This window comes from Colias eurytheme, chromosome 26 (assembly GCF_061535395.1).
Source record: "Colias eurytheme isolate Ceu_HAF_F1 chromosome 26, ilColEury1 Martin Lab GWU primary, whole genome shotgun sequence".
NCBI lineage: Eukaryota > Metazoa > Arthropoda > Insecta > Lepidoptera > Pieridae > Colias > Colias eurytheme.
The window spans coordinates 7,326,020-7,614,377 of NC_143005.1; the positions used below are offsets into that span (position 1 = coordinate 7,326,020).

Consider the following 288,358-nt stretch of genomic DNA (forward strand, 5'->3'; position numbering starts at 1 on the left):
TGTCGATTATCTGCCTTGTGTATCGTGTGGATCTTGTGTAACTTGTGTAATATTGTGTTAAAGTAAAAATAAAGTAATTTAAAAGTGTTGAGTGTTTAAGTGAATCCCGCCAAAACGTCATTTTACACATGGTGCCGAAACCTAAGATGGACTTTGGACTTTGAAAGACTTAGAAAAATTTCCGATAAGTAGAACTTGTAAAAATTTAATATTTTATTATATGGACTTGGAAAAATATTTGTGATTTTATTCTAAGGACTTGTAAAAATCTGATAGTTTATTATATGGACTTAGAAAATATTTGAGATTTTATTCTAAGGACTTGGAAAAATCTGATACTTTATTATATGGACTTAGAAAATATTTGAGATTTTATTCTAAGGACTTGGAAAAATTTGAGAATTTATTATATGGACTTAAAAATTTCTGGATTATTCTATAGACTTGGAAGATAATTGAGACTTTGATAATTTAAGAAGAAAAATTTATAAAACTAAATTATTAATATTTAAACTAAAATGGCTTTAAAATTAATTAAAAGTCAAGCGGATTTATTGCTTAGATTAGAAAAGGCACAACAAAACTTTAAGAAGAGTCCGAAAAGTAGAATCACTAAACAGTATTTGGAAACTAGAATAAAAAATTTGGAAGATTTTTATTTGGAACTAGCTGTCCGCCCCGGCTTCGCCCGTGGTACATATTTACGTTTTCTCTACATAAAAACCATCCTCGTACTTCAAGGAATATAATAAAAAAAGAATTATCGAAATCGGTTCAGCCGTTCTCGAGTTATGCGCTTACCAACACATTTTGCGATTCATTTTTATATATAAGATTTAAACGGAATCATACAGAGCTAATTCAAATAGTAACATCGGAACAACGAGAATCCTTGACATATTTTATGGAAGACGATTATGACAAGTTTGAAGAAATTTACATAGACCATATGACTGAACTAAAAGAAAAATTTGAAGAAGTGCCCAATAATCCGATATCAACATCAATTAATACGATGACAAGTGACGATGTAAAACTACCAAGAATACATTTGCCAACATTTTCGGGCAAATATGAGGAGTGGCAGACATTCTATGATATGTTTTTGTCGCTAATTCATAATAACGAAAAATTATCACCGGTGCAAAAGATGCATTATTTAAAGAGTAGTGTCTCGGGAGAACCTGAGAATTTATTAAGAAATTTTGCTACTGTTGATAAAAACTACCAAGAGGCTTGGAACCAATTAACAAAACGATACAATAATAAAAGATATAATTTAAATGCTGTTCTTAAAAAATTATTTGGACAAAAACAAATTAATATTGAATCTGCACAAGCGATTAAGCAACTTCTGGACACAACAACATCAGTATTACAAGCGCTTAATAATATGGGAATACCAACAGCAACTTGGGATGCAATTGTAATTTATTTGGTGGTTTCAAAGCTCGATGTACAATCACATAAACTATGGGAGAATCAGATAAGCATGTCATGTGCCGATGAATTACCAACTTGGTCACAGTTAGTGGATTTTTTAGAAGCAAGATTTCGGAGTCTGGAGATGGTAGATTCTGGAAAGCAACCTATGAGACATGAGACGTCACAAAAAAGGCAATTGGTTAAAAGTTCTTTTCACGGAGCTATCCTTCAGAATAAGAAGACAGAGAATGTATGTTCAGTTTGTGGTGACAATCATTATATAAATGCATGCACACAGTTTAAGAAGCAAACAGTAGAAGAACGAAGAAATCACGTACAGAGTAAGGGCTTATGTTTTAATTGTTTGCAACCTACACATATTGTAAGTAAATGTCGACAATCAATTTGTTGCAAGAAATGCGGACGTAGACATAATACTATGTTGCATTCAGAGAAGACAGGATTCATTGAAAACACTCAAAGGACACAAGAAGAAAATGATGGGATTGAGAATAAAACTTCGTCTACGCTAGTAGAATCAAAGATTGTGGCAAATTTTTCCAAAAGAGAGCATAAAAGCTATCATGTTCTGCTAGCTACGACACTACTTAAGGCTCAGTCAAATAATGGTAACTTATTTATGGTACGAGCATTGTTGGACCAAGGCTCGCAAGCGTCTTTTGTAACTGAAGCAACTGTTCAGTTACTCGGTCTTAAACGTACATCTGTTAATAGTTTAGTATCAGGTCTGGGAGATGGTCAAATGCATATTAAACATGTAGTAACTTTATGTTTAAAATCGCGTCATAACTCAGAATTTTCTATTAATGTTAAGGCTTATGTATTAACTTCACTTACGTCTATGCTTCCATGTGTGAAATTAGATGCTCCTAAATGGCTCGAACTCGAGAATGTAGAATTAGCGGACCCAGGTTATGCAACACCAGGAAAGATTGATATTTTATTAGGGGCAGAAGTTTATGCTGAGATTTTATTAACAGGTATGATGAAACAACCCAAAGGAAATTTAATAGCGCAGAATACGGTCTTTGGTTGGGTTTTATCGGGTAAGGTATCTGATTCACTTTCAGATAAATATAAGGCTAACAGTTTTCATTTACAGGTTAGAACTAACGATGATTTTTTGAAGCGTTTTTGGGAATTAGAAGATGAACCAGACATGATTGTTAAGAAATTTACAAGAGAGGAACAATTGTGTGAAGAGCTATATGAAAAATCAACTGTAAGAAATCGAGATGGAAGGTATGTTGTTACATTGCCATTTAAAAATAAGGATCCTGAGTGCCAGTATGGAGAATCGATAGATATAGCTAAGAATAGATTATTCGCTTTAGAAAGAAGGCTTAAGAATAATTCTAAATTATATGAGGAATATAGACGAGTAATAGAAGAGTATTTAGTTCTTAATCATATGTCTTTAGTCGAAGAAGATGATTTAGACAATCCAACGGCTGTCTATCTTCCGCATCATGCTGTTGTACGGGAGGATAAAGATACGACAAAGGTTCGTGTGGTTTTTAATGCTTCTAGTAAGGGAACAAATAATGTGTCATTAAATGATGATCTTATGATTGGACCAAAAATCCAACAAGATCTCAGACATATATTAATGAGGTGGAGAACCCATCCCATTTGTATAGTGGCTGATCTTGTCAAAATGTACCGTCAAGTACTTATTAATCCAAGACAGACAAATTTTCAGAGAATTTTATGGAGAACTTTACCGGATCAACCAATTAAACATTTTAAATTGCTCACTCTAACATTTGGAACCGCGTGTGCACCATATCTTGCTGTTAAAACTTTACAACGTTTAGCAGAAGATGAGAAACTTAAATTTCCAGTAGCATCAGAAATTACTAAAAATGATTATTATATTGATGATCTAATGACAGGTTGTGATACATTACAAGAAGCTAAAATTATTTACAATGAAATGAACAAATTAATGAAATCTGGAGGATTTACACTTCAAAAATGGAGCTCTAATTGTAAGGAATTATTAAAATATATTGGAGAAGATAATAAAGAAAATGAAGAATCTATGCTAATTAAGGTTGTTAATATGGTAAAAGTTTTAGGAATTTCATGGAATCGTAGTTCAGATAGATTTGTTTATACAATTAATTTACCGGAGATAAAATTTCCAGTCACGAAAAGACAAGTTTTATCTAATATTGCTCAAATGTTTGATCCAATGGGTTGGATTGCACCAGTAATCATTGTTGCTAAATTATTTATTCAAAAAATATGAAAGGCGCATTTAGATTGGGATGATGCATTACCGGAAGATTTGAACGAAATGTGGCTTAACATACGACAGCAATGCAAGGATATTCAACGAGTAGAAATACCAAGGTGGATTTGTTGCACTAGTCAAAGTCATGTTGAACTTCATGTCTTTTCAGACGCATCAAGATCTGCTTATGCTGCTGCAGTTTTTATAAGAGTCATCAATAACGATGAATCCATACATGTCAGGTTAGTATCAGCTAAAACAAAAGTAGCACCTATAGAGAAGGAAGTTTCTATACCTCGTTTAGAGTTATGTGGAGCTGTGCTTGCTGCGAAACTTGTGAACGAAGTATCTCAAGTGATGAAGGTATGCAAAGATAACATTTACGGATGGACTGATTCTACAATCGTTTTAGCATGGTTGAAGGGCGGTGCAAGCAAATGGACAACATTTGTAAGTAATCGGGTATCAGAGATTTTAACTATTATGGATTATGATCAATGGGGTCATGTTTCAACCGAAGCCAATCCTTCTGATTGCGCATCTAGAGGTTTAACTCCAACAGAATTACTTTCTCATTCACTATGGTGGTACGGACCAGAATGGTTGAAGAACAGAAACATTGAAATGAAAAATCCAGAGATAGTAGATACGAATGAAGAAAGAAGACAAGTATCGTTAATGGTTAAACAAGATAAATTTGAAGATTTTGAATGGTTAAAATTTTCTAATTTGACTAAAATGCTAAGGGTTATTTCTTATTGTCGAAGAATATTACTGAAGAAGGAAGAAAGAAAAATTTTGCCGAAGTTTGTAACAGTAAATGAAATGAATGAAACATTAAAGAGATGTATTAAACAGGTTCAAAGAATTGCGTTTGATGAAGAAATCAAGGATTTAGAGAATAATAAGGATATACCGAAGAGAAGTCCCCTTCGTACTCTTTGTCCCATTTTAGATCGAAATGGAATATTAAGAGTCGGTGGTCGGATTGATAAGGCTCACGCAAACCATAACACGAAGCACCCGATTATTATGCCAGCTAAGTCTCATCTTACCCAGTTGTTAATATCGGATGCTCACGAAAAAACTTTGCACGGTGGACCGCAAATCATGATGAATTACATTCGGACAAAATATTGGATAGTACGCTGTAGGGATCTAGTAAAACAACATTATAGGAAGTGCCTCACGTGCTTACGATATTCGAAAGCAGCGAGAGTGCAGTTGATGGGACAGCTTCCAGATACTAGACTGAAGCCTTGCAAGCCATTTACGGCAACTGGTGTTGATTATGCAGGCCCAGTCAATATTAAGTTTTCTCCAGGTCGAGGGGCAAAGTCTTATAAAGGCTACATTTGTCTTTTCGTCTGTATGGTCACAAGGGCTATACATATTGAGGCTGTAACTGATTTAACCGCTAAGGGATTTATCGCCGCTTTTAGACGCTTCACGTCTAGACGTGGACATTGCCAGGATTTGTTCAGTGATAATGGCACAAACTTTGTTGGTGCGGACAAACATTTACGAGAAATGTTTGACTCTGCTAAATCTAATTTACCTAATGAAATTGCGGAACTTCTTACATTAGAATTTACGACGTGGCATTTTATACCACCGCAATCACCTAATTTTGGAGGGATATGGGAGGCCGGAGTGCGTTGTGCTAAGAACCATTTGAAACGGGTCATAGGTGACAGCATTTTAACGTATGAGGAATTAGCTACAGTACTATAACAGATCGAAGCATGTCTTAATTCTAGGCCAATTTCTGTTATTAGTAGTGAAGCAGATGACCCTCTCCCACTGACCCCAGGTCATTTTTTAATAGGTGAACCGGTTATAAATATAAGTGATAGTAATTATGATGATTGTAATATAAATAAATTAGAAAGATGGAATGTTATTCAAAAAATGGTAAATAATTTTTGGCGTAGATGGTCTAAAGAATATTTGGTTACTTTAAATCAGAGGTATAAATGGAATTCGAAATTAGAAGAACCTAATATTAATGATATTTGTATAATTAGAGATGATAACGTTCCACCTTCTAAATGGATTTTAGGAAAAATTGTAAACAAACATATTGGATCAGATAATATAACTCGCGTTGTAACAGTTAAGTGTAAGAATGGATATTTAAAACGACCGTTAAGTAAAATTAGTGTTTTGCCTAAATAAAGGATTAGTTAATAGAAGATTATTTTGTAAAATTGTTTAAATTTAGGAAGGTCAGTTGACTGAAGTGTCAGATGTATTTTGTTTGGTTACTAGTTTAACGCCACTACGTTGATGTATCACGGTGGGCGGTTACGTTTTGTTTAGTTATGTTTTGTTTTGTTTAGAGGTATATTTTAGTTGTTTTTTTTGTTACGGACTAGTCCTTGGTGGGCGGAATGTCTAATTACGTTTAAATATGTCAAGTTACGACAATTAGTTTCATAAGTTACCAATAGATGGCGACACTTTAGATTTGCATCGCACTAGCGAAATGTTTTGTTGAATACGTATAAGAAATTTCATGTCGATTATCTGCCTTGTGTATCGTGTGGATCTTGTGTAACTTGTGTAATATTGTGTTAAAGTAAAAATAAAGTAATTTAAAAGTGTTGAGTGTTTAAGTGAATCCCGCCAAAACGTCATTTTACACAGCTGGTTTATCATATTAATTTTATTAGATTTCGCGTTTATAGAGTATGTCAGGCATCTATCCCACTCTGCAGGCATCTATCCTCCTTAGTATTTTCATGGTGGGGCAACTATCCAACTAGGTAGGCATCTATCCTCAAAAAAGTTGTTCTACAAAAATATTTATTACACATTATCTATAAATGATAGGATTAAAAATATATATAGTAATTCAAAACAGATAATTAACCTAGCTATATTCATACAAAGTGTTCGTATAAGATTCATGTTTTTTAAATTATGAGGCTATTTCAAAAAGTGGGGCATCTATCCCACTTTTACCCTATGAGTTGTTCAACATTCAGACATTCGAGTCGTCAATCACCATACTTGTAGAGGTGTCGAAAGTTTTGCACCCACATGTAACCTTGTTATGTTCATTATACAGCTATGATTGATAGATTTATTGGGTTGGGATCGCTTACAGATTCACCTGTTATGTACAATTGATCGGATATTTGGAGAAAAGAAGCGAATTGAGTATTTGAATAAAATTTTTTTTTGTGCTAAATGGAAAGATTATATATTAGTTTTATAACAAAACTGTGTTTTTTAATTTTTTTTTGCAATAATTCAAAAGTTATTTCAAAATAAAAATTAGTCTTTGAATCCAGTACCGAAAACACACCGACAACTCCCGAAGCGTCACCCGAACGCGTGTGACGTCATAATGTTAGTTTTCACTCATTGCAGTTGATAGAAAAACGTATGTACAACTATAACATTTTGACGTCACATCTATCGTGACCAGTCATGGCGCGTTTATAGTCACGTGACTTTAATTTAAATTTCATCAATTTTTAATTGCTTATAATTAATTGAAAAATAATTTTTTTGGAGATTGTTGCATTAAAATATCAATATTATTAATAATAAAGTTTTAAAATACATAAAAAAATCAATATTTTATTATTATTCAAATACTCAATTGTTCGGAAAGTGTGTATTTAGACAGATGTGTAACGATTTGATCGTTTAGTGCTTAGAGTAAGTAGTAACCCATATTGTGGACTATTGCTATAACACGCTAAGGGCGTATTCAGAAAGAAAGCTTGAAACTTATAAGCGCTTATCGGCGCTTGTCATGTTCATATATTTTCCTGCGCGGGTTACCAGCGCTGACAAGCGCCGATAAGCGATTATAAGCGCTTATAAGTTTCAAGCTTTCTTTCTGAATACGCCCTAAGTTAGTAAAAGTATTTTTAAAAGCAATTTGGTTGATGATTATTAGGAAGAGATCGTATAAAAAACTATACTTTCCAATTCTTAAAAAAATCTATATGTTAGCAATTCCAAGAACATACATAAGTGTAATTTAAATATATGTACAGAAAAATAAAGATAAATAATCATATTATGTATCGAAATTTTTATAAGTATATAGGCCATATTTCTGCTGTTACAAGGACAGGCCTCCTATAAGGGATTAGGCCATAATCCACGCTCTACATCAAGTCTCGAACCACGGACTCTTTAATTTAGAGGGCTTAACCTCTGAGCCATAAGTCTTATGCCCATATGCCAAGATTAAAATATTTTATAGTAGTATAGCCATAGCCAAAACTGTCGTATGCGCGACTGAAAAAATTAAACATCAACATATCGGACGTAGTCGACTTACATTAATGGCATTAGTGTGGCTTTCGCGGTAGTGATGTGTGCGAAGATTTTTTATCGACAATTTTTAACAAATTATTAATAATAGTAGTTATGAACATTTTTTTGATGCAAGACCATTTAGGAACGTAGAGCCTATGTAGCCGTAGCTCTCAATTCGTAGCATAGTCGTAGTCGTAACCTTTTTTTCTTGTCTCTGATTTATTTTGTGGATGCAGTTATGTTACAGAACCTATTTCGATAATAATAAAATATGTATTGTCATTTGTTATTTGAAAGTTTAGTAGGTAGGTAGTTATCGTGATGATAACAACTTATAAACTAGCGTACAAAAATGCTACGCTGTGGACGTCAAACATATTTTTAATATGGCATTTAAATGTTTTATAAACATATTATTTTAATACTATAAAACCAAAAATATCATTTTATTTAGTTCATAAGAAACAATAATTATACGAACAATAAGTCATTAATATTTTAGACGAAAGCTCTAGCCTAGTAATTTTCCCATAATATAACTAAAACTATTTATTTTACAATTATTTTTTATTTGGAACAATAATGTTCTATAGTCATTGACTAGTAAAAATAAGTTTATCAAATACACATCATTTCCTTTTATTCCTATATTTGCTATAAACACTGAACATAAAAACGTAAACCTGTAAAGATGACAGGATAGTTGTTTCTTACCTCACACCAATCTTCCTGTAAACTAAAGTTAGTCATAAATAACAGCCAACTTCACCGTATGTCATTATAATCGTGAAGAACTATCGACAGCACCCCTCACTACCGCCAGGGCCAGCCCACTTTGTAAATTCGATTACTGTATTCACTTACCATATTGTTAGCTATTGTCCCATAGGACAACCGCCGCGTTAGTGTTGTGGTGACTTGTGGCCATCATGAATTAGGATATTGTTTAGGTAAGTCTAGTTTAAAGTAGAAAATATACTTATTTGTACAACAACCATTTAAAAAATTAATTTAAAAAATGTGTTTTTTTTTTTAATTTTGTAACAATAACAGAAACAATAAAATTCTATCTGTGTGCCAAATACATAAGTTCAGTATTTTATCATCATTAGTTAAATACAAAAAATCTATTCTTATCATGTTTGCGATATATGCTTTGGGCCAGCTAGAAAATTTTACATTTTCTTTATACTTATTACGAATATTTGTCAAATCCTTCCTAAGACTTTCACATGAAATCATTATCACAAATTCATTTATATTTATTTAAATACGATCAATAAGATAAAGATCAGAAAAAATACTAGTTTTTTACTTGAACGTCTTACACACATTAGTCAAATCACACATACTAACAATACATTTATAATAAAACATCGATTATCGTCTAACGATATTTTTATCTCGCTTTGCCAAAGTTTCATCAGAAGTACTGTTTGAATGCCTTTATGACACTTCTTGGGTGTCAATTACCCGAAATGGTACAAGTTTTGTATAGTTCTGTGAGAAAAATTTCTTACCAATACTTAGTTAAAGGGTATGGCATATGACAATCCGTATAACATATTTCATACTAGATTTCCGCCCGCGGCTTCGCCCGCGTTTTCAAAGGAAAACCCGCATAGTTCCCGTTCCCGTGGGATTTCCGGGATAAAACCTATCCTATGTGTTAATCCAAGTTACCCTCTATATGTGTGCTAAATTTCATTGTAATCGGTTCTGTAGTTTTTACGTGAAAGAGTAACAAACATCCATACATCCATACATCCATACATCCATACAAACTTTCACATTTATAATATTAATAGGATGTTATACGGATTGTCTTTAGGTTTTTTTTATAATTTATTTAAAGATAAAACGCAATTCTATCCAGGCAGTAACTTAGCTTATGATATCTCTGGACGAGAATAGTCTCGATTCTCAGTACTTTATGTAATTGACAAATTGAACTTTCTGGAGCTGGTAGAACTTACATATTTATAACCAATCAACCAATTATATTATGCAAGAGATATAAAACCGTTTGATGATAATTTGATAATGATCGTTCTATTTCTCTATTTTAATTTGACTTCGAAGCCACTATCAAGATGGAACTCGGATAGATTTCCAATACTTAATCCTTTTCTTTAAATAGCAGCTCTGAATAATGTCCTACTGTCCATTTCCTTCAGTAAGAGTTCGGCTATCCAATACAATACAGGATTGCCTCCAAAAGAACATATTATAGTGATACTGTCATAGCACATAATCCTATGATGATCACGTGCTCTGCTACGATCCTACTCGTGGCTTTGCGGTGTCGGATTTTACTATAAGACTATGAGAAAGAATAGAACGTGTGCTTCTATTTTAGTACTCACAGGTTGTATGGTGTTAGTATATTTGTAGTGTACTAGATAGTTTGCTGTCTTTACTGAAACTTTACCATCATTGTCGTATTTGAGATATTTAGTAAAATATAGTAACAAAAGGTTGGTTGTAACATCAAATACCTGATTGTGCTCATCTTGTTAAAAATTTGCAGTAAGCGAATGTCCATTTATTTAGAAATCCTGAATACATTATATTATGCAATTCATATTTTCAGTTTCCATCTTACAGCTACTATCTATTTTGGGAATAATGTTTGAATTTAGTAGGAATGGTATTTAAATTTTTCAACACGAGTATTTTAGAAATCGTTTATATTCTGTTAATTCCATACGATAGTGGTAATGAGCAGAAACGGTATTAGAAGCTCTAAATTCACACTACCTTAGAAATATATGTGTTTTATTTTCTTATTTAAGTCTTAACACACACAAATGCATTTTAAGTATATGAACATATTCAGAGCCTCTTCAATGCAATAAGTTATCCTATCGTTATAATAATAACTCTGAAATATTAAGTTCAATATTATCAAATTGTAACTACAAAAGTTCCTATATAACTATACCTAACCTCCTATATTTTGCGTGAAAGACACAAACATCTTGTCTTCGACCCAGCCTCATAAACTATCTGGTTTGTAATATTCATAGGACATTATATTTTCAGTACCAAATAATTAATATCTTCTTTTGTTAAAAGACAATTCGGACATACAGTCTAAAATCATGGTAATATCATGTACGTATTACAGTCACAAATTACCATCAAGATCATCATCTATAGTGACATGTCCAACACTAACACAGAATGCAAAAATTAATACCAACATCACGTTCTGGACATAATAACTCGCCGTCTACAACCCGTTATCCAATTTACGCATAATCTCTACGTAAGGTCAACAATACTTACTGTATTTACCCTGACACAATAACCTTAGTACTAACCGATTGCAATTATAGCATTGTGGAACTTACGAATGCCACGTGGAAGCCAGAAATGGAAATGAGCTGAGATCTGGTCCTTGGTGTGGAGTCGTCTGTGATATTTGGTATGGTTTTTGTCTGGAGTCTCTGTAAAACGCTAATAGAGTCTAAAGTGTAAATTCGATTCACATTTTGGTCAGATCTATAATCGTGTGGAGTGTATATCTGTTTTTGTCTGGAGTCTGTGCAAAACGGTAATAAAGACCGTGCACTATCTCATGTATATTCTATTCTATATTTAGGAGAGATCTTTAGTCACTGAAATGTGGGATCATGTATGACCTCTGGTATAAGGTTTAAGTCCGGAGCCTCTGTAAGCAGTAATGTATCTATGAAGGCATATTCCTTCCTATAATTTTTTAGGCTACAGCTTCAAGTTCCCTTGTTCTTGCTATAACTGAATCTACGTGTGATTTTGAATCTGTAGGTACCTGTACGTGTCCGTGGACTATTTATTGACCACTGTAGCCTTTAAGCTACAGCTTGAGCTTGTTGCATAATCGCGTAGGTTCTGATGTTCTTGGTTGATTCTTTGCTCTGCAGCATAGCGAGAATATGTGAAGTAATTGTATTACTGTCTCGTGCAGCTTCTAAGTATTAAAATCGGTAATTTCATAATATTGTTATGTCAGTGACGCGAACTCATAAGATTTTCCCCTACCGTGATTAACGCCAATAAAGCAATTTTAAATTCAATAATAATTAATCTGTAAGACTTATTTCCAACAACTGAGCCAATTATAGAACCATTTCTAAAGTGCCATGTATATAATATGAACTATTGAAAAACTACAAATCGTTTTATTCAGAACATTGAAATATAGAGAAACTAAAAATTTAGCTTTGCTGACAAGAAGGAGAAACCAATCATATATATTTTGATACTTATATTGTACTTAGAGGTAAGTATACTATTTTATATGGATTCACGGCTTAAAATGCAAATCCAAAAGTTATTTTAAAACGCATTTTACTTGGAAATAGAATGTGATTAGATCTGTACTGCGTCTCTACGCAAAGGGATAGTTATATTGCAATCAAAGTTGTGTCTTTATAAAAAAATTATAATACATTTTGATAGGGAATTATACATTTATCGCAAAAACTGTAAAAAAAATCATCATTAAAATAGTAATTTTTACTAAATTAGGTAGGTCATTTTTACTATATTATTAACAAAAATAATAGAAGTATATAATATTATGTATATCTACTCAATATTATTTAAATATAGTTTTATATGTACAAAATAACATCTAGTTCCTCCTATGAAATAGGTAGACTAGCATTAGTCTATTTTAGACCAAGGCTAAAGGACGTTGAATTAGATTTAACTAATATTTATTTATTGGTAAGAAGTTTAAAGAATTATAGTGAAAACAGGAATCGTGTATTTTACTGTCAGTCTATGAATATGCCTTTTATTTTAACTCGTAAGTAGAATATAGTGGTTTCCATATAAAAGAGAAGCAATCTGTAAAACAGATGGGAACAGCTCTATAGTCTATGCTATACGAATACATTTTACTTTTTACCCAACTGCGTCGGAAGGAAGGTTTTTTTGTTTAGAAATATTATCCTATTAATATTATAAATGTGAAAGTTTGTATGGATGTATGGATGTTTGTTACTCTTTCTCGCAAAAACTACTGAACCGATTACAATGAATTTTAGCACACATATAGCAGGTAACTTGGATTAACAGATATGATAGTTCCCGGAAATCCCACGGGAACGGGAACTATGCGGGTTTATCTTTGAAAATGCGGGCGAAGCCGCGGGCGGAAAGCTAGTGATTGCATAAATCTTGCACTTTACTTGTATTATAAAGAGTATTTAAATAAAACGCGACTACATTCTCTTTACTCTACTACACTATAACTTTTTACTTTTACTTTACTTCTATACTTCTATAAACATTGAGTAAAACTTAATGTCATTTTCATATCTTCTTTAATATAAAAATGAATCGCAAAATGTGTTGGTAAGCGCATAACTCGAGAACGGCTGAACCGATTTCGATAATTCTTTTTTTATTATATTCCTTGAAGTACGAGGATGGTTCTTATGTAGAGAAAACGTAAACAAGTACCACGGGCGAAGCCGGGGCGGACCGCTAGTCTTCTTTAATTTAAAAATGAATCGCAAAATGTGTTGGTAAGCGCATAACTCGAGAACGGCTGAACCGATTTCGATAATTCTTTTTTTATTATATTCCTTGAAGTACGAGGATGGTTCTTATGTAGAGAAAACGTAAACAAGTACCACAGGCGAAGCCGGGGCGGACCGCTAGTTACCCATATAATTTTTGTTGTACCTATGTATATATTAACTAATATGACAAAAATGTAGACTACTACCCTATGCTATGAATAGTTTAAACACCTGCAAAACTTACATTAGAGCTAAAACGTAACCATAAAACTTTCTTCATCTAACAAACACATTAGCACACATTCATCAATACATTTGACTGATTTAAATATCTAAATGGCACTTAAAATATAAATAAACCGTAGCATAAACAATAGATTAAGAGCTATCTATCCACGACAGCTATCAGCACATGGCGTTCCCTTTGATCTAGCAGCGGCTATTAATTTGTTTACACGTGAGATAATCCTGCTTCATGTGAATTTGGACCGTGCGAGTTATAGCGATTTTTATTTATTTTGTGTATCGATGACAAAGTGATAAAATGACAATTTAAATGAATGATGAATGAGCTTTTTAATTTTATTAAATGTTGAGTAGTATATTTACCATGAAAATCTGCTGCATTCATCATCAACTGCATCACAATTTAATATTTTACATTTATCAAAACACTATTGAAAAAATATTTTCAAATAGTATCAAAGTCATCGACATCGAATCATAATGAAGATTCAATGTTGTACCTAACGACTATGAATTATACAAAACATGCAGTCACATCCTAGGGCTAAGATGACCATTAGAATCATGTTTTTTATTACAGCAAATTATTGACTTTTTATATTTTTGCAATATATCTCTAAGATTTTAAATCTTTAATAAACATAACTACTATTAACTCAAATTAATCAAAAAAACATACAAAATACGCTTGCACTGGGTAACATCCTTACTTGCACCATTCCCATACGTTATTATTTAAACCAATTCTATAGACTTACAGCAATACTAAATTTATACTAAAAGGAAATAAAACTTCCTTTGATATTTACCTACACGAAGAAAAGCAATCATTTATTTCATACTAGTGGTCCGTCCCGGCTTCGCCCGTGGTACATAATATTTCGCAATAAAAGGTAGCCTATGTCCTTTCTCGGGCATCAAAATATCTCCATACCAAATTTCATGCAAATTAGTTCAGTAGTTTAGGCGTGATTGAGTAACAGACAGACAGACAGACAGAGTTACTTTCGCATTTATAATATTAGTATGGATAAATTGAGTTTGAACGGATACTATTTTATACTTACATTTTTATAACCACAATCGAAAGACAAGAATTTTAGTATTTCATAAAGAATACGTACATGTATTATTCATTCATTCATTCATTCCGTAATAATAAATCAAATCTCATTTCCATTTGTATGGAAAACTGTTGCGTTCTTCTATTCTATTCTCTAAGACTTGCCAGTACTTTCAGCGTACGGTCACAGAATATATAGTACCTATCTAATAGTACCTATGGTACGTTTAAATAAACAAAAGAACTGCATAAGCAATATGGAGGTAGTTTAACTTTTTACTTTCCCTTACCGTCAAGACGTTCAGTGACCACAATGTCAAAATGTTGCTTTTTCTGAATAAATACATAACTAGCTTACAGCCCGCGGCTTCACCCGCTTTGTCTAAACATAATAAATTATATACTAAAACCTTCCTCTTGAATCACTCTATCTACTAAAAAAAACCGCATCAAAATCCGTTGCGTAGTTTTAAAGATTTAAGCATACATAGGGACATATAGAGACAGAGAAAGCGACTTTGTTTTGTACTATGTAGTGATGTGATCAGATTTAAAAACATTTAAAATTATTACGCGTATAGGAAGACAGTAAAAGGAATGTACCTATTGTGATATGGGTAATTGTGTATTGCATGGTGTCCCGGTGGTTAATTCTGTAAATTCTACTTATGCATGTGACAATCGAACTGAAAGTACCTACTATCAAGCAAGCCTTTAGTATAAAATTGCAGAGTTGATGATAACAAAAATAAAATGTACTGCTAAAACATAAATCAAGCCAAATCAAACTAGGCTGTCAAAACATTAAAAATGCTCTCGATCGTGAGTCATTAAAAACCCAATATATCAGAAATAGCATCATTCCATCAGTTTCAAGAGGTTTTTATGTGAAGTGCGCGCGCGCAGTCAATACGGTCTACTCTATAAATTTTATTAACTCTTTTATTAGCTTTATTTGTTTATTTTGTTCTTTTAACACTATTTACGGAGTGTTTATTGTTTTTTGTGCGAAGTGAATCTTTAACCATTTTTTACAAAATGAGGCGACGCAAAAGAGTAAAAGGCAAGCGTATTCGAATACGATTTGATATGAATGATTCGGTGAGTCTTATTTTCAATTGAATTGAATAAAAAAGACTAATAAAAATATTACATAAATATATATTGGAAAAAATAATAAATTATTTTAACTAAGTAATAAATTAACATGATTTTCGTGTTGATGAGAAAATAAATTAAAACGAGGTAACAATTTTTTCGCGATTGTAAGTTTCATAAATATCCCCATAGAAGGTCTTCTTCTAAAAAAATCCATATTCATGTGTATGCTTTGTGATATTTATATATTTACCTCAATAAGTTAATACTAAGAAAAACTCAGACTTACTTCAGAATCAATGGAACAATGTCGTTTTATCGTATTTAATATCGCTTCTATTACGACTCAGTATACAAAAAAACATACGTAATAAATCATTCAAGATTACACTGTCCAAAAATCCACACATCGCAAAGAATGCGTAAGAATAAACATGTCAGATTTCCTTTTTTATACAGCTCTATTTTTCATCATTTTAACGCATTATGAGTATCTTCATAGCAGAGGTTTAGTGTACCTCATTGTATGTTTATTTCTTTAGTTGTAATAATCTTTTAATATTTTCCATAATATTGCAAAAAATTCAGTTTTAATTTTTATTTAGTGTTAAATAACTCATTAGGTACATTTTATAACGTAAGAAAGAAAATAAAATAATAATTTCGATAAACTTTCTTCACAACTACTATCAATTCTTAGGTTCCATAATTTTTACTTATAATTTATTAAATTACTGACCATAAGGCATCAGAAACGACTGTTACAATGTAGGTAGAAAGAAAATTGGAAAATATTGAGGTAAACCTTGCTTATTATGATATATCCTTTGAGATATGCTCCTGTATACGTATAGTTTATTTGATATAAGATTTTACTTTTAGTGTAATAAAATGTATAATATGATGGTATGGAGAAGACGAGTAAATCATAGATATAGTTTTGTTTGAGTAATTATGTTGTGTACAATTTAAATTAAGTCTACTATTTTTCACAAAAACTAAAAAATATTTACAGCAATAATCCCAGATTCTTTGATGAATTTCTAGACTCATTGAAATGCTTACAGTTATTTCAATTAATTTCTTCATAACTTACAACACTCATAGAAAGTTAGATAATAAAATAAAGCGAAGTCACGATATTTTGCTTGTATATAACACTTATTTACATACCATTCTGTCCCTACTTGTCACAATAATTGACATCAAAATAACACCTTTCGCAGTAATGATTCACCCTTCGTATTGTGCCCACATTTCTTTATAAAATTATTATAATAAATTATTGGACTAACTTGGGTGTGAATATTCTAAATACATGTTATAAATTATATTATTTGTATACGTATTTGATGTGACTCCCTCTCGTGTGATACGCTTTTGTCAATAACTCAAAAATATTATTGTATACGAAACCTTTTTAATTTTAAATTTTGTATTTCTTACCTCTGTAGGTATACAAAGTATAAATAAATAAATGAATGAAATAAAATGGAGATGCAAATACGAATTATGCGTCGACAGATATAAATTCAGATTTCATAATTTTATTTGGGCGTAAAATATAATATATTAATTTATGCACTTACTGATTGAGCTATGTTAGCATAATATGAATAATATCATAATATAATCGGAAGCAATTCAAATAAAATTAACATACAATTTGCGTCCATTTTACACTAGTTTGAGTTAAAATTACATTATAGTATAACTCAATCTTTCTGTTCGGTACCTACTCGTAATCTCAATTGCAAAATAAAATTTGTTCAAAAGGATACCATATTACATAGTCCCTTACAGACAAAAAACTGTTTAAACAATTAAAAGGTCTACGTAAATATTCTCCAGACAGCATCTTGTATTTGTTTGTAATAGACAGATGGATTTACAGACACAATATTTAAAATATGACCATATTTCTGTTGACTTTGATGATGTTACGTTTGCTCTAGTCTTAATTTTGAATCTAATATACGAGTTATCGTCTAACTTCACATTAACCTATCACACTTAACTAAGCACATCTTCCAGAACAAAATGAACCGCGGCTCGAAGGAGGAGCTGCTCGGCAGCTCGCAGGAGGCTCTGCTGAACAGCCAGAACGACCTTCGGAATGTGTACGAGCGCCCACTCACGAGGGAGGAGAAGACCTTCCTCCTGAACGCTGATCGAGGTGACTACGCGACTGTTAAACGGTAAGGAAAGTTCTCGAAGGTTCTCGAATGTTCTCGAATGTTCTAGAAAGAAGTTTGAATTATCTAGAGATATCTATATGGAAGTTATTGTTGTAGGAACGTTTATAGGACAATGCTAAATAGTAACGAATACCTAGAATTATCGTAAGAACCTAGTTCCATTAAAATACATACATTTGCAGACGAGGTATAAAACATTTGTTTTTTTTTGTTTAGAGATAATTAGATTATCAAATGTTACGAATTACATATATATTAATATAATATTATGTTAGATTTATGTCAACCTACAAAGCACGGTTTTGAAGTCTCCTATTCTTTTGGAATATTATTTCTAAGTATCGAAATTAATCACAAAAATCTCCAAAGTCACAGATGCATTGAACTGTTTATTTGTTTAATACAAATTCCAATTCAATCAGAAACCACGAAATATTTGAAATAAAACTATATTATAAAGTTGGGATCGTCGAAAGAATCACTATAAACATAATCTCGTTTGTTTGCACGTGTGCGCTTGTCGCGTTCGTTTATATGTCACGGTTATTACTAGGTAATGCTGAGTTTATCCGGATATATGTGTACGATTTGATTGACTTTGGATTAAATGAATTAGGTTACTTTGATATACATTTTATCAAAATTATTCTTTTACAAAGCGCTACAAACGATCACTAAACCAGTTACTATTGCAAAATAGCTGATTCCTGGAAAATTGTTAACTTAACATTTACATCAACTCTTTTAAAATCTTTGACTATCATTAAGATTGCTCTATATATAAAAAAACAGCCATATATAGCCATATATAGCCTTACAGAGGCTACCAAATTAATAAACATAGATATCAGATATACTTACAAAAAAACCTCCTTTTGCGCAATCCGGTAAGACTGTGTATAATTTGCGGACTTTCGAAAAGCACGACCTAAATATTTTGTAAGTACAGGATATTTCGTGATAATTTTAAAAACATAATGGGAGTAATATTGAAGCAAAATTGTGATGGTAAAAAGCGTTTATAAACCAATTAAAATAACAACTGCCATTAGCTGTGCTTACAGCTAAAGTTATAACTGTAAAATTCGTAAATAAAAGATTTTTTAATATTGGCTGCAAAATAAGATATTAATTACCGTAATATTTATAATATTTTGCATCTTTCACTTCACACTTTCACTTTTCTTTCTTGTTATTCTTTCAAGTTCTGGGTATGTTAATAACAATACTAAATAACATAAAATTTATTCATAACTAAATTATTTTTTTAGAACATGATGATATATTACATTTTAATCTCTTCCAATTTAATAGATAATGTTCACATAGATTTCTATTTGGCTCGCACAATTTAACATAAATCTTTCCTGAATTTTTCAATTTAATAGCCAAGACTGAAATTAATCTCTCCCAACTTTTAATTATATAGACACAGATGACATAATTGTTCCAATCTTATAGATACACTTGACATGAATCTTCCCGCATAGTTAGGCGGCTACTCACGTACCTGCCGCAGGGGCAATATTGGAACAATCTCGGTTGGTCGGCGGTCGGAGCAATTTCAGTTGTTCTCTAAATTGCTCCTGCTTGCCTATACACATCACACACAACAATATAAAGAGCCAATTAAGGGTCCAATTTCAAAATTGCCCCTGCTGCAGGTACCTAAGTGAGTAGCCGGTCTAATGTATGGTCTTCCAATTAAATAGATACACTTAACATCTTCCCACTTAGATTAGCATGAAAATAATATCAAAATGTTCCAGGCTAATAGACCAATATGCATCGAAGCCAGACGTGCTCGACATCAACTGTGTGGACCCTCTCAACCGGTCAGCTCTTATCGCCGCTATAGAAAATGAAAACATTGAACTTATACGACTCTTTCTCGAAGCTGGCATCAAAGTTAAGGTAACGTTAATTAATAGATTACTAAAAAAAGACGTGTGGCTCTCGGGGACTGCCGCGGTAAAGCTATTGCATGCTATGCCTTCAAGCCACACCTCCGCGCCCGTCGGGGTGGGGAGCGTGAGGTTTATCGTTATGCAATTTCTGGATTCGGTCCCCGCGCTCAAGGCCCGCGATAGAAGCTATGCAAAAGCTTAAAAAAATAATTCGTTATATACCTACTAATGGTTATTGAACTACCTACCTATGCCTTGTAAAGATGTAACGTTTTTTAAAGAGTGATTATTAATATGATCAATTACGCCTTTGCTAGTTATAAAATAGAAAACTTAGTGGAGGAGTTTTTTAATAAATTAAAATGAAAATTATATTTTTTTAAACATCGGAAACACAGATTAAACACCTCTCTAAGAATTAATATTCCCAGTTAAAATTTCTATAAACAATGATCTATTCGATCATTTCGATCTGAACGTTTTCGATGAAAATGCGAAACAATAAAATAAGGACTTTCAATACGTATTCCTGGGGGAAATCACAAGTGTATAGTTTTCAGTGGAATGTATATTTTCATAAATGACATCTTTATATTCAAACTCCGAATCTCAATAGACGCAAATAAGATTTGTATGGCCCGGTGTGTTCAAAAATAGTGAAATATGGCCACATTGAGACTAAACTATTATTTTATAGAACTCTGTCCATAGTTCATACAATAAAACACCTTGAGTGGTTAGCCAGATTGCCAGGTTTAATCAACAATGAATATATAAAAAAAAGTTATTAATTGTAGGCTCTGAGTAATCTGGATGAATTATAAATACATATCTTTTAGATCGCAAATTAACATTTAGAACTAAGTTTAAAACAAAATAACATCTTGTAAACACAAACATGCAATGCAACGCAAACGTAATTTAAAATAGGATTGCTTGTTGATTGATTTACTTTTATTCAACTTTTATTCGTAAAATATAAAAATATAAAAAACTGCAATGTTCAAAAGTTTCTGAAACATTATAATTGTATATATATATATATAAAAATAAGTCGGATTTTCCTTCCTGACGCTATAACTCCAGAACGCACGAACCGATTTCCACGGTTTTGCATTCGTTTGAAAGGTATCGGGCTGCGTGAGGTTTATAGCAAAGAAAAGGTGTCTGGTGGCGAAACGGAGTTCGCCAGGTTTGCTAGTATTAATAAAAATTTGATAGTAATCAGCATAATATGTCATCAATTCTTAACATCGAATATGGAAGAACACATAAAATTGCAGTACCTATAACTAATGTAAACATCAAAATACATTATCCATTTTGTCCACATGTTTTAAGTAATTGACAGTAGAGAAGCAGTATAAAATGTCGTTAAACCTCAAGGCCGTCTGGATTAAATGCAAAACAAAGTAAATTAGATCGATTATCGGCTATATCCAAATTGATTGTAATGTTATATAATGTTATAGCTAAATGATATTGTGGACTTTAGTCCGATATTGTATTTGGAAGTACCTTTTTAATATGAGATATAATATTATATTTAATATTATTATGTAGTAAGTAGATAGTCTTTTTTATATCGTCGTTTTTATTTAAGTTGTTGTTTTAATTAATTGAATAAAATACGGTGTTAGCATTCTACCTAATCAATTACTATATTTACTGCCGAAATTATCCTGATTGAAATTCAAATACACTTTATTAGTGAATGCAGTTAAATGCATCCACTATGCACCGTAAAAAATATCCTTTACTATCAAAAATAGAATTACCCAACGTTATTAACGTATTTTTAGATTGCATCCTCCTCATGTTACATCATTATTTCACATCCCTCCACATATTAAATTATAAAACGCACCTTAGCCAAGCAAGTTACTAATAACATGATTAGCTCATCAGGAAAAATGAAAATTAGCCTCAACAATTTTACGTGATAGTAAAATATTGAGAAAATAACGTTAGAACTGTGCAGCACACCTTAACACAATTATTAGATGCTCCAGGCACCAATAAAAACGTTAGTGCATCAAGTACTAGATATCTCGAGTTTTAAGTGACTACCTATAGTTAATTGTAATTAGTTTGACCGATGTTTTCTAAGGACGTATACACAATATACAGATACATACAGTAAGGAAACTTGTGGCGTATATTTATAGAATACTAGCTTTCCGCCCGCGGCTTCGCCTGCGTTTTCAAAGAAAAACCCGTTCCCGTAGGATTTCCGGGATAAAACCTATCCTATTTCCTTTCTTGGATATCAAAATATCTCTATACAAAATTTCATACAAATTGGTTCAGTAGTTCAGGCGTGATTGAGTAACAGACAGACAGACAGAGTTACTTTCGCATTTATAATATTAGTATGGATATAGTATATAGTATATAATATATAGTATGGATGTCAAAATAATCAATGATACAATACCTAGTTCGGGTGTAAAAATTGATATTAAGGTATGGTTCAATGAAAAAGATCCTACTTCAATTAAAGTCGATGTGAGACTTGTGTATTATGAATTTTCCTTAATCAATATTGGTCTTATATAAATATTATAATCAAGTACTAAATATCCAAAATATCTTGTCAAATCGTTATTCGGTTTCTTACTAACTTCTTTGAAAAGCAAAACTACTAATTTTTAATATAGGTATTCTAAACAATGGAAGATTAAAGTTCGCTTCAGAAGAGCTATAAAACGTTCGTTTAACATACTTGAAATTAATTTAATATCTCTATCATGTTGCTTTTAAATATATTAGGAAATGCTTGTATTCTCTAAAGAATTAAAATGCAATATGCTTTGCATTTACGACTCCGTGTAGAGTCGGCAACGTCAACATTGTATTTAAATATAATACAAAGTTCAATGACTCTGTAGGTACCAACTTTATTATAGCTGCTAAAATATATAAATATATGTAATTTTTTTCAGTAAATATTCTTTCAATATAAAGTGATTATGAAGGATATTAGCAATGAGATACCTATTGATGATAATTATGTCTTGCTCGTTTTCAGAAAACACTGTTCAAAATAAATGTGTAGTTACCGCTTTTTACCGTATAAATGAAGCCGTATATAAATTAATTTTATTTATGTACCTGAATCCGAGAGAGTGAGTTATTATTATTAATATTTTTTGTCTAAAAAACCGAACTTTTCGCTATCGTTGCTGACCCTACTATGTCCAGTCGAATGCAGAAATCAACACTTAGTTAATTAGTAGATAATTGTAGCTGTGGTCACGCCTCAAGGATAATGGGAATTGTAATGTGAACACGGGACTGTCTAGTCCCTTAAATTACTGTTTATTAAAATACAATACATGTAGACGGTAGTAATTAAATGAATTAATGTGTATTTGATTTTATATGAGTATGATTAATAACTTTTTAAGAGCAATTTAACTCCACGATGAAGGATTTTAATTTTATATGGAACTAGCTTCCGCCCGCGGCTTCGCCCGCGTGGTGTTTTGGTAAAAGGTTCTTTCTCAGGGTCTAAAGATTGTCTGTGCCAAATTTCATCAAAATCGGTTGAGAGGTTTAAGTGGGAATGCGTAACAGACATACAGACAGAGTTACTTTCGCATTTATAATATTGGTAGGGATTGTTTTTAGTTACATAAATAGTAAATTTCACATTGCCATAATATTATGAGCATATGAATTACGTATAGAAATCGTTACTTTGTTTGTAACATTCACAGGTAACATTTAACTCAAAACAAACGTTTCACCAGCAGGAAATTTTAAACTTACAATACCAAACAATAATGACATCATGCTTTCAAGAAAAGAGCCATATTTTATGACATTAAAATATGGCTCTTTTCTTGAAGGCATGATGTGTGGCAGTATAATTAATGTAAAACTACTGTCACATTAATTGTCTTATTATTGGTATTCCTTTTTATTGGCGTAGTGTTTTGTTAAAGTTAATTAAAAATATTGTAATACAAATAGCTATAAGGAATCTATGTACCTATGTAAAAATAAATAAATAAATAAAACACCTGTAACATCAGTGTTGTATTTATTCCTCTTGTTACTTTGCTTGCTCTGCCATAGAAATAAAATAGAAATATTTGTTCAGGATGCACTACTTCATGCCATCAAAGAAGAATACGTGGAGGCTGTGGAGATGCTGCTGCAGTGGGAGGAGGAGCATCACGTTGCTGGAGAACCCTATGTAAGAATAGAATAGAATAGAATAGAATAGAAAAACATTTATTCCCAAAAAATGATACAGTACAATAAATTACAGACAACACTTATAACTAAAAAAAAAGTAAGTATAACATTACATGTAGACGTAATAATATTATATTATATCTGTATCACCTCAGGGAAAGGGAATACTGACTCAGCATAAATGTTACAGCTGAGGCTGTAACGCTGTTATTCTGTCAGCACCATAATAAATAAAGAGTCGAGTGACTGTAAAGAGTATAATTCTAATGTAGGGATTACGGACTAAAATTATGGTATAAAATATATTATATTAAAGTATGAAAGTTTTGATGTCAAAAATAAGTATGGACATAGTTTGCCAGTCAGAGAGGAAAATCGGCTAAGTGAGTTGAGAGGAAAACGAGATCAGCAATTAAAATGTGTAGAATTAAAATGAAAGAGTGTAGAATTTATGAATTAATACTGCTAGCACCAAGTAGAAGAAGTTAAAGATATCTATTTCAACACAACACAAAAAATTATATATATAAAATAGTTAAATTAGATGTTCATTAAATGGCCAATAGATTATAGCATTAACTAGATGATTATTAAAAACAAAAAAAAAAAAAAAAAAATGCTAATAATGACAAAAGGTAGATTACTTATGTAGACTGTTTCTGGATAATAAGAAAATAAGCTTTCAATTTCTTTTTAAAAGTGTCCCTTGATTGAGAATTTCGAATGGGAGGCGGGATATCATTCCAGCACTTCGTAGCAAGAAATCTAAAACTTCCTCTAAAGGCAGCCGTTTTGTATTTAGGAACAGAAAATATATTTGTGCATGACCTACATTCACTTGAAGCTTTGGAGGTCCGCCATATAAGTTTATCATACAAGTAAGAAGGTTGTTTAAATTTTAATACGTCAAAAAGGAGACTAGCAAAGTAAAGCTGTTGCCGGTTTTTCATGTTAAGTAGGTTATGCGTGTTTAAGTATGGTGAAATGTGTGTTCTTGGAGGGATCTGAAAGCAATATCTTGCACAAGCATTTTGCACTCTCTGTAGAAGACGTTGTGTTCTTTGAAGCAAACAAGGACCGTAAACTGCCAGAGCATAGTTTAATTTGGACAAGACCAGAGACTCACATAAACGTATGCGCATATCTTCACATAAGAAATTACGAATTTTATATAAAACTTTAATACGATAAAAGCAATTTCGAGTAACGTTTAAGACATGGGCTTCAAATTTCAAATTATTATCCATTTCAATACCGAGGTTGCGCACCTGATTGACACATTCGAGAGGTAAGTTATCGATACAAATTTTAGGTTTTAACTGTGATAAACAATTGACCTGTTTTTTGGAACCAACGATCATGAATTTAGATTTTATCGGATTTAACACTAAAGAGTTATTATTAGACCAACATGAAATATTATTTAAATCCGAATTAAGTTTCGAGATAGTCTCATCAAAATTGTCCCTGCTGATAGGAATGAGAAGTTGAAGGTCATCGGCATATAAGTGAAATTGACAATGTTTAATTGAGTGAGTAATGTCTGCTGTGTACAATATAAACAGGATAGGCCCTAAAATACTACCTTGAGGTACTCCTCTGGTAACTTTCATAGATTTTGAAAGTATATTGTTGCCATTAGGATTACGTAAAAGAACTTGTTGAGTACGATTTTCCAAATAGCTTTTAAACCAGTCAACAGTATTCGAGTCAAATCCGTAGTACGATAGCTTAGCTAAAAGGAGGGAGATGTTAATACTGTCGAAAGCACGAGAGAAGTCCAAAAGAGTTAGGACAGTTCCAAAGCCTTTATCTTGAGATGCAAGAATTTTATCAATAACATCAAAGAGAGCTGTTGAGGTCCCATGTTTAGCCCTGAACCCTGATTGTAGAGATGGAAATATGTTATTGGATTCACAGTAATGCACAAGCTGCTTTTGAACTACTTTCTCTAGTATTTTCGACAGGTAGGGCAAAATACTAATCGGCCGTAGGTCCTTTAAATCTGAACAATTGTTAACCTTGGGGAGGGGATGAATTAAAGCATTTTTCCAAAGAGAGGGAAAGACACCTGAAGCAAGCGATCTGTTGATTAAATTGGTTATAAATTTTAATGAATGAGGTAATGTCAATATGATCATATCTCTATTAATTTCGTCAGACCCCATTGCATTAGAATCAATTGATAAAATAATTTTAGCTATGCTGTCTTCACTAACAGATGTAAACGAAAATATAGCGTTTGAAAATTTTTTTGAATTAAAATGGAGAACTGTATTTGTATCTGCTTTGTTATCTCCTGGAATATTGAGAAAATGAGTATTTATTTTATCGGGGTCATTAAAAGTATGTGGTAGTGATGTAAGCAAACTTTATTTGTCAAATCTTCTTAAACTGGAAATTTCTCAAACCTTTTGGACCGTTTTGATGGTTTGAGTTTCAGAACTGAATATCGAATAGTAAGTGAATATTATAAGACATGCTGAAAATTGAGAAATACTTTTCGAAATAAACTACTCGACTACAGTTTCGCCTCTATGTTATTTCTACAACTGGGAAAATATTTACGTTACTTCCATATTAGATCTATCTAAGACCTAAGTATATCTTTCCGTATAATAAAGTTATGATATTTTTTTACTTATAAATGTGAGAATTTAAATACTAACAATACCTATTTTTAAAATACACTCAGGACATTCATAAGAATAGATAATTAGATAAGAATATTTCCCATAAATATTGCCTGCCAGTATGATTTGCCTTACTTTATACTTACGGTAGTTCCTAGAATGTTCATAAATTAGGAATAAAACTTTTATCGGTAATTTTATTGCTAGAACTTTAGAGTTACTATTTGAAATACAGTTATGGATAATAAGTTACAGCTTTTAATAACCATTCTTCTTACTTTGTTCGATTTATCTCCTATTTTAAGTAGTAACCATTAAAATTTTTAAATACTTACGAAACAAAAAATCAACCCGGTTGAGTAGGGTGTGCAGCTATTCATAAAAATAGTTGAATAACATTTTTTTTATTCTGGTATTATTTTAAAAGGCTATCTGAAACTGTGATATGGCCGCCCAAATCCATACTAATATTATAAATGCGAAAGTAACTCTGTCTGTCTGTCTGTTACTCAATCACGCCTAAACTACTGAACCAATTTGCATGAAATTTAGTATGGAGATATTTTGATAACCGAGAAAGGATATAGGCTACCTTTTATTGCGAAATATGTACCACGGGCGAAGCCGGGGCGGACCTCTAGTACATATATAAAATATACAACTGTAGACTATTTTTACTTTATCAAAGTGTAACTAAACGTAAATCCTCCAGAGTTGGGAATCAGTAGACCCCTCATCAGCGACCTTCACGTCAGACATAACGCCGCTGATCCTGGCTGCGCACAGGAACCACTACGAGATCCTGAAGCTGCTGCTGGACAGGGGCGCCACGCTGCCCGTGCCTCACGACGTCAAGTAGGTACAGAACTCCAATTATTCCTAGTTAGGGGTCTTCTAGGCGCGATTGTGAGGACAGAAAGCTATGGAGTAATACAAATTTATTGTTCCAAGAAAAAAATAAATTTTAAATTATATAATAATTCTAATAAAATGCAATTCCTTAATACTGTCTAACCAACCTTTCAAAGTATAGTTATAAGAAAATTCATTTTTGAGAAACATTAATCATATTTTCCGAAAAAATAAAACGATACTGACAATCCTCTGGTGTGTAATTAATGTTAGTTTTTAAATCAATAGAAATTACATTGAGCTAAAGCGTAATTTGATTTTTATCATAAAAATATATATAGGTTAATTTCACAACTGCGTTTTCTGTTCAATTCAATACGTCCGTAAATTTCGGGCCAGGCTACGAAACTCACATTCCTAAAAGCCTCCTGCAAAACTAAAGCCTGCCCACACAGATGCGGCTGCGACGAGTGTGTGAAATCATCTCAAGAGGACTCCTTGCGGCACTCGCAGGCCCGCATCAACTCGTACCGCGCGCTCAGCTCGCCCTCCCTCATCGCGCTCTCCTCCGCCGACCCGGTGCTCACGGCCTTCCAGTTGTCGTGGGAACTGAACAGCTTGAGCCGGATGGAGACGGAGTTCCGCGTGGAGTATAAGGTATGCTGATACCTGTGGCTATGATAGTTGTTGTGGTATATGATAGTTGTGGCTGCACAACTAAGTTATAGGTAGTACTATTATATATTCTGTGGTTATAGGTTGTATAGCACAGATTAGATACTACATAGAGGGTCAAATTAGATGAATTGCTTCGAGAAAAAAATGGCACTGCCGTGCCCCCAAATAGACCACCAAATAACATTTATTTACTTAAAAATACTTTACGTGTTATTGAATTTTCATGTTAGGTACATAAAAGTTTAGTAAAGCAATTCGCAAGGCAAATTTCTTCAAACCCGGAAATTTAAATATGTTTCAATTTTTATACAAAATCTACTATGATATAGGTAAATACTATTATAATATATATATTCATCATCTCATAATATCTGTATCGAGTATATCTAGAAATATTTACATTTGTACCTTTAATAGACTGAACCCAAAAACCACAGACCAGATTTGGAATATTTTTTACGCAAATAGTGTACACCATGGAGTAAAATATGTAGGTTATAGGTTTGTAGGTTAGTTCATAGGTTATTTTTCTTTTTATTAGTATAAATAAATATAATCGAATTGTTTTCATGGTTGACTGCTGTACTTTATACTTTGTTATGTTATTGATAGATATTGTAAGTGCGACGTTTTTAAGGTTTCAGGGATCGAATTACGTATTCACACTTCATATAAACAGAATTTCTTTGAAATGGGTGCTTTAGTTTTAAATGTAGGTCAAACATCGTCTTTATATCTGAAGTATGGATGTGAGAATAAACAAAAAATAACGGAAATACATTTCCCAACCAAATTGAGTTTTTATAACACTAAGATATATATCTAAAGCTAGATTCATTTTCACCAGTGAAGGATTTTGTCGTGTTAAAAAGTGGAATTGGAATTCTTCCTGTATCTGAAAATGTTCGTTCTCAAATGTTTTTCCTGTTATAATGTAACATACAGTTTAGTTGTGTTCATTCAAATTTTATTCAAATTTATGTGCTAGGTTATATTTAAATGTTAAAGGTTCGTTATCCCAATCTGTAATTTTTTGCCTGCACACAAAATTTTACTTTAATTTTAGTTAATCGAAGATACGAAGGGCGAAAATGAACGAAGCTAGTTTGTAAAATTTTGAACTTTTCTTTCAACCATCAAAATCCGAAATCCACGATAAACATCTTCATATTATTATCTAAAATAATATTACATATAGAGAGGAAACATGGTGTTTTTTTTGTATATAATATTATGTGCAAAAATTATCTATATACAAAAATTATCTACAAGACTGACTTCAATAATTCTCTCTCGAGCAGAAAGTTAAAATTTTCTTGAGTCACATACTATATATTATTTCGATATGATGCTGGTACGAGCGAGCGGCCAGTTTCAAGTTTAAATGAACAACATCTAACGGAAAATCATTGCATGCATCACGTCCTTTGCCCACATATGTACTACTATAGTATTATTACAGCATAGTATTATATTATCTGCGGTATTACATCTATACCCAGGCTCTAAGACAACAAGTACAAGAGTTTGCAACATCCCTCCTGGACCACACGAGAACATCCCATGAGCTCGAGATCATGCTGAACTACAACCCGTGGGAGCAGGACTGCTGGGAGCCGGGCGAGCGACAAACCCTGGGACGGTTGAAACTGGCAATTAAGTATAAGCAGAAAATGGTAAGTCCAAAAAAATGGTGAGTTTAAAAAAATGACAAAAATAGAATCTTAAAAATTGTATGTAACTGACTCAGACCCGATTTGGGTCCACTTTAAACGGACAGATTTAATTCATACTTAGTATCAAGGATCGGTAAAATTACAATCATTTCATAAATTTAACCGTGTTTTTTTTATTAATTAAATTTCCGGATGCAATGTAAAACTTGTGAGAAATAGAATTGATTTAAGACTTGCATTGATCTACAATCAAAATAATTCTGAAATATATTATTAAACTTCCATAAATAACCTAAGTTTGAATATTATAACCGACATATTCAATTTTATTTCAATAGCAATAAAAATGTTTCATTCCTTATTTACGGCTCTTTTTTGATTCACAATATTATAAATCTTGATTTGTTATAGTTTGTGGCACATCCTAACGTACAACAATTACTCGGCGCTATCTGGTATGAAGGTCTCCCTGGTTTCAAACGGAAAAACATCGTCGGTCAATGTGTTCAGGTAGTATTGTTAACGAGAATAAAAATATATTTTTTTTATAAATTCTAAATTGTAAGACACAATTTTAATACTAGATACAACAACACTACAATTTTTCAATATAATATGATGTTCTTTTTATTTTAGGTTGCAAAACTCGGTGCTATGTTCCCCATATATTGTTCGATTTACATGATGGCCCCCGATTCTGAATATGGTAGATTTATGAAAAAACCCTTCGTCAAATTCATCTGTCACAGCTCCTCATACATGTTATTCTTATGTAAGTATTTTTAATGAACTGACAAACCACAATAAAAAAATGTACCCAATTAAAAAGCTGATTGCAAATTCCACAAAAAAATTCAAATTCAAAATGTTCAATTCAATTTTTATTAATCTTTAATTATATTTATCTATTATTGCCAGTCTAAAAAATATGCAATTACATTTTTTAACCAATACCGAAACATATGGAATGAACTGGCAGTCAACAAAAAAATAAAAATTAAAAAGAATCCAAAGCTTATTCCAAATTCAAACCGCCTTCGACGGAGCAAACGATTGCGCGCCAATTCGAAAATACAGATGTAGTTAAAAATACAAGTTGTATTTAATTACAGCATTACTATCACTGGCGTCTCAAAGAGCAGAATTCATTGTTTTGGAATATTCTGGAATATCCTGGTTGCAAGAGTTAGTGGAATACTGGAAAGCGCATGAACGGGGATCGCTGCCTGGACTTATAGAATTTTGCGTCATCGTCTACATAGCAAGTAAATTTGAATTTATTGGCATGCATAATTTATATTTTTATTGCGGATCTATAAATTATACGTGTTTACACCAATTTGAAATTAGTTTTATCAATATTTATATTCGCGTTTATAGTACATATTTTTAGTGACATAAAGTAGTTTAAGTAGATCAGTTTTTAACTGAATGTGAATCTATAAAATGCTAAAAACTGTCCCGTTAGTTTGTCTATGCTGCTTAATTAGATATGAAAATACTCAATTAAAAATTAATATGTATGAGATAATTTGATTATTTTGATTCTTAATTAATAATACTTCATCTGCAAATTATTTCATTTTCATAGTTTCATACTCATTTATTAAGCAAATTTACAAAACCAATTTTATTCACAGAGAAATATTTCCCACTCAAAAATTAAATATTCGCTGTGCTTTTCGCATTTCGTTTCTTTGAGCGTAGGTATATTGAGTTAATGACATTACTTTTCAGTCATATACGATTATTAATTAATCATTCATACGAAAATCTTGATATTTTCTATAGCTGGAAGTTAGATGCTATTTAAGGTAGAAATACAAGTAGCAATAATTTTGCAGTTCACAGCGTAATATAATTAGGTAAGCAAATTATTGCAACAAAATGACTATGTCGATTGTGAACATATTATAGAAATCTAGTAGAACTTATAATCTGATTCATACATAATATAAAACGAGAAAAAAGTTTTATTTTACATAGTCGACGTAGCATACAGAAGTTAGAATCATCCACATTTTAACAGGTAATAGTTGAATTAAAATAAATATTATTATAGGTAAAATATGCCATGAATACAAAAACTACATGTGTCATTGTTAATTTGAACCCATGAACGGCATGCATTATCGAACATGCATTTTGCACATAAAATAAAATTACTTATATTACCTAGTGCACACTAAAAATTTTGCGTTTCTGACCACCCATAAATGTGTGAATTTCGAATGTTATATTTTTTTTAACACATGAAGGCTACTAATGAGTTGAGGAAAAAAAATTGGCGGGAAGCGCTTGTCAATTTTTTTTATCTCAAGTTGAAGTTCGTTGTCCGTAGCAAAAACGGAACTAATAGGCTATAGATAGTAGTTATAGTATTATATTATCTGTGCCTATTAGTACATAACTTGGTACATAATCACAATAAAATCTCCTAGGTTTAATATGGGGTGAGATCCGGTCACTGTGGTCTGGAGGTCTGATGGAATACATCAGCGACCTTTGGAACATGGTGGATTTCATCACTAACATGTTTTACATAGCTTGGATCTGCCTACGGTTTTCCTCGTGGTACATTGTACAGGTAAGGTTGTCTTGATTTTGATATATTTTTAAATAAAGATTGTGACAATTGTTTTATTTTATCCTATTTTTATTTCAATTTAGTCGGTTAAGCTTTAAAAATACTTGCACTCAATAACTCACTCTGATATTATTGCCTAGATTTATGGAACTTGAATTATTAATGTATTTTATTTTGTGTCTAAAACTATCGTCAAAGTATTCATATCAACATTGAGAGCATGACGTCACTATTACACAAAAAATTGTTATACATTTTTATAGAATAGATTTTTTTTAAATTCCGCGGGCCACGTAAGACGCGGATTCGAATCCCGCCTCGTGATCGAATTATTTTATTTTCAATTATTTAAAAAAATATATTTATAAAGCATTAAATGCCATGTAATGAATAATATCAAAGTTTTCGTCCTGGAAACCAACATCAAGACATATTTGACTGACCGGTTGGCTTGGTTGGTAGTGGCCCTGCCTTCCAAGCCAGAGGCCGCGGGTTCCATTCCCACCCGGGGCAAATATTTGTGTGATGAACATAGATGTTTGCTCTGCGTCTGGGTGTTAATATAATATAATAATATAATATAAGTATTTATTTAAAATTATATATGTACGTTTATCAGCCATCTGGTTTCCAAAACACAAGCGAAAGCTTAGTATGGGATCAGATCATGCCGTGTGTGAAAATTATCCTGAAATATTTATAAAATAAATAAGTCGCTTGTGTTATGGAAACCAGATGGCTGATAAACATATATAATTTTAAATAAATTCTTATATAGATAATAAGAAAATTTATAAAATATTTATTTATTTTATAAAATAGCGCGACTACAAAAGCGGCAAGGACCCTTGGTACCCCCGCGAGCGCTGGGACTCGTTCGACCCAATGCTTCTCTCCGAAGGCGCGTTTGCCGCTGGCATGATCTTCTCGTTCCTAAAACTGGTGCACATTTTCTCCATTAACCCCCATCTGGGGCCGCTACAAGTGTCCCTGGGGAGAATGATCCTGGATATCATGAAGTTCTTCTTCGTGTATATGTTGGTGCTCTTCGCGTTTGGATGTGGTAAGTATTTTTGTCACAACCAACACACTACACCTCCCTTAGTGCTACTACAAAAGCGGCAAGGACCCGCGGAATATCTTCTCGTTCCTAAAACTGGTGCACATCTTCTCCATCAACCCCCATTTGGGGCCGCTACAAGTGTCCCTAGGGAGGATGATCCTGGATATCATGAAGTTCTTCTTCGTGTACATGTTGGTGCTGTTCGCGTTTGGATGTGGTAGGTATTTTGTCACAACCAACACACTACACCTCCCTTAGTGCTACTAAAAAAGCGGCTAGGACCCACGGAATATCTTCTCGTTCCTAAAACTGGTGCACATTTTCTCCATCAACCCCCATTTGGGGCCGCTACAAGTGTCCCTAGGGAGGATGATACTGGATATCATGAAGTTCTTCTTCGTGTATATGTTGGTGCTGTTCGCGTTTGGATGTGGTATCTATTTTTGTTTATTTGTTAAATAGCTGGTAAGAGTAAGAAATAATGTTAATTTTTTTTGCTGCATAAGTGTAATAATAACCGTTTATTTACTTTGTTTTTTAAAGAAAGTTATTGATTTCAATATGATAACACTTTGTTCTATTGCTTTTATTAATTTCCAAATATATCTGATGAATATAAAAATGAATATAACCGGCTCTATACTTGCTCTATCGTAGAAACGACTATTTAACATAAATACGAAAGCTATCTCGGCTTAGCTTTCGTTAGAAACTGTACTGTATAATATAGGTACTTACAGGAACCTAATCATATTACTAAATTAAAATACAATTAAGAGATGGTACAAATGCATTATCAAATTATTTGTTACTATGCATGGCACACATTTATGATTCATTTTAATTCAATTCTTAGTCTATACGTGTAACAGAGCATTAATCTCGCAAACATTAAATAATGGCTAGGTATAACAAACAATTTATGCTCATACAATGGTCCATAAATTGTTTATATCGCTTACAACGAATTGATTAATGTGTCTTTTAGTATGTAGGAGACATTTTACTACGAAAATCAGTCGTAACTCGTAAGATATAGTTCACCTGTATAGCGTGAATTATAAAAGGAGAATACGTATTGAAGAATATTTAAAAAATAAATATAATATAGCTGCAATTGTATTGCTATTCTTATTTTATTTTACTCTATTAGTTACCTATACATGTTTTTAAATAGTAAGTATATAAAAAATGAATTCTAAAAAAACCTAGCTGATTTTTAAACAACAGACGTTAAAATTATAGATACTATCTTGATACTTAAACACTATTAGATACTAAATTTCCTAAAACACTACTTAAAGATTCGAATACATCTTCTCTACCATTACAACAAGAGAGACTATTTAAAAACTGCATAAAAATAACTAAAAATCATATATTTGAAACTTAAAACCTTTCCCTAGGTCTGAATCAACTAATGTGGTACTATGCAGAATTGGAAAAGAATAAATGTTACCATCTTCCAAACGGGGATTTACCGGATTTCGACAACCAGGAACGAGCGTGTACGATATGGAGACGTTATGCGAAGTAAGATTAGATTATACATATTTAGTACACTCTGAATAGTTTTACGAATAAAAATGTCTCATACCTCGTTTCGATTTAAAATTATTCTAGTTATTGTTACTGCTTTGTCATGTAGAAACAGATTTATACTTATTAATAAACACACTTATTTCATTCACACATGTTATTTGAAACATTTTTAAAAGTCCATATTAAAACACATTAAGATTTTTTTAAACCCTCCAAATCTGCATTTATCTTATATCTTTACTAATAATATTATAATGTTGAAGTTTTTTGTTGTTATTGAATGTCAGGAACTACTGGACCGAATTCAAAAATTCTTTCACCGTTGATATGAACATTTCACTACACTAACAAAGCCATGGTGGACTGCTAGTTTACATTATCAGTAATTATTACAGTAATCTTTTTATTTACAAATAATAGCAATCTTTGCATTTACACTTACGATATTCTTATCAGTTTTAAAAGTATTCTCATCAGTTTTTACGTGTTCATTATTTACTTTATTTTTATTAATTAACTCTATCCTAATCAATCTAATTATTTCTATTTATTTCAAAATATTCAATTATAATTTCCCTTATAGCTTATTCGAAACATCCCAATCTCTATTCTGGGCGTCCTTCGGTCTCGTGGACTTGACCTGCTTCGAATTAACCGGCATCAAGAGCTTCACTCGTTTCTGGGCACTGCTTACATTTGGATCGTACTCCGTTATTAATATTATCGTCCTGTTGAATATGTTGATCGCTATGATGTCGAATTCTTATCAGATTATTTCGGTAAGTTGCTTTTTTTTGTTTTATATTACTTTTAGACAAGTCGTTTATTACATTACCTCTAACTCAGTGACTAATTAAAATAGTTAAGAATGAAATTGTTAACATTAAGGATGAAATTCATAACTTTTTAAATTTTTAAGCTTATGGCTTGGTGTATAAACATACAAAATGTTGATGACATTTTTACATATATTATGTTGTTTATCTGTTTGATGTTATCAAGCTTCTAGCTAGAAAAAATTTACAGTATAAAATTTTAAAAAATGTGCTTTTGTCATCATCAATATCATTCAGATAATTATTAACACTTTTACTTTTTGATATTTATACAAACATTCATCAACTTTAAACATTTCTAGCGTCTGTTTTTTCAATGTTTAATGAATTATGCAAATTGTCATCAATTACATAATTTTCTCCACCTTTCCCTTTATTTATTACGTTTTATTCCCTCCAGGAAAGATCAGACATCGAGTGGAAGTTCGCCCGCAGTAACCTTTGGATGTCGTACTTCGAAGATGGTGATACTGTCCCACCCCCATTCAATATTATCCCCACTCCCAAACACGTGTCTGGGTGGATCAACCGCATTTGCAGCGATCGGGACCGGGGTTCGATTATTGTTAGTATTTTTTGTTTTTAGTGATAAATGTTTTTTAGTTGTTATCGTTTTTATGTCATCTTTGAGTTTGATTTCAGTCTCAATAGTAATAGATTCCGGTTAGATTTAATTTAGTATTACTATTTCTGTAAATCTATCTATATCTATAATTTTTAAGTAATTTTTCAATTATAAATAGGCGTAAGATTTTCATCTATTATTAGCATTAATTCATAGTAAAATTAAAAATCAAAAATAATAAAAAAACATTCCAGAACAAATCACGCGAAAAAGCGCGTCTCCAGCACGAAGCAGTGATGCGTGTGTTAGTCCGTCGCTACGTTACTGCGGAACAGCGGGCCCGAGACGAAGTGGGTGTCACTGAAGATGACGTTATGGAGATCAGACAGGATATATCCACTTTGCGATTTGAGCTTATTGATATACTGGCTAATAATGGCATGAAGACACCGAGGATCAATATGAATGAGACCACTAGTATGTTTGAGGACCATATTTTTTCTGTTCAAGTCTATTATGTTTATAATTATAATATTATAATGAAAAATTGAGACACTTTCATTTTTGGAAATTTCATCTGCACTAATAAAGAGGAAACAATTTTTGTATATGTAACGTATAAAATCAAAAAGTACTAAATCGATTTTCAAAGTTATTTTTACTTTCACAAAGCTGCATCTCCTAGTATCATAGGCTATTTTTCTCTAGACAAGCCAGGCCAAGTTAATGATAACATTTCAAAAAGCATAGTAATTTCATCAAGATCTGCAGCAGCAATGTAATTCAAGTTTTTTTTACATTCATGAGAGAATATTACTTACTATTATTAACTTTTTTCTAGTATCTGGCAAGAAAGGTAAAGTAATGGAGAGGAGGATTCTAAAGGACTTCCAGATCGGAATCGTTGAGGGTATAATAAACGATGTTATTTCGAGAGAAGCTAAACCAAAGGATGTGTTCAGTCAAATTGCTAAAGCTATTGTTAGGAAAGGAAGCCCTGAAAAGTAAGTCACCTTTTTCCTTCATTGGGTATAAATTAGATCAGTATGGTGGTAAATGACTGGTTTCTGAATTGAGTATTTGACAATAATAACATTTCAAAATATTATGTTAAATATGTCTCAAATCATACTTAATTTCTCCTTAAATATTTTCTCATATCTAACATAAGCTATCCCAAACTTTAATCGAATGAATTCTTAATTCAGAAACTGGTCGATTTAATGCCCATTAAAAAAATTTTTTTGCTTAATTTTGATTCAAATAACTTGTCAGTCTTGCCAAAATTTGTGGTAGGTACTTATAACAGGTCAAAATATATAACTTAAGAAAGATGATACATATTACCTAAATTAACAAACTCTTGCGGTCCTTAAATTTTATAAAGTACTTAAGTAGCCCCAATTTATCTTAAAGTATGATTTAAGTAAAAAACATATTCATTTTTTGACACTTAATTTAGTATTAAAAAAAAATTGGTTGTCTGTAAAGTCGGTTTACTGACGATAGTTGAACGTGACAACGTCCGATTGTGCTTCTTTGTCGCTCGTTCCGCGCTCTCGCTTGCACTTCAAGCCTTACATGGAACGCCTCAGAGCGAGGTAACGCCGCATGAGTCATGTTTTTTCGTGCGTGCAACCGGCTCTATCGAATTATAAGACGTTGTCACGTCAAAACTTGATTTTTTTTTCAATTTCAAGTAAAAAACGCGACTGGAATGCCGCGGTTCGAACCAACACTATTCGTCGAGATCCGATCGGCAGCACCAATGAAGCTGAAACCAAACGCAGCAGACAATCACTCAGAGCGCATATACTTGATAACGTTAAAGAGAGGACTATAGATCCACAGAAATTGTTGGGTAAGTGATAAATAATAGACAATATTAATTTAATAAATTAAATAAAATTAAATTAAATGTCGTGTTAGACAATATTAAACAATTAACACAAACTAAAATAATTTTAAAAGTACTTTGAAGTGTAAGTTTTCAATCACTAGAGTGAGATGAGCATTATTAGAAAGAGGTAGGACCTAAAAAATATGAATGAAAACTATATTGTACATACCAAAAACGTACAGAAATATAAGAATTTTGAAGAGACACAAATTGCATAGAAGGCAACCTTACGAATACAGAAACATGACGTAAGAAGTACAATAATAATCAATTCATAACGATGAATTACACAACTGTTGCAATTCTTACAAATAATCCAATTTGTAACATATATTTTTTTCTATATTTTTGCTTTTTGTGACGTTCTATTTTTTTTGTTTAACTAAATATTACTCTTAATTTTTGTTAACAGAATTCAATCCGAAACTATCAGAAGTAACTCCAACCACAAGAGTTGCGTATGCCAAATTCATGAGAAGCAAGATAAAGTCCGATTTTAGTGAAAGAGAGAAATCCGGTACTTCAGAAAAAGATTTCACTATTGAAGACGAAACTGCGTCTGGTAAAGTTAAACCTAAAAGTGAGTATAACGACAAAAAAATATAATTAAAATATTATGTATACAAGATTTATTATATAAAGATTTGTATAAAAGATTTTAACGCATTTTAAACTCGATTTATTTATCGCGAAAATCCGTTAAAGTTTTTAATTTCTAAATATATATTAATCGTGTAGATCAAAATATTTTAAGTTATGTATTTTTTATTTATTTCAGCCCCGCCAGTTAAACCCAAATCACCAGCTCGAGAAGGATCAGATGAACCAAGTTTGAAACAAAACGAAATCAAAGTCCAAGCTCACATTGAAGACAAAGGCAGTGGTAACAATTTTTTTTTTTACAAAATTTAAATCTATCGATTTTATATATGATATTGGGCAAATAACAAAGTTTAACATCTACAAATTTTTATCATTTTTGTTTTATAATTCCCAAAAATTTAATCTAATGTTACAACAACAATCAAACGATCGTATAAAAACTTTGAATAAAAAATAATAATGTTTATTTTACATCCAGGTTCAGGATCAGGACCGTCCCAACCGAAACCATCACCACCACAACCAAAACCAGAAGAACCGAAACCCACAGAAACCAAACCCGAACAAAAAGAGCACATCATCCAGATAGAGGAACCAGAGTCACCGACCAAAAACCTTTACATAACTAAAGAAGAGGACTCAAACCTGCAAAAACCGATCACACCAACCCCCAGTGTACATTCCAAATCAGAAAAACCCGAACAAATTCTATCAGCCGCCACTTTAGAAGCAGATCACAGTTCAACAAAACCTGACAGTACGACCACGACAGATCCAAAGGAAACTGAAAAACCCAAACCAAAAGAACCTAAACCAAAACCTCCCAAACCCAAACCTAGTCCTTCTTCCTCCCTGGCCCCCCCTCCCGGCCCACAAATGGTTACAGATAAAGGAAAATCTAAAGTCACAGGAAAAATCGTTTCCGGCTGGCTATAAGTGAAGTGACTGTTTTAGAATAGACGTATTAGTGAGATATATAAATGTTATAGCAATAATTATAATAAGCCGTTTTTCAATTCAGTACATTTGTTTTAGTCAATATGAATGTCCCAATGATATACTGTTTGTTTGTAGTTTGATTGATACTCGTTTTAGTGACTGGTTCTATTTATTAAACGTTGTATGGTCTAAATCGATAATTTTATTATGTTATTTCAATTGTCACTTGGTATTCACGAGGCCTGCTATTTACACTTTGCATTTAATCCTATAATAAAAAAATAAATAAATAATCAGATTTCTTTTATAATACTCAAAGATTGTTATATGAATAGTTTAGCTAGCACCTTTAATAGCAAAAACAATAAAAATAAAGACAAATTCTAAGATTGCACGAAGCTATATGTTACTTCACCAAACATTATTGAATGCATTTGTACTAGTGATAAAAATAATAGATCTAACTTAATTTCGTATAAATAAAATAATTGCCATATTTTCAGTGATTATACAACTAGTTTATATTTTTGTTGATTATGAAATGTTATTTATTAGAAATAAAGAGCTTGTTTATGTTTGCTGATTTTATTAAACTGTCTAGTTATTTACCTACCACCTATCCTACACTATACTGATTATTATAAATCACCACATCCTACTTAAAATCACCAGTGAACCACCGTATTTTGAACATACATAAGTACCATTTAAAAAAGCAACTAAAGTAAATGAATGGAATATGAAAGACATTTTACTCATTTTAGACCTCGTATTTCATAGTAACCGATTAATCGATCGTTAATGTTACACCCATTATATTATGTCAATATACTGCTCATGACTAAACTGCAATTACAGACCTAACTAGGTACTATGCCGATTATGTAGATCCTAAATATTTCTATAATTGACATTTGCTGTTAATAAAAAGTGCAGTCCGTACTATGAATGAAGTGTCCCCTTGTGGGGTATGGGGCAGATGCACTTTACAAAACCTTCTGTTTCATCGATTTTTTGTACCTAGATGTAGATTTCTTTATTGATTTTGATGGGAATCGAACCCACAAAAAACATTGTACCTAGGAGGCAGTAATTAATTTGGATTTATAAACCTCTTCATATTATAACTTCAATAAAATACTACATTATAAAATGCAAAAACATTATAACTAAGAAATTATTAATAATTTAATCCTGTGTAATAACGTAAAAATTATAAAAATATTTCTCATGCGTGAAAGGTAACTTGATTCGCGTGAATGTATAACCGGGTTCGATTCATGGTGAAGACGAATAAAAAAATGTATTGATCTGGCAGGATAATATTTTTTTCATACCTTGGTACAATGGATAATGCATTGCCGTAAACCAAAGGGTTTGATCCAGGTAGATACTAACAATAAATATGTTTCATTTTGTAACACATCTAAATGTCTGATTGTCCTTAAAAATCTACCAATTGAAGAGATTCATCTGCCAATCGCATTTCTACACTATGCTTTAGTTAAAAAATAGAGTCGAATGTTTGAGGAAAAAAATAAAACCACAAAACTATGGAAAAGTGTTTATTAAATAGATAGGTATTACAGTAGGTATCACTTATTATATTATGAATATTATATTGAGAGATTAAAAATAAACTGCAATATTTAAATAAAATAATTACATGTACACAACATAGGAAAATGAAACAATATCATCTAATTACTTTAACAAAAGCTATGTATTCTTAAATTTAAAATTAAATTTATTAAGAAATATAACTTAAGATAACTTAGTCAGAAGACATTAAAACTATAAAAATATATAATTTCGGATAATCGTTAATTGTTAACAATACAGAGAACACAAAATTTAATAATGCATCAAGATCAAGAGTATGAATAAAAACACAATACAAAAAATTCAATAGACCAATGTTAACCAGAGACGTTACGTATTATTATTATGTACCAAAAGGCATATAACAAATAGCATGGAATCAAATCACGCTAGATCATTCATATACGTCATGAATTCGATTCTGAAACTACAACCCGATATTATATTGTATCAGATTCCACCCCATTTGTTTCAAACCCTTGTTTTTAACGAAGTGATTCGGGATTATTGGCGTTATTTACCAATATACGAATACATAAAGATAATTCGTTGACATAAGAAATTTTATTTTCATAAAATCTCAAATATACATTTAGAGCAAGTTTGGAATATTACACGTCTTTCAATATTTTTTAAAGTGGTTGTAGTAGTGGCTGCTTTTAGAGACAAACATGATAAATGAAAATTGCAATGTAATATGTAATTTATATTTTATGCAAAGTATCGGATTATTTAAAAGACTACCTACAATATATTCATGAAACATATTTTCATTAGTTCAAATAAATCCTTAAGGCCATTACACACGAGTAGTTTTAACGATATTTCAGTGCCATATTTATTAAAAAAACTTTATTTCAAAGCCAAATACATACTTCTTGAGTATATTTAAAATAGCCTTTCGATATAATATAGTGTGAAGGTAATTTATAGATAAGTCTTCATGTTATTTTCGTATTACATATTATTTATTGTATTGATGAAAAAAAAGCTGAAAGAAAATAAACCGCTCGTGAATAAAAGCACGCAACCCAACAAGCTTATAGTTTTAATGATAAAATATACCGCATTTGCTGTTCGTTAATATTATAAAGAAAACTTCAGAATAGCTGTAAGCAATACTTAAAAGGATTAAAAACTAGTTTCATTAAGACGATGTTTTTGATATTAACTTTTCGACGTAACCGGTAACTGTCGGATACAATGAAAACATTATAAAGTTGGGTAACTTTTGTAAGAGTAATACTATATTTTGTGACCTATATTAAGCTTAAATCATATGTATTACAAAATATCTCTATATATATAATAATTGATCCATGTAGGGCATTGAAAGACTAACCTTAAAACGTTAGTTGAAAATAAACATAAAACTAATAAAGAGCACACCAAAACTATATTTAAAAAAATTATAGCTATTATAATTTGATTTTAATAGTTAAAACATTATTGATTATTATAATTAATATTAATAGAATTACAATATTCTATTTAAAATACGAAGTCATAAAATAGTTGTTGCGATTCGGACGGTCTTGATAAGGGAATCAAGTTTGAAATATACAATATTTAAAATATTTAAGAAAAATAATCTACTACACGCAAAACTACTTTTTTCACACATTTTTTTTTTTGTTTTTTGTCTCGGAAGAAATTAAGTATTGTAATTATTATTATCTCATTTTTATATATTTTAATTTATTATTTAAAAAAAACATTAGGAATGATATTTGTGGCTTTTTTTTTAATTCTCTGCATGTTGGAACAAATGTTACATAGTTGTTAATGTTTCCGTTAAGTTAATTTGGCAACCATAGTTTCTTTATAGCCAAGTTTTAGACGTTTTTTTGATACTTCGAATGTTTTCATCAAGGTTTGTCTGCTGCAGAGGATCTGGAGACGGTATCAGATTTTCTGTACTCGCTGATACTGTCGATTCAACTGGTGATTGTGGCTGTAATGATTATTAATAATTATTCAGAATGAATATAAAGTAATAAGAAACATTATTAGAAATGTTTATTGGTTTGTTACAAAACTTACAATTATTCCAAATCTACTATCATGAAACTACATACTACCAATGAACCAAATAAATCAAAGTTATTCACTAGCAAAATATAACGTAATAATATGTAATATAATAATATACATATTTATATCTTGAATACAAAAATTTGCGCCATGATTGCCATTTCAAAAAATATGATTTATTGATTGACTATCAATTAGATGGTTATAAAAAAATACCTGAGGTACAGGTCGTTTAGGTTCTGGCGTGGGTTCTTTTGCCTTTCCCTGAGTGGGAGAGAAAGCCCGTTGGCACACGGGAGTGCATGGAGTGATTTCCATTGTCGGTGCTTGAACCTGTTATTTTTAATAACCATTTATCAGCAAATACAATCAATCTTCTTCTAAGATGCTTTTAAAGTTACGTTATACGAAGTCAGGTAATTGCCTGACTCGTGTAAGCGAGTGTTGTTCATTATTGTCTATCCTTTTGATACGTCATTGGTATGCTTCGAATATCACAAATTATCTAAAGTCGCGGATATACTCAGGTGGCACCTGGATAAAAACCCTAGTATGTACTTACTAATCCTGACTAAAATATATCTTTATATCAAATTTCATGCATCCCATCAGCTGATTTTGGGTAAAAGAGTTCTTTAAAATCTTTGACGTTCATAACATCAGTAGGAATTCGATGATTGTGTGAGAGTATAGATGTGAATTTGGTTCGAAAATAGATTATCGCCTGGAATAACATAATAAGCCTCTTTATTCGAGATACCTCGCGAACTAAGCCGCTGGAGAAAGTGTTGTGAATGTTAATGATTAGATATTTATTACAGGAACACATACAGCAGAACAATTTTTTATGAAACTTGGGAAAAACAATAAACAGCAATGTTCAATAGACAACATTTACTTGAATGTTACTCAAAATAATTATTGTCTGATTAAGAAACATTTTTCATTTGTGTACTTTTTACGTAGAGACAAACGCGATGTTAATATTAATATATGTCCCTACGTTTAATAACGCCACTTTAAACCTTTTCATTTTTTTATAAATATTGACAATTTTAAATGATATTACAGTGCCACAAACTTATCTGACCCGGTGGCAAAAACTGGAACTACGTGCCGCCATTTTGAAATGTCACATTTTCACAGACTTTTCATACGGAATATTTTGTTTATATAAAAGAAAGCGACATCAGTGACACTGTCACCGGGTCAGATAAGTTTGTGGCACTATAGGTTTATTAGCCTTGACCTGTCTTTCTGATCTATCACTTTAACTAAATTACCAAAACTTAATCGCCTCGAAAGTAAGTTTGCCGAAATTTGACCCAATTCGTAAAAGCATTAATATTTTACATGTCCGATAAGTGTCAAAATTTAGACAGGGACATACTTTACTGACACTTAACTTCAAAATGAAGTTAAATTAACGTAACTGTATAAAAATTAAATTGAAAAAGCCATTCATAAGACGCATTAATTAATTTAAAATTCTAACATTCCTTTATCCAAGTTGTACTCTTTCAAAGATTTGAATAGTCATAATATTATACATAGTAGGAATGCCTTATGAAAACCGTACACATACAAATTATTTGTGGCTAAAGTTACAGGTCAATATTTTTTTTTCTCTCTGAAAGAGGCAGAATAGATGAATAGAATTTATAATCAGATTTGAATACGATTTGGAATAACATATTATTATTGTGTAAGTCGCAGATTTTTCATAAAATTAAATTTTTGACGAAAAACCGGAAGATGACACGTTTTAATCTTAATTTTATCATAAACCTGTAATTATCCAATTACAAATAAAGAGCGTGTGTACCGAGCACACATATCAAAAGTGAAACTTCTTTCAAAGATACCAAAATCATCGCCTTACTCCATGACGTGACCGTATTGTCATGAAACCTTAAAATTTTACTCTCCGGGTCTCTCTTTTTGAAGTGAAACTTCTTTACGGGCCTAAAGAAGTTTCACTTCAAAAAGTTGAATAGTATTGAGTTTGAGTTTGAGTGTAACTTACCTTAGCCTTACAATACGGTGGTGGAGGGGGCAATGACCCCTTCGGTTTGACGTCAGCCACCGGCCTCGCCACAGCTATGTCTTCAGATGACTTAACATCTGAAGCATCCTGCTATAATGCATTAGATTTTTTACGAGAATTGTTCTAATACATAATATAAACCTAGATATATCTCTATGGAAAACGTTTAAAAGTGTACTCTATAAAAATAAATTGAATTTTGTATTTGGGAATACTTCAAATAATGAATTTCATACAAAACAACAGCTCTTTTTTCATTGAAATTAATACATTTATTCTAATCATGTAGTGTGAAATAATAAAAATATAGATACTAAATATAGATACTCTTAGATTCGTTAACAAAAAAATATTGCTAAGAATTTTTAATAGGTATACAATCATGTTATTACTTATATGTATGAATTTTTTGAAAAAAAATAATTATAATAATGTAAGCTCTACTAATAATTATGATAATTATTAATAACAATTAATTATGTTTAATTATATTTAAAAAAATAATCACTTACTTGATAATCTCCCGGCGGTGACGACGGTTTCCTTTTAACAACCTTCGGCACGGTCGTTGGGTCCGTAACACGTTTCGATTTCAATGGGCTTGGATCCACTACGAAATAAATAAATAAACAGATACTTAAAAAATAGAAATAAAATATACATATATATATATATTATAAACAAACACGTAAAGAAAAGAAATATATAAATAATATTAAATTTACGTTCACAATGCATCAAGTATTTATAGTTTTTATCTAAAAGTTGTAGCTTTTTTATTGTATTAGTATAATATTGTTATTGTTAACAATAACATAAAAACCCTTCACATGTTTTTTCATGGCCACGTGACTATGGCCCTTCATACTAAACTTGCAGTTTAAATTATCCCAGTAGGTATATTTAGTAAACGAAAACTTAGCTTTAAACATCCCCAGGGTTCCAATAAAAGCCATTTAAACTTATATAAATTACAAAACAATGTTAAAGTCGAAAAATTATTACTTCTCAACACAAGTTATGAAAACAATGTTTTGTTTTAAAATTACAGGTAAGTATGTCGAAAATCTTATGCTATGAGGATACAATATATGATTACTCTTATAAAAGTTAAAAAATAGAGAACATTGTTAAATTTATTACTCAACTAGCTTCCGCCCACGACTTTGTACGTGCATCCCCGTTTTTCCCCGTTCCCGCAAGAATTTCGGGAAATCCTTTCTTAGCGGATGCCTACGTCCTAACATCTACCTGCATGCCAAATTTCAGCCCGATACGTCCAGTGGTTTGGGCTGTGCGTTGATAGATCACTATATCAGTCACCTTTGAGTTTTATATATATAGATATAATAATCTATAAGAAACTCTATATCCTATTAGACTCTTAGAAACTAAAGTTTTAGCCTCAAAAAGGCTAAAAGAACGGAGGCTAGAAAGTACGGATAATATTTTAAACTTTTTTTGATTGATCTAGATTAAATTTGACACCAATATAGATTCATTTTATCAAGAAAACGAAAAACAACAGTTTAAATAAATAAAGTACCTACATAGATCAAACACAAGAAAATACGATAGAGCATAGACAAGAATATATTTTAATAATTAGCTGTTTTTAGGGTTCCGTAGCCAAAATGGCAAAAACGGAACCCTTATAGTTTCGTCATGTCCGTCTGTCCGTCTGTCCGTCTGTCCGTCTGTCACAGCCGATTTACTCGGAAACTATAAGTACTACAGTGATGAAATTTGATGGGAATATGTGTTGTATGAACCGCTACAAAAATATGACACTAAATAGTAAAAAAAAGAATTGGGGGTGGGGCCCCCCATACATGTAACTGAGGGATGAAATTTTTTTTTTCGATGTACATACCCGTGTGGGGTATCAATGGAAAGGTCTTTTAAAATGATATAAAGTTTTCTAAAAAACATTTTTCTTAAAGTGAACGGTTTTTGAGATATCAGCTCTCAAAGTCGTAAAAAGTATGTCCCCCCCCCTCTATTTTTATAACTACGGGGTATAAAATTCTAAAAAAAATAGAGGTGATGCATGCTAATTAACTCTTTCAACGATTTTTGGTTTGATCAAAGTATCTCTTATAGTTTTTGAGATAGGTTGATTTAACTGTAATTTATTATATTTGCTGCTACGGAACCCTTTGTGCGCGAGCCCGACTCGCACTTGGCCGGTTTTTATTAAATATATATTTATTTACATACCCGATCTCTGTTCAATCTGAGGGTTACTCGGTCCTGCAACAGGACTACTGCTTCCAACTCGACAAGGTGACGGGTTTCTTGAAGGAGTCTAGTAAAAAATATAATCATTATTTTGAAACAGAACATTATAATTCTGAGCTTTTGTGTTTCGTGATGTATCTATGATACCTATTTTGAATGTAGAGCGAATAAAACTAAGTAACTGTGTTCATGTATTTTTATTATACTTGTCGGTCGGCGTGGTTGGTAGTGATCCTGCCTTCCAAGCATTGGCGTGGTCGTGGGTTCGATTCCCACCCGGGGCAAATATTTGTGTGATAAACTCTGTTTGTCTGATCTATGTTTGCTCTGAGTCTGGGTTAATTATTTATATAAGTATTTATTTAAAATTATACATGTATGTTTATCAGCCATCTGGCTTCCATAACACAAGCGAAAGCTTAGTATGGGATCAGATTGTGCCGTGTGTGAAAATTGTCCCGAAATATTTATTTATTTATTTATTATACTAGTATTTAAGTGTTTGGTTTTATGCGTGTAAAATATGTGTAGAAATTTAACACTTTAGAACGGATATAAACGCTATCAATTATTCATTGTAGTACCTATTTAGCCCGAAGTTACTGAACGGCGAACTTAGTCGGTGCGGGCTCACTAACAAAAGTGTGTCATTTTGTTCAATATGACCATATCAAAACAATCAAATAGAAAATTAAGTATATTAAATGAAAGTAAACATATAAGTTTTTATTACCTTAAAAGTAAGCTTTGATTGGTGTTTAGCTTCCATCGTAGGAGTTGGTGAAAGAAGCTCCCTTGTCGCCGATAAATAATTTCCTGGCAACAAAATATACGTAGGTAGGTATATAAGAATCATGTATTCATTTGTAAACAATTTTAAGCACGATGGTTAATAGATATTAGATAAGCATAGAAGCAAGTCCTGATTTCGATTCCCAATGGAGACTTACACAAAATTGTGATACGTCATCCTTATACTAATATATTAGCTCTCCACCCGCGGCTTCGCCCGCTTTATCTAAAAACCTTCGTCGAGAATCATTCTACTTATTAAAAAAACGCATCAAAATCCGTTGCGTAATTTTAAAAAATTTAAGCATACAAACGGACATAGGGACAGAGATTAGAGAAAGCGACTTTGTTTTATACTATGTAGTGATTGGTGATTCTCTGTATTGTAAATAAAAACTAGCCTATGTTATTTCTCAAGTATTTAGTTTCTTACAAATTATATAAATCTATCTAGTGGTTACGGCGTAGCCTAGCAAACAGTAGAAACTTTTCGTTCTAATATTCGTGGTTTTATTTCAATGCTGCCAAAAATTATGCCAAAGTATTTCCCCAAAGTGCTTCGGATTATAACTATAATTAGGATTATATAGTACCTTTCTTTATAATTTTCTGAATTAAATGTGCTAAGTTTTCGTGCTAAATATCCAGAATATAAAACACTAGCTAGCTAAATCTCATACTTAATATAATTAAGCTTAATGTTTTTTGTAACGTGAGGTCTAATGTTACTATTAAAATAAATCCATATGGTGAAAAAACTTTGACAAATTATGCCTCTTGGTGAAAACTGCGTGAAAATGCTTTATACATACATAACTAGCTTTCCGCCCGCGACTTCGCCCGCTTTGTCTAAAACCTAATAAATTATATACCTTCCTCTTGAATCACTCTATCGATTAAAAAAACGCATCAAAATCCGTTACGCAGTTTTAAAGATTTAAGCATAGAAAGGGACAGAGAAAGCGACTTTATTTTAACTGTATTTCCTACTAATATTATAAATGCGAAAGTTTGTGAGGATGTCTGTGTATTTGTTACTCTTTCACGCGACGACTTTCACACGAGGGTAACTTGGATTAACACATAGGATAGGTTTTATCCTGGAATTCTCACGGGAACGGGAACTATACGGGTTTTTCTATGAAAACGCGGGCGGAGCGCTAGTATTTTATAAGAATGCAGATTTATTGAGGCGGTGTTTTGTTTTATTATATTTTTTTCATTCCTCACCATCAGTCCTAGGCATAACAGGTGTTCTCAAATCAACACTAGCTCCCACATCCTCGGACATATCCTTGATCAGCTCCATGAGGGTATGGCCGGGAGACACCGGCATCTCTATTGGCGTTGTACTTCGTGACATTTCTGTTAAATTTAGTTTATTTAAGAACCCCTTTTTGAAATTTATTGAGTTAAATGTCAATATTATAATAGACCCAAGATTCAATTAGACAACTACATTGCGATCATCAAGGTATAACAGGCCTATGTTGAAAAAATTATGGGTAATCAAATGACCAAATTTACCACGGCAATTGTCGGAAAATAAAAATAAATTCCGACTTTGTGGACCACCATTTTTGTACGGCATCTGTGTCATACTATTTCTATACTGCTTTTAATCCATTATTCCGCAACGCCGTACAAAAATCATGGAGACAAGGGGAAAAAATCTCTACCTGTACTTGAGAATTCAAATGACCCATAACTTTTTCAACATGGGCCTGTAGTCTATATGATTACCATTTTAAAATTTTATATGAGGTGTAATTTTCATGTGCTTAGGTGATTTTCATTGATTGTAATTGTGATGATTTTAATTTGTAATAGATAGACGATATTATGAGTAGAATTAATAAGTGCGTAGATAATACAAAATACAATAAATGAAACACGATGAACACATATATATAACATTTGACGATATAACGTGAATACATGATGATGAAGATGATGATGATTTTTTGACTTATACAAAATCATGTTCTATTCACCTGGTAAAGGTGATCTCATAACCAGTCTCTTAGCGTGGTCCATCGCCTGCTGCAGCTTCTGCTGACTTCTGAATGACTCTCGGGTACGACATCGTCCGATTTGAGACCTAAATTATTGTATTTATTATTGCCCTATAATTTTATATCGGAATAGTATACATCGATAGATAAAATAGCTTTGTGTCGTTGCTTTCATAACATATATTGTGAAATGGGCTTTGATAGTTTGTCAAATAGTTAGGAACTCTTGTGCGTATTTATATTAAGTGTTTGTGTCTAATGTGTCCTTTCGTTTTGTTACCTTTGTATCGGTGCAAATAAATGCACCAATTATCATGCATTCATTCATTCAACTTTAAAATAGACTTACAATACAATAGGTATATATTGTAGATACATAATAAAATAAATAATCGCCATGAACAGCTGTTTTATTATCATTAACAATGTGATATTTACCAACAATCTTTACGATTAAAAAAATAAAAACCAACTTACGACATTCCCGTAGCAACAAGCGCCTGTTTCCACTTGTCATTGCTATTCGCTGCTGCAGCCATTCTTGCGATGCGTCTGAACCTCGCCAGAGCATCCTCGTTAGCTGGTCTTCCTTCCTCATCCATCACGGAGACGGGAGCCACTTGGAAGTCCTTCATGAGACGCCGCTCCCAGATCTTCATGCGTTTGGCGAGAACAGCTGTTAGAGGAAATATAGTTATGTGATAAGTTACTTCTAATACTAGGCCAACTAATACAAACGTGCCTGGAAGAGATCACTACTAAGTGATAAGGCCGCCAAATACACTAAATTGCTTCTTGCTTTTATTTTTGTATATTTTAGTATCTAAGACTGTTTAGGTGTATTAAAAAGTAAAATAAATATTATAACTTATACGAACTACAGACCAGTATAAACAATTTTTTTTCACAAAAATGCTTTTTCATATTTTCAAAACCATTTTCCTCAAAATTATAAAGATTCTGAACTTTTAGCATTTATATAGATAGAGCACATTAATATTACGATAACAGAAATATTTTATACATACTCTATATAACCTTTATAAAAGCAGGTGTAATATAAACCAATTAAACATGAGACATTCTTAAATGATTACCAGATAATACCAACCTTACTGATATTATTAACCATAAGGATATAATCCCCATTTTTGTCCAATACCATATTGACCATAGCTTTTTATAATACTTACTCTTTTCCTTCCGATCAGTGAAGCTCACATCCATGCCGTTCCTTCCAAACACATCCAGCAATTCATATCTCAGGGCTGACACGTCTCCCTTCAGTTCGTTAATATCATCTTCGGTAACAGGATCGTCATCTAACTTCCTGTGCATTGCGGATACGTAGCGCCAAACGAGCGCGCGGATTACCGCTGTGTAGCGCACGTCGTGCTCTTTTTCTTTGTCAACCTAAAGGAATAATTGTGAACTCGAATTCATAAAGCTATTAATATTACTTAAGATGACAAAGATGGCTTATATCTTTGTCAACCTAGGAAATATTAAAATTAGTAGATATTATCTCGAAAGTAGTAATAAAATTCAGGAGAGGCTTAACCAAGTCTTGTGTGCGTATGTTCTGTTCTTTTTCTACTACGATTTTCAGAAAACAAAACCAGTCTTGAATTCCTCTATGAAGTGGACACAAATTACTTCTAGGTAGTAGGTAAGTATACTTTTTTATAAACAGACTTTTAATAAAGTGCTATGAGTGCGAGTAACTATAACTATAACTTACACAACGAAGAATAACTTTAAATGTATATGCGACGAAAACTTAACTCAAACCGCATAAAGTTACTTCAGCTATTCCATGCATAAATAACATCCTTTTAATTGAAACCCTTTACCCTTAAACGTCCTATCATATCTCAATATGAGCTTCAAAATATATCATAATCAAGCTCCCTAAATTAACGCCATAAATATGATTAATGAACACGACTATAACACGATTATGAAAACTTTAGTTTAAATAGATATACTATAGCTTTAAGCTTGCTTAAATTGAACACATGCTGAGTTAAAACTTAATGAACATTACTAAAAGTGAATGTTTATCAACGCATTTTCGCATCAGCATGTTTTGTAAAAATGTAATTTTTACGGTGATTATACGTGCGTGGGCTAACTGTTTACCTTTCGCACATTTTGCAATAGAACCTTGAAATAACAGCAAATCAAAATGTTTTACGCAGTGAATGAATAATATTGTAGACTTAAAATAATTATTGTACTGATGTTTCACATTTTGGATAAGTTAACTACCTACTAAAATTTTAAGAAATCAATTCGAATTTAAGAAATAAGTTAACTACTTAAATTTTAAGAAATCGATTCGATATGAATCGAAAAAATTCCCAATATGCAAGTAAGCACTACATATTCGAATTGGACTATGTAACTGTGTTTCGACGATGTAACTGTGAAACGTTAACAGACAAACTGACAGATTACAACAATATCAATATGGGCTGATTTTTCAAACCTTTCCTGAAACTTATCATTATGGAATGGAAACAACCATTTTTAAAAGAATGTTTTTTTTTATTACCTAGATACTAACTTGCCACCCGCTTTGTCTAAAACCTAATAAATTATATACTAAAACCTTCCACTCGAATCACTCCATCTATTAAAAAAACTGCATCAAAATCCGTTGCGTAGTTTTAAAAATTTAAGCATACAAAGGGACATATGGACAGAGAAAGCGACTTTGTTTTATAGTTTATACTATGTAGTAATTATGTAATTAACTTCAATGAACGGATAAGTTTTAAGCATTAAAATTAATATTGAAGAAGTCGGTTAAAAATTGGCCTTCAGAGGAGTATCTCTTACCTTAACTTTCACTTTCTTATCACTATCCTTTGATTTGAACAGCTTCATGACACGTTTGGGGGTGGGGAAGATATTAAACGGTGGGGGGAGCGTGGGACTATCCTCGAAGTAGCTCATCCAAAGACGAGTACGAGCAAATTTCCACTCCACGTCTGAATGTTCCTGATATATGAAAATTATGATAAGAATAATGTTGATTTTAAATTCATAAAATAATATTTGTAGATGGATTTGAATATTTTCAAATTATTGTTTTTTTGTGGTGGTAAATATACATTTAGGAAACGAAGACTAAATTAATTGAAGGCATGTTAGAAGCCAAGTTACCACGTTCTATGTCACATCTTTATCATCTATATTCACTTTCTATATCTATTTGGTTTTCAATAATTTCGCACTGTTCACATATTTTATATTATACTTAGTTATAATTTTGCTTTTGATGATTTTTTATCTATTTTATAAATCGATAAAACAGCGATACGGTAACCGAAGGGAATAAGGGTGATGCGTTTACTAAAATCGATACTACCTTAATTGAATTACATCAGTGTATTAAGGCAGATTAGGTTGGACTTCTTTATAAACTGGTAGGTAACTGCTATGTTGCATGTAATCAATGTACTTTTATCCTAATAAATTAATGATAAACTTAACATCAAAATAAATCAAAATATTGAAGTATTTCTAGCAAGTTGGAGCACCGTTAAGTGCAGAACATGACTATTATAACCATAAAGTCCTACATTCAATCAATGATACTAAAAATACGTCGCAGAAAGGGAATATTTTATCCGTAACTCGATCAAGGAATCAAAAAATTGGTGTTTGAGTAAAATTTATCATGGAACAATTATATAGTTACCTATAAAATAAAAAACAGTTTCAAAAAGTACTCACATCAATATGAGCATAAGAATTCGACATCATGGCAATGAGGAGGTTCAGTAGAACAATCACATTGATCACCGAGTAGGAGCCGAACATGAGCAGACCCCAGAATCTGGTGTAGCTCTTGATACCAGCCAGCTCAAAGTTCTCCAGACCAACCATGCCGAAGGACGCCCAGAAAAGTGATTGGGAGGCTTCGAATACGCTAGTGAAATAAATTTTGGGCTGTTTTTAATTGAAGAGATACAAGAACAGTATATGAACATTAACATTTTCAGGTTTATCTTAATAAAATAGAAATTAAATACAGACAGATTAAATAAATGCTATATTGAAATAATAAAGAAATAACATACGTTCTTAGACAATACATAAAGTTGATTAATTTTTACAGACACAATGATGTCAAGTATAATATGAGTTAAAATGCATTTTTACATGTTTTAATCTGGCGATGGTATGTTTTCTTAAACTAATGATGCATACATATTATGGACACCTAGGTTCTATTGCATTAGCAGTAGATATCGATTATTTTGAATTAAATATAAGCTTTATCTAGCTTACAAAACTCATATTTTAATGCGTTATTTCAATACGAAATAAGACACGTATCGTACAATTGAATATAAATTTTATTAAAAGAATAATATTAGCAAAACTTGATTTCTCATACTACATATTAAAAACCCAATAGAAAAATTAATAAGCATGATAATCCATCGTAGTGCGTAGCGTCATGCAATCCACTTCATCAATTTTTAACGTATTCATTTTGACATTTATATCTTCTTCGAGCTGAATTTGTGTTTGTAGAAGGTAACGTAGAGAGGCGTTGGCTTCATGAAGCATCTGCTGTAGCTGCTCTGTGCTATGACGTAGCATTTCACATTCATAGTACAGGGATTGTCCAGGAGGATCACGTACTAATTCAGCACCAACCCTTTGCGCCCTCCTTCCCAGTCTTGTATGAGCTAATGCAGTATTCCCTTCTTTGTCAGCTAGAGCTTTTTGCAACTGCAATATATTGTTCTGCATATCAGAAATCTTCTGAGTCGTTTCTCTGTGCATATCTTCCAATTTTGCCTTTGCACGTTTCGTATCTTCAATACGCTCATTGATTTCATGATTACATTTGTTGTACGCTCCCCAAAGATCATCAATAACTTGTTTTAACAGAGTATCAATAAAGACTCGAATCGGACGAGCACTGGTTACTTCTCTGGCAGCTAACTGAATATTTTTTGCGGAATACGCGTTGTATTCATCAGCTGATATATTCGCTGGATCGAGATTGGCGTAGCCTTCGTAAATAGATAGGCAAAGATTAGTTGGTTTAAGAGACAGTGAACCCTGATCTAAATCGATCGCTGCTTGTTTGTACTGCAGGTCTCGATCAAGAAGATATCTAGTAGATCGAAGGCGTCTCATTTGTTCATTTAATTGTTCCAAAGCTCGCTTCAGAAGGCTCTGGCCACCGAGGATTGTAGTGATCTCTTGCTGAAGAGCATGTTCTACCTCGTCGACGACTAAATCGATACCAATGCGGCCGTCTCTCAACATCAAACACTTACGGCATATAGTAAGAGCATTAGACTGTAAAGAAGCGAGGCAATCTTGCAGACGAGTTTTATAAACGCTCAACGCTTCTAGTTCAAGGCAAATTTCTTTCCTTTGAATTTGCAGCTCATTCTTATTGAATTCTATATCACCGATGCGTTCTTCTATGCGTCGATCTGATGTCGCTTTCATGATGTCAGCTCGTTCGGCAGTTTCTTCTCGTATTCTTTCTGATTCCCTGATCACGCGATCAGCTAGCTGCTGCTGATCTTCTGTATTTCTGCAGCGCATGTCGTTGCTCAACTTCCATTCTGCTAACGTGAACTTTGCAGACCTTGGCGGCATACAAACTATGGCCTGTTCAGATAGCCTTGTAGTCGCTATAGGTGCTCCTATAACGTGACGAACACCAAACTGTTCTTCTCCCATTTTTATTGATTTTAGAACTTATAAAATTATGATTTCACGGAAACAAATATGACACTGGAATAGTTTATACAAATTGACATAACTGTTTATTGTCATGGCAACTAGGTCAGATGGTTAAACTCTGTGGTTAAGCTTTATATCGAACAAACAAAAAGTTTGCAGTTTTAAATCACTTTGCAATGTAGTAATGGAGTTTTATTTGATGAATTGCAGTGAATATTTTTATTTTTAGTTCAAACAAAAGTTAAAGCTCAAAGTTTTATGTAGGAAATAGCTAAGTTATTCATTTCTCATCACATATTAAATTGTTTTTTGTAGCTATCATTAATACAGTATTATATCACGACAGGACGAATAATTAGGTATGCATATATCATCATTATTAATATTTATTTAAAATAGACGAAAAAATAATTTCATGTTTATAGGAATTTCTAAGATATGTATCACTCTCATCTATACAACAAAGATAGCATTAGCAAAGTTTTTTTTTTTAATATTATGATTTATCTTTAATATTAACAGGAATTATGTTTTCTACAACTCTAGCGATTACCTTCTAGCCTTTACTCGCTGACTCACTTTCCGAAGCTCCGCCACTTTGAACAAGAATCACCGGCTTTATCCCAATCAGGGAGACCCCCGGGCAAAACATAGCACTTTTGCTTTTCCAGATCAGCGAAATACCATAGCAATTGGTTTAGACCTAGTAATTATTGTGTGTTCTTTAGTACAAGATAGCATTATTTTATAAAATGAGTTGGATTCATGTTGGACTATTAAATATTAAGCATTAAGCTGTGATATGATCAATTTCATAGATTTTAAAGGTAAAAGCTGAATAAAGCTTGAGAAGTTCTCATTTCGCACGTTTTTGCCGAAAATAATTCCCCAATGCATAGTGAAATATCACCTGATACAAGAATAACTTTGGCTGCTCAGAAATTATATTTGACCAAAAATTAAAATCCTATATTTTTAATTGATTTCATAGTCCTAATCTATACAGTATACATATAATAAATCTGTAGAAGGGTCAATTCTGTACATTGAAAATATTGAAAAAATAAATAGCAGGGGGTGTTACTGGATCGATACCAAACCCAAATATGTGATTAAAAAATTTTTTGTCTGTCTGTCTGTCTGTCTGTCTGTATGTGAAGACATCACGTGAAAACTAACGGTTCGATTTCGATGAAACGTGGTATAATTATACCTTATTATCCTTGGCGTAAAATAGGATAAGTACTTTTTATCCTGAAAAAATACGTAGAAAAAAAATTAATCTTAATTTTTCAGTTTTATCCATAGACGTTGTTCTGTAGAACCGCGAACACACGTTGCGTATTATTATAGGCCTAGCCGTATTTGGGTCCAATAGGTATTTATAAGATGTCATTGTCAGAATTAATCAAAATGGAGACCATCCACGCGAAGACCGACATCCGCGAGGACGGAGTCGCGGGCGGAAGCTAGTGCATAATAAAACTATATCGAATGAACCGTTAAATGTTATAATTTTCATCTCTTTGAAAAATCCAACTATAAAAACTTACCGCAAGCGAAGGCAAAGAGCACAAGACTATAAATGAAGAAGAATTTAACGATGTCAATCACCATCCTGCCCAGAGAGATCTGCAGTGGACCCAAGTGTGGATTTATGGAAAACAGGTGTATTAGTTTTAACGCACTGTAACAAAATATATTTATTAAATAGCTAAAATATATTTATAAATATACATACTACATAAGAATCAAATATAATATTATCATGTTTCATAATCATGGTATAGGTGAAAGTTTTCAAAAAATCTAAATTATGATGTATAGGAGAAATAAGTCAGAAATCCAGAAGTACATTTAACTATTTAGCACACAATATAAAAAGTCTGTCTTGTAATTTCTTAACATTTTTTGTACATTAAAAATATCTGCATATTTTTGCACCGAAAAAGTCTGCCATAAAAAACAAATCACCTGAAAATATTTGCAGCGGCGAACAGCCCCTCAGCGATCAACTGAGGATCAAAATCATCCCAATGTTCGCGTGGTATAAACCTGACTTTCGGATCCTTCTGTATTTCAGACGACTGTTGCAAGTAAGCAGCAAAACGTAGTATTGCTACAGCAAAGTACAGGGAATTCCGGGTGAAATCTATAAAGTTCCACATGTTGCGAAGGTATGAGCGAAAACCCTCTGTGTACATCTCTTGCGTTTCCTCCCAGATGAAACCTTGTTTATAAAAAAAAAATTAATAAATGATTGTGAATTTTAAGATTTGAATATAGAATGAAGTGTGTCAATCGTGTTAACATTATCAATTGTTTTCTATTTAATTTTTTTTATATTTAAAGGTGATGCTTTTAAAGCTAGATGAGTTTGATTTTTCCATTTTCATTTTGCTAGCGGTTTTTTCAATTATAAAGATTTAATAAACTTTATGCGGTTCGTCTTATTTAATTGAAAAAAAACAACCTTTTGAAAAAATACACACTTTTTGTCAAAGTTACTTTCATTTTAATTAATTTCCAACCAAATAACTTCATTTAAATACTGCACAAACTTACCAACTACGTATATCAGAACGATTATTTCTAGAACCGTCGGTCCATTGCCTCTCTGTTTCTTTAATTCCTCTTGAAGTTGTTTCACCATCCAATCTGGACCAAATAACTGCACAACTTGGACCTCCGCTCTTTGGGAAACCAGGATTAATATTACTGTAATAAATAAATAATTATTGTTCTTATGTTCTTTTTGTTGCAAGTTGTGTGTATGTGTGGCTAAATCGCAATATTTGTCTATTATGTTAATTTAGAATACTTATTATAATTTTAATCTGTGTCTAAATAAGATAATGTAATTAAATTAAATATGTAATTCCAATCTAAGTAATTGATAAATAATCACACAGCAGCCAAATTAAACATTAAATAATTATATAAAAAAATATTTTGAAAATATGTAACTTAAAAATATAATTAGTTACTAAAAAATTAAACTAGTTACTTAAAAATCAACTTACACAAGAAAAACAGATAACTAGAGGCATGTATTAAAAACTTCATGAACGGCTTCCTCATGAGTTTGCCAGTAGCACAATTCGGAGCTACCATGTACAAACAGCAGTAGTATGGGAATAGTAGTGCTACTCTGATGATTATCATCATTTTCTCGAGGTTCGACTTCCTACGGAACCCGGGGACACCTTCGTACCATATTGACGCAAGGAGCTGCTGGATTTTTGGATGCGCTACGAACTGTTGATAATAATTATGTAAGAAATACATGAGCATACACAATTATTACTTATCTATACTTAATATTTTTAAGCTGAAGAGTTTGTTTGTTTGAACGCGCGAATCACAGGAACTACTGGTCTGATTTGAAAAATTATTTCGGTGTTAGATAGTCCATTTATCGAGAAAGGCTACCTAATTACCTATATATCATTACGCTAAGACCAATAGGAGCGGAGCACTGCGGGTAAAACCACGGGGCACAACTAGTAATTAATAAAGGACGTATCGGTAACCTGTACGGGATTTGAAAAGATTTAGATACCCATGTCTATAAAAGAAGAAGAAGTAGTTAGTCTATAAAACTACGATATTTCAATAATATTTCATAATAATTGAACTTTAAATACCTAATTGTAGAATTTTATGGATTAAACGCAAAAGCTTTATATCACTGACTTTAATAAATTTTCTAATTAACTTAAATAAATCAAGTTCAAAGAGAATGAGAACAATCACAGTATAAAATGTTCTAATGTCAAACTCACTTTCTTCTGCTTAAAGTCCACAGCAAGTTCCAACCTAGCCAATTTCATGGGTTCCCCCTCTTCAAAGGGCGGTCCTTCAGGATCATAGTTCAGCATGATGGCTAACTCTTGGGAACTTCTAGATTGATCTAGAAGGTCCACTGCGAACTTTTGCACTTGTTGTCGCAGTTCTAAGTAGTCTGCTTTGCACTCCTGCGTAAGAAAAGTTTAAGAAGAATAATGTCTGGAATCAAAATATAAAGAGGGCATTTTTTTATAATATTTGAGCGAATTATGAATAATGACAAGCTACTTAGAGCGAAATAAATAATTCGAAGTATCCAGGCAACATAAAAGCTATTCCTATGTATTATATTTTGATCCTATATCCTTGATGATGTAATATAGTAATCTGACATTGTAACGAATAACAATATTTGTAGATAGAATAAGTCTCTTTTAACTGTAAATTTCTACCAAATGAAGTACGAGTATCATATTATGTTTTCGTAACGAAAGAGTCCATAATATTATAATCATTTAAAAACTTGTCCAAATAAAATATTGAATTGCCTTTCTCATTTTTTTATTTTTGTCGAAATATTAATTAATAGCTTTTCTTTTACCTGTTCAGCAAAAGCCAAAGTCCGTAATTCCCAGGACAGCTCAAACGCAGTGAGCACGGGATCGTTAGACGACAACGCGATAAGCGAAGGCGAAGCGAGCGCGCGATACGCGTTCAAGCGGGCGAGCGAATGGCGGAGCGGGTCCTCTGTGGACTCTGTGATGCATTCGTCGCAACCACAACTGATAGAAAATTAATAAATAAATAATGTAGAATTGGGAACTTCCTCTTTTTTTTAAATTGAGATATAAGGAGAATATATTATTTGTGTACTAATCGTCAGAATCAAATTTGTTGTGTTTACAAAATCTTTGATGTATTGAAGGACACAGGATATCTAACAGGCTTAAAATAAACATAATTAGATAGATACAGGTACAGCTCTGTAGATCTTATTATGTGTAAGCACTTTTGGAAATTGCAATTAAAATATTTTTTAAAAAGCTATGTAAATATTTAAAAACTGATTGTTTGCATACCCCTTTAGGAATATACAATTCGGTAAAATATAGATAAAGTAGGTACTACTGATAACATTTCGGTACAGTCAAGGGAGCGAAAATATCGGAATTGATTCTCAGTGGACCAGTTAAAATGAAAATATCAAAATAATAATTCCAGCTTTAAATATTATATTTACCGTATATCATGAGGGTCTGGCAATGTCGCTCCTCTATCCAACAAGAGTTTAATAATTTCGTAGTTATTCTTATGTGCAGCCAGTACCAGAGGTGTGAGGTCGCGGGTAAACATCGCCGTCGTTGGATCTACCTTCTGCCAGCTCTAATAAAAGATATATTTTGATGTTTAAATCAAAGTAATTTTCCGGAGAAAGCTCATATTTAATTTATTCGATTTAAATGACAAAATAATTACACAAAAAATTTCAAATTTCGTTGGATGAATATAAATTTATAAAGAATAGAAAAAATTCGATCACGAGGCGGGACTCGAACCCGCATCCTTCGCGCCATTCCGGGGCGGATGCCTTACCAACTCAGCCACTCGTGACCCGCCAGAGCAATCGAATTTATTCTATTCTTTCAGTTTTATGTGTCTGAAGGGACACACCGCGCGCCATCTATTGAGATGATTAACAACCATTTCAACCAATATGAAGCACTTTTCAGTGAATACAATATTGTAACGATGGAACACGACCTTTTTTGTTGAATTTATATTTTTGGTTTTATGGCATTCAAATGCTTTATAAATATAAATTTATAAAGAATAGAAAAAGGTATTGGTAAGGCATCCGCCCCGGAATGGCGCGAAGGATGCGGGTTCGAGTCCCGCCTCGTGATCGAATTTTTTCTATTCTTTATAAATTTATATTTATAAAGCATTTGAATGCCATAAAACCAAAAATATAAATTCGTTGGATGAATGTCAATGAAACGATAGAATTTAATTTATGCATGTTTATATTAAACATTTTGAAAATGTTCAGTGTTGCATGATATCGATAAGCACAACCTGTATTGTGTACATTTTATTTCAACTATTCTCTCGCCTAGATATTTACTACAATAACAAATAGTAATTATTATTAATTTTTTTCCCGCTCTAAAAGGCGTTCCTTTGCAGATTTGTCGATTAGAAAAATATTTCATACGTACATAAGGCGACGGATGCTTATGAATCAGCTCCTCATGCTCTAAAAGCAGTTCCACGGCTTCCACGAACTCCGCATTAATGGCCTGCAGCAGAGCGTCCTTCGTCTCCACCCCCAGGACCACCAGGAGTTCCACCATCTCCAGGTTTTCACCATCTATAGCGAGGGTTAGAGCACCACGGCCAAGGGAATCTACGCAGTTGATGTCTACGTGCTTCGTGCGATGTGCTTTCTGGATTAACCTGGGGATTATATTAATTCATGTCTTTAAAATTGTATACTTAACATATTTTTAATAAAATATCTAACTATAGAGTTTAGTGTTTTAATAATGTTAGATTTATCACAGCATAATGCATATAACAAATATGAATCAAAATGTTACACTGAAAAGTTTTGCGAACTTAGGTATACAAACTAGCAAAACTATTATGTACTTTCTAAAGTAAGCTACAGCCCTACGTAGGTGGGGCACGGAGTGTGAGGACATACAATGGAGTGAGGGTCTTCCAGAGCGATGGGGAAGGGGGCGGTGTAGTTAAGGCGTGTATTGTAGTACTCGACGACTCACTGGACGTCGAGCTACACACACGCCTTAGCAACAACAACATTGTTGTGGCCACCCTCAGAACCAAAGCATGGGAGATGATTGTAGTGTCCTTCTACTTCGAGCCCGATAAGCCAGTAGGGCCCTACCTGGACAATCTTATGCGGATAGGAAGAAAGTTAGGTTCCAATAGGATGGTCCTGGGAGGTGATGCGAATGCAAAGAGCCCGTGGTGGGGTGGTGACAAGGAAAACCAGCGAGGTAGGGATGTGTCTGCTGTACTGGAAGCAATGGGTATGCACATACTCAATACCGGGGACATCCCGACATTCGATACCATCAGAGGGGGGAAAAGATACTCCAGCTACGTGGATGTGACAGCATGCTCCGACGATCTGCTGAACCGAGTGGGCGACTGGAGAGTAGAGGAGGGTCTCACGAGCTCGGACCACAACGGCATATCATTCGGCATCAGACAACAGAAATCCACAGGCACGAACATAATACGAACTACACGCATATTTAACACACGCAAGGCAAACTGGACTCAGTTTCATGAGAAACTGACCCAGCTGATGTCAGACGGACAATTGACTTCACACGACATAGACACGATACACAGCACACAACAAATAGACGAGGCAATAGACAAATACACACAAGCAATCACACACACATGCAGAGACACAATGCCGACCAAAAAACACACACAGAAATTCACCTTGTCGTGGTGGAATGATGAGCTCGCGCAGATGAAAAAGGAAGTTGCCACGAGGAGACGCAGGATCCGCAACGCAGCACCTGTACGCAGAGACCGCGTTGTTGGATTGTATTTGGAACAAAAGGAGAAGTATGAAAAGGCGGTGAAAGATGCGCAATGTGAGAGCTGGAAGGAGTTTTGCCGGAAACAGGATAGGGAGGGGGTCTGGGAGGGCATCTACAGGGTGCTGAACAGGGCCACAGGGAGAGTGGAGGATCTGCCCCTTATGAGGTGCGGTGAAACCCTCAATGCCCGAAGCTCTGCGGAACTGTTGGCGGAGACCTTCTACCCCGTGGACCTGGAGAGTGGTGAAAGTGAGGAGCAACGTTTGACGCGCCGGCGGGCGAAGTCCTTGGACACCGAACCGCCGATGGGTCCGGACGATCCTCCTTTCATCATGGAGGAGTTGAAGGGAGCCGTTAGGTCCTTCAATCCCAAGAAGGCCCCCGGGGCGGATGGCCTCACGGCCGACATCTGCCAGCACGCTGTAGATTGTAACCCGGAGTGGTTCCTTGCGCTGTTGAACAAGTGCCTCACTGTCGCCTACTTCCCCAAACAGTGGAAGTGGGCGACTGTGGTGGTGCTGAGAAAGCCGGGCAGGGAATCATACCGGGTACCGAAAGCCTATCGACCGATCGGTCTCTTACCTGTTCTCGGCAAAATCTTCGAAAAGATGTTGGTCGCCCGACTCAGGTTCTACTTGCTGCCCAAAATAAGCCCCCATCAGTATGGTTTCATGCCACAGAGGAGCACCGAAGACGCCCTCTATAGACTAGTGAACCATATCAGAAATAAGAGGGAGGAGAAGAAGATTTCTGTTGTGGTTTCGCTGGACATAGAGGGAGCTTTCGACAGCGCCTGGTGGCCAGCCATAAAGGTGCGGTTGGCCGAAGTTGGGTGTCCGGTGAACTTGAGGCGGGTGATTAGCAGCTACCTGAGTGAAAGGGGAGTGAATGTAAGGTATGCAGGTGTGGAAGTGAGTAGGGAAACCAACAAGGGGTGCGTACAGGGGTCCATAGGTGGACCGCTCCTGTGGAACCTCTTGTTGGATCCCCTGCTGTGGATGTTAGAGGAGATGAAAGTGTTCTGTCAGGCGTTTGCCGACGACATAGTGTTAGTGTTTGATGGAGATACGGGTTTAGAAATAGAGGTCAAGGCAAACCGCATATTAGGAATAATTGACGAATGGGGTGTCAGAAACAAGCTGAAATTCGCGCCACATAAGACATGTGCCCTGCTCTCGACGCGAAAACTAAAATATGACAAGCCACGACTTACAATGGGTAGTGTGGACATCCAGTATTTCGATAATATTAAAATACTGGGTCTTATTATTGACGGCGGCCTGACATTCAACGACCATGTTGGGAACGTTTGCAAGAAGGCAATCGCCCGCTACAAGCTATTAGCGAGAGCAGCCAGAGTAAGTTGGGGGCTTAACCCCCAAGTAGTTAAGACTATATATATCGCAGTTATAGAACCGACTATCTTGTATGCATCAGCAGCGTGGGCACCCACAGCGGAAAAGATGGGGGTCCAAAAGAGGCTTAACACCGTTCAACGGGGTTTTGCCTTGAAGATCTGCAGAGCATATCGGACTGTCTCCCTGAACTCTGCGATACTGTTGGCTGGGATTCTCCCTCTTGATCTCAGGATACTCGAAGCTTCGAGGCTTTATGAGATCGGGAGGGGTGTGTCGCACCCGGCGGTGTTGAGGGACAGGGAGGTGGAACGAATGGCACCCGCGATTGAGGACCCACATCCGGCAGAGCAGGTAGAGCTGGGGTTCGGCTTGGTAGATGAGGACACCTATGCCGACGTGGTTGACAGCCACGTCCACAGGGTCTATACGGACGGCAGCAAGATTGAGGGTCGCGTCGGAGCCGCCCTTTCCGTATGGAAAGGTGAGGCCGAGACAAAGGCCGTTAAGCTTGCGTTGCCACCGTATTGTACCGTCTATCAGGCCGAGCTCCTAGCGCTCAAAAGAGCAGTAGACATAGCCTGCAAGAGCGGAGCGGCAAAGGTCGGTGTCTTCAGCGACTCCAGATCGGCGCTCCAGGCGGTTACCCTGAGTTCCCGTCATCCCCTGGCTGTGCAAACACGGGCGGCCCTCCGAAACGCTGCATTGCAGAGGCGGGAGGTCTCCCTGTTTTGGATTAAGGCGCACGCGGGGCTTAAGGGGAACGAACGGGCAGACGAGTTAGCCAAGGAGGCCGCTCTGGGGTTGAGGAGGAAACCGGATTACGATCTGTGTCCTGTTTCATTCGTAAAGCGTATTTTGAGACAGGATACGATCAGCGAATGGGATAGGAGATACGATGTAGGAGGAACGGCCGGAGTCACGAAGCTCTTTTTCCCAAGCGCTGCTGCTGCATACAAGGTAGTCGGGAAAATAAACATCACACACCACACCACACAAGTACTGACTGGTCACGGCGGATTCGCCTTCTACTTGAACAGATTCAAGCTGAAGGATAATCCGTCGTGTCTATGTCAGCCTGGAGTTGAGGAGACGGTTCCTCACCTGTTACTCGAGTGCCCAATTTTTGCAAGCAATAGATATGCTATTGAACAAAGATTGGGCATGGCGATGACGGGTGAGAATCTGCCTTCTGCCCTGGGGGACAAGTGTAGGGATGCGTTCCTACAATATTGTAGAAATATTGTAGTCGTAGTAAACCAAAGGAATAGTGTGTGATATTAGTTAGCTCTTTACTGTGATATAGGATTAAGTTGAATGTTTTTGTGCCGTGTTTTTACCGAATTTTTATAATAATTTTAATTTTTTCAGCATTTTTAGCAATTATTGTATAATATTTTAGTCATTTTATATTTTAGTATTTTTTATTGTATTTTAATATTATCCATCCAAAAAAAAAAAAAAATAAAAAGCAAAAAATGTCTCTGGACTATAATCCAGAGGTGGCGCGAACACCCTGTGATGACGGGTGCCTTTTAAAAAAAAAAAAAAAAAAAAAGTAAGCTACAAAATATTAAATAAAAATTATGATGAAAACACTGATAATTATGAAATTAAAAAGTTTAAATTAACACAAATATTCTTCCTAAAACGACGAGTTAAAAAGAAAAAATGTTGTGTGGTTTTATGAAACCACGGTAAAAGTGAAACTGTTCGAACGGTTCCGAACACTGCTTTGTGTAGCGCATGTCGCGTGACGGTCGGCTGCCGAGTAGGTATACCTACTCGGCAGCCGCGATACACGCGACATGCGCTACACAGACCAAAAAGTTTGAGACGATGTAATAAAAGTTTCACTTTAATAAGACAGCATAAATAATATTTTGCTGGCACAAAAACCCTACGGTTTCTGATTATTACCTACCTATTTATTTACAGTCTCACCTCCTTACATTCGCCATATCTCCTCTTTCCACAGCCATGAGATATTTCTTTTCTTCGATGTTAAGCGTCTTTGGCAGAACCGGCAGTTTGATGGGTCGCCGCATTTTTTCCGCAAGGGCATCGCCCTAAGATTGTTGTGTTATAATATTTATTGAAACAATGGCTTATAAAAACATTAACGATAAATTAACAATTATATTTAATAGACGTAAGTAGGTACAAATGTATTGTAAAATATATAAATAGACATATATTAATACTAGCAGTCCACCCCGGCTTCGCCCGTGGTACATATTTACGTTTTCTCTACGTAAGAACCATCCTCGTACTTCAAGGAATATAATAAAAAAAGAATTAACGAAATCGGTTCAGCCGTTTTCAAGTTATGCGCTTACCAACACATTTTGGGATGTTTCCACCAATAATTATAGGTAAGGACAATTCGTTTTTTTATACCTTAAATTTATAATAGTACACGTAGGTACATAGTAGTAACTAAATCGATACAACCTATGTTATTATTTTTAAATTGTGTACTTAATACTCACATTTTCTACATCTGTTTTGTCTGCCATGATGTTGATGTTGAATGATTAGTTAATTGGAGCAGCATTCGTCCCCGCAAACGAACTCTGCAATTTTTTTAAATATATTTTACATAATCATTTGATAAGTAGGACGTAGTTGATACCTAGGTACTTACATTTTATTATGAGACAAATTATGAAAAGTTTAATTTGAAAAAAATACATCGCAGGATCCATCCATGATCTGTTATCGTTATAACTTTCATGTTGAAAGCAAAAGTCATCTACCTACATCGATTGAACTAGTTCAAAAAAATGTTTGGACCACAAAATCATGTTTACGTTAGCACACATAAGCAAGCATAGCTTCAGCTAAGTCACTCGGTTTTAATTCCCAGAAAAAGCACTGTCACAAAATTTCATCCCCTATTTCAAGCCTGTAGTGGCTGATTTTTGTATGAAGACTCAAGGTCACAGATAGACTGTATCTGTGACCTTGAGTCTTCAGCTATTTTATATCGATTCAAAATTTCATCCAAATCGGTGATGTGGTTTTGCCGTGAGAGCGTAAACAGACATTCATAAGTAGGTACCTATACTAAAATTCCGCCCGCGGCTTCGCCCGCTTTGTCTAAAATTAATAAATTACATATATACTAAAACCTTCCTCTTTAATCACTCTATCTATAAAAAAAACCGCATCAAAATCCATTGCGTAGTTTTAAAGATTTAAGCAAACATAGGGACAGAGAAAGCGACTTTGTTTTATACTATGTAGTGATTAGTATGGATTCTAACATTGTATTCATATCAAAACAAACCTGACCGAATTACCGATACGCACGTGATGGAAGAAGAAACCATACAAAGATTGTCCTAACATCACCTATTTATTAGCATTCCTCGTTAATTGGTTTAACCGTACGGTTTTATATTACAGCTAATCCCTCACTGAACCTGGATTTCCTTAATTGCTCATTGGTTAATGTTTTTTGTTGGTTTTACATGAGCATTATATATTTAGAAATTAAATACTTGTATTTTGCTTCGGTAGGTAATTAATAATCACAATGTTTCAAGACTTTATAGTTACTAGTGGTAACTAGGTATAGGACTGTAGGACATCACGCTGGCCTGATTACACCATACAGGATTTAAAGTTTAAACCTCATCCGTTAAAACCGTTAATCCGTAGAAACATTCATGTTATATCAGTTAGGAACATTTCAATACCTGAATGATATGTTGATTAAAAAATGTTGTGTGGTTTTATGAAACCACGGTAAAAGTGAAACTTAGGCACAAAATTATCGTATTTGTACGATAATATTATCGTACGGTTCGACCGTCACGCGACATGCGCTACACAGACCAAAAAGTTTGAGACGATGTAATAAAAGTTTCACTTTAAAAATAACTGGATACTTATTTCAGTTCCCAAGTTTGCTTTATATAGATGCCGAATTAAAGTAGCTATACCTCTATGACATTTTTATCACTGAATACTTGAGACCCTAACAATAAAATACCCTAAAAGAGTAAAAAGAGTGTATGGTAAGATCTACTTTTATTAGTTTTGGACTTTACGAATAATAAACACATTGGTAAAAATAAATAAATATTAGGGGTACGGCAGATGCATCAACATCTGTTTTACTGATCGCACTATCTATCTTCCGTGCCAACTTTTAAGATTTCCAAAAATCGACGACGAAATTAAAAAATTTCCAAAAAACGGTATGAAATAAATAAAGCTGTCTACTCACGACGCGATCGCTGTGGCTGACGCGACGCTACTCCTGCATGAGAACCGGCAACCGTCACTTATATAAACACAATAATCCTATTACTAACTAAAGCTTTATGTTTGATTCGTAAAAACATTCACGTGTTTTGATACTTACATATTATTTATCAAAGGACAAGATCAACCCACGTAAACAATGAAGTCATATATTTTCGCACCAATGCTAGAAAATACCAGTGATTTCGAATTGTACGAAGTATTATGTACAATGTACATTGTATTCTCTCTCTATTTCATGGTAGATACGCGTAAAAGACACCGATCTACCTATATGATCTATTATAACTTCTTTTCCGTTATAAGAAAATAATGCATTACCTTCAGAAGTAGATACTATTAATGCGATCATGAAAACTATTTTACCAATACATAGTTACATTAGGTTCTCGTAAAATAATACTTAGGACCTAGGTGATATTTTATGTCACACAACTCTTCAATAGTTTTGATCTCTACTTCTATTCAAATTGCCTGACTGGGAGTCTACCCTTTGGCACGATTGCACGAATTAAGCCAGCTTGCACCGGGGAAGTAGAAACCTACCGGCTACCACACCGCCACAGAAAATTGGCGTGAAATAGTAGAATTCGTATATGTTTTTGGTTCGGTGAGTGGGGGAGCCGGAAACGAATCCTTTTCTTTAGCCTTTATACTCTTTTCCTTGCTTACTTTCGTAAGTCCTTTCATTAACCCTTCCCTCTTTACGTCGTCAATGCATTTGTTATGTCTGCAATGGATCTAACGCCAACTGCAAATGTATTTGGGCGGTTGTAGCGCTTACCATCAGGCCCCACAAATTCAAAATTCAAATTAAGTATATTTATCCAACATCCTTTTCAGACGATAATATTATAAAAAAAAATGCTAAAACATAGTCTTTAAGTACATTTTCAAAACATTTGAGCCAATGTATTTAGGTATTTATAGTCGCGTGATATTCACATGCGCTTCTATTCAACGGATTAAGTGTATCCGATTTCAATATCATACAGATAATGAGTTTAAAGTATAATATGTATGATATAAACATAAGACTATGTAGCGTACGATTTACACAGAATGTAACGGAGACCAATGATTTGACAATTTTTAAGCATAATAATTTAATAGGTACAGAACCTGCGTATTTCGCCATTAAAACAAAAATGTTTGAAGTGCAAGTTTGCGTCATGGCAATACCACAGTATTACCATTATTTCCTACAGTAAGGAATCGCCTTTGATGTCGCGCGATGCCGCCGCCAGCGTAGGTAATTACGCTGCCACACGAAAATACGCTAGGGTTGCAACCACCAAATGGGAAATAAAACAATTGTGATTATTAATATTATGATGAAATCTTTATTCATATGTACATTCAAAATAATTGCGATTATTAAATCTGATGTAATTATTTGTTCATAAATATATAATTACAGATATTGCACTGCTAAATATTATTTACGTGGACACTTTATTTTTGGATGTTCTTAATTGTATATTATAACATTTAACTAAGTAATGCATTCGCATTGGGATGTACAATCTGATTAGAAAATAATGAGGACAACATATACATAGCTTTGATTTTAATTCAACAGATACAATTAATACAATCTTTCTGAAATATTGTTTCCTTCTGGGATTTCAATGTAGATTTACATCCGTAAACCGAACAGTTTGTGCGCGTCATAATAGAATATGTAAGTACCTATGTATAATAAAATTATTACACAAAAAATACGACTGCGTCATCCTTTCGCGCTAGGTAAAGCAAACTAAGCGTGTTTGCTTTACGCGGCCCGCGTCGCCCGACCCCCGCCAGTTCCCCTCCGTTTCTCTGCACAAGTACATTCGTCGCACTACTGTAGGAAATAATGGTAATACTGTGGCAATACCGTCGCGTCATGAAGGCGACGATTTTGGTATCTTTGAATCTTGCCAAAGAAGCTTCACTTCTGACACGTGTGCTTGGCACACACGCTCTTTTTTCATACAAATATAAGAATTGTAATAGAATACAACTAAAAATTAAATAGGCACCAATTAGAAGAAATAAAACAAACACTCAAAATGTACAACTTTATTTTTAAACCATTTACTTACACACCTTTACATTATTTACATACACACTTACAACTAACACTGATTAACTACTTAGACTAATTATAAACATTGACTAATGACTAATGCATATTTAAATCCCTTATTTGATGTTAATTGGTCTAACCACGCCGAAAATACGACTTTAAAATGGTATTGGTAAACTTGTAATGAAAGAAACTGACTTTTAGAGTTAAAAAAAATATTTATTTCAATCTAGGAACTCAGAAAAGTTTATTATACTTAATCTGAATTTCTATTTTCTTCCCTTAGATTACAAAATAAAATACAGATGGAGCATGTCAATCATTTATCGCCCTTGTCAAAGAAAATACGAAATCAAAAACGAATACGTTCCTCCGCTAGTGCTATAGCGATTCTAGTGTCATGCAATACGTCAAAAGGGGTTTGATATTTTAGTAAAAAAATGCTGTCTTGTGATATTAAAACGCTGTAAAACTTGTTCCCGAAAACAAACAAAAAGATAAAACATCGTTTTACAGATTTTCTGTAGATTATTTGGCTTATTTAATTTTGTATACAAATAATAATTTTACAAATACGAAGGAATACAAAACTTCAACGTATGCTGCCAGTATTTTGAAAATGAATTTGCCATTTTTAGGGGTAAAATGGTTAAAAGATATTCGGGGTAGTGCTGTTGGATTTTTCGATCGTGAATGTGATTATTTGTATAGTGCAATAAAAGTCCATGGTCATTATTAGATTATTTTAAAAAGCATTAAATACATTTTTTGTTACTTTTATAAAAAGCGTCGTTTTCGCTTGCGATTTAATTCATGTGAACTCCATGATGGATATGATGAAAATAAATTAATGTCCCGCATTCTCGACTAAAAACTACCGCTATTCGCATTCATATGTTTTGAAAAATAAAAACTTTTTTTAATGTAATTTATTTAATAAATTTAATGTACCTAATTTATTTAATATATTTAATGTAATTTATTTAATAAAAATTGAATAAAATTATTTTGTCCATGTATAACTTTAGTAGATAGGTGCTTTATGTAACAAAATAATTTTTACAATATTATAAAATAATACAGGGTGGCCCGTTTATAGTGGTCCAAAAATTTTTTTCAGCTTGAGAGCATCATGAGTAATCATTTAAAACAAACTTTAGTTAAGCGAAAACTTATGGTTTAGAAATTATGATTTTTTTTTATAAATAATCCGGAGTTTCAATATTTTTGTCACAAAACCACTCTGTTATGAAAACTACTGGACCGAATTGAATGAAATTTGGTATAGGTATAGCGCAATAACCTACCTATCGCACTATAGGCTCATCTTGTGTAAATAATTAGACTGCATTTTTTTATTTTAACTTTTTCCGTAGTTTTTTGAATTTCTCGGCAAAATATGGATTTTTCGAAAAAATCCTGTGAAAAAAAAATGTACCACCAAGATTTTGCTGGTACTGCTAAAAACTACCTTAGCATAGGGTTATTCTTGACACAAAAAATCATAGTTGTCCTTCGATTGTAACATCTTCAAAAACAACATCATGTACATTAAAGCATGGAAATCGAAAAATTACGAAATTTACCATAATTTAATTTTAATCATTTGGAACGGCCAATTTATGTTTAAAGAACCATATATTCCCGTAAAAGTCATTACAAATCAGTATTCACATGGCTATAAAACTTAAAATGAATGAAATAAAATTTTAACCTGCCAGGCAAGATAACTTAACTTTATTCTAATGTCAATTTATTGAGTTTTTTGTTGTTGTTTAGTTTTTATGATTAAATCTTAATAAAAGGTTTGGAGAATTAATAAGACAACATAAATATTAATTAACATATTGTTTATTTTTTACAAAAGGTTTTTGAAATGCCGTCCGCCTTAACTAAACATAATCTGCATTTGCGTAAGAAATTTCTTCGCAGCCTTTTAAATGGCTGCCGGCTTCCTTTAATGGCTGTTATAGCCACTTGAATTTATGCCTATAAATAACCATACATTCATTATACATAGGTACATTTGTATACCAATTTATGGTATTATACCATTTATTACCATAGGTTCATACCTAAAAATTCAAGTGGATATAACAGTCATTAATGAAAGCCGGCAGCCTTTTAATAGGCTGCGAAGAAATTTCTTACGCAGATGCAGATTATGTTTAGCGAAAGGCGGACGGCATTTTGAAAACCTTTTGTAAAAAATAAACAATATGTTAATTAATATTTATTTTGTTTTATTAATTCTCCAAACCTTTTATTAAGATTTAAACATAAAAACTAAACAACAAAAAAACTCAATAAATTGACATTAGAATAAAGTTATGTTATCTTGGCTGGCAGGTTAAAATTTTATTTCATTCAAATAGTTTTATAGCCATGTGAATACTGATTTGTAATGACTTTTACGGCAATATATGGTTCTTTAAACATAAATTGGCCGTTCCAAATGATTAAAATTAAATTATGGTAAATTTCGTAATTTTTCGATTTCCATGCTTTAATGTACATGATGTTCTTTTTGAAGATGTTACAATCGAAGGACAACTATGATTTTTTGTGTCAAGAATAACCCTATGTTAAGGTAGTTTTTAGCAGTACCAGCAAAACCTTGGTGGTACATTTTTTTTTCACAGGATTTTTTCGAAAAATCAATATTTTGCCGAGAAATTCAAAAAACTACAGAAAAAGTTAAAATAAAAAAATGCAGTTTAATTATTTACACAAGATGAGTCTATAGTGCGATAGGTAGGTTATTGCGCTATACCTATACCAAATTTCATTCAATTCGGTCCAGTAGTTTTCATATCAGAGTGGTTTTGTGACAAAAATATTGAAACTCCGGATTATTTATAAAAAAAATCATAATTTCTAAACCATAAGTTTTCGCTTAACTAAAGTTTGTTTTAAATGATTACTCATGATGCTCTCAAGCTGAAAAAAATTTTTGGACCACTATAAACGGGGCACCCTGTATCAAAAACCCGAATTTATATTAAAATAAAAATTAAAACATGACTGCTAATAATTTATGTAGCCTACGTCACTACCACCACAGCTACCTTCATAATTCAGATGATTGCAATGACACCTCACAAGTCACAACTCAAAATCGATCCAACAGCTGTTTATACTGCAGGGCGTGTCAAAGAAATATTATACATACATACCTACACTCGAAAAACATAACCCTCTTTCTTCCGTAGTCGGGCAAAAATTTGGGAAATTTTTCATTATCTGGTAACATAACACGCACACAGAAGCACCGTGTTCGTACAGTGCAACGGCGAAATGACAGCACACATAGCTTTATGGAAATGACGATAAATCATTCGGTTTAGTTCGGCATCGCTCCATCTGAAGTTTCTTCCATATTTTATTTCATAAATAACACAGAAATCTAATGGCCGTAATTCATGAGATATTAGACAATTGATAATGCTTATATATTCTATTATTATATTTTCTACTATAATCTATTATATTATTTCCATGTATTATAATTTAATAGTGACTTATTACTAGGAAAATTAATTTATAAGCTAACGATAAATTTCATAATAACAACATAACTAATATAATTTTTAGCAACGTAACTAGTAACATAGTATTTGCCCTTAATATAATAAGGTACTTATAAATAAAATTACTACAATTTACAAATGAAATGCAATAATCATAAATAGTAAAATTTTGATAATAGTGTGACTTGTATATAAAGTGGTTTCTAGACGATAATGCTAGCATGACATGCGTTTACGTGAATTGTCATGCTGCATGATTCTGCTGCTGCATCAATCAGCTGCCAGAGTTTTGCATGTCATTCATTTCAATTATCGACCGGTGCATTTTTATCAAACGAGCGAATGCTCATTCTAACCCGACTAGGTATATCAAATTCTTTTAGTGTAAACAGACGTAGAGCGTTATTTTGTTGTTCTAAGTGCGTTCGAAAAGATTCTATGCAATGTTCTAATTACTGAACAACACTGAATAAGAGTTTTCGTTTATACTAAAAGATCACGAAATTATGCTCTTGCCACAGAATACAATATAATACTTAGTAGCTAAACGCTACAGAACGGACACTCTCCGCCTCCCGCCAAAATTAAAAACTTACCTCACCCCGCGCGATCGTGATTAAAATGGGCCACATTTTTCTGCAAGGACGATACGCAACGAACATTGACAACATTAATCAAATTGACTTAAAGTAATTTTATTATTTTGGATTTGTGATCATCGTTTTTCATAGAAAATGGTTAGATATTGTGCTGTTTAAGGATGTATTTCAACAGAAAAACGCGAATTTTTTATTTACGCTAGTCAAAAATGTGCCAACCATAAAGCGTTAACACACATTTGCAGTCTCTACAGTGTGACTGTCAAAACGATAATTTTGTATGGAGTGTCCGGGGTGTGCTCTTGCTCTAGGTTATAGTTCGTAAATGCACCGTTAAACAATCATTAATGCATGACACCGCGTGATGCATGTCATGCCGCAATACCTTCTAGGAACCACTATTATTATGTACTTATTTTAAAAGTATTTGACTAGGTGAATTATTCAGAGAAATTGCTTTATGGGTATATAAGGTTTGAGTATTAAAATTGCTACAGTAAACATGATATAAATTAAAAACCAATTTGGCACGATAAAATGCAAATAAAATGACTACCTATGCTATAATATGACATCATTACAGTACAAATAAACTATTCGACAGAAAATCACAAAAATATTGTTGTAAAACTTGCCCTATATATAAAAAAGAATATATTAAAAATGTAAAGAGGGATTATTCTTGCATTAAATTTAAATCATTTAATTGTATTAATTTATTGAAAAAGATAATTCACAATTTTTTTATTGTTAACAGTTGTTTTAATAAAAAATAAAATATATTTTGTAATATTGTTTACAAATAATGATGCCATATTGCTACTGAATCTACAAAAAATAAGTCTTTAATTTTCTGTAGAGGTAGATTAATTCATTTATTCAAAGTATTTTAAACTTTCGTTATGAGCAGCGACATAATTTTTATTTTAAGAATATTTTACCAGTATATCGTGTATTTACTGTTGTATTAACAATAATACAGTTCTTGAAATGATTCACTTCTTTAATAAAACGAATTTATATAAAAAGTATTGTATCGCTTTTTAAAAACGCACTTTACTTTGAACCATCATACAAATACCCATTTTAAACAAGCTTAACATTTTAAATATAACCAAAACAAACAACATATGTTTAATACATACAACATTTTGACCATAGCTTAATGCCCATGCCCTTTACAACATTATGACAATGAATAGAGTTTATGATGACCATAGACCATAGACTATGATCATTTTTTTTTTACTTAAGACTATAATTTTAATGTATTGAAATGTCATTGTGCATATATGTAATCTTATCCAGTATCAATTAATATTCTAACCTGTATAAGGACTAGGACCAACGATCTAAACTGAAAATTAAATTTAATATCAGCCTTAAAATATGGAAAAGTAAAATCAGTATGGACTAGGCAATTTATGTCTTGACTATTTGCGACTGATGGTATGGTGAACTTTTGTTTTTCAAGTATTTATTTAATTTTATTTATATGTTTATTGCATTTAAACGAAGTGTAGCAACACTTCATACTCACCAATAAAATGGCTTGTCGGAATTTGGCGCGCTTTTTTTAAATAATAAAAATACAAAGGTTCTTTCATTATAAAATATACAATATTATATTTTTAACTTTATACTTAATAAATTACTTCAGGATAAAATTTATGATTTACACATCGTTTTTGTTCCCATAAAATTGTGGATTTGATTAATTTGATTTTAATTGTCCAAGATAATACCTAATACATTTAAACGTCAATAAATAAAATAATAAATGTCATTCACAAGGTCATTCATTAATATTTTTTGTGATTTTTATTGGTAACTTCTGCCGTGCCTCAAACTTGAGTGTCCTTTGTAGGTATTTAAATTATCAATTATTATTCGACCAAGCCAACTAGACGCTCGGGTGGAATGCGGCCTCCCCGCCCGCTTACCGCCTCAGGTACCGCGTTCGCCTTAGTACGGTTCGCAGCATCGACGCATTCGTACGTTTCGCATCGCTAGTTATTTCTGTACTTTTTATTATTAATCGTTAAAGATTGTTGTTGACTGTTAAGTTTTTTGTTGTTATTTGTTTAAGTTTTTACTGTGTTGTTATTCATAGACAGCCCTCGAAATGGGGAAAAATAATACTATTCATAGCGGAGAGCGAACAGTGATATTATTAATATTTTTTTTTTGCTATCTGTACCCGAGACATGGGCGGGTGACGTCACAGTTGAAAAGGGTCTAGTTGGCTTGGTGACGTAGTATATGCCATTACTACGACCATTACTACTCATACTTTTTAGGAAGTATATTTTTATACTCAATAAATGAAAAAATACATTGTGGTTTCCTTGCAGTGATAACAAATATGGACTGATGATGATGATATCTTTTACTTTGCAATATTACAACTACCCTTACCAATTATAGTTTCACTATTAATGATGTACCCTTTAATGATATTCCTGCCATAAAATATTATTGATTGAATATACTGACTAGATAGATAGTGTACCCTGTAATAGCTGTGTCCAAAAGCGACAACTTCTACGCATGTGTGCGTAACAGCTTTATACATATTACATACGAGTTTATTATCTTTGTGTGCGTGAGAAATGAACGGACGGGGTAATATCAGCCAATAATTGGCATAAAAGTTTTGATATTAAATACCGTACCTTTCCTTTTATTCATATAAACTCTTTACTTTCTTTTAGAAAGAAATGAGAAATTTCTTAAATTAGTTGAAGGCGAAAGAAACAACTATTAAATAACCAAATACTTCCATAAACAGGGCCTAGAATTAGAACTACAGAATCTATCTAGACAGACACGAAGGGCAAAATATATTCTTTACTACTACAAAAGTCCACCATAATTGACGATTGTTTATAAATATATAATTTAATTTACTTCAAATCTTCTTCTTCATCTTCCACGTACAAGAGATCTTCCATGTTCGCCATAAATTTGTCGTTTAACATTTGTTCTGCTGGTAGTGAGCTCTGAAAATATAATTTTATAAAGTACTTTCATCCTAAAGATACGACTATAATTATAATTTCAAATTATGGCCTTAATCAGACGTTGTGTAGTCAGAATTTGCTCATACAATAAGAAACACTATTATCATTATTTGCTGGTAAGATTTAGGGCGGCCATACACGGACCACTTCAAGCAGTTGAGACCGACGCGACGGCTTGAAGCCGCGACCGCGCGGTGATCTATAGACATTCATTCACTGCCGTACACGGACTGCTCGAGCAGTCGCGACCGCTTCAAGCCGTCAACTGCGCGGTTTGTAGCGACAGCTCGAGCAGTCAACGATCGACCGTTCTAGCAGTCTGTGTACGGCCGGGCTTACTGCTAGGTGTCTACCTTGATGTGTATAATATCTGGTAACTTCAATATATTGTTTTTAAAGAACTTTTCTCATCTATCTGTTTCAGTGATCATTTTCTAAATAGACAAGTAACTAGAATACTATGCACTGTCACTATCAGATTGAGATATACATATTACAATTTCTGTATCGAAAAAAATTCTTGTCAAGTTATCTTACCTTTCGTAATGAAAAATTCATCCATTTATATTAAGCTTAAGTAAAAACTTCTATGGTTTTCATTTTAACACAAATAGTATTGAAAGGAGTAAGTATCACACAACACCGAGTCATCGATCATATTTAGCTACGACATTCAATAAAATTAAAATTTGATTTAAAAACGAGCGTTAAACCCACACCAATAAAAGCATAGGAAACTAAGACACAAATAAAAACAACAAATGATTTTTAAGCAATTTATTTACAAAATTGTAGTGTTACCATGCATTACAAGCGGTTTAATAAATTAAAAAGTGCGTATAAAATGAAAACAAGTTTAAAGTGACTAAATCTTTTGTAGCTTGCCTGTTCTAAAAAAAATATTATAATCCTTTATTATAACAATTATAAGAATTTGTGACAAACATTATTTTCATATACCATAGAGAATATTAGAAACTAATATTCTATGTTGTCTACTATAAAGTAATGAATTGTCTTTGGTACAGTTTTTATGTTTTTATACATATTAGGCAAATTTTAGTCACTTTAAATTATTAATTAATTTAGCAAAATAATAATAATTAGTCACATGCATGTTAAAACGTCGAGACAGTAATTATTTTTCACTTTAATATTTATAATCTAATAATAAATGAATGTTTGTTATATCGTTACATTTTCTATTTTAATACAGTATTACAAATAATAACTCAAAGGGTTAATTCAAAACAATACCATAAACAACTAAGACTAAAGTCAGTCATTTTGACAATCGAAAAAGTAACAAAATCATGTGAAAATCTCATCGAATCGCATTTGCTTCGTGTATATTTCGATCGAAGTAAATTTGAAAAATTTATTTAAAAAACCAATGAACTAACTTTTAAATTTTTATAACATTAATGATCACACATCCACACCTCAATCTTACAGAATTTTAAATATCACAAGTAAATTTTAATATCACAATATGAATCCCAGTATCAATATCTCACAGACAAACATACAAAACGATTTTATATTGACGTATTTTTCTTATTAATTAGGAAAAACGTCTCGAGCCCAGAGTCCAATATTTGTTGGGGCGTTGAGTGTCGAGGTACTTGTATGGTGTCTGCATTGAAAATTATACGTTAGTAAATGGTAGATAAATCGCATTTTTGTGTGAAACATAATTGTAATAACCTACAATTTATCAATCGTTAAGATAACTGAACTAGATTAAAAATTCATTGTAAAATATCGTGTTTTAGTTTTGTGCAATGAAAAAATAATTGAATGGTAATTATTTTGGCACATAATATCATTAGCTAAAAAAATAATTTATAAAAACTGAGTGAGTGTGTGTGTTGGTTTGATCATAATACGAATGTAAAGTAAGTGTGTGACTGCGTAGTGCGTATGTAGCTTTCTAATTATATATTGTGTTAGTTGGTAAGCTAAGTGAACATGGAAGAGGATGATGCATTTATTAGTTATGTATAAAAAATATGATATATATACACGTATGTATATGTAAAGAACTAGCCAAAACCAATTACAAAATACATAAATACAAGTGTTATTTTTCATAAATAAATTTAAATGAACTACACAAAAGATTAACAACTACCAAACAAACATACAAACGAACTCACCGTCTTATCCTTAGTCGGGAAGGGCACGAGGCAAACGATCACAACGGTCATGTTATCGCATCCAATGCCGCCCGTGAGGCAGTTCGGCGCGAGGCAACGTTGCATTAATGCCTCACATACTGCGGCGGGCTCCCAACCGGCCACGAGCCGTGCGCGGCAAAATGATACCACCTCCTGGACCACGATATAGGAGGAATTAGCAAGAGAAGTAATAGGTAGAGAAAGAAAGAAACAAGAAAAACCGGCCAAGTGCGACTCGGGCTCGCGCACAAAGGGTTCCGTAGCAGCAAATATAATAAATTACAGTTAAATCAACCTATCTCAAAAACTATAAGAGATACTTTGATCAAACCAAAAATCGTTGAAAGAGTTAATTAGCATGCATCACCTCTATTTTTTTTAGAATTTTATACCCCGTAGTTATAAAAATAGAGGGGGGGGGACATACTTTTTACGACTTTGAGAGCTGATATCTCAAAAACCGTTCACTTTAAGAAAAATGTTTTTTAGAAAACTTTATATCATTTTAAAAGACCTTTCCATTGATACCCCACACGGGTATGTACATCGAAAAAAAAAATTTCATCCCTCAGTTACATGTATGGGGGGCCCCACCCCCAATTCTTTTTTTTACTATTTAGTGTCATATTTTTGTAGCGGTTCATACAACACATATTCCCATCAAATTTCATCACTGTAGTACTTATAGTTTCCGAGTAAATCGGCTGTGACAGACGGACAGACGGACAGACGGACAGACGGACATGACGAAACTATAAGGGTTCCGTTTTTGCCATTTTGGCTACGGAACCCTAAAAATTGGTTGTCTGTAAAGTCGGTTTACTGACGATAGTTGAACGTGACAACGTCTTAAGGCCGATTGTGCTTCTTTGTCGGTCGTTCCGCGCTCTCGCTTGCACTGTGGAACGCCTCAGAGCGAGGTAACGCCGTATGAGTCATGTTTTTTTGTGCGTGCAGCCGGCTCTATCGAATTATAAGACGTTGTCACGTCAAAAAAGAAACAGAAAGAAACATTTCGAAATGATAAACTTTTTAACGGGCAATGAGACACGCGTGATAGGAGGAACTTGCAAGAGTCAGAAACAAACACCTCCTCGGACAATGTGATAAATGATAAGGTAGGTTAGCAAGAGGCAGTTCGGCGCGAGGCAACGTTGCATCAGTGCCTCGCATACTGCGGCGGGCTCCCAACCGGCCACGAGCCGTGCGCGGCATAACGATACTACCTCCTGGACAATGAGATACGAAAACTTAAGCAAAACACAAGAGGTACAAATAAACAGAGGAAAAAACAAGGGAGAAGATAAAGTATTCATTTAGTAACTATAGACTTTTTAACGGGCAACGAAACACGCGGGTAGGAGGACATAGACCTAGCAAGAGTCAAGATACAAAAGAAAACCTAGACAATTTCATAAAAGTGATAGCAGAAGTTAGCCAGAGACAGCAGGCGAGGCACAGCTAGAGATCCAAAATACACCGTTTCCAAGTAAAAATGTTAATAAACGCGCCACAAGAACATTCTCTATAAACAACCATGGTACCTGCATACTATTCTGAAGGCATGAAGCTAAAAATTCTAAGTCAATATTTAATTCAAAAGTAAAACCTCATCTATATATTATAAAGCAGAAGAGTTTGTTTGTTTCATTGTTTGCTTGAACGCGCTAATCTCAGGAACTACTGATCCGATTTGAAATATTATTTAAAAATTCTTTCGGTGTTAGATAGCCCATTTATCGCGGAAGGTTATAGGCAAATATGAATATCATCACCCTAAGACCAACAGGAGCCGAGCAATGCGGGTGAAACCGCGGGGCACAGCTAGTACTACATAAACGACGATACTCACTTCATTAGACAACACCTCCCAGATGCCGTCGCAGGCGATAACGATAAACTCCCAATCATCGGTCAGCGTTCGCACTTGAACGTCCGGATATGCTGGAAGTACCAAAAAAATGTTAATATTAATTGTTATTTGTTTGTCAAGTAATAAAATCCTATTCGCCGTAATGTTTTTAACCCTGTACCGAAAAAAGGCACTCGCTCCGACCCGAAAAACTACAGGCCGATCGCGGTTACCTCCTTATTCTCAAAAGTGATGGAATCCATCATTAATTCCCAGGTGTTGCAGTATCTAGAGGATCACCAGCTGTTAAGCGACCACCAGTACGGTTTCCGTCGAAATCGCTCGGCTGGTGATCTTTTAGTTTATCTGACCCATCGATGGGCATCTGCAATTGAGAGTAAGGGGGAAGCCATGGCAGTTAGTCTAGATGTGGCCAAAGCGTTCGATCGGGTGTGGCATAAGGGGCTCCTCTCCAAGCTGCCTTCATACGGACTACCTGAGAGATTATGCAAATGGATAGCCAGCTTTCTCAAGGCACGAAGCATTAAGGTCGTTGTCGACGGAACATGCTCAGAATCCCTGCCTGTGAACGCTGGTGTTCCACAGGGGTGCGTGCTGTCGCCGACGCTATTCCTATTGCACATCAATGATATGTTGCAAGTACGCGATATACATTGTTATGCCGATGATAGCACGGGCGACGCCGCATATACCGGTCTTGCAAATCTCTCTCAGGACCAAGTGGATGAGCATCGGAAACAACTTGTGTCAAAAATTGAGAAATCTCTTGAAGAAGTCTCAATATGGGGTCAAAACAATCTTGTCGAGTTTAACCCCTCAAAGACGCAAGTTTGCGTATTCTCTGCTAAAAAGAGGTCTTTTGCAGTGTCACCTACATTCCAGAACACTCCTCTCAAAGCCACGCCTTGTATCGGAATTCTCGGTATCGACATTGCGAGTGACGTACAATTCCGCGGTCATCTGGAAGACAAGGCTAAATTAGCCTCAAAGAAACTTGGGGTGCTCGCTAGAGCGAGACAGTACTTCACGCCAGCACATCGCCTACTACTCTACAAGGCCCAAGTTCGGCCACACATGGAGTACTGCTCGCACCTATGGGCTGGAGCACCCCAGTATCAGTTACTTCCTTTTGACCGCCTTCAGCGTCGTGCCTGCCGCATTGTCGATCTACCTGAGCTCACCGATCGGCTGGACCCTCTGGCTTTGAGGCGCGATGTTGCGTCTCTGTGCGTATTTTATCGCATATACAACGGGGAGTGTTCTGAGGAATTATTTGCCTTAATACCACCTGCACAATTCCACCACCGCACTGCCCGGCACAAGCAAAAATATCATCCACACCACCTGGATGCATGGCACTCGACAACCGTGCGTTTCGCACGTCATTTCCTACCCCGTGCTACACTCTTGTGGAACAATTTACCACCTTCCGTGTTCCCCAACCAATACGACATGGGAACCTTCAAGCAAAGAGCCTACACCTTCCTGAAAAACCAACTTCCACCTTAAAACCGGCAATACGATCGCAGTGTTCCCAACGCTGTGATCGTCATGGGCGGCGTCTATCACCTACCACCAAGTGAGTCGCCTGCCCTATTGCTAGGGTTACTATAAAAAAAAAAAAAAAAAAAAATGTGGTCAACCAACGAATGTTCAAAAATTAAAATTGTCTCCATATGTTGTGCAATTTCATTGAAGCCACTAGCTGTGCCCGCGACTTCGTCCGCGTGGAATAGTGACTGCATAGTAGGTAGTTACTACTTAACTTTTATTGAATAAACACGTACTACCATAAATAATTAAACGAACTGTTAGTAAAATTTATTACTAAACTGAGCTAAAAAATAAAAATAAATTCCTTCCTTGTACGGATGTTTTTGACAATATATATAACCGTTTCTACGAAAAATCTATTTTTTCATTCGTTGATCTCAAAAATAAAAATTCCAATCACCAGAACGACAGGAAATTTTAATAATTTATTTTTAATTGTGTTTTGCACAATTTTGTTAAATGACGACTGGATGAAAATTTTGTTCGTGGTCGTCGTAGTCGTTGGTAAGGTGAACAAATTCTTATCAAAACATCATACGCTTAAGACAATAATTAGTATCGATAGCGGATTCTATTCCTTTGCGTTTTGACGTTTGTCTCAGCGCTCAGATCTTTCCTGTCTCACGCCGTAGTAACTAAACCGTTTAGACCGTGCAATAAAAATTAAATAAAAAAAAAACTCAACTCAACGAAGAAAAGTGCATAGAAAAAGGAAAAAATGTTGTGTGGTTTTATGAAACCACAGTAAAAGTGAAACTTAGGCACAAAATTATCGTATTTGTACGATAATGACTCCGAACACTGCTTTATACCTACTCGGCAGCCGACCGTCACGCGACATGCGCTACACAGACCAAAAAGTTTGAGACGATGTAATAAAAGTTTCACTAATTTTACAAACTTCCCGAAGATCTTTAAAAATAAATACCATTTTAAATACATATTTATAAAAATAAAAAAACAAAGTCATCGGGGCTGCCATACCATCATTATCATATCATATACAATTAAATTTTTTTATAATGGTACTTAATTTTAAAGATCGTCGGGAAGTTTGTAAAATTATTATTTATTCCTTTTCCTTCGTTGCGTTGGGTTTTTCTTTTTAATTTTAAAATTTTTAACTTCGGTTTCTTATTTTCATGTGATATTTTCAAGTGAGCGAGACCTACCTCTACCTCCATATTACATTCCTACATCATATTGATATCTATAAGTTTGTTGCTCCTTGACATCTTTTAAGTTGGGCCGTAACCGTGCACAAATTGTAATGGATCACAGTGGCAAAAGAAGTGGTATCTTGAAGAGCCAGGCCTATGTGGCTTTGAGTAGAGTTCAAAATTTCCAGGGTGTGGCTATCCTCTCGCTCCCATATCCCCCTCTTCTTTCACAGACTTTCAACCCTTCTCTTTCCACACCTAGTAAATGGCAGAACCGATTTTGATGTAAACCATATTATCTAATTATACCTATATGTACACGTCATATCCTGTCGTTTGATGCTCCATTTGGTTTATTTATCTAACCACTGTCACCCCTAAATGTAATAAACGGATGAACCGATTTCGATAAAACACGTTGCTCTTTTATATTTTGATATGCCGCTTGAGTATATTATTTGACCACATTCGATTATTGTTCATTCCCACTTTCACCGCTGTAATCTAATAAATGGATAAACCGAATTGGATAAAAATATAACTAATATTTTTTCCCACATTCCCACTTTTACCTCTATATACCTAGGTATAATAAATGGATGAACCGATTTTGATACACTTTATCTAAGAACCAGCGTCGGAAAATATGCTGCCTAACACGCATCTAATTCGTATTACCTGTTAGCGAGCTACGGTGGCACAAACAGACAAACATAGCGGTCAAACACTTATCACCCATCTTTTTGATGTTTAAAAATGGTTAAAAGGGGTTAAAAATATAATACGACATAATTTAAAGGACATTTTATGTATAAAATTTACCTAGAAGTAAGCATAATTCTAATTTGACCCCTTCCCCCCCTACTACCTCAGCTTACCCCCCCACCCTTGGGGACTTTCGATATGATCACCTGGACATTTATAAGGAATAATTACTGTAGCGTATAACAGATAACTTACGTTTTATCGTACACTGTATAGTGTACAATAGAATGCCTTTGCAAATGTTCGCCGTGAATACTTAAATGGTCATAACTTTTTTATTTACAAACCGATTAACATGAAATAAACACTTAATGTTAAATGAAGATTACCACAATATATTAGTGAAAACCGCATCTAAATCGGTTTCTGAGATTAGCGTGCACAAACATACAGACAAACAGACAAAAAAAATGATAACTACAGTTTTGGGTTTGAGATCGATTTAATAATAACCCCTGCTATTTTTTTTACATATTTTCATTTTACAGACATCACTTTTCTAGAATTTTATTATAATATGTATTGAATATTGATTGACCACGCGCAAGGTTACTAATTTCCACTACATCCTCACGCAAATCGTCAATTTTTATGAACATTGAATCTGTAAATAAAAAAAAAATCAAAAGATAAGTGTACCTAATTTTAATAAAAAGCTACTAACAAATAAAGTTTTATAAATTTATAAAGAATAGAAAAAATTCGATCACGAGGCGGGACTCGAACCCGCATCCTTTCGCGCCATTCCGGCGCGACCAACTCAGCCACTCGTGACCCGCCAGAGCAATCGAATTTATTCTATTCTTTCAGTTTTATGTGTCTGAAGGGACACACCGCGCGCCATCTATTGAGATGATTAACAACCATTTCAACCAATATGAAGCACTTTTCAGGGAATACAATATTGTAACGATGGGACACGACCTTTTTTGTTGAATTTATATTTTTGGTTTTATGGCGGGTCACGAGTGGCTGAGTTGGTCAGGCATCCGCCCCGGAATGGCGCGAAAGGATGCGGGTTCGAGTCCCGCCTCGTGATCGAATTTTTTCTATTCTTTATAAATTTATATTTATAAAGCATTTGAATGCCATAAAACCAAAAATATAAATTCAAATAAAGTTTTATCAAGAACTAAAGTGACCTTCTTTGGGCGTATAATATAGTCTTGTAAAAGTTATACATGATAAAAATAAAATTTCATCATTTTCTTATTTTGTCATAACTTTAACTAATTAAAAACATGAGTCTAACTATATAATTATAATAAACAATAAATATAAAAGCTACAACTTACCTTTTGTGGGAACGCAAGAAGGCGAAAATTAAAAAAAAGCCGAAGATTTTTAAAAATGTACCTAACCAATGAACACAATCACTGTTATCTACTATTACCCAAAGAGAATACAAATACTACGTCTATTACCTATATAACTGTAACTAACATCAAATAATAAACATCTACCCTCACTTATAAAAATTTAGTATATTCACATGAAATATAAGCGCACCTGAAATTTACTCTGGGAAGATATTAATTATTTATTTAACTTAAAAAAAAAACAAACTCACCAACATCATAATATTTAAATTATGAATTTCCAAGGAGCGTTAATATTATGTAAATTGATTTAATTTTAATGAAATCTCATAGATGGCGCTGTTTTAAATTTGTCTTTATACTACTAAGATTCATTATACTGTTTCTCTGCCAAAATTACTTAAATGATGTAGTTTTTATAGTGTAAAGGTAGACAATAGCATGGCTTACTCAAAAACAACATTTAAACATGAGTCTTTATATTGTACGCTGTCGTAGTACACGGAATACGTAAGAAAAATAAAGGTTCACAGCTCCTCCCCCGAAGGTGATAGCATGATAATATGTATATAACAGCCTGACCCGACCTGTTAGTAATATTCATGCAAAATTTGAAGTAAATCCGTGCAGTACTTTCTGAGATTAGCCTGGACAAACATACAGACAAACAGACAAACAGACAAACCGACAAACAGACAAACAGACAAAAATTCTAAAAACTATGTTTTTGGCTTCTATATCGATTATAGATCATGGATTATGTATTCTTTTAAAAAAATATTCAATGTACAGTTTTGACTTTCCTACGATTTTATTATATGTATAGATAATAAAAATCTCGCAATGTGGATATTTTACTGTGAACAACACACGCTTTTTCGCTCAATTAACGTTTTTGGTCTTTCAGTGTAACATGTAGATACAGATAGACGGATTTAGAAAAAAATATCAAAAATCTATCACTAACCAGTAACAATCTGATCCCTCGGCGACATCCTATAATTCCTCTTGAATATATAATCCCCCAATGCCCTGGATAAGGCCAGGTTCCCATTAACCCTGTTCAGTTGGACCCAACCCCCTCCCGCGGTGATTCTTTCTAGCTCCTCTTTGTTGTTCGGCTTGTGGTCGTAGGAAAGTGACTCCACCTGTTATAAAAATATTAGGTAACAAATTTGGAGAATAATATCACTACGTATTATAAAATAATGTCATCCGTAGCGTCTGTCTGTCTTTCTGTTCGCGATAAACCCAAAAACTAATGCATCGATTTTCATTCTGTTTTCACAAATGGATAGCATAGTTCTTGACGCAGGATTTAGTATATAATTTGTTAAGTTTTTTACAAAGCGGGCGAAGCCGCGCGCGGTCAGCTAGTATATTATGATATGACACGCAGTTTCATCCGCAGTGGGGATATTTTTTCAGTTTTTGTGACTTTTTTGATGCTGCATGTTATTATTAATAGCCAATTATAGCCAATACAAAATAAATTATTTTCATTTTAAACCTAATTTAGGGATCAGCACATCAAACAAACTCTTCAGCTCTATAATCTGAATATAAATTTAAACAAAAATATATTAACATCTCATTTTTTCTACCAAAATCTAGTTTTCCATTTTCTTTCAGTTCAAAATAAACTTACAAAAAATTGAGAACCTCATTTTTTCAAGTCAGTTAAAAAAATTACTCAATATCACTCACCGCACCCCCAACACTAGCCACGGCCCTGGAATCGCCCACATTAGCGCAGTATAGCGTATTATCCTTTATGAGGACCACTACAGCCGTGCTACCAGCGACTTTCTCTTGCATGTTCTCTTCTAACATGGCTTGGTCCAGGTCTAGGAAGCCCTGGAACGGATTTTTTTATTTTATTTGTATTCTACAATCAATGACTCAATGTCATAAGTAAAAAGGTGTAGATAGGTTACCAAAACAATATTCTTATCTTCAAATTTAAAAATGAAGATGTGAAAAAAGACGATTTAAGGAAATCATGGCCAATTGGCCACATTTTCCCGGAGCACTAATAACCAATCTACACATTTTATTTTATAATGTTATTGTACAACAATATTACAAAGAGAAAAGTATTTTTGTATGTAACAAATAAACTCAATTTTTTTCGATTGAAAGAATTTTTTTAATCATTACATACTCAAATTAAGTAGAAGTATTTAATTTGTACAATTTCATTTTATGATATAATTTTTTTAAATAGGTAGCTTACCTGTTTCATGGCTTCTTCGATATTCCCCAAATGATATTCAGGTCTGGCTGTGATAAATTTGTGAAGATGTTTCCCCGCATATTCTGCTATGTTTGAACCTGAAATGTATAATTTTCTCTTTATATTTATACAATTTTTTGTAAAAACATTGAGATGTTAACAAAACACTGTTTCGCAATAATAAATGAAAGAATTTCAGAATACATAATTAAGACTACCCACAATCATGCCATATCCATTGTGTCAATTGAATTTATTTATAAAAAAAAATAATTAATAGTTAATTCAAATTCAATTTAAACATAAGTGCGTTCTGCTGAGTAGTTTCTATACTTAATGCGTGTTTCACTAAAAAAACATCAATAAAATCTTGCAACAATCTATAGTCTATACTAATATTATAGAACTGAAGAGTTTGTTTGTTTGTTTGAATGTGCTAATCTCAAGAACTACTGGTCTTATTTGAAAAATTATTTCAGTGTTGGATAGCCCATTTATCGAGGAAGGCTATAGGCTATATATCATCATGCTAAGACAAACAGTAGCGGAGGCACGCGGGTGAAACCACGGAGCGCAGCTAGTTATTGATAAAAAATAAAGAGCTAAGCCTTGTAAATAGTATAAACAATTCAACATACCCCCATGCCCATCATAAACCGCAAAGAACGCAGTCCCTGGATCATCGGGCAGCGACAAGATGTGTGTATGCGAATCGTCCATAGACACTCGCCACCCCTGCATGCACGAGGAGCCCACGAGGTAGCGGGCGTCTTGGCATGTTGACGACTGCTTGTCTGTTACGGGCTCCGATAGGGTTTGACCCATCACTCTGTGAGATCATGTATATTGAAACTTAAGAAATAGATCGGCCATTCATGGAGATCAAATCATGTGTTGATAATTATATTAAGCAGTATGTATACTTTGATTAAATAAATGAAAAAAATCACACATTAAAAAGTCATGAAAAATTTGACAAAAAAGTCATTGAATAATTGAATTCATTCAAAAGTTTTATTACTTGATCAATTTTCTTGATACATAACATTTATTTAGTTTGTCTTTCACATTAAAGATATCTTTAGTTATCTTTGATTATCTAAAAGAAATAGGTGTCATGGCAAACCAAATCTTTCGAAAAATAATTCGATTACATATTTATTATTAACAGAGTCAAGAAAAAATAATAACAGATTAACAATTTTTCATGAAGCTGAATACACAACTAAAGTTTTAATCTTATTTGAACTAGAAATAAGTGGCTATAGCTTCCACCCAAAAAGTTTTAAGCTATTGCATATCTTCGATCGCGGGCCTTGAGCGCGGGGACCGAAATTGCGTAACGAAAAACCTCACGCTCCCCACTCCGACGGGCGCGGAGGTGTGGCTTGAAGGCATAGCATGCAATAGCTTTACCGCGGCAGTCCCCGAGTGCCACACATCTTTTTTTTTTAAAGATATATTTTTAATAGTTTTAACCCCTACAATATTTCTGATATACCAAACCTAATATAATGTAACTACACGCAATTGTTGTATTTACATGAATGGAAAAATGGATGTTGATTGCTCTAACGCTAAATCAGCTGATGAGATGAGATAGGTTATTCTGAATTATTGAACCATTTATTCAAGAATTTTTTATTCAATAAAGAAATGTCTGAATCAAGTTGAAAATAAGTTTCCATTCCATTGAATCATGAACATACAGTATAACTAAGTATCAAGTCCTAAAAATAACTATTGAATCAAAATTGTTGATGTTTACTTGCTTACAACAATAATATATCATTATATCAACTTATTTATAATTAATATTATTGAATTATTTAGGACATGCCACCAAGTAATCACTTTGCAAATATGAGAACTAGATAATATATAGGCACTAATTAGATAAGATAAAACCCCTAATGAACTCAGATTATAGAATTATAGTTGAACTGGGGAAATTTATTATCTTGGCAATAATAACATCGGATGTGGTCTAAATTTTAACAGCTTCATAGCCCCGAGAATATCTGAACATGACTAAACTCTGATGTCATTTCCTCAGCTTGCATCATAACTATACAAAAACCCTTTAAAGGTACAAAGCCACACAAATAATTTCATATTTTTTTGATAATATCTCCACTTATCACGTCATAATTATATACGTATTATCACAAAACAAAGGTAAAATATCCGGTAAACTATAATTTTACACACATTATACACACGATTTTCTTGTATCCTTTAGCTTTAGGTTTAATTAACTGTTAGGTATACTTACGTATTTTATAATGTAGCGTTACTGTAGTATATTATTCACAATTAATTTGTAGTGTTTACACTTTATAGAAACCCGTAAAATTTCAACAAATTATAATGCGTAACAAACAAATCGTATTTGACAAAATTGACACTTGACAATGTGATTTTATTTATTATGTCATATTTTGACATTTTCCGTTTATACGCTTGCGTCAACGTCATTATTGGCATTGACTATGGTCCGTAAAGGGTCCGTAATTTTAAACAGATTTCTATTTATAATAAGTAATATGTAATTATCGTTCAGATGTATACTAAAAAAACATAAATTCTGTGTATTATACATTTGTCATACATATATATACAAACAGCTATTTTAACTCAGAGTTAGATTCTACGTAAAAGTTTTTAATACCTTAAAATTTTTGCTGCCGGGTACATAACTAATAAAAAATCTTAAAAAATTATATTAATACTGATCATACACTTGAGAAGAGGACACTATCCTCTACTCATTTCCAAAACTATGTTAAAAATAAAAATAATTTATATTGTGAACCGTTCATTATAAGACAGGCAAAATTTCATTGACAAACGTTTTTTTTTAACTTTTGTGTGCTCAGAATAAAATAATAAAGATAATAAATCATTGAGCAAAAAGTATTTCATAGCGTTTAATGGTCCAAAATTTCCTTCAGTTCAATTATTTGGATTATATAATAATTATTTGTCGCTAAATATATTTCAAATGACATTATTTTTGTGTATCCCAGCGGTAACTTATCGAAATATTATGTTATGATTAAAATATGATTTATAAAAGTACTAGAGGTCCGCCCCGGCTTCGCCCGTGGTACATATTTTGCAATAAAAGGTAGCCTATGTCCTTTCTCGGGTATCAAAATATCTCCATACCAAATTACATGCAAATTGGTTGAGTAGTTTATGCGTGATTGAGTAACAGACAGACAGACAGAGTTACTTTCGCATTTATAATATTAGTATGGATGTACCAAAACCACAAAACAAAACATACGCATCTCAGTTTGCAAATATTTTGTACCAATAGGTACTTACCTAACTTCTAAAATGTTAATTATTTTGATGATAATTTTGTAGAATGAATGAAGTATGGTGGTATTTGAGTAAAAAGTATAGAATATATACTAAATATAGTGTTTTCGTTAAGGCCTGGATCAGGTAGAATTCCCTTTTAATACCGAAAATTAACTCTAGTTATAACCGTTTTTCTTCTTAGATTCTTAATGTACATATCTAAAAAAAATGTATATTAAAGTTTCGAATATGATAAAGGGCATGGTTGTTTTAGTTTGTTTATTTCATACATCGTTCCTTACACCTTGTATTTTATAAATGTGTATTTGTTATTATTTCAATTTAATTCATATACATACAGGATGGGCCTGGGGACAGTTTTCCGAAAACTATAACCATGAACTCAGACTAGAATAAGACAGGGCTTTATTATTTAATTTAATTAAATATAAATTTAGTAATCAACCTCAATCATATAAAAACCGCCCTTTTCTATAGTCCTGGTAAAATTTATAAAAACTTTGGTCTACTGTTTCTTATTTTAAGATACTGTGACCGTGAAGAGTCCGATGCGGGGGTTAAGTAGCTAGCTCCGCCCTACCACCTAGCAAGATCGCTAGCCCCTATTAACGCCTTAAAAATATATCTCTTTGTACCACTACGTATACGTACACTATGTACCCCATACTACAAAACGCCGCGCCGCGGCCGTAGGTATTTGTCTCGCATGATTGTCTTATCGCTCAATAGCAAAACAATAATAGGCATGACGACAGTATCCACATATGATCGAATTAGTGTTTTTAAGGGAAAATTTACAATAAATAAATTAAAAATAGTCACTTAGAAACAGTAAAAACATTAAGATTAATGAGATTATCAATAAAATAAAACATTGAAATTCTGCAGTCGGCCATCTTGACTGAAACACGCGTGACGTCACGTCTATGTAAACAGCTTCGCGTCAGGTATATTTTGTTGTTATGAATATGTTGAGAATACGCATTTTTATTTATTTTCTATTTTTTAACGTATGCTTTATCGACTCAGAACAGAAATATAATTGCGAATTCACGAATATGTGGTTCGGGTTTCTCTCCGTCCAATTTATACAATCATTTCATATTATTTTCTCTTTAACACTTTTTTTGGGTATTGTTTTTATGTAGATTCACATTGCAATACTGCACACCACTTATAAACTTTGAAATTAGATTCTATAATACTTAATAATTAAATATTTGTTTAATTTTGCTTCGCTATGCATACAGATAATTACGTATTTACGTAATAGTGACGTCACGCCTACGCCATGACACCTGTGAGCTGTTTTGGCACAGTTAATAAATATTTTTTGAAAATTAGCTTTTATCTTCGTTAAATTTAAGTATATTAGCGAAATATAGGGTTTTTCTTGTTTAATAAACGTATACACACATTATGGAAGAGGTTTTGAAAATCTTTCGTCATGCCTATTAGAACTAGAAGTACATTCCTAAAATATAATCAGTAGCCCCGCAGAACCGTCTTGAAAAAAAAAACAATTTGAAGTAGGTAGGTGATGAACGTTTCATAAATTGGCTTCAAATTCAATAGAAATCCATATAATCTCCCTAAATCTTGACAAAATATGTACTTTACGAGTTACATAATTTTATAAAAAAAATATAAAAAATTATGGTAAGTAGAATCGAAGGTTGGAGAAGAACCGGTGTCTTTTCGCGGTCAAAATAAAAACAATATTTGTAAACATTATAAAGAAATAAATCTGAAAATTAAAAACAAAATAATATTATATAAAGGGCTTATTATTGCAATTATTAAATTATTGTATTAGGTATAATATTATCTTACGCTAATTTATATATCGTAGATTTACAAATAAATAAACCTGTCGAATTTCCACTACTAATGTTCTTCATGCATTCCACGAATTACATAATTTATGATGTTACATCATGCACTGTAATGATGAAATTACTAAAAAGTTTACATACGCTTCCTCTCTAATTGATTGAAAGTTGAAACCACGTTGAAACTAATTTATTATGTACATCACATGTACATATTATATATTCTAATAAACTATAGGATCTGCCACACACATTCACTTGTTTGTTGAGCGAAGTGTATTTTAATCTCTAGTCTAGCTGTAGCGCCTGTTATATTATATTATAATATTATGTCTCATTTCTCATAAATTTAAATGTAAGTAACTCAGATAAAAAAATGTGTGCGTGTACTAGTGTACACACGTAAGAAGTGAAACTTCTTTATGACCTTAATTTTTCAAAAAATAATTAACTATATGCAACTTTACAGAAATACGTCGAACGTCACGCGTGGTAGGGATAAGAAAAAGATGGCGCGTAACGGAAAAATGTCACGCGTAACGAAAAAATGTTACACTAAAATTTTTTCCAACCCCGATAAAGAAGTTTCACTTCAAAAAGTTATATATTTTATACGGCTACATCTTTAAAATAAGAAAAATATCCAAAGCAATACATATTTTCCTTTTGCTTTGAAACGAAGAAATTCTGTGTTCAAGCCGAAAGGCGCAGAAATAATAAATTTTTGTGACAATCTTTTTTAAATTTCGAAAAAGCGAACGGTCAGGTCACCGGCACCCACCCGGCACCACTGACCACACCGCGACCGGCCCTTACGTTTTGCGAAAAAACCTACAAGTATGTACATATTATAACATCTAAAGGAATAACATCCATACTTATACGAAGCAATAAAAATAATTGGTTTACGTTTCAATCACTGAGCAATCGTCAGTAGAGTAAATATTAATTAATAAATAAATTGACGATTGTATGATGACAATAATATTCTTTTAGCAGCGAAGAATTCCACTAAGTCATAATATTAAGTATGTGCTTGACGAGCTTGACCCCACATATGAAGAGCAGACTTAAACTTCATTCAGATAATATCTTATTCATTAAATTGTAATATTGCTAAGAATGTTAGATAACAAGCGAAAACATTCAAAACATGAGATAGTAAGAATGTTAGATAACAAGCGAAAACATTCAAAACATGAGATAGTAATAATAATAATAAATTAATGGCACTAAAGTCGGTATTCGTCGTCGACCCGCGACTGGCCGTCAGTTTACGCAGTTTATTGCTACTCTGTGGTCAGTTCAAATTGGTCGCGTGAAACGAAGGCGCGTGTTTCGCGCGTTTAGTTATTTTGAAAAGTGCATTGAATATATTTATTTATTTTGAAAATGGCGTGTCCTATGAGGTATGTACTGAAATTTATTTGATTTGCTTCCTATTACAAGTTAAAAATTATTTTTTAAAGAAGATAGCTTAAATTTTAAAAGTAAACAAAAAGTATGGAACTACGTCATACCTACTTTATGAGATTCAGAAATTTCTAATAAATCGAGTAAATATTATTTATGTTTCTTTTTTGAGGTTATCGTACAATATTCTGACTTACCAAATCAATTAATTTCGTTTCGAACATCCTAGCAATTTTCCGCAAAATTATTTTCAAATAATCAACCAATAAAACCTAATTAACTGTAAAAATATAATGCATACCTTCCTTGCAATTACATACTTACATAAGTATATTTTTAAATTTTACCATTAGTAGATTCAATTTTATACCAACTTCAAAAAAGGAAGAGGTTCTCAATTCAATTCAACATTTATGAAATTAAGTCTAAAATAACTACCTAGTTAGGTAGGTAGAAATAAAAAAAGCTCACAAAAATGTTACCAAAATATTGTCAACGAGAAGTTAGTCGTTTTCGTATAAGTTTTCGTACAGTTCAATGACCCTTTATTTAATGATTAAAAAAAATCAAAATGTTCTTTATGTACCTATGATAACATTTAGATTTTTTTTGCAGTCATATCGACTTATCCGAATGCAAATAGCAAAAAAATGAGACCTCTCGCACCCTTATCAGTTCAGTATCAGAAAACAGATAAGTAGTTATAGTGTTCAACTTAAAAAAAACAACTAACTTACGAAAACATGATCTAAAGTTCATACTATGGTTCATACCTATGACCTAACCTAAAATCACGTGTGTTTGTTTATATTATGATGCAGTTTGCACGTTACAAATAAATATAGTAGCCTTATTAGTAGGTAGGTATAAGCACAGACTAATAATAATATACTACGTATACAAGTATAAAGTAATATTACCTAGATACAAGAAACATTGATTTGTTTTTTAAACATATTAGTCCATTGAAATGTTACATTTTTAGGCCCAACCTTGTGTTTTTTAGAAGACGCAATTTTATTTATTTGATATGTAGGGGGGGTGGGTCATTGTGAAGCTAAAACCAAGTTTGTGGGGTCGCGCCACCCTTGTCCCACGGCCGGCCGCCATCTTGAAAATCGCGGTTGAAATGGTTTTTACGATATATCTCTACTATTTATCTGAAAAAAATTGTTAACATTATATGTTGCAAATTAAATTCTCTAAAACTTTGGTCCAGTAACTTTTTGTTGTAGAACTATAAATAAAAAAGTTATAAGCGAAAATGTTCATTAATTAGAGCAATTTATATTTTTCAATAAAACTTTTTTTTTATCATTTTACGAAGAAATGATATACCATTTTTGTACATTGTTTTTCGAGGAACAACTTTTATACAACATTTTTTCAATACGCATTTTTTTTACGTCGAAAGCAGGGCTGAAATGTTCTGCAGTGTGCTTTCATTGTTCTGGAATCTGGGGAAAGAGCCAATAGCCAATATATGTAGGTATAGTTAAGAGTACTGAAAAATAGTAATCACTTCGGAGCGCTGTAAAACCAGCCGTTTTACAGCGCAAACCGCTGTTTTTATTTAATGAAAAAACAGCCAAACTTAAAACTTTACCTCTTCTATTAGTCCTACTATAATATTTCAACTGCGAAAGTTTGTGATGGATGTTTGTTACCCTTTCACGCGAAAACCACTGAACAGAGTTTGATGATACTTGGCAGTGATGTAGCTTATGTACCAGTATGAGCTGATAAAGACTTGTTTTGGCCCCCGGGTTCGCCTGCGGATGGAACCGCGCGGCACAGCTAGTATGAGAAATAGCATATAACCACGCTAGCTTACGCATGTGGTTTCTGTTATTGATACAATATTGAAATTAAATATGGCAAACAAACTCAGCAGGACGTATGTGCATGTATATCATAACTGCTTAGACCACAAATCACTTGCCTCGACACATGTATCGAATAACTAATTACTTAGGATTCTGTTTTATTTTATTCAGCTTATAAATTTTTAACATGAATTTTTTAAGGCTACGAAGGATAAAGTAGTAAGTACTTGCATATATTTATTAGTCCATGGTACTTGACAAAATTTAAATTAGCAATAATATAAAAGCCAAATTACAATTGACTGTTATGTATATTCTTTATAGACTGAATGTCTTCTAAAATGGTACCTATACCTACTGTTGTACATTTTACATACCTACTGTAATCCTTATCACAGTTCCAGTACATAAGGTCGCGGTGGCGAATATAACACGTAGTACCATAGTATAAAGAGATAGATAGTACCATAAAAAACGTTAGACAGTTAAATGACGATAATTTATCGACCACTCGCACGCTGGGTCAACGGTTCTATTGCTCTATAAACCGTAATGAATTATTAATTATGGACAATTCGATCATAACTCAATTCACTTAACGTTAACTGTGCTCTCGTTAAGGGAATTATTGCAGTGGGAAAGTTTAGGAATTCATTAAGATTAATCTATAGCCCAATAGATTAAGGTAGATACCTTATTATCATAATAATTTTATCTATTCCTCAAAGTAGAATGAAATGCTAGAAATCAAATACAAACACCATAATGCGATAGTTTCCATCTAAATAGAAAGTTTTATTTTTAATTTAAAATCGTGTCAAAAATGTAGTATAAAGCTACACTACCACTGACTCACTGACTGACTGACATCGGTTTTCTCGGAAACTACGGGGAAAGTGGGGGGGATAACGACGTGATCGTGTAGAGGTGCGCCGAGTGACCAGAGGAAAAATATAGCGATCTCGATCATCTTCGAAAACCGAGTGGACCCCTGGAGGTGCGCAAAAACGGTGATACCTGGAGGGGGGGTGTCTGAACAAAAAATGCTCAGAACTGGTGGCGATTACCAGGGGTGGTGGAAAAATGGGGATTTTCGCGAAAACAAGATGGCCGCCGTACTTTGCCAAAATCGCCGTTTATGAATCCTTACGTCTCAAATTTGGCACACGTGCTCTGTTCGAGCCGGCGAATCGATCGGTGCCCCGTTCGAGTGGCTCCGGGCCCCAGTTTCCAACTTCCATACAACGTAAAATCCAACGGCCCGCGGAAACGGTGCGAGTTGGGTTGGGGGTGTCGGAACTAAAAATGATCACCACCCTGGGATGCTACCAGGGAGCCATAGTGGGACGCTCGATTTTGGAATTTTTCCATTTTTGGCGCAAACATAAAAACGTAAATTTAGACGAGGTGGCACAACGGAGAAATACACCAATGATGCATTCGTACTCGCCCAGCTCCCAGGATATCCAGAAAAATACGAAATCTTAAACTTTCCCTCATCTCTCGAAGACGGTCAATGGCCCGCGCAAACGGTAGCAGCTACATCTGGGGTGCTCGAACTAAACTTGGAATAGACCTCGAGCAATTACCACAGAAAGTGAAAAAAATTCAAAATGGCGGAAAAATGGCCGCCGCCATACAAATTTCTAAAACGGCCATCGCTGGTCCGATCGCGCTGAAACTTGGCACAGGGGCTTTAATCGAGCCGCACATTAAGTTGGCATACTCATAATCGAGTTTCCACCGCTGGTTTCCGAGTTTCATACAACGCGAAATTCGACGGCTCTCCGAAACGGCGCGAGATAGGTGGGGGGTGTAGAACTAAAAAATGATCAGGAAAATGGGGTGCTACCAGGGCAATCGAGAAATTTTAAATTGGACGCCATTTTTTTTTCAAAAATGGCCAATTATTCAAAGCAAGATGGTGGCGCCGGTTACTTTACGATCGGTCTGAAAATTGATTTCTGTGCTCTAATCAGCCAGATTTACAAAACTGCATACTCAGAATTTCTCTCCGACCCTCGGTTTCCATTTTCCATACATCACGAAATTCAACGGCTCTCTGAACCGGTGGCAGGTAGGTCGGGGTCGCCGAAGTAAAAAATGCTTCAAAACCTGGTCCGCTTCCAGGCATATAAAAATTTTTGGTAAAAAGCGAAATTTTTTTTTTCGAAAATTTTGTATGGAAATTTCCATAGTAGGAAGGGTAATTGAATAGCAACGGCAAAAGACGTCGCCGCGGGCTGCTTGCTGCCCGCGCACCGCGCAACCTCGAAGGTCGACAGCCTCCCGGAGTAGAAAATATTTATTAACTTTTGAACTACCGCACGAGCCAAGCGAGCGAAGCGAGCAAATCACGGCAGCGGCTGGCGTAAATATTCAAATTGGTAGCGAGGAGCGAAGCGACGAGCGAGTTAGGTTAACTTTTGAACTACCGCACTAGCCAAGCGAGCGAAGCGAGCCAGTCACGTCAGCGGCCGGCGTAAATATTCAAAGAAGTAGCGAGGAGCGAAGCGACGAGCGAGTTAGGTTAACTTTTAAACTACTGCACTAGCCAAGCGAGCGAAGCGAGCAAGTCACGTCCGCGGCCGGCGTAAATATTCAAAGAAGTAGCGAGGAGCGAAGCGACGAGCGAGTTAGGTTAACTTTTGAACTACCGCACTAGCTAAGCGAGCGAAGCGAGCCAGTCACGTCAGCGGCCGGCGTAAATATTCAAAGAAGTAGCGAGGAGCGAAGCGACGAGCGAGTAAGGTTAACTTTTGAACTACCGCACTAGCCAAGCGAGCGAAGCGAGCAATTCACGTCAGCGGCCGGCGTAAATATTCAAATAGGTAGCGAGGAGCGAAGCGACGAGCGTGTTAAGTAAACTCTTGAACAGAAGCGACTTTAGGGCGATTCCCAGTCAAACAAAAAAACTACGTAGGTTAAAAACTATTAAAACTACATTAAAAAAACCGACTTCAAAAACGGAAAAGTAGGTTCTTATTTTTAGTGCCGAAAGCATACTGAATTTGATTTTAAACGAAGCTACTAAAAAGACTGAAGTTTTCAATACGTAATAATATACACATCTTCACACATTTATTGAGTGAATGAGCCAATCGTTCACGCTTTATAAGCGTAGGACTTACACCAAGAGTAGTGTAGTTTTTATATCGAAAATAGCCAATTTTTTGTATTGCGAATAATGTAATTGAATTGCAAGTAGGTAGTTCTTGTATCAAAAAATAGCGTAGTTTAATAAGTGCTTAGTGCTTGGCACCGACTTCAAACCTATATAGTGAATAACACAACTAATATGTAGTAATTAATTATTTTTTATTTTTCCGTTTTTGAAGTCGGTTTTTTTAAAGTAGTTATTTTTATAGTGTAACGATATCTTATTCGATACACCCTTTGACTGTAGTCCTATGGCCTTGCATTTAGATATTTTTAGTGCCGAAAGCATAATGAATTTGATTTTAAACGACGCTACTAAAAAGACTTGAAGTTTTCAAAATGTTTTATACATCTTCACACATTTATTGTCTTGAACAGTTTATTATGAAAAGTCATCGCTGTGACACCTCAAATAAATGAAATTCGGGATCACGTTTCAAAAATTTAACCAATATTTGAATAAGTAATTTATTTATCTATAAGCATATAATAAATCTGTAGAAGGGTCAATTCTGTACATTGAAAATATTGAAAAAATAAATAGCAGGGGGTGTTACTGGATCGATACCAAACCCAAATATGTGATTAAAAAAATTTTTGTCTGTCTGTCTGTCTGTCTGTCTGTCTGTCTGTCTGTATGTGAAGACATCACGTGAAAACTAACGGTTCGATTTCGATGAAACTTGGTATAATTATACCTTATTATCCTGGGCGTAAAATAGGATACTTTTTATCCTGAAAAAATACGAAGAAAAAAAATAATCTTAATTTTTCAGTTTTATCCATAGACGTTGTTCTGTAGAACAGCGAACACACGTTGGGTATTATTATAGGCCTAGCCGTATTTGAGTCCAATAGATATTTATAAGATGTTATTGTCAGAGTTACTCAAAATGGAGAAATAAACCATCCACGCGAAGACCGACATCCGCGCGGACGGAGTCGCGGGCGGAAGCTAGTAAATAAATATACGTTTACGGAATTATTAAAATGTTGACCAACGCGGATGGCTCAAAATAAAAATACCTTCCTTTCCTTTATAAATATAGAGTTGTTAAAAATTATACTCAAAGTGCATGCACGTGCAGTTGTCACATCAACCAGTTGAAAATAATTACAAAAACTGTTATTATACTCGTATAATTATATCGGAATATTTTATAAGTAATTAGCTAGTTCTAATTCTGAAATAAGAGCATAACGTAAAAAATATTTTAGTCCGTGGGTCGACGAGTATTTAGATTTTAGATAATTGTTTAAAGAAAACGATTCTATACCATACCTAAAAAATAGAGGACGAACCTAACTTAATGTGAAAGGGCACTAAGAGTTGCGAAAATCCAAATAAAAAAGACGAAGGGAACGAAATTTACTTGTAGAGTGTACACTCTATTTTCACTGGAATTTACTTTCACGTTGTTACGTAAAAAAATGTTTAATGCTAAGTAAAATAATTCCCAGATCAGCATTAGAGGACATAGGGCAAGATGGCAACCACCTTGGCAACGAGGCTGGTATGCTGTACGGAGAATATCTTATGCTGGACAAGCTTTTAGATGCACAGCGGATGCTCAGCGCGGAGACGTCTAAACCAGTGCACGATGAACATCTTTTTATTGTTACACATCAAGGTACGTTTATTATATGATATATAATCTATACTAATATTATAAAGCTTATGAGTTTGTTTGTTTGATCGCGCTAATCTCAGGAACTACTCGTCCGATTTTAAAAAAATATTTCGGTGTTAGATAACCCATTTATCGAGGAAAGCTATAATATATCATCACGCTAAGACCAACAGGAGCAGAGCCACGCGAGTGAAACCGCGGGGCGCAGCTAGTAATTTTATAAAGATACATTGAAGATATACTGTGTAATTCAAATTAGAATAGGATTAGCGTGGAGCCATATTGTGACGTCATTATTGTATATTTTCTTGTTACGGGACATTCGAAAATTACGAATCGAATTTTAAATTTTGACTTGTTCAGAAATAAATAACCTGCAGCACTGAAGGTTTAAAATTAACTTTAACTTAACATACAGAGTAACATACAGTAACATCACACTTCACAGTAGTACCTAATACGGGAATATATAATCTGAATTATTTTTATATCGGCATCAAACAAAAAAATGAATTATTATTCGCATCTATTTTTAATAGCATAAACATAGAACGTCTTTTTTAGCATTATATTTCGTTATATCCATAGACACCATTTTCCAGTAAAGCACAGGTAGCCAAAACTTATTCATCAGCAACGCTCGCCTTATTTTATCTCTTTTTTTCTTCAGCATACGAACTATGGTTCAAGCAGATCATCTTTGAAGTGGACTCTGTGCGGTCCATGCTAAATGTGGAAGGATTGGATGAAAGCCACACTATGGAGATTCTGAAAAGGTTGAACAGAGTCGTGCTTATATTGAAGGTAATAAAGTTTTTAGTATTACATGCAATCCTAATAATTTTATAAATGTTTGTGAGGATTGGCGTCTGTTATTCTTTCGCGTAAAAACCTATTGCACAAAACTTTACAGTAGGTAATATAGATAATACATCATAACATATGAAATACCTACTTGTTTGTGCCCGCGGGTTCGTCCGTGGATAAAACCGGAGGGCGCAGCTAGTTTTGTCTTTCTTTGCCTTTCAGTGGTAACTTTGTACTAGTATTATTTGTTCTTTTTTACAATAACAAAAATACAGACTAAGAAGTAAGACAATTTATTATTATCCGATATCGTATCTCATTTTACGACTAACTAGTGAATTTAAAAACGACGTACCTAATCCAATCATTGCCTTCCTCTTATTCTAATCTTAATCTTAGGCTTAAACTGCAAATCATTGGTCGTCATGGACCATAAAACATAAAACGCATTTCTCAAACAGGATTTGCATATTTATTAAAGCCTCGATTGCAATTTTAAAACTGTGCATTGATAAAAAATGATAACGTCAAGAAGACGTCAAGTAAGTACTTTAAGATAATAAGTACTTTATGTTTATCACTATATTTTGTTTGGTCGTATGGTCCAACCTTGAGTCCAACAATAACATGTCCAACAAATTTCGAATTTACATTTAAAATTGACATTTTCCCCAAAAAAAAAGTGTTGTTGTACATATTCTCATTAGAAAATCTCTTTGTAATATATCGTATTTTATTAAGCAATCCTATTTATTTAGATTAAAGGTAGCTGACGCACGTTTTAATTTATTTAAAAGTACCCTTATATATAATTTGTTATCTACATGTGCCTTGCAGGAATAGTCCTGTCAACATCGGTCCTGTTCAGAAAGAAAGTCATAAAAATTATACAAAAAATATATTTTTTATCGTCCAAAATTATAAAAAAAAATAGATTGAAATAGAAATGTAATATTGACATGATGTTAAAAGAGCCACTACGGAGTTTCTTGCCGGTTCTTCTCCATAGAAACTGTTTTCCGATTCGGTGACTATGCCAGTTAAGGTATAAGGCCACGATATAAAAGTGCTTCTAGAAGAAGACTAATTGATTAGTTAAATAAATGTTTGAGTTTATATTTTTAAGCGTATATATTTCAATATGTATTAAATTTAAATAATCCATTTATACAAAACTAGCTTTCCGCCCGCGGCTTCGCCCGCTTTGTCTAAAGACTAAAACATAATAAATTTAAAATTATATACTAAAACCTTCCTCTTGAATCACTAAACCGCATCAAAATCCGTTGCGTAGTTTTAAAGATTTAAGCATACATAGGGACATAGGGAGTAAGGACATAAGGACAGAGAAAGCGACTTTGTTTTATACTATGTAGTGATTACGACATCTTGTTTTCGTTTTGCAGAAATATTGATGTTGTGAATAATATATTAACATATTTGGTGCCCTTGTCTTAAAAAATATTTACATTACAATACGTCCTTGATATTATGATAAAGAATATTGTAATTCCCACTATTTCTTGCATCTCAATGTCAACATTGATCTTAAAAAGTTGTTAAGTGGGTACCTAAGTACTTATTATTATAGGCTTATATATATTATTATGATTATATTTTTGTTCATTAATTGTAACTCTTAAAATCATTTTTTACAATACTGATACCGTTATAGGCGCGGCCTACATTATATTCGAGTTCTATTATAATTTCTACTACGTTTAAATTCTATTCCCCCTTTTTTTAAAGTGGGGAAATCTTCCAAGGTACCCACGGTCCCCGGGAAGGAGCCGTGGGTTATGTCGGATTCTTACCGAAGATTCCATTCCCCCTGATTTCCCCCTGATTTTCCCACCCCTAATTATTATTATTAAAATACCTACTCGTATTATCGTAATTTTTCAGACAAAGTACCCAATCAAGCCTTTAGATTACCAGTATGTATACCTAGATTGTTAAATATAAATTGATATTACCTTATATAGATTTGACCGCCTCCTTGGTACAGTGGTTGACGCGTGAGCATAGAACCGAGGGGTCCTGGGTTCGATTCCCGGTGGAGACGAAGAAAAAAAATGTCTCGGACTGGTAGGACAGAGAAGGCTGATCACCTACTTATCCCTAAAGAAAATCGATCAGTGAAACAGATGTATGCATAATGCATCTGCCCCTTACCCCACTACGGGGACACGGGACTTCACTTATATAGATTGTTCAATCTTCAATTTCAGGGGTATTTTTTAAAGATTATAATATTGCTATACTCCATTTATTACGAACTAATTAATTAATATGCAGCAAGCGCGGATCCAGGGGGGGGGTCACGGGGTCATGACCCCCCCCTGGGCTAGGTCCACGACCTAAGTGGACCACTAATTTAATATTAACTTTTTTAAATTAACAAATTAATACTGTTCAATATGATGTTTTATTGAATTTTGAGACATAAAAGTAATACAGAACAATGAAATCAATTACAAACGGTAACGGAAGAGAATATAACAAAAATTATAGAAAAAGTTTATTAGAGTCGACCTGTGGTCGTAATTTAAGGAAAAATAACAGGTTTTTCGATTTAAAAAAAAAACTATAACTGCGGAATAAAGTGTAATGGTAAAGTTGTATATTGTAATTAATTTTTTTTTCTACAACTTTTGCTGTTACACTTTTCACACAAAAAATATCGAAATATCCCGTTCGTGGATAAGACATAAAATACCTAGCAATTTTTTTTTAAATGAACAATAGAAAATACAGTCAAATTACAACAAAAAATCGGCCAAGTGCGCGTCGGACTCGCGCACCGAGGACTCCGAGCAAACATATTTTTTCATTATGTTGCAGTTGTATCTTACAATTTTGTATAAAGGATTTTTTTCTTTATCTGTGCTTGTAAGTGCTTAAGTCGTTGCTTTTAACCAAATTTCAAGACTGTGTTCACGGGAAGTACCTTGTAGGTTTTGATTGATGATTCCCTTGCAAGTAGTTGCGAATTACAGAATATGCGGCTCTAATTGCTTTTTCTTCAGATTGCGTTGACATAGAATTTGAATTAAATAACAGATTTAAGTTATTATAGACCTGAGTTCTGATGTGAATATCAATTAAATACATGAAGACGTTCATGAGTAAAGGGATTGTAAGTTTAAAATTATTAAAATTTAATTTAATTAAATAATTAGGGTTTTCGCAGTTATTACTTTTTACTCAATTTCAAGACTGTGTTTACGGGACAGGTTTGCTCCCTGCAGGTATTGATTCCCTTGCTAATGTCGAAATCCTACGGTCTACGGTCCCTTGATGCTGTGAAAAATTCAAACGTTTTAGCCAACGCAATCAAAAGATGCAGCTGTAATTGCTGAAACTTTTCGACACTCCCTAAGAAATCAAAACCTACAGGGTAGTTCCCGAGTACACAAAGTCATGAAATTTAGTACAATCAAACGTCTTATAACGCAGACTAGCTTACCGCCCGCGGCTTCGCCCGCCCGGGACATAGGCACAGAGACAACGACTTTGTTTACTAATTGCGAAAAGTATGAATTTTTCCTTAGATTATAATATAAAAAAATATTAAAAAAAAAATTTTTAACATACAACCCATGAACTCATGAACGCTGACATGTATTAACTTGATATTCATACCAAAAACTCAAGTCTATAATACCTTTACGCTATAATAAAATCAAACTTCTATGTCAACGAATCAGAAGATACAGCCGTAAATGCCGAAAAATTTCGCAAATTTCGACATTCGCAAGGGAATCAAAACTCAAAACCTACAGGGTACTTTCCGTAAACTCAGAATCTTGAAATTCGGTACAAAGCAACATCTTATAGTACAGATACAGGAATAATTGCAAAAAATATATATTTTTCAAGTTTGTCTGCCTATCAAGACCCTTTTTCTCAGGAACGCGTGGAGGTATCAATCTGAAATTCATACCGAATACTCAAATCTACGGTTCCTTATAGCTGTGAAAAAATCAAACTTATAAGCCAACGCAATCAAAAGATACAGCCGTTTATGCCGTAAATTATCGCAAATTTCGACAATATTTCAAGGGAATCAAAATCTAATAATGTACTACTTCCTGTGAACACACAGTTCTGAAATTTGGTTAAAAGCAATGTCAGCACAGATGGAGGAAAAATTGCTAAAACATAAATTTCATGCTTATCAACATTCGCAAGTGTTGCCAGGAATCAAAACCTACAGGGTACTTCCCCTGAACACAGAATCTTGATATTTAATTTTTATTTAATAGAAACTTACGTCTTATAGCACAGATAAAGGAAAAATTGCAAAAATCATAAATTTAATATTAAAACATATAAAAATGTTTGTACGGAATCGTACTCTTGGTTCGCCAATCCGACTCGCACTTGACCAATTTTTTTTAAATCTATGTATCAATTAAAATTACCAAAATATAGCTTTTAAAAATTGACCACGTCTATGTGACCCCCCCCTGGCACTAAAGCTGGATCCGCCCTTGATATGCAGAGATCTCATCTCATAATTTATTATGTAACTCTTTGAAACTTTTTTATTCGTTGTTTAATATTTTTAACAGTTAACTGACCATATTATAAAAACGATTAAAAAGTGTTTTAATTAGTTCTCTAATTTAGAGGAACCACAGTTAAATATTTTCGTCAATTATTAATTGAGATAAACCTTGATGACTAGACTCGTTATCAAAGGTTAGGGAACATTAATAATTATGTTTTTTCTCGTTAAATATCTAAACATTTTTTAATTAATTGTATGATGATATTTGGATTAATGTTGTGTAATTATTTAAAGTTTTTCTTAATAGTTAGATATGTTAATAAAAAATATAAAACAAGATATATAATGTTACTGTTTTCTTTCACCGTCGACTATAGATATAAAATGCTGAAATACCCTACCTATTTCAAAGGCTTTCGAAACTAGGTATTATGCAGACGGAGAAGAAATTTCCGAAGAATATTTTATCTACAAAACAAGGACAAGTACCTAGTTATAATTTAGTATCATTGACAATTCATTGAATTAATAATTTCTCAGTGTATCAGCATGTCATTCATAAAGTACGTACATACTACGAAATAAACTTCGTCCCTTATAGATATATCTGCATCGTCTACTAGAATAACAAATTCCGAATGTAGGTACTATTTTGTCATCAAAACATTGCGATGTATTCTATAGGGTTTCCACACGAAAATAAAAATGAAATCATAACAAAAATGTCGTAGTATTTACCTATTCACCTATTCACTACATTACAACAACAACAACTTTCAAATCCATTGACGTTGATTTGATTTTTACTAGAATTAAGTTTAAACCAGTTTCATAACATCAAATAATATTTATGTATATTGTATAGGCCTGTTATCAGATAATATTCTGACATATGACATAGGAAGACGTAGTTTATGATAGCCTTATCAATAATCATAATGACGTCGAAATGTGTTCATAAATCGTAGACGTGATTAATTCATTAATAATCCACTAAATTGCAAAACTTTTTTGTAACAGATCATTCAACTTATTACTTTCTTTCTTTCTTACATATTTGAATTAATAGCTAAAAACTTCGAGAGACAAAGCCCTAGTTCATAAAATATAGGAAATTAATTCTAGCCCTCGTCACTTTTTTACGGTTGTTTTACACCATAATATTAATTACGAAATCCAACAATAAAGTTAGTACGTTTTACCACCAATTGACGACTCAAAAGTGCTTCTAGAAGAAGTCTAATTAAATAAATAAATGTTTGAGTTTGAGTTTGAATAATTGTTGTTTTTAAACATTAAGGTACCCAAACTTTTGTTTATATAAATATGTTTATATAAAGATGCGATGCAATGGGCCACTGGATATGTATAAACTAACTGCCTCATGAATTTCGTCATACCTACTTTATCTATTTAAAAATACTTGTAATATAATTGGAGAGAAAACTGAGGTCAAATATTGTTTCATATATACCTACAGAGATGATACTGCTTTGTATAATATTACTTAATTATGAAACTTTAAAGATTCGTTAAATCTATTGTCTAGGTATATTTAATTATGGGAGTACAATTAATGTACTCCTACTAAATCAATCAGTAGACTGGTTCTAGTAGGAACCACAGACTAATAATAATATACTACGTATGTAGGAACCTAGGTAACTATGTACCTACTATAGTAGAGTGCAAACGTATCTGTAGAATACGTGTACATTGTCTCGGACAAGGCAGACAAAAAATTATTTATTCTAGACTAGATAAAAACACGTATTTACCTAACGAAAAAGAAGATTTGACAAATGTATAATTAACAAATAGATAATTATTTATTCTTAAAAAACTGGAATACCCACAACAATCGCAATAGAATTTGTTATCAATGACAGTATTATACAAATTGTCGATTAATTTTTGTTAAATCTTTATCAAGTTCATGACTTGTGACTGGCGAGTCTCAAGATTATATGTTTTTTTCCAGAATAAAATACTTCCTTTATTTTTCGACATTTGTTCTATAAAAATAATCACCATTAACCAGTATTAATCTTTCACCCGCGTGGTCATTTCAATTTTCATGGTGTACACATGGTTTCCCTTGGCCCTTGGGTCTAGAATTTATCAAAATTCAAAACCCTTTTCATAATAGTGCTATCTGTCAATATTACCTACGCCGATCGGTCCATCTGATCGGGCTGTGCATTGAAAAATAGTCACCTTTACGGTTTATGCATAATTATATAATAATTAATAATATATATAATTATAAGAAGAATGTTATTGATATTTTTTGGTAAGAATGATAAAGAGAAGAGAAAGATAGTAAGCTGAGATGTGGCCTATGATGGAGCGCGCTTCCTTAGAAGGTAACCGTTCACTCTTCACTTGAAGACCCCCATATTGTACTCGTCGCGGAACACATACTCAGGAAGCATGTTCCAGTCCCTCGCGGTTCGAATGAAGAATGTCGATTCGAACCACTTTGTCCGGGTACATGGAACGTCCATACCATATGGCGATGCCTAGAATCTGTGCGCCTCGACGATCTATGGAAAAACGGGGATGGCGGAATTAAATCGTCAAATTCCGCAGCGCACTCACGAAAGTGTATCCGATAAAATACCGATAAACTTGCCACTCTGCGACGGTGGGCGAGGTTCTGGAGTTTTTTGCCTACTAGCTCTTCGTCGTTTATTAGCCTCTTGGCACGCCTCTATCGCCGCAAGCGCCTCCATATTTATTAATTATTACTAGAGGTCCGCCCGGCGCCCCGGCTTTGCCCGTGGTACATATTTCGCAATAAAAGGTAGCCTATGTTGTTCTCGGGTATCAAAATATCTCCATACCAAATTTAATGCAAATTGGTTCAGTAGTTTAGGCGTGATTGAGTAACAGACAGACAGACAGAGTTACTTTCGCATTTATAATATTAGTATGGATTAACAAGAATATATTTATTCTAGCTGCTCGTAGACCAAGTTATGATATTGGAAACTATGACGCCTCTTGACTTCATGGACTTCAGACAGTACCTGCGTCCCGCGTCTGGATTTCAGAGTTTACAATTCAGATTATTGGAAAACAAGGTAAATAATATAAATATATTATAGATATAAATAGAATCATCTTTTTAAAGTGTTGGTGTTGTTCCCTACTACCTATCTATTCGAGAACTACTTGGTATATTACATCTAATTATTAAATAAAGAAATACAGGTTATGTATTACTTAATATTAATAATAAAAGCGTTAAAATTAGAATTATATACATATGATGTATAATGTAATTAATAAACATATTATGTTTGTTTTCAGCTGGGTTTAAAACAAGCACTGCGTGTGAAATATAACCAGAATTACCAGACAGTCTTTGGAGACGATCCAGAAGCAATGGAGGCGTTAAAAAAGTAAGACTATAATATGAAAGTTTCATTTATTAGAGAGAAAGAAAACATTTCTATGTAATGCTAAACATATATTAAACAAGCTGTAAGCTGTCCCGGCAAACGGCCTTACTCTTATCAGTTTAGCACTTAGGGGTATGTAAAATAGACGTTGGCCCTTTTCCAGACCTACCCGATAGGCAAAAATTTCATGAAAATCGGTCCAGCTATTTCGAGGTAGTATCGTAACTAACATTGTGACACGAGAATTTTACATTTTCTTTGTAGCTGTATGTGTGAATAAAACGTATTTTCTTTCTTTTTAATATTATGATGTTGTTGTTTCTAATACTACAGATCATGCTTACGTAATATTCAACGAAAAAGTGGTAAAATTTAAATACTTAATAATTATTACAATGTATTCATAGAATTACTTAGTAATAAATTTATAAGCCATCTATTTCAAACTCAAAACTCAAACTCAAACATTTATTTATTCAATTAGACTTCTTGGAGAAGCACTTTTGAAACGTCAATACATATTGCACGCCTCATAAGCGAAGCGTTGAGGTGGGTACTACTGTCACTTCGCGCAAAACATCTGATTTTCAAACTTAAAATGTCTTTATGTATCATACATTTTTTTACATTTACCACCGATTCGGAAAGCAGTATCTATGGAGAAGAACCGGCAAGAAACTCCATAGTTGCTCTTTTAAATCATATCAGTATTACAATTTAATTTTACAAAATATGTAACTGTATAAACTTGAAAATATACTCGCCATCTTTGGATGCTCCCCCCACTCCCCCATGCAACTATTTCACTGTACGAACTATTGAATCGTAAACAATGGACTATTGTTAATTATTTAGAATAATAATTTAAAAAATATATTCATGAGTTTTCAATCTTTAGTGGTTTAAAGTTAACTCAAAAATGGAGCATTTTCGTAAATTTTCTAAAAAATCTTAGAGAAAGTGTAAGAAATGTTATAGTATGCTATATATTCGTGATCTACTCAATAAGCTCTTTCATTTGATACCCCACGCGGCATGTTTTGGAAATGTTTATTTTTTTCTTTGTATGCCATATTTAATTACCGGGGTGCGGGGAAGGGGACCACAAAACTGGTTGGCAACATCTGTCTATAGGATGTTTGGGATCTATACAATATATATCAGAAGTCAGATTTAGGTCCGCTATTTATGCAAACGAACATCTCCTTGGAGCCTGCTCTATTAGCTAGACGATAAAATGGCATTTCAATTTTATTTCTGTTCCTAGTGCCATAACAGTGTCTATGATCTATCTCCTACTCTTGTGTGTAAGTCTGCGTTTTTGTGTACATATAAAATGTTATTAAATATATACTGTGATGGTACAGTGAGGATACCAGTATTCTTAAAGAGATCTCTTAGTGAGTCCCTAGCACGTAAATTATATATAGAGCGTATGGCTCTTTTCTGTAATATAAATATAGTTTCTATATCTGCAGCCCTGCCCCATAGCAGAATTCCATAGGACATAATGCTATGAAAGTAGCTAAAATAAACCAATCTAGCCGTGTCTTCATCGATGAGATGCCTTATTCTTCGAACTGCATATGCAGCTAAACTAAGCTTAGCAGCGGTGGTGGCAACATGGGCCCCCCATTGTAGCTTCTCATCTAGTGTCAAACCAAGAAAAACAGTGGAATCCACAGGGTATAATACCTCCCCGTTTAAAATAATATCCCTTTTTACCTTTTTTACATTTGGAAGGATAAATTCTACACAATTTGTTTTTTTTGCATTCAATAATAAATTATTAGCATTGAACCAATTGGATATGCGTAAAAGAGCAGAGTTTACTTCGTCAACATTTGTGTCATGTCTATCCACATTAAATATTAATGAGGTATCATCTGCAAACAGTACTATTTCACACATATCCTGCAAATAATAAGGTAGGTCATTAATATACACTAAGAACAAAAACGGTCCTAAGATAGATCCCTGCGGAACACCTATGTTAATCGACGCACCGCGAGATTTCTCTCCATTGACAACAACGGTTTGTACCCTGTTCTGAAGATATGAAGCTATGAGGTCCTGAGCTAAACCTTTAATACCATAAAAATTTAGTTTCCGTAATAGAGTGGAATGTTCTACACAGTCAAAAGCCTTAGAAAGGTCGCAGAATATCCCTAAAGCATTCTTTGAATTTTCCCATGCTTTATATATATGTGACAAAAGAGCTATTCCCGCATCAGTGGTAGAGCGCCCCTTTGTGAAACCAAACTGTTTGGCGTGCAGTAAACCATTTGATACAAAATGACTACATAATTGGTTTAAAATTAATTTCTCGAAGACTTTGCTCAAAGTTGGTAAAATAGAAATTGGCCTATAGTTATTACAGTCTTCTTGGTCACCACTTTTAAATAAAGGAATAACTTTACTAAACTTTAATAAATCAGGGAATATACCACAGTCACAACATTGATTAAATATAAACGCTAAATGGTTGGCAATATTTTCTATAATATTTTTTACTAAATTTACAGACATTCCCCAGAGATCACATGTTTTTTTTAAGTTTAATGTTTTAAAAGTTTTAACAATTTCCTTTGCAGTCACATGTCGCAATTCAAATAATACATTACACTCAGCAACATGGTCCCTCAAGTAGGACTCAGCAAGCGCTGATGACGAATTTAATTTTTCGGTAATACTAGCAGGGACACTACTAAAAAAATCTTCAAAAGCAAGCGCAACATCAGCACTTTTGTCAATGACCCTACCAGCATTCACAAGTTTTATGGTACTATTTGATTGGTTTTTACCCATTTCACCATTAATAATTGCCCAAACCGTTTTAACTTTGTTATCAGAGTTGCGTATTTTATCTCTGACATACAAGCACTTGGCAGTGAAACAAACTTTTTTAAAAGTTTTTGAATAATTTTTAACATAACTAAGAAATGACAAGTCTTTGTTATATTGCTTCATGCCATATATAACTCATATAAAACGTTCCTGCATCTGTGTAAACTAGGTGTTGCCCATTGGCTAAATGGTAAATCCTTGGTAATACTTAATGATTTAACTTTAAAGATTTTTTCAAACTCATTATGAATTAAATTAAAAAGATTTGTAAACATTTCACAAGGATTATTATGGAAGGATTGATCATTCTCTTTACATTATTATTATATTTCTCTTTAAAGATCAGAAGACGAACCAGCATTACTAGCTCTTATAGAGCGTTGGTTGGAACGTACGCCCGGCCTTAACACACACGGGTTCAATTTCTGGGGGAAATTCGAGGCAGTTGTCAACAAAATGCTGGAAGACGATATCGAGGAAGCTATGGTAAGTTGTATGTGAGTGTGAAATTAAATTTAACACAAGCACGCACACACACGTGACCGCCTCCTTGATACAGTGGTTGGCGCGTGAGCGTAGAACCGAGGGGTCCTGGGTTCGATTCCCGGTGGAGACGAAGAAAAAAAAATGTCTCGGTCTGGCAGGACACAGAAGGCTGATCACCTACTTGTCCCTAAAGGAAATCGATCAGTGAAACAGATGTATGCAGAATGCATCTGCCCCTTACCCCACTAGGGGACACGGGACTTCACTTTACGCACACACACGTATAAACGTACATAATAATATATGCAACGTACACAACTGTACGCAAACACACACACGCAAGCTCTCATTCAAAATTACGCATTCATGCTCATTTTATTCAATAAGATAATATTATTTCAAAAATATATAAAACACGCCTTAATAACAGAAACTCGTGAAATTATTGTACTGTCACCGAATGTTGATAAGTAGATATACAAAGTTCGTTTATAACCTACTAGTTAAAGGAGTCGGATATAAACCTACAGGCTGAAATTGATATTTTTGTTTTTTTTAAAGCATTCAAATGCTTTATAAATATGAATTCATTTGGGTCACGGGTGGCTGAGTTGGTTAGGCGTCCGCCCCGGATTGGCGTGAAAGGATGCGGGTTCGAGTCCCGCCTCGTGATCGAATTTTTTCTATTCTTTATAAATTTATATAAACCTAATAGGGTACAGATGAAGCAAATAAAGCATATAAAAATAGTTTTAAATAAAAACATTTCCAGCGTGAACCAGCTGAAGTGGTCCGCCGTCACCGTCTCCAAGACATCGAGAACCGGCGAGAGATCTACCGCTCGATCTTTGATCCAACTGTTCATGATGCACTACGATCTAGGGGGGAAAGAAGGTAAATATTTTTTTAGAAAAGAAAAAATTTAATCACGAGGCGCAATTCGAACCCGCGTCTTCCGTCTGGCGGATTTTATATTAAGCTATTGCATAGCTTCTATCGCCGGCCTTGAGCGCGGGGACCGAATCGAGAAATTCCGTAACGGAAAAACCTCACGCTCCCCACTCCGACGGGCGCGGAGGTGTGGCTTGAAGGCATAGCATGCAATAGCTTTACCGCGGCAGTCCCCGAGTGCCTCACGTATTTTTTTTATAAAGCATTTGAATGCTATAAAACTATCAGGAGGTAAATAAACTCACAATCCTAAAAATGTCCGAAATAAAACTCTGCCTACATGTCTATGGGGCAGAGTTTTCTAATTACTGATACAATAGAATTTGAACATTACTGACACGTAAATAAATAAATAAATAAATCGTTTATTTGCAAGTAAACATGGTATACACAGGTGTTAAGAATAAGATACATTATTTCAGCATGTTTAGCCGTTATTCAACGGCATGCAAATACATTTTACATTAGATATAGGTACATTTTATATTATGTCTTCTTAATTTTATTTTATTAAAATCAATTCATTTGTTATTCATTCACATTATTATAATTAATATTTCACAATTCATTCATATTCATTACAAAAATTACATACATTATTACAAAATCAATATTAAGACGCAAGTAGACAATGTTAATTACGAGTTTAGATATTCTTTAACACTATAAAAACATTTCTGTTGAAGCCATTTATGAAGTTCTTTAAAAAATAATTTAGTATCTAAGTTTTTTAATTTAGTTGGCACTTTATTATATATTTTTACACTCATACAAAGACAGTTTTTATTATATTTTTTTAATCTAGGATTATCTTTTAAAATTAGTTTACTTGGATCTCTGCGACTACGGCTATTTAAATCACTTGCCTTTTTATAAAGATACATATGCTTAGTCACAAACACGCACATATCATAAATGTAAAGAGATGGCAATGGCAGCAGACAAAGTTTTTTAAATATCGGCTTACAGGACTGATCCGATCTCATACCACATAAGGCCCGTATACATCTCTTTTGAGCCAGAAATGCTCTTGTTATATCGGTACTAATGCCCCAGATAACAAGGCCATAACGCAAAACAGATTCCACATAAGCGTAATAAGAAGTAAGTGCGGTTTTTAAGTTTGTAACCCTTCTTACTTGCCTTAATGCATAAACAAATTTATTTAATCTACTACACACATTTTCTATATGTAGTTTCCAGTCTATATTTGTATCTATTGTCACACCTAGAAACTTTATTTCATTTTTTGCTTGTATTTTAGGAATGTCAAAGTTAAATTTATTAAATTGTAAAAATTTTGTTTTGTCCAAATTTATTTTCAAATCATTAATGTCAAGCCATTTCATTATGTTGTCAATACTATAATTAATGTCATTTATGTGGTCATGTATATTATTTTTGTCAGAAGTTACAATTAAAGAAATATCGTCAGCAAATAAGATGCACTTGTGATTTGTTATATTAACTATGTCATTTACATATAATACAAAAAGAATTGGACCAAGTACACTGCCTTGCGGTACGCCATATTTTATTATTTCGTAGTCAGAAAAATAATGCGTTATTTCATCGTTTTTATTTACTTCAGAAATTGTTACACACTGCTGCCTATTTTGAAGGTAAGATCTTATCCTTCCCGTAGATAATTGATCTTGATCTTATCCCGTAGATATTGTCATCTTACTCCATGACGTGTCGGTATTGTCATGACATTGAAATTTTACTCTCAACGCGCCTAAAGAAGTTTCCCTTAAAAAACCATATTCTAAACATATTATTTCTAAAAAAGATCATGTTTGCCGAGCACACGTGTCACAAATGAAACTTCTTTGGGAAAATTCAAAGATCAAAATCGTCGCCTTAGTCCATGACGTGACGGTATTGCCATGACGTGACCTTGAAATTTTACTCTGAAAGAAATTTCACTTCAAAAATCCATATTCCATTCATATAATTTATTAAATGTTTCACAGGTTATCCCATAAAGCGCTTCAAGGTGCTATAATGATAACGTTCTATAGAGACGATCCTCGCTCAACTGCTAACTCTGCTTATGGACAGTCTTATTACTTTGAAGTGAAACTTCTTTAGCGTCGAGAGTAAAATTTCAATGTCGCGTCATGGCAATACCGTCACGTCATGGAGTAAGGCGACGATTTTGGTATCTTTAAATCTTGTCAAAGAAGTTTCACTTTGACACGTGTGCTCGGCACACACGCTTTTTTATAATTCCTAGAAGTACGAGGATGGTTCTTATGGAGAGAAAACGTATCATGTACCACGGGCGAAGCCGGGGTGGATCGCTAGTATTCTATACATATAATTTACTAGCTTTCCACCCGCGGCATCGCCCGCGCAGTCAAAGAAAAACCCGCATAGTTCCCGTTCCCGTGGGATTTCCGGGATAAAACCTATCCTATGTCCTTTCTCGGGTATCAAAATATCTCTATACCAAATTTCATGCAAATCTGTGGTTCAGTAGTTAAGGCGTGATTGAGTAACAGACAGACAGACAGAGTTACTTTCGCATTTATAATATTATATAAGTAAATTCTAGTGTCTCAATGTTAGTCTGCATACTCCTCCGAAACGGGTGGACCGATTCTCATGAAATTTTCTGTGCATATCGGGTAAGTCTGAGAATCGGCCAACATCTATTTTTCATATGTACCACGGGCGAAGCCGGGGCGGACCGCTAGTATTATATAAGTAAATAAGTAAATAAGTATAATAAGTATATAAGTATGGATTAAATGTTTCACAGGTTATCCCATAAAGCGCTTCAAGGCGCTATAATGATAACGTTTTATAGAGACGAGCCTCGCTTCTCTCAACCACATCAGCTGCTAACTCTGCTTATGGATATGGACAGTCTTATTACTAAATGGCGATGTAAGTGTGTTTTGTGTAATTTTTTTTTATGGTGTACTTAATTAATTGTGTTTTTTTGTCTATGTTAATTTTGAAGGCTTCGCTGGCTAAAAATGTAGCTTCTCTTTTACTTACACATTAATATAGCAATAGAATATTTTTGTGAAAGAATAAACAAAAAAATAATGGTATGTTTGATGCCAAAAAAATACGTATCACTAGCACACCAAAACAACATACTTACTTACTAAAAAATGTATAATTCTAACATGTGTAAACTATAAACGACTTACTGCACTTGAGATCTCGAGAAAAGTTGTTATCTTATCAAAATTTTTATGCCCCTAGCCAGTTAGTTAAATTATAGCCCTATTATTTGTCAATACAAATGTAGAAACATTTGTTAAAATTGTGGCTCCTGAGACACAGTATTAAACTAGTTCGGGAGCTGAAGGATTCATTATTTCTACCTGTAGTCAATAAATAATTTTATTATTTACTAGATTTCCGCCCGCGGCTTCGCCCGCGTTTTCAAAGGAAAACCCGCATAGTTTCCGTTCCCGTGGGATTTCCGGGATAAAACCTATCCTATGTGTTAATCCAAGTTACCCTCTATATGTGTGCTAAATTTCATTGTAATCGGTTCAGTAGTTTTTACGTGAAAGAGTAACAAACATCCATACATCCATACATCCATACAAACTTTCGCCTTTATAATAGTATTAAGATTAAGATTTATTTCATTTTCATTTTATTTCCCACTTCTAACAATCAGATACCTATTTAATTATTCCAGATAATCACGTTATTATGGTACAGCGTATGATCGGCTCTCAGCAGCTCGGGACCGGCGGTTCCTCTGGCTATCAATACTTACGGTCTACTTTGAGGTAAGATATACTTAAAAGTTTTACCAAAGTATAAAATTCCAGGCACATTTTAGTGGATTTTGATTGTGTGTATTAACTTGACTTACTAAAATGCACGCTGCAGATAAAATCAGATTACTGATGTATTGTCCGGATAGGTCCTTCGAGCCGGATTAGTCAAACCAAAGGACCAAACTCGCTAGTTACATGTTACTATCATTTAAATATTAATTACAAATTGCAGAAATAATAACTATTGTTATCAAAAATTGCAGCTATAAATAGAGTCACTTTAATAAATAAAAATAAAATTTAAGTAGCGGGCGTCTGAAACATTTTTGATGTATGTCCATTACTAATACTAAAATGATAAAATTTTATGTTTTGCTTTAAATATAATATTTTCTCCAACAGCGACCGCTACAAAGTATTCCTGGATCTGTTCAACTTATCAACATTTTTACTCCCACGGTCCCTAATCCCCCCTCTCGATGACGGCATGAAAAGGGACCTTAACCTGACTTGGGGAGACCAGGGGAGGGAGAATGGGCAAAATGGATCTTGATAGAACTTAATATATTAAATAATAGAGATTAAAATAATCATGAATTACAATAAGAAACTTAGAATTAATTATTCTGAGTTACTTTTCTTGGAGTAAGGGTTCTTTTCAGGTTTATATGTTTTTCAAGAATGTAAGAGTGCATTTTTTTGTGATTAATTTAATTTTCAATTGAATCAATCGTATTTCAAATGTCCTCATATTTTTATTATTATTAATGATATCAATGAAATTAAGATCCAATGAATGTGAATGTAAGTTAAAATGTAATGAATTCATTTTTAAATAATAAACCATCTATTCAATATATATATTGCATTTTTATTGTATCTCCGATCAAATACGATTTCTTTTTGTACTCATTAAAAAATTTGTTCTTATTGTGATTACATTATTACTTAATTCAAACGATAGAACAATTTAATAAAATATACTATACATAAGTTTCAAAATTATTCATAAAATATAAAAAATATTAAACAAATAAATATACAGTTTATCAGTTACGGCTAAAAACCGCGCAGCCATTTTTCCATACAGTGGAAACAAAATGAACCTATCATTAAAAATCAAAGGCTGATAACACGTGGTCCATTGTTTCTTTCCACACCAAAAAGATACACAACTCTATGATCATACACATCTCCCGGCTTCAACACTCCATCAGGGAAATTATTATGATGTATGGCATCTGGATAATTTTGGGTTTCCAAACAAAAAGCCCCATGGCGTCTATACCCAACCCCATCTTTACCAATAAGGGCAGAATCTGATGGATCTGGGAGGGAGTTACCAGTGTATAGCTGGACTCCTGGCTGGTTGCTGTAGAGTTCTAGATATCTTCCTGTTTCTGGATGGTATACTCGGGAGACGAAGGTCAAATTCTGAAAGAGAAGAATTGCTGAAAGCTGGGAAATACTCGTTTGCTATTTCTTTGTATGAAGAAAAATAAGGTGACAGTATGTTATACTGGTAAACTTAATTTTCTTTCGGTGTTTGCCTAGTTTAAGTGGTCAGCAAATTCTTATTTGAAATGTGAACTTTTTGAAAGAAGTAAGTTCATATAATTTTTATCTCCTTAATTGCGTCCTGTATTTAAATTATGATAAGTTCAAAAGTCTACGTAAGGAAAAAAAATTATATTAAATTATTGACCCACAAATAATTGAAACGATATTTTTACATGCAGCTTTTATCTAGACATGCTATTTAACTCCATTTAAATCATTTTCATTAGCATACAAACCTTTCTACCAAACGTAGTAACACAGAAGTTATCATCAAACAAATCTTCTGCTTTGCTCATAGCGTCTCCAAGACGAATGGGAATACGTAAGTCAAACGGGGTCCCGCCCACTTTGGTAAACCGACCGGTGGGGATAGACTCTGAACTTGTTTCTGTTATCCTGCAATTTACGATTGACTTAATATTGAGTTTGCTATTTCAACATTTAATTATTTTATTGATATTTGTTATTTTATTCTACAGTTATTTATAATATGATATCTATTTAATATTTAAGTATTTGGTTTTGCTGCAAGGTGCGTAGAGTGCTAGGTTCGTCTATGTTTCGGCTTACTTATATTTCAGAAATTATAAGTTAAAAATTTGCTATACTTTTAAATTTATCAACACTTAAACTTAAATAAACATTTGTTGTTTTGGTTTGTTTTATGTTTATCAAGTGTTTAAACATTACCTACTAATAAATGAAATGTTCTTTGTATTTCTTCAGCAAATACTTACTTATCAGCATTAATACTGATGACATGATCAAATAAGCCGTCTGCACCAGCGTCATGGCCGGCCAGGTTGAAATACGAGTGATTGGTCAGATTCAACAAGGTCTTCTTATCTGTTATCGACTTAAAGGTAAGATGGAGAGCATCGTCATCTGTCACCTCATAGATAACGTTGGTTATAAGGTTCCCAGGGTAGCCTTCTTCACCGTCCTTGGATAAATAACTGAATGTTACTTTTGTACCATCAACTGATGAGGTCCAGTTTACCTGAAATTATGAATTTTTTAGCATTAAAGTATTAAAGGTACTCCTACTTCTACGAAACGTTTGGTCAAGACAATAGATGAATAATTGACTAACGGTAACATTTCATTCATTGCATTTGTTTATTATAATATCGTTACTTCAACACTAAAGTTTTTCCGTTGTGTCATACCTACGAACTCACGCTCCCCGAGCTTCATTCGATAACATTCACATAATCTATACTTGTTATAATATACATTGTTTGAACGCGCTAATCTCAGGAACTACTGGTCCGATTTCGGTGAAATTCTTTCGGTGTTAGATAGCCCATTTATCGAGGAAGGCTAAGACCAACAAGAGCGGAGCAATGCGAGTGAAACCGCGGAGCACAGCTAGTTTTCAATAAGAAGCATTACCTTGTCAAATCCGACGATTCCGCCATGCAAGTGATCATTACCAATATTCTTAGCCACTATATACGTCTTGCCATCTATTTGGAACTCAGCACCTCCTATCCTGTTGGCACATCGACCAACTGTCGCACCCAAGTAGGGGCTATTTCTGGTCACATAGCCATCTAGATTGTCGAAACCTAGGACCACGTCTCTGCTGATACCATCTTTGTCGGGTACCTGGAAGTTATTATACAAATATCCAATATTTAGGATAACGAGTTCAAGAAATATTAAAATACTTTTCTTGGAGTTAAACATAGATTCATCTGTACTTGCTTAATTTTCTGCAAATTGTAAACAAGTGCAAAACCTAAGAAGGTACTTCATTACTTCAATGTCATTCATTTTTACTCTCTTATCAATGAGTGTTTATTCATCACGTACCTTTTGCCGCATCTAGCTAAATCATAAGTTATTTTAATTTATTTCATTTGTGTCGCCTTTCTTTCAATTATTATCATTATTTTAATTTATGGCATCATCAGAAATCCGAGTATTTCAGAGTCGTGAATTTTCCAGCTGCTTCCAAATATATTAACTTACCCGAATAGATTGTATGATAGCTCCATAAGAAATCACAGACACAGAAAAGCCTCTGTCCGTCCGCCAAGTAAACTTCTTCACTATTTCATTTTTAAATGTACCGAAGTCTTCTTGATTTAGATACACCATTTTCTAGCTGAAATTCCAGGGTAAGTATTTCACGTGTTAACAAGCAACTAATTAGAAACCTAATAATGTTATGTTTGGTGGCAATTTAACAACTTTAATGAGGTTACTGTATCAAAAATATGAAGTAAATAGCGCGTGTGAATTTTTGACCACAATATTGATATACCTACCATGAATATACTACCTAACCAGAGAATAGATATATGCTATATGCATATTATTTTTGTTGTGGTTTGTCTATCGATATCAAGAATGAAGATACCTATTATATTATGCAATGTTAAATATCTTCCCGCATTTCCATTGAGTTCATAGCGCATCTATCTCGATATCCAAATTTATCAAATTTGGTTTAACAGTTTTGGCGAGACGAGAATAATATTCTTTTCATAACACTAGCCGAATACTAATACAATCCACTTCAACGAATTAACTTCATTTTAAGCAACTAATAACTTCTTATTTATATTATCGGTACCTACTTGAAATATGGAGTAATACCTACCTACTGATTATAAGATATTAGATAATGCAAAAATATTTATAAATACATACATAGTTACTTTAACTAAACTTAAAACCAAGATGTAGGTATTTTTTTTAAATATTGGTATATAGGTACTATATACGTATTTCTAAAGCTTTTTTTTGTTTTGTTCGTGTATGTTCTGGTTTTTGGACATAAGACTACTTTTAGCAAAGCGATTAGTCCTACCCAAATTACATAAAGTCCATGTTATTAGGTATTTATTTGGTATTATTAAGATATTTGAATGAACAATGTAACTCGTTAATTTAACAACTTAGTAATCGCACTTTATTACTTATATCACAAAATGCAAACCTAACTCAATTTAAAAATATTGCCCACTATAAAATGTCATTGATTATAAACGCCGGTATCATTTAACTCCGAATATACAAAATTATAACGCCTTACAATTTAAGCCTATCACGATTCTAAAAACCTCAAATTACTGCTCCATTTTTTCGTTTATTTACAAGGTGAATATTCTACACACTTACCTAAATATAAAACCTACACCTACACTTGATATTTGTCAACTGATACGAAAAACTAAAAAGGATGTGTTGTTTTAAACAATTGACAATATGAACTGAAGTTAGCTGCACTCTCCTATCTACGCGGCGTGTTCAATTGTTCAGTGTTCATTCTATCGCGATGATTCATCACTTTCTTACATTACAATGTGTTACAATTTAGTTATTTATATAGAACTATTATTTACAAAGAGTACAATGGCATGAAGAATTGTAATATTTATAAGTCTTAGTTAAGTTAGCTGGCTAATATTGTTCACTTATGTAGTTTAAATTTATCAGTTATAGTTAGGCAGGCAAACTGGTTTTACCAACTGGTAAACTAACATTAATTATTATTATGATTTGTGAAATTAACATTTTACTCACACATCTAAACAAATTTGAAGCGACTGCTCTATAATTTTAAATTTGTAAGCTAAAGCCACCAAAGTAAAAAAGAAAAAAACATTGAATTAAGACGGTAAAAAAAAATAATAATTGCTTTCTTAAATAATTTTATTAACCAAACACATAGCAGTACAAACAGATATTCATCCAGGTCACATAAGTTAAATATTATTCCCTCATACCACCAAAATTGTACATCACTCTATGATCATAAACATCCCCTGGCTTCAACACCACAGACGGGAAGTGGGGGTGATTAATAGCATCAGGGTATATTTGGGTCTCGAGACAAAAAGCTGCGTTTCGTCGGTACTCCACCCCTTGCTTGCCGATGATGGCCTGGTCTCCAGGAGCTGGTAAGAAGTAGCCAGTGTAGACCTGTACACCGGGCTGGTTGCTATATACTTCCAGGGTTCTGCCTGATGCTGGGTGCTCTACTTTTGCTACGAAGTTGAGGCCCTGGAATAGGAATAAGTAAGATTTATTGTCGGTCGTGCTACAAAAAGGTAGTCGAAAAAGCTTTTCAACATTTTTCGACTATAATACATAGTTCTTAGAGCTTCAGAACATATTTTACGAATTCATAAACTGGGAGTTTATGAATTCATAAAATATTAGGGATTGTTATTTTAATTATGAAGTAAGTATAATAAATAAATACATATTACCTCCATGCCACTATCAGATACACAGAAATTGTGATCAAATAGTTTCTCATGTTTGCTGATAATATCTCCAAGTCGGACTGGAACACGTAAGTCAAATGGAGTGCCTCCAACTTTAAGCAGACGCCCGGTTGGTATGTTTGCTGCGTTGCTCTCTGTTATCCTAGGAAAATGCAATAAATAAAAATTACATTTAATAGAAGTGATTTGTTTCATAAGAAGTTAGTATAACGCAAATTATGCACATTATTGTAAAAAGTTGTATACCTACTTAATCATTAAATCATCCTAAACCTAGTTCGTCAAATTATAGTTTTAAAACATTTACAATGAGCTTTAAATTGTGCCAAAATCCTAAAACATCTATGAAATAATCTAGAAACACGTCTACCGGAGTTAATAGACAGTTCTACAGAGCGAGCAGCCTTGCGAAGCAATTGTTACGCGAAGCAGCTCTATAATCAAAGAGGTTGATACACGCATTATTAAAAAATATAGTTGAAAAAAACTTACTTATCAGCGTTAACAGTAATCACGTGGTCAAACAACCCTTGCGAGCCGGATTCATGACCAGCCAAGTTAAAGTAAGAATGGTTCGTCATGTTCACAATCGTTTTCTTGTCTGTAGTAGCCTTGAAGTCGATGTATAAGCAGTCATCATCTTTCACTTCGTATGTGACATTGACTAGCAATTCACCAGGATATCCCTCCTCGCCATCTTTTGATAAGTAGCTGAAGACAACCTTGGTGCCGTCTACGACAGATTGCCAGTTCACCTGTAAAAAAATGTACCTACAAAAACGATGTAAAAATATTTGTGCTATTTTAAGAATTAAACAGCGAACTCATAATGAAATGGATTTTAATTATTTTAAGTAATTAGGTTCTATACTAATAGTCCGGGATACATCGCCCATTTTTGCAAGTGATTACTATCAAGCTAATTTTTCGTGAGTAGCTTTATTTTGATGAGATGCCCAATAATTTCATGTACGAAACTCTCGATTGTGGTAGCTTACAGGGGTAACAAGGATATAAATTTTTGATTTGACGGTTCTCAAATATTTATTACGCAATTTGTAGGACAATATGTCTGTTGAATTATATAAGTATTAAATAAGTGAAAATAAAAAAAACAGCTTGTTAGTAATCATTTATGATGACTTCGTTATCGATACACATTGGAAAGGGGGACTCTTTGATTAAACCATAGATTTTGTAGGACAAATATTTTTTCGAATAATTTAGATAATTATCTTGAGATTGAACAAAAAAAAACATTCAGTTAGTAATTAATATTTGAGAACCATCAAATGAAAATATTTTATCCTTGTTTCCTCTGGTAGCTACCACAATCGAGAGTTTCATACATGAAATTATTGGGCATCTCATCAAAATAAAGCTACTCACGAAAAATTAGCTTGATAGTAATCACTTGCAAAAATGGGCGATGTATCCCGGACTATAATTTATATAAATTACTTAAGTTTTACAAGGTAGACTTTTTACAACGTAAATTAGGTACTATGTAGGTAAGTTGTACCTACATGTTAATTATTGTTCCCTAGTAAATATTATTCATGTACCAAACAACAGCTTCAAATTAGTATTATAAATTCAGAACTACACTCTCTTCCTAAATGAAAAAAAAAAACGATTTTTCCTATGTACTTCCAGTCTTTTCATTTCTTAAAAAAATAATAATAATCAAACATCTATGCTATCTAACCTTATTGAATCCAATAATCCCTCCATGCAAGTGATTGTCTCCATTATTCTTGGCCAGTTGATAAGTAACTCCATCCAACTGGAAGGTTCCACCACGGATTCTATTAGCGCACCTCCCGATGGTGGAGCCGAAGAACCGAGCGTTCTTGGTCACGTAGTCTTCGAATGTATCAAATCCTAGGACTACGTCTTTTATTTCACCGTTTTGGTCTGGGACCTGTAAAATTGTTAAATTAGGTGATATTGAAAAACTAAGATACCTACCTAATACAAATTTGGTAACTCAGGTACCTATGTATAAGTACAAATGTACTGGATTCAATTCTCGGAGGGGACTGATGAAAAAATGTGTTGGTCGATCAACACAAAGAAGGCTGTGAACCTATTTGTCCTTAAAGAAACACGATCAATGAATCAAATGTATTTTGCTGCTACCTCATACACCACAAGGATACATGGCTTAACTTATACTTCTTTAATTCCTTAAATAACTATACATCATCAATGAAATAATCAAATTCTTGAAAAAATTACCTTAATAGATTGTACAATAGCTCCATAAGATATGACAGACACGGAAAATCCACTGCTGGTTTGCCAAGTAAACTTCTTCACGGGATCCTCATTGAAACTTCCGAAGTGTTGTTCAGTTAAGTACACCATGTTTCTGAAAATATTCCAGAAGTACAGATTAAACTAGGAAATATACAAAAACAAAACAAAAGGCACGATGAAAGTTCTGAAGTTCGCAAATATGTAGTAGGTAACTACTATACGCACAAATATACAAATTTTTCAATAGAAAAACCATTGAAATTAAATATGCTATTGCTATCGACTGTCGTTTTTTCTAACAATAAAATATAAGCCTTGTGTTGAAGTAGGTAAGGGAATTAAGTAGGTATATATAGTTACCTACACCGGAAGGAAGTTAGCGCGGAAAGTTTATTTTTTTTAATTATTAATATCTCAAAAAATTGCTCCTTAAATGCTCCATCAGAATCTGTAATTGCTCCACTTCTATAATTATTAGTTTATTTATAATTAATTTTTAAAAAAATCCAAATACTGAAAAATTGATTTCCCTATAGAATGAAAAATATTCACTTTTCATAAAAAATTTTTTTGCAAAAAAATTGCTCTCGATTTGCTATATCAATTACAAAAAAAAATTATTTAATTTTGATAATTTTTACAATAGTTGACTGAAAAACTATGTTTACATAGTAAACTACTGCGCTGTGACGTCATCAATTATTGCTGTTGCGAGTCGACGCATAAGGGCCATATTTACATGTATCAGCACTGCAGCGATATCTGTAGACCTTAATGTTTATGTTTTCTTATTTATATTATTTACTAGATTTCTGCCCGCCGCTTCGCCCGCGTTTTCAAAGGAAAACCCGCATAGTTCCCGCAAACGATAGCAACTTGACACCGAAAGATGAAACAAGCGACTGAAACACAAATTAATTAAAATTACTTGAAGTTTTAATAATACGAATAAACGTAATATGCGAGTTTAGGGATGGGTAGGGAAATGTTTATAAACATACCTATGATAAGAATGATTTTAAATACATAATAATATCTGTTTCTTTCAACTTTTGCTAGATGAAACTCAATAATTAATTTATGTAATAAGTAAAATTTTTATGTAAAACCTATTGTCAAAAATAATTCTTTATATAATTATAAAGAATTATTAATTATATTTCATCGCTTCATTCTTCAGATATTATTTACTATGTAGTTCCCTTTTTCAATGCTAGCAACCACGCACGCCTTTAGATTTTTTTTTTTTTTTTTTTTTATATTGAGGGTATTACGACCTGACAAGTATTTGCTCGCTTTGAACGATATTCATTCCTTTTTCGTGCGCCGCAACATACGGACGTCTCAAATAAGTGCAAGTTTCGTCATGTTGAAGAGAAATTCGAAGGAGAAAATTGATTATAGTATGAAGATTAGGAAGTTAAAGAAACATAAAACCTATAAAAACCTATAATATCATCTTCGGAATCCGAAGACGACACAAGTAAGTACTTACTTTGGAGTTTTAAAGTGTCTTTATTTCGATCTGTAATACGACGAATGAAAGTTTCTTATAACTTACGAAATTGAAGCGTTGAAAAATATTCAAATATTTTTCGTTTATACCGGGAGGTTGTCCGAGATGGCATCACAAAGGCAATTTAATAGCTCATGATTTCTAGAAGTGAAATAATATGTATTTACATATTACTTTATGCCGGGAGGATGTCCGCGATGGCATCACAAAGGTTATGTAATTTTTTAATTTAGAGTACATACTTAAGTATTATTAATGTATTGAAATACATATTTATACCGGGAGGATGTTCGAGATAGCATCACAAAGGTAATTTAATAGTTCATGACTTCTAGAAGTGAAATAATATTTACATATTATTCAATTTATGCCGGGAGGATGTCCGCGATGGCATCACAAAGGTTATGTAATTTTTTACTTTAGAGTACATACTTAAGTATTATTAATGTATTGAAATACATATTTATACCGGGAGGATGTTCGAGATAGCATCACAAAGGTAATTTAATAGTTCATGACTTCTAGAAGTGAAATAATATTTACATATTATTCAATTTATGCCGGAGGATGTCCGCGATGGCATCACAAAGGTTATGTAATTTTTTACTTTCGAGTACATACTTAAATATCATTAATGTATTTATATACATATTTATACCGGGAGGATGTTCGAGATAGCATCACGAAGGTTAAAATCGAAAATTTTTAATAGAATAAAAAATAAAAATAAAAGCCGGGAGGATATCCGCGATGATATCACAATGGTATTTTTATTGGAAAATTATAAATCTTTATTGGTACATATATAATTAGTAATTACTTGTTTAATAATTACCAGCTTACCAGGAGGCTATTCGAGATAATAGCACGATGGTTTGTTAGTTGAATATCAACTTATGTTAAAAAATAAAATAACCCTAAATCATAATTTTATAAGTACCCTCGATAACAAAATTTTTTGTTACCGGATCCAGATATCCTAGAAACGGTCCACCGACAAATTCTTTGCCGGGAATTATGTACATTACGACGGATTCAGCTGCGCTTCAAGCAAATGAACCAGTAACGGTTGATACCACGGCCCCTCAATCGGAGCCTGTCGACTTAGAACCTGATATCTTAGCAGCATTGGGCGAGGCTAATGATGTGATTCCATAATATGGTGAAAAAATTCACGAAAGTCTCGCCAAAATATGGTTGCCGATCCTTAAGAAGGTTTTCTAAAAACTTATTAGATTCCCGAAAATTGCGTATTACTCCAGGCTCCTACGTAAATTTCGGAGATTCAGGCTGCTACCCCTGAATCCGGTAAATTCTGGGATAAGAAAATGGTTAATTTGCATTGGCAATAATTGGGGGCCGTTATAACAGGCGTTAATAATAATCCCCTATTTACGTAGTAAGAACAAGTTCTTAGTTCGTAGTAAGAAATATAAGATGGAGGCCAATAAGTTTATAAGTGTATATGTCGCATATTCTCGGACCTCCATCATCGACAAACGGAATCAAGAAAAAAGTTTATTAGGCCTTGTTTAGACAAAACTTTTTTGCAAGTTGTCGATCATTCTGAAAGGGATAATACATTGTTTGGAGACAATGTATCGGATAAAATAAAAGCTTCGAAGGTTATTACACCAAAACCTTATAGTTCACATGCTCATACAGCACACACATCTCGCAATAGTTTCCAGGGAAACTGGCAGACACCTTCTCGCTTTCAGTCAAACAGGGGGGGGCGAGGAGGTTACAAGAGGGACATACAAAGACCAATCCCCTCTTCGTAGCCAAAGATGACCAGCTCGAGCTAAGATTGTGCACCAAAATAACAATAAAGATTTAGTTACGTTATTTTACGATTGTTGGCGTAAAATTACTAATAATACAACCGTTCTTAAATGGGTTAAAGACGGTGTGGATTTACCATTTTTTAATGAAGTTTTTCAAAATTCAATGCGTACTTAATTTTGGTCGGGGCAATATAAAGCTGACATGCCTGTGGCAATAAATAACCTTATAGACTTGGGAGATATTCATGTTTGTAACCCAGTAAAGGGCAAATACATCCCAAATATATTTTTAGCACATAAATCAAACGGCGGTAAAAAATTCATACTTAATCTTAATAAATTTATATTAAAAATGTCACTTTAAAAATCGAAGATCATAGGACGGCGTCGAAACTTATTCCCGAAAATGTTTCATGGGCTACAATAGACCTTAAAGAAGCTTACCTTTTAATGCCAATTGAGCCGGTATTTCACAAATTTTTCATAAATAACAAAGGTAATAGCATAACTTAAAGAGTTTAAAGCTATGCCCTATGGTCTTTCTATTGCGCTAAGAGTGTTTACTAGGTATATTAATGAAGGAAGTTATAGCATTCATAAGCCGAGGTTCTAAGTCTGTCATTTACCTCGACGATATTTTAGGTACAGGTAAAAATTATACTGAATGCCTAAATAATTTAAAAGAGACAATAAAACTATTATCTTGTCTAGGCTTGGTAATCACTATTGAAAAAACTTCATTGGTTCCAACTTCCAAGTCAAAAATGTAAATTCCTTGGGGTTATATATGATTCATGTAACCTAACTTTCTTTGCCTGATGATAAACGTAATAACATTGCACATATTTTAATTAATAAATTTTCAAAATTACCTATTTGCACAATCCGAGAATTCGTGTCGTTAGTGTCTTTATTTTTAAATCAACATAACAATTAAATTGGTGGTCACAACATAATATATAAAACAAATTTTATGAAATCTCCAAAATTTACATTAGGTATTTTTTCAAATGTCTCAAGGACAGGTTGGGGTCTTTTTGCAATAGGTAATAAACGAGTGCATGGTTCATGGAAAGAATGTGAAAAATCAAAAAATCTATCTCATAAATTATTTAGAGCTGCATTTTTAAATTTATAAACATTCGCAAACACCTATTCTAATTGTGCAATATTATTACGAATTGATAACAAAACTGCAGTTAGTAACATAAATAAAACGGGTGGCATACAATTTCTCCACCTTAACAAACTAACAAAGTAACTGTGGCAATGATGCGAGCATCGAAACATATGGTGGTTCGCGTCTTATAGGTATTAATAGTAAAAATAACGTCGACACTGACACAGCCAAGAAGAATAAATCCGGATATCGAATGGAGTTTATGCAATGAATCATATCAAAAAATTTGGAAGAGCATTAGGTACAATACTAAATGCAGAAAGTAAGTGTCGTGGCATCTCGACCCTGATGCGTCATGTGTCGACGCATTCACCATAAATTAGAATAATATAAATTTTTACGCATTTCCCCATTTACTTTTATTTTGAGATGTTTACAAAAAATAGTTGAATCGATATCGAAGTCGATACGAAGCGTGTGGGATACAAGTTTCTCCGTGGTGGCCTTCGCAGCCATGGTTCCCTCTCGTCAGAGAGCTAATATCATCAAAAATTATATATTTGAAAACAGATAGGTACGAATCTAACGCATTCTCATCCCAGTCCAGCGCCCACTGCACTCACATCTAACGCTGGCTGCAGCGAGGCTCTCCGTGAAGCCTTCCTACGGAGATACATCCCATGGGAAGCTATCTAACTAATGTTGGCATCGCTTTCGAGTAACACTAAGAAGCAATATTATAACGTAACATATCAATTATGGTGGCAGTTTTGTCTAAATTGGAATATTTCCAATTTTGAGAGTACAGTAGCGGCTGTCATATCATTTATAACAGAAGAGTATAACAAAGGGGTTTCGTATGGTACTTTAAACTCACACGTCTGCCTATCTTTAATATTAGGAAATAATATCGGGTCAGATGAATGCCTAAATACAATTATTCTTGGGACCCACAATTAGTTTTGAACCATATCTTAAGCTGGTTTCCTAATAGAAACGTAAAATTGGAACAATTGAATAAAAAATTAGTAATTTTATTAGCGCTGTGTACAGCACAGCGAGTGCAGACGTTATCTCTTATAAATATTAATAATATTTATTTCTCAGGCATCACTGCCTGCTAAATTTTTCATTACAGACCTCGTAAAAACTTCAGCTCCAGGTAGAGATCAACCTTTTCTTAAACTTCCATATTTCAAACAAAATATAAGTATTTGCCCCGCTACTGCACTGTCTGATTATATCTATGTCACAAAACATTTTAGGAAGGATGAGGAAAATAGATTATTACTTACTTTTACAAAACCGAATAAACCTGCCACAACTCCAACAATAAGTTGTTGGATCAAAAATGTGTTATCGAAAAGTAGTGTCAACATTTCAATATTTAATTCACATAGCACAAGACACGCTTCAACTTCTGCTGCCTCTGCTAGACAGTGGTGTATAATATACGTAAAACTGCTGGTTGGACAAAACATTCCAAAACCTTTGCATAAACTTAATGTATTTAATGAGAACGAATTTGCATAATCGATTTTGCAGAAATAGTATTTAATTATATTTTCGTTAATTTATAATACAAAATTAATAATATTGATGTTTACGTTTTATTCTAAACTTGCACCCAAAATGGTTCTTACAAAACTTTTATCTCTTAACATCTACATAGTAAATAATATCTGAAGAATGAAGCGATGAAATATAATATATGATCAAACGAACTTCAGAGTGAAGTTCGATCATTATTATATGAATCGCTTCATTCGAAGATATTAACACCCACCACACCCTAACCCAAAGTTTTGTAAGATTAGACTCTAAAAATAATGAATATCGTTCAAAGCGAGCAAATACTTGTCAGGTCGTAATACCCTCAATATAAAAAAAAAAAAAAAAAAAAATCTAAAGGCGTGCGTGGTTGCTAGCATTGAAAAAGGGAACTACATAGTAAATAATATCTTCGAATGAAGCGATTCATATAATAATGATCGAACTTCACTCTGAAGTTCGTTTGATCATATATTATACTCTAGTGAAAAATTTTCAGGGGATTATATAAAAGTAGGGCTCAATTTTTTTCGCGAACCCTACTTCTAAATAATTACCACTCTTCAATAATTTAAAACTCCTTGACTGAATCCCTTCACACCCTGAAATAAAAAGTGCATATTAATTTTTCTTATAGTAAACAGAAATTCAAATTCAATTATTAATACCAATTCAATACTTTGATGATGATTGACAGTAGAAATATTTATTAATTGTTCATTATTATTGAATAAAATAGTACTTACACTTGTTATTCAATTGTTGACTCAATCACTATCCATACTAATATTATAAATGCGAAAGTAACTCTGTCTGTCTGTCTGTTACTCAATCACGCCTAAACTACTGAAGCAATTTTCATGAAATTTGGTATGGAGATATTTTGATACCCGAGAAAGGACATAGGCTATCTCGAGAAAATGACGCAATCCCGGAAATCCCACGGGAACGGGAACTATGAGGGCTTTTCTTTGACTGCGCGGGCGAAGCCGCGTGCGGAAATCTAGTAAATAATATAAATAAGAAAACATAAACATTAAGGTCTTAATAGATATCGCTGCAGTGCTGATACGTGTAAATACCTATGACCCTTGTGCGTCGCAACGACAATAATTGATGGCGTCACAGCGCAGTAGTTTACTATGCAAACATAGTTTTTCAGTTAATTATTGTAAAAATTATCAAAATTAAATATTTTTTTTTTTGTAATTGATAGAGCAAATCGGGAGCAATTTTTTTGCAAAAAAAAATTCTATGAAAAGTGAATATTTTTCATTCTATAGGGAAATCAAGTTTTCAGTATTTGGATTTTTTTTTTAATTTATTATAAATAAACTAATAATTATAGAAGTGGAGCAATTACAGATTCTGATGGAGCATTTAAGGAGCAATTTTTTGAGATATTAATAATTAAAAAAAATAAACTTTCCGCGCTAACTTCCTTCCGGTGTTACCTACTCATTTCAAAATGCTTAAATTATATAGAAAACGAGACTATCATATTAATTCTTATGGTCAAACTGATGATAATGGTGACCTTAAGAAATAAAGGAATAATTACATGGTTCACATTTCATTGTTACATCCTTGTAACATCATACAAAAGATATTGTTGTCAAGCCAATAAATAAGTTTAAGAAATTGACAAATTAATAATGTCGATCGTTTCTCTTTCATTGTTTCAGTAGCATAATAGTTTTACGTCTTCACAATGTAAAATTACATGTTTACAAGTAGGTACTATCTTAACTTACTCTACCTTAGTTTCTACATATCGGTAATTTCAACTATGAATAATACTTTCTTAGAAGACAGGTTGGTATTTTAATTTTAGCGAAGGATTCATGAACCTATTTCTACATTTTTTATTTTCTGATAAAGTGGAGCTGTGGACGACGTAGATTTGAATTCCGTCTCACAATTATTTGTTCACTTTGTCAGTTAACTACTTATTGAAGAAAAACTAATTTATCACATAAAGCCGAATCTAAAATAAAATAAAATTATCAAATATCTACTTACATAAAAAGCGGCCGGTATACGATAAAGCCATGTGTTAACTAATCGTTTATCATTGTTTTGTTTGTATCCATTATCATTATGTAATAAAATTATAAACATCTTATATTCCTCAATATAATGACTATTAAATAGCACGTACGCCATTTTTTCGTTTGAGCAGATTCAAAAATATGATAGTTGCAAGCAATTGATTCATAGATGTGTTGAATTAATAAAGTGGTTAAGTTAAATAAATTCAAGTTTAGGTGGTCCTACACATCTATTTTATAAAATGGCAAGATTGTTCGTTTGGTAATCTATGCTGAAGAGTTTGTTTGTTTGAACGCGCTAATATCGGGAACTAATGTTCCGATTTGAATCACACTAAGACCGACAGGAGCGGAGCTACGCGGGTGAACCGCGGAGCGCAGCTAGTATTCAATAAAAATGGCCTATTCCCTACAGGCTACTGCAATCATATCAAACATAATAATAATATGTAAGGGTCAGAGACTCTACATAACAGATTTTTTTACTATTTCTTGGTAGAAATAATGGGACTGAATAGCTTAATACATTGTTTCTTTTCAGCATGCTTATTTTATAGAAGCTACTGTATGGATTTGAAATATTTAAGCATTTAGACGGGGTCTGTCGCCTATTTGAAATCATGCCATGACCAATGATCTTAAGATCTAGACATAAGGCAAGATCTAAAAATATAATAGTACACACAGAAACTTTTCTGTTTTCCTTGGCAATATGTTTTGCAGTAGAGCGTAGAATCTTGCTGGTTTTATATATTATTCTGCTTATTACGCCTGAGTTTTTTCAATCGAAAATAAATAAAATACAATCATATAAGAAATATATTTATTACCATATTCACAATCAACCCATAACCTTCACACCATTACCATGACCATTACCATTACCGTTTCCATTCCCATTCCTAACCACTCCAAATTTGTACTCCGTTTTATGCGTATATACTTCCCCTGGCTTCAGAACTATTGAAGGGAAGTTTGGATGATGTATAGCATCGATATATTTCTGGGTTTCGAGGCACAGGCCGCTGTGACGACGGTAACCGACACCCTCTTTACCAGGAATGGATGGAAGGTCATCAGAAGGCATGAAGTTGCCCGTGTAGAAATTGATGCCAGGCTGGTCACTGTACACCTCCATGAAGCGGCCTGATGATGGGTGCACCACGCGGGATACGAAGTTCATACCCTATCATCAAATTGAACAAAAGACAGTTATTTAATTAATGACTAAAAAATCTACTGCAAAAAAAAAACTGTATATGGCATAACGGCTTAAGTAAGTCTGCCTCCTTTAATTTTGAAAAGAATGACCATTATTTTTACACATTTAGGTACTCCACCTTAAATAAAGCTCTGATGAAAATAAATCATAATTCAGTTAAACAAACTAAACGAACGCCTTACCTTATTGCCATTTGTTGCAACACAGAAATTATGATGGAATAATAATTTCGAGAACTCTATAAAGTCGCCCAAACGCTTTGGCGTATACAGATCCAATGGTGTTCCTGCTATTTTGATTAGTTTGCCTGTAGGAATCCAATCCGATCTGGCTTCTAACATTCTGTAAAAGATAAAGGTGCAGTTAGCATTGTGGGCTGTTATTATTGCAGGTAAATCATCATATTATTTTGATTGTAATGTGCGAAATACGAAATGCTGATGATTTATTTGCTTTTAGAGAAAATGCACTTCTCCGATCGTTAACTAATACAACATAAAAATTAAAAAGTAATTAACACATTGACCACTTTGAGGATCGGGATCTCACTTTTAGTTAAATTAATATATCTTAGTCTAAGAATATGACTTGTAGTACATACTTATCAGCATTAATATTAATGACATGGTTGTACAATTCCTCTGCACCAGTCTCATGACCAGCCAGATTAAAGTAAGAATGGTTAGTTAAATTCACAATGGTCTTCTTATCGGTAACTCCTTTATATTCTATGGACCACGTATCATCATCTTTAACTTCGTAGATAATGTTGATGAGAATATTTCCTGGATAACCTTCTTCACCATCTTTTGATACTCTGCTGAAAATTACTTTGGTACCATCCACTGTGGCATTCCAGTTTACCTGCAAACATGTTTATTGTTTATGTTTGTTAATATTAAGAAATACTTTTTTATTTGCTATGTATTTAGTTAATTAGTACATTATTATCAAGATTAAAACAAAGCCAATTCTATCGATTATAAAGGTTTATATTACTATTATTTTATAATTCAGTTCTTTAATCTTTATATAACAGTAATTAACTAAAAATGTAAATATGGACTGAATTGAAATCTTGAACGTATTATTTTTATAGATAACATAAAGCAAAGGACCAACAATAGAACCTTGTCGAACCCAAAATGGCCGCCATGTAAATGATGTGGACTGCGATTTTTGCTCAGGTTATATTGAACTCCATCTAGTTGGAATGATCCCTCAGCAATCCTGTTGGCCACTCTGCCAACCACACAGCCGTAGTTCTCTGTGTTACGATCTATGTAACTTTGGAGATCATCAAAACCAAGAACCACGTCACTTAAGTTCCCATCTTTGTCTGGTGCCTGTGAAATTAAATGATTTGACATAAATACTTTAAGTTTCTAAAGAATCATCTTCAGAAACATTGTTTCTGAAGATGATTCTTTAGAAACAACAAACTACAATTTTTAACATTCATTTTACAGCGAAATGTTGATTTAATTTTTTTTTGTATTAAATTAAAAGATAGAATTAAATTTGCGTTATAAAATTATAACGTTAGATTTTAATCTTAACTTCGCTTTTAAATAGGAAGCTTCCAAAGGTAAAGCTTAGATATAAGATTGCAATTCAAATATTCGACACTTTCCCTTTCCACATCTGCTCGGTTATAAGCAAGACTTTGTAAATGCATAAAATAAATAATTACGTGTATATTTTGTACTATAGCGCCAAAAGAGAGAGCTGTGAGTGAAAATCCACTTTCGGTCCTCCACGTGAATTTTTTCACTGTTTCCCCATTCCACGTACCGAATTCTTGTTCTGTTAGGTACACCATTATTGCTGAAAAATCATTTTGTTGGCTTTAGAAGCTATTTTTTCACCTCAATACATGAATTTTTTTTAATAAAAAAAATTCTAATCTTCGAAATATTATTAGCATTTATGGTACCTACCTACCAAATATATTTCACAAAGTTACAGAGTTGGAAATAGTATATTTATATAAGTTTCAATTCCTTACCCAAATTTTACCAGCTTGCAAAAAGAAGACAGGTATTGCAAAAAAATTGAAATTCACGATTTTTTTGGAATTATAATAATTTATCTGTGTAATCCTTAAAAAGTCTATAAAAAATATTTATGCAAAATTTATTGATTACTTACAACACGACCTATCAGCAGCTTCTTGTCGAATCACTATGGGTCATGGGAGATATCAGGCAGATGTCATTAAATATATCTTGATATTATGTAAACACTTTTGTATAATTTATTTATCGTATTCGGTCATTTCCATAAAATATTACTGATTTTTTGTACGCATCTTGAGTTAAAAAAATAAAAGCCCATTGTATTCAATTTTTTTCAAACCATTTGCCTAGATATATTAGAGATTTTGGTATATTATATATTTTGATATAGGTATAAAGTAGGTACCTTACACTCATTTTTTTTAATATTAAAGATAACAGCAATAATTTTTAAAATCGTAGATAAACGCAACCCTATAGCTTTTCATAAAATCATTAGGTAGGTATATCAACAGTAAACAGATAATACTTAAAAACAGGAAATAAGACAACATTAAAGATTTTAAATTACTCAGCAATGATTTCCATGAAGCAACGCTTATTTTCAATCTTGCTTTTAATTTACAAGCATTATTCGCTACATTATTCCCTAGTGCTTTACGTCGAAAGTCCGCCCTTCCGATTAATCGTAAAGATATCAAAAACACTATTAACCTAAACAACAAATTAGCTATAAATTTTTTGTATCTTGTTGTTATAATTTTAAAATGACCTACCAATTATCACAGCCTTGACATTGGACATATGTTATCAAATGTTAAATTGACCACATAATGTAATTATTATCTATCAATGTGGTCCAATAAATTTTTGGGAACATGAGATATGGGTTTTTATAACTAATAAAATTCATAATATTATAACTGATGTAATACTAGCTTTCTGTCCGTGACTTTGCTGGCGCTTTGCATTCAAAATCATACAGCAGACTAACAATGAAATTGTAACCGTTTCGAATTTCAATTGTTTTAATATATTATACTACCTAATACCTAATACGTAATATGTGTCTTATACAATAGGTTCGAAGGGAAACGTTTATGAAAAACTATGTCAAAATTTTTATATTTTCCCTTAAGATTATTAACAGTCTATTTAAAAAAAATACTCATAATAAAATAATCTTAACTGTCTTTGGCATAAACATGAAGAAATTAAGCCGAGCAGAGTATTCAATAAAAAAAAGTGTGTGCGTGTAACCTTTACGCGCGATTGAAGTAAAACGCACATGTCAATATAACCTTGTTATTGAATATTATAAAATGTCGCAATTGTCAGAAAATTTATTTTTAATTTACTTATTTTAAAAGTAGTAAATAAACAAGTATATTTAGAGATTTTCAAAAAATTTTGCAATTTAAAATAATGTTTTTAAAACTGTTGAATTTTTCATTCACTTTGCTATTCACAATTGATCCGTTTGAAAATTTGAAAATAAATAATCCTAATTGATTATGATATTTGCCACTAGCTGGCGTATAAGTCAAGAAGCGTGTAGTATATGACATATACTTACAACCTGTTATTTTATATCTTTATTTTGTATCAACAATATCACTCATATACGAACTATTTAGTAGCGACATGTAGACATGTTTATAGAGTAACTAATATCTGGCCTAGTTAAGACTGACAAGTACATCAAACTACCAATTAGTTGTTGATAGGGCACATGACTATTTGCCCCTACTGGTCCTTTATTTACATTTAATTTGACCTCCATCGGAGTATCAACAGTCTTACAATCACTTAAATTAAATCTGCTTAAAAGTTGATCAATATAAGCTTCCTGGCTCAAAGTTACATATCCTTTATCTTTATTGAAGGTTACATTCATTCCAAGACATAATTTAGCTTCACCTAAGTCCTTAATGCTGAAATTATTAGATAAAATCTGTTTCAAGTTATTAGTTTCAATTATATCATTGGAAAATATAAAGAAATCGTCGACATAGACTGTCACAATGGTCTTACAATTATTAATATTCTTTGTATACATACATGGTTCTATTTTTGACCTTTTGTAACCATTACTGATCAAACAATTATCAACCTTTTTATTCCAAGCTCTAGAGGCTTGCTTAAGTCCATAAATGTAACATATTTAACCCATACACTCCCGAGCAGAATGGCCTCTCGGAACGATATAATCGGACTGTCGTTGAGAAAGTCAAGTGTCTACTGTTTGATGCAGGTCTCGAGAAAAGGTTTTGGGCAGAGGCGGCACACACAGCAGTGTACTTACAGAACAGGACTGTGACCGCATCATTAAATTATAAAACTCCTTTCGAGATATGGACAGGCAGAAAGCCTGATGTAAGTCATCTTCGTGTTTTCGGTAGTACAGTCATGGTACATGTGCCGAAACAAAAGAGATTAAAGTGGGACAGAAAGTCTGATAAATGTATCCTTGTCGGCTATTCCAATGAGGTCAAAGGGTACAGAATTTACAACCCGAAGACTAATGCCATTACTACCAGTCGAGATGTTATAGTGTTGGAGAAGATGGAGACAGAGAGTGATCTGAAGGTACAGGAAAATTGTTCAGATGAAGTGAATATGGTTCCAGTGGAGGAAAAAGACTTGACACCTCAGGAAGATTCACTTGAACAATCAGAGAGCTCGAACACAGATGACAGCAGTGAACTATATGTACCTTGTGAAGAAGACACATTAGATAGCTCTGAGACTGGTACAACAGACAGTGAAGACTCCATTATATTGAACAATGTCAACATAATATCTGGTCCCCGGCGTAGGCAGCAGCCAGACAGATATGGATTTGCAAGTGCTTGTATAAAAGATGACAACATGTTCATGGATGAGATATCCTTGCAGGAAGCTTTGGAAGGTCCAGAGAAAGAACATTGGTTAGCGGCAGTACAGGATGAGCTACAGTCATTCGAGAATCATAGTGCATGGGAACTCGTAGATGTACCAAAAGATGGTACTATAGTGCAGTGCAAGTGGGTGTTACGAAAAAAGTACGATAGTGAAAACAATGTGCGTTATCGTGCTCGTTTGGTCGCAAAGGGCTTCACCAAAAAATATGGTGTAGATTACACAGAAACATTTTCGCCTGTAGTGAGACATACAACCCTTCGACTATTATTTGCATTGTCTGTAAAGTTAGGTATGGATGTTCACCATTTAGATGTCAAGACTGCTTTCTTGAATGGTGATTTAGAGGAAACCATTTACATGAAAATGCCAGATTGTTATAATAGTAGTAGTTCAGATCATAAAGTATTGAAACTTAAAAAGGCCATTTATGGACTTAAGCAAGCCTCTAGAGCTTGGAATAAAAAGGTTGATAATTGTTTGATCAGTAATGGTTACAAAAGGTCAAAAATAGAACCATGTATGTATAAAAAGAATATTAATAATTGTAAGACCATTGTGACAGTCTATGTCGACGATTTCTTTATATTTTCCAATGATATAATTGAAACTAATAACTTGAAACAGATTTTATCTAATAATTTCAGCATTAAGGACTTAGGTGAAGCTAAATTATGTCTTGGAATGAATGTAACCTTCAATAAAGATAAAGGATATGTAACTTTGAGCCAGGAAGCTTATATTGATCAACTTTTAAGCAGATTTAATTTAAGTGATTGTAAGACTGTTGATACTCCGATGGAGGTCAAATTAAATGTAAATAAAGGTCCAGTAGGGGCAAATAGTCATGTGCCCTATCAACAACTAATTGGTAGTTTGATGTACTTGTCAGTCTTAACTAGGCCAGATATTAGTTACTCTATAAGTTTTTTAAGTCAGTTTAATAATTGTCACACAAAAGAGCATTGGGAATATGCAAAAAGAGTATTAAGGTATTTAAAACGAACTAAATGTTATAGAATAAAATATTGTAAAGAAGGTAATTCAGAAATAACAGGCTATGTAGATGCTGATTGGGCTTCTAACTCTGAAGATAGGAGATCATATACTGGAATGTGTTTTTTGTTATCTGATGGTGTAATATCATGGGAGTGTAGAAAACAGAAATGTGTAGCCCTCTCTAGCACTGAATCAGAGTATATTGGTCTATCTGAAGCATGTAGAGAAGCATTATATCTTAAGGAATTACAATATGAAATAACCAATAAGATGTACACTATTTGCATATTTAATGATAATCAAGGTGCGCAGAAGCTGTGTGCAAATCCAGCATTTCATAAACGTACAAAGCATATCGATATTAAATATCATTTTTGTTGTGATCTAGTAAGAGATAAAATTGTTAAGGTGCTGTATTTGCCAACAGCTGATATGCCAGCTGATATTCTTACTAAAAGTTTATGTTCAGCAAAACATTATAAATTTATGTTGCTTCTTGGCATAGTTTGTATAGAATAATTTTGTATATGATTGTTTAGTGAATATTGTGATAAGTAGGGGTGTTATTTTATATCTTTATTTTGTATCAACAATATCACTCATATACGAACTATTTAGTAGCGACATGTAGCAAGAAGTGTGTTAGGTTTAGATATGTTCGGTTTTTAAAATATAGTTTTTTGTTCTTGTCTGTCAATCAAGCGTTTTATTTTATTAGACAACCAATCAGAATTATTATTTTTAAATGGCGGAAACTACACAGCGTTACTTCCGTCAGAAAAAAAATCTGAGTTACTCCCTAGTCGCGCCTAAAGAAGTTTTACTTCAAAAATAAAACACACATCTTTAAAAATATTTTATTTTACGCCGGAGCAACAACTCCATTTTGTTTAACAACACCGAATCTGTACTCCGTCTTCTGTTTATAAATGTCGCCAGGTTTCAAAATAACACTAGGGAAGGAAGGATGATGTACAGCATCTATGTAATTCTGTGTTTCTATACACATTCCTGCGTGACGACGATAACTAGCGCCATCTTTTCCGACAATCCCAGCTTCTTCTTTAGTGGGGAAATAATTCGCATTGTAAAAGAGAATACTGGGCTGATCGCTGTAGACGTCCATGAAGCGGCCTGACGGTGGGTGGTAGACGCGGGAGAGGAAGTTTAGACCCTGGAATTATTTGAGTTATTTTAACTTTTTAATCTTAAAAAATTGGAAAAATAGGTAACATTGGGGAAGCTATTTTCTTGGAAAACGTTAGAAGAACACCAGGTCACAGTTTATAAGAAATAAACTGTTACCTGGTGGTTATAATGATAGATTTAAGAGATATAGTTTAAATATATCATTATCTGATATGAATAAATTGTATTAGATAGTATTTCTACACAGTATAGTTTCCATTTTATAATTGGACTAATCAACAAGGTGGGCAAAATGTACCATTTTTTTTTTTTTAAAAAAGAACGAGACGTATTTTATTTAATGTAATATATCTTACCTTGTTACCATTCTTCGTCACACACAAATTGTGATGGAAAAGATTCTTGGAATTTTCTATAATATCGCCGAGGCGTTTGGGACTTCTCAGGTCAAATGGAGTTCCTCCGACGGGCAGGAGTCGGCCAGTTGGCACCCAGTCAGACCTTACTTCTACCACTCTGCAGACAAAATTCATTTTATTCTACTAAACCTTTATACAAACGACTGGTTTTATAAAAGAAAGAAAATTTGAGTAACTATTATTCGATAAAAAGTAAACATACTACAAACTACTACAATATATAATGCTCAAATTTTCTTTCTAGAATCATTAGTTTAACGTATTTCGAATTCTTCAATTATAACCACATAGAGGAAAACTTTACAATATCTACACGTTTAGAAAATCTACATAGGTAGTTTGTTGAGCTTAAGAATAACTCCGTTACCAGACCCGATCATGATCAGACAAGCTCAGATAGCAATGAAAATTGAGGAAAAAAGCTTGTTATAGTTAAGCACATAAGTTTCCAATTTAAAATTTTGTTGGTATGTAGTTTCATAAATTAAACTTACTTATCACAGTTCATTGTTACCAGATGATTATATAGGCCCTCAGCTCCACTCTCGTGTCCCGCCAAATTAAAGTATGAATGATTTGTCATATTGATGATGGTCTTCTTGGTGGAGCTGGCGGTATACTCTATGTACCAAGTGTCATCATCCCTCACTTCGTATGTGATGTTCACCATCAGGTCCCCTGGGTAACCTTCTTCACCATCCTTGGAGAGCCTGCTGAATACCACCCTAGTGCCGTCTACGGTGGAACTCCAGTTGACCTATTTGTTAATTAAAATTGTTGAATTTAGCGTATCTAAACCTATTAGTATGTAATACATAGTAGGTATGTACGTGTAGACCGTAATATATCTGATTTTATCATCAACAGAATATTACCTATACTCGTATGTTATTTTTTTATCGAATTTAAGTTTTTACATATAATATTTATAAAACAACATATTAAAACTCAAACATTTTTCAACATTGCGAATTTATAGAGCCCCATTAATCTTTTCTGCTTGGCGTTTTCTTACTCAAAAATTTTCCACGAAATTCTACAACGATTTAAAAACCTCACCTTATCAAAAGCCAAATTCCCGCCATGCACATGATGTCCGTCTTTATTCTTAGTAAGACGATGAGTGACCCCATCAATCTGTATGGTTCCCTCCGCGACCCTATTGGTGCACCTTCCGATCACTCCGCCAAAGTTCTTTATATTGCTCTCAACGTAACTCTGGAGGTCATCAAAGCCAAGAACTACGTCGCTGATATTGCCGTCTTTGTCGGGCACCTGGTGAAATATAATTTATGAGTATATTATAATCATTTATTAATAAGTACATAGGTACCTATAGTAAGGAGCAAACACTATATTTTTATGTGTTTGTCACAGAACTCGTAACCTCGTAAACGCGTTGACCGATTTTGATAATTTTTTTTTTTGTGTATCAGCTGGATTTTAGAATGGTTAAGATTTATACATAATTCGAATACGAACGAAGCAAATTATTCCTACAGATAAGAAAAGATAGTATTTTATAAAGATAGTCTATACATTCGTAATTAAAAAAAAACATGTATGGACTAGTTAATTCCCAAAATTCTATCCTTAATATTAATAATTATTCAACCCTTATAGTAAGTATACATAAGTTTTATTGCTACCTGAAGGCTCTGGACAATGGCGCCAAAAGATATGGCACTCAGTGAAAACCCGCTGTCAGTTCGCCAAGTATACCTCTTCACGACTTCATCATTTATTGTCCCGAACTCTTGCTCCGTTAAATACACCATGTTGTTACTAAATCAATTATTTAAAAGTGAGACATTATGAACATGTGAAATGGTGCCATTTCACTTTATCGTAGTAAAGTAATGTAGGCAATAAAATAGTTTTTGTAAAGATATAATTATATATGTAATATGAGTAAGTATTTGTCTTATTAAGATTATATTCGACTTGTATTAAAAGTAAAGAAAAATATTATAAAAACAACCATCTACATTTACATAGACATAAAATACAATATTGATGAACTTCTTAATATAAATTATATTATTTTTTTCATATTATAATCAGTAATATCAATAAAATTGATACGGTACTTACATAACACAACCACGTCAAGCGCAAATCAGGCACTTAATTCACAAACAATTATTATGGTCAAAATATCAAGTTATCTGTTATCCAAAGTATCAACTATCGTTATATTATTTTGTAAACAACACCTTTACTCCATGGTTTTGTTGTAAAAAATCGAGATATAGAATACGTTATGTTAAACATTTATTATAACAACTAATTATTATGAATTTTTTTCATGTACTTTAGCTTTAGCATGTACATAACCGATTTATAAAATAAGTCATTAATTCACAATATTTTATTATATTTTACTTTTCAAATGCGAACACTTATTTCGTATTTAACGTGGTCAAGGAATTATGTGCCAAATTATATAGGTAGGATTATTCCGTTTAGAGTATATTTACACATTAACATTTTAAAATATTTTTCACGCGCGTAAATATTTTTCAAATAGAGTACATCAAAATATAAAAACTAGTTGCGCCGCGCCGTTCCAACCGGCATAAAGGTTGTAGGCAAAATGGCAAGCATTTCTATAGCTTTTATGTTACTGTTACATCACTGCGAAGTATCATCAAAATCTGTTCAGTACTTTTCGATATGATTATAAGAAGTAGGATGTATGCATATTGGTCAATTGCATATCTTGCAAAGCATGTCACTGATCATCCACACACCACACACACTAAATAAATAAAACATTTTTCTTTAAATAAACATTTATTACAAAAGGTATAAAAATACAAAGGCACAATTTTTACAAACCTCATAATTTATTCCCTTTGAGAAATTTCAGAGAGAAAACATTGGAATGGAATGTTATAAATTGTCTTGAGTTTCATATTAAAATAACAATAATCAATTTTAATACAGTAGTTACGAATATAAATTTAATAATTCGAATTCTAATACAACATTGTAATGGTAAACTTGTATAAATTAGTCTTTTAGTTTCTTATTTTAAAGCTTAGCAATAGAGGAGAGATATTAACTGTATTCTTACAATAGTAATAACTTAAATAATAGGAATGCCATGTGGAAACTTAAACAGAATATTAAATAGAGATTTTTATTAAATATCAACTAAATACATTGAATATCAACTAAAAACATAAAAAAAAATCCTTTTGTTTCACTATTTTCAAAATAATATGCTTGTTTTTCAAAATTTCAAAAAGGACGGATCGCATTATTACTGAATTTTAATATACATACAATTTAGTTCAATATAACGAACAAAAAATATAATATAATGTATGAAAATGGTTATTATAAAATATAATACATGTAATAATTAATGATAAATATGTAAATGAAACAATAATATACTTAATACAATAAAAAACGTTATAACTAAATTATTATTCTTAACAATACTAGTTAACTATTAATTATTATTTAATAATAAACAATTAGAGATAAACTACGATAACATGGCGCGCCCCTCCAAATTACTGTTTCAATGTGTGTAGTGACATCCTTACGAAGGAGTTTGTATGTAGTTGAACGTATTCGTCGTTAGTACTTTACGTCCAGATTTGTTGGTCAACTAATCATAAGTTGCCGAGCGCCCAAGACAACGCACGTGTCGTTTTCATAGAATACGTCAGTGCAGCGCCATTACTAATAATAATGAGCGATTAGAGCGTGACTAGTCGAGCAACAAATCCGTGGATTTGTTTTTGTTTGACGGCCGTCTCATTACGCACACATGCGTTGTGAATCTTGGTGGTGCATTGTAAATACTTTCACAAATACTTTCAAACGTTTTGAATTTTGGAGGGGCGCGCCATGTTATCGTAGTTTATCTCTACTTAGAGACCTGTACTTAGAAACATCATGACATAACATAACAAAAAAATATTCTAAATGCTATATTTATTGCTATCTCTGTCTACTACAGACAAAGTGTGAAAGAGAAGGCACTATAAAATCACCAATTTCATAAATACCTTCATTTTTTAAATATTTAATACTTTCACCAATAAATATTCTTCAATAATAAATAACATTAATTTTAAGAGTATTTAACTAATGTCCCTTCAATGGTTGGAAAAATAGTTATTCGAGGTATATTAAATACAGTATTTTTAGGGTAACATTTTTAAGCCTTGTGATAAACTTATCTTATGTGTATAATTTTAAGGTACAAAATGGCAAGAGTAAGAACCTACACTATAAATTTGTCTCTGTATTTAATATCGATTACAGAAGGCACTGTGAAGTTTTCGTTCAACAATAATAGAAAAGTTTTTTATACCAATTACATACATACTTTTATATGTATGTAATTTTTAAATTTTATATAATTACATACATTTCAGAAAAAAAATAATACAAAAATTTCTACATTCTTTTTAAACAATTACACTTAGTACCTGTTTACCCTACTGTGAAAGTGTAAAAATTTTTTAAATCGTTAAAGAACTTGACGGGTTGTTACCTCCGATAGAATCGTAATAATTGTTGGGAAAAAAGGCTGGCAGGTAATAGAATAAAAAATCAATTAAAATTTTTCCAAGATCACCAAAACAAATTAAAAAATTCCCTATAGAGCGATTAAAGAAATAGAGTCAATACACACACTGTTTTTTTAACACTTGTTACCATACATTTAATATTGAAAACACTTATTCCTCTAAGTGCACTTTGAGGCCAATTAACACTTTCCATCGACACTTTAATTCCCCAAAGTGACAAACACGCACACTTTTCTCAATGCTAACACTTAGACACACTTTAAGGACACCTTTCTCAAGTGCTAACACTTAGACACTTTCGAACACTAACACTACACTATAACATCAACGCTAGCCACTTCATTGGCCAGACCACACACATTGCTACCAATAGCGAGTTGTATATAACCCTCAAGCCCAAAGCCTGTGCCCCACGAATTCTTTGCTATATAATATGGAACTTCGGCTGTTAAATCGTAGCCTACTAATTCCACCGCGTGGTTCAAGTCTGCTGGTGCTCCACTGGAAAAAAATAACAAATAAATAAATCATTTGCCTAATCTATACTAATATTATAAAGCTGAGGAGTTTGTTTGTTTGTTTGAACGCGCTAATCTCAGTAACTACTAGTCCGATTTGAAAAATTCTTTCGCTGTTAGAAAGAAAGAAAGAAAGAAAGAAAAAAAGCTTTATTGCCAACAAAAACTAAGACTATCTTAACTTAAAAAGTAAACACATATTAGGCAATCGGAACAGACTCAGCCATGCTGTGGGCTAACACCCGAACAGCGCTGTTAGATAGCCCATTTATCGAGGAAGGTTATAGGCTATGTATCATCACGCTACGACCAACAGGAGTGGAGCCGCGGGGGTGAAACCGCGCGGAGCAGCTAGCTTATTATGTTTGTAAACACTCTTGTACCCTTTTAAACCCTTGTGAAAAAGATAAATAAATGTATTTATTATTATTTAATAAAATAAATAAATGTATTTATTATTGTTTAATAAAATAATAATAAATACATTTATTAATCAATAAATATATTCTAAGTTAAATCTTACATATACATATAGGATTTAATAGTGAAAATGAGTTTTTAGTACAAACGAGTGAATTTAGAAATGATGGAATATGAAAACTAAAACTATATTGATCATAATATTAACACACAAAAATATGTTACGTTCGTTATTCATATAAGTTCGATTACAGCATTAAAAAAGTTTAGTTCAATTCAAAAATATTTCTACCTTTACTATATTACTTGTATTATAAAAATCTTATCCATAGCCTGTCCAAAAAAATCTTGATACTTAGCCAAAAGAGCAAACATCATGTTTATGCAAATAAGTGATAATCTCTTCAATATCAGTCCATCAAGGTCAAATTTCTAACGGATTTTATATATTTATCCAAGTGTATTCATAATCCAGTTTCATTAGAGAATTTAGTATCATATTGATTTATTTCAGGACAATTTTCACATACGGCATGATCTGATCCCATACTAAGCTTTCGCTTGTGTTATGGAAACCAGATGGCTGATAAACATACATATATAATTTTAAATAATTACTTATATAAATAATCAACACCCAGACACAGAGCAAACATCACACAAATATTTGTCCCGGGTGGGAATCGAACCCACGACCTCTGGCTTGGAAGGCAGGGTCACTACCAACTAAGCCAACCGGTCAGTCATTGATGGCAGTAAAACAAAAATATTACCTAGTCTAGAAACACTATACAGGGTGGAAGGTTAAGATGGGGCATGAAGGGCAGGTACCTTAACCGTTGTAGCTACATGAAAACGTTCTTAGGAGACTATCCTTAAATTCTTGAGAAATTTTAATCTGCATTCACAGATTTTTGAAAAAATGTACGGTCAGCAAGGAAATCGGCAGTTTTCAAAAAAAATTTTTTGATGCCAATCGATCCAGTTTCTCATGGGGATCAAAACACTCTAAAAGACCAACTGAGGTATGAGTACTTGAAAAGTCAGAAATCGCGAAAAACTATTTCCACACATTCACTAAGAAAATAAGTGATTCAACAAAAGATGCGCTAATAGAACACTCATAAAATCATTATCTCTACTAAATTTTCCCCGTAACCATCTACAAAATGCAAGTCTGCGTGCATAGTCCCCAGATTGCAATGCTTGGACTAATCGCCCATGGCGGTAGCATTTGTAGCCGTATTTCTTCCATGTTTTTAAAACTATCCAGTGCGAACAACCAACTTCGACGGCAACTTGTTTTGAAGAAATTTCGGGATATGCTTCCACAATTAGTGCTAAAATTGCTATCACAGTATTCTCATTCAATACGCGTGAACGACGCGGACGCGTCAAGCTTTTCTTAAATGAGCCACTTTCTGCTAGATTTTTTACAAGATTCGCAATTACCTTTCGCGTCGGTACATGTCGCATTGGGTATTTATTCCTGTACCATTCCAATGCAACTGTTGGGTTTTTATTATTTAAAAAGTACGCCTCTAACAGATCTAAACGTTCTAAATTATTTAAGGACATTTTTAGTGAAGACAGAGTGACTTCTGGTAACTTTTGTTTTCTATGTGTTATTGTTTACATAAGCCATAAAAATGTGACGTGTTCGTTCGATATTCAAATTTACATAATTTTTCATCTCGTGCACGAGCTGCCAGCCACCGCCCGCTCACGCCCCGCGTCGCTGGCATGTTATGCTGCTGTGCCTTTGTCTTTTTACTTCTTCATGAATGAAAATAGTTTTTCGCGATTTCTGACTTTTCTAGTACTCATACCTCAGTTGGTCTTTTAAAGTGTTTTGATCCCCATGAGAAACTGGATCGATTGGCATCAAAAAAATTTTTTTTGAAAACTGCCGATTTCTTTGCTGACCGTAAATTTTTTCAAAAATCTGTTAATGCAGATTAAAATTTCTCAAGAATTTAAGGATAGTCTCCTAAGAACGTTTTCATGTAGCTACAACGGTTAAGGTACCTGCCCTTCATGCCCCATCTTAACCTTCCACCCTGTATATACGATACTTGACTCAAATCAATAACAATAACATCTATCTCCTCAAAATAATTAATCTTAATATATATGTCGGAGCAAGATGTAGATTGTGAATCTATTTTCAAGCTGTGGGCGTTGCGTTGGGTAATCGAGCAAAGAAACACCTCAAACTCAATCATTTCTTTATTTACCACCGATTCGGAAAGCAGTATCTACAGAGAAGAACCGGCAAGAAACTCTATAGTTGCTCTTTTTAATCATGTCAGTTTTAATACAATCACTTTAAATACAATCACTTAATAACCGTTACGTTACACATTTAAATTAAACACTAGCAAAGAAAAGGTTAACAGTTCCTAGTAGTGCATGGTCCGAACTCTTCGATGTTCGAATGTGAAGTGCCGTCCCGAGGGCGAGCCTTCACCGGCTCGACCCGGTACAAGCATGAAGTAAGCCGCCAACAACTGTGCTGCCACCTCCCGGAACTCGTGCTTCGAGTCGTTTTGCATCCGCGCTATTGACCGTCTCCGACACGGCCATCCTGCGCTGAACACGTCCTCGTGTATGTGTGTGCTGTAACATAGAAAACATCTCGCACAGTACATGCTCTTCGGCCAATCCTGACAAATTTTTACAATTAAACTCAAAAAAACTAAACCCTTAAGATCACTTAGTTGTCCGTAAGTCTATCAGTCTATCTATCAAGACCTTTGAAATTCATATCGCATACCATCGTCCCGTTAAGCTTTGAAAAGTTATAACAGTCGATCAAAAGATAGCAGCTTTCGACATTCGCAGGGGACGCAAGGAATTCAGGATATTTCTTGTGAAAACAGAATCATGAAATTTGTACAAGAAACGTCCTATAGCAAAGAATCTCAAAACAAAATTTAAGTTCATATGAAAACAGGTTTTTTCTTAATTTGAATATCCTAAAATAATTTCCAACTTCAACCCTTTGAAATAAACCATTTTGATTAAAGTAATGAAACATTGAATCCTGATCATTTCAATTAAATTTATGAACTAACTACTAAAAGAAAATAACGCTTAAGCAACCAAATACCACTTTCACTGCTATTGTCATCAGCAGATCATTATTAAAGTATCACAAAAAAACTAGAGCATGAATCTTATCCGAGGCCTGTGGCTTTTCACTAAGCCCATCATCACACACGCATTCCACCGAATGCCAACTCTGGCTTTTCACTAAGCCCAACAACACACACGCATTCCACCGAATGCCAACTCTGGCTTTTCACTAAGCCCAACAACACACACGCATTCCTCCGAATGCAAACTCTGGCTTTTCACTAAGCCCCACAACAAACCTCATGTTTGTTCCACACGCATTCCTCCGAATGCCGAGTCCCACGGACTCCCATAATCCAATGGTCTCTACAAGACCCAACCTCCGCCAGCGTCACTCGCCCACCGCGTATCCACGGTTTACTACAAGCAGCTATCTGTACTCCTAATAGCAGACGCCGATTTCAAACGGACTACGGTAATACCGCGTATCCACGGTTTACTATAAGCAGCCATAACTCCTAATAGCAGACACCGATTTCAACGGACTACGGCTACGAAATGACTACTGGCACACTCTGACCAACCGAACTAAGATTCATCGCTATCACTCAACTCAAACTCAAATTTCAAACATTAATCAACTTCAAGTGGTACTTGGCCCCCAGGCATCCTCAATATATTAACAAGGTGAAGTTACCCGAACATAGTATAAACAAAATCTGTCTTTTCAAAGTGATTATTGGTGTTTACAGGATTCAATAGCTCAACAGTAAAAAAAAGTGAAACCTGAACTGAATATCACTCATCCAACAGAATCAATATTCTAATCGTTTTTCGTTTTAATAAACTCAAGTTATCTCCTATACAGCCATACTGACAATCATGTGTCCCCGTACGCCATTTCTCACACTACATTACTACGGTAATTCATCTCGGGATACCAAAATAACTACTATCCTGCCTCGGCCCACACTGACCTTACAGGGTTACCATACTGCCCCGGTCCTCCTGACCGGTCAGAACACACATCTACTATCCTGGACCTCATGCCAGATAGAACACCACAATCCTTCGATGAACTACATTACCATCACAATATTATTTCACGCAACACACATTTACTTCACAACGTACGAGACAACACAACCATCAGTATGCTACAACTATACTCCACTACAACTCTACTGAATTATACCTCCCAAGTCTATCATAGTGATAGCCTGTGCAGCTTGCTCAAATTTTAACAGCAGTTTTATTTTGTTGTTATGATCATTGACAAACAAATGTGACAACAGCACAAAAATAACATCTTAAAAAGTTTAAAACGAATAATTCGTAACTGAACCGCAGAAAACACTCAAAGTGGTGAAAGCTTATTCTCAACTGAATATTTACCAACTTGAATTTAAAGTAATCATGTGATAACATATCTGCTTACAAAAAAATCGCGAGAAACCCTTCAAATTTTTTTTTTTATCGGCAAATTTGAAAACTCAACTTAAAACAATTATTAAGTGTAGGCTTAAACTCATCTGTGAATCTAATATCGAACGGCAAAAGGGCTGAGCTAAATTTTAGTTTCAACGTAATAAGAATGAACTGCTCAACAACTACTGTACAACTACCTAATTGATGTATTCAGTTGATGTCAAACTGCAGCTAGTCACAAAAACTATTATCAAGAAATTACATTAAATGCACACAATGTTAAAATCGATTCGGTACTATCGATGTAAATCGATTAGGTACCATCGATGTAAATCGATTAGGTACCATCGATGTAAATCGATTAGGTACCATCGATGTAAATCGATTAGGTACCATCGATGTAAATCGATCAGGTACTATCGAATACTCCACGTTTAGGACTTATTTGAAGCTAAAAAAAGAAAAATATGTGCGTGTACTACGCACGAAATGAAACTTCTTTATGACCTTATTTTTCAAAAAATAATTTACTATATGCAACTTTACAGAAATATGTCGAATCACGCGTGATAGGGATAAGAAAAAAATGGTGCGTAACGGAAAAATGTCACGCTAAAGTTTTTTTTTCAACCCCGATAAAGAAGTTTCACTTCAAAAACCTTCAGAAAACCTGGATGGGTTTTTCTTTTCTCTATGCAATTAAACAGACATTATCTGACGACAGTATGTAAACTGTAATGGCGCTATTAACCTTAAGATTATTTTCAACAGTCTTAATATCTTAACATTGAACGGACCCAAACGTCGATGAGATAGTTAAAATAATTTTAAAGCAATCAAGTTACGTACTCAAACTAAATCTAGACCCGTATTCCAATCATAACATTTATCTTAGGCCAGCTGTTTATTTGAACACGCTAATTATCTGCGACATTGTATTATGAACTGCCTAAATAAGGACCTAATAAATTCTCCAAGTAAAAATTCAAAACTAAATGCCTCGATTTACCTTTTATTCGATCAAAGTAAATCTGTAACATTTCATAAAACTGCATATTGTAAAAACTGCATACTGTGAATTGTTCACAAAATTATTTTAAGAAATTAACCTCAAATATCACCTTAAATAAAACCTACGAAAAGTTTATAAACCTCTAATGCACTAGTTAACGCATTACTTTTCGTTTTTAATCGAATAGCAATAAGGCTGTCTTTGTGTAGCAATTAATTGCTATTTGTCAAGGGTTATAGCCTAAATAAAAACTAACGCAGGTAGTTTAAAAAATTAATGCGGGTAGTCAAGAAACTAACGCGGGTAGTTATGAAACTAATTTAAAAGCAATTCGCATACTGTTTTTGTTCTGATACACGGACAAGTGAATGTTTATTGTTTACGTTCGATTGAAGAATCTGGATGCAGTGTACAAATTAATGTGTTTTCTTTGTTAGCGTTAATTCGCAAAGTTACAAACATTAAAACAAGTCGTTACTTAATTTCATCTTGAAGGCAGTACTTACGCCGCGAAGCATTTTTAAAATAACACGAATTACCTTCTAAAGTAAACGCGTCCCTGAATAAGTGAAATACAAGTCACACGACCTAGGTACTGATAATTTATCACTGCGTAACTAAGATGGGCTGAATGTAATGGAATAAGTTTTAACCAACTACAAAACCTTAAAGCCATATCGCACGACCTAATAATAACATCACTGCGTAAATAAGTTGAGTTTAATGTAATGCAATAAGATTTAACTATACACTGGTCTTGTAGGCTACAACTTTAAACAAAATCTAATCGTAACATTTGGTACAACCTGTAAATCAGCGCTGTTTTTGTGCAGCATTTTGCCGAGGCTGTGACCATTTTCCTCAATTAATTTTAAAATAAATTTTGTAACTAATGTTTTTGGCAAAAATTTCTTTTTCTTTCAAATAAGTTACTAAAACCTACTTTATCTAACTGTACACTCAAAGGGAAATGTTATCTACTGACCGGTTTTGTATGAGATTGAAGGATAGTTGCACGACACGTCGACACGTCGCTCTGGTTCCGGTGATCTCAGGCTCGACGTGTTGATGGTAGTGATGGTAGCGCGACGCCCGGCGTGGTATTGCGGTGCCTGGCGTGGATGTGCAACGCCTGGCGTGGTGTCGCGGAGCCCAGCTTGGTGCCGCGGCGCTCAGTATGGATGCAGCACCACATGGCGCCACGCATGATGCTCGACGCATGATGCTCGACGCATGGCACGGTGCACGACATGATGACACGGCGCTGCTCGCGATGATACGGCTTCCGGCGCGGTGATTCGAGCGCAGCAGTGGCATCCGCGCAGCGCGAGGCGAAGTTGCCACCCTGCCCGCACATAACGAGCTCTCCCTTTATCACCGGTTGCTCAGTGACACGTATGCTCGTAGATCTGTAGGATGCTTCTTCCCGTTGAAACTGGATCGAAGTGCCACGTGGTTGCAGCGCTTTGACTTTTAATCAGGTTATCGTATATCGTATCGAGGTTATCGCCACGTGTTTTCTCATTTGCTCGATTTGATCCCAATTCTGATGTCGGAGCAAGATGTAGATTGTGAATCTATTTTCAAGCTGTGGGCGTTGCGTTGGGTAATCGAGCAAAGAAACACCTCAAACTCAATCATTTCTTTATTTACCACCGATTCGGAAAGCAGTATCTACAGAGAAGAACCGGCAAGAAACTCTATAGTTGCTCTTTTTAATCATGTCAGTTTTAATACAATCACTTTAAATACAATCACTTAATAACCGTTACGTTACACATTTAAATTAAACACTAGCAAAGAAAAGGTTAACAGTTCCTAGTAGTGCATGGTCCGAACTCTTCGATGTTCGAATGTGAAGTGCCGTCCCGAGGGCGAGCCTTCACCGGCTCGACCCGGTACAAGCATGAAGTAAGCCGCCAACAACTGTGCTGCCACCTCCCGGAACTCGTGCTTCGAGTCGTTTTGCATCCGCGCTATTGACCGTCTCCGACATATATAAATCTCGTGTCACAATGTTTGTCCTCAATGGACTCCTAAACCACTTAACCGATTATAATAAAATTCGCACACCATGTGCAGTTCGATCCAACTTGAGAGATAGGATAGTTTAAACATGTAGGTACCACGGGCGAAGCCGGGGCGGGCCGCTAGTATTCTGATGTAATAAAGTAGGTAAAATTACCTGCAATGATACTGTATAACTCCGCCAAGGTAGTTCTGCCACGTGAGAGCATTCACAGCGACCGCTACGGGACCGTGGGTTGCTATAGTGCTTAGAATCTTATCTTCTGCACCGACCAAACTGAAATTATTATTTCTGGTTAAGTATCCAACTTATATTACATTGTAAACAGGTAAGAGTAAGATGGATGGATTGTAGACTCGTTCATGCAAAAACTGATCGGATCTGTATATTTGGTTCAAAGACAAAAACATATTTTACAGATTATTGCCTATTTGATTTTAAGTGCCCAAATTTTGTTTTATTTTAAGAGGGTACAACACGACTAATTGGCCATTGGCTGGAATTTAAACAAAATGACAATAGCGCTGCAATCGGTAAAGGAAAACAGGCATTATTATTGATTTAGGAAGAACATTTAAATTCATAATTCCTTATGGTTCTGTAACAGAAAATTTGAAAATATCAACAAATTTCACAGCTCTATAGAGCTGACTGAGATGGTCTTATAAGACCACACAATTATTAAACTCAACTAAACATACTATACATATACATAAACATACTCACTCATCACAAGTAAACGTCTTCACCCTGACTCCGGTCGCGTTAGCGTTCACCGCACAGACGCCGTTCATCAACTTAAGCGGGTATTCCTTATCACTTGCCACTGCTGTATTTGTCATTAGTAACCAATCCAGTAATAAGCATATATCCCCGCCAGCACAGCCACTGTTACCTAAACCAGCGCAGTCTATTACCTCCTGGAATTAAAAAAATCAGGATAAATAATATAATTTTTAGGCCCTGCGCAATCTTTTACCTCCTGGAATAAAAAAATTCAGGATAAATAAGTATTTTGAGCAGGAGTAAGACGTCTAAATGTTTTTTCATTTCGTAAAAATTAATAAACTGAGAAGTGTAAGCAAGTATCACAGCTTTATAGATCTGTAAACAATACTTTGTTCAACACATACACGAGAAAAATCTACTAAATGTAAGTTTGTCTGCCTACCCTTCTTCAGTACGAGTACATATTACCAGGATTAATAAAATAATTTTGAGCAGAAGTCAAGGCCTAGTCTTGCAAGTAGAATGGACTAAAATTCAAATAAAAATCAATTAAAATTCTAATTAATGTTTTACAATCTTCCTTCATTTTTTTTTTCTAATCACTAATGTATGCATTTGTATCCTAAAAATCCCCATTATGCGAGTCATCTTTAAAGGTAATCGCAATCCATTCTCTTTTTTTTTAATAAAAATAAAAGATACCAAAGACATAAAACAGAAAATTAGACCCTAATCAATGTTATCAGAGCATATTTTTCTGTAGCAGGATAGTCCCATAAAACCAGTGCACCCATCGAGGCAGCTAATTATAATGTTACAGGGAAACCGCAAAAGTGCGAATTGCATCGAATGACCATAAGCTCGCTAAGCTTCGCGAACCTGAGGCGTGTAATCTGAACGTTCTAGTGTCTGGACATGAGGGAACCCACTGTGAAACCCGCTTTGCATTGTGAATAATATATGCTATTGATTTAACGACGTTTTTATAATTTTGTTTTGTACCTTACTTATCTATGGTATTATTGAGTGAAGAAAATTGCATGAACGTGCGCAGTGCAGTATGGTTATATTATCTTTTTAAAACAATTGGCACATTCACCCATATGATTTCTGCTCATGGCTATGGTCGAATTTTGACTACTGGGCTACCAGACCATTAGTAAAATTAACAAACAGGGTTTCCATTCCAACCTAATATTTTAGAAACGATAGTCGTTGCTTTTATAGATTAGAGTATATATATATAATATGAGATTTGTCAAATATAAGTTTCCTCTCGGTATGTGTAGTGGAACGCAAGATATTAGAATGAGGAGGTCGTATTTCGACCACTTCTTCCTTACACGATAAGTAAGGCGATTTGTCAAGAGTCAGATTACCCATTGAATTACTGAGCCGTGGAAAATGTTGCAACTAAGAAGTGCTGAATGTAGACTTTGTATCTTGGTACATTTTACTAGAAATAATTCAAACAGACCTTAATAACTTAATACGAAGCCTAAATGTTGGGCCAAATAATTCAAACTACTAATTAAAGCGACTCTACAAATTAATCAATCGAAATCTAAATTACAACCAATTATTTTAATCTATTTTGAATAATAATTGAATTTAGTTCAACTGATAAAGGATCGCAAAACAGTAGACACAACCTGCATGGACGGCCAGTTTTGAGTTCAATGTACTCTTTTTGGATGTATAAATAAACATGTGTTTTATTTTTAACTTTTGCACAGGCTATATCCGGACCCCGTAACCAGGTCAATTCATTTTAGCAACAAGTTTTTAAAGTTATATTGACTCTGTTGTAACGTAAAGATAAAAATAAAATATTCTATGTTAATAATGCATAAGATTGAAAATTAAGAAAGTTTTATTGTTTCTTAGCATTGACGATTGATAAACAACTTGACTCCCATTTTCAAAAGCTCAACGAAAATTTCAGAGCATTTCGCCTGTCAATCTTTAAAGTCTATTGTATCACTCACTAGAAAACTCTGTCTAGTATACCTGTAAACAGAGTTTTAGTTCGGACACTTTTAGAACTAAACTGTGAAGTCAATGTTATGAAATTACTTTTTTATCATGGTTTTTCTGTTTTATTCTTGCTTTTTTATTTAATTTTTGCTTCAAAACAACCGAGCATAGGCTTAATATTGTTCTCACCTGAACACTCAACGGTTGAAACTTCCCCGTAGAGATAGCCGCCATTGCTTCCATAGCCCCGATGGTGCTGAACGCCCAGCACGCACCACAGAGCCCTTGGTCCTTTACTGGACCGATTACACCTTTTGCCCGCCTGAGGAAAAGAGAATATATAATAGAATAGAAGTGGATATAACGGTGACATTATGTTTCCTTTTTAGGGAGAAAATGGGGTGGATAGTAATGACACTAACATTTTACATCACAATTTACATTTATTGCACGCCTCATAAGCGAAGCGTTGAGGTGGGTACTACTGTCACTTCGCGCAAAACATCTGATTTTTCAAACTTAAAATGTCTTTATGTATCATACATTGCACTTGTAAGATAATACATACACACACATATTAAGAAAAAACACTATTTTTAACGTTCATGATATTTTTGATGTCATTTTTGTTATTTAAACTAGTTAAAAAACAGTTTAAAAAAGTTCTGTCTTGGACGTCCGTGTGTCTGTATGTGCGGATCCTTTTTCTTGTTAACACGATAGCGACCGAAATACTTTACTAATCGAGTCTTTTTTTTTCTCTTACGCTTGAGTATGCTCAGGAATAGAACCCTTTCATTTTTCAGGGTCTGATTCGATGTGGTTTAATTGTTATTAAATAAACAAAAATAATAATTAATAAATATTTATTAAAAAAAATTATGAGGCGTGCACTTTTGGATTTTCCAAATTATTTTAAATTACATGAAGTTTTTATTATCTTTGATTAAAGGAAAGGTTTATCAGACATGTATGTGTGTAGGTCTCGTTTAACCCTTTGGGTACGGAACACCACAAACCGGCTAAAATGTACAGCTACAGTTAATTTTCTTTTTATAATAACGGTCAGTTAAAGTCAAAACCAGCATAAAATCTCTAGAAATGTCTCTCCACATCCATACAGGATGTGCAAATAGCATCCTGTATAACGTGCAAGATAATTAAAAAAGGTATTGAAATGATTTTATCCAAACAAAATTTAAGATACCTGGATGTCAACTGGTATCAGTCTTGTTATAATTAAAAGGAAAAAGGAAGTAGTTATAAATTAAAAGAACATTTTATCGAATTTCGAATTTGTATTTTTTCATGAAATACACGTTCTCTGTACAGGTTATTATTACTTAATAGTTAATATGTACTTATAAACCTTCTACGATTAGTTCGAAGTTCGAACCCAGGATCTCATAGTTCTGATAAGGGATAATTTTGCAATAGCAGAACGTAACTATTGTATCGTATTACTATTATAATTATTGATATGTCTATTTGTTTTAAAAATGGAATAAATAAATTGTTTATTTGAAATTGTTTGTTAGAATGAAATACTTTTCTAGTTACTATATTCTCAAAATAAACCAGTCAAACAAGATTATTAAGGTACAAATTACCATAAATTAACCGGTCTTGGTATGAGCTACAATTATATTTGAAACTATAAAACTCAAGGCAGGATACGGAAATATTTGTTTTGTATCTATCTATTATAGGTATCTATAGAATACATTTGAAGACAATTATTGTTATTCTTATAGCGGTAAAAATATGCTCATAATATAATGCAAAAGACTAAACACCTTTGTGTTTCATAACGTATTAAAAGATAAGGATTGAATAAAACTATATTCATTAAAAACCTGATAACCTTGATCGGGATCAAATTCTTAAGACGCCTTGTTATTTTACGTAAAATATTCTTTATTTTTTCAAATTAACTAATATGATAATTCTGCATTATGCATTATTTCATTCATAAAAAATACTTTTGCTTTTTCTTGCGATACTTTTTCCTGTTATACATACATAATTTCTATGAATTATTTTATTATACCGGTTATTTTGAAGCTTGTATCAACGTGATTTGACTATCACAATATATAAAATATTGATTAGGCCTGCAATTTAGTATCCAAGGAAATTTTAGGTTGGAATGGGGTAGGTAGTAGGTACCTTATATTTCGACCGCACGTTAGCAAACTAGATATTTAAACCAATATTGGACAGGTGATGTTTATTATTAGATAGTGTTATAGATGAGATGGATTAAGGAATATAATACCATTTAAATTATAATAATATATGCATTATGGCTAGTCTTAACGATGTTGAAGATAAATCGAAAACGAGTTTTTTTTCTTGGTAGAGTTTTTATTTTTCTATGGCGTGAAAGATCATCATAAGGATCCATCTAAGGATCATCTGAATATCATACAATCTCCTTTAAAAATAGGTGATATAAATAAAAAAGGTAATTTTACATTACTATAGTTTTTCTATATTATTGTTTTCGATATCATAAGAATTGATTACGTCATAATGTATGTACCTACTGAGCTATTTCACAATTATTTATACCTAGGTATTTAGAAAAATATATACATAACTAGTAGGTAACTCTTTGTAAATTAAATAAAAAGCGATGCATAATTCCGGATAAAAAATATCGGTTTACATATCATGTATCGTTGGTATAATACGATCATGTGCATTTTAACTCCTTAGCGATTTAAAAATGGCGCCGAGTTCAAAGGTCAACCTTCGACTTAACGCAACAAGGAAATCTGTATTTTATTATAATATTATTTATTGTATCTAGCTGACTCACATATTAACCGTATAAAAGGGTACCCATTTCGTGGTTCAAATAAAATTTTAGCAAACGTCGGTTAAATGTAAGTACACAATATTTATTTTAATTGAAGCAGATTTGTATTATTTTTAATGATAAAACAGTCACATTACATACCTAGCAGTAAACAAAAAATTTAAATAACAACATGAATGGCACAGTTAATGACCCTAATTATATAATACTAGGTATGCCGCGCAGTTATACCCAAGGGCAAGTACACTGTACATATTTTAAAAACCGTCACTGCTATTTGTATAATCAAAAACCGTTTAGTGGTTTTTGCGTGAAAGAGTAACATACATACAATACAATATCATGTATCGTTGGTATTAATACGATGTTTTAATATATAAATATTTTACAAAATTTCGCGTTAGAATTTTAGTAAGATTATGTAAAGGCATGTGGATCGAATTGACCATATTAAAGTGATGTTCATTCAATGTGATATAAAGAGCACTTTCATCATATCAACATCAATTTATATCACAATATTCAATTGATAAATGGTAGAGCTTGTAAATTTCAATGTTTGTAAGTACAATGTACTTAATAAAACTTACTTGGTAATTTCTGGATAAACTTTATATTGATAGACTTATTAAAGACACCAGTTCATCCCATAACTTCTTTTTAAGTTTTAATATTCAATAGAAGACTAAAAAACCGATACAGTTTATATTTGCCCCTCTCCTGTCATCATCCTGCGGTCTCAATAGTATGATACTTTAATAACATTAGTCAAACACACGGGTCTTGCTAGTTGTTTTAGCTTAAAAAATAACAAACATCCATCCACATACTGAAGTAACTCACCAATCAACTTGAAGTGGCAGCGCTGCTCTTTTATTCCGTATAATAATGTACACATTATCATGAGTTTCATTTGGAGTGCGGCCTTCTTGATTGCCAACCCTATATCTATTCCTATCATGGTTTTCTGTATCGTCCCAGGTCTTAGTAGACTGTCGTCTATTCGGCTGCTCATCAGATAGATGTATTTCTTCGAACTCCGCTTTGGACATATCTGACAAGTGTGTTAGACCATATTTAGCTCTTTGCTGTTCTGGCCCTCGCGATTTTGAGTTCAGATCGTCTATTTCCTGAACTGAAGCCTGTCAAGATATCATAGATTATAAACACTTGCGTTACATTCTCAGTTCTTTGTTAATTAAATTATTGTGAGTAATCTACTTATGGTTGCTAATTATTTGTTGTGTTTCAAGAAATTCAGTTTTATGTATTATTTAAAATATTTATATTATTATGAGCATAAAATTGTTATATATAAGAAATAGTTTATATTTCTTGCATTTTAAAAATTTCATATATTTTATAATTATTGGGTAATAATTTATTATTATTATAAGTTATTGATATTATATATTTATTTCTAAATTGTAGTACTATCCTTAAACATTATTAATGAATATAAAACAAAGTATCTACTTTCACTTATATACTCATTATATTGATGTTGTGAACAGAAATAACTTTATTTTTTCATGGTAGTGTTAATAGTTTTCTTTCACTTGTAAGAAATAAATTCCTCAGCTCTATGATACTTATGTATAAAATAATGTATTAAAGTATTTAAAAGCTGATTACTACTGTGTATATAAAAAAGCAAACTAATGAGATGTGAAATTGTTTAAAGAAATTTCACCATATGACATAATTATTCCTACTATTAAAAAGGTATTAACTTGTAATTATTATTGGAAATGACATTACTTACATACATTTAGATAATCTTTGATAGTTACGACAACTTTTTCTCGAGCAAATTGTTGACAAACAATTAACATAGTATTGTAATGCACGAATAAATTGCAATAATTCACTTATAGTAGAAACTCAATTGAATACTCAATTTGCTAAGAAACTCACCACGAAGTGCTCAAATCTTGTTTCATATTCCGCTGGGTTGTTTTTATAAGTTTTATTGTACTTTTGAACATATTCTTCAAACATTGGCCGTAACTCCTCTTTACTCCTACCTCCGGGATAGGAAAGAGGTATAACAACCAATAATAAGCACGCCAAAGCAAAGGCGAGAACCCAGTTCCACCATTTTTTCATCATAAAAAATTGTTGTAAACTTGCGAGTTTGCAAGTTTATACACACACAAGATACGTTCTGCCGCCAACGCACTCAACTTTCGAATGAGGAAGGCGGCAGGTGCACAGATAATAACACGATAATAACAAAGACATATGACAACATTCAATTGACTTTGACAGTTGACAGAAGTGTAGACACAGAGTATAGTAGAGCCATTTTAATAGGCAACATTTGACAGTTCAACAAAATTCAACAACGTACCTAACCTAGTAACGACGACATAGAATATCATGATATTTCGTTTTGTTAGAACTGCACATTTGCTTAACTTTTTTGAATTACGATTACATATTTATAATAATAATGACCGATACAAGTAATTTTAAGATTTCATTTTACTGATAAACCATACTAAACATAATAAACAATTTCTGAATTGAAGAACTGACGTCGCTACAATTTTGTGTCAATGAACCTTTTTTCTTTTTAAATACCAGAGACGTTACTCTAAAAATCGAAATCTGACATCTAGAATCGAATGCATTGATTACTTGTAAATAAAAATCATCATAAATTAATAAGTTCGATTGACAAATGTTTCAAATCCGTATCGATTTAATTCACTATAATCGATGTTTTTAAGCAGGTTACCTCTCTTCGAAGATAAAATTGATAGACGTCAAATGTTGCCTATTAAATTGGCTCGACTATAGTAATATTCTGCGATTCCTGTATCTCTCAACTATGTAAACTTCTTTCAATATAGGATTGAATAGTAATAACAATAAGCGTCGAAAGTTGAAAATAGATGAGACATTTCAACAAAAAATGTTTTATAGTCAATAATTAGACATTAAACTGTGCATTAAACGTATAAATGTGGAATGAAATATTATAAAATAAGCGGTCCGCCCCGGCTTCGCCCGTGGTACATAATATTTACGTTTTCTCTACATAAGAACCATCCTCGTACTTCAAGGAATATAATAAAAAAAGAATTATCGAAATCGGTTCAGCCGTTCCCGAGTTATGCGCTTACCAACACATTTTGCGATTCATTTTTATATATAAGAGAAGATTAGAAGCAATATTATTTCATTCTATTACATTCCACCTGTCTTATGGATTCATATTTCATATTCATAATTAAATTTTGTACTGAACTTAAAGATGATAGGATGTTTGAAAATCCAAAATAAAACCACACATTTATTACAAATTATTTATTGTATCATAAAGATGTACCTACTAATCTAAACCTTACAATCAATACATACAAATTTGCAAAAATACTTTCAAATTTTTCACCGAAATTTTTGCATATATCATCTTCAAGAGAGTCTTCATTAATACATAATATTCTTGTTTCAAATACTCATTACACTTCTAAAGTACCTAAGATTCACTTTTAATCACGTCAAATGTGACAAAACCCCACCTATGTTCAATGGACGCACCCACTCCTGACGTCTTACACAAAAAGACATCATTGTACTTCTGCAATATATCCAATACTGTCCCCTGAGTGACATTTGGAGTCATAGACCGAACATATGAGACAAGATAATCCAAGGAAGCTCCTAGTGGATGGACCATGAGGAATGCAGTCAAAATGCTGATGAGCTTGGCTTCAGAGGGTGGAACTGCTGGTCCAGTGGTGATCACTTTGTTATCATCAGGTGTGGGAGGAGGTGGCATTGGTTTGATGATCGCTGATGGCTGGACTGGCTCACGTTGTGGTATCGGTAATGGAGGGTAGACCTAAAAATAGTATTTTATAAGAATAATAGAAAAAACCTGACATAAATTCAATACAGTCAGTATTTGGTAAAAAGATATCCCAAGTTCATTTTTCTGAAGTATGTAATTAAGTTAGTAATTTCATTAAAAAAAGAGTTCATTTTCAAACGATATTACAACGAAAAATGTTCGATCATAAAAAAATAAACGCAACTTAAACGACAATACAAAAGAATATCAAGTTAATGAAAACTAGGGATGTAACGATACCGATACCGATACCGATATATCGGCCGATATATCGGCAAGCCGATATATCGGTATCGCCGATAATAAATCAACCGATACCGATATTTTTTTATTAAATTATTTCTTTTCTTTTATGTTTTTGCATTGTATTCATTCATATTGTTTTATTTCTGTTTCTGTAATAGTGTTAAGGAAGAGCGGAACCTCCTGACACAAGCATTTTATTTGCTTACTAGGAGTGTTCCAATCACAAATTTGTTTATGTAAAGGAAAGAAATAAATAACTTTGAATTTTTTTAATTTTTAACGTGATAACGTTTTTAAAATCGTTTTAGTCGGGTGACATGTTCATAAACTTGTGTCACACCAAAACCTCACGAGCGCGATCGCAGGTATAACGAGAGGGAGACGGACCGATCTCCCGTTTCATCTCGAGCGCTGCCACTGCATTATGTTATCACGTAAACATCTCGATCGTAAACCTACTTTACAAACAAAAATCCGCGCCCAATGAACGATGCGGGAGGCCGCCCGCGCGTGCGCACTTTGTTTTCTGAAAAAACTCTACCATTATAGTAAACTTTTATTAGGTACTGATTGTATGTGTATTACTTAAAGTTTAACTGACTTCGTAAAATAATAATACTAAAATAAATAGTTTTGTTGTTTTTTGATTTGGCATTTTTATTTAAAAGAATACGATTAACAGTTAAATGTTGGTAACTGTTTATGCATAATTCACTATTTATTTTTCTACCAAGCCATCGATATCGGTATCGGTATCGGTATCGCCGATACATTACTACAAATATCGGTATCGGTATCGTATCGGCTAAATCATGTATCGTTACATCCCTAATGAAAACGTTAACAAACGATTATTTTTATTTAAATATAATGAAAATAACATATAAAATTACCTGTTTATTCTGCAAGGCCTGCTGCGCGATGAAGTGCGCCTTGAATTTCTCAAATTTCCTTTCCGCCTCGTCTTTAGCGAGATAAGCTTCGTTCTTGTAACCCTCCAGCTCGTACGTCAGATTCTCATTCTCTTTCTATAAAAACGAAACATAAAATTAACCAACAAGGCGAAAAAAAATTTTTGGACTTTGGAAAAAAAGTCGAAACAATTTTTTTTTACGTTTTAATCTCCCATTGATAGGAAAATTAAAATGTTATTCTTTGTATTTGAATGCATGTTATGCATGTCACTAAAGTTAAACAAGGAATTAAAAACCACGACCTACGCATAATATATCGACAGACTTAAAAATTTAGTAAATCTTTTTTTATTTTCTATTGAAAAAATACCGCAACTTAAACATCTAAATAAGATTAGACATTAGAATTCCTCACCTTCAATTCCTCAAACTTTTCAGCGGAAACCATGTTCCTGCCGACTCTTTCGGAGTCATCCTCTTCGAATATAGAATTAAACTCTTCTCTTATGTTTTCTAGTTCCTAAAAAAGGTATCGAGTCAGTTTTGCATTTTGGTTCATAAAAATGTTTCGTTTTTTTCTTTTAGCGAATACTTAGTTAATTGTTTTTTTAAACAAATAAAACTTAATTAAATTTCTCATTCGATCCAGGTCATAGAACAAAGATACAACCAATTACCAAATTAATGCATGAAAATATTTAAATGATTTAATGTTATCGAAAAATTTACCCGAAGATACATAATATTAAAGTACGTTATTAGAGAAACTGTAATCCGTCCCATTTCATACTCACAATTTAACAAAAATATATAGAAAATATTGTTGTGAAAGTAAGACCAGCCATTTTACATCAAACATTGTAAAATTATTCTTTGGAAAAAAAACATAATACCAGTAATGACCGAAAGACATTTAAATTGTGAAGATTCTCATCTGTTTCATTGCATGTAATACGATGAAACTTAAATTCAATAAAACAGCATTGTAATTTGAGAACAAGGATATATTGTGTATCATCCATAAATATAGAAGTAATGGAATACTCTACAATACTGGGAAGATATTATATTTTTATTATTAGCGAATTAAAAATGTGTTTATTTTACAATATTTGATGAAAGTGTTTGTTGTAGATCGTCGAGTTCTCGTCGTCGCTCGTAGATAAGATGACCTCTGTGGAAACAGCAGCCACTGAAGATATTTCGAAGCAGCAGCAAACAGCAAAAAGACGCTCGTAGCCACCAAACATAAAACACTTCGTCTAGTCTGACTTTCATAAAATGTCTTAATATGTTAAAATTTATTGTAGATAATAATTTACCGGACAGATTACAGCTTTAATACTCACTGATAAAGTCGAAATTTCTTTGAAATCTTTCTCTGTTTACTGCCCGTGGCGACCGCGTCGCCTAATTTACTTACAAGACCAGCCTGCTCGTCTGATCTAAAAGAAAACGATACTTCCAAGTTTTCCCTGGTCTTCTGCTGCTTAGGGTCAATTGCTTACCCAATCATCAAAAAACATTACAAGTAAACAATTAAAAGATCACCATCTCTTTCTGTTAAAATTTCATGTTTCTTGAAAATTGAGCAATCGACTCTATACCTTCTTCCTTGCTTTACCCAACCTCCAACCTCACTTTACACATAAAAACGTCACTCAGCATTTTCCATCTCCATCTCTACCCTAAAGAAAAAACGAAAGTTCTGGACCACCATCATAAATCTTGACCTTCTTGCTTGTGAGTCAGCTATTCTTACTCCTCCTTCCTAAATACTTTACTTACCTCGATAAATAAAAGTCAATACTGTGACATTATTTCATAAATACCTCTGTCATTTTGAGCCACATCTCGATGTTCCTACGTTGTTGCTTCGTGAAGTGATCGGAGACGCGTTGGTGTTTTGCCGCTGAGAGAATTTTCGCAACCTGCTCGACTGGTGTTAAAACTGTTTGTTAGCAACTATACAACTACGATTTAAAAAATACTAGCTTCGCCATATTGTATAACTGTTGTAACGTGGAACAAACAAGTGTGTAACTTTGCATAAGTTTGAAGTTCTTTCCGGTTAAACATATTTTCTAAAACTAGATTTCCGCCCACGGCTACGCCCGCGTTTTCTAAGGAAAACCCGCATAGCTCCCGTTCCCGTGGGATTTCCGGGTAAAACCTATCCTATGTGTTAATCCAAGTTACCCTCTATATGTGTGCTAAATTTCATTGTAATCGGTTCAGTAGAATTTGCGTGAAAGAGTAACAAACATCCATACATCCATACATCAATGTAGGCCCTAATTTTAAAGTTGTTTATCAAATGTTAAAGCATCCCAATATAACATATTTATCTACCACCTTTACAGGAGTTATCGCAGCCGCTCGAAGGAAATGTCTACCTTTTTGAAATAATATTGATGTGATGGCTTAAAATTAATAAAGATTGTGTTACTTTCATTCTTCTTTCTTCTTTTTTGCATCGCTGAAGGTCTTATTACATATTGTAACCAGGAAAATTGAATAAATTTTGTTTGTATGCAATAAGTATTGTTCATATACATCCCTTTATCAAATAAAACAGCACAGTAATGGAACTACACAATTTTTCATTTATAATTTCTATGTTTCTTCTTTTGTATAGTTTTCTTTGATCATTAATATCTGTATGCTGTAAGCTGGAAGCGCTGCGGCCGCCATCTCAGGAACTTTAAGATTCTTAGAATAACAATATACTTACCTTAATTTATATTATTATTTCTTACTGTGGAGCCTATTGTGAGTGTTAATATTTAATAATAATGGTTAGAAAACTATTTTTTTTTAATTTATATTATTTTTAATATCATCTATACATGTTATTTCAATTTTATCATGAAAAATGTAATTAATATACATAGTTCAATATGGTCCAATGTTCGATGACAAAAGTAGGAGATTCATAATCTTATATCACAATAACAAAAGTTTAAATGAACTTTTAAAAATCTTTCTTTATTTATTAAAATCAATTGAAAAACAACAAACTATTGAAATTTTAATATTCTTTAAATAATAATGATATAATGAACAAATAAAACGGTAGTTTATGATTCTTCCACTGGTTTTGTTACATACTAGTTCCGACCTGTAATAAGTATATAGTCTATGGTTCAGAGTTCCGACTATACAGTATCATAATTTATACAGTTACTTACTTTTGTTTAGATTTCACCACTCAATCTTACCAGAAAGCAATTGACATAATTATTTTTTATCAACATTGTCTTTGCTCTATACACAATTCCTATTTTACGTATTGAAAATTCCGGGTCTCCTACACCTTACAGAAGAAATACCTTTAATATACACTTTACTTACATTTGACGTCTATGAAGCGAAGTCCTGTGTCTTCCTGTTAATTACGAAACAAATCCCATGTCCCACTTCGTTACGGATCAGTGTTGTTGATCTTTCAGTTGCAGCATTTTTCAACAAAGGTTTATTTATTTATTTATTTGGTCAACCAACATTTGTTTACAATGATTCCTTAATATAATAATTATTATATAACATATAGTTCTTGCGATAAAGTAACAAATAATTAGAGGTTAACACAGCATGCGCCAATTATACAGAGCTATTTCTTAAGAGATGTAATGACAATACAAAATTATTTTTATTATTAAAAGAATAAGAATTTTTAATTAACAGATGATAGATGATGACAACAATTTAAGGTTTCAATTTTTGTATATCCTTCACTATAGAACGGAGCTTGTTGGGTGTATGGAAGAAGATGTCGATTTTATCACTGTATTTATTGATAATTTTTGATAGTCTGGGTAGTGGGGAGTTGGCCCCGGAAACGGATTTGCGGAGTGGAGGAGCTAAGGGGGTTATTTTAAAGCGGGGATATCTAGCCGGTACACGAATGTTGAATCTTGCTAGTAATTGGGGACAGTTAATTTTATTATTAAAAAGTTTAGAGACGAAAAGTAGATCAATAATGTCTCTTCGATCGATGAAGGTTCACATTTATAGTCAGTTTCACCACTGACCCTGATAGCATATTTACTTACATATAAGTTTTTCCAGAAGTTGCAAAACTGGCCATAAATGTCTTAATTCATAGTTATTACTTACGATACTTAAGATCGAGCACCTTGTATGCTTGCCTCGTTGTTTACTATCTTCAAATTGAACATAAAGTCGACGCCACACGCTGCACAAAGAAACTAAAAAAATCTTGTTGTTCAGGTTGTTCCTCCTTTTTATTCCAGACTTACCTTAATTATTTCAGATTTGAAGATCATAAACTGCATCATCTTTTATTGATGTCAGCTGTATTTTATAGTAAATTCTTTCAATGACCTAAATGCCGTTATAAAATCTCTTCTTCAGCAACACCCGAATGATTGACATGATGACATATCACCTAGATATTCCTAAAAAAGTATACTTTAACCTTTTATATAGTTTATAACTCACTAAGCCGTAGTACCAATACAATTCCCCACCATTGCATCTTAATGCTTGCTTTTACTGGACCATCTTAATCTCCTATCACAGGATTCTTTCATCCTCCACACATCTTGTATACAATTAATTAATACTTTAGTAAGTAAGAAAACAACATAGAACATTGAACTATCGCTATTTAAACTCACTATAGGCTACACTCTACAGTATTACTACCAACTGGAATCTCCATTCTGCTTTCTCCTATCTCCAACTGCAGTTCAAATCCGCCATTTTGTTTTTTCAACTTTTTTTATATCAGCGCCATCTAGTATCGGAATTATAAAACTACTCACATTGATGGATGATATGGAGGAATTTTTCTTTCAAAGTTGTTTTCATGTTTTGTAGCTCGTCATCCAATTGCATTTTTTCATTGAACAATCTTCTTATTTGATTGTTACTGGTTTGTATCAGGGAATAGAACGAGTTGGCGTTCTTCTTGTTGCATTCGCCGCGTTCCAACCATGTTGCAAGAGTCTAAAAAAATAAGGTAAAGTTTAGTGCTCGAGATATAAGAAATAAAAAAATTGAATGACCAATTAAGGTTGATGTTCCGACCGTCCCTCCATACATTTTTGATTACCTCTAAACACTTAACACAGACACTATTTCTTTAAAACTAATCATTTTATCACTTCTCTATAATGAAATGTGTGCGCGTTCGACCTTTTTAATCAATAATTTACAATATTTACTTAGAAAAACAACAGTAAAATACCGGAAAAATTTGACACTTCTACAGTAGTGTGCGTGACTTTTGCCAAGCGAAACACGACATAAAGCACGACATCTAGCGCATAGACTATATACTTATTACAGATCTAGCGCGTCAATGTCTAAACGAAAGGCGATGTTTAGACATTGACGCGCTAGATGTCGTGCATTCGCGTTCGTTATCTTATGCATAATGAGCATAATTCTAATAAATCAAAGTTCTGTGTAAAAATTGAGTAATTTCATTTCCAATCGTTCAAAGAAAATAACAATAAAATAAAATAAAACTAATGACCTTAGAAACTATGTTTTTTTTTATTTATTACTCATTATTGTTCGTCCGTCGTAGGTCTGTAAACTGTATTGTACACTGAAGGTAAATGGTACTGTAGGTACTTTAGTTCGGCGTCGTCGCTCGTCGGCTTGATATAAAATTACATTCTTGATTTCATTGACACGCGCTATGATTTGCGCGCGGAATTTCTTGTGTTGTGAATTTATTTTTGTATGCTATGCATTTTAATTGATTCAAATTGCAATGTTTCTCTAGTATGCATTTGAGACTATATTGTAAATTGTAATAATTGATCGTGGGTATAGTAATTAATTATTCTAATAACGCAATTAGTAATATATGTATTTTCGGTGGGATTCAAAACAAAAAATTGGCCCGTAATTTTTATGAAATTTCACCACATTGCAAATCACATCAATCATAGTTCATACACATGTATGACGAAAGTGATTAGTATTGTGGCTAACATTGACTCATCAGTTCATCACTGAAACCAGTGATAAATCAGTACCTATATCATATTGTGTTTGAATATTTTTAAACAATGATATAAGTATATAATTATTATAAATCGGTAAACTATCAAAGTAATCACAAACTTGCAAACATTGGTAAAATGTCCAGTAGTTTATGAGCCTATTCATTACAATCAAACAAACAAACAAAGTTTTCCTCTTTACAATATTAGTGTAGACAAACACTATGAATACGATCACGAATGCAAATTCGGGGATTTTCTAATTATTGCTAAATAATAATTGAATTCGTTTTGAAATACTCTATAATTTTTAGTGTATAAATAGACATTTATAATGTGGTGCTCATTTTTTTTGTACTGCTAACGCTATTGTAGGTACCTATTTTCGTTGTTTTATTTCAAGTGAACACGGCCATACAATTTTGTCACGAGCCGCCTATGATTGTAGGTACTTTTGTTAGGCTCCTTCGTCGTCCGCGTCGGCTCGAAAGTTCTTGATTTCATTGTCACGCGCTATGATTTGCGCGCGGATTTTCTTGTGTTGTGAATTTATTTTTGTATTATTATTATTTTTTATTTATTTTTTTATTTTATTGATTCAAATAAAATATTTCACTAGTATGCATTTGAGACTATATTGTATTATGTATAATTTATCGTAGGTATAGTTATTCTTATAACGCAGTTATATTTTCGGTGGGACAATTTGACCCGTGATTTTTCTGAAATATCACCACGTTGCAAATCACATCAATCATACACACGTATGACGAAAGTATAGTGGCTATAATTGACTCATCAGTTCATCACTGAAACCAGTGATAAATCAGTATATCATATTTTATTGTGTTTGAATATTTTTTAAACAACGATATAGGTATACAATATTATTATAAATCGGTAAACTACCAAAGTACTTCCGAATTTTCAGACAGACAAACAAGTAGTTTGAACACGCAGTTTTCTTATACTAGTAGCAAAAATCAAAACCATAATATTATGTTTACCTACTATATTTTACTAAAAGTCGAGTGCGTCGAAATCGTAAATAATAATATGTTTTTCACCTTCCTGGTTATTTTCCCATAGTAAATAGTGTTTTAGGTTTGTTGTTGTAGGTAGGAATAATAATAATTATTCTTACATGTTGGTTATGAAATGTATATTGAAATAATTTACTTTTACAAATCATTAGTGATATAAGTTTTGAGTGAAAATGCTTGGATCAGCATAATATTATATGGTACTTCAAATACATGTTTTGATAAAAAAAACAATAGTGTAATAAAATAAAACTGCGTTTTATTGTAATCAATGTTGACAATTTTAAATTCCAAAATTATTGATCAATAAAATAGTTTACACCAACAAATATAACTTTTATTTTTATAACAATCGTTCATAATATAAACCGTAGCAGGTGGCGTTTTGAAGTTCTGTCTACTCATACAGAAAAATGGAAAACTTGTTTTTTTTGTAAACAATTTATTACTCATGTTGTTTGGCAACTCGAAGCGTGGTCGTCCGTCGTAGGTACTTTTGTTCGGCGTCGCGTCGTCGTCCGCGTGACCGCGTCGGCTTGATATAAAACATTCTTGATTTCATTGACACGCGCTATGATTTGCGCGCGGAATTTCTTGTGTTGTGAATTTATTTTTGTATGCTATGCATTTTAATTGAATCAAATTGCAATATTTCTCTAGTATGCATTTGAGACTATATTGTAATAATTGATCGTGGGTAGGTATAGTAATTAATTATTCTAATAACGCAATTATATTTTCGGTGGGATTCAAAACAAAAAATTGGCCCGTGATTTTTATGAAATTTCACCACATTGCAAATTATATATTATACAATTACAATTACAATTATTATAAATCGGTAAACTATCAAAGTAATTACAAACTTGCAAAATATGCTTTTCCGAATTTTCAGACAGACACACAATTTTATTAGTTTGTTTTAGCAAAGTAGGTACCTATACCTATACGCTTACGTCGCGCGTCGCGTCCGCGTCGTCGAAAACGGTGCGCCCAGAAACAAACATACCTAATTCAGTTACAATCCTTTTTTTGTTCCGTAATTTATTGTATTTATTCTAATACGATTTTTTTTATTCGTCGGCCAGTTCTACTAGGTATAAAAAGATAAAACTGAAATATAATTATTGTAGCGACAGCCATATTATGTTACTATGTTTTCGTAAATATGTTTTTCACCTTCCTGGTTATTTTCACATAATCTTATCTTATATATAAAAATGAATCGCAAAATGTGTTGGTAAGCGCATAACTCGAGAACGGCTGAACCGATTTCGATCATTCTTTTTTTATTATATTCCTTGAAGTACGAGGATGGTTTTTATGTAGAGAAAACGTAAATATTATGTACCACGGGCGAAGCCGGGGCGGACCGCTAGTATATATATATAAATGAATCGCAAAATGTGTTGGTAAGCGCATAACTCGAGAACGGCTGAACCGATTTCGATAATTCTTTTTTTATTATATTCCTTGAAGTACGAGGATGGTTCTTATGTAGAGAAAACGTAAACATGTACCACGGGCGAAGCCGGGGCGGACCGCTAGTCTAATATAAAAATGAATCGCAAAATGTGTTGGTAAGCGCATAACTCGAGAACGGCTGAACCGATTTCGATAATTCTTTTTTTATTATATCCCTTGAAGTACGAGGATGGTTCTTATAGCTAGAGAGCTAGTTAGTTTAGTTTTAGTGCAGTGGCAGTGTAAATGTTGTTGTTGAGGTTATGTAAATTTAACACTTTAGTTAACTACCAAGATATAAAGAAATGAGGATAGGACACAATAACTATTGGTTGAGGTATTTATAAACTCATAATATACTTTTAAAAAAATCACGTTTTAATAAATTTCTAGAATTAAATTAGAACAGCTGATTCAAAATAGCCTAAAAAATCTTAATAATAATAATTACGCTTCACAGCAAGAAGAAATGTACCATATGTACCCGCACAAAGTCGATATTGTGTTGCCTACCGTTCGACTCAATGGCTAGGGTTGTAACTACCTTTAATAATTATTACCAAACTAATAAACCGAGTGATGCGAAATAACCATAATTCTTTTAGAGTTTGATAAAATGATCAGGCAGGTATTTTCTTTAATCCTCTGAATTCTCGGTTACTAAATTGTATCGTTGAAATTATTCTTAATCGCGTAAATTTAATAAATAATCATATGGAAAACACTTTTCATTTGTTTTTTTACTTTCACGCCCAACTACTATACAATAATTACGTTGTTTCGGTATTTTGACGAGAAAACGCAGGAAACATCCGTTGTATCATTTTAGATAGATTGTATATTTTGTATCTGTAGAATTGAAATCAAAGCTATGTATATGTTGTCTCCATTCTTTTCTTATCGGATTGTTGATCCCAATGCGAATGCGTCACTTAAATTTTATAAAAGACAATTAAGAACATCAAAAATAAAGTGATACGTAAATATTTCACAGTGCAATATATTATGTAATTAATAATAATTATATATTTATGAAAAAATAATTACATCAGATTTGATAATAGCAATTGTTTTGAATGTACATAATATGAATAAATGATTACATCATAATAGTAATAATCACAATTGTTTTATTTCCCATTTGTTGCAACCCTAGCATATTTTCATGTAGCAGCAGAAGTACCTACACTGGCGGCGCGGCGGCATCGTGCGACATCAAAGGCATTGCCTTACTAGGTAAGTTTATAATGACTCATTTCTTTTATTATATAATTTACGTTTTACTTTTACAGAATCCGATTCAATGGATTATGAAGACGAGTCACACAACGCCATACGATAGTGATGATGAATGAACATTTCAATAAATGCATGCGTGTTTTTTTATGTTGTTTTGTAATTGTTAATTGTTTCTTAAATAAAGAAATAAACTAAATATTTAAATGATGATTTGTTATTTGCAACACAACTTTATATTTGAGATTCTTTACAAATGTATATTTAGTTTTGTATCATCAAATTTATAAATTTTATTCCATAGTTTTCAAAATTAAATGTAAATGACCATAAAAACATTAATAAAGTAAATCATTGATGTAAGGTCAGGGAACGTAATACATATATACATCTGACCATGTAGAAGCTAAGTCTTGTTGACTGCTGAAGTCTGTAAAGTTTTGTTGTCTGCTGAAGTCTGTACGCAATGAAAATGTCTGCCGTTTCGAAAATAAGTTTTTAAGACCCTAATAAATAAAATATATGAATGGCAGATCTGGTCAAATACTTTCAAAATTGTATTTTTTTCAGCACTTTCATAAGTGTCTGCCAGAATGTTATCCGCGTGATAATGGTCTGCCATTGTTATTTTCCGATAGTAATAATAATCTATTTTCAAATATCAAAATGGCAGACGTGGTCAAATGGTTTCAAAGTTCGCCAAAAATTTCCACCTGTCTTACCTAAGCGCGCGGCTCGTCCACCACTCTGGGCTTAGTGACTCCTCATCTCATGTATAGTAGGTATAGGGGAATCAACACACAAAAATCCAGGTCTGGTCAAATACATACAGGTAGCTTTGCGCTAGCTCTCTAGCTATTACTTCTTATGGAGAGAAAACGTAAACATGTACCACGGGCGAAGCCGGGGCGGACCGCTAGTAAATAATAAAATAATAAATAGTGTATTAGATTTGTTATTGTATCTTGTATACCTACGAATAATTATTCTTACGTCTTGTTGGGAAATGTTCAAATACCTACCTATTGAAATAATTTACTGTTACAAATCATTAGTGTTATTAGTTTTGAGTGAATAGGCATGGATCAGAAATTCAGAATATAATATGCTACTAACTACTCAAATACATACATGTTTACACAACAAACACCACTGACCTCTATAACTATAAGTTATAGAGGTCAGTGACCGTCAGTGACAAACACTATGGATAGGTACCTACGCTCGCGAATGCAAATTCGGTGATTTACTAATTATTGATACCTAGTCATTGAATTCGTTTTGAAATAGCCTGTACTTTGTAATTTTTAGTGTTATAGACATTTATAAAATGTGGTGCTCATTTTTTTTTGTAATAAATTATCCTGCTACGCTATTGTATTTTCGTTGTTTTATTTCAAGTGAACACCCATACAATTTTGTCACGAGCCGCCTCTGGCCTCTGGGTGAAATCAACCAGTCAAATGATTTTTGTTCTAATTGTATTTTGGTAGTAGTTTGTTTAGAATTTACATTACCATTGTTTAATTTTTATTTTGTATTTGCAGTAAAATAAAAAGATGAAAAACTTCATTAGGTATATTGTACGACACCTCACTCTGAATCGCGCTAGCGAAATTTTTTCGTTACAGAGCACATATACAACTTTCGGACAATCTTCATTGAGGCCGGCCGGCAAATCGAGTATGTCGAAAAACTTCACTTATTCGATGGAGGTATTCTACCTTCCTTCCTCCACAGTTGTGGGACCCCGACGTGCATTGAACACGCAGCTTTCTGATACTATTAGCTAAAATCAAAACCACAGATATGTCTGTGATCAAAACCATAATAATATTTTTACCTATTATTTTACTAAAAGTCGAGTGCATCGAAATCGTAAATATGTTTTTCACCTTCCTGGTTTTTTTTCCATAGTAAATAGTGTTTTTGATTTGTTGTTGTATGAATAATTATTCTTACTTGTTGGTTATGAAATGTATATTGAAATAATTTACTTTTACAAATCATTAGTGATATTAGTTTTGAGTGAAAATGCTTGGATCAGCATAATATCATATTTGCTACTTCAAATACATGTTTTGATAAAAAAAAAAACAATAGTGTAATGTAGGTAATAAAATAAAACTGCGTTTTATTGTAGGTAATCAATTTTGACATTATTTATTTCCCAAAATTACAATAAAATAGTTTACGCCAACAAATATAACTTTTATTTTTATAACAATCCTACTTCCTTCTAATGCGAAAGTTTGTGAGGATGTGTATGTGTGTGTTTCACGCAAATACTACTGAACCGATTACAATGAAATTTAGCACACATATAGAACGTAACTTGGACACATTGAATAGGTTTTATCCCGGAAACCCCACGGGAACGGGAACTATACGGGTTTTTTTTTGAAAATGCGGGCGGAAAGCTAATCGTTCATAATAATATAAACCGTAGCAGGTGGCGTTTTGAAGTTTTGTCTACCCATACAGAAAAATGAAAACCACAGGAGATTGCCCAAGTGACTATGGCACTTGGTATCGCAATCAAACTTATTGTGTCAAGATGAAATATAGCTCAATTTAAAGCTTGATGTTAGTACTTTTAGATATGATTAAAGTTTTTATGTAAATAAGCCGCAGTTCGCGACAATAAAAATAAAACAATAGTTTTATTCAACACTTCAAAAAACTACTTAATCGAGTTTAAACTAACGATGAACGTTAAGTTTTACATTTATTACATAGGTAATATTTTAATTTACAAGACAAATGTGAAAAGTAAATCGTAATTTAAACATTATTTCAAAATAACATCGAACAATGCGTCGAACACATTCATTTGACATTTCAAATAGAAACTATGACATATGACGTTTGCAAGAGAGATAGATATAGGTATGTGTCAAAACAAAACTTTTACTTTTATTTCTATTTATTCGGTATAATTACAACTTAATAGTGATAAATATGATCATTATAAATACAAATAGGAATTAACAATATCACGAACACGTGACACAACTAGTATTTTACCGATTCCATACGTAGTCATACATGTTTCAAAAGAAAAACTTTTACTTTTACTATTATTTCAATTTATCCGGTTTAATTAAGACTTAATATTGATACATATGATCATTATAAATACAAATAGGAATTAACAATATAACGAATACGTGGCACAACTAAAATTTTACCGATACCACCCGTGGTCATTCTCCTTTGTGGGTCATTTGTAACAGGATGGCGGTTCTACAGCGAAAAAAGAAAAATGATGGTCAGAACGCTGATACCGGATACCTTAAGATACTGTAATATAAAATATTACTAGATTAGATAAAATATTATAGGTAGTATCTTCACCGTGTGTGACGCGCTTTACATTCACGCCATCTAGAGTTAAATCTTTATCATTTTTGTATACGTCTGTGTGTGTAAACGACCCTGTATGCAATGACAGATGTTAAAACGCATAATTTTACCGAATTGGGTGGATTTTAAGGCAATGATATAACATATTTCAATAAAATATAATATTCAGTAACCGCCATGACTATTCCTAGGTTTGATGACTATTCCAATTACGCAAAAACTCAAATAAACTAGAAATGTAGAATTCAGCGCCATCTAGCGGGATATTGGCTGGGAACAGATCGTAGCAATCACCTTAAAGCAATTTTTTTAAAGTAAAATAAAGAAAACAAATAAAGTAATAATAATTTAATAATACAGTTGCTGATTGACCAGCGCATATCAGTTATAGAAATAAAAGTATTTTATATGTAGTTAATAATTTTAACTTTCTTCCCTTCCCCACTAGAAATAAATTATTTTAGGCTTATAACAACGTTTTAAAATACTCACAGGAGCAGCCTTAGCGAAGTCTTCCTCGCTCTTTATTTTCTCAGTAATCTCGTTAAATGTGGTTGGTGTGAACGGCTCCACCTTTGGCGGGGTCTGTTCGCGGTGACGTTGCCTTCTCTCGTACTCGTTCTGATCGTCACGGTTCTACAAATATTTGATTAAGTATGTATTTATTTATTATTGAAGTGAAAACTTCTTTAGTTAGCGGCGTTGAGCACTTTTTCTGTAATGGGTATAAAATCTTAAACTCGCGTCAGGACACGTGACCTGATCGAAAAAGCGTACGACGGATGGAGAGTAGGCAGCTATCCCCTCTCTACTACGCGCGTTTTCACTTCTGCCGGCACTCCCGGAGTGAAACCCGTCTTTTTTTATTTATTTAGCACTTTATAATACATAGTTTTATAAAATGGAAAAGAAAATAACAATTTTCATACAGCTTTATACATATAATGGGGCGGCATTATCACTTCAGAGTGATTTCGACCAGTGAGAGACCAGAAATAACCCCTGTGGAGTTTTATAATAATTATAATCTTGATTGGTGATTTAATTTGAGATATAATAAAATTAGTTTCTTGCCAGTTATATTGTAACAATTTTATAAATATGTATAGAAATGAATGATCAAAATTGATACAATTGTTGTGAAACTTACAATGTAAATGAAATTAGATATGACGGAAAAATTTCAATAAAATTTAATCATTTGAAATGAATTTTTGTATGGAGTTTACAAAATATAATAGAAATCAATCAATCAATTAAAGTGACATATGCACTTTACTCTTTACTGAATAGTAAATATGAATAATACCTCTCAAACTTACCAAAGCATAATCAACAAACATAGTAGTAGCTTCATTCTCTCCCTGCTCATGGGTTTTCATTCTATAACCGGACAAGAAGAACGACTGCTCCACACTCTCTGGCCTCTCAAACCGCACGTAAAACACCCCACGCCTCGGCGTCTTCACATCCTCAATATTACCAAACCGTTGGAATATCTCGCTGATTGCATCAGATTTAACGCCATTCTGGAGACCACCCACGAAGATAGTGCGACAGCCTTTCGGTTTCTCTCGTCTTTGCGGAGTAGTTACACCAGGAATTGGCGGTAGTAGTACTGCGTTGTTAATGTATATCGGCTGGTTGGGCATCGGCATCATGCTCTGACTCATCATCATCATGTTGGGATCCATCATGTTCTGCATCATGCCTCCCATCATGTTCATTTGGGGCATCATCACGGGCATTCCACTGTCCATCGGCTGTTGTACCATCATGTTGTTCATCATTTGCGGGTATTGCATCATACCTGTGAATTCTTTCAATCAGTAATTTTTTCTTGTTTCATTTGTTTACACTTAAAAATTATGTATATTGTGCATATTTTGCTTCAAAATCTACTGGATTCATAAAACAAAATTATCAAGAATATTATATTAGCAACACTATCTATAATATAGATAATCTTCAATAAGTTATCTATAAAAAAATTGCTTTATCTATTAAGTGTTAAAAACTAAGTATGAAATTTGTTAAATAAAGAAATAAAGCCTTGATTAACAATCTTAAATGTTACATTTCTTCATAAAAACTACTTAAGTATTATTAAACATGTAAGTTTATGAAAGCAACATAATTAAAATATTATTATGAAATTTGTAACATTAATAAAATTATAACACATCAATATAAATATAATAAAGTTCAAAAAACGCAGTATTCACAATAAACATTTACCTGGCATCATCATATTATTATTCCCCATTGCCATTTGCTGCGAAGCGTTCATCTGAGTGTCAGTCTCTTTACTGCTATCCCACTTTGAACGTCGATCACGGTCCCGCCTGCCTCTATCGCTCCTATCTCTATCACTACGATCATTCCTGTCTCGTCTGTCATTTCTGTCATACCTGTCCCTAGATCGTGAACGGCCTCTTCTGTCTTCTGTGTAAAATAAAACGTGTTTTATGCGATTGTAGTATTAGAATGATGAAAACAGACAAGAACTGTTCATATAGTGTCATTTTTTCTGTGTTGTAAAAACTTATTGGAATTAACTGTAAACATAACAGTATAATTTTGGTGCTTTTCTTATTTAGTTAATAACATATATTAAATTGTATATAAACTTACTTGTCGGGTGATCTCTATCACGTCTTGACCTCTCGCCTTGTCGCGAATGGCTTTGTGTGCTCGTAACATTATTTTTCTGTTGATCAATTTCTGTAACTTCATTTAGGTTTTCTATCTCCATATCTGGCTGTACTGGGCCTATTAACGGCATCGGTGGCGGGTTCATAGGAGGGACGTTCATTTCAGGCATCATGTGCATCATAGGCTGGACCATGTTGCCCATAATATTATTCATAGGCCCAGGCGGCATACCCATAGCTTGCATTGCAAATTGATCGTTACCCCAGTTCATTGTGAAACTAAAAATAGCTTTAAGGAATCTGTTTTGATATAATCGATCAAAAGTATTTAAAGTTTTTTTACGTCGGTGTTATTAAAAATTTAAAATAAAATAAATAGGTACGCCACAAGCCACAAGTCACAACTATTAAAACTTCACCAAGTGACAACTGACAAGTGTCTCAAGTCACAACCACAGAGCAAGTAATATAGGCTCAACAAGTTACAATACAAATTACAATTTAGCAACAGAGAATGGGGAACCAATATTACAGAGTAAGTAATGGTAATATACTTGGTGCATATTAATTTTAAAATTAAAAAAATGCATGAAAATAATCATGCATATTCCATTTCATTGAGTTACTATGTACTTCGTACTAGAGAGGACATCGCTACTACACTATATTATGTAACACGTGTTTCTAAAATAATACATAAATAATCATAAATGTATTTTAAAACTCTTTTTTTTACAGAAGCTTCATTAATTAATAAAGTAATAAAATAGAAAATAAAAGCAGTAATAAGTTTATTAAAAAAAAGACGGGTTGCACTCCGGGAGTGCCGGCAGAAGTGAAAACTTGATTATTAATGTTGAGCATATTTGATATCCATCCGTCTTACGCTTTTTCGATCAGGTCACGTGTCCTGACGCGAGTTTAAGATTTTATACCCAACGCCGCTAAAGAAGTTTTCACTTCAAAAAGACGGGTTGCACTCCGGGAGTGCCGGCAGAAGTGAAAACTTGATTATTAACGTTGAGCATGTTTGATATTTTGGAATTGTATCCGTCTTACGCTTTTTCGATCCGGTCACGTGTCCTGACGCGAGTTTAAGATTTTATACCTATTACAGAAAAAGTGCTCAACGCCGCTAAAGAAGTTTTCACTTCAAAAAAAAAGACGGGTTGCACTCCGGGAGTGCCGGCAGAAGTGAAAACTTGATTATTAACGTTGAGCATGTTTGATATCCATCCGTCTTACGCTTTTTCGATCAACGCCACTAAAGAAGTTTTCACTTCAAAAATGTGTGCGTGTACTAGTGTACACACGTAAGAAGTGAAACTTCTTTATGACCTTATTTTTCAAAAAATAATTTACTATATATGGAACTTTACAGAAATACGTCGAATCACGCGTGGTAGGGATAAGAAAAAGATGGCGCGTAACGAGAAAATGTCACGCGTAACGAAAAAATGTTACACTAAATTTCCGATAAAGAAGTTTCACCTCAATATTTGTTGGGACTAATTGGAGTTTCATGCATATTCCCTATTTGTGAACTAATGAACTTTAACATTCTCAATATAATATTTTAACTAGGTAAATCTGTAATTTACTAAAATAATAATAATAAATATAATTTACTAGAGGCGCACAGATTCTAGGCATCGCCATATGGTGGACGTTCCACATACGTAGATTTCAACTAATTAGGCGGCCAAAACTCGCCACCTCAAAAAATTACTAAAGATAAGATAACCATTTATTCAGGTAGTAAACAGTTCCGGGAATATAATAGGCACCCCCTACCCACCATTCGTAGACGCACAATTGTTTCCCTAGGGTAGTCTGAATTCGATAGTCGCTTAACGTGTACGTGTCTGTTCTTGGCGCTCGTAAACTTACAACTTTTGTAAAATTCATATTTGTTTTCTAACTACTTCTTTTCGAGTAATAGTGATGGATTGCAGTAATTCAGGTAAGAACCTATGTTTTTCAACAGTAACATTAATAGTTTCTACTTCCCTTGATAAACTTTTTATTTTTTAAAGATAGCTCTATCAAAAAATCCGTTTTTTTGTGTTTCTTACAGTTAAATATGTCTTTTGACTAACTTAAGGGTCCGTCCGAGCAATGTTTTCTTTATTTTACAATACTTCACTTATTTTTCTATTATACCAGTAAAAAATTGGCCGCGGAAACCCGCGCGTTTTGAAAATAAGAGCATTTGAATCTAAGGGGTCGAAATTGAGAAAAATACCAAGTTAGTGCTAAATTGTATAAAATCGAATTATTTTTTATTTTAGGTCCGTCTGGTGCCTCGGGTACTAAAATAGTGACTCGGAAGTACCTGTTTGAACAGGTAAAAAGACAAAATTTACCATTTTTAAGGGAAAAACTCGATTCGTATGAAGATTTTCTTTTGATACGTTATGGAGTCACTGAAAATGCTAAAAAGCATTTGAAGCAAAGATATTCTTATATCAAAACCGAATTCATGAAAAGATGGATGAAAACCAGTAAACACGAAGAAGTTTTCCTAGTAAACAACCGAGATTGGTTAGAAGGAACTTTCGAGATTCCGATAGAATCGGCTTCTCCTCAAGGTAGGCCAGCAAAATTTTTCGAAGGTTTAAGTGAGCGAAGCAAAAGAAGAAAAACGGAAGAAATTTGCGCGAATTTGGAGCATGACGTCATCATCCATGCCGCACAATCCGTTTTACAAAACACTGGGCAAAGGAATGCTTCAAAAGTTCTCAAAGAAATTACTAATTCACCGACACAAGCTAGCAAATATAGATCTGCCTATTCTAGAGGTAAAGTGAATAACGACGACGACATATTGTTACCTCCGCTGACGCCTCTGCAAGCACTTCAGATGTTTGTGGAAGCTGATCTTTCAAGACGGCAATATGAAATAATAAGAGCAACAAACCCAAAACATTTCCCTTGCTACGACTTGTTGTTAAAAGCGAAACAAGAACAAAGTATTCCTACCTGAAACTATAGAAATGTTGATGGCTGCCAAACCCAATGAGGATACAATTTACAAATACTTCTGGAGATAGCTAATAATAGTCTTTGAATTCTCTCAAAGTAAAATATGTGTTTAAGTAGTTTTACTTTAGTTTTACTTGATTGTAATACATATTTAAGATGTAGATATATGATATTTAAACATGTTTATGCTTGTAACTAATAATTCATAAGAGGTTTTTTTATTTCTTTGGTAATTTTAAAATAATATTTATTTTTGGTATTTTATCGATGTAAATATGTTGTATAATCAATAATTATATTTTTTTCGGATCAAAAAGGGTTTATTTTAATTTCCTATTGTACGTAGAGATATTTTCCAGAAAAAAATATTTTTGGCCGCCTAAATAATTGAAATCTACGTATGTGCGTTCCTTGTACCCGTACTAAGCGGTTCGATTCCACATTCTTCATTCGAACCGCAAGGGACTGGAACGCGCTTCCTGAATCTGTGTTCCCCCGTCCCCGACGAGTACAATATGGGGGTCTTCAAGCGAAGACTGAACCGGTACCTACTAGGGAAGCGCGTACCATCTTAGACCGCAGCTTTCCATCATATCAGGCGAGATTGTGGTCAAGCGCTTCCCTATCTATAGTAAACAAAAAAAAATCTATAGTCTGTGCTACAGTCTACACTGTGCAATATGTCTGTACTCTGTACTGTCAAGTGTCAACGTCAACGTGTCAACTTTCAATAAAAACTTCCCAAAAACATCAAATATTTTTCAAAATGTGGTATGTAAATAAATAATAGTGAAATAACACACATTATTCTTATCCCATTAATACGTAATTTAATGTATTTTAGCACGAAACTGCCTCAAGAATTTGTTAAATCCACAGAAGTCTTACCGTTCACAAAATATGGAGTTTCGACTTTGGAAGATTTTGAAAAAGCTGAAAAACAAATTCAGGATTTGGAATGGTTAAAACGAGCAGGACTCACAAATGACGAAATCAAACTTTACCAAGAAAATGAAGCTGGTCTTCTAGACCAACAGACTAAAATAGAGTCCAGGGTATTAGAAAATCAATTAGTTTTAGTTTATAGTAAAATTAAGAAATATCAACAGGACATAGAGAGGTAGGTAAAAATGAACTTCGGTAACAGTAAAATTCTTACACAGTTGTGCCTTTATTCAACTTTAATGAATAAGTTCATTAATATTTTTGAATTATTTAAGAGAGCAAAATGAGGAGCCATGTAAATCTAGTTCTGAAACCGTACAATCTACGCAACAACAGTCTACAACTTTTTACCCAGAGGGACATCCAATTCATGAATTGAAACAAATAGAACAAAGTTTATTTGGACATTTAAATAAAAATGATGAAGTCTTGCCCTTAACAAAACGGCGTAAAATATTACGAAGGTTAGAGAGGCGGAAAGAAAGAATAATATCACAGCAAAAGCAAATACCTCTTGAATCTATACCACATTCCTCAAACACAAATCCAGGAAGCCTTTGGGATGTGAGGGATACAACTGCAAGGGTTTTACAGCCAAAAGCAAAACCTCAAATAATTGGACCAAAACCAAAAACTCTATATACAATAAAAGATAATAAAATTGTGAGGTTGGAGCAGAAGGCACCAGATGAATTCCAGGCGGTAGACATTGTATTACCTCAGAATAGAGCTGAAGAAAGATTGTTAGAAGGAACCAAAATGAGTTTAGATGATATAAAGAAAATTGAAAGGTTCAAAGACTATAAACCAGGTGCACCTTCTAAGGTTTGTTGTATAAATAAATAAATAAATAAATAAATATTATAGGACATTATTACACAAATCGACCTAGTCCCACAGTAAGCTCAATTAAGGCTTGTGTTGTGGGTACTAGGCGACGATAAATATAATATTTAATAAATACATATATAGATAATAACACCCAGACCCAAGAACAAATAATTGAGTTCATCACACAAATATTTGCCCTGACCGGGGATCGAACCCGGGACCGTCGGCTCAGTAGGTAGTTACTTGACCACTGCGCCAACCGCGTGTATGTTTCTATAGATTATGGTTTTGTTTTATATTTACGTAAGTAATAAGTTTCTTGCAATTAAATTGCCTTACTAATAAAAAGTTAAACAATGGATAAATTTCTACCATAGCTTTGTCCTGCTCTTGCTCACATGTCAATCATCAAAACAAGACAGGTTATTGCAATAACTAGTCCATTGCAAAGCGAATGGGTAACATTTTATTAGTACGACCGTAAGTGCATATATGTATTATTTTCACTGAAATAAATTTCATGTAATTTCAGGTGTTATATCTCAAGAACATCGCTCCATCAGTCACAGAAGATAAGCTTGCAATATTATTTAATCAATTTCAGCTTGAAAATGGAAGCCCCATAGAAGTCAAACTTCTTAGTGGACGAATGAGGGGACAGGCTTTTGTCACATTTCAAAGTAATATGTTCTTATTTATACTTTACTAGCCTTCCGCCTGCTTTGTCTAAAACATATTAAATTTTATTATACCTTCCTCGAAAATCACTATCTATTACAAAAACCGCATTTAAATCCGTTTGCATAGTTTTAAAGATACATAGGGATATAGAGACAGAGAAAGCAACTTTGTTGTATACTATGTAGTTATTTGCTTTTTATGTGTGTATTATATTGAATATGTATAATATAATATGTATTATTGATGAGCAAATCAATTTTGAATATTCTTTATTAATAAAAAAGCTAGATAATTGCTGAGTGACATAAGCTATATTATTTTGTATGGATATTCTGTTTTAACATAGGCAAATAAATGAAAAATCAAGTTTTATAGTAAACATATTTATTTCTACAGGCGAAGACTTAGCGATACAAGCCCTTGATGAAGTAAACGGCACTATAATTTCCGGCCGACCAATCATAGTGCAGTTTGGCAGAAACAGTAACAGAGTACAAAATGAGGACAACAGATAATGTATAGGCATGTGCTTGTCTATGGCATTAAAATATTTATGCTAATGGATATCATTGTTTTATTTAATGACCCTATAGTTAATTATTATATGATATACATTTCAAAAAATTATAATACTATGGAAAAAATCAAATATCTAATGTTATAAAACACCAGTCTAAATTAGTTTATTTGTATTATAAAATACGTAAAAGAATGTTCATGGATTTTTTTTTGTCTCTAAATCCTAATTAATAGGAAAATAACTACAAAATTTATTTACAGCAATGTCCCATATTAACATAGCCCTTATTTTAGTACTTCTTTAAGACTAATTCTGTTTATTTGTTTCTATGTTAAGTAACTATCTATTGAATATAAACATACTTAATAATATACATAATCAACCTCACTACATTCCATTAATAATTAATTGATTAGTCCATTCAACCACACTAAATTAAAGAAATATTAAAAACTAACTTATTATAACAATAATCTTTTTATGAGAATTACTAAAATGTATACTTAATTCTAACCATATTTATTAAAAAGTAATATTGTAAACTAATTACCTATTTGACATACAAAAATATTAAAATCTTTGCATAATTCATGTAAAAACCTAAAGTAAGAGAGAAACTATTCCAAATAGAAAATCCCTAATACTTCTAAATATTATAATGTAATATGAATTTAATTTACATTCTTATAGTATAGCTAAATTGAAAGATTTGATAGTCACTAATGTTCAAGAAACTTAAAATTTCATTCTCCGACAGTTATGCAATTTAGATATATATTTACTGTTGATGAAAATACTATTGGAATTTAAATATAACAATTACAAGTGACCTTGTTCCCAAATATCTCTGCAAATTATTAATAAGGGCATTTTCCGTTTCCATACCAAAGGATTATGATAAACTTTAGCATAGACATGAACTTTGTAGGTAATTTTGTATGTCAAAATATAAATCATAACATTACAACCTTTGTCACCGAAAATCAAACAAAAAAAAAACACTACACTGTCACATCTGTCAATGTCAGATTTTATTCAATTTTTTTTTTCACACACAACTCCACCGAACTCTATTGTCTATGGCTCCTCCTTGGCGGAGGATTTGCGCCGTCGTTTGACGACGCGTTTTGGTGACAATCATTCGTTCTCCTTCTTGACTGGCGGTTCCTCAGCCGCTGGAATTAAATGTTATATTGATTATATTGGAATTGAAAAGTTTTTATAATATTGTTTTATTACGATACTTGAAAAGTTTTTATAATATTGTTTTATTACGGATTGTACTATTTCCATTAACTTACATTTAAAAACAATCTTTCAATAAGTTATAAAAAAAATACTACTTATACATAAAAATCTGTAAAAATAATAATTAAATTATTTGTGTTTTTATCATCTAATTTCCTTATATGTAAGTGGGTTCATTAGTTTATGAGATTGAGAGAATCCTTTCCCATATGAAAACATGCTTTAAAATCTTTCAAGTAGTTTATACCTACAGGTAATTGATGAATGAGATGTTTTTAGTAACAGATGAATATGACCCAATTTGTTTTGAAAAGAATGAGTGCTTAATGATAAATAATTTTCATCCATACTTATGTATTGTATAGAAAGAAGAAGAATGTACGCGCGCATACCTTTGTGTGTGTGTGTGTATGTGGTGTGTGCATAGTGTAGAAGGTTCAATTGTTACACCTAGCTTGAAATAGTAATTAATTTGTAATGAGGGCAAGAACACGTGCATGTTCTCGTTTCTGTGTGTATGTGATTGTGTATATGAGGGAGGGAAGTAGTCGATTCACAATTCACTCGCAGGTAACTTGCCGGGTAGCCGCCTTTCCTGATTGTAACCCTGTGTATGCATATGTATGTGTGTGTGCGCAAGTATAAAATTACGGCTGTATATAAATTTGAAATGTATTTGCACGCGAGAGAATTTCTTTGTGTGTGTGTGTGTGTGTGCATGTGTTGGACAGTACAGGGCACTCACGCTTCACGTCGTGGTGGTGGTGCGGCGCGTGGTGGTGCGGCGCGTAGTGCTCCGGCGCGGGCGGGAAGTAGTGCGGCGCGTAGCCAGCCGCGTAGCCGCCTGCGTAGCCCGCGTAGTAGCGGCCCGCGTAGCCGCCGTAGCCGCCCGCGCCCGACGGGTTAATAGCTACCGTGCGTTACCCCATGTATGAGACCCGAGCCACGTATTATGTACAAGTATTGTTACACCCGAACCACGTATATACAGAATTCAGATATGGAAGCTTCGATCTTTAAGGCAAACTAGATACACAAAATGAAAACTACCCTCAAAGATATTCCAGTGAAAAGAAACAAATGTAAAAGCAAAATCAAGCTTATTAACATTTCTTTTAAGTGTATTCTCTGACGGTTCTCTTGGGTTCTCTACACCAAGACAAATTAAATGTTATTTACATGGCAAAATGTTGGATTTACAATGCACCAAAACTCTTTTTTGTTGCTGTTTGTATATCTAGTTGTTATTTAAAATGATCGAAAGCTCGAAGTGAACCGATATGACACCCTAACCACATGTAAGATAAAAGACCCAAGACACAGTAAATTAAGATTTATGTGAACCAGAGCAATGAGACACATGTATGTGATGGAAATGCTTTCTGTTCAATAATTTATATGGGTCTCCATTTTATAATCGACTATTTCACATGAGACTCTAGTGCTAAGTATCACAAATAGCGATCATATTTGATGATTTCAAGTTTGACTTTTCACTTCGGTAATGAAAATTCACAATGTCTATTATGACGTCACCATACCATGTTAGTTTATATACAATCAAATAAATAGAAAAAGATCATGCTTTAAAACCTAGTTAACACTGAAAATAGTTGTTACCACATCATTTTTTAAACTGTGCTGAATAAAATAAATTGAACAGAAAATGTTATAGAGAAAATTTTCCTAAACCAAATTATTGTGATGGGTTATTTACTATGACATATAAATATTAAAATATAAATAATTATAATATACCTGGTGGGGGAGGTGGTCCACCGTGTGGGGGTGGTTGATGCGCAGGCGCATTTGGGTTTGGCGGCATCATCATTGCTGAAACGATTTTTCTTGCTTTATATTTATCGCCGGAAGATTATAAAAACAAATTAAACCGAACGATCGATTGAAATCGAATTCACGTAATGCGAGCTGTGCAAAAAATTGTACAAGGCAACATTTGCATACAATATAACGCATAAGTCTTCGTTAGATTACAATCCCACTCGCATATAAAATTGTCAACAGGCTGTTATTTTATCATGAATTTATGATACCTGATTGTAAAATTAAAAGATTTTAGAAATATCATCATAGTCATATATTTCAATTCTATAATTTTATTAGTTAAGAACTCATTAATATAAATTAAAACTATTATATCATTTTCATAATATATTGAATCTTCTTCATAAAATCAATTTTTATTTATTATATAAAAATAAGTCGGGTTTTCCTTCCTGACGCTATAACTCCAGAACGCACGAACCGATTTCCACGGTTTTGCATTCGTTGGAAAGGTTTCGGGCTCCGTGAGGTTTATAGCAAAGAAAAGGTGTCTCTGGTGCGGTTTGCTAGTTTATTATAAGTAAAACTATTATTCACTTACCGGGATGTGGCGGTGACGTCATATGCGCTTGCGGCGGCGCGGCGGGCGGACCGCTCGGCTCTTTGTTCTCCATTTTCACTTCTACTGGAGGTTCTTCCTTTTTGCGATCCGCTGAAATCCATACTAATATTATAAATGCGAAAGTAACTCTGTCTGTCTGTCTGTTACTCAATCACGCCTTAACTACTGAACCAATTTGCATGAAATTTGGTATAGAGATATTTTGATACCCGAGAAAGGACAAAGGCTACTTTTTAACCCGGGAAATAGGATAGGTTTTATCCCGGAAATCCCACGGCAACGGGAACTATGCGGGTTTTTCTTTGACTGCGCGGGCGAAGCTGCGAGTGGAAAGCTACTATGAAATATTTTATTGAAGTGAAACTTCTGTATCGGGGTTGGAAAAAAATGTAGTGTAACATTTTTTCGTAACGCGTAACATTTTTCCGTTACGCGCCATTTTTTTCTTATCCCTACCACGCGTGATTCGACGTATTTCTGTAAAGTTGTATATAGTAAATCATTTTTTGAAAAATAAGGTCACAAAGTTTCACTTCTTACGTGTGTACACTAGAACACGCACACATTTTTTTTTAATTTGCTTTTGCTATTATTTTACATAAAACATTTTAACGGCTATGAAAGTATTATTCTTCACTTCAACTACCTTGTGAATGTTTTTAAGGAATCCCATTTTAACTGAGTCCACCAACACCAAATTTTCTTATAGTTATTGATCTGAATTGTTAATAATTTCTTCGTTATTAAGCTATTGCTTAGCTTCTATCGCGGGCCTTGAGCGCGGGAATCGAGAAATTCCGTAACGAAAAAACCTCACGCTCCCCACTCCAACGGGCACGGAGGTGTGGTTTGAAGGCATAGCATGCAATAGCTTTACCGCGGCAGTCCCCGAGTGCCACACGTCTTTTTTTATAATGTATCTTACGAAACGTCTTAAACTTCCATCCACCAAGCCATCTCAGCCTACACTAAACTTTTTATTTTTTAACGTGATAACGTTTTTAAAATCGTTTTAGTCGGGTGACATGTTCAGAAACTTGTGTCACACCAAAACCTCACGAGCGCGATCGCAGGTATAACGAGAGAGAGACGGACCGATCTCCCGTCTCATCCCGAGCGCTGCCACCAATAACACGTTATCACGTAAACATCTCGATCGTAAACCTACTTTACAAACAACCAATTTTTTTTCAACTATTATTAACACAAAGGCTTACCATCATTCTCTTGCACGGGAGCATCAGGCACTTCCTTCTTCGGCTCCTTCAACTCAGTGGTCATATTATCGTCCATTTTGTTAACCTCCGTGGTTGATACTTTGTCCACTTGCGTGGGCGCATTTGGCCCGTTCGTCTCTTGTTTTATCGGTTGCGATTGTTCTATATTGCCCGGCTGGTATGAAATAATAGATATGTGATTGTTTAAATAGAAAAATTTGAGGAAATCTAAATATGTAATAGATATGGTTAGGATTATTTAGGATGTGTTTTATTGAAAAAATTCGAGGAAATCTAAATATCAAATAGATATTGTTGTGATTATTTAGGATGTATTTTATCTTTCAAAATAGTTCCTGGTTAGGAATATTGACTTTCAAGCATGCAGTTAGAATTTACATCAAAATCAGTTTCGGCACCTTGCCCAATTAAAAAATTTTGTTTCTTTTTTCTGGATCGAACCACATCTAAGACGGATAGATTTCAGAATAAAAAACACTCACTTCGCTTCCGCTAATTTTAAATTAATAGACTCGTTAGATGAAACGTTTTCTATATATGTTTAATCACTTTAAACATTTCAATTAAATAGCTCCCAACCTCGCCAAAGCAAGGAGTTTGTTTTATGTATAAATCTAATAATCATCAATAAATAATTATCAAACACAAACCTCATCCTTCCTGTCCCTCACAGCGGAGGGGTGTGCAGGGTTCACACCCCTACGCAACTGTTCCACCGCCCTTTCGACCATACGGCCGAATGTCTCCTCGTCTACTGCTGGCTTGCAGTGCTACAAGATATAATATTATATGGAAATGATGTAAACTACTAATATTTGAGAATTGTTGAATTAAATATGGAAACAGTAAAGTTCTGTCGATAAAATGAGTATGAGTAAAATAATGTGTAATATTTGTTTAAATTTTTCTATTTTGTTACTTAGAAAATTAAAAACAGCATCGCAGTTTAAAAGCCTATAACCAGAAATTGATAATTCTCAAATTTATATTACATATGAATAAAAATAATATGTAATGGTAAAAAATATTTCATTATACAATATGTATTTATGACGCATAAATAAAAAACTTAAACACGACGACAAAATTCATCAGCGCCGTTTAATCTCTTGATTAATGGATTGCCTAGGCTATTAATTAAATGACTGAAGGTGCGACATACAAACCTTCTTCAACTCCTCCTGGAATGTATCGCTGCTCTCAATGAACTTGCGTTTCTTCGCCTCAAACTTCTCTTCTATTTGCTGCAATTCGTCTTCCAGTTTTTTCTGATGCATTGTTAGTGATTGCACTTGTTTCTTTAGGATCTGTTATTGGAATAAGACAATTAATTTATGGACTTTTTTTTTTATTGTCGATAGGGAAGCGCTTGACCACAATCTCGCCTGATGTTAAGCTGAGATGTGTTCTAAGATGGTACGCGCTTCCCTAGAAGGTACCAGGCCCCCTAGACAAGTAGCTTTCTATTAGCGTAAAGTTAACTTTACGCTAATAGAAAGCCATTTGTCTAGGGGGGCTGTTCACTCTTCGCTTGAAGACCCCCATATTGTACTCGTCGGGGAACACAGATTCAGGAAGCGCGTTCCAGTCCCTCGCGGTTCGGATAAAAAACTTGATACTTATGCCAGAAATTGTATTCCGATTATATTTTATGATATTTAATATTTAATAGATAATCAATCAACTTTGATATTCAGTTTTATTTATCAGTTGATTGGCAATGTTGCAGGAACTTTGTAAAAATGTCAGTTAAAAAGCGTTATCAATATGCAGCAGTGCCAGTAACCCTTCAAGGTTTTGATATAATAAGAAATAAATGACGTTTTATTTGGATTTTAATAGAAAATAATTGAAAGTATGTAAGAAAAAATTTATAACAACATACACAAAAATAGCATTATAAATTTTAAAAACATAGATTATTGGTTGCTGTTTTAATTCATTTTACATAAATTATCAACATACACACCTGCATACGAGCGGTAGTGACCACAGATCGCACGTCAGGCACCACAGTGTCAGAGAATATTTCGTTTATGAGTCTGTGGTTGCGTAGATAGCGTGCGTATGCGACGTGCTTCACTGAAAGCCCTTCGTCTTGATCTGAAAATGTGTGTTTAATATAAATAAATAAAAAAGACGTGTGGCACTCGGGGACTGCCGCGGTAAAGCTATTGCATAGCATGCCTTCAAGCCACACCTCCGAGCCCGTCGGAGTGGGGAGCGTGAGGTATTTTCGTTACGGAATTTCTCGATTCGGTCCCCGCACTCAAGGCCCGCGATAGAAGCTATGCAATAGCTTAAAAAATCGAAACACTACATACTACAACAAAGTCGAGTCCCTCTGTCTGGTTATTTTTATGCTTAGTTCTTTAAAACTACGTAACGGATTTTGATGAGATATTTTTGAAGTGAAACTTCTTTAGGCGCGTTGTGAGTAAAATTTTAAGGTGGCGTCATGGCAATACCGTCACGTCATGGAGTAAGGCGAGCATTTTGTCAAATCTTGCAAAGAAGTTTCACTTCTGACGGCAAATACGCTCTTATTTAATGGTTAGAATGACAATTGACAGCCCGAGCGGGATGAGTGCCTTGTCTAATAATAATTATATTATTGGATATATTTTTCAAACTCAAACTCAAACATTCATTTATTCAATTAGGCTACTATTTAGTAGCACTTTCGAATCGTCATTACATAAGTATTTTTAACATTTACCACCGATTCGGAAAGCAGTATAAGAATCGGCAAGAAAAACTACTTTAAAACTACGTAACGGATTTTGATGAGATATTTTTGAAGTGAAACTTCTTTAGGCGCGTTGTGAGTAAAATTTTAAGGTCGCGTCATGGCAATTTCTTCACGTCATAGAGTAAGAGGATTTTGTCAAATCTTGCAAAGAAGTTTCACTTCTGACGGCACATTCTTATTTAATGGTTAGAATGACAGCCCGGGCGGGATGAGTGCCTTGTCTAATAATAATTATATTATTGGACTAGCGGTCCGCCCCGGCTTCGCCCGTGGTACCTACATGTTTACGTTTTTTTTTCATAAGAACCATCCTCGTGCTTCAAGGAATAGATTCCGCAGCGCACGCGATGACAGAATTTTTATTAAGGAATTTTTTACACCTTGGTTTACATTATTGCATTTTTGGTAAGGATCTCTAATTTTTTTGAAAATGCATTATAGCCTATGTTGCTCAGTGAAGATGCAGCTTTCTAATGGAGAAATAATTTTTGAAATCGGTCCATCAGTTTATGCGTGAAAACCATACATACATGCATACATAATTACAAACCTTTCCTCTTTATAATATTAAGTATAGAGTATAGATATATTCATACCTTCTTCGTCTTCAGCAGGTTGTATATCAATTCGTCTGTCTTGCTGTTGCTGCTCCTTTTGCGAACTGCCTTTCTTACTTGAGCTTTCTTCTTCTAAGTTACCAACTAGATGACAAGTTTTTTAATTTAGATATAAAAATACGACAAACACTTCTAGAATTGTAGTTAATTAACCAAATTAAAATAATCAAGTAAAAAGTTCTTTTTTTGTAGTTTGAAATATGACTGTTGAATAAATTTTAATTCTATAATGAACTTGAAATAATTGTAAATATTAATCCATCAGGCCCCAGAATCACAGACACAATAGAAAATCTACTGTGTCGTGGCCCGATCGGGCCGTTCGGTGCTCAATGGGTTAAATATTGTACTTAAATATGCAAAAATCGCAAATAGCAAAACACCTAATTCAATTATAATTATCAATCAAAATAGTTGCTTAAATTGTCTGTGCAATACTTTATATGTTCTCTAGTCTATAATTTTTACATACAAAAGATGATGTCAACTTACCAACAGCCTTATTCTTAGCAGCCACATACGCCAAGTACGCCGGCGAGTTATGATACGCCTTCAGGCTTTTCTCGTATTCCGACTAACCGATGCAATGATCCCGTGTGCATTAGTTATGAGTGTATGTGCATGGAAAAAATTCGTATGTGCGTGTTAGTCACGTACCTATCGGCTATAGTGATTTCGGTGAAATGGGTTGTGGAACTTGATGTTGAAAATTGAAAATACGTTTCGAACGAGTCATTTGACATTGCTAGATGAAGATTCTTTTGTAGTCAAAGTTTTTTTTTTAAATTACTGTTTTTAAGCTGATTCATAATTAAATCTAATGAGTTCTACTCATCGCATGCCATTCATTTTAAATTTTAAAATACAAAAAGGAAATTTTTATTAATTTTTTTGAAAAATTATTGTCTTCAAGTTCACAAAAATAAATGAATTTTTATTTATTTACTGTTAGTGCATGTTACTCACTGTTTAATTGTTTATTATTTTACCAGAAAAGGGTCCATGTTTATTACAATAACATTATATTTACGTTCTTTTGATATCATTTTGCAAAAGTACACGATTTTTTCAATTACGTTTTATAAAAGACTATATCCAATGAAGTTACGACCCTAGCCGAAGTACTATGAACTCGTAATGATCGAATTTCCTAGCAAAATAAACTCTACGCATTACACCATAAGGTTTATAATTCATAAAACTAGATGGATACACAAACAAGCGTGATGTGAATACGGTGGTACACAAATTTGATCCCTGCGTTATACCATTAGGGTTCAATTTAAATTGTACCTCTGTTTTTATGTGCGAGCCATTGTATGTATGCCGGGGAAGATTGGTACGCTTTCAACATTTCTGTGTACTGCGCCTATGCCCAAATAAAAATTATTGTGAACTTTATATCTATATTACTGTTATTATTTGGCTCCAATCATGTTCAGTATTTTCAAGTTACAAAAAAAATATTTTTTGGTAATTATGCAATAGATTAACTCAGTTTTTAGCAGATTTTTGAAATATCTATCATCAGTAGAAAGCTGCATTATTTCTCAGAGGAATTAAGGGCAGCTGCTAGTCACAATACGAAGCAAATAATTTGTTACATACAAGCTTCAACATTATCTTGATTCTATATTCATGTTCAAATAGATTCAGTTGTTTTCGAGTAAAAATGTAGCAACAAAATTTTACTTTAATAAGGGCCGATTTTTCAATGCTTGGATAAAACTTATCCGTCCAATAATATATTACACAATAATATTAAAATGTCACGTAAACTGTCAAATACGAGCAATTATAATACGTTTTTAAAATGGTAGTTTTATACATTATTCCACGAATAAGTTTTATCCAAGCATTGAAAAATCGGCCCTTAATAAATTGAATATTAACTTAATAAATTGAATATTTTCTTTATAATCCAAATACATATATACAATACCTTCTCAGCTTCATATTCATCGACAAACGCATACTTCTCCGACTGCGGCAGGTCCCTCCACATGCCTCCTATAATCCTGCCAATCTCCCATAGCTTTAGATCTGGGTTAGCCGCCTTTACACTGTCCCACACTCGCCGAGAATATCTCATGTATGGCATCAATGGCTTTTCTGGTGGCTTCGGTGGCTTTGGGAGTCCGGCAATCTGGAATATTTGAAATAAAAATGTATTTTCATTAGGTAGGTTCCATGGTGTCATATTTTTTAGATTGTTTTGCTCTAAATTAAAATAAATATGAAATTACTTAACTACTCTTGAGATTGATCACTTGATTGATAGATATGGAATTCTATGGCTAACGTTAAACTCTCGTCAATGACATTATTTTCATTAACAAGATAAAAATATATAACACTTTCACTTACTCCGCCAGATCCCTTGCCGATCTTCTGCGGTTGGAAGCCGGGATGCGAGTGCACAGTGGACACAAAGGGGCTAGTCTTATCGTCCTTGCCGGCCTGCGCGGCCCCCCCCGAGCCCGAGGTGGACCGCCTCGCGCTCTCTGCACCAAAACGCTGTTGTTGCCACCCATACCCTGGGTGGCCCATCGGCCCACCCTGGTATTGTGGGTGGTACTGGTAATTATGGTGCGGCGGTGCATTCATACCGCCTTCAAGCCAAGCAGCGCGGCAATACAATGAAAGAAAAAACAAAAAGCGTAAGGGACAGGACGGGAACGGGCGCGGCAAAATAATAAAACGTATGCAATTCAATCTAAACGAATTAGTGCGGTGGAGGTAGCGAAAATATTTTAGTAGGCTAGAACAACAGTGATTGCGAGATATGATCGGAAAACGGAAATGTGATAATTGTTTATTATAAAAAAAATAGGTAGGTACATAAAAAAATCCCCAAAGTCACCTAGAATCCAAAGTGTGAGTGACAAATTTTGAATAAAATAAATAAATCACATTGTGGCATTACCTTTCATCATACCGAAACTCATTGGGGCCCCCGCAATCATGTAGTCTGTTTCAACATAACATAACATGTAACAAAACCAACATAAAAGAATAAGTCTATGCGTAAAGAATAAAAAAGAAAGATTCGGTTACAGATGCACAATCGTTCCGAAATGAAAGCAGAGAGAATGCGTCATGCTTCTCAGGATATGTAAGAGTTAGATACCAGCATTAAGGTTGCATCCATAAAATATGATATTACATTCAATCTATGTGTGCCTTAACTATTTTATAAGTATTCAACAGAGAATGAACTTTAAAATTAAAAAATGTGAAACAAACCATTAAAAAAGTGGTCCTATGAGCGACTAATAAAATAAAATGTATTTTGGATATGTTTAGCATAAATAATATAATATTTCCAGTTTATTTTTCATACTTTTTGAATAAACAAATCTCATACTAAATAGGATGAGGACTTTAAGACGTAAGTAAATTAAAATAAAATTTCACATGCTCAATAGTTTTCAAAAGCTCCCTAAGCTTAGTATGAGAAATTTAAAATTGTAATCAGCCATAATTATCAGTTTCAGGTTTTTAATTTTTCAATTTATGAATTTGTTTAACATAAATATTTTACAATTAAAATATTTATACATATTTATGATTGCAGTTCCCAAAACTTTACTAATAATATAAAGCTGAACAGAATAATCTCAGAAACTACTCGATTACTTTATCTTTGAGCACATAATACCCGAGTGCAATCGGCTATCTGCAGCTCATCATTTCAAATTAATAAAAATGAGCTGATAAAAAAAATACATACTAAATACTTTCATTGCAATAGTTTTCATCAACAATAAATCCTACCTGAAAAACTATTTCAGTTAGTTTTTAAATAATAACTTGTTTGTTGCTTATCTAATTTAAAAGAAAATAACTATTTTTAAAATACATACATAACACTACACAATGCATATACATATTTTATGGATGATTGAAGTACTTTACCATACAAGCCTTTGGTCAGGTTTTGTACTTTGCATGTTAACTATGTTAGTATCTAACAACAATCTATACAACTCAAAATAAATTCTATGCTTTTGCAATTTGGCATTCTAGTTATATCTATCTATAGTTTTAAATATTGTATATTTATTAAAAATAAAGGAATACAAACGCGGGTTGTTTTGTGGACTTGGCATCGACATTGATGCGTTTTGTTTATAACTGCTGGGTGTTGCCATAACACATTACACACTGAAAAGAAACATGTAAGCTTCAGTTTCACTAACATTAACTTTAGAATCGTTATTTGATTGAAAAGGAAATTCCATCTCAACTTTGGAACAGTCTACTGTCTAACAGACAATAACCAGATAATTGGCAAATGCTTTGGCAAATATCACTCGCAATCTAGGCTTAATTATAACGGAGCTAAGATTAGAAATTATCAATGAAACAAAAAGGCTTATTCCAGTAGTCTGAAGTAAAAACATGTCGCCAGTCGCTATGATAGATTTGTTAGAACACGAATTTCTCTATTTTGATACAAATTTACAGTAAGGCGAGAATATTAACTGCTTAATGTTTTTAAAATAATGATAATATCTCGATTCTTTTACACTGGAATAGAATAGAACAAGAACGGTTGCAAAAGAGAGGTCATAATTAATGTTATGACAGCGAAATTGCCTCTAAAACAATATACAATACAAATATATGTAAGATTTCTGTAAAAAATTACCTAGTGAAAATGATATTAATGTTGTGCTAAATACAAAATCTTTAGAAACTCAAATATTCTCAAATAAAATGATAGCGTCACACTAGAACAGAAGCACAGAATAGGACGCCATTTTCATGCAGCTTGTCAATTGTCATAGTCATGTCAATTTGACATTGAAGTATCGAATACTGTGATCGAATAGTGATGTTCTTCTGTAAATTACCTTTTATAATGAAATTCGATCGTTATTTTTAATATTATTTTAAATTTGAAAATATTGTTCTGGCTTTGGCTGATTTTAATAATAAATTAATGTGTTTTTTATGATTTTTTTTATTTGGTTATTTGTCACGTTACTCCTGTAACTTTCGATAGGGGGCGTTAGTGATCGTGTTCTTCACAGGTGTTCTTCTAGCCACATTCTAGCACTATTCTAGTCATATTCTAGTCATTCATAGTTCGAACAAGGTTCGAACTGTTATGATCTTTTTCTCTCGACCTACCTTTTTAAAAACTTCATTGAGCTTATTGCCTTCTGCACTAGATGTTTGGAATAGATAACTACTAAGTGATAGGGCCGCCAAAAACAATATTGTACTGTTTTTTGCTTATAATTGTGTATATTCTAATACCTACCTTCCGTTAAATTGTATAGAACAGTAAATAAAAAAATAGTTACTTAAAACTCACACCCAAACAATATATTTTAAGACATCAAAATATAATTATCGATTCTAAATCTATAAGTTTTCTTGTAATATTCTTAATATACTACCAGTTGAAGACCAGTTGTACCTATAGGCTGGGAAATAATACATTTTATGGGATGAAAATATGCTGTTCTGAAGGTTCTTGATATAGTCCGTATAAATTGCTTTTATCACATTCACTTATCTTGGTTTGACCATCTTCACTTCTGTTTCAATATTATATTCTTCAGGTTCTATGATAAAAAAGGGATTCTAAATTTCGGATTATAAAGACATGCCTCGTAAAACACTCCAATATGTATTATTCAATTTTTTGTTTTGCAATGAGTAGAAACGCTTTTTTATTAATTGTTTTGAATCTTATTAGCTCTATTAATCTTAATTATCCGACTTCATTAAAATATTACAAGAACATTCGGGGTAGGTATTTAGGCTTGAGATGTATGATCAACGCCATAAGGCCGGTTGCAGAGCTTGACTGACCATCAGTGCGTACGTCAGTCGCGCTTGTCATATGTATGGAAATTCATAAAACCGTTCATAGCTAGACCGACCATACGCACGCGTATTGTCATGCGCATTAGTGTCATAGTCATACAATTGTTGATGCGTATCGTCAGGACCGACGGTACGCACTGACGGTCGGTCAAGCTCTGCAACCAGCCTAATAATTTAATTGCGTGTGATATTATAATAATGATCTATTGGACAATTTGGCATAAATTCCACGGAAGTAAATCGTACCTTGCCAAATCAGTGAATGACCGATTTGGCGAGTGATCTATATGAATAGGGCTGTGCCACAAATGTGACATGACCTAGTGACATTTGATTCGGCCGAATGAAAATGGACTAGGGCAACGAGGTTAGTGCACCGTCCACAGGCATGACGAAAGATTTTGAAATCCTCTTCCATAATGTGTGTATACGTTTACTATACAAGAAAAACCCTATATTTCGGTAATATACTTAAATTTAACGAAGATAAAAGCCATTTTTCAAAAAATATTTATTAACTGTGCCAAAACAGCTCGCAGGTGTCATGGTGTAGGCGTGACGTCAAACTTTGGTAAATACGTAATTATTTGTACGCATTGCGAAGAAAATTAAAAAAGTCTTTAATTAATATGTGTTATAGAAACGAATTTCAAAGTTTATGAGTGGTGTGCAGTATTGCAGTATGAATCCACATAAAAATAATGCTCAAAAATGTGTTAGTAATTATTTCAAGCGAGAAATAATAAGAAATGATTGTATAAAGTTGGTGCGGAGAACCCTGAACCACGTATTCGTGAATTCGCAATTGTATTTCTGTTCTGAGTCGATAAAGCATACGTGTAACAATAGAAAATAAATAAAAATGCGTATTCTCAACATATTCATAACAACAAAACACATCTGGCGCGAGTTGTTTACTTAAGCGTGACGTCACGCGTGTTTTAGTCAAAATGGCTAACTGCAGAATTTCAATGTTTTATTTTATTGATAATCTCATTAATCTTAATGGTTTTAAGATTTCTAAGTCACTATATTGAATTTATTTATTGTACATTTGCCCTTAAAAACACTAATACGATCATTTATGGATACTGTCGTCATGACTGTAATCGTTAAGTGTGCGCAGGCGATTATTCCACCTGATACCAAAAGTACTTTATTATAAAAAGTTATTATTGTCATTTTACTCATTAGGTTAAGCACTTTCGATAGTTTTTTTTTATATCTGCAATAGTTACGGAATATTATCATCACCGGAATATTATTAGCAATCATTAGAAGTCGTTAATATATTATTATCATCTTTTTTATCATTTTGGAAACACATGACAGCACATTTAAAAAATATTTTTTCTTATATTCATTCCAGTCAGCTATTTACAAGTATGATCTTTCTATTGGCTGATCATTCGAGGATAACAAGTACCAATCATCATAAGCGGAAAAAATCAGTTAATGATTGTACATTATCTGTTTAAACCAGTTTTATTTAGTTACAATGAGTGAACACACTAGCAAATAAAAATGACTCCTTCTTAATTATTGAAACGAATTCATAAAGCGATCGTGGACCTTCAAACTCTTTACACTTGATAAAATCTATACATTTCAACCTCGTGTGTATGAATAATTGTCAAAAATTATTTACCTACCTACCAAACTAGGTACGTCATGATTTTATGTTTTTTACCTATCTTGTGTTTGGTTGCCTGGAAGAGATGGCTACCAAAGCCATAAGGCCGCCATTTCTTTATGTCTCTCTTCTGTATAATTATGTATGTCTTTTTCCTGTTTGTATTGCATACACAACGTGTACGTATACAATAAAGAGTTTTCATTCATTCAATCATACGTAAAAGGAATATAATATTGCCATGTTTGTATCATTCTAATCTATTAATAATTCTAAGACGTGCCCAACCAAGATTTTTTTTATGTCATAGTCGGCAAAGGAGCAGTTAGGGCGTATGACGAAATAACTACTTATTAAATAATGTGTGGCTACTTAGATATACTATAATAAAACAATCCTCTTTATATTTCAAATACATATCATAATGGAGTAGATAATAGCACAGACTAATAATAATATACTACGTATAATAGTAGATACATACGTGGAATCCATACTAATATTATAAATGCGAAAGTAACTCTGTCTGTCTGTCTGTTACTCAATCACGCCTAAACTACTGAACCAATTTTCATGAAATTTGGTATGGAGATATTTTGATACCCGAGAAAGGACATAGGCTACTTTTAATCCCGGGAAAATGACGCATTCCCGGAAATCCCACGGGAACGGGAACTATGCGGGTTTTTATTTGACTGCGCGGGCGAAGCCGCGGGCGGAAACCTAGTAAGTACATAATATAACGTATTTTGTACCTATGTATAAATAAAAAAGTTTTCTCGTTATCTCACTAAATTATGTTAAATTAACAATGAGACATAGTTAAGATAATTCTTATATAGGTACATGATGTAATACTTCAAGAACAATCATAAAATTAAATTTACAATGTGCTGGTGTTTCATAAAGTTTATGACAACCATACTTTTGTGCACTGATGTAACTCTTACTCAATATGTAACCACTTTAAAACGAGTGAGTCATTTATATTGTCTTAGTTCATCCTTACAGTTCATCATTCATTTAGAATTTAAATAGTTATGCGCGTAACTTTGGTCATATCAAAGATTTATAATTAATATTTTGATGTAGCCATAAACAGCCCTCGATTGCGTATCGTTTTAAATTAGACAATAGACAACTCCGTATTTGTCTTTTCTCTTGATTTCTGTAAGTAGTTTATCACAATTTGATCATGATGAATAGTAGTGTCCTCATGTTTTATTACCTATCACAAAAATACTGCATTTTTAGTTTTTACTGAGTATTATAAGTAGGTACACACTCAAGGAAAACTGTGTCGTTTGTTTTACTTTCAGCTTTTCTTCTCCGATAAATTTCTAAGAAAACCTCATCATCAGTGGAATCATTCCCTATTTGGATGTTATTTCATTAGAAGCCACTAGTTGCGTGCCAAAACACGTTGAATCATTATTATAGTAGAACAGACAAAACATAGTACTATAGTGTAGGGTCAACTCATCTAATTCTGTGACAAAACAGAATATGAAAAAAAAAACAGGTTAAACTTTATAAATTTTATTTTTATTTTTAATAGGAACATTAATCAATCTTCTATTTATCAAATGGAGCAAGTGTAATCTTAACACATATGAATTAACTCGGCGTAAAATGAGCTTAATCAAACCGCGATGACTTGTCTAATTCTGTGACAATCACCATAATTCGGTGATAGTACTTCTCTAATTCTGTTATAACCGAATTAAGTGAGTATTTATTATTTTTTAACACAGAAGTAAAAAAAAATACAATTAATAAAAAATATAAACATGTTGAAAGTAATAATTATGTATTTATTTATCAATGAGAAATTATCAAAAGAGGGGAAGCATAAAAAATTAATATTGGACTTTATAATTGTTTGTGTGAACAGTGTACAGATTCATTTTTGACTGCAGAATATTTTGAATTGCGGATGTCAGCGTTGTTTCATTATATTTTCTATTTTTATTTTTGTCTTCCTCCATGCTGTCTAAAATAAAAAAAATAACTCACTTAAATATGTGATAAAAAAAATAACGGACTTTTTTAAAATGCTTGAAAGCGATCCTACTTTTAAACCTGAGTAAAAATAAATATTTTCTGACTTAAACGACTAACGTATACGTACTAAAAACAATTATTTATACACGAATTGAAAATAATAAAAATTTGCTTGGTTAATTCGGTGACACTGTTTTGAGTTGCAATCTTGAAAATCGTTAACTTTTTGAACCCAGGAAATAAGGTATTATGCAAAAACAAATGAAAAATTACTAAAACCTTTATCGGTATCAGCAAGAATATGTTTTTAACAATTAATTGTCAAAGTATCATGAACTTACACTCACCTTTTCTATTTAAAATTAATTAAATAATGACAGCATAGTTGCACGCTACCGGTGAAACGTCAAACATGGCGGGCGCAGTGACAAATCCCGTGATTGTTACTATCTCACCCGCACGATTTTAACAAAAATTTGTACACAAAAAGAAGCTTTATTACCATACCATAGGGTTAATTTAAATGTATTGGATTTTACTCCTATAACGCTGTAAAAGAGTCCAAACGTTGTATCTCCGAATTAAGTGAGTCACATAATTAGGTGAGTTTACCCTACATAAAGTGAATACATATTTTGGTTTGTAGGGATATCTCATGTTGCCAAAAATATTTTAAAATGTACAAAAATATTCCTATTTTGCAAACTGTTTTTCTGAACATAAAACTTATTAAATATATTTTATAAAGGAATAATTATTTAACTACTGAAATATTAAAAAAATATATTTTGGTTTTAACTCTTATTATCGTTTACATTACCTGTTTCTACTTTTGGAATAATCTATTAATAGGTCGGATCTTTAAAGTTTAATCTAGATCTTAGAACATTATAGTCTATGGATTCTACTATTATTTCCCACAAATAAGGATAGAGAAAAAAAAACGATGAAAGAAATCCTAGTTTAAATTAAAAATTGGCCAATTTAGTGAAAGGTACTGGCTTTATTCCAGAACAAACCATTATAATCTATCTTTGGCAGTCAATACGAAGGCGTGCTGTCTGTGCTTCGCGATTCATTTGAATCGAATCGATACAGTAAGTAGCTTTTATAGAATTTTTGTTTTTGAGCGAATGAGCGAATGAGCGGAGATTTTGTTATTGTGTAGGCTTATTATGTATCTCAAAATATTTAACAACACGCTGAGCTAAACGGTATCTGATTTTTAATTTTATTACAGTGATATAAAACAAAAAATTGATCCTAGTTTTCAATAGTTGTTGAAAAACGAATGTAATTTCTAATAGGTATCTACCTAGAACCACTAGAACTGTACACCAGCATCGGCTCGTGTACAGTTCTAGTGGTTCTATTATGAAATATGAGTGTACCGTAAATGAAATGAATATTATTTCTGTTGTTCAACGCTCTACGCTTCTAGCTACTATAGTTATTATTCTGTGGCTCTACAAAAGCTCCACCTAAAATTTATGTCTGTAAAATGAAACTTGGCGATTTAACTACCTTTATTCGTAAACATGTCATTGATTTACGTAAGTATGTTTTTAATATAATCGTCTAAAATCTAAATGATTTGTTTTGAATTATTTCCCAAGTTGACATATGTTATTTCCGGGAACAGACGTGCTTTTCATATGGTTTATGATTATGACTAGGTTTATTATAGATTTATACATTTTCCTATTTGGATAAATAAAATTGAAAATCTAGCATACGTGGGAATGTTTGTGTATCTCGTGTTCGTCTTAAAACGAATAAAAATTTGTAGATATTCCTACTGAACATAATATATAATAAGATTTATAATAATATAATAATAAGATTTTGAAAAGACGTAGAAAATTGATAAACACATTTCTTTCAATTAACTTTTTTGGCTTTTCCATTTTTCATCCAGCTCTCTTATGCACTGTAACATTAAAAAATACTCTCTTATCTAACGACATCTAACAAGCTAAAATCTGGTATTTTACGACACAGCGAGGCAAAGAATGTTTTTAAATCATAACCCTCATTATTGCCACGGTTTAGTAATAACTAATAATAATAAAACATCACGCTGTGAAAATACATATTGTATGAACTATGAGAAACGATTGATGGCATTGTAATTCCTGCCTCACTTGCCAATAAAATTCCAGACATGCTTATTAATTATCTTTAGATTTTCTATTGTTATCAAACACTAGCTAATGTGACTTAGAGGTGGGTTTCAACGTTCATCATTCATGTGATCATGGCGTGGATGAATTCTATCAATACCCGCGAATGTAGCAGACAGAACACTGCTTCAGGTAGTCCACCATTTTCTTTTTTTCCATTTTTCCTCTTGGGTAGTTCCTAGGATCAACTAAAAGAGGAATATTGTTTTTATTGAAATGAATACTTTTTTGCCGCAAGTAACAGATTACAGACTAAGATTGCCATTTAGCGCTTTATATCTTTCTTGTTGATAGCTTGTAGGTAATTTATGTATTCAAGTAGGCAAATTTTTTTTATTATTTTACTACCTATATACCTACACGAAGGCATATTCAAATTATTCATAGGTTAATTAATAATTAGTTGGTAGCCAACAGATTTGGTGCGGCAAATATCCCTGTTTACTATATTATGTAGTAGTTATACATTATAGCAATGGCAGAAATGAAAATTCCTGAGTAACTATAATTAGCTTAGATCATTACTTAATGATCTAAGATAATTAGCGATCATTTATTTTTTTTGAATAAAAATAAGAATAGTGATTTTCTACCTATATTGTATAATATAATGTTAACGTCTAGTGCTTACTTCATTATACTTTAGTTCTAACCAGTCGCTAACCTCGTCTCCGCTTGGGTAAGTCTCTTTTTTGTAAGCTTGACATTTCTATAAAAAAAAAACAATTCCTGGACACATCTAGAAAAGCCCCTGCATCAGTTTGCTCTACAACATTGTATACAAATGTTTGTAGTTGCAGGCTTATCTAAAAATAAATAACACGTATCGCTAACTGCGTTCAACTATCGCGGGAGACAGTCTGTTGTTCGACGCCATACTGTACGCTTGTCAGAATGCTAGTGAAATTCGCTTTCCCGATGCTTCCCGCGTACCACGACGTGGATATGCTTAGGAGCAAAGAGTTCAATAGTTTTGCGACGGAATGTGTGCTGCCGCGGCGTCCTAAACGTAACCTGTCTCCGCTACCTGAAGATAAGGAGTGCAGTAACACGGACATGCGGAAGAATAGCCGGCTAGTGCACCGGCGGCGCCGGCAGCGGCGTCAATGCCTGCCAGTTCTGCCTGAATACGACGAATGTTGAAGTGTTTTGAAGTGAAGGAATTATCCCACCGATTGCGGTCTCGATAACATAATGTATCGGAACAGGCTCATATTTCTAGATTACATATTTCTAGGCGGTGAGTTGTGCGACGATATGGAAACTAGGTCGTATTGTATGTAAATATTGATGAGCCTAGTCATAGTTTATTGTGTAGAAGAATGCATTGTTTTATTGAACGAAGATTATAAAATGAATGTTGATGTCCATAAAAATGGATTGTTTTCTTATATCTGTAGATAATATTGTCTTCTTTTATGTAGTTTTTACAATGTAATGTATCTTTAACATTTTAATATATGTGGTTTTTTAAATGTATTTTATCATTTGTATACTTATTTAGAAAAATTATTCATGCATAGTGATAAATAATTGTTTGTTGGTATATCATATCTAAATCCAAAGGATTATATTATTATAGATATTCAGGATTATTGATTCTTGGAAAAGCAAAGTGTATACGTAGGTTATCTTCAGAAAAGCTGTACGGTAATAATAATTATCGCTCGGATAATTTGTTAGATTGAATTGTGAGAAATATGGACACATGATGGAATATTTCTTGTTTAAGTAGGTACCTATTTAGCTAGTTAATTAGAAAAGTATTGTTACTATTATTTTCTACTAAGCTAAATTATTATGTGTCGGTTAGTAATTTTATGTTATTAATGAACAGAAGAAGAGAAGCACATTTTAAGAAGATTTATTAGATTTACTTACCTATTACTTTTTTGGCGGGAAAACTATATTGACTACTCTCCAGTCATAGATTTTTCTAAAATATTGTTCTAGCACGTAGCAGCACATTTATTTAGCAGCAGTATGTATTTATTAATATTAATAGATAATTAATAACAAATGTCTATTAATTTGCACTATATTGGGGCACATTATGTAAATGCATAATTCCTTATTTTAATAATAAATGTTGTCTGTGATAATTTAGTTCTCTATTAGGTATTTGTAGTGAGAGAATAAAATGTGTTGTATTTTTATAATCTAAAATATAATGTTGTAGCGAAGGTTTCTGGTTTTATTTTCCAATAATCATCTTATCTTAGGTTAAAGATACACCTAATTATTTAGTACATATTATCTCAATGTAATTATTATTACCCACGTATTATCCTACAGTATTCATCAGCGGTGATACAAAGAATTTAAAAACAAATAGGTAATGTCTTTAAAAGAATTTTACAAGACGCTTTATTAATGATAACATTATTCAAACCGAATCCATAATACATATAATATACATCTCGTTATAAAAACATATATACTTAAAACAATAAAATTAACAAGTACCTATAAAATGCATTTAACATATTTTATCATATTGTCCATTATCCAACAAGCTATTTTTAACGTTTATCCTTGAATCGTAATGAACGTATGGAAAGTATCTCAATTATTTTATATAATAAAATAACAACATGTTACATGCCGTAAACAATAACAGGTTTTCGCAGCACAGATAAAATAAAAATTGAAAAGATATAGGTAGGTATTTGTGAAATAAAACTAACTTTATTGCCATTAAAAATTGCACAATTTTCTGAATCACATTATAACTTTCTATCTTATCAAAATTATCTATATTTTAAACGATATTTTTTTTCATATGCATTATTAACATAATATTTGCATTGCAACAGTCGTTTAGTTATCTTTGTTGTTTGTTTTATCTGTGCTAATCTATTTGGCGCCATAAATTATTCATTCCTATCGATTTATTCTATTGATAACTTATCATTGTTTAGATTTCAAAGAAATTTTTAATACACCTTGTGAACGTGAAAAAAAAAGCAATTGGTAATAATAAATGTCGATTTTTGGAAAAAGTGTTCCAATATCTTTCCATGATGGAAAAATATCACAACCTAACGGACAACGGAGATAGCATAAGCATTCATTGGAAACTTATTGATGTAAGTTTGAAAAAGAGACGAAAAAAACGATACATGAAGGTTACTACTAAAATAACAGTTGATAAGTAAGTAACTACCTATTTATCCTTTTTTCGAGATTACGCAAATTAAATAAAACCAGTCACAATCCAAATAGGTACACGATACAAGACGCAAATCAATTATGTAAACATTGGTTTTCCAATTAATTAGAAACAAGATTCTAAGTCACACCTATCGTGTTATGTATTTAATAACACCCGAATCTGTTTACATTGTATATTAGCACATCTCAAATGTCATTTACATAGAAATCTATTTGCAATTAAAGCTTGTATGGTGTAGATAACTATGCTAAGGAGCAATGACCTCACTGTGTCATTGGTGATGAGTGATGACTATCCATATCCCATCTTAGGGATAGATATTCAAATTTCAAGATCAAATAAGGATTCAGACTGATTCAGACTATGTTAGAAAACTCGATAGTGCGAAAATAATAATTTGTCGTACTGTGGATAAGAGGATTACCTACCTAATTCTTACTTATAAATTGGTGCATTTGTGTTTTATGTGTGTGTGACTATATCAGATTATTTCTCTTGATTATTCACAATTATTTGAATGTAAAAGCTCACTTTTAATATTTTTAAGTAAGTAATATTAATATTATTTTGATAGCTTTTGATCAAAAAAGTTAGTAGGTACCTATTTCAGCTTTCCATGCACGTAACTAGGCACAGTTCAATAAAATAAAACAAAATAGTATCTCAAATAGTGAAATTTGACAATTAAGTAATTACATATCATGTGCCCTTTTCTCCTGTTTTCGGCATCTCTGTTGACATTCACGTGTATTTCCGAAATATATAATAGGTACCTACCTAATGAATGTTTGTCACGTTATACCGTCCCACGTGCCTTTACATTCGCAGGGTTGGTATTACGACATTCATGATCGACCTTGAATATCTATTGTCTTTTCGTGATTGGCACATTTATAGCGACTTACCTGCGAAAAAAGGTCAATTGTGTCCTAACTACTTACATATAAAAGTGCTAAAAAATTCAAATAATAAATTATTTCTATGAGAATTATTTATCAATCGAAGTCGGTGTTTCACTAATTACGAAAGGTATATAAAAATCGACTAGATTTACTATATTTTTGGCACCAGTGTGGGCTTGAGTTATGAATTAATAATTAAGTAAACGGATATCAACCCCGCATCACATTTTTGCAATTTAAAAATTTTATTATAAATTAATCCTTCGGGCAAAGATACCCTTGTGGGCAATGTTGGCATATTTCACGGTACACTAGAAAATCATAACCGCTTTTCTTGCAGTCGGGTAATAACTAATAAACGTGACACCATTAAGGTTGCCGTACATTAAACGTTTGAGTATGAACCGGTCATGTCTTAATTAATTTGGTAAATAAACCAGTTATTATATAATCAGTGGAATTACTACTTTTACACTTATTTTGGCTTACTGTTTAATGTAAGGCAAGTTAATGAAGTGTATATGTATAATTAACTACCTACTAAATATTGAGTACTGTGTTATATAATGACTAGCGGCCCGCCCCGGCTTCGCCCGTGGTACATATGAAAAATAGATGTTGGCCGATTCTCAGACTTACCCGATATGCACAGAAAATTTCATGAGAATTGGTCCAACCGTTTCGGAGGAGTATGCAGACTAACATTGTGACACGAGAATTTTATATATAAGATCATAAAAACGTGTGTACCTGGTGTGTACAAATATGAAATTAATATGCATGGAGAGCATAATTATGTAGAGTATCCACAATTATATTTCATTATGATCTTATTTTATTTTTTTATAACTTATATTAATTGTATATTTTGTAATGTTTATTATTTATATTTATTAAAAACACAGCAAACAGCGGGGATTTCTATACATGCGCCGTGCGCGTAATTTTAGGAAGATTCATCACCAAGAGCATTACAATGAACAAATGAATAAGGTAGGTAATATTTTTGAAATACTTAATTTATAAGTAAAAAGAAATAAACAATCCAAAATAAAAAAGTTACAACTTTGTTATCAGTCACTTTCTAACTAAAGCAAAAGCAAAAGTTACTATCCTAGTTACACCCTATAAAATAGGTTTGCGAAAGTGAACATACTACAAAAATATACGTGTAACACTTTCTATCTCAAATGTTCAACCTTTTTTGCTGTCCTAAATTTATAGATTAGGTACCTCGTAATTTTTCACAAGCCAACTTTTTCTGACCTGTGGGCTGACCAAACATTATTCTAACCTGTCAAAACAACAAGATGTTCCAATTCGCAGATGTAATTTACAAGCTTTCTTTCCTGAATTCTAATAAATGGTACAAAAAAATATTAATCTATGGACATAGTACCTGAATTAGTCGTAACGTAATCCAAAGATTTCATTTATGTAATGAGTTCTAACTATGACAATTAATTCATTACACTGAATACTATCGATAAATATCTCTTTAGCTCTTCTGCATAAATTGGAGAATTTCATGACTCAGGAGTGAAAGTTATTTAAATAAATAATAATTATTAAAATTGTCCGTTCCAAATTCTGTCATATCATTACAGAACTCCCAAGATATATTCAACCTCTCACATATTTTGCCAATACAAATCAATCTTCAAAAAGACGCCAGCGTTGTTTAAATACTTACAACCTGTGCAAGTGTAGTGTAGGTGTAAGTATCATTCTTTTGAACAATCGGCCATTGAGGATCAGTATCGGAACAACATCCGATGTTTGGCAAGGCACGTGCTACGGTCACCATGTTGGATGCAACGTGACTGCTATTATAAATAGCTGTTTAAATTGACTTCATTTATGATAATGGTTGCCTGGTTGTGCAGTTGATTGTGCTAGTGTTGTTAGTTTATTCCGCTGCTTTGTTTTGTCATATATTGTACCTAGTATGGGTGGAGGATATTATATTTAGAAAAGATACTATAATCAAATTTGGAATTAACCCTACAGTAGTCGCGCATCTAAAAGTGACGTATGAGGTCGCGTGGTCTATATGGGTAGTTATACCATTTTTTAATCAAAAAAATTCACAAATAAATTAAAAAGTCTTTTTATTTATTTTAAATCTTCATGACTAAATATTTTCTATTTAAAATAATCGACATAACATTTATTACAATCTACAGGGTGTCACACTATTGGTATACTAAGCGCGAAGGAACTTGTAGTTTTGCATACACTGATCACGTAAAAAATACATAAACAACAAAATTATGTTAAAATTTTTTTGATATTTTTTTCCTGAAAATCCATATTTTCTTCTCTAGCTTCGCGCAGCCGTCATATCCCGCCTCTCTAATGTGAGCATTTTGTCTATGAAAACATAATCTTAAACGATAGCTCACGTTCTAGTGGCAAAAATGGCCGGGTTGCTTGCTATGGGTGTACACATAGAGTTTTAAGATTTCATCTATTTGAAAAAAAATGCGTCTGGAATTTTTTAAGTATTTTTTACGTACTTAGCGTATGCAGAACTATAACCTCCTTTGAGCTTAGTATACCAACAGTGGGACACCCTGTATATCTTTTATGATTAGAAATAACAACTACAACAAAAAGTACTTACCTCTTTTTTAGTCGTAAACTCGTAACATCACATAATTAATATCATTTTATGAGATCAAAAAAATATGTACATAAAAAACCTAGTCTAATCAGTATTTTGAAAACAAAATAAGCATACAAAGCTCTTAAAATATCTCCAATATTTCAATATCATCTTCGGCATGATAGATACGTTTGGAATGTCTCCAGTTTATAGAGACTTACGATAGCATTATTGGAATTTTAGTTAAATTCTCAGTAGCTGCCTGGAAACAGGAATTTTGCTGTAATAAATAAGGTAAATAGACTTTTTGAACATATGTGTCTATCACAGGTGTCTATACAGTGTATATTGTGATTTGTGTCTTCAGCTTTTGATCGGTTATCCATACTAATATTATAAATGCGAAAGTAACTCTGTCTGTCTGTCTGTTACTCAATCACGCCTAAACTACTGAACCAATTTACATGAAATTTGGTATGGACATATTTTGATACCCGAGAAAGGACAGCGGCTACTTTTTATTGCGAAATATGTACCACGCGCGAAGCCGGGGCGGACCGCTAGTAACTTATAAGACGTTTTTGGTGAAGTTTTTTACTTTATATTTTTGGCACTCATTCACAGTTTAGCCACGTTTAGCTTTTATTGGTGTTATCGTAACTTTAGTTTATGCCTTTACTAGCTGTGCCCCGCGGTTTCACCCGCGTGGCTCCGCTCCTGTTGGTCTTATAGTTCGATGATAATATCATCGCGCTTTAGGCTATATATGTATGTATAATATATAGATCAATCGATCGATCGATCAATCAATCAATAATCTAGCGATCAATCAATAATCGATCAATCAATAATCGATCAATCGATATATCGATCGATCAATCAATCAATAATCGGTCAATCAATAATCGATCAATCGATCAATCAATAATCGATCAATCAATAATCGATCAATCGATATATCTTTCGATCAATTAATCAATAATCGGTCAATCGATAATCGATCAATCAATAATCAATCAATCAATAATCGATCGATCGATCAATCAATCAATCAATAATCGATCAATCAATAATCGATCGATCGATCGATTGATCAATTATTGATTGATCGATCGATCGATTGATCAATTGATCGATCGATAAATCGATTGATCGATTATTGATTGATCGATTATTGCTTGACCGATTATTGATTGATCGATTATTGATTGATTGATGGATTGATCGATTGATTTATCGATTATTGATTGATTGATCGATCGATCGATTGATCAATTATTGATTGATCGATTATTGATTGATTGATTGATCGATCGATCGATTATTGATTGATCGATTGATCGATTATTGATTGATCGATTATTGATTGACCGATTATTGATTAATTGATCGATAGATATATCGATTGATCGATTATTGATTGATCGATTATTGATTGATCGATTATTGATTGACCGATTATTGATTGATTGATCGATCGATATATCGATTGATCGATTATTGATTGATCAATTATTGATTGATCGATTATTGATTGATCGAATGATTGATTGATTGATTGAATGATCGATTGATTGATTGATTGATCGATCGATCGATTGATTAATTGATCGATCGATATATCGATTGATCAATTATTGATTGATCGATTATTGATTGACTTATTATTGATTGATCGATTATTGATTGATCGATTGATTGATCGATAATTGATCAATCTATCAATCGATTGATCAATTATTGATTGATCGATTATTGATTGTAAAATTATTGATTGATCGATTATTGATTGATTGATTTGATTGATCGATCGATATATCGATTGATTGATTGATCGATTGATCGATTGATCGATTGATTTGATTGACCGATTATTGATTGATCGATTGTTGATTGACCGATTATTGATTGATCGATTATTGATTGATCGAATGATCGATCGATTGATTAATTGATCGATCGATACATCGATTGATCAATTATTGATTGATCGATTATTGATTGACTTATTATTGATTGATCGATTATTGATTGATCGATTGATTGATCGATAATTGATCAATCCATCAATCGATTGATCAATTATTGATTGATCGATTATTGATTGTAAAATTATTGATTGATCGATTATTGATTGATTGATTTGATTGATCGATCGATATATCGATTGATCGATTGATCGATTGATCGATTGATTTGATTGACCGATTATTGATTGATCGATTATTGATTGACCGATTATTGATTGATCGATTATTGATTGATCGAATGATTGATCGATTGATTGATCGATTGATTGATTAAATGATCGATCGATATATCGATTGTTCAATTATCTATTGATCGATTATTGATTGATTGATTGATTGATCGATCGATCGATTATTGATTGATCGATTATTGATTGATCGATTATTGATTGATCGATCGATCGATTGATCAATTGATCGATCGATATATCGACTGATCGATTATTGATTGATCGATTGATTGATTAAATGATCGATCGATATATCGATTGTTCAATTATCTATTGATCGATTATTGATTGATTGATTGATTGATCGATCGATCGATTATTGATTGATCGATTATTGATTGATCGATTATTGATTGATCGATCGATCGATTGATCAATTGATCGATCGATATATCGACTGATCGATTATTGATTGATCGATCGATCGATTGATCGATCGATATATCGATTGATCGATCGATCAATCGATATATCGATTGATCGATTGATCAATTATTGATTGATCGATTATTGATTGATCGATTATTGATTGATCGATTATTGATTGATCGATTATTGATTGATCGAATGATTGATCGATTGATTGATCGATTGATTGATTGAATGATTATTGATTGATTGATTGATTGATCGATCGATCGATTATTGATTGATCGATTGATCGATTATTGATTGACCGATTATTGATTGATCGATTATTGATTGATTGATCGATTGATTGATTGATTGATCGATGGATCGATTGATCGATCGATGGATTGATCGATCGATATTTAGTGTACAGAGGCTGGGGTCTTCAAATTAAATACCGGATATGCTGAACTACTTTATTACATTCATAAATTTATACTTTATTACACTTAGGTAGGCGAGTGGCAGGCGACTGGCTCTCGCAGGAGTGTCGCCATTCGCCGCGCCACAAACCGCTGAATTTACGATATTCGATTACTGCGAATAATAACACACACTACATACACCCCCTTCTAAAAAAAAAAGACGGGTTGCACTCCGGGAGTGCCGGCAGAAATGAAAACTTGATTATTAACGTTCAGCATGTTTGATATTTTGGAATGGTATCCTTACGCATGGAATATAAGGGCTAAAAAAAATCCGTCTTACGCTTTTTCGATCAGGCGACGTGTCCTGACGCGAGTTTAAGATTTTATACCCAACGCCGCTAAAGAAGTTTTCACTTCAAAAAGTTATTGTGGGTTATCCATAAGAGATAGACATATACCATCGCGGACTTTTCTGTAGAACTTTTTACAATATTTTGATAAAACTCGTAGGGTTCAGCATGCGTTTGCAATGTAAGCGGAAAAAATGTAACTATTTACGACATCACATTAGAAACCTCAAAAATAACAGTACTTCTCCACTATTTAATGGATGTTATTATACATATAAACCTTCCTCTTGAATCACACTATCTATTAATAAAAACCGCATCAAAATCCGTTGCGTAGTTTCAAAGATTTAAGCGTACAAAGGGACATAGGAACATAGGGACATAGAAAGCGACTTTGTTTTATACTATGTAGTGATGTCTATGTAGTTTTTGTTCGTTGTTGTTTCGTGCCAAATAAACATTTTAAATTTTGAATACGACTGATCATAAACCTGGTGGTAGCCATTTAAATATACTTTATTCATACAATTACAGGTCCAGTAGCGGATAAATGCGAAGCAAGTTCTATTATTAGCTATTCTAGCTTTCGCCGACGACTTGCAATCCTTTCGGATTTATTTATAAAATTCAAGGATATAAATAAGGTTCTTTTTCATATAAAACATTTGAAGGTACTTTCTTACATAAGTATGTATTAATCGTATCACACAATATACCTAATTTATGTGGGCGGAGAAAGGTACGTAGTAATTATTTATTTATCCGTTAGCCCATAGCTCAGATCTTGCTGTGAATCAGTTTATTGAATTAAAAAAAGGGAGAGAATAAGAGACTAGCGATAAAACTACTTAATACAACATTTTAGTAACCATAAGTTCCAGTACTAAATCTTTTCCGTTTTTTAAATTTTGTAACATATTTTCCACTATGCTCGTTTACAAATCGAAAAAAAAAAAACAAAAAGAAAAACTACAAATCCCAGGAATGAATCACACGTTGGTGTTAACAATAACATTCGTGATGTTAATGCCAAATATTGTGACTGAGGAAGTAATTTCAGGAACAATGTGTCCATGACGAAAATCGTTAAGGCGTTACCCGGCAATTTCGACTATGTTCAACCTCTATAAAGTCTGGTACAACATAAAGCACAATACCGAAAAAAATATATAAAATAGGATGGTCTTTGATCTTTAATTTCTCGCGAGGACTTTTTTCCAAAGTTAATAGATTTCTAGAAAAAAAATGTGCCGTGGTCATCGATTTTTCCGCAAATACTCTATAAACTTCGTAACCTGCTGACTTAGAGCTCTGAAAATTTTATGTTTAATAAATTATCAGTTACACAACAGTCCCTGACGAGGATTTTTTGTTTCACTGATTGGTATCTTTTTAAATACAAAATGCGAGGAAAAAAGAAGGTACAGCGGGAGAGGTTTGAGATCCGTCAAGTATGGTCAAGGTTATTAGCGCATGTATAAGCCTTAATAGTGTTTATTAGCGATAAATTATCTTCGATAAGCAAATGCCTTTACGTTTGATCTACGTTGGTTACATCATTGTTTCTAGGAATATTGAATATTGTCGTCTAGGAATATGAGAAAAAATAAGCCGTTAATACAAAACTATAATTTGTCTCTGGAACAAATATCACTTAATGTATCCATCCTCACAAACTTGCATTTCACCTTAGTTAAACCACATAATAATAACTAGTAACTAGCGTTAACTTTATTCATTTATGTATAAGATACGACTTATATTATATCCGTTATATTTATTGCTCGATTCCAAAATTTCGCTCAAGTTTTATGGTTTTACAATTCTACGATCACGAGTTAAAACTATGACTAGACAATATTTCTGCCAATGACTATAGATTGGATTTTATTGGCTTCATATCTTTATGCGTTTGTTTCCTGAATGTAATATAAAATATTCCATTGCTTTTGATTTGCCAATTTTTTCCATTCAACTCGGGAAGTATCATATTGATTTTGGCCTGTCGCGGATTTATTGAAACAAACAGTTTTTCCTTGATTTTTCCATTCAGACATACGTAAACTGTTATATTTTTAAATTCTTCAACCACCATGAACTTTTTCATAATAGAAATGACAAATTTCAACGTAAACATTTTGTTTAACATAAATTATGATGTATAGCGACGTCATAATACTACTACAATAGATCAATAAATATTTCGTGATTGCTCTTAAAATATTGACTGAATTCCTTTGTATTTATGATCTTTAGGTATATTTGAGCAAAGTTTTTCTTTGTGACGTAATGTTTTTCAGCTATGTTTATATACAGATACGTACCTATCGATATCGATACGATAATTTTACTCGCACGTCTGTCCATTCAAACGTTAAACCTCTCAAACGGATTTTTAAATAATAATAATTAAATTTCCACTAAGTACCTACATATATTGTAAACCTATATTATTTCCTTAAGTATGTGTAAATCATCAATACTACTTACATAAACTACTAGGTATTTTATTAAGAGAAATTGTAGGTCGATTTATATTCTGAACTAGCTTCCGCCCACGACTTTGTACGTGCATCCCCGTTTTTCCCCGTTCCCGCAAGAATTTCGGGAAATCCTGTTTCCTAAGGCCTGCGGATGCCTACGTCCTAACATCTACCTACATGCCAAATTTCAGCCCGATACGTCCAGTGGTTTGGGCTGTGTGTTGATAGATCACTATATCAGTCACCTTTGAGATTCAGAAATTTGTATACCTATATCGTTTAGATGTAGCATTCAGGCATAGAATACTTAATAGAACTAACGCTAATTCAGGCATAGATTTCTGGTGCCAAGCAAATCCGAATTATTAGCAAATATAAACCATAATAGTGCTAATTGTGACGAAAAATGATGCATTTGAAAGCAGTTAGAGCAAATATTGGACTCCTTTATATTAATACATTTAACTTCGGTCCTGCAAATTGGTTGTCACGTGCATTCGTGAAGTTTCAATATATTCGCAATTAGAAAGTATATTTTAGTGTCGACACTTCGAGAGTTTAACGATCGGATTCGTCAGATGGACGAAAATAACTGCATCGCAAATATTTTGTAATAGAGAGATATTTAGAATTATTATTTTATACTATTGATTTCTTATCCTAGTATAATATTATGATGCACGATGTTCTTTGGTGATCATCCTCGTAAACCTTGATAATGCTTGAAAACTATGCAGAGATAACTATGTAAAAGAAAATCTTATTTCACTAATAAACCTTACCTTATAATCTCTTGAACTAAGGATTCGTAACTAGAAGTTAATCTCACTTCGTAAATAAAACTTACCTTCTAATATCTTTACTTAAAGGAGCATTTTATTATCAACCACGCCTTTTTCTTTGAGCCCTCCTAAAAGCGTAGCTTAAAAGTATAACGGTAAAAGACCATCCACAAAGCATGCGATCACGACAAGCAAGCATGACGCATGCATTTCGCAGTACTGTCCCAAACCAATTCACATGACTCCAACCACTTGAGTACTAGTTCATACCGCTTAGAACGTGTATCTATGGTCAAATGAATGTTTATTGGGTGATTTTTTTCATTATTCATAGTATCAAACGACAATTGCTAATATAAATACAGCAGAGCATATAAAGTGTTGGCCGTATTTAAGATACCTATTTATCCTCCTGTCTTTCTCTTTGTATGTGTCTCCTTTTTAGGTCTAACGTTACGAGCAATATTATCCTTTCGCTTAGAGTTTAGTCAGTTCATTGTAAGCTTTTATGAGGAAGCTTCGTGAATGGAAGAAAATAGAAATGCTAATAGACCCAATACTAAATATGCCAATACTATTGATGATCTTATTCCCGAGCATTGATTATTGGAAGTAAGGCTGAATAACGTGCCAGACGCCAGTTTAAACTAAACACAACACTATGATACAACTTTGAAAAGGTAACAGCAAAAGAGGTAGCCAGAAAACTTTACTTAAACATCTCTAATCCATACTAATATTATAAATGCGAAAGTAACTCTGTCTGTCTGTCTGTCTGTTACTCAATCACGCCTTAACTACTGAACCAATTTGCATGAAATTTGGTATAGAGATATTTTGATACCCGAGAAAGGACATAGGATAGGTTTTATCCCGGAAATCCTACGGGAACGGGTTTTTCTTTGAAAACGCGGGCGAAGCCGCGGGCGGAAAGCTAGTCATATATAAATTTTAGGAGATGGAAATGTTCGTTTAGGAACCATACTGTACCATGTCTCTAAATGACCTCACTGTTTCTACGCCAAAGTGACTGACTGAAATCTAGAACATACAGCTATGTAATTAGCGTTACCCGATTGCCTTTTACCAGTATGTACTAGTTATTAGAACATCTTCATACTAACGTTTTTATTGCTCATAAGTGGGTTGAAATTAAGACAATGACTATGAGATAGCCGTAATACAATTGCTGATAATATGTTCTGATCGATTTCCTGAATTAATTAATATTGTAAGATCACAAGAATAAGAAATGAAGACGAAGAAGAAACCAGCATTGTATATTAAATAGGTTTTACAACGTTTAACAGACAAAATATACCTAACACATGCTTATGATTATGAAACTTAACATGAAATTTCAGTCTCCTTGAGGAATAAATAAATAAATAAATACACTTTATTTAGCACCAAATAAAAACAGACAATATACTTAACAAAAAGAAAAAGACAATATAATGTATAAAAGCCAAAAAGGCGGCCTTATCGCTACTGAGCGATTTCTACCAGGCAACCTATGGAAGGAAATTATATTCACATAGATAATTTATATATAGGTTTAAAGAATCATTTATTCTCATTTAAAGACTTAAAGCTAATTACATGAGAATAACATAACAAAGTAAATAAATAATCTAACAGTCGTCCGGGCACAGCTATTCCAAAGGTAGGTGTTTTATTCCAGAAGTGATTGGTCATTAAGTATGTGATCAGCTAGGCGCTTTTTAAATGTATAAATCGATTCAGCTGTTTTTATATCATTGTTTAGTTTATTATAGAATTTGGCACCTTCAAAAGTAATACATTTCTGTCCATAGCCGGTCCTGACCTTCGGTATGTCTAGATCCTTTGTGTTACGTTTAGAATAAGCTGGTTTACTTTTCGTGAAAGTTAGTGCTGTATGTATGTTCTTGTCTAAAATTTTCTTAATAAGAATACATGTTGTATATTTATATAATTGTTTGATGTTCATCAGTTTTGTGTCTTTATAAATTTTGATTGACGGTGTTAGGTAATGATAGTGATATAATATTTTAATTATTTTATTCTGAATTATTTGTAACTCTTTTAGTTTGTATTTGGGAGCACTTCCCCATACCTCGATTAAATACATAAGATGTGATTTTACTAAGGAATTATAAATATTTATGCGGACCTGTTTAGGAAGGCATCCTACAACCCTACGAAGTGAGCCAGCAAGGGATGAGAGTTTAGATTTAACATGGTCTATTTGAATGTTCCAGGACAAGCCACTATCTATTCTTAAACCAAGATATTTTTCATTACTTTTTTGTTGAAGTGGAATTCCATTCAAAGTAATTGGCACATGAGGTGGAATTTTTTTATTTTTTGCTTTAAAAATAACATAGGATGTTTTTAATACGTTAACAGTTAAGAGGTTGTACTGAAACCATTCAAATAAGTGGTTGAGGTCTTCCTGAGCTTGTGAAATAATATTATTTATACATATGCAGCCAGAAGGTCTACTAATAATCTATTACTTTGTAGATAGGTACTCCAAGTGGGTCACACCTTGACATTATGTTTGGGTCAGTTATTACCATGGATGCGAAGATAACAACAGAACGAGCTTTCATATCTTCTTCTCTAAGGTTATACTGTATACAGTACCGTAGTTTACATATTTAATTTTGATAATAGGTATATGTACCAACATATAAATGTATCATGACATTTGAAGAAGTCTTTAGATGCTGCCAAAACAACTCTTACTTTATTATAGCACAGACTAATTATAGTAATTTTAAATTCAGGCAAGTATAGAAGATTGTGTACTTTTTATGACTTTCATTCACCTTTCGTATGGCGTTTGAGGGAAATTTCCAAATGAAAAACTGGTAGTTAGCACTAGTATAATAAAGTGTTTAAGAATTGATGGATGGATGTTTGTTATTTTTTAACGCAAATATTCCTAAACTGATCTACATGAAATTTGGCACAGGCATATCTTATAGTCTAAATTGGCAAATTATTTAGGGTATCACGCAAATCAATTCCGTAATCATTCAAAATTCTGGATATTGAGTGATTCATGTCTATTAGTTCTTACTTCTTAGTAGGGGTTTAAACTAGTTTTGTACAAAAATAAGCTTTTGAATTGTAGCATCTTCATGTTTTTACTACCTACTAAGATTTGTCGAATTCACAAAATATAGATGAGAGCTGATCAATAATAATTAAACTACAGCCTACAATACAAAAGTCAGTTGTTATCAACATACCGGATGGCCTTATTTCCTGATGATAATCTGCAGAATTTCCAAAGAATAATATATGAAGTGGATACTTTAAAATCATTTCTATAAATAATTTAAATCTTATCATTAATTAAAAAGGGACAATTGACCTTTAATTACTGAAATATGGTTCTAATTTACGTACATACATTGGCAGCATTCCACGATCACTATACCCTGAGGCTATAGCATAAAATTTTATGATATACTAGCTTTCCGCCTGCGGCTTCGCCCGCGTTTTCAAAAAAAAACCCGTATAGTTCCCGTTCCCGTGGGATTTCCGGGATAAAACCTAGCCTATGTCACTCAGAAATGATGTAGCTTTCCAACAGTGAAAGAATTTTTCAAATCTGCCAAGTAGTTTCGGAGCCTATTCAATTCATACAAACAAACAAACAAACAAAAAATCAAACCTTTCCTCTTTATAATATTTGTATAGATCGATAATTTACAATCGTAAACACGTAGTACCATCCCACTATCACAGTATTACAATATTATTTCCTACAGTAAGGAATCGCCTTTGATGTCGCGCGATGCCGCCGCCAGCGTAGGTACTTACGCTGCCACACGAAAATACGCTAGGGTTGCAACAAATGGGAAATAAAACAATTGTGATTATTAATATTATGATGAAATCATTTATTCATATGTACATTCAAAATAATTGCGATTATTAAATCTGATGTAAGTAATTATTTGTTCATTAATATATAATTACAGATATTGCACTGCTAAATATTATATTTACGTGGACACTTTATTTTTGGATGTTCTTAATTGTATATTATAACATGTAACTAAGTAATGCATTCGCATTGGGATGTACAATCTGATTAGAAAATAATGAGGACAACATATACATAGCTTTGATTTTAATTCAATAGATACAATTAATACAATCTTTCTGAAATATTGTTTCCTTCTGGGATTTCAATGTAGATTTACATCCGTAAACGGAACAATTTGTGCGCGCCATAATAGAATATGTAAGTACCTATGTATAATAAAATTATTACACAAAAAATACGACTGCGTCGTCCTTTCGCGCTAGGTAAAGCAAACTAAGCGTGTTTGCTTTACGCGGCCCGCGTCGCCCGACCCCCGCCAGTTCCCCTCCGTTTCTCTGCACAAGTACATTCGTCGCACTACTGTAGGATATATGGTAATACTGTGCCACTATTCTTACATCACTATTATTTGCGTTCACGTAATCTAACCTACTAAGCAATGAGGTTATGAGTCTGTTTTCACCTATTTACTATTTAATAGCGAATCGCAACTGCAATAAAACAAAGGAAATATCTAGTTTAAACCTACGTAGATGAGACGTACTGTTTGGTTCAATGTGGTTTGTATTGGAAAATAATTTGTTTGTGTCGTGACGTATTTTACTGATGAAGCAGTAAACCCACTTTTCTAAATTACATGCAATAGGACTATTGCGCTGTTAATGTGCTGCAGAATTATAAATAGTTTATCAGTTATCTTCTCCCACATTTAATATTATATAACAGGATGATGGAATTTAAGAAAATATAAAAGTTACATCTATCTTTAGGCGCTGACTCCACGAGCGAGAGAATCGCGACGATTCCGCCCTGATATCGTCGGATAATCTCCACGAACGAGCGATTATTCCGCCGCGTATCGTCGCGAGTCGTAACGGAATCGCAGCGTTTTCGCAGCGACTCGTAACGGTATCGCCACGTTTCCTTGAAGAGCACTACGAGAAGACCAGAGGCAACGCTGAAATGACGCTGCGTTTGACAGCGCGCCCGCTGCGCGATCGTCGGGAGCGCGTGGCGGGCCCGCTGCTGGTCGCGGCGGGCTAGCGACGATGTAGAGGTCCGCGCCACGCCGGCGTGCCGCCGCCGAGAGACCCCGGCGCGCCGCCGCCGCCGCCGGGTCACAGAAAAATTGGCGCCGAGTTCAAATTTTGCGCGCGAACCATGTGTCACGCACGCGTTGTTGTCTACAACACGGCAACGTCGCATCGATATAGTAGACAATGTCTACTATATCGATGCCAGATGTTTTACTCCAAAAGCTAGCCAAAAAACACTCCAATAGATTTATTGATGAGGATGACGACGTCGCTCAAGAGTGTTGGAGATATTTGGCTACGGCTAACCCTTCAGATTTAGGAGATGTAGAGGACAACATTCTTAAGTTCTGGGAACAAAAAAAAGTTGTTTTTCCTTGGCTTGCCGGATTAGCGCGATCGCTTCTATCTATCTCAGCTACAAGCACGCCAAATGAAAGGGTTTTTTCTGTAGCTGGGCTAGTCTTAACTGCGAAGAGATCGCGTCTAAATCCTGCAAAAGTTAACAAAATTATTTTTATCCATGATAAATGATAATTATAAACATGATTTGTTACAAATCAGTAACATTCATTGCTATGCAGACGACAGTACGGGGGATGCTCTTTATCCCGGCCGTGCAAACACCTCAAAGGAAAGCCTCAATGAGAGTCGAAACAAACTTGTGTCTGAAGTCGAGTCTTCTCTCTAAGAAGTCTCGGATTGGGGCGAACTTAATCTTGTCGAGTTCAATCCCCTAAAGACACAGGTTTGCGCGTTCACCGCTAAAAAGACCCCATTTGTCGTAGAACATCGGTTTAAGAGTACTCCCCTTAGTATATCGCTGAAAATCGGAATCCTCGGAGTTGAAATCTCGAGTGACGTTTAATTCCGCAGTCATTTGGAAGCGAAGGCTAAATTAGCCTCGAAAAAACTTGGTGTGCTCAGTAGATCGAGACAGTACTTCAAGCCGGCCCACCGACTTCAGCTGTACAAGGCTCAGGTGCGACCGCATATGGAGTACTGTTCTCATCTCTGGGCCGGAGCCCCACGGTATCAACTCCTTCCTCTTGACCGCATCCAACGTCGAGCAGCTCGAATTGTCGATGACCGTAGGCTTTCCGATAGGCTCGATCCACTGTCAGTGCGAAGAGACGTTGCGTCTCTCTGTATACTGTACAGAATCTACTATGGGGAGTGCTCTGAGGAATTGTTCCACCTTTTACCAGCCGCACAGTTCCACCACCGGACCACACGCCGTAAAAACCAGTTCCATCCGCACCATCTGGATGGTTGACGCTCCACCACTGTCCGCTTCACCCGCAACTTCCTTCCGCGTACGGTGAAACTATGGAACGATTTGCCACCTGCGGTGTTCCCGAACAACTACGACATTGGGGCCTTCAAGAAAAGAGCTTATTTGTCCATAAAAGGCCGGCAAAGCACCTGCTAATTTGCTTGCTCTGACATAACATTGCCAATAAAATTATTGACAATGTTTATAATTATCATGTTCATCACTAAATAGTTAAGCTACTTGATTTTAATAAAAATAATTCTTTTATTAAACTTAAAGAGAGATTTTTCTACTACCCGCCCACCCCCTAATAACTTTAAAAATAACTAGCCCACGCCGGCGACGCCGCGCCGCGCCGGGTGCCGCACCCGGCGCGCCGCCGCTGGGCTTTTGGACTGCGGCGCGGACCTCTACGACGATGTAATGACGTTTCACGCGCTTATTGCCACTCGTCGCATCGCGGCGATAATATCGCCGTGTGGAGACGGTTCCATAGAGAGTGTATAGAAATGCGTGGCACGACGATAATATCGCCGCGATTCTCTCGCTCGTGGAGTCAGCGCCTAAGTATAAATTAATATATTATGTATAAACTAACGTTTTGCTTAAATGTTTATCTACTTGTTTAGGTAGTAAGTATGTACCTTTTCTGTGACCTTTTACAATTGCTTTATAAAGAAAGGCGTACGTGTAAATACTAAGTCGTATGAACTCTAGTCTAAAAATAACTCAAGAAAGAGCCACAGATTACGTCTATTTATACATCGGTAAACACGGCTTTTCTCTGCGTAAAAGTAAAGCAAATAAAGTACTAAAAATAAATAAAAGAAACTCATTATTACATTATCGTTTTGTGTAAATAACATGTTTGCGAAACATCAACTAAACAGAATACCTAATAATGCCTAAAAATAAAGCAGGAAGCTGATAAGGATGTGCATTGTGAACAGATCATGTCCCGCATCCATGATTGAGCGGATATTTTTAAAACTAAGATAACTAAAACTTTATTTGCATCCGAGGTTGTTTCAAGGCTGTTAAAAATGTTTTTCAATTGATCAATATTTTACGAACATTAGACAATAATTATGTTTGTGCCAACCCTGCAATTAAACACTTAATAGTATTAAAAACTAGCGGTCCGCCCCGGCTTCGCCCGTGGTACATATTTACGTTTTCTCTACATAAGAACCATCCTCGTACTTCAAGGAATATAATAAAAAAAGAATTATCGAAATCGGTTCAGCCGTTATCGAGTTATGCGCTTACCAACACATTTTGCGATTCATTTTTATATATAAGATAGTTATGAAAACAAACAAATAAAACGTTCTCGTATAAAAAGACAAAGGAAAATCACAGCAGGGATCAAGGACTTACGAACTGTGAAATGTATCAAGGACAAATATTTACTGGGTGACTTTGTTCGCGTGCGTACACTAAAGCCTTAAAATCCTTTCATGATTCATTCTTTGATATAAACATACCGAATAAAATCCAGATAATAAGAACACATAGGTACACACAGTATTGTTACAAAGCTTGTATCACAGACTAGCTGCGCTTCGCGGTTTCACCCGCATTGCTTCGCTCCTGTTGGTCTTAGCGTGATGATATTATATAGCCTTCCTCGATAAATGGGCTAACACTTCGGCGAAAGAAAATGTTTTTTTTATTATGTAAAGAATGAAGAAATGAATGTAGTTCTATTCTTAAATAGAAATAGTAGCGCTATTTCAATACATTGTCTCAGGTCAGGATGGCCGAGCGGATAAGTTTTCAAATCGGACCAATAATAGTTCCTGAGATTAGCGCGTTCAAACAAACAAACAAACAAACTCTTCAGCTTTTTAATATTAAGTATAGATAATATAATACTATACTAGTACTTGTACTACATCTACAGTGCAAAAAAAACATTAACCCGTTATTGTGTGTAACACATATGTGAAAACAACAGTTACCTAAATTATCTAGGCTATTAGGTCTCCGCTTTTTGTTGTTGTTTACAAGTCAGACCGGGAACGCAATTATGAGAATTACAACTATACATATAAAATACTACTTTTTGCAACTGGTTAAAAATGTCCTTCATAACGGAATTGTCAATCTTATATATAAAAATGAATCGCAAAATGTGTTGGTAAGCGCATAACTCGAGAACGGCTGACCCGATTTCGATAATTCTTTTTTTATTTTATTCCTTGAAGTACGAGGATGGTTCTTATGTAGAGAAAACGTAAACATGTACCACGGGCGAAGCCGGGGCGGACCGCTAGTCTTATATATAAAAATGAATCGCAAAATGTGTTGGTAAGCGCATAACTCGAGAACGGCTGAACCGATTTCGATAATTCTTTTTTTATTATATTCCTTGAAGTACGAGGATGGTTTTTATGTAGAGAAAACGTAAATATGTACCACGGGCGAAGCCGGGGCGGATCGCTAGTTAACAATAAAATAACGGTGTTTTATTTATAGTTCCTATCATTTTTAGGGTTCCGTACCTCAAAAGGAAAAAAACGGAACCCTTACAGGATCACTTTGTTGTCCGTCTGTCCGTCCGTCCGTCCGTCCGTCTGTCAAGACCCTTTTTCTCAGGAACGCGTGGAGGTATGAAGCTGAAATTTATAACAATTACTCAGGTCTACTGTCCCTTGAAGCTGTGAAAAAATCAAACTTCTAAGCCAACGCAATCAAAAGATACAGCCGTTTATGCCGCAAATTTTTGACACTTGCAAGGGAATCAAAACCTACAGGGTGCTTCCCGTGAACTCAGAATCTTGAAATTTGGTACGAAGCAACGTCTTATAGCATAGATAAAGGAAAAATTACGAAAACCATAAATTTTTAGTTACATCACATACGGAACCCTCGGTGCGCGAGTCCGACTCGCACTTGGCCGGTTTTTTACGTGTGGGAATACGAAAAACAAAGTTTCTCACCAATACAATGCGTTTGAACTAGCAGTCGAATTGTTAATAGTGTCACTGTGTTACCATACCAAAGTGTTGTTATGAATAATTGAACAATAAATAGGTAATAATTGAGGTATGTTGTAAGTAATAAACAAATATGTAGATTGAATTTTGTTAAGAACAAAGAGGGCATTGTGCTGAAAACTAAGTAGTTACCGACATTATGAAAATCTAGTCACGTGAGTCATCTATTTATAGAAAAACAGAGCTCAGAATAGAATTGGAACTTCTTAGATGCCTGAAATTTACATATCTTTAGAACATCAATAAAATTCAAGTAGCTTCGAAAATGTATTCCTTTTTAGAGTACCATTTATTACTTGAAATAGGTACGTAATATAAATTCATTTATAGCCCAAGTGGGGTCTCCAATTTAATGGCCAGTAAAATTGAAAGACATTCGTCACCGTCAAGGGAAGATCAATTTTAGGTATATCACTATTAGCAGTACGCCCCGGCTTCGCCCGTGGTACCTACATGTTTAAACTATCCTATCGCTCAAGTTGGATCGAACTGCACATGGTGTGCGAATTTTATTATAATCGGTTAAGTGGTTTAGGAGTCCATTGAGGACAAACATTGTGACACGAGATTTATATATATATATATATATTTAGATTAGATATGATTTAGCAAATATTTATTTGCCTTGTCTTCCGGATAAAAGATCATGTTACGTGTATAAGTATTTCGTCTTCTTTGGTTATGTAAATGAAAATTGTTACACATTCATATTTTATTTAATAAATTTGAATCTATCTATCGTAATCTATCGAGGAATTTTTAGGAGGGCTGTAGGCAATATATATTATCATCTGTGACATGCATAATATTATCATTACGCTAAGACCAATAGGAGTGGAGGAATGCGGGTTAAACCACAGGACATAGCTAGTATATAGCATTATTTCTTTATAAATATTATTTCGTATCGCCTCATGAATTTTGAAAAGCCGTCGAAATCCCTGCGCTCATTGAGTTATGAATGGACTGCTGTATTTTATAAAGAAACCAATTTATCACTAGCTGCGCTTCGCGGTTACACCCGCGTGACTCCGCTCCAGTTGGTGTTACCGTGATATATAGCTATATAGCCTATATAGCTTTCCTCGAGAAAGAGAGAAGAATTTTTCAAAACGGACCAGTAGTTCCTGAGATTAGCGCGTTCAAACAAACAAACAATCAAACAAACTCTTCAGCTTTATAATATTAGTATAGATAATACACACGGACACCGAACCTATGTCTACGATAATAATCCTTACTAATAAATAAGAGCGCGCGAAATAATTTAGCCAATTGCTAACATTATATTACGTCCCTAAAGTAATTATACTGACATTTCCTATGAAAAATTATTCATCCAATAAAACGTGTTGTTACGTCACATCAGCGTCACCTACCGTTCCTGGTAATAAAACTCATTCCCCTGGTGATATATCGCTTAATTAAACTCTGGAATTAGAAAGTTCTACGTACGTCTACACACGGGTGTAATGTTTTCAGCTGAAATCTATTCAATTGTTTTATTGATTCGAGAGAACCAATTTGAGGAATTCTGAGTGAGTGTAGAGCTATTCTACGTCTTTTTGATGTGATTATTTAGGCGCGGGTCAAACATAAGCGGCGCGGGCGCGGGCGTGCCATAAGCACACGTCTTGAATCTGTTTTGCACCACGTCCTTCTTTATACATTTTGTATGAAAGAATTTTGGACAGGCGTCGAGACGGCACGCCACGGTTGCGCCGCCTTTCCAAAATTATTTCATACAAAATGCCAATTGCCAATAGCGCACCCGATGCACGCCGGCAGCGCGCCCGATGCGCGCCCGTGGCGCGCCCGCAGTGCGCCCGATGCGCGCCGCGCCGCTTGTATAGAGCTTGTATATGTCCCGACTCCCGCGCCTGTATTGTATTATGTATGTACTTATTCAGTTGAGTTATATTTGATCTACTTTATTTGAATGCATTTTTAGTAATAATATTCCTTAATGAACAAGATTAAAATTATAATTTCAATCTTATTCATATGAGGCATCGTATTTCAACAATTTCGATATTTCAGATTTTAGTTTCATACATCTATTTGAGTTTAAGCCCAATTTTCTCTGTTGTTCTAAATCTGAACAAAAACATAGAGTGATAATTAAAACGTGTTTGTAATTATTAATTGTAGTATTTCTGCCTTCTGGATATTACTCCTACGGTCCTACCCCTTTCTTATTCATTTACAACCCCCCTTATCCGTAATATTCCTGTTCACTTCTTATAAAAATGTTGAGCCGAAAGCCAATATTTCAAAAGCCCTGAAGCTAGAGTGGTTAATTGAAATATTTCAGGTCAGTCGTTCAACCTGTAAACTTAACTGGAGCGTTGGGGTTACCGACACTCCTTTTTCCATGAACCCAATTTCATCAAATGGCATTTGTAATAATAATTGTGACATTTGATCTGTTTTTCATGGAACAGGGAGTGTCATTGGCTAGAAACATATTTCATAGAACATTTTAAAGGCTAGTTAAAAATTTCGTGGGATAGTGTTTAATTTTATTAATTACATATCTTTACAATAACACCAGTTTATACTTTTATAGTATGTTTATAGTGATGTTTTTGTAACCGAATTCTGTCTAGCATAACCAATATTATTATAATGATAATATTGTATAAGTACATGGAGATAAGAGGTATAAATGTACACTCTTATATCGTATTGCATAATAAAATCTGGAAGGTAAAAGGAAATAAAGTACATTTTTTCTAGAATCTAGTCATTGAGAATTTGGATTTATTCCATTCTAATACCAAAAACTAATACCACTGGTATTTGTTTCAACTCATATTTTTTCTATTCCGAACGGATACCACTTTTTAAATAATTTAATTTAATGTACGAACGAATACCAACAACTTGAATTTGGTACAGTCAGCGCAGTCAAACCTAATCAAAGTAAATTTGTTTTTCAATATTTTTATGTAATCGTAATATAATGCTTAAAACTTTCCAAATTCACTTCACTCCAATATTTTTACAAAGGTTAGCATAGGTAAGAGTAGTTTTAGTGAATCATCTTGCTATTTTTTTTACCTGCGAGAAAGGGTGAGTTTGCTCTATTGTTCCAAAATTCGAAACAACCAATCAGAGTAAAGTATAATTCTTAGATTATAAGTGAATTATTCATATATGACGTTTTTGCAAAAAAAAAAATTGCTGATTCATTGCTATATAGGTGAAGAATGACTGATTTGATTAAACAAAAAGTTGATTTTCTTTGAAATTTTACAATTGTTAGGTAAGGTTAGAATTCATTGCAAAAAAAATTGCTGATTCATTGCTATGTAAGTGATGAATGACTGATTTGATTATACAAAAAGTTGATTTTCTGTGATATTTTATAATTGTTAGATTTAAAGTGAATTTTTCATATTAGATATTATTGCAAAAAAAAATGCTGATTCATTGCTATGTAGGTGATGAATGACTGATTAGATTATACAAAAAGTTGATTTTCTGTGATATTTTACAATTGTTAGATAAAAAGTGATTTATTTTTGTTAAAAATTTACCTGACATAGTTGTTATGAGATAGGTAGACGTGAATAATTACGTACCTGTCTAATAATAACTATGTCAGATAAATTTCAATATAAATTAAGAGTTAATTTTTTGAGATATTTTGTAATTTTTAGATTGTAAGTAATTAGTAAATTCTTCCTGTTTGATGTTTTTGCTAAAAAAATATTATACAGGTATAGAGAGGAACTAAAATTATATTTTATCATTGAACAAGACGTTTGCTAACAAAATTTGATTTTTTTGGAGTTATCTGTTTTTTTTTTCAATTAAGGATTTTTACTGACTGTACCTTATATCTTTGAACTTGTTTTGGTATTAGTTTAAACAATGGTATCGGTTCGGAATAGAAAAAAAATATGAGTTGAAACAAATACCAGTGGTATTAGTTTTTGGTATTAGAATGGAATAAATCAGAATTTGAGAGCGAGAATGCGTTTACTCAAAAGATAAAGAAAGACGGATCATTCTATTGGCAAGTTTAAACAATCGGTTTTAATAATAGATATCCTTATCTGTATAACCTATCAATTAAACATTGTAATTATAATAACACTATAAATACTCAATTTATTAAACTGTTTTATTTATGTTTAAAATACGTCTTATTTAGATGTTTATAAAACCATTTCTTCCTCGGAGATAACTAAAAATTTTCCACTTTAATCTGAAATTTACAATGTTATCAAAGTGATTTATTTATGTAGGTACACCGGCGCTTGCTCTAATTACGATTTGTTTTATTATTTATTCGATAAATGTTTATGAATTCATTCATAATGAAAAATGGTTTTTTCCAGAAACATTTGATAGGGTATTTTTATATTATAATTAAACATAAGTAACAATATTAAAATTAAACACGCGTTACATTTTACACATTGTTCTCTTTAGATAACTTCTCAAGGTGGAACATAAGTTCGAATTCCTGTTAGAACATGACCTAAATAAGCGTCCTCAGAATTTACAATTTCGGATACGACCAGAAATTTGCAGCACTAGACCTCGTTATTGCAAAATAATCCGGAAGCCATGCCACTGCGAATAGCGAACATTAAGATGCATTAATGATGCAGTATCTATGCAGTTTCATAATTTGAACGCATCATTGTTCTATAAATTTCCGAAAACTTACATTCAAAGATCTTTATTTGCAAATACAAATACAGGTACAGGTGGAACCAATGAAATTAAGACTAACCTACCTGATTGAAAACTCTAGATTTTCACTCACCTTTTCGTATTGCAACACTAGTATATTTACTTAAAATGGCAATAAATAACTTTTATAGCGCAGTTGGCGCTTTCAGAAGTAATCAAGTGCTCTTGAATACATCTCGTAAAACAATTTGAATAAGATTTTTGTCCTAGTTTCTTGACACCAATGACACATTTACGTAAGCTTCATACCTTGCTCCACTTCTCTACAATGTGAATATCCGAACAATAATGAAATGTTTTCAAAAGTTACTCTTGGAGTAAATATTACATAGTTACCTTTTTAAATATGTTGGTTTAAAATATTGTTAATATATGAAGATAGTAGAGGATAATTATTTCTCTAATTGTATTGGCGCATACTATCCTGATAGTTACACCAATACGGACTTAAACTAATGATACGTACTTAAAAATATTTCTTTACAATAAACAACAAATGTATACAATATACATTATAACTACATACTGTTATATACTTTTATAATACTTTTATGCATACGACAAAGGCGTTGGGTTATTTATTTGAACACCTAAAATCAGAGGAACTAACGCAGTGTTCAATTATTTGTGTATTTCAAGCTCAGTCAGATTTTTATTCGGAGGTTTATAATAAATACTCAGATAATATTAGACCCTTTTATTATTCCCTCATCTATTGTAAAACAATCATCATCATCCGCTAAAATTGCATGAAAGTTGAAAATTATAGTCTGCACATAGCATATGTGCATTGTGCATATAGCTTGAGGAAATAACATATTTAACAGAGAAAAAAATAGCATGTTATAAATTAGATATGTGAGAAGGTATTTAATTAAGCAGTTTATTAAATAAAACAATATTATTATTGTAAATGTTGACTATATTTTATAATAACAAAACACTTCATCTAAGTTATGTCAAGACTCAAGAGTCAAGACAAATTAATAAACTACATATTATCTAATTAAAATCAACTACTTCAGAATACACTCCACGAAGAAACCATTGACATTTTGTATCGTAAATAAGTTACAATAGAGTAGCCTATATTCAGTGGCCGAACGATAATGCATTATCTATACTAATATTATAAAGCTGAAGAGTTTGTTTGTTTGTTTGTTTGAACGCGCTAATCTCGGGAACTACTGGTCCGATTTGAAAAATTCTTTCGGTGTTAGATAGCTCATTTATCGAGCCATTACCATCACGCTACGACCAACAGGAGAGGAGCCACGGGGGTGAAACCGCGCGGAGCGGCTAGTTATTCCATAAATTGTAATTTGTAATGAATGACCTTTAATACCTACTAAAGCTAGGGCTGTCTACAATTTTGAGAAAAATCATTAGTTTTATTGAATTTTGAGCAGTAGCTTAAAGATAGTTAGTTCTCGTTCAGTTTCCTTATTGTACATATTTTTATTTTTACCTAATAAATTAAGAAGTTAATAAAAATTACAAAGAAACCAACATATTATAATCATGCTTTTTACACTAACATTTTTGACTAAATCGTCTTGTCTTCTTATATATAAAAATGAATCGCAAAATGTGTTGGTAAGCGCATAACTCGAGAACGGCTGAACCGATTTCGATAATTCTTTTTTTATTATATTCCTTGAAGTACGAGGATGGTTCTTATGTGGAGAAAACGTAAATATGTACCTCGGGCGAAGCCGGGGTGGACCGCTAGTAATCTATAAAAATTATTCCAAATTTGTCTCGTAACTCAGTTTTAAACCTTAACTATTTTAGTTAAGTTATAAAACTTTAAATTAAAATATTAATTGAAATTGTTTTTACTTTTTAGCAGATTATAAAACTGTAACATTACATACCTAATATCGTATTATTCTATAGACTTATAACCTACATACGAATAAAAAGACACATAAATGTAACTAAATGTATATTTAATTAACATCAATTATAATAATGACCTTTGTCCTACGAATTACCCACAATAAATAGTGGCAGCCCTACATTAGGGCCTGCCTTGACACACATTGTACTCATCGATTATCTAAATCGTTCAATGGGAAGTACATTGATTATACTCATTTAATCGATAGTATATTATGTATTATAAATTATGGTTAATACGCAGTTGCCTCTCTTGTTATTTTTTTCTATTTGAGATGTAATGAACCCAAAAGGATTTAAAATTTTCTGGTCAAATTGTGGATATGATATGACTTTTATACCTACTCTATTATATTATAGCTTTAAAACATACAGACATAAGTAAACGAATATAACAAACTGGCAGAATAAATATCACTACATAGTATAAAACAAAGTCGCTTTCTCTGTCCCTATGTCCCTATGTAGGGACATACATACTACTACATAGGGATGTATGCTTAAATCTTTAAAACTACGCAATGGATTTTGATGCGTTTTTTTTTAATAGATAGAGTGATTCAAGAGGAAGGAAGAGGAAGCGGGCGAAGCCGCGGGCGGAAAGCATGAATGCAAAATAAGACATTCAAATTACAAACTTTAAAACCCGTACGTATCTTAAGAAAAATGTGAAATTACTCTACCCAAACTCTTCACACGCCGGACGCGGAAGGTGATTCAGCGAACTTCGTAAATACTCCACTATTCAACATGGACTGCAGTTTAATTTCCATTCTCCAATATTTCATTTACATAATTCTTTTATGTCTCAACAGATCTTATATCACAACAATGTCTAGACTTCAAGTTGTCTATAACGAATCGATAGTCGCTCGCTCACCTTATAATCCAATTTATGTACAGTTAATAATATTAACCTTATCGCTGATTATGATTTCGAGGAAACTATGATAGAGTAATAATCGATAGTTAATGGATACTTCATTTTTTATAGAATTAAATAAATAAATAAAAAAACACGTGTTTTTTGTAATCTGTATTTCTTTCATTTTAGATAAAGCATTAGTTTAGCAACTGCATTGTACCAATAAATAAAATTACGTCATTAGATTAAGTCTAATTGATTTCGTTTTATGGAGATGTCTAGATATTTTACAATCGTTATTACAAGATATAGTTCTGTGATTACAAGCCATAATTTGTCCGCATAATTGATTTTAATCAGAGTGGTTCACTGATCTGCTATTATAGATTTTGAAATTACTCAGTTCACATTTACAAGAATAATTTAATACTTATATCTATAGATACGAAATTAATTTTATATAAACCCTTATCCTGAAATATTGATAACAATCACTCATAAATATAGTGTCCAGGCAAACAAATGACTAATACTAGGGTGAGACGAGTTCGTGAAATTATCTCGACCACTTAGATTTTGGCGGCAAGCCAATATAGTATTTCTCCGAATGAGTTGCTAAAAGGCAAGTGTAAACTGGCCGTGTTTGTGTACACTTGGCTTTATGGACTGGGTTTGGACTTTGGACGTCATTCCGAAATACTAGAATACTGAATAATACGATAGCTATATGGCGGCGCTTATTTAAAAGCTTTTACTAATTGGGTGTAGGTAATCCTACTACATAATTTTGGAAGCGTTCAAAAGTTTGTGACGAGTGACTGATGGATGGATGTTTGTTGTATTTAATTTTTCATGCAAAAACAGCTGTTTGGTTCTACATGTATTCCACGCGAGTGGTGCCATGGGTACCAGCTAGTCCTAAAATAAATCAGAAGATATTATTATACAGTTTCACATAATAAGGATGAACTACTGACCTACTACTTTTATGCGCAAATCATCAAAATACGAGGAAAAATTTATAACATTAATATATTTCCAGTCAAAACCAACCCATTCCCTGTTACGCCATTACCGCAGCGTATAAAAACTTGATAAAAACACTCATATCCTAAATACAGATACAACAAACTTAATTGACATAAACCACAGATTAAATCTAAAACGAAAAGCTCCAGTTTTCTCTATATAAAAGCATAGCCATTAATACACGTCTCGTTTGCTTACATACGGCCCACGCATTCTTAGTAACATTGGATTCTCCCAAACACTGATTATATTTGCGGAAGCTTTGATCGCAAAAACCGTGCTGACAGGGTATATTTTATTTTTGTACTATGTGTGGAATGAATCGTATTACACTATATTTTATCTAAGTGTTCTCTAATGTATACAAATAGATAGATTTTGTTTATTTGTAGAGGTATATCGGAAACGGTAAAACATGTCGTGTGGATAGTGCTTTAATTTAATGAATTTCGCAAGTTAAGTATCGCAAATACATATTTTTATCAAACATGTGTTTCTGACTGATATGAAGTCATTGTACTTAATATCACATTTTGTTACTGATATAATGTTTTAAGTATTACAAGGTAATTAAAATGAGTTCAATCATTCTTTACAATCGTTATACTTATTAGTTTTACAAGCTTAGCAATTCATAGAACAAGTAGTTAATCTTAACACGATACTAACTTTAGAGTCCGTCAGTCAGCACTAAGAGAAAATAAACATTCGCTTGTCAAAGTGAGATCAAAGGCTGGTAAGTGACGATACGCTATTTTGTTTACGAGTCGCTTGTGAGTCGTGATTCAATGACCTCTTGGCGGCAAACTGTTCAATGTACACTTGATTTATGCAAGTCTATTAATTGATATGATATAAACAGATTATAGACGCGTCAGCTATATTCTGAGCGTATTTCGGTAATTGACGACGATGCTAAAATATATAAGCGTGCGATGAGCAATGAGTTTTGCACTAAAATACTCGATATTGTAAGCTAGTTTTTCATGGCTTCGCTCACGTGAGCTTTACGCTTTAGCATTTTAATTTTCAATCGAACAGCGTTGTTTCAATTAAAATCAGTTCAGTAGTTTAAAATATAGAGTTCAATATATATAGAGTGCATATGCAGCAAGCACTCTACATACCTACAATATACTTACAGGGCGTACTTGTAGGTATAAAATAAGATTATGTAAAATTATCTTTCTTCCCGCGCACTACAGACATCTGGAACCAGAGGCGGCTCGTGACAAAATTTTATGGGTGTTCACTTGAAATAAAACACTGAAAATACATGGTGTAAAGCAGTACAATTTATCAAAAAAATTACTTATAAAGAAAATGCATACGTGATACGTCTTTCTTTTTGGTGTGCAAAAATACCTATAACTTAAAGCGACAAGACCGATAGACGCCAATTGCAGTTCATTCAACAAATGGTACCGAGATTGTGAATGTTTTTTCATCTTGATTGAAAGATGAGCTAAGTCGTCAACGCCCGTTTCAGTCCAAGCACTCTCACCTCCGCCGGCCGCGCCCGCTTTAAATAAAAGACACGGAAAACAAAATAGTTTGTTGCTTTCATCACAACCACACAACCACGGTGTTTTCACATATTGTTCAGATTTAAACACACGCGTATATGTTTTCGTTTTTGTCGTACATTTTTGCGTAAGATCAAGTTCAGGCCGTGGCGGTCCCTTAGCTTTACATTCAAGCCGAATTTGTAACGTTTTATCACACTTTTTAATGAACGCCACATTATAATTATTGTTCATTTTAACACTCACAAGTAATACTGATATAACTACAGGCTATTTCAACACGTATTTTATAATTTTAATTAGAAAATTGCATGAATCGCGCGCGTGCATTGAAGTTGACTCGAGTGTTTTGTTTATATTATAGAAGTGGTAACTGGCAACCTCGCGCGCAATCGCTGTCCTGCCTGGCGGTAAAAACGAACCGGCAACGTTTGCGGGTGCGGCGCTCCGAATTTTGCTACTTTTCCATAGAAAATCTTTTGTTTCACGCGCAGGGCTCTGGCAAAACCCTCTCTTTCACTCCTATTGGATTTCGTATTAGGAAATGTACTAAATCTTTTTTCATTGGAGCGCAATCGTGAGCGCTCCGCTTCGCGCGTTACATAATACAGTAGGTATTATACAGGTGTATGGGATGATGGAATGATGGATATATTCATTGATATTAACAGTAGTTTTAAAGATTACGATTGATTTTAAATAGTAATAATTAATGGTAATAATTAAATTAAGGAGTATGATTTTATTATAATTATTTATGGGAGTTCACTGCACCAGCGCTCCTTAGGGCGAGCCGCCTCTGTCTGGAACAAACTCCCTCATGCGGCTTTTCCAAACGGCTATGAACTGGGGACCTTCAAGAAGAGAGCATATTCCTACCTGAAAGGCCGGCAACATACTCACAATGTCTCTGGCACTGTGGGTACATATGGGCGACGTGGTGCACTAACCACCAGGTGACGCGTCTGCTCTGTTGCTTCCTATGGCATAAAAAAAAAGAAAAAAAATTCAACATCAATTTAGTACCTAGTCTATATATATATAACTCAAAGGTGACTGATATAGTGATCTATCAACGCACAGCCCAAACCACTGGACGGATCGGGCTGAAATTTGGCATGCAGTCAGATGTTAGGACGGAGGCGTCCCCTAAGAAAGGATTTTGATCAATTCTACCCCCGAGGGGATGAAATAGGGGATGAAAATTTGTGTCATGTTTATTTATCTTTTCCACGCAGGCGAAGCTGCGGGCAACAGCTAGTCTTATATATTTGTACATAGAGCCAATATTAAGTGTGTAAATAATACACAATATATTATTATTTACTAGTCAATTTCCTTTGATATTATTTGATAGTAACGTGCTGTTTCCTGTGATAAGATGTCTAATTATAATTATATCATAATAATAATTGTGCAATCTGTATCAGGTGTTTGATAAATATGACGTACTCATATTGTTGTTTGAGGAACTGTTTATAAAACCACAATCATTCCTTACTTGTTTGTATAATAATTCATAAACGTAATTACTGTGCTTCGTTGATTTTGAAAATAATTGAATTTGTTTATGTAAACAATGTCATAAATTAAATTACAAAGTAAGTAAGTACATTAATTATTCAAATATGGTCGTTTTATTGTTTCATTTTGCTAAAAATGAAATACAATATTATCATAGCTAAGATTGCCAAACGGTTATCGAAATTCGAAATTCAGTAAAATAATTGAAAAAGTAGTTTCAATAAGTTCTACACAAAACACATACCTATACAGTAGCGAACACTACTTAACATAATTAAAAAAAAAATTTAACCGTAACACGGAACATGTCTGTTTAAATAAAGACCAATGCCACCGATTGACGACAAATTTAAAAAAAAATTGAGACAGCATGGCGCGCAACCTCAGTTCAATATAACTCAAGTATATTTATTATAAGACGAGTACCGACCTATGACGCAAATCGTTCCTGGATTTGTGCTCGTAAATCCATCTTCATTCTTATTGCCGGGAAATTGGGCCGCCTTCATGGAAATTTGGTTAACATTGTGTTATATTACGCATGTTATTTATAAACAAATAAATGAGAGCCGTTATTGTACACTTGTTTTTGTTTATTTTGGACTTGTTTCTGCGGATTGGACCTATTTTGCAGGACTAAAGTTTACATATACGTAATAATATAAATCTGAAACGTTTGTCTGTTTATATGCGCTCATCTCAGGAACTAGAGGACCAATTCCAAAACTATTGAGTGCTTTCTCGTATGCTCTCTGGCTATTATATTTCTTCTAGCGAAGCCAGGGCGGACCGCTAGTATTTTTTACATATTTTTAACATCCAAATCTTTAGTTTAGTTACTGTGCGATTGTGCATAGGTACCTAAGAGCGCGATTGTGTAATAACTAACCTTTTTCTAATTTTTTTTTTGCAGAAGGAGAGAAAGAACATTGTGTAAGAGACGTCTATTCGTGAACTTCCTGAAACAACTTATAGCATAAAGCATAAAAATAATATTAAAGGTTTTAAGAATTTCATTTAATCAATAATTATTGCAAGTATGCAAAAAAACAACATCGAGCTGAATACGGAAGAAATATCGAGCTACAAGTTTTTCAAAATATAAAAGGGTCGAAATTCCTTTCATATTTTATATGGGTACCTATGTATTTTAGCAATGTTTGTTTTCATCGATGTTTAAAAAAAGATTTAATTTCCCATCAAATTAAATAATACTTTCATGAAGGTATCATTATTCATTGTTATCTAGTGATTGTATCTATTCTAAAATAAATATATTGTCTATAATATTTTATATAAGAGCAGTGGTGGCTCAGTGGTGAGACCTCGGACTTCGAATCGATAAGTCCGGGGTTCGAGACCGGGCGAGCGCGCAGGAAATAAATTGATTTTTCAATTTATCTGCGCATGTTGTAACATCACCACTGCTCGAACGGTGAAGGAAAACATCGTGAGGAAACCGACATGTCGAAGAATCAAAAGTTCGACGATATGTGTCATCCGCCAACCCGCACTTGGCCAGCGTGGTGGATTATGGCCTGTACCCTCATAGGAGGCCCGTGTCCCAGCAGTGGGAACATATATGGGCTGATGATGATGATGATGATGATGATTGCAATTCACAATATAAATATATAAAAGGTACTAAAGTCATTACGAAGCCGGTAATTTCAGTTAAGAGCTATTTTCAAATTTCATTTTTCCTACGTCAGTGTGATATTTGTTACTTAGGTATCTATAGATTATAATACTATTTAACTAATTAATTATTTAAAAGTTATGTATTTATTAGATGAAAAATATAATGTTATTGTATTGTACTTTGGGAATGCCCAGAATTAAAGGAAAACACCAATGTGATAACTAGGGCCCGGATTAATATGTATTTACATATATTTATTTGACATTGTTTTCGTAATTAATCATCGTGTCCACAGTAAATATGTTATTTAGATCGTGAACATTCAGGTTTTATTTTCCATATTTTTCCATATTTTAAACGTAAATCCATATTCCACAAAATATCAATAAAATGTATCCATATTTTTATCTGCGCTATGAGTTTTCTAAAAATTCTGGCAGATAATGGCGCTCGAGAATTCTTCAACTTCACTCAAAGAAAATTTGAAGATTATTCAAAATATAGAAAAGAAGATTTCTGAATCGGAAAGACCCGTTGATGAAGTTGCTAGGCAAAAATTTTTTTATGTCATAGAAAAAAACAGAGGATTTCATATCCTAAAAAAATTAACAGCATGCTGTGTGGAAGATTAAAATAAATAAATAAATAAATAAATATTATATGACATTATTACACAAATCGACCTAGTCCCACAGTAAGCTCAATTAAGGCTTGTGTTGTGGGTACTAGGCGACGATAAATATAATATTTAATAAATACATATATATAGATAATAACACCCAGACCCAGGAACAAATAATTGAGTTCATCACACAAATATTTGCCCTGACCGGGGATCGAACCCGGGACCGTCGGCTCAGTAGGCAGTTACTTTACCACTGCGCCAAACACGTGATTATTTACTGCAATTCAAATGTTAGTGAATCGGAAGTTGATTATAATTGTAATTTTTTATTTTTTTCAATTTTCAAAAAACAAAAGCTTTATTAAAAATGTTGTTACTTGCTTTTTATTGTACATATTTTTTCCATATTTAAGTTTTTTCAGTCCATTTTATATTTACATATTTCGAAATTTTTAATACATATTTATCCGGGCCCTAGTGATAACAGTACGACCTTGTTACAATTTGCATTTACACACGGCTACAATAAAAACAATAATATTCCTCTTATAGCTTTGACAAATAATAATAAACACGAAAATATGCAGTCATTTTAAAATAAAAATGTAAAATAATGTTAATTTTTTGGTATGGCATGCATTTTTAATCGTTTACCTACTCGATAAAATAAAGCTTGAAAACAAAGATTTAGAAACATCTATTTAATTATGTCGTTAATCCATTTAATTTTACATTTATTTTTATAATCTTTTTTCATACCTAATAAAAAAATATAATTTATAATCTCTTAACTCCCTGGCTGAGTTTATTTCGAATTCGTGGAATCAAAACGAATCCAGTGCAAGTCAAATAAAATTTTAAATTAGTTGGAAACATGTTGGAAAACTGACCGAGGACAGTGACACGCCCACTGCTCAAAAATAGAACGTCAATCTCGGCTACAGATTCATAAAATGGACGCACGAGACTCGTCTGTAGTCTGTGGTTCACCTTTGACATTCATAATTTATTTCTCCATTTGCGCGGCAAAATTAATTCACCTGACATTTAGCAAACATTTATGCACTCCGTTGCGACTCAATTTAACTTTGAGCTTATGCGCTTTATTTATTTTGCCGGAATTACAATCACTTTCAATTTGCGTTTCCTAGTGACAAAAACATATTGTTATGGTTTAATTTAAGTGATTCAATTTATTAATATCCTCCACCGGAAATAGGTTTATAAATGTAAAACATTTAAGGGTCTCTGAATTTCTTTTTAAAATTTCGTATAAGTAATGTATTCTTTCTCCTATATTATATCACCGGAGTCCGGTCATGATATTATTCAATCATATGAAGGATAACAACATTTAAATTTCGTAAATCAGGGTTCAAATCATGCAATTGAATCACCATATCCTCTTACAATAAACAAACGTAGCACAAGCTAATAAATATGTAATGCGGCTGTTTTAAAAATAAAATTTCACAGTAATTTATTAGCATAAACAAATAAATTGTTCAGTCATGTGGTTATGGTTAACGGTTACATAAGCGGTGTCACAACGGGACTCGTTCGCATTGAAATTTATATCCTTTTAGGGTGAACCAATGTATTTGTGTAATACGCAGTTCCTCGGGTTGCAGGCGTTTATGTTTATGAGATGAATAATCTGTCAGTATCAAGAGTATTAGTTATGCAATGATAAGAGCGTCTAGGAGTATCTATCGTATTTTTAATCTGTGGTATGGCAAAAGTCCTAGGTTAGATGTCTCTACTATCTCTAGTAGAAACAAGCAAAAAGCTCTCCCCCAAAAACAGTAAAACTAAGTAGAGTTCAGGGTAAATGATGTAAAATGCAACCACCCCATACGTCATTATAAATTTTAATTCACAGTGGAAGCATGTTAGTTTATGTTTTACAATTATATCATAATATTGAACGATAATACTTCTGAACAACTGGTAAGATAACATTTCTTTCTTTTCCCTTATAAAGACATAATTTTTGACCAATTCCTATTCCACTGCACACCAACTGAACATTGTAAAAAAAACAAACGTTACGAGAAAAATACAATGCCATAAAATATGTCTTAATCAACTATGTCAAACAGTAGCGTATTGTGAAGATAATCGTCTTTTCCTAACCGAAGCCTTCATAAGAGGAAGTCCCTTATGTAACTTCAAGTAAACAGATGCTGACACGTTTTGCATGTCACAGTGTAAAGCACGTGGACATAATCAACTGATACATGTACGCTAAAATGAATAGACATTAGACACGTGCTAATATTATGCAAATGACTAGTGTTTTAGTGGCGTAAATTGTAAGGATTTGAATGGATTTTGAATTTGAAATTGCGTAAGTGTGCAAAAATTTAGATAGTAACAATTACTTATACTCTAATCGGTGAAGACGAACACCGATATTGACTGCTACAAAAATGTATAATCGGCAATAAAAATCATAAACTCCTATCTAAAACCAATCACAATTACCAATGAATTTTAATTTCATTTCTTTGTCCGTTCTTTTAATATATTTATAATTTACAGATAAATTTATATTCTATAATCTATATGTATCATAAATTATTCATCGATTTCCGCTTAACCATAAACAATAGCTACGGAAGATACACACGGTAGAAATATTACGCTACTGTTTTTCGTTCGTTTGGTTTATTATTTTATGTATTATGACATTCAAATAGATATATTTGCTATTCCCAGACTGGGGTCAATGTAACATTTATATTATTAACTCAGGCCCCGGAACCACAGACACAATAGAAAATCTATTGTGTCGTGGACCGATCGGGCTGTTCGGGGCTCAATGGGTTATCAAATATTGATGTACCTATATAAAATATCTTTCTTTCTAATTGTCTTTATTTCTCAAACCAATAAAGCAATAAGGAATTTCAAAAAATGTTTCGGAAATTGTTGCTTTATGAAACAAACTTTCGATACCTTATAGTTTTAATGTTTAGCATGCAATGCACATCATTGCATCCCAGATGTATATATCTTTAAATGTATTCAAATCATTAAACGTACATGCTCTAGTGATTTGTATTTCAATAGTGCGAAAAAAAATAGTTCTAACAAAGCCAGGCTTTTATTCATCTTCAACTTCAAGTTATTGGTCTCACGCGTGAATGTCCCCAGAATACTAAACAAGAAACTATTATGACTCTAAGGAAGAAATCCTGGAATTTGAGTTCCCGTTTCTATGCCTTATGTGTTGTTCGTAGCTAATTTTAGATTTTCATATTTGATAATGAAAAATATGCCCGAAACAGAAAGCTTATTTTGTGGTGCATCAAAAGCTGTAAGTATTAAGTACCTATAGTTTTATTTCCTGTATTATTTTCTAGAGATCGTTTAGTTGGATTGTGTTAAATGGAAAATGTCGTCAACATAATGAATTGTCTGTCTCAATTATGTATTTATGTATTATAGGATTGTCTACGTCGTATCCTCTCCATTGTTCTGATAATATTAATTATGAGGACGTCTAACATCTGTCCCTATGTACCATCTAAACAGTGGCGCCTGTTTATGATGTAATCCATTAGAATGTGCTTACAATGTGTTCCAACTCTGTCTTTATCTTGTTAGAAGGCGGAAGCTATCACGAGGCAGATCACAAGACAATTTTTTCAACACCTGCCTTGGCTCTGAACAATTTAGCTGTCAATACGCCTTAGTCCATTACAATAAAGTCCATAATACCACGCTATTCCTGTCTGTTATTGTTCAGAAGTATTTTTACAAACGAGTCACGTGGTGGTAAACAATTGATACGTGTGTTACAGAAATTGCACTCTGTTTGATGGTGATAAAAGTGCTTTTAATGTGTCTACAAGAGATGATTGCGATGTCTTACGATTTACAAATCTGTGCCAAGTTTTTGACAAAATATGTCAATATTTCTGACATGTTCCGCGAATTCCGTTACGACTCAGTTACTTTGAAAATAATGGCAAAGTCGCAATTGATTTACAATTCAAGCATAGAGTTTCTGTAAGGATAGATATTTCGCTATTTGAGCTAATGAGCTCTTGTTTGAGACAATTAGGACCGATGCGTAGCTTTGTGTCGGTTAACGGAAACCAAGTAAGAATATGAGGATAAGATGATAATTTAAAATATCGCTCTTACATTACTTTTATATACGGTACGACCACACAACATAACTAGTCCACATTTAAAATGTATAGATAGATATTAGGAATAATAAGAGATATAACAGCTTCATCATATTTTACGCGATAAAATACATTTTATCATACAATACAGTATCTTACAAATTACAATACGTATTTTTCAATTCTAAATACAGTGTACTGGATACAATAGTGAGCTTTATACCCGATAGAGCGTGTATTCGATCGACTAATAAAAAAGCAAGTCTCAGTCTGGCAGTGGATAGTATATCTCTTATTCATAGAGAAAATCGATCGGTGCAGAACCAAAGCGTAGTTCGTCTAAGTTCTACCCCGGGTTTTCCGTTCATATTCTTGTCAGAAACTGTTAAATTAGATCAATATAACAAGAGACAACTTCCTCGAATTACACAATGTAAATGACAAATAATTTACGTTCAACAACTCCAGATTTACAGATTAATATCTATTTCCGCTACTTTATTCCACATTATATAACAAAGAGACATATTGTTACTAGTTATCTTATTGTTATTCAAAACACGCCAGAACATGAGTTATAAATAGCTAAACAGTCCTTTTAGAGTAACGGGAAAATAAACAGTTTTTCCTGTTAAAATGTTCGCTATTGACTGTATTTTTTGGAACATTCGGCGGGCATGAATGAGGACAATACCCTCGCGTTGAAAGGAGTTTTAAAGGACGTTTTGTGCTCGAAACCTAGACATTCACTGTAGCACAGATAATATAATAATATAGAGTATAGACTATAGACTATAGAGTATAGACTGTAGTAACGTCCTTTATCAGTAATTTGTGGTAATTTAAACAGTTAGTTCAGTGTTAACGAACGCATTTAGTCTTTGATAAAATGATAATAAGGTAGTTTGTACAATGGTTTAAGTTAATTTAAATACATTTGCCTTAAAACTTGTGACGATAAATGGATATACATAATTGTTATCAACATGTCATATCACACTATTTTCTTGTGTTTACTTTATTTACATAAAAGGATATACTTAATATTATAGTTCATTGAAAAGTAATAGAGATTTAATTCTAAGACATTATAGACATTAATGCTAATAATTAATTATGATTTTTATTATATGTCCTTGATTTTACCGCCTGAAAAGTAGGTACTTTTACGAGTAGGTACTCGTAACGTCCGGTTGAATATATGTACATATTTTAGTTCGTAATTACCTAATTTTATCTACCAATGCTTTTAAAAACTTAAATTGAGTAATTTGCTGTCGAGTGTGTTTTGGCTGTTAATAATAATTAAGGATTTAGAAGAGGTACATAATATATTGTTATGTGAAAAAATTAATAAATTATCGAATTAAAGTGTTACAAGTTACAACGTTTTATTTTTTTACGTAAACTTATTTATTCTCACATGACGCAATAAACAATAAACTGCGATTTAAATACTAATTATCATGTTATCGCTATGTTTGGTCAATCGATTCCAAGACAAATACTTAACCGTATTTGGACGTGTTGTATTCGTTAATAATTGTATGACCATTACTGTTAATGTCGGCTGAAGGCCCTCTCTTAGTGGACTGTAGTGGTGTGGGGGTTTGTAAATAATACAAACAATTATTTCTTCATACGTAGAGGGCCAGGGTGCCGAGCCGGAGCGGAGTTATTCTTCTTGCTTTTCTGAAGCGCGGGTGGAACTGGAATGCCGTGACGCAACCGGTTTTGCGTCCATATTTATATTTTGCGCGTTATCCCCTCCACTCCGGCTGGCCACGCCCCTTACCTCACTCTTTATTTCTCAATCATTTATTTTTACATTGTTTTACAATTTTATTGTGTTCATCATAATTATTACAACATATTATTTTAATATTACATCCATAATATACTCCGCCAGCGCCCCGTTTAGACTGCGCGCACAATTCTTTACAAATTTTCTTTTATACTACCCCGTCCCCCGCTTCAGGTGTATAAATATACTGCGGGGGACGGCGTGTGCGCTCAGTCGCGGACGTGACGCTGTCGCATGACGAAATACACAATTAAATCCTAATATCACACTTTAAACAATTAAAATATTCATAAAACATAAAGAAAAACATAAACATTCACTAATATACGAAAGACATAAACATTTACTAATATCATCTTAAGAAACACAAACATTTACAAACATTCTTAACACAATAATAACCTTTCAGGTATAAGCCTTCATAAATCTTTACGCAATAGACAACACAAATAACTTTACGTATGAACTGTTACTTATTCTTTACTATACAAATAATCCTTCAGGGATAAGCCTTCAGGATGTTATACTGAACACTTATTTTACTTTACTAGACTAGTTAGATAGTTTGCTTTACAAAACATAAACTTTTCAACGTAACTAGAAGAAATACGTATTTATTTTCATACTAATTATTTTATAAGCCTTCAGGCGTAAGCCTTCAGGATTCTAACGTTATATTTACAATAAATTAGGTACTTTACGGTTTGTCGTGCACATTTCTCCCGCCGTCGCACTCTGCGATTTGAACTGGTAGCACGACGATCTTCTTGGTGGGCCGCCGGAGGATTCTGCCGCCGCTGGTCTCCACGTCGACCACTCGTACCTCGCCGTCCTTGCCGGGATACGTAGCGACGACTCGTCCTCGGGGCCACGTGTTCCTTGGTTGATTGGAGTCGCACACGATGACCAGGTCGCCGATCTTGGGGGCCGCTCCGCTTGCGTGGGGCTCCCGCCGCTGTTGGAGTACGGGCAGGTACTCTCGTACCCAGCGTCGCCAGAAGGTGTCGGCGAGCTGCTGCGCGCGCTTCCAGTGTGTGCGCGCTGTTGTTTGGTCTTCCTCGATGGTGCAGGGTGGCGGCACGTAGCAGTTGGAGCCCAGCAGGATCATATTCGGTGTGATGGCGGGCGGCACGTCGGGCGTCACGGCCACATGAGTGAGTGGGCGTGAGTTCACGGTGGCTTCTACTTCGGCGAGGAGTGTGGCGAGCGTCTCGTCACTCGGGCGCTGCTCGTGAAGCGTGTGGCGTAGGGCTTCTTTCACGGTGCGTACCATGCGCTCCCACGCGCCGGCCATGAATGGGGCGGCCGGCGGAAGGAAGCGCCAGCTGATGCGGCGGGCTGCTGCTTCTTCTTCAAGTGCGGCCCACGCGTCCGTGAGCTCTCTGTTGGCCGCGCGGAAGCACGTTGCGTTGTCACTCCATATCTCGGCCGGGCAGCCGCGCCGCGCTATGAAGCGGCGCAGCGCGTTGATCGCTGAATCGGTGCTGAGTGACACGACGACCTCCAGATGTATGGCACGCGATGTTAAGCACGTGAAGAGGGCCACGTAGCGCTTCTCTCGATGGCGGCCGACGGTTACCTCTTGCGGGCCGAAGTAGTCGAGTCCGGTGAATGTGAATGGGCGCGCGTGATGCGCGAGGCGTGCGGCGGGCAGGTTGCCGGTCGATGGGCGCGCGGGTTTGGCGCGCAGCAGGCGGCAGCGCGGGCAGCTCTTCAACACCTCCTTTGTCGCGGGTCGTATTCTTGTTATCCACAGTCTTTGCCTTAGTTCGTTTACTACAATTTCGACGCCGCCGTGATGCAGTTTTTCATGTATGTGTTGTATATAGAGCTGCGTATACTTGTGTTTTCCGTCGAGCACTGTCGGGTTTGCGGCCTCTGCCTCGATCGCGCTGGCTTCATTCACTCTTCCTCGTAGTTTCAGTATTCCGTTTTCGTCTAAGGCGACACTTAATCCCGCTAGCGGACCTTGGTATTTTTCAGTGAGCGGGTGTCCTTGCTGTAGTATCGCTATCTCTTTCCCGTACGTTGCTTTCTGTGCTAATTTTACAAGTATATTTTCCGCGGCGCGTAGGTGGCGCGCACTTAATATTCTATATTTTCTTTCTTCATTGTTCGGACGGGAGACGATTTTTTCATTGTTCTTTTTCATATTTCTTTCCCACGTCGCGTCTTTTTCTTCGTTTTTTCTTGTACGTTTTCGACGTGTTGCATTGACGAGTTGTTTGGGGCGACGACAGAGTTCGATGAATTGCAGTACGCGGGCCGTTGTGCGCACTAGCCGTGTCCATGTTGAGAAGCGCTCGATGTCGATGAATGCGGGGGCGGGGTCCGACGTGTTCAGCGCGCCGCATTTTTCTTTTTCTTCGCCCGTGTCGGTGATGATGTTTTCTCTCTTCTCGACCGGCCAGTCGCATTCTTCGTAGCGGAGGAAGTCTGGACCGGTGAACCAACGGTGTTGCGGGTCGAAGTCAGCGGGGGTGTTGCGTGTAGCGTCGTCCGCCGTATTGTGCGCCGTGGGGACCCAGCGCCATTCATCCTTTTTCGTGAGGTCCTCTATTTCGGCTAGCCGGTGCGCCACGAATGTTTTATATGTACGTGGCTCGCTGCGTATCCATGCAAGTGCTGTTCTTGAGTCGCTCCAATACACTTTTCGTTTGAAGATGAAGTCGTGACCTTCCTCGACTGTTCGTGTGAGGCGTGCTCCGAGCAGGGCGGCTTGCAGCTCCAGACGTGGGATCGATATCGGTTTCGTGGGCGTGACCCTGCTTTTCGCGGCGGCGATCGCGATGTTTATCGATCCGTCGGCGCGCGTCGCTCTGATGTACACGACTGCTGCGTACGCTTCTTCGCTGGCGTCCACGAATGTGTGTATCTCTCTCTCCGCCGCGGGTTCGTAGTCATAGCAGCGTGGGATGCGGAGCGCGTCGAGATGCTGAATATTCGCCACCCAGTTTTCCCAGCGATGTTGTAGCGCGCCGGGAATGGGGTCGTCCCAGCCGGTGTTGTACTTCCACGTATCTTGCATTATTCTTTTCGCCGGTGTGAGGATGGGCGCGATGAGGCCGAGTGGGTCGAAGACCGACATGATGAGACTGAGGGCTTCTCTCTTCGTAGGTGTTCGCTTATTTTCGATTATTTCCTGTGGTACACGTTTTGTGTTTACGCGAAAACCGATGTAGTCTTGTTTCACGTGCCAGAGTAGTCCCAATGTTCGCTCTGTCTCGCTCCCGCCGATCTCGACGGTGGTCGCCCCGGTGTTTGTAAAGTTTCTTATCGCGTTTTCATTGTTCGATGCCCACCCACGCAGCTCGAAGCCGGCGTATCGATGTATGCGATCGACGTGCGCCGTTATCTCCCTGGCTTCATCTTCGGTCGCGTAGCTATGTATATAGTCGTCCATATAATGGTTCTCTTGAATCGCGCGTGCGGCTGCCGGACTCTCGTGCGCGTGTTCTTGCGCGTTTCTATTCTTGATGTAGAGTGCGGTGCACGGTGATGAAGAGGCGCCGAAGATGAGCGATGTCATACGATATTCATTGGGCGGCCCGTCGTCGCGTCGATCGCCACGCCAGAGGAAGCGTAGCGCGTCACGGTCTTCTTCTATAATTTTTATCTGCATGAACATTTCCTTGATGTCGGCGGACACGGCGATTGGATGTTGACGGAACTTCATGATGACGGCAGGCAGAGATTGTAGCAGGTCGGGCCCGGGCAGCAGCATGTCGTTGAGAGAGCGGCCGTGAGACTTAGCGGCCGCGTCGTGCACCAGACGAATCTTTGCTTTGTCCGGGTTGATCACTGGAAAGTGCGGGAGGTACCACACTCTCCCGCCGGTGGGCGGAGTCTGTGCCCTCTCTGCGTAGCCGGACGAGAGTAGATTTTCTATTCTTTCTTCATATTGTTTCTTCAGCTCTCCGTCTTTGTCCAATTTCTTTTCTAATGTCTTCAATCTTTTCAATGTGTCGCCGTAGTTGTTCGGTGTATCTGCAGACTCGTCTCTCCATAGGAGTCCGGTTTCATATCGGCCGGACGGCAGGCGTTGACTTTTCTTTTCCAATATGTTGAGTGCCTGCTGCTCCGGGTCGCTGCGCTGTCTTTTGGGTTCGATGCCGATGGATTCTAATTCGAAGTATTTCTTCATCATATTTTCGAGTGTGTCAGGTGACTTCTCCGCTTCCGAGAGATGAGAACAGAACAAAACTGGATGCTTGTTCGAGGAGCGGCAGCCGTGCAGGACCCATCCTAATAACGTCTTCGATGCGACGGGCTGATTCCTCTTGCCGTGCCGTAGTTTTCGCGTTATAATGAGCTCCCAGTTGTCTTGTCCTATCAGCAGCTTCGGTGTCGCATTTTCATACAGTAGGTCCTCTTGCAGGTCGTGCAGATGGTTGCAACGGGCGATGTCACTCTCGCGGATGGACTGCGTGAATGCGTGGAGCTGGTGCACGGTGCGGGCGTTGTCTAATGCGTATTCTTTTTCTTCATGTCGTCCTCGTACTCGTGCCTTCACTCTCTTGCTGTATTCGTGCTCATTCTCGTGCCCATTCACGCCTTGAATTGTGATGGACTCGTGTGGCCCGTCGAGACCCAGCTGCTCTGCAAGCGCCGTTTCAATGATGGTCACCGTGCTTCCTTCGTCGAGCAGCGCGTACGTGTCACATTTTCCTTTCGGTCCCATGATGGTGATGGGAGCGATCTTCAGATACGCGCGGCGGCGCGTAGGTTGTTCCGACGTGGCGCTGTTGATGTTAATCGCTGATACTAGGACTTTCTCTTCACTGGCTTGCGGTTGCGCTGTCTCTTCAATTTTCTTTTCCGCTGTCTTTGTATGGTGGAGCATCTTGTGGTGCTTCATGGTGCACCCGTTGAGGCCGCAAGGACGAGCGCGGCATGTTGCTCGTTGATGTTTGCTTCGAAGACAGCGGAAGCACACTCGATATTTCTTCGCTATTTCCCATCGTGTATTTACGTCGCTGTTCGTAAATTGTCGACACTCGACGAGTTTGTGCTCTCGCTCGCACATCGGGCATCTTGTTTCTCGCTCGCTCGCGTCGTTCGTTGCGTAGGCTCGCTCCGTCCTTTTCCTTGTTTCTGTATCTAATGGAGCGTAGCTGGAGCACTTGTCTGCTTCTTTATTCAGGAATTCTGCGAGCTTTTTCAGTAGCGGTGTCTTGTCGCGATCGTCGGCAGCGAAGTCGTACCATTTATTCTTCATGATCGGCGTCAGCTTTTCCAGTACCTGCCGCAGCATTTCCGGGCTGTGCAGGTATTCTTGTTTTCTTAAAACTTCGACGGTGGCGACGATATTCGATATTTTATTTGCGAATATGCAGATGTCCCGCGGGTTGTCCGTTACTCGCGGCAGCGACTTGATTTTTTCCATTTCGCCCAGAACCAGCGCGTCTGGGCGGCCGAACCTCCTCTGCAGGGCTTCAATGATTTTCTCGGGTCCGGTGTGCGATATGAGTAGGGCGGTGACGGCTTCTAGGGCTGCTCCTTTCAGCGCCTTTCTCAATCGTGCGACGTTTTCTCCGTCGGTGAATCCTTCTTCAGTTTCTTCATACGATGCCTTGAATGATAGCCACTCGTGACTGGAGCCGGTGAACGTTGGTAGTTCACCGCCGTATCTTATTATTTTCCTTTGGCTTCTTGCGACTTCATTGAAGGCGGTTACAATTGCCGCAACTTCTGGTGACCGCGTGGGCGGGTGTTTCTTCGGTTCCCGTGGCCCGTCGTCTTGTTCCTGGCGGGCCCCCCATCCTCGATCTTCCTTGTTGTCGGCGTTCTTCGCTGTGTAGCGTGGCGGTGAGAGCTGGCGAGTCGGGTTGGCGGCGGGTGGCAGTGGCTGGCTTAAATGTTGTTCCAACCACGACTCGACCCGTCGTTCCGGTTCGTAGTCCTCTTCTTCCTCTTCCGTTGTTGATTCTTCTTCGGCGCGTATTCTTTCTAGCCGCGCCTTTTCCAGTTCTGCTGCGGCCTTCGCTTGTTCCAGCTTCAGTTCGGCTAGGCGCTCTTTCACCTCCAACTCCGCGAGGAGTCTCTTGCGGGAGGCTACGGAGCGCCGCGACCGCACCTCTGATGCCTGGCGGAGCGTCTTCGAGCGGCGTGCTGGCGACCCGGCGGCGACGTTCGATGGCGCCGCGAGAGCGGCGTTTGTATTCAGATGTACGTTGCTCGTCGGCGCCGCGGAGGCGGCGGTCGTCGGCGCGTCGGTGTTGTCGGCTGGCGCCGCGAAAGCGGCGTTTGTGTATCCCACGACGGGTGACGGTGCTGGCTGCAACTTGTCGACGGGCATGGTGCTCGGCGTAGCTGGCGTCGAGCTGCTCTTCTCCTCTGTCCTCGTCGTTCTCGTCGCGGTCGTGCAGGTCTCCGATGTCCCCGTAGTGTAGCTCGTTTCTCCCGACGTATTCGTAGACGACGTTCCTGTGGCGGTGGCGGTCGCTTCTGATGCTGATGGTGTTGTTCCTCTTCCGCTCCGGCTTCTCGTGTTCATTTTTCTTCTTATCCGGCTCGAAGCTGACCAATGTTAATGTCGGCTGAAGGCCCTCTCTTAGTGGACTGTAGTGGTGTGGGGGTTTGTAAATAATACAAACAATTATTTCTTCATACGTAGAGGGCCAGGGTGCCGAGCCGGAGCGGAGTTATTCTTCTTGCTTTTCTGAAGCGCGGGTGGAACTGGAATGCCGTGACGCAACCGGTTTTGCGTCCATATTTATATTTTGCGCGTTATCCCCTCCACTCCGGCTGGCCACGCCCCTTACCTCACTCTTTATTTCTCAATCATTTATTTTTACATTGTTTTACAATTTTATTGTGTTCATCATAATTATTACAACATATTATTTTAATATTACATCCATAATATACTCCGCCAGCGCCCCGTTTAGACTGCGCGCACAATTCTTTACAAATTTTCTTTTATACTACCCCGTCCCCCGCTTCAGGTGTATAAATATACTGCGGGGGACGGCGTGTGCGCTCAGTCGCGGACGTGACGCTGTCGCATGACGAAATACACAATTAAATCCTAATATCACACTTTAAACAATTAAAATATTCATAAAACATAAAGAAAAACATAAACATTCACTAATATACGAAAGACATAAACATTTACTAATATCATCTTAAGAAACACAAACATTTACAATCTACAATTAAAACATCTACAATATTAAAACAAAATATAAACATTTACTATTCTACTAAACATTCTTAACACAATAATAACCTTTCAGGTATAAGCCTTCATAAATCTTTACGCAATAGACAACACAAATAACTTTACGTATGAACTGTTACTTATTCTTTACTATACAAATAATCCTTCAGGGATAAGCCTTCAGGATGTTATACTGAACACTTATTTTACTTTACTAGACTAGTTAGATAGTTTGCTTTACAAAACATAAACTTTTCAACGTAACTAGAAGAAATACGTATTTATTTTCATACTAATTATTTTATAAGCCTTCAGGCGTAAGCCTTCAGGATTCTAACGTTATATTTACAATAAATTAGGTACTTTACGGTTTGTCGTGCACAATTACCAAATATGGCTTCAGCCCATGATGAACTTCAAATAACTGTATATTATTAATATTAAGTGTAAGTATTGCGCATTGGAAATTATATTAATTTGTCACTTCTTATTAATTAAAACTGTAACAAGGAGAAATTACATTGCTGAAAAGGGATAAATAATAAACACTTTCACAAAAATTTCTTGAATATCACTTTATAATAATTAATAATATTTTATACTTAGGTACTATGTAAAGGTACAAAAAAAGAAATTGAATGTTATCTCTTGTTTATTCAGAAGTATTAAGAGATATCAATTTAATCCTGGCGATTAAAATATAACATTGTTTTCCTGTTATCCCTTGTATTTCGCTGTGATTTTCACGTGTCCCTAAATTACGAAACGCTTCCAGGAAAACAACGCGCAGGATATAAAAAGCTCTACATTCTCTAGCAAGTCTTCTTAATATGACCTGTTTGTTCCTTGGCGACCAGTTGGCTCCACATTGGCTAGACATACATATTACCATATACATAGTTCAGCCTTAGGTTTAATATTTTTCCAGCACAAACCACGCCATATACAGATACGTCGTAATAAAATACTGAGTCACATGATCGGTTTCAAGAACATTGACTGAGGAAATATGGGTTTCCGTCTACCATTTATGTTATTGAGGCGTACTCGAATTGTGAGTACTTTTAACTGCCCTAACAATCTATAAAGCTATAGACTAATATTATAAAGAGGAAAGGTTTGTAATTACTAATTAGGTATGTATGTATGTATGTATAGTTTTCATGCATAAACTACTGGACCGATTTCAAAAATTCTTTCACCATTAAAAAGCTTCACTGAGCAACATAGGCTAGGTTTTATCCCGGAAATCCCACGGGAACGGGAACTAAGCGGGTTTTTCTTTGAAAACGCGGGCGAGGCCGCAGGCGGAAAGCTAGTATACTATACATATAGTAACATAATAACCTACGTCAGAGACTAAAATATATCTAATCTTATTCCTGAATGAATAGTTCGTATCAGGAGTAATTTCATATCTTTATAATTAATGTTTTATGTAAATAAAGTTAGAGTGTATGTTTTTACTGATAAAACAGCCTTCTATTTTGTGACCTACATACTGGTATAACATCCTCATAGAACATGAATGGCGTAGAGCATGGTAGAACGGTAGCATTCAATGTTTAAATAAATATTGAAAGAGATTTTTTTACGAAATTGATTTATTATAGTTATTATGAGTACGCTAAATTGACAATATTTCTGCATTAATCTTCCATATCTTGTGGCTGTATGTATAGCCGAGTTTAGCTATTTTATATAGGAGATAGAACCTTCTGACACTAATAGATTACTAAGGATGTCTATTACATAAATAGAAAACACTAGAAAACCTTGATTTGTGACATTTGCATGAATCGACAATATTCCCTCTTTATTTCAAACTTACGAGTCTGAAGGCAAATAAAAAGAAAAAGTAGAACACATTAAAGTAGCAACTGGTACCAAAGCCATAATTAACCTCAATTGTTACGGGGTTGACAATATTGGAACAGCCATAACTTCTCAACTTGCTTTGAAAGTTAAAGCTATTTTTAATTCAGGCTTTTATAACTCAATTATTTTGCTTTTCAGTTGATAAATTCTATAGCTATTTTTAATCTAGGCTTTATATCATTGGGTGTAGACCTGATTAACACGTGTGTTCACGTGGTAATCTTTATATGTATTTGCGTTGTAAAATGATATGACGTCACGTATAAACTAAAGTTCGTTTTATGGGGATAATGACTGTATGACTAGTGTTAGTGTTTGTTTTAAGCTATAAATAATTAGTAAACAATAGCAGTGGTGATGTTACAACATGCGCAGATAAATTGAAAAATCTATTTATTTCCTGCGCGCTCGCCTGGTCTCGAACCCCAGACTTATCAATTCGAAGTCCGAGGTCTCACCACTGAGCCACCACTGCTGCGAGTAGTTATTTGATTGATTATATTATCTACATTTGGTATGAGAGAAAATGATACTGTATATACAAAACTTGTTAATTAAAATAAAGGACTATATCTACGACTCTACGATTTGCTGATTAAGTCACTAATTGCTTATTTAACTCCTTTTAACATATAGCTATTTTTCAGACTTAATTTTGGCAAACTGGCTGAAATCTTTTTATAAATATAATAATTATTGTTGTTGTACATAACATGAGGAAAGTTTTAAACAGGTAAATATCTATAGATATTTCATCTTGTAGATTTTCCATCACATGTTGACTCTATTATGCAGTACGTAATCAAATAATGAATGCGTTCTTATAACTATTACATATTAGATCTGTCTGATTCATGACCTATTATAATTTATAATAGAATAATTATAGTTTTCTTGACGCGTCTTTCATTGTTTGCACTTTACGTCATCTAGGCATTGGTTTTCCAGAGATAATTTACCTATTCTTCGGTTTTTCCGTAACTAAAAGGAACTCTCCAGGATTTTGAAAGTTTATCCAAAATCGTTTCTTAGTACAAATTTCATAAACAGACATGTATTTACTTTCGCAATGAACTTTATCTTCTAAGATACTAGGTATAAAGGTTTTTTTCATCACAATTATCTACTCTATAAAATTATGTAAAAACGAGTGTATCTTCATACACTAAAATCTTCATATAAATAAGGAAATAAAATAATGTAAGATTTCACGGAAGGAAATATGGCGTAAAATCGTAAGCAACACATGACAAAAACAACACAAACACTACCGTAGCAATCTGCAAACGCATCGTAATTTCATTGTTTACTCTAAGATATTTTCGTACCTGCTTTATAAATAACTATAATGACGTTAAACCAATCATTCACTTGAAGTGAGGATGTGCGAATTGATTGCAGAGGTGTGGCCCGAGGGTAGGAATCGGGAAGTCGTTTGATTCAGCTCCTCGTGTGAGAATTGTACTAGAATTTAAGAGGACCTAACTAAGGACCTAACATTGTAAGTTGTAACATGGTTAGGTGCTAAAGTCAATTGGTGCAAAACTGCGAAACAGTTTTCCCTAAGGAAAAAATGTCCAATTAAACGTGAAGTTTAGATGATGAGGAAAAGGGAAAATGTTTCAATAATATCCAACAGCTCAAAAGTTTATAAAAATATTGAAAAATAACAAAAATTAATTCATATAGTAGTACATAGTAGGTACCTTAAAATTTCGACTCATTACCTTCGTAACTAGGTATACATTATTTTGACTTAGTGAATATGCAAAGTATTTTTCATACTAGTTTTCCGCCCGCGGCTTCGCCCGCGTTTTTTAAGAAAAACCCGCATAGTTCCCGTTCCCGTGGGATTTCCGGGATAATACCTATCCTATATGTTAATCCAGTTACCCTATATGTGTGCTAAATTTCATTGTAATCATTTCAGTAGTATTTTCGTGAATGAGTAACAAACACACACAAAGATACACATCCTCACAAACATTCGCATTTATAATATTATTATTATAAGTAGGATGTACAATATTACCATCGATTAATATAGATATTCGTGAAACAATAAGTCTATTAATATTTCTCTCACTATTTTATTCGCGTAGTCACATGGCAATTGAAGCCCGTGCCAATAAACTCTTGCGTGGGATATATAGGTAATTTAATAGCATTTACATTAAGTTTTTGATGAATATTAAATTAATTATAGACCATAGAAACAATTTAATTTGTATTAGTATTTACTCCTTTCTATTCTTCCTAAATGTCTAGTTATTTCCAGGATTGTATCTACTGAAAAAATAATTGCGGCTTGCATCATGCATGCATGAATTAATTAATTTACTTACTCAAAAATACTCTAATAAATTTTCTTCGTAAATGCATCTATGACCTATGCGATTAATTTATTGCATAAATCGTACACTCCAAAAGAATTATGAACATATTATAAATTCAAGACCCAGAAACATCCGCCGATTACCACAATTTACTACGAGCGAGTATAAACTTCCACAGATAAAAAATATGTGCTTACGCAATGCAGTATTCATGTTTTAGAACGAAAACAGATTTTTATTCAAGTTTACAGTAACATTATTCCGTTTTGCCGCTGCATAACTGTAAATCACGAGTACATATATACGATTTACGTGCCCGTAATAACAAATACAATGAATAACTGAATGTTTTAAAAACATTTGTCTCTTGTGAAGACACATGATATTAAAATGAGATATAAGTCGCTTATCGTAATACACAGGAATTTCATTAATTCCACTTTACTTCGAAAACATCCGCTGTTAAATCAACAATTACTAATGACATACATATTGCTTACAATGTACCTAAGTATACGTTTTATCATTTCCTTCATTTTCAAATTTCCGCTTAAATAAGATTAGGATTATTAATTAGAGATCCTTTCCTTAGAGTTTTAATAAGGCGATAAGATTAACTAACCAATAATTTAATCGTTATCAATATCGGATTTACTACATTTCCGTGGAATACATTGCACATTTTTATGTAAACAATTACCTATGTCATAATTATTTTTTTCAAGTTTATTAATAACTGCATTTCTATAAGAAACAAAATAACGTCATGAATGAGAAGTTAAAAACCTAACAGTCTGGTATTAGGACGGTAATTAAATAACACCCGTTATATCAGTTTATTAGATGGAAAGATTGTATCTTTATTTCTCCGATCAGCACACCGTCAAGCAAGACTCTTTGCAGTTTCACCCAAGAATAAGTATCCGATTATATATCACTAGTTTTGCCCCTAGCATTGCTCCATTGCTCCGCTCCTATTGGTCTGAGCGTGATGATACATAGCCTATAGCCTTCCTCGATAAATGGACTATCTAACAGTGAAATGTTTTTCAGATCAGATCCGTGGTTTCTGAGATTAGCGCGTTCTAGCAAACAAACCAACTCTTCAGCTTAATAATTATCTAAACGTTAAATGCGATTATAGCCTATAGGATACCTTAGCTTTCTAATAATATATTTATATGTAGTTTTATATCAAAGCTTAATACTCATAGACACATAGTTTATTTATCACAATATGAACAGAAAAAACTCATCATGATTCCTACCACATAATAATCGGTAAATACACAGCACGCTGATAATTTGAACGGTCAAAGTTAGTATTTGCTCATTAGTAAACAAAAGACTGGTATCCTTTTATACACGAACCTTGAACTAATTCGAGGAAGTTTTACATTTTGAGCGTCTATAAATAGCTGGTTTTTGTAACGCATTTACGTCATGGGTATTGTCAATCGATTGCGATATTTTTTTTATTATTCTTATGCAGGTAAAATGTTGGCAGTACATAAATTATTAAGAGAATGGCTTTAAAATTATTAGAAGAATTCTGCTCTGGGGGATTATTAAATAGGAGGATATTTAGCAATGCAGTGAAATATTCACAAATTGCTTTTGGGAGCTTAAAGCTTTCCGAAAATTTTAAATTTGAAAATCCCACCAGAACCATTTTGATAAATTTATTTAGATGTTAATTGGTTCGTTTGGTATAATAATATCTGTTGTTTTGTTTTCCAAAATTATTTAAAAGTAAATTATTACGCTTTTGTAGACATTGTATTTTTAAACAACTTTCCTAAGAAACGTCGTTTGTGTACAACTCTGTAGAGGCGTGATTAGTTATTTACTTTGAAGATATGATCAAATGTAATGAGTCAATCAGACACAAACTTTTTGTCGCCACTTACAGAACCTTGTATTTCATGGTAACTAAGTAGCCATGAGAAGAAATTCATAGTATACAATGCTGATAATTCATTTATCTTCATTGTTCAATGTAGAGCCTTTAATTTTATTTTGAGAGCGTCTGTTACAATCAATCGTTTAATTGTTCATGTTTATACTTAATAGATACTTACTTTAATTTCAGTTTTTAATCACGTTGATTTTTAAAATATTATATAAATATATGTAATATTTCTATAAATATTAGGATTGTTACTCACACGTAATCTAATAAGAAAATAAATTGGCTTGTATTCCTTATGTCTAGTATTATGCAAGCACTTAGGATTAGTATTTACCGTAGTACAATAGTAAATACTTAAATATTAGATGTTCATATAATCCGATTAGAAAAGGGGTGAAATGATCTACCAACATAATCTTCTTACGTTTGCTCACTGTCTTTCTGTAATCTATTTTAACCGTAAATACTTCTTTCAATAATAAGATTATATCTTACCATTTCGGTTAACTAAAACCACGATAAGCTTGTAAAAGTGCATACAGGCACGTACAGGGCAGCTCATCACGTCTCCTTGTGACTATAACAACTCATATATTTGTTCAACTAGACTTATTTTGTAAGCGCCATAGAATTGTCAAAATAACAAGAAACTATTTACTAGAGTAGGTTCTGAAAGCAGTTTCTACAGAGAAGAGCCTGCAAGAAGTTATGTAGTTGCTTGGAAGAACGTGGAACTATCCTGTGGTTAAGGTTATTAGAATTTCAATGTGTAAGTATAGGTATATATTACTATTTTGTTCAAATGTGAATATTAAACATAGCTGTATAGGTATATTCACTATCTTTGTTACGTCAATCAATAGTGAATCGTAAGTTTTGTGATGGTTAGGGAGCCAGGTGCAAATTTGGTTAACTATTTCCTCTCAAGAGATAATTCGTCAGACGCATGAGAGTATAGTATTATAAAGCCTCGTGAACGTCAGCTGGCGCTCGGTTGGGGGGTGAGCCTCCCACGCACATAGGAAAAAAAATACATTCATTCATTCATTTCCTCTCAGCTAAAAATTTGTCAAATTGTAGCTAACCCAATATCTCAACGAAAAAAAATAGTCAGCTGGTTACAACATGGTGTATTATACGTCAGCTGGTGTCTCGAACATGAAAGTTAAATTTAAAGAAAAATTTATTTTCCGTTATTTCCTCTCAAACAAAAATTTACCTGATGATAGCTTATATGTAACTGTGGATAAATATATATGTCAGCTGGCTGTATCTTGGTGGAAAAACCGTCAGCTGATACGGGAGGCTACAACCGCTCTTCCCCCCAACCGAGCTCCAGCTGACGTTCACGAGGCTTCATAATACTATACTTTGATGCATTTTACTAATTACAGCTTGAGAGGAACTTGGTCATAAAATCTGCTGCTGGCTCCCGGACCAGAGTTATAACAGAAAGGTCATGGGCTCGATAAGATGCGTTTTAAACAAAGTTGAACATGAATTTAATTGAGATAAACAAAGTAAAATACGTGATAATATTATTGTGTGAATACGATTTATAGAAACTACGAGAAATAGTATGTGTTTCTGACCACTGCATCCCGTAGCTTCGTATAAAATATTAACTAGCTGCGTGCCGCGGTTTCATCGCCTTATATTTGATAGCCTTCTTCGATAAATGTGCTATCTAACTAACACCGAAAGAATTGTTCAAATCGGACCTGATATTAGGGCGTTCAAACAAACAACTCTTCAGCTTTATTATAATTAGGTAGTACCTACAGATTAATTAACGATAGAAAGTTATATTATAACTAGCGGTCCGCCCCGGCTTCGCCCGTGGTACATATGAAAAATAGATGTTGGCCGATTCTCAGACTTACCCGATATGCACAGAAAATTTCATGAGAATCGGTCCACCCGTTTCGGAGGAGTATGCAGACTAACATTGTGACACGAGAATTTTATATATAAGAAGATGTATTACACAACACAACACTGTGTATATTTATTCTTTATAAAATAAAATCGAAAATGAATGAAACAAGGAGCGAATAGGGCACCAGTAGGCAAGGTCAAACCTCTCACTCGGATGTAGGAAGAATTTGAATTGACACAATAAATACTGTGTTGTAACAAGATCCGTACGTTAGCGCACTTGTTAACAATAATCAATAAACGATTATAATTTACTTTACTTTTACACATATTTAGGTACACTCAGATATTTTACCGATAAGAAACGATTACTAATTTCTTCTTTCATGCAAAAAGTGCTGAATCGTTTTGGCTAAAATTGAGTACCTATGTAAAAAATTAAGCAGATATATAAATATTAAATACCCACATAGCCTACCTTGTTTTTATTAAAAACACATACCTACTTATGGACTTATTATTTTCTGATCTTGGAAAACCATTATTTTTGTAAAAAATAGGTACGAGTTTTTGTCACTTTATCTCAATTCTTAAAATACATAATATATTTTTTAAAGAACGCACAAGGTTTGTGTTTAATTAACCTGCTTATTTATCTTTATCAAATCTATATCTTTATCAAAACTGTTTTGAGTATATTTGAAGAACAAACACAAAGTAATGTAAAATAAAAAATATTTCATGGTTTTCCTAAGTTTATTACGAAATTAAATATTCGTGTCTATCATTCATTCATGTGTAATTTATCCTTATTTATGTTTAAAACAGCTTATCATCATCAATTAATCGATAACTTATCTTGGTTTATTTATTTTATCCATCCAAAGCAAAAGAGAGATATCTCCATAGTGATAAGAATGATAAAAACCTGTAACCTACCTAGAAGCTATATTTTATATATGATATAGCTGTGCCCCGTAGTTTTACCCGCATTGCTCCGCTCCTGTTGGTATTATTATGATAAATAGTCTATAGCTTCCCTCGATAAATGGGCTACCTAACACCGAAAGAATATTTCAACTCAGACCAGTAGTTCTGAGATCAGCGCGTTCAACAAACAAACTTCAGTTGTATAATATTAGGATAGATTTTACTGAAGCAATAATGACGACAAAGCTCATAATGTGGTCTGATATGACTTATGTCTGGTCTTAAGTTTTTTTGAAATAATAATCACTCATTTTTACCAGAAATTTCAGCTGTAATTAATTTTGTAATCAATGAATTTAACAGATTAGTATCGCGATTTAAAACAATAACATTTTACGAAGAATTCAATTTAATTCTTAAAAAAGGTACTTAAAATAGGAGCTATAAATATTCAAAGCTTTACCTTACTTGGTATAAAAATACATATAAACGCCCTCTTATTGTTACAACGACTTGCTTGAGCAAAAAAATTATTTGTTGCAAATAATGCAAATAAAAAAGACTCAGTTTGACTCCAGTACTTGTCTAAGTTTACTAGCTGTTACCAGGATGTCTTAAAGCAGTTTTATTTCCAGTGTGAGAAAGTGATGGCGCTAGACATCTCTGTCTTTTTTCCACACTGGAATTAAAACTGTTTTAGGTGGTAACCCCCCAGGGCTATCATAACTGCATATGTATGATTAAATTTAAGCTCTACTTCACCCATTTAAAAGGAAAATGCTATGTATTTCATTCATCCCTGCTGTAGACTAATAAAAGGTAAAATTGTTGCAAAATAAATAACTTTGCAAAATCTCAATTATCATGAAAACATTAAAAAAATTGTTTTGACGATACGCGTCAAGACGCAGGGTTTTTCCACCTTCAGAGTCTATCGTCTACGTTATTTTTATCATAATCTGTTTCACTGTTCCTAAGAGCAATATTCACAAACACATCTCATATCTTGTGACATAATATGTCTACTATCATTATCTTAGCGTGATCAATCTTATGTAAACAATTGATCACAATCGACGCGTGCATTGCATGCGAATGTACCATGATACGAATGACCATGACCTTGCCTATTCATTTTTATTTGGAAGTTTGGAACATTGGTGTCCGCGTTGTATAAAAGTCTATGTTATACTTAATATAAATATTCCCTGTTTCCAGAGGTAGTTTATAGAATCTGTTTCTAACATATTGATCATGAACTGTTTATGTAGGAAATAACAATAAACATTCATTTATCAAACTACTAGCTTATCACCCCGGCTCCGCCCCGGTTGTAATTTATTTCATAATTTTAGGGATAAAAAGTATCCTATGTCTATCTCCTAGTCCTAAGCTGAAAATATATTTAGGAGTAAAAAATATCCTATGTCTTTCTCCTAGTCCTAAGCTAAAAAATATAAGACATTTTGATGAGGAAATCAATGTTACATAATTATAATGTAAAGATTGTGTTTTATAATGCGTCTCAACTCTTGACATAATTATGTGGTATGTAAATGTGGTTATTGTTTATAGGAAAACATGAACACAGCATGGTGACCCAGAAACAGATCCATTTAAGTACATAATATGTTGTAACAATTAATAGGATTTGTAAAACTTTTTATTACGATTCTTGAAATCGTATAAAATGTAGATATGTACCTACTTCGACAAAATGATCTTTCAGAACAGTCCTTCAGAGTAAATTGATCACATGAATAAAAAGTAAAATTAGAAATTAAAAGAAATTGATCAATTAAAGGATAGATATGTATTTGTTTTCAATAATGATAATAAAAACGTAATATAATCTACTATTTATTAAAATGAATCCCTATATTTCCCTTGGTCACGGCATCACGCGTGAACGGCTGGACCGATTCTAATAATTGTATTTTGATGTGTTCGTTATTTTCAGGAAAGCATCTTATTAAAGAAAAACTTGAGAAATTTGCGCCAAAAAACTAAGAAAATGCGAATACATAACAGCCATATAAACTGCTCGGATTTGACCATATTTGCGAGAAGACAGGACAACGTCCGTCCCCTCAGATATAAAGCAGCAAGCAGCATATAAATCATTATGCTAAAATAATATTAAATCAATCCACGTAAATCTACCGTAATTGTAACGACATAATAACTGTACAAGTTAATTAAAATGCATTCAATTTACCATACAATAATTAAAACAATGAATCCCCTTCAGTAATCTGTAGATCTCACTGGGGAAATACCATATGGGACCTCACGTGATTGAATTTTGAATACTTATAATCTATATCAGTAATCAGATTGTTAGATATAAATGCGATTATTTCTTTATCGATAGGTACTTATATTATAAAGAAGTAAAACAATTCACAAACTCACCATGAGTTTGTGAATTGTCACGTTTTAATCTCTGGATCTACTAAACAGATTTCTGATAGAAACTACGTTATACATTATTCTAACACTGTTAGAATAAAGAAATAATAAAGTATGTTAGACTAGCAGAGAGCTAGTATTTAATTTCGTACACTGGGTCTGCCCAAGTGCCAAGTGGAACCGGGATGAGTGGCTAGTTTCTATATAAAATGTACAACTTTGTATTCACCACACTGTTTTTATATTTCACCGATTTAATTTATCTAATAATTGGCTGTTACCAAATTATTGCGAGTGAAAAATAATTATTATAACCGATGAAAATTAATTGGTTATCACTCACGCACGTTTGCAAAAATAATTCAATAGAAATTGTTGTATTTTTTAAATAAAACTAATATTATAAATACGAAAGTAGCTCTGTCTGTGTGTGCACTGTGTATCTGCAATGTTTTCAAGCCTGAACTTCTGACTCATTTTGAATGAAATGTGGAATATTAAAAAAAATTAAATATATGTACAGATAGTGCGAACTTTGTGAAAGAAAGCTAGTAAAAAAAAGCTCTAAACATGAGTCATGTTAACATTTGACAGGTCGGTGTAGGTAGGTATACATACTGGCTTTCGATTCAATCGTGAAGAGAAAGGTCCAATCGAGAAGACTTTTATCAGACAATCGACTTAAACTAAATTTCCATTATATAATTCTATTATAGCAGCGTAAAAAATAGCAATTCATTAGTTTATCTCAACTATATTGTGCTACTTTCCCGTATCTAAAAATAATTTCACAAAGCTCTTTTGTAATCGCTGAACATTTCTCTTCAGCCCATTCGTTTGAAATGTAGCTATTAATCATCAGAAAGCTTTAATATTGCGGCATGACGTAATTTTATGTGTTCTTCGATGTTTTTGTTAAAAATACATAATATATCCAACGATTGCACACATGCCACTAAAGTTTTACGATGATGGCTCATGAAAGAGTCTTGATACTTGAAAGGCGTTTATCACTCCAGTTTTGCAAGTGTCACCTCAAAATCTCATTTTATTTTTAACGCTACATTTTTACGTTCACAGATAATTTCGAATGCGGAATGCCACAGATTAAAATATGTTTGAATACGACGTGCACAGACCATGAAGTTATTATATTTTTATAAAATTGGCGTTCTAATTTTAAATCTGATGTGAATAGCCCGGATTTTGGGTGCACTGCGTTAACGTGCAGCGATGGAAACAAATATTAATAGTTTCAAGAGTTCACTGACATATATGTACATTTATGTATTTACCTGCACTATGTATATCTGTTCACGATGACATATTATTAATTATTATGCACATAAAACAATAGAGTGTCTCTATTCATTAAGAAATGTTAATATTATATTAACTGCCAATTAGAAAATTTAAGATATTTTTAAAATATACCTTAGTACTGTAAACTGTTTATATTTACCGAACAGATTTCAGGACGTTAATTAATATAAAACATAACTAAACTCCATTAAAAAGGTATATAGAGACTGGACTTGATAATTTATTCATCGAATTAAAATAAATTACTGTTACTAATTATAAATGCAAGCTGATATTTTTTTAACATTACCGTTCACATTCTCTACATATATTTCAATCCAAAAATCATCTCTTAAAAACTAAACTAGTTACATATTTATTCATTAAAAACTATTTGTTATTTTAACTTTTTTGTGACCTTAAAAACCTTTGCTAATTAAAAAAAAAACAAAATACGCGCCAAAGGTCTATGGAACGAGATAAATGTAGGTATAATATACGTTTTTCACAAGCCCTCCGCGCGTAAGAGGGCAAGCAGTGTCCTATTTACCGAAATACCACGCTGCAGCCGATCGATAAGGGATTTACGTTATGTAAGACGAGACGATGTATTTAGGATCCCTTTACCTTCTTAATTAGGTTATATTGATGCGTATTTTTGGAATTTAGAAGTTCAAGTGAACGAAGAATGAATGATTTTTAATTTCGCGGGCTTATTTTGTTTGCTATTGGTTTTCTGCTATTATTGTACACATAATGCCTTGTGTAATATTGAGTTCATAATCTTTAATGCCCATATTAACTTCAGGTCAAGCTTTTCGGTGAATAAAAGAGAATGTACCTATAATGTAGTTTTTTGGGTTTTTTACATTATATTGTAATACTGGACACCTTTCATATATTTTATTTCATATTAATACATATAAATCGATGAATTAGGATGATTAACCCTCCTACATTTTTGATCTGCCTTTATCAGTATAAAAACAATATCAAATCGTATTTAATATCATAATTTTATCTTACGAATATTACAAAACAGTTTGTAAGGTCAATAATATCATTGAGGTCGGGCTCGTCACGCAGTCTGACATAATTTTTATAAAAATATCGTCAGACATTTTGTTCTGGTATTTCTATAGGCGTTTTTTATTTTACCAAATAATAAGATAAGAAATAACAATAAAATATCTTATACATATAACGTTTCGTCTTTCGCGAATAATTTTCACACGAAGATTTATTGTGGAAATTTTAATTTTATTTTTTTGTTGGAAATAAACATCGTATTTATTGAATAAATATACTAATTAGTATATTATAATTTATTGATCGATTTAATAAGACATTAATTAAAAATTGTTGCATTTTCTTGGTAAATTTCCCACTGATTGTAGAGTCTCATCATTTATAATAATACTGACTAAATATAACGAATATAATAATGAAATAAATATTTTTAATAACAATTTTTGTCTATTAGGTGACTATTGACAAAATTAGTTTATAAGTATTACCAATTATCACCATATAAACAAGGCTCAAGATAACATTTTTTATTGATAGCGTTTCCAAACAAGGAAACAAAGTCTATAGAGGCAAGATCTTGAAAAATGTAAACAGTGACATAAAATGGAGATAAGGTTGAAGTTAGATATGGTAAATGCTGGTAAATGGCCTAGAGTCAAATTTGCATTACTAGACTATTTGTCTATTTACCTAACTACGCATAATTTGTATTTGTATACTCCTGAAAATAAAAATATTTTTTGTAAATGCGATGCAGTTATAGAGCGCTGGCCTTTCTTTGCCTATTTTAACAAACTGTTCTGATAGGACATAACCTAGTATAGTAATAGACCTCTTCAATATTATGATAAACTAGCTTACCGCCCGCGGCTTCGCCCGCTTTGTCTAAAACCTAATAAATAATATACTAAAACCTTCCTCTTGAATCACTCTATCTATTAAAAAAAACCGCATCAAAATCCGTTGCGTAGTTTAAAAGATTTAAGGCTTAAGCATACATAGGGACATAGGGACAGAGAAAGCGACTTTGTTTTATACTATGTAGTGATAAGAGTATCTACATGGTAAAAATGAGAATATTTCGCATCATACCTAATGCATTTGTTACTCTCATGTGAAAAATCACATAATTTTTATTTTTAAACGTGAAAGAAAGACAAATAAAAATTTACTTAAATAAGCTTGACATGGCATTAAGTTGAGAATTTCGAAAACACTTAAATATGACTCACTGAACTTTCGGAAAACCTAATGACTTCAAAAGAATGCAAACAAACAGTTTCCCAAATATCATTTAAAAGCATTATTTTTTTGCATTCTTTCGTTTTGAATATCATTACTTAATTGGAAATTAAACTAAGAATTCACAAAATGACAACCATTAGAAAACAATTTTACTTCTATCTATTGCGTACATTATTTAATTAGAAGCGTTAATTGACAATTATTAAATTAATTAGTTTTTAATCCCGAGAAAAAAAAACTGCAACTAATTTTGCCTTTGAAATTCGGTATTCCAAGAAAACAATTGAAGGTCAACTGGTAAATAAAATGCTGTATCATGTAAGGTAAGTTTTGAATATTAATTTAATTTATTTAGCTATATATAATGATATTTGTCTTCATTGTCTAGTCTAATGAATAAACAGAACATCTGCGTCTCATCATGAATCATCATGGTTATAATATCTCGCCTTACAATGACCTCTTAATGCAAATTAAAGATTCAGTATTTTCCCCGGTTGTGCAAGTGTTCTTAGCAATTTAACAATATTAAAACTCTTATAAATTCACATTTGTATACTTAAAAACAATGTATGAACTCTTAGTAATTCACTTAATTATAAATGAATGTAAAATACCTATATTCAAAGATTGCAAAAAATTTGATGATAACTATATATCGTCCAAAGTTTTAATAATTTTGAAATAGGTAGGTATTATCTGAAAAATTATATATAATATTTCGTTTTTAAAATTTTAATGAATGTAAAGTCAAACAGCTTCGACTTATTTTCGTTTCAAATAACGTGACAGTGAATAAAATATATTTACTATCGCTGTAAAATCAGAACAACACACGTATTATCTTTGGATATGAAAAAATATGAATGGGGGTTCCCCATTGCAATAACCATCCTACCAAAGGCTAACACCACATCAATGTTTGATTGAGTAAGTAGAGTAATGTAAAAAAAAGTAGAGCAACTAAATAAATACATACTTTGTGAAATAGTCTATGATCATACTCGTCTAATCTCTTTTTTTACTATTTTTTTGCTTTTAAATTAATCTGCTAATTATTATTATATAATAGCCAAGTATGTCATAACAAATAATAATACTGATAATATAATATATAAGACCATAATTATGTTACGTATGTAAATATTTAGAATCATTGAACTGCTTTTGACCTCTTTATCTCATCGATGCATATTGCAACACACGGTTAAATTTAAACCCTCTAATGACACAGATAAAATAAGATCAGTTAGTCAAATGTCAACGGACTGTTTACATTTATAAAGTGACTGGTGAATCAGTCAGGAGTCATGGTTTATTATGAAACAACTGAAAGTGTGAGTAGTTTTATGTCATGTACAATTTAATAATCTCTCGAATTTTGAGTGTAACATGTGTTTAATATTGAGGTTATCAGTTTTCATCTCGGTGTCAAATAAAAAAAAGGTTTGCAAACTACATACCGTTTCAGGGGAAATAAATATAAAAGCAAATAGGTATAGAAAAACACACATTTATTTATTCTTATGTTATACTGTTACAAAACTTTACAATAATATTGGTTGTCACTACACTTGTTGTCTTTGCACTGCCACGAATCGTCGTTCCTGACACTATTTCACATAAACGAATTTCCTTCGTGTTCATGGCTTCACGGTGTGCAGGCCGTGAACCAGAATGCGATGAATTCACTTCAAGGTAGCCAGCGGCTACAAAACTTCTTCCTCCATGCCTCAAAACAGCTGTTCAAGGCTCTTCATCTTCGGAGAGCGAGGGCAACGCCAGCTGTCGCCGCATCCTTTCCCTTCTCTGCGGTGAGATAGATTTCTGCCTGCGGAGGTCCTCAGTGCGAAGGAGGAAGGATCTCTCCCTTTCCGGCTCGTAAGCCTCCCCTTCAGAATCATCTTCCACCAAAGCTGGCAATGCGGTACTCAATTTTTGACGCCTCTCAGCGGAACAGTCCATTTGCCTGCCGCGAGATTTCGGATGAGTTGGGTATACGTCCGCGTACAACGCAGCGACTGATAGTTTCACGACCATTTTTATTTCAGTTGAAACGTGTGCTCACTTTCAATGTAGAATACAGAGTGCGGGGAAGGAGCCTGCGCGGACATTTATAGCCTTCACGGTTTGAAGGTGTGTGTGTTATAACGTCATTATTTATGTAAATAGTGAGCAAGTGTGCGAGCCGGCGACTTCATCAGAGTAAACAACGCACGCCACATCGTTATCGAGGGGATTTGTTTGATGTCACAGCTTTGATCGCGTATTTTATCTAGATTCGCCACGTATATAGAGGTGACTGTGGAACAATTACACCGAGATAATAAAAACTTGTTTAACTGCGTAGATATACACGTGATAATTAAATAGGACTTAGAAACATTCTTCCTAATTGAATTTGCTCAATTTAGATTGCTCAGTGTTTGGCACAATGCTGGGTGCTACTAACACATTTCTAATTATTGATTGGTGTATAATATATTAAAACAATTAATACTAAAATACTAATAATAATATTTCAACAATTTTAATGGCTCTATCATGTCATTGATAAACGTAAATTAAGTCTCAATAGCGATTTCTATTCATTAATATTTCTCATTACACACATAATATCGAAGTACAGGTTGACTGTTGATAAGGGTACTTGCTTGTTGTTTACTCATTTCACGATAATTTATGTTTTTAAACAATTTAAATTATCGATAACTGCAAAACTCTACATTTTTCTCTCTTTTAAAAGTTATAATATCTGAATATGTTTTTGCTAAGAACGACTAAATAAATTCGCAAAAACTTTTTCCTTTAGGAGATTGTTTGCAATTACCGAAGATTTTCCTCGAGGAGTAAAATCTTCGGCAATTGGATTAAAATAGGAAAGTATTGACCAGTGTTTAATTTATTATACATAATATAAGACAGGATCGTTATCAACGATTCTCGATATTTTAAAATACCTATGAATATTGTCAAAAAATAAATAATAATTAAACGTTCTTTTGTATTCAAGCTGTTATAATAAATGCATGTTTACATACTCCGGTCGTTGCACATTTGACATCTAAAATGTTAATAATTCCATGTGGCAGACTGTCTAGGCCTTTTGTTAAATGTTTTCAATTAGTACAGTTTAATATTAGTTCTATAATATGCATATATTTTACGAACTTGTAGTCTAAGAGTAGAAACTCTTGAGAGTAGACTACAAGAATATTTCAAAATCTTCCAAGAATATTTTTTCTAATTTTTTTCTTGAAAAAGAAAAAATATGGATTTCCTCTAATTGATTTTGATTAAATATGAACCTAATTGTTGTTTTTGTTAAATATATTTCCAAAACCATAATCTGCTTACCGGAGTTACTAGAACTTCCTCGATAAAATGTAGAATACAAGAACAATAACGACAAAGATGCTCAAAATTTGAAGATTCCTGATAAAATTCATTTAAACTTATCTATCTTTCCTAGCCTTTAACTGCATCAATATTCATAACGAATATTATTGAAAAAGCTGATTCCAAATTGAAAACGGGCACCTATTTAATCAGCCAATTCACCTACATAGAGAAAAATGCTTTTAAACGATGTTTACATTAATTAGAGAACTCCATAAGAACTCAAATTACCGTGTACCGTGTATAAACTCTTAACGAAGATAATTAAAATCTCATTCTAGTTTTAAACCCTAATAATTATAATTGTCGGCATGTTCCAACGAAGCGATTATTGTGTTTTCCCACTAATTGCTTTAATTTCATTCAGTCCAGTGCTTTTCCGAAGATAAATATACAATCACAAACATAACATCCTATTAATTAATGTGAATTATTTTTGAGTTTTAGGAATTCGCTTACAATAATATTTTTTTTTAATAATTGTAATTGAAATGAACTCTATATTTTCTGTTTTTAACGTTATACCACAGACTAATAATAATATACTACGTACCTATACAAGTTATACATACAAAAGCAATGCACGGTTTGATAAGTTTTTTATAAAAAATGTATATTGAATAGTTAATACGTTAAAAGAATTTTAAATATAGCAAATAATCTTAAATTATTTCAAATTTAAACGATATCTTTCGTAAGCATCGCTCAGTTTGGTAAAACTTTGTGAAGGAGTAAACAATTTAAGAAGTAATATTTATTTTTAAAATGACTCTGTTTACAATATATTGAAAACAACTTGTTTCTTCTTCATACTATAATCGCTTTTCAATCGCCGTATATTATATAGAAGCCTAAACCCATACAGTCGATTGGCCAATGGAAAAACTGTATTGACGTCGACGAGCCGTGACCTAAATCGTTATTTTCTTACCATCTGCTCAGACTGATTGCATTTTCAACATAAACAGGGATCAGGTTCCAGAAAAATCTAAATCTTATCTCACTAGAGCACGTTTCTGAAAACAATATTTTTCTCTACTTATATATTTTATGTTTTTCTTAGCGAAATACAATGTTTACTATGTAACTGTAAACTAACGTTAACTTCTCCTTTTTTATACGCTAATGAACGAAGATGTCTGAATTTTCTGTTTGTTTGTTGATAATGTATAAACTTAAAAAATGCTCGATCGGTTTTGAAAACTCTATCACCAGTTTTATATGATCGAGAGAAAACTACTTACTATATTTATGTTTTTCAATCTATGAAGAAATATTTCTTAGATAGAGACCTCTAGCTTCTAATGAATCTAGATTATATATTATGGACTAGCTGTGCTCCGCGGTTTTACCCGCAGTGCTCCGCTCCTGTTAGTTTTAGCGTGATGATATTATATAGCCTATAGCCTTCCTCGATAAATGTGCTATTTAACACTGAATGAATTTTTCAAATCGGACCAGTAGATCCCGAGATTAGCGAATTCAAACAAACAAACAAACTCTTCAGCTTTATATTAGTATAGATTAAACTTTATAAATGATCAAAGATATACATTGCTACTAGCGGTCCGCCCCGGCTTCGCCCGTGGTACCTACATGTTTAAACTATCCTATCTCTCAAGTTGGATCGAACTGCACATGGTGTGCGAATTTTATTACAATCGGTTAAGTGGTTTAGGAGTCCATTGAGGACAAACATTGTGACACGAGATTTATATATATTGCTATAGCTCAGACAAACGCACATTAAATAATCGCTTCAATGTTTACACAGGAATACCCACGTTATAAACTACGTAATTTTACAACCTACGTTCGGTTTTTACTCGCCACGTGAACGTGTAGGTTTTAACGATTGTTAGATGATGTATGTAATAATTTTGGCTTAACGCTTTCGCTTTTCACTATAAGCAGATAAAATCTAAATTGATGTTACTTCTATTATTATTTTTTTGAAAGAATCCCAAATAAACTGCATGTGCAGTTTTGTGGGACTTAGACTTAAGTTATTGTAATAATTTGTAAGAATAATTTCCATAAATAAATAAATAATAATAATAATAAGATAGAACTACTAAATCGATGGGTCGCTTTTTTTAGTTGTTTGTTTCTTTTTTTTTCAGCGTTTGACGTTATGGATGTACAAATGAAGATCCCTGGATTTAATAATAAGTGAAAACATATTATTGACAATAAAAAGAAAAAAAAATGTCTTTTAGTCGTAGAAAGTTGAACACCTTCCTGCAAAATCGATACAAGAAACAGATGTAAAATGCATCTGCCCCACGCCCTATAGGTAAGGGGATAAGGAGTTTTACCGCAAACTTATGAAGTATCCATTATTTAGGAAATAAATATTGGTTGAAGTTGCTGCACTGCAATAAACAAGATAGGCTCTAAAATCTAAATATCTCGGTCAAGAGTAACGCAATTTTATTCTTATCTTTCTAAGGGCCGATTTTTCAATGCTTGGATAAAACTTATCCGTCCAATAAAGTATTACTTACACGATAATATTTAAATGTCACGTAAACTGTCAAACACGGGCAATTAGAATACGTTTTTAAAATGGTAGTTTTATACATTATTCTACGAATAAGTTTTATCCAAGCATTGGAAAATCGGCCCTAGATAAACTAAAGTTTTTCTATTGTTTTCTAAAAAAAATAGAAAAACTTAAGATCACAATGTATTCTTTAAAAACCTAGTAACTACTGATTCGTATATTATAATATAATATAATAGTGCGTCTTGCGTGTCTATTAATACACATAATATTGTATTTAAGAGGATTAAACATTATGAGACAACCTTCATACTACAGTTGCGAGATCTCGAATCGGATTACCTTTGAGGATAAATTCCTGCGCAGACGCATTGATTGATGCGACACAAGGTAATGTTTTGTAATATTGGTTGCATTATCTTATTTACATCTAGGACACAAGGATATTTTAGAGTATCTAACTGGATACTCTGGTACCAACTGGTGAACTTAATACCTTCCGTAAATCCATGAAATGGATTTTTCATTGTAATTTTACAACCTTTGTTTTTCTCTACCTGTATAAGTATACTTTACTGTCTGGAAACATATTGTTATCAAATCTAGGTATAAAGTTAAACAAATAGCGGTCTTCTCTACAATTAATATGTATAATGTTAGTATGTTTATAAGTGAAGGTTTTCGGTCATAATATGGTGTCATATCTGTTTCTTCACCAAGACAGATTTTATCCTGAAAATCAGTATGTATTTAAAAGTAGAGGGAGTTACCAAGATGCTTTCTTGAACCGAATACCTGTTCGGTGGTCAAATATGTTAGCAATGCATTTGCCAATTAATGGCATTATTATTTGCAAAAATATATTTGAAAAAACTTACACTGTTTGGATGAGCTGTTCATTCAATATACGTATATATTTTAAGAAAATAAATATCATTATAAAAATACAATTATTAACAAATACAATAATGCTACACGCAAACATTTAAAAATGTATACCTACCTACCAATTAAACCCAAAAAAATCACGCAAAAGTGGTTCATTAGCAAGGTCCTTAACCTTTCATGTCTGTTAAAGCATAATTGAAAATAACGTTATAATAAGCAACGTTTTCTACAGTTCATAAATTTAACCCTTACGCCTGATAGGGTGGAATTATGAAAGGGCATTAAAGGTCAGAGCGATTTGAATGAAAATAACATTGCTTCACATCACTGCTTCTAAAGTATTCAACGGTTATAATGTTCTGGAAACCTCTGTCAGAATAAATAAGCTGGTTAATTAATGTGTACATGTAAATTAATTTAGCAGAATATTGTACGTAATCTTATTATAGAATAAATAGACTTGACTAGTCAACTTCAATTATAAAGATTTTTAGATGTATAAATGATAGAGCGATTATTTTTTTACAGGAACGATTCATACCTTAAGCGGAATTATTTTTTTAAAACTACAAAATAAAAGTTTGTGTTTACATAAAAAGTATTCTTAATATTGTAAGTACCTATACCTGAATACTTTTTTTAAGTTATGTTTTTATCAGAAATTTCTAGAAAATTCTGTACGTTCCATTCAGCGACACAATACAACACTCCATAAATTGTTTATAAACACATACGAGCTATGGCGGGAAATATTGTCACATTAATTAATAATGAATTAATTTCGACGCAGTTTCATTGCGCGTAAAACAGGGCGTGTAATGGCGGAAACTCCGTCAATAAACTTATTAAATCATTTTTCTTCCTTATCGGAGTAATAAATAATAATGTTCAACCTTGTACTGATAGTAAATGAAACGAGTATTGTCTTAAAACAATGGCAAGGGAATCGATTTAATTGTTTGAATTGTGACAAAAGTGGGTTTAGATATTTTTAGTGTAATTGTAATTAGCTCTACATTGATAATTCAAAGCCGTTCGTGTTAGTTTGTGGTCACAATATTTCTGCTGTACATACCCATGCTTTCCCTTGTCAGATGCATTATACACCTGTATCACCTATCGATGAAGCGGTCGTCTGTGTCTCGCCAGACCGAGATTTTTTGATTGAAAACTTCTTTAACCGTAATAAGCAGTTCTCGGTAGGGGTAAATAACACAAGCGTCACCGACATGCTAAAGTTATGTTTCAAATTTCATTATTAAAATTCATAGATTTCCCTGCAGCAGTAGGTAGTACTATTAGGTATTCTGATTTCTGTTTCTAGGCTAAGGGACTGCTTACTTTTTGTTATTTACCACTGGGAATTGAACCCAAGAACCTCATGTCAATGCTCACGAGTCACGCGTTACTACTTACTACTGTATCAAGAAGGCGGCTAATGCTTTGTGTGCTGAATGCTGTATCTCTCTTTATGCATTAAACAACCCTTTACCCAAATTATGAATATTCTATGATTCGTAACGTCAAACGATCCTATATTATAATGTTTAAAGTTACCCTGCATACTAATTAAACCCATAAATTATTTTTGGGACACTATAAACTTGAAAAAGGAAACCTTTATAAAATCTAAAATAACTTTCGTAGGTATCGTAAGTATATAAAATTAAGAATGCTATAAAATAATTAATTAGGTACTTTAATAATATATTGTACAAGGAATATTTTTCTTAATTATTAAGCCATACAGCCAGTACTTTATTTTTAAAGTGAAGCTTTTATTACATCGTCTCAAACTTTTTGGTCTGTGTAGCGCATGTCGCGTGACGGTCGAACCGTACGATAATTATTATCGTACAAATACGATAATTTTGTGCCTAAGTTTCACTTTTACCGTGGTTTTATAAAACCACACAACATTTTTTTATTAGTACTAACGTATTGTACGGTCTAGTGTCTATAAATCAAAAAGAATCATTCTTAATTATTATTATCATTAGGACTACCATAAGGCAAAATATAGTCCCATATTAAAACAGGCTAAATATCAGTACATGATCGATTTGCGCCCTTCGATCTATGTTATTTTTATATTATACGTATTTTCCTTATTACCTGAAATCCTCGTAAAAAATCCTACAACATGTTAACGATATTTTACTACGAATCAGTCGTTTACCGTATGTTATATACTCTGGGATCGACCTCGTTGAAATACATGAAGTCATATCTAAAATAGATAATGAAACAACTAGGGCTAGCAATGAAAAAAAAATTGACTTTTTAATTGATTTTATAAGAAGAATCACGAAGAAGGGCTCCTGAAAGAGTTTTTACTATCTTGGGAGCCAGAGGTCACTGAAAATAAATTGTTAAATAATTTTGTGCAGATAAATAATTTATGATTATGGTTTAGTGCACTGTTCAATATGTAATTTAAACTCCAAGTAGGCATTCCAAATATTCTTTAAACAAGGAAAGAACATGTACTTACCTGTAACTAAAATGCAGATTGTTGGAAATACCTATATACCTAGTACGTAATATGTACCTACCTAATTATTGTCCATGTATAAAAAAATAAATTAAAAACAGACCACCAACCACACTCAACAAAGCTTGCAATTCTAGAAACCGCCTTTTACAAGTTGCAACAAAGTATATGTAAAATTCAAATAATTCCATTCAATATTTGCATAACCCTCAAGTTTGTGAAATCTGTGAAACGTCAGTGACTCAAAACTGATTTACTCAAAACATCGATTTCAAGGAAACCCGTAGGTATATGAATTGAGTATATCTACAAGACTTGGCCTCGCTCCAAACGTTATAGTCGGAAATGCAAATAAAAATTCACACTCAGTATATTATAATTAACTTGCGGCCGCAATTTTTGAGTCACTCATGTGCTCAGGCGCCGTTGTGTCTCATACTGAACTGAGTGACTGAGTTAGATTTGAAGTTAAGTATAGTATGAGTCGGGAACTCAATTGAGATAAAATCTGATTGTTGAAACATTTGTTATAATATTACCTACCATCAGCTTTTTTTAGAAATTTTTATAATCAATATTTTTTATAAAGGTTTCAGGAATTCAGGATATTATTTATAGTTTATAAGGCGTATAAAGTTTAGAAATATCAACGGACCAAAAATTGTCAGAGTACTCCGTCGACTAACGAGTCCGGAAACTTGTGACCTCAGAACTTTGATCATTATTTATTAATATCAAATTTCGAAGAACCCCGAACTTTGCCTATTTATAATTTAACTAAGTTCCTTTAAAAGCTGTAAATAGTCACACTTATAATTACAATTATATTTATGCTACAATGCTTAGCAAACCTACTACCTACTAGGAAGTTACTAATAATACTTTTTAATCTTTCTCCTATACTATCATATTATAGTATTACTAGATCTCCGCCCGCGGCTTCGCCCGCGTTTTCAACCCGCATAGTTCCCGTTCCCATGGGATTTCCGGGATAAAACCTATCCTATGTGTTAATCCAAGTTACCCTCTATATGTGTGCTAAATTTCATTGTAATCGGTTCAGTAGTATTTGCGTGAAAGAGTAACAAACACACAGAGATCCTCACAAACTTTCGCATTTATAATATTAGTAGGATTTCCGTGCTATCATGTACTTTCATATCATAAATCAATATAGTACCATATAAATTGTCCACGTACGTAATAGTAGTCATGTACATAGTATAACAAGCAATATATTTAGTAATTTAACCAAACGTTTTATCGCTATGTGCGATACGTGCAAAAATAACTTTTATCGTTCGTTGTTAATTACAGAACCACGTGTAAGTGGAATACAATGTGCAAAAGGTAACAAACGCGTGGAAAATTCAAGATCGAGAAACGTTTTATGGTTTAAAATTTGATAAAAGCATGTAATGTTTTATATTTTGTATTCATTGTCTTTTAAGCGATTTTATATTGATCAAAATATTAAATGAACTCGTCTAGATCGTGTAGTCGAATCACAAGAGTGTGATTTTACAATTTAAGTAACTACTAAATAATAAATAACTGATAATAATTCACTTATGAAGATAGAATAGCGTAGTGTATCATGATTTATGATGAAACTCCTATGTTTACGAAAAATAAATCCAATACACTATTAAGTACACTAGTACACTATTTAGTTATCAATCTATCACTATTTTAGTACCACTTGTTTTACGTACCACTAGTTTTAAATCTTTATTTAAAATTAATTTTATATAAAAAAATATTTTATGTAAAAAGCTTTGGTAAAAATACATTCAGATACAAAATTGTCTGTCGCCAATGGCACAATATTTTCCATAAAATAGGCCAGACTCTAGACACATTTTTGTTCCGTTCACCTTTGACTTTTGCTGATCAATGAACTGCGAACTGAAATGAAGATAAATTACAGCAGTCTACTAGGATTTTTAGACACAAGTCACAATGCTTTTATTTTAAAATCGTTTCAAAAAAATAGCTTTCAGACTTGTATTTAAAATAAAAATGTTGTGATTAATTATTGAGGTCAATTCACTTCTCTTAAATAATAATAAATAAATAGTCATATTTTATAGATTTCTTATCATTTTAATAAAAAAAATCAATTCTTATAATTTTTTTGGTTAAAATTAAATGCGCAACTAATGTAGAGTCGATTAAAAGTCCACAATATCATGTCATAGACCGGGAGATACTGACACAAAATTTCGAGTCATTTGTATCAGGATGGCGGTTCTGCAGGGTTCTTAGTACGCAATGACAAAAAGAAAAACGATGGTGTGAACGCTGGTACCGGCGGCTTAGTCGCGTGGGCGTTAGTCGAACTCGTCGGAAAAATAGCGAAAGTCAAACGATTTGTAACACAAAAATTTTAGAATTTACCGATAGCCCATAAAAAAAGAAGTAGGCGGTAGTGTCATGCCATACTTTTCCGGTGTGACTTACAGCCCGCCATACCGACGCGAATGTGTTGATTTAAATAAAACAATTATTCAACCATTTGTATCAGGCTAACTTTTGCACAGGTAACCATCGTCGTGCAGCCATTTACGAAAATCGCCATGCCATACTTTTCGGACGATTCCAAATGGTCGCCATACCGCCGCAAATCTGCAAAAAAATTTTATTTCGCCACACTTTTTGTACCAGTATTGCATTTGGATTTTTGGAGAGTATTTGATAAAATGTGACCATTATTATATTTGCCATACTTCTAGTAGGGGGAAAAAGTGCTGTCATACTTGAAAAATTAATTTAGTATTAATTTATATAAGTGAAGATTTCCAACACCTAGATCTTTGAAATTTTGTATTTATATTCGTTGATCCTCAAACTTATTGGAAAAATAAGTGCCATACTGTTACAAATCGTTTGACTTTCGCTATTTTCCGACGAGTTCGACTTACGCCCACGCGACGAAGCCGCCGGTACCAGCGTTCACACCATCATTTTTCTTTTTGTCATTGCGTACTAAGAACCCTGTAGAACCGCCATCCTGTTACAAATGACTCGAAATTTTGTGTCAGTATCTCCCGGTCTATCAGTCTTATCCTAGCAAAAACTATTTAAAACTGATTATACTTCAATAGTTAAATATAAATAATATTATTATCCAAAAAGTCATGCATAACAACCGTGTTCCCACACGCAATACAAGGCTCTTGTTTTTCTAGGTCGAAAAACAAAACCGTAATAACTGTCATATTATTATCAAGAGCCTGTGAAGCAACAGGTGTAGTTTTCATTAAGCTATCAATAATGCTGTATGAGTGGTCTATTCTTATAAATTACTAGGTTTCCGTCCGCGGCTTCGCCCGCGCAGTCAAAGAAAAACCCGCATAGTTCCCGTTCCCGTGGGATTTCCGGGATTGCGTCATTTTCCCGGGATAAAAAGTAGCCTATGTCCTTTCTCGGGTATCAAAATATCTCCATACCATATTTCATGAAAATTGGTTCAGTAGTTTAGGCGTGATTGAGTAACAGACAGACAGACAGAGTTACTTTCGCATTTATAATATTAGTATGGAAGTATGGATGAGTGGTCTATTTTTATAAATTGTGTTCCCACACTAGACAAGAGGCTAGACTGTAATTTACATTTTTATGTAACAAGTTTTTTGACTGGCCGATCGCTTGTACTTATTTATTGTGTTTTGTGTTTTATTTGTTACTATCCAACCAGACCGATTATTCCTTCATTCATATTCAGCGATGAATGATTGCATAAAACTATGTTTATCGTTTGTTTGTTTTCTAGATTCATTGAACACTATTTTACTTTTAAATACAAATGAAGAATGTAAATGAAAGCTATTTTTAACTGTAGTCGATTTTTTTTTCTTTTATTGTTTAGATCATATATTGCTTCAGTTAATATCGCCACTGTAAGTATGCTTTTTGCTATTTCGTAAATTCGTCAAGCTACAAAAAGTAAGTATCGTACGTCAGAGAGGTAATGCGTAATCCATTTTAAGTGCCCATATCTGACGTATAATTAAATTACCCGTAACACAGCATCAGATTAAACACTCGAAAATCAATCCTGAACAGTGACGTCATGAAACGACGTCATAGCTGCCAGATTGTGACGTAATAGCTACTGCATTGCCCACATTGTTCAACTGGCTATTAAGATAATTGATCCGGTACATGAATAGATAAAAATATGTACTGTATATAATATGTACTAGTACTGAATGATACAGCATTGTTATAATTCATAAATTCATAAATTCTACATTAACACACTAAATTACAATTTATAAAAAAATTATTGTAGGTACTAATTGTATAGACAAATACTTGTATTTTATGGAGATTACTATTATACACAGTAGTTAATGCAATCAAAGTAAAACAAATATATACAAGAAAATCATGAAAACATTCAGAGTTATCATACTATAGACTATAGTATAGATCTCGCAGATTATTATCTAAATATCGATTTTGTAGAGATATTTATTTAATTAATATCATGTTAGATAATTTTATGCTCTTGTTAACCTTTGCTTTTTTACGAAAAAAAGAAGACAATGTGACGATGTCGCGTCGTTATTATTTTATTTTAACATATAAAATAATAATAATCTTATAAACATTAAGGTAAATCAATGACAAACATAATAAATAGTATTTCTTTCCATTTAAGAAA

General features: G+C 33.6%; 16 protein-coding genes and 1 non-coding gene across 32 annotated transcripts; 4 read left to right on the top strand and 13 right to left on the bottom strand.

Annotated features, from left to right (window-relative positions):
- Nucleotides 1–518: 518 nt before the first annotated feature.
- On the top strand, nucleotides 519–5,419 carry LOC149897267 (uncharacterized). Its single transcript, XM_090116566.1, has 4 exons — nucleotides 519–603; nucleotides 855–1,166; nucleotides 1,341–3,514; nucleotides 3,704–5,419. Exons 1-4 carry the CDS (start codon nucleotides 519–521, stop codon nucleotides 5,417–5,419), a joined length of 4,287 nt encoding a protein of 1,428 aa, XP_089972692.1.
- Nucleotides 5,420–15,835: 10,416 nt separating this feature from the next.
- trp (transient receptor potential) lies at nucleotides 15,836–40,568 on the top strand. 5 transcript variants are annotated; one of them, XM_090116644.1, is made up of 21 exons: nucleotides 15,836–15,898; nucleotides 17,930–18,093; nucleotides 19,863–20,007; nucleotides 24,109–24,204; nucleotides 27,552–27,694; nucleotides 28,147–28,348; nucleotides 29,872–30,045; nucleotides 30,457–30,555; nucleotides 30,682–30,817; nucleotides 31,158–31,310; nucleotides 32,487–32,632; nucleotides 33,455–33,695; nucleotides 35,102–35,228; nucleotides 35,821–36,016; nucleotides 36,474–36,638; nucleotides 36,893–37,115; nucleotides 37,480–37,642; nucleotides 38,339–38,499; nucleotides 38,951–39,118; nucleotides 39,326–39,421; nucleotides 39,620–40,568. In XM_090116644.1, exons 1-21 carry the CDS (start codon nucleotides 15,836–15,838, stop codon nucleotides 40,075–40,077), a joined length of 3,519 nt encoding a protein of 1,172 aa, XP_089972770.1. In that variant the 3' UTR covers nucleotides 40,078–40,568. The 5 variants fall into 5 exon arrangements, with proteins under 5 accessions (XP_089972770.1, XP_089972771.1, XP_089972772.1 ...); XM_090116645.1 differs by lacking the exon at nucleotides 15,836–15,898 and having other exon boundaries at nucleotides 17,936–18,093; nucleotides 39,317–39,421; XM_090116646.1 differs by lacking the exon at nucleotides 15,836–15,898 and having other exon boundaries at nucleotides 17,936–18,093; nucleotides 39,317–39,418.
- A 2,558-nt stretch (nucleotides 40,569–43,126) lies between these two features.
- Nucleotides 43,127–67,846, bottom strand: trpl (transient receptor potential-like). Its single transcript, XM_090116776.1, has 23 exons — nucleotides 67,762–67,846; nucleotides 67,214–67,338; nucleotides 62,547–62,784; nucleotides 61,568–61,710; nucleotides 60,929–61,109; nucleotides 60,324–60,515; nucleotides 59,562–59,796; nucleotides 59,104–59,256; nucleotides 58,513–58,768; nucleotides 58,092–58,225; nucleotides 57,118–57,241; nucleotides 54,556–54,751; nucleotides 53,656–53,817; nucleotides 52,005–52,224; nucleotides 51,289–51,487; nucleotides 50,791–50,897; nucleotides 50,027–50,161; nucleotides 48,738–48,820; nucleotides 47,984–48,071; nucleotides 46,276–46,373; nucleotides 45,743–45,853; nucleotides 43,933–44,049; nucleotides 43,127–43,636 (listed from the first exon to the last, which is right to left on the bottom strand). Exons 1-23 carry the CDS (start codon nucleotides 67,786–67,788, stop codon nucleotides 43,505–43,507), a joined length of 3,456 nt encoding a protein of 1,151 aa, XP_089972902.1. The 5' UTR covers nucleotides 67,789–67,846; the 3' UTR covers nucleotides 43,127–43,504.
- On the bottom strand, nucleotides 55,249–56,535 carry Tektin-C (Tektin C). Its single transcript, XM_090116775.1, has one exon. It carries the CDS (start codon nucleotides 56,533–56,535, stop codon nucleotides 55,249–55,251), a length of 1,287 nt encoding a protein of 428 aa, XP_089972901.1.
- TRNAS-GGA (transfer RNA serine (anticodon GGA)) lies at nucleotides 61,863–61,938 on the bottom strand. Its single transcript has one exon. It is a non-coding gene; the product is annotated as a tRNA-Ser (tRNA).
- Nucleotides 67,847–78,044: 10,198 nt separating the features above from the next.
- Nucleotides 78,045–92,260, bottom strand: LOC149897272 (putative protein phosphatase 2C T23F11.1). Of its 3 annotated transcripts, none has more exons than XM_090116816.1 (8): nucleotides 91,744–92,049; nucleotides 90,493–90,683; nucleotides 89,855–89,952; nucleotides 89,326–89,475; nucleotides 88,586–88,766; nucleotides 82,800–82,891; nucleotides 80,927–81,100; nucleotides 78,045–78,746 (listed from the first exon to the last, which is right to left on the bottom strand). In XM_090116816.1, exons 2-8 carry the CDS (start codon nucleotides 90,677–90,679, stop codon nucleotides 78,651–78,653), a joined length of 978 nt encoding a protein of 325 aa, XP_089972942.1. In that variant the 5' UTR covers nucleotides 90,680–90,683; nucleotides 91,744–92,049; the 3' UTR covers nucleotides 78,045–78,650. The 3 variants fall into 3 exon arrangements, with proteins under 3 accessions (XP_089972942.1, XP_089972941.1, XP_089972943.1); XM_090116815.1 differs by lacking the exon at nucleotides 91,744–92,049 and adding an exon at nucleotides 92,130–92,260 and having other exon boundaries at nucleotides 78,050–78,746; XM_090116817.1 differs by lacking the exons at nucleotides 78,045–78,746; nucleotides 91,744–92,049 and adding exons at nucleotides 79,591–80,403; nucleotides 92,130–92,260.
- A 4,027-nt stretch (nucleotides 92,261–96,287) lies between these two features.
- Nucleotides 96,288–120,669, top strand: v (Tryptophan 2,3-dioxygenase vermilion). Its single transcript, XM_090116730.1, has 10 exons — nucleotides 96,288–96,428; nucleotides 102,879–103,048; nucleotides 103,719–103,852; nucleotides 111,335–111,457; nucleotides 111,687–111,778; nucleotides 114,967–115,111; nucleotides 115,884–116,005; nucleotides 118,830–118,957; nucleotides 119,733–119,826; nucleotides 120,220–120,669. Exons 1-10 carry the CDS (start codon nucleotides 96,412–96,414, stop codon nucleotides 120,368–120,370), a joined length of 1,176 nt encoding a protein of 391 aa, XP_089972856.1. The 5' UTR covers nucleotides 96,288–96,411; the 3' UTR covers nucleotides 120,371–120,669.
- A 192-nt stretch (nucleotides 120,670–120,861) lies between these two features.
- On the bottom strand, nucleotides 120,862–124,561 carry LOC149897274 (galactose mutarotase-like). Its single transcript, XM_090116731.1, has 6 exons — nucleotides 124,510–124,561; nucleotides 123,355–123,490; nucleotides 122,773–122,988; nucleotides 122,115–122,377; nucleotides 121,614–121,773; nucleotides 120,862–121,251 (listed from the first exon to the last, which is right to left on the bottom strand). The coding sequence occupies exons 2-6, from the start codon at nucleotides 123,481–123,483 to the stop codon at nucleotides 120,937–120,939; spliced, it is 1,083 nt and encodes a 360-aa protein (XP_089972857.1). The 5' UTR covers nucleotides 123,484–123,490; nucleotides 124,510–124,561; the 3' UTR covers nucleotides 120,862–120,936.
- A 472-nt stretch (nucleotides 124,562–125,033) lies between these two features.
- On the bottom strand, nucleotides 125,034–135,934 carry LOC149897275 (galactose mutarotase-like). Of its 3 annotated transcripts, none has more exons than XM_090116742.1 (6): nucleotides 135,880–135,934; nucleotides 127,863–127,995; nucleotides 127,330–127,545; nucleotides 126,114–126,376; nucleotides 125,604–125,763; nucleotides 125,034–125,394 (listed from the first exon to the last, which is right to left on the bottom strand). In XM_090116742.1, exons 2-6 carry the CDS (start codon nucleotides 127,989–127,991, stop codon nucleotides 125,104–125,106), a joined length of 1,059 nt encoding a protein of 352 aa, XP_089972868.1. In that variant the 5' UTR covers nucleotides 127,992–127,995; nucleotides 135,880–135,934; the 3' UTR covers nucleotides 125,034–125,103. The 3 variants fall into 3 exon arrangements, with proteins under 3 accessions (XP_089972868.1, XP_089972870.1, XP_089972869.1); XM_090116744.1 differs by lacking the exon at nucleotides 135,880–135,934 and adding an exon at nucleotides 135,316–135,339; XM_090116743.1 differs by lacking the exon at nucleotides 135,880–135,934 and adding an exon at nucleotides 128,109–128,210.
- A 780-nt stretch (nucleotides 135,935–136,714) lies between these two features.
- Nucleotides 136,715–139,301, bottom strand: LOC149897276 (galactose mutarotase-like). The gene is made up of 6 exons (XM_090116846.1): nucleotides 139,282–139,301; nucleotides 138,824–138,957; nucleotides 138,261–138,476; nucleotides 137,732–137,994; nucleotides 137,313–137,472; nucleotides 136,715–137,094 (listed from the first exon to the last, which is right to left on the bottom strand). Exons 2-6 carry the CDS (start codon nucleotides 138,950–138,952, stop codon nucleotides 136,750–136,752), a joined length of 1,113 nt encoding a protein of 370 aa, XP_089972972.1. The 5' UTR covers nucleotides 138,953–138,957; nucleotides 139,282–139,301; the 3' UTR covers nucleotides 136,715–136,749.
- A 4,605-nt stretch (nucleotides 139,302–143,906) lies between these two features.
- LOC149897277 (galactose mutarotase-like) lies at nucleotides 143,907–146,394 on the bottom strand. The gene is made up of 5 exons (XM_090116828.1): nucleotides 146,266–146,394; nucleotides 145,676–145,891; nucleotides 145,111–145,373; nucleotides 144,554–144,713; nucleotides 143,907–144,222 (listed from the first exon to the last, which is right to left on the bottom strand). Exons 1-5 carry the CDS (start codon nucleotides 146,392–146,394, stop codon nucleotides 143,911–143,913), a joined length of 1,080 nt encoding a protein of 359 aa, XP_089972954.1. The 3' UTR covers nucleotides 143,907–143,910.
- A 2,408-nt stretch (nucleotides 146,395–148,802) lies between these two features.
- Nucleotides 148,803–165,393, bottom strand: LOC149897278 (cathepsin O-like). Its single transcript, XM_090116795.1, has 6 exons — nucleotides 165,105–165,393; nucleotides 164,031–164,329; nucleotides 160,553–160,685; nucleotides 158,384–158,577; nucleotides 157,814–157,933; nucleotides 148,803–149,673 (listed from the first exon to the last, which is right to left on the bottom strand). The coding sequence occupies exons 1-6, from the start codon at nucleotides 165,297–165,299 to the stop codon at nucleotides 149,484–149,486; spliced, it is 1,131 nt and encodes a 376-aa protein (XP_089972921.1). The 5' UTR covers nucleotides 165,300–165,393; the 3' UTR covers nucleotides 148,803–149,483.
- Nucleotides 165,394–166,630: 1,237 nt separating this feature from the next.
- Nucleotides 166,631–184,361, bottom strand: LOC149897279 (ecto-NOX disulfide-thiol exchanger 2-like). Of its 3 annotated transcripts, none has more exons than XM_090116710.1 (9): nucleotides 183,937–184,361; nucleotides 183,541–183,747; nucleotides 182,625–183,112; nucleotides 181,795–181,938; nucleotides 173,000–173,183; nucleotides 170,042–170,148; nucleotides 168,625–168,729; nucleotides 168,189–168,323; nucleotides 166,631–167,040 (listed from the first exon to the last, which is right to left on the bottom strand). In XM_090116710.1, exons 1-9 carry the CDS (start codon nucleotides 184,226–184,228, stop codon nucleotides 166,675–166,677), a joined length of 2,028 nt encoding a protein of 675 aa, XP_089972836.1. In that variant the 5' UTR covers nucleotides 184,229–184,361; the 3' UTR covers nucleotides 166,631–166,674. The 3 variants fall into 3 exon arrangements, with proteins under 3 accessions (XP_089972836.1, XP_089972835.1, XP_089972834.1); XM_090116709.1 differs by having other exon boundaries at nucleotides 182,625–183,115; XM_090116708.1 differs by having other exon boundaries at nucleotides 182,625–183,121.
- Nucleotides 184,362–187,628: 3,267 nt separating this feature from the next.
- On the top strand, nucleotides 187,629–189,962 carry LOC149897280 (uncharacterized). The gene is made up of 5 exons (XM_090116591.1): nucleotides 187,629–187,712; nucleotides 187,786–188,061; nucleotides 188,162–188,711; nucleotides 189,250–189,397; nucleotides 189,795–189,962. Exons 1-5 carry the CDS (start codon nucleotides 187,708–187,710, stop codon nucleotides 189,911–189,913), a joined length of 1,098 nt encoding a protein of 365 aa, XP_089972717.1. The 5' UTR covers nucleotides 187,629–187,707; the 3' UTR covers nucleotides 189,914–189,962.
- LOC149897281 (uncharacterized) lies at nucleotides 189,766–237,346 on the bottom strand. Of its 6 annotated transcripts, none has more exons than XM_090116585.1 (15): nucleotides 237,298–237,346; nucleotides 202,268–202,347; nucleotides 201,107–201,151; nucleotides 200,548–200,792; nucleotides 200,123–200,326; nucleotides 198,673–198,754; nucleotides 198,160–198,264; nucleotides 196,781–196,914; nucleotides 195,978–196,118; nucleotides 195,462–195,581; nucleotides 194,791–194,965; nucleotides 193,553–193,663; nucleotides 192,925–192,999; nucleotides 191,912–192,076; nucleotides 189,766–191,093 (listed from the first exon to the last, which is right to left on the bottom strand). In XM_090116585.1, exons 2-15 carry the CDS (start codon nucleotides 202,332–202,334, stop codon nucleotides 191,056–191,058), a joined length of 1,707 nt encoding a protein of 568 aa, XP_089972711.1. In that variant the 5' UTR covers nucleotides 202,335–202,347; nucleotides 237,298–237,346; the 3' UTR covers nucleotides 189,766–191,055. The 6 variants fall into 6 exon arrangements, with proteins under 6 accessions (XP_089972711.1, XP_089972713.1, XP_089972710.1 ...); XM_090116587.1 differs by lacking the exon at nucleotides 237,298–237,346 and adding an exon at nucleotides 202,835–202,970 and having other exon boundaries at nucleotides 200,548–200,684; XM_090116584.1 differs by lacking the exon at nucleotides 237,298–237,346 and adding an exon at nucleotides 202,835–202,970.
- Nucleotides 237,347–253,009: 15,663 nt separating this feature from the next.
- On the bottom strand, nucleotides 253,010–258,808 carry LOC149897282 (uncharacterized). Its single transcript, XM_090116568.1, has one exon. The coding sequence runs from the start codon at nucleotides 258,806–258,808 to the stop codon at nucleotides 253,010–253,012; it is 5,799 nt and encodes a 1,932-aa protein (XP_089972694.1).
- Nucleotides 258,809–275,896: 17,088 nt separating this feature from the next.
- Nucleotides 275,897–276,486, bottom strand: LOC149897283 (uncharacterized). The gene has a single exon (XM_090116854.1). The coding sequence runs from the start codon at nucleotides 276,437–276,439 to the stop codon at nucleotides 276,146–276,148; it is 294 nt and encodes a 97-aa protein (XP_089972980.1). The 5' UTR covers nucleotides 276,440–276,486; the 3' UTR covers nucleotides 275,897–276,145.
- Between the last annotated feature and the right edge of the window lie 11,872 nt (nucleotides 276,487–288,358).

Coding starts and splice junctions, on each gene's coding strand:
- LOC149897281 (XM_090116585.1), bottom strand. CDS start 202,334: ATGGCAACACCCAGCAGTTATAAACAAAACGCATCAATGTCGATGCCA. Junction 196,915..198,159: donor ACCTGCTGAAGACGAAGAAG/GTATGAATATAT, acceptor ACACATTTTCAG/ATCAAGACGAAGGGCTTTCA. Junction 194,966..195,461: donor TGAGGGACAGGAAGGATGAG/GTTTGTGTTTGA, acceptor ATTTCATACCAG/CCGGGCAATATAGAACAATC.
- LOC149897283 (XM_090116854.1), bottom strand. CDS start 276,439: ATGGTCGTGAAACTATCAGTCGCTGCGTTGTACGCGGACGTATACCCA.
- Tektin-C (XM_090116775.1), bottom strand. CDS start 56,535: ATGGGAGAAGAACAGTTTGGTGTTCGTCACGTTATAGGAGCACCTATA.
- trpl (XM_090116776.1), bottom strand. CDS start 67,788: ATGGCAGACAAAACAGATGTAGAAAAT. Junction 62,785..67,213: donor GATATGGCGAATGTAAGGAG/GTGAGACTGTAA, acceptor TATAATCCCCAG/GTTAATCCAGAAAGCACATC. Junction 57,242..58,091: donor GCTCTTTGCCTTCGCTTGCG/GTAAGTTTTTAT, acceptor AATAATTACTAG/GTCTAAACCAATTGCTATGG.
- LOC149897276 (XM_090116846.1), bottom strand. CDS start 138,952: ATGGTGTACCTAACAGAACAAGAATTCGGTACGTGGAATGGGGAAACA. Junction 138,477..138,823: donor CTATAGTACAAAATATACAC/GTAATTATTTAT, acceptor TTAATTTCACAG/GCACCAGACAAAGATGGGAA. Junction 137,995..138,260: donor GCCATTTTGGGTTCGACAAG/GTTCTATTGTTG, acceptor ACATGTTTGCAG/GTAAACTGGAATGCCACAGT.
- LOC149897280 (XM_090116591.1), top strand. Junction 188,712..189,249: donor AACCAGGTGCACCTTCTAAG/GTTTGTTGTATA, acceptor ATGTAATTTCAG/GTGTTATATCTCAAGAACAT. Junction 189,398..189,794: donor GGCTTTTGTCACATTTCAAA/GTAATATGTTCT, acceptor TTATTTCTACAG/GCGAAGACTTAGCGATACAA.
- LOC149897279 (XM_090116708.1), bottom strand. CDS start 184,228: ATGAACTGGGGTAACGATCAATTTGCAATGCAAGCTATGGGTATGCCG. Junction 181,939..182,624: donor TGTTTGTTGATTATGCTTTG/GTAAGTTTGAGA, acceptor AAATATTTGTAG/AACCGTGACGATCAGAACGA. Junction 168,730..170,041: donor TGTGGCTCAAAATGACAGAG/GTATTTATGAAA, acceptor TACCTTTTTTAG/GAACTAGAAAACATAAGAGA.
- v (XM_090116730.1), top strand. Junction 115,112..115,883: donor ACGATATCGAGGAAGCTATG/GTAAGTTGTATG, acceptor AAACATTTCCAG/CGTGAACCAGCTGAAGTGGT. Junction 118,958..119,732: donor TCTTATTACTAAATGGCGAT/GTAAGTGTGTTT, acceptor TAATTATTCCAG/ATAATCACGTTATTATGGTA.
- trp (XM_090116644.1), top strand. CDS start 15,836: ATGAGGCGACGCAAAAGAGTAAAAGGCAAGCGTATTCGAATACGATTT. Junction 24,205..27,551: donor ACGTTGCTGGAGAACCCTAT/GTAAGAATAGAA, acceptor TAAATCCTCCAG/AGTTGGGAATCAGTAGACCC. Junction 32,633..33,454: donor CCTCGTGGTACATTGTACAG/GTAAGGTTGTCT, acceptor TTTATAAAATAG/CGCGACTACAAAAGCGGCAA.
- LOC149897272 (XM_090116816.1), bottom strand. CDS start 90,679: ATGGGTCAAACCCTATCGGAGCCCGTAACAGACAAGCAGTCGTCAACA. Junction 89,953..90,492: donor GGTTTATGATGGGCATGGGG/GTATGTTGAATT, acceptor TATACATTTCAG/GTTCAAACATAGCAGAATAT. Junction 88,767..89,325: donor TGGCTAGTGTTGGGGGTGCG/GTGAGTGATATT, acceptor TTTTTATAACAG/GTGGAGTCACTTTCCTACGA.
- LOC149897274 (XM_090116731.1), bottom strand. CDS start 123,483: ATGGTGTATCTAAATCAAGAAGACTTCGGTACATTTAAAAATGAAATA. Junction 122,989..123,354: donor CTATCATACAATCTATTCGG/GTAAGTTAATAT, acceptor AATAACTTCCAG/GTACCCGACAAAGATGGTAT. Junction 121,774..122,114: donor ATCAGTATTAATGCTGATAA/GTAAGTATTTGC, acceptor CGTAAATTGCAG/GATAACAGAAACAAGTTCAG.
- LOC149897278 (XM_090116795.1), bottom strand. CDS start 165,299: ATGATGAAAAAATGGTGGAACTGGGTTCTCGCCTTTGCTTTGGCGTGC. Junction 164,330..165,104: donor CAAGATTTGAGCACTTCGTG/GTGAGTTTCTTA, acceptor ATATCTTGACAG/GCTTCAGTTCAGGAAATAGA. Junction 160,686..164,030: donor CTGCCACTTCAAGTTGATTG/GTGAGTTACTTC, acceptor TCTTTTCCTCAG/GCGGGCAAAAGGTGTAATCG.
- LOC149897277 (XM_090116828.1), bottom strand. CDS start 146,394: ATGGTGTATTTAACGGAGCAAGAGTTCGGGACAATAAATGATGAAGTC. Junction 145,892..146,265: donor CCATTGTCCAGAGCCTTCAG/GTAGCAATAAAA, acceptor ATATTTCACCAG/GTGCCCGACAAAGACGGCAA. Junction 145,374..145,675: donor GGAATTTGGCTTTTGATAAG/GTGAGGTTTTTA, acceptor ATTAACAAATAG/GTCAACTGGAGTTCCACCGT.
- LOC149897282 (XM_090116568.1), bottom strand. CDS start 258,808: ATGAACACGAGAAGCCGGAGCGGAAGAGGAACAACACCATCAGCATCA.
- LOC149897267 (XM_090116566.1), top strand. CDS start 519: ATGGCTTTAAAATTAATTAAAAGTCAAGCGGATTTATTGCTTAGATTA. Junction 1,167..1,340: donor AAAGATGCATTATTTAAAGA/GTAGTGTCTCGG, acceptor AATCTGCACAAG/CGATTAAGCAACTTCTGGAC. Junction 3,515..3,703: donor TAATTAAGGTTGTTAATATG/GTAAAAGTTTTA, acceptor AAAATATGAAAG/GCGCATTTAGATTGGGATGA.
- LOC149897275 (XM_090116742.1), bottom strand. CDS start 127,991: ATGGTGTACTTAACTGAACAACACTTCGGAAGTTTCAATGAGGATCCC. Junction 127,546..127,862: donor CTATTGTACAATCTATTAAG/GTAATTTTTTCA, acceptor ACAATTTTACAG/GTCCCAGACCAAAACGGTGA. Junction 125,395..125,603: donor TATCTGATAGTGGCATGGAG/GTAATATGTATT, acceptor TTCCTATTCCAG/GGCCTCAACTTCGTAGCAAA.